The sequence below is a fragment of the Calypte anna genome, chromosome 20, assembly GCF_003957555.1.
Source record: "Calypte anna isolate BGI_N300 chromosome 20, bCalAnn1_v1.p, whole genome shotgun sequence".
NCBI classification, from domain to species: Eukaryota; Metazoa; Chordata; class Aves; order Apodiformes; family Trochilidae; genus Calypte; species Calypte anna.
Window position 1 is genome coordinate 11,666,147 of NC_044265.1, and position 222,507 is coordinate 11,888,653.

General features: G+C 47.5%; 6 protein-coding genes and 1 long non-coding RNA gene across 10 annotated transcripts; 3 read left to right on the top strand and 4 right to left on the bottom strand.

The window, feature by feature from the left end:
- Positions 1-10,471: 10,471 nt before the first annotated feature.
- On the top strand, positions 10,472-41,271 carry OSBPL2 (oxysterol binding protein like 2). The gene is made up of 14 exons (XM_030463163.1): positions 10,472-10,550; positions 21,857-22,022; positions 27,589-27,736; positions 27,965-28,040; positions 29,500-29,634; positions 29,946-30,043; positions 30,741-30,923; positions 32,327-32,434; positions 32,764-32,853; positions 33,477-33,600; positions 36,053-36,181; positions 36,474-36,597; positions 37,229-37,319; positions 38,553-41,271. The coding sequence occupies exons 2-14, from the start codon at positions 21,986-21,988 to the stop codon at positions 38,653-38,655; spliced, it is 1,446 nt and encodes a 481-aa protein (XP_030319023.1). The 5' UTR covers positions 10,472-10,550; positions 21,857-21,985; the 3' UTR covers positions 38,656-41,271.
- Positions 41,272-42,039: 768 nt separating this feature from the next.
- On the top strand, positions 42,040-49,403 carry ADRM1 (adhesion regulating molecule 1). 2 transcript variants are annotated; one of them, XM_030463268.1, is made up of 10 exons: positions 42,040-42,141; positions 42,981-43,191; positions 43,441-43,557; positions 43,639-43,762; positions 44,192-44,278; positions 46,487-46,568; positions 46,796-47,025; positions 47,329-47,486; positions 48,361-48,463; positions 49,177-49,403. In XM_030463268.1, the coding sequence occupies exons 2-10, from the start codon at positions 42,982-42,984 to the stop codon at positions 49,281-49,283; spliced, it is 1,218 nt and encodes a 405-aa protein (XP_030319128.1). In that variant the 5' UTR covers positions 42,040-42,141; position 42,981; the 3' UTR covers positions 49,284-49,403. The 2 variants fall into 2 exon arrangements, with proteins under 2 accessions (XP_030319128.1, XP_030319127.1); XM_030463267.1 differs by having other exon boundaries at positions 42,103-42,262.
- A 541-nt stretch (positions 49,404-49,944) lies between these two features.
- Positions 49,945-138,559, bottom strand: LAMA5 (laminin subunit alpha 5). Of its 3 annotated transcripts, none has more exons than XM_030463266.1 (80): positions 138,215-138,559; positions 132,190-132,342; positions 101,327-101,444; positions 98,516-98,634; positions 98,109-98,279; positions 97,534-97,631; positions 92,111-92,226; positions 91,116-91,234; positions 90,204-90,294; positions 89,358-89,492; positions 88,886-88,948; positions 87,467-87,607; positions 86,953-87,090; positions 86,147-86,281; positions 85,540-85,674; positions 83,553-83,690; positions 83,305-83,357; positions 83,046-83,145; positions 82,487-82,539; positions 81,981-82,086; positions 81,195-81,294; positions 80,849-81,005; positions 78,633-78,762; positions 76,151-76,293; positions 75,941-76,047; positions 75,071-75,224; positions 74,623-74,783; positions 73,957-74,065; positions 73,338-73,435; positions 72,651-72,852; positions 72,108-72,234; positions 71,784-71,923; positions 70,891-71,006; positions 70,397-70,608; positions 70,040-70,244; positions 69,170-69,314; positions 68,621-68,761; positions 68,083-68,244; positions 67,796-67,897; positions 67,624-67,707; positions 67,185-67,415; positions 66,528-66,641; positions 66,079-66,206; positions 65,851-65,931; positions 65,283-65,497; positions 64,649-64,749; positions 64,022-64,202; positions 63,610-63,753; positions 63,355-63,506; positions 63,149-63,259; positions 62,673-62,784; positions 61,948-62,118; positions 61,111-61,307; positions 60,899-61,015; positions 60,663-60,817; positions 60,299-60,440; positions 59,934-60,036; positions 59,736-59,849; positions 59,468-59,647; positions 58,937-59,079; positions 58,565-58,750; positions 58,182-58,318; positions 57,580-57,733; positions 57,309-57,442; positions 57,021-57,183; positions 56,437-56,568; positions 56,197-56,348; positions 55,699-55,831; positions 55,131-55,271; positions 54,783-54,913; positions 54,527-54,694; positions 54,034-54,166; positions 53,771-53,928; positions 53,461-53,647; positions 53,015-53,167; positions 52,735-52,894; positions 52,515-52,645; positions 52,316-52,406; positions 51,438-51,557; positions 49,945-51,296 (listed from the first exon to the last, which is right to left on the bottom strand). In XM_030463266.1, exons 1-80 carry the CDS (start codon positions 138,500-138,502, stop codon positions 51,142-51,144), a joined length of 11,076 nt encoding a protein of 3,691 aa, XP_030319126.1. In that variant the 5' UTR covers positions 138,503-138,559; the 3' UTR covers positions 49,945-51,141. The 3 variants fall into 3 exon arrangements, with proteins under 3 accessions (XP_030319126.1, XP_030319125.1, XP_030319124.1); XM_030463265.1 differs by lacking the exon at positions 78,633-78,762 and adding an exon at positions 79,100-79,238 and having other exon boundaries at positions 72,651-72,849; XM_030463264.1 differs by lacking the exon at positions 78,633-78,762 and adding an exon at positions 79,100-79,238.
- LOC115599450 lies at positions 102,508-105,563 on the top strand. The gene is made up of 3 exons (XR_003988437.1): positions 102,508-102,581; positions 104,196-104,526; positions 104,863-105,563. It is a non-coding gene; the product is annotated as an uncharacterized LOC115599450 (long non-coding RNA).
- A 33,944-nt stretch (positions 138,560-172,503) lies between the features above and the next one.
- Positions 172,504-176,695, bottom strand: RPS21 (ribosomal protein S21). Its single transcript, XM_008497812.2, has 6 exons — positions 176,616-176,695; positions 175,866-175,953; positions 174,790-174,853; positions 173,435-173,506; positions 172,752-172,807; positions 172,504-172,567 (listed from the first exon to the last, which is right to left on the bottom strand). The coding sequence occupies exons 2-6, from the start codon at positions 175,913-175,915 to the stop codon at positions 172,558-172,560; spliced, it is 252 nt and encodes an 83-aa protein (XP_008496034.1). The 5' UTR covers positions 175,916-175,953; positions 176,616-176,695; the 3' UTR covers positions 172,504-172,557.
- A 65-nt stretch (positions 176,696-176,760) lies between these two features.
- On the bottom strand, positions 176,761-200,863 carry CABLES2 (Cdk5 and Abl enzyme substrate 2). Its single transcript, XM_030463357.1, has 11 exons — positions 200,823-200,863; positions 200,015-200,611; positions 186,299-186,391; positions 185,859-185,936; positions 184,308-184,416; positions 183,499-183,664; positions 182,703-182,806; positions 182,266-182,372; positions 180,776-180,980; positions 177,379-180,291; positions 176,761-176,843 (listed from the first exon to the last, which is right to left on the bottom strand). Exons 1-10 carry the CDS (start codon positions 200,861-200,863, stop codon positions 180,151-180,153), a joined length of 1,641 nt encoding a protein of 546 aa, XP_030319217.1. The 3' UTR covers positions 176,761-176,843; positions 177,379-180,150.
- Positions 200,864-208,530: 7,667 nt separating this feature from the next.
- RBBP8NL (RBBP8 N-terminal like) lies at positions 208,531-221,019 on the bottom strand. Its single transcript, XM_008497972.2, has 13 exons — positions 220,953-221,019; positions 219,644-219,686; positions 219,068-219,163; positions 218,591-218,703; positions 217,445-217,517; positions 216,041-216,207; positions 215,441-215,523; positions 213,918-214,081; positions 212,191-212,989; positions 211,765-211,873; positions 209,860-209,921; positions 209,379-209,502; positions 208,531-208,649 (listed from the first exon to the last, which is right to left on the bottom strand). The coding sequence occupies exons 1-13, from the start codon at positions 221,017-221,019 to the stop codon at positions 208,531-208,533; spliced, it is 2,019 nt and encodes a 672-aa protein (XP_008496194.2).
- Between the last annotated feature and the right edge of the window lie 1,488 nt (positions 221,020-222,507).

A 222,507-nucleotide genomic window follows, 5' to 3' on the forward strand; every position in this document is an offset into this window, starting at 1 on the left:
ACTCGAGAGGATGAATCCAAACCGCAGGGTGCTGCGCTCCAGCCTGCGGTTCCCCAGCCGAGTGCTGCCTGGAGCGGGGATTTTCATAGAATCATAGAATTGGCTGGGTTGGAAGGGACCTCAGAGATCACCAAGTCCAACCCTTTCTCTCCTTCCTCTTCTTTCTGCCGAGCACTTGGTGGAGGCAGAGTCCCGCATCCCGGTCAAAATCCCACAGCACTTCTGCAACGTCAGGTGGAAGCTTCCCAGAGCATCCCCCTCAGCTTTCGGACTCCCTGCAGGCAGTGGGGACGGGGACCTGCAGCAGGGTGGCAGCTTGGGACCTGGGTTTGAGCTGGGCACAGGCTTGGCTGTGCATTGTCACCGTGTCCCCTGCAGGGTCACTGCACATTGGCACAGAAACAGCCCCGGGGCTGCAAAACCTCAGTGGCCGAGTGAGTGGGCAGGAGAAGGACAAGAGAAGGGAAACGGTGCGAGGGGAAACGAGGGGGAAGAAAGCACGGAAAAAAGCTGCATCTTGCAAGAAAAAAGGCTCCGTGACAGTGAGGTGCAGCTGGTCAGGTTTTATTGGTGCATGTGCAATGCAGCATCAATCTGAGCTGCTGCATGCAGAGCCACAAAAAAGTAGAGACAAAACTTCCCAGGCTCGACCTGCCTCCTGCTTTCCAGCAGGGTGAGAGATGCCGAAGCTTCCCCTTGCTCAGTCTCTGCTCCTTTTCCCCAGGCTGGAAGCTCAGCCCAGCCCCAGTTCAGACCAGCAGCAGCCTCCAAGGTGTGGGTTGTGCCTGGGCACAGGGTGTAGGTGAGTGTGGCTCCAGGCTGAGCTGCCCTCACACTGCAGGCAAACACTGGGGTTCTGAAGGACCTTAGGAAGGGCTCTGGCAGCACTTTCCCCCCCTGGTTTGTGCCATGAAGTGAGGAGCTTGGTTTCAAACCCATATTCTGCTCCTGGCCACACTTCCATGCAGGCAAAGGAGTTTTTCCATGTCGGGGTCTGTGCTCAGCAGCTGCTCTGATCAGGGTGCTGATATTGACACTATTACTCAGGTCTGTTATCCTGAGCTCCTCATTCATCACCCCTGTCTGCAGCCACCTGGGCTCCCACAGCCCCTGTGCTGCCCCCAGCACCAGACACAGACCCAGATTTAATTAAAGGGTGGCAGCCTGCCAACATCCAAGAGGCAGAGCTGAGCTGGCTGGGCTGCTTTCAAAGGGGCATTTAAAAAAACCCACTGGAAAATACAGGGCAAGACCCACTGTGCTGATACTGGTGTGGGTCAAGCATCTGGTTTTCCTTTTTTTTTTTTTTTTTTTTTTTTTTTTTTGGTTGTTTTGTTTTGTTTTGTTTTGTTTTTTGGGGGGGGGGGGTCCATTCCTCACGATGGGGGGTCTGCCAGTCCTGCCAGCCCCCAGTCCTGTTCCTGTCACTTCTCCTGGGATGCTGCTGGGGACCCTTCCCAATAGGATGCATGGGCAGGGGTGGAGTTTCATCTCCACCCCAGGTGTCTGGAGTGGGGCCTGATGGAAAAGGGAGGTTCCCCCATTTCTGTGGGCTGGGGTGGGCGTCAGGGGAGCTCCTGTGTGTGCCAGGGGTTGCAGGCAGTGGGCCACAGCCTTGTGCTCCAGATGTGGGCTGGCAGAAAGCTGGACACCCAGCCCTGCTGCCCTGCCTGCTCCCCTGCACCAGCACCATGGCAGTCCTGCTAATTTCTCACTTTTTGGACCCTCAAATTCATTTACCTCTCTGACAAAACGAGATGAAACAACACAGTCCCATGGCTATCAGGGATCTGAACATCTTTTTCCAAGACACACCAGCAGGGATGAAGGATGGCGGCAACCTGACTCAGGGCCCATCCCTGATGTGAATTTGTCACAGCCTCTGCCCCTCTGTGCCCTTCCCTCCCAAAGCCACACACTGGCAGTGGCAGTGCAATCTTAATGCTGGGACACCCCCATGGATGGATACTGGCTCCTTTCCTTGGAGGACAAAAGCAGTTTTGGATCTGGAACCACACAAAAGCAGGAGAGGGATGAGCCAATGGAAGGAGAAAGGTAAAATCCTTGGGTACCACTTTGGAGCAGGCAGATCCCTGAGACACGTGTGCTTCACAGCTCTGGGCAGATAACAGAGAATGCCCTGATTATGGGGATGCTTTTAGCATTGTGCTAACTAAATTTGGGAATTTAGTAGTTATTAAAAAAAAAAAAAAAAAGACTGGAGAGAAAGAAATCAGCGTTTGGTTTCTAAGTCATTGCTCTGCTTTGCACTCAGGAGCTGATCTGCTCTGTGTTCAGAATAATTATTAAGCAAGCTCTGATGGAAGAATTTTATTTATCCAGCCTCAAAAAAAGGAAGAAAAGAATCCTTAATAGTTGATTAGATCAAAAAAACGTAATTTATTTTTCAATAAGTGCTTTAGATGTAAGATCAATGGCCTGAGGCTGATTGATAGGAGCTGTTTGCAAAGACCTCAGATCTAATGGTACTCAGGCAGTCACATGGATTTTTTTCCTTGACTGATACAAGGCTCCATCCTTCTTTAACAAATGGGGGAGGTTCCAGAAAATAGCAATACTTTGCATTGGAGAGTTGCTCAGCAACTGCCCCATATTATTTTTGAAGTTGTCCCTGACTACAATCTCCTTTCTCTTTGATCTCTGTAATTTTTGTTGCTGCTACTTCTCAAAAAAGGGAACATTTCTACAGAATTCCATGTCCATTTGCCACAACTTATTATTTTTTTTTCCCCAAACACAACTGAAACCTGTTGACCTCAGAGAAAGCAGTGAATTTCTTTGCAGAGGAGAGGAAATTAAGGTCCATTTACTCTGCTAAAGCCTTTCATGGGGTGTTGGAGAACCCAGGCTCCTCCAGAGATTTACCATCTGTTTCTGTGCATGGGCCATGTAAGAGATTCAGAGGCAAAATAAGGATGCTCAGCTCTTGCCACAGAGCTGCCACTCAGCTGGCAGCAGCAATCCCATTTTGGCAACATTTGGTTAAGAAATGGCAATGGGGTGATTGGTCTGGAGAGTGCCAGGGCTGGGATTTCTCTGCCCACTGTAACCCCAGATGGAGTTTGGCATGAAAGGCCATGGTCCTGGTTTGGAAGGAGCATCACATCTCACTTACCAGTTCTTGTCAGCTCTGCTGATAAATCCCTGTATGTGATGCAAAAAGAACCCAACTCTGAGCTGCTCATCCTGAACCAGAGCTTCTGCCATGTTCTGGGTGACACACACCCCTCATGGGCCCCAGCAGAAATGAGCTGCTGGTTATTGTGGTCTCTAAAACCTGATGCTTTTCTCTCATTTATTTTCTGCTGCTGTCATGCAGGAATGGGCAGTGAGGTTTCTGGTGTGTTTTGGTCTCTTCTGGATACCACATCCAGAAGAAGAGCCACAAGTGAAACAGCAAGTCCCTGTAATATGAAAAAACAAAACAAAAAACACCACCAGAAACCCTCTAGAGAATAAATTTAAACAGTATTTGCAGATGCAAGCCAGGAGCATCTTTTAGGAAATCTCTAGACAGCAGCACTGTAAAACTGGTGCCAGCCACGTGGACTAAAACTGGAATGATTTGTCCAGGGTTGCTTGGGGAGGACACAGCTCCTGAGCCAGGATACCTCCCAGCTGGAGGATGTCAGCAAAGAACCAATTCCATCATTTCTCTGTGGTCTGTCAGGAACCCCTGAGGCAATCCCTGGAGGAGCCACATGTGGAGGGTTCCTCCTTGTGCCCTTTCCCACTCTTGGGAGGCAGAAAGCAGCTGATTTGTTTTGCTGGTTCTTGGCTGAAAAAGAAAACCCTGAAACTTTTAATGCCAATGAGCACCCCAGGCAGCTGAAGGAAGCAAACTTCTACATCTAGGAAAAAAAATTCCACCTGAAAGGTCTAAAAATAGCCTTTTCTTGCCTGGAGAATTCTAACCTTGCCTTGCAGCTCGAGGTGCTGCAGATTATTGCATTCATAATTTGAATGTTGGATGGGTATAAAATGACTCACGTGGGAGTTATTCAATTTCTGATAAGTGCATTTACATTAAGTAGTGGCTGCACATATAAAAGAAGGGGAAAAGTCCTTCCAGTTCCCTTTGCCTGAAGCAGCAAGAACATGTGCAGCCTCACCAGGCTGCTGCTGTGAGCAGATAACCTTTTTTTTTCCTACTCAACACCTGATAAAGTTCACCAGGGCTGAAGGGCACTTTTGTCTCCTCTGCCACTTGGCACAGGGCACCTCTGGATTAATCCCTCTCTGGGCTAGGAAAACACCCAGTGCTGATCTGGGAGCTGCCAGGAATGGCTCTTTGTCAGCTTTCCAACCATAACGTTTTGTCACCTTGGTGCCTGTGAACCTGGAAATCCCAGTTTCCCCTCTCCTGGGAGTGTTTTTATTTCCCTCGACGGCCAGACAGAGGTTTGGGCTTGCTGGGCATCAGTGGGTGGAGCAAGTGAGGCAGGGGGTGGCTGCTGACACTTGGTGGGCTGACATCTCCTCCCTGACTTTCCTTTTTCCCTTTTCCTTTTCCTTTTCCTTTTCCTTTTCCTTTTCCTTTTCCTTTTCCTTTTCCTTTTCCTTTTCCTTTTCTTTTCCTTTCCCCTTTCCTTTATTTCCTTTTCCTTTCCTTTTCCTTTTCCTTTCCTTTTCCTTTTCCTTTTCCTTTATTTCCTTTTCCTTTTCTTTTCCCTTTCTTTTCCTTTTCCTTTTCCTTTTCTCTTTCCTTTTCCTTTTCCCTTTCCTTTTTCCTTTTTCCTTTTCCTTTTCCTTTTCCTTTTCCTTTTCCTTTTCCTTTTCCTTTTCCTTTTCCTTTTCCTTTTCCTTTTCCTTTTCCTTTTCCTTTTCCTTTTCTCTTTCCTGCTGAACCATCAGTGGGAATGTCAATGAAGGTTTTTTTATTTTTCCTCCTGCTCCCAATCCCTCCTCTGGGCTAAAAGCAAAGAGTCAGCTGTAGCTGAGACAGAAGCTGATGAGGGAGATTGTCTGAATTCCAGAGTCAAACTTCCCATCTCCATTTGGGACAGGACCTGATTTTCATTGTTGTTGTTCTGTTCATGCTCAAACATCTTATCTATTTTATTACTTTTTTTTTTTTTTAATTTCATGATAGGATCCTTTTTAAACTTATTTTTAAAACCAATCTGTAAATTAATATCATTTGTTTGGGGCAAAAAGTTTAGATGCTAATTTTCAAGCACAGAAGGTACTGAGGCTGCATAAAATTAATCTGGATCTTATTTTGATGGCTATGTGTGAACTTGTATTCCTAATTAGTTAGTTCTAGTGGTTGCCTGGGGACCAGTGAACAGGACTTTATTACACTGAGTACAGGAGATATATATATATGAGATATATATATACAGGAGATATATATATATGAGATATATATATATAATATATATATTATATATATATAAATATATATATAATAAATATAATATATATATATAAATATATATTAAATAATATATATAAATATATAAATATTTGCTTGATCAAAGGTGCTTTTTCACAAAGATAAAGAAAATTACACACTGAATTGATCTGGGATAGTCTATAGTGCATCAGTAATAAAAACTAAATCCACTGGGTTTGTTTGCTTTTTTTTTTTTTCTTCTTCTTTTTGCAGGTGTTGCTGGTAACCACAAGTGGCAAGGTTAAAATCCAGGGATTTTTTAGCAAAATTCAGGGCTGATCTCCATGCTGCATCCTGAGGTTGTGATACCTGACTGTGAGAGTTGTCCTCATGTCATGCTCTCTGCCAGTCCCAGTGGCTTTTTCCTGTCCTGGGGGACACAGTATAAATGTGCCATCAGGAACAGTTGAAAAATCTGAGTGCACACCCCAGCAAACACTCCTCTTGCTGTCTGTTCATCTGCAAAGCCAGCAAGATGGAAAGGGGACTGGTGCTGACCCAGGGAAACACCCTGCTGAATAAATGCATAGTGTTTAATTCACTGAATAACTCAATGAAATTCATTTAGCTGGCATCAAAAACACCTCCAGGTTACCAGGGCAGTAGAAATCTGTTCTGCTTTCTGCCTTAGCATGGGGAGCACCTGAAGGAAAGGATCCCTCACAGGGCAGCTGGGAGGAGCATCCATCCCTGCTCCCAACAGCTGAGATCCTGCAGGCAGAAAGAAGTTAACAAGGAAAAACTCAAGTTGAATTCTACTCACACATCAGTTCTGATCTCTCTCCAATGAGCAGAATTACCTTCTACTGACTTCAGTTTCCTGAAAAACAAAGCATCATGCAAGCCCTTGAATTAACCACTGCTGCCCAGAGCCAGAAACTTGGTCCAAAGAGCAGGAGGGTGAGTGGCCATGCTGCTGGACATGGAGCTAAAACCACTCATGGGAATTAACTCTAAGTAAGACACTCTTGTAGCCAAGTTTGACAAATAAACCTCTATTAGGGAATAAAGCATCACGGATTGCTGGCAGATCAACTTTGACCACGGAGATTTTTAAAACTTGAATTTCTACTGGGGAGAACTGGCTGAAAGCCTGAGCTGCCCTCAGCTGGATGGGTGCAGCTCCCAGGGAAAGTGGTGCTGGAGGGCAGGCCACAGGCTGATGTCTTTTCCTTTCCATGCCCTTACAAAGAACATGCTTATTCAGCCTTTTAACAGACTGGCTATTTCTACTTATTCAACTCTTGCCATGTTCCTCATTATTCACAGGTTCCTTTTTCTCTTGAATTGTTTTTCTTGGAGATTCTGGTGAAAATTCGTGTGGTTTCAGAATTACTATCTTTTTTTTCACTAGAGCTTTATCACTGCTACCAAGTTTGGGGGGTTAAATGTCTTTTTTAAAGTGGTGACTCCAGCTCGTTGACAATATCTTCTCTTTTTCAGTGCCAGGAACTCGGAACACTCATGAGACAGGATGAATAAAGTCTGTCCTGCACCAGTGCCAGGACGTGCAACCTTCTTTTCTCTTGAGCACCTTTATTTCCCTTCTCCACTGATTTTGCAATTCCTCACGGGACATTTAACCAGTTGTGTGGATACCTCCAGGCTTATCTGCCCAGAGATATTTTGGGATTCCTGCTCTGCTGTTAATTCACACCCTCCTTTAACCCAAATTACCCTTCAGGTGTGGACAAGCCCTGCCATACCCCTCTGTGGTGTGGCTGGGGGTGTTTTCCAAGCATGTTCTGCACAGAACTCCAAGGATAAAGCTGTGGCTTGGAAGGGCTGTGGAGGAGGAGAAGGTTCAGTGTCCAGGAAACCTCCCAGCAGATGGGCACAGCCCGGACACCAGTGCTGGGCAGAATGGATGGGTTTGGTTCTGAAGCTCCCTGGCAAGGGGTTGTTCTCTGAAAAAAAAGCTTCCAAGTGGCAGAGGTGAGCACTTGCCTGCACTTGTTGGGACTGAAGCAGCTGCCTTGGGCTTTACTTGTGGCTTATTTGAAGGGGAGAGGAGTCATTTGTCTCTGCCAGCCCAGAGCTGTGGAAAGGTGAACTGCATTTTTGCTGCAACGTGCCACTTCTTCTCCTTGCCTTATCTCTGGATCACAGGATCAATGTGTTTTGCTTTCCCGTTTTGCCCTTCCTTATTCTGCCACAATTCAGGGTCTGTAAATCTGCAGCACGGATGGAGGTTTGCTCAGAGCAGTTCTCTAAGCAGCTTACATTGCTCTGCAGGAGGGGAGGGAGCTGTGGGTTTATTAGAGGTGGAGCTGATAGTTACACCTATGCCTGAGAGAGTTGCTCAACACTTTCCACTCTAAAACTTGGGTTTAATTACGTTTAAGGTTGCAAAACTTTTGCCAGCAAGGCAAAATTTTCCATGCCAGCTCTTTCAAAAGGGAACTGCTCCCCCCCCATCATTGCCAGCACAGGAGGGAGAGAAATACAGAGCTAGATCCTTCTCACTGTCCAGTTTTGGGGTTTTGTGATTTTAGATTGCTGGAGAGCAGCCCCTGAATATTTGACACAGGAAGAAATTGTCACTTAGCCTCATTTTTGCTAAATGTAGCAAAATACCTGGGAGAAGGATTTTTGTGGCAGCCTTGGAATGAGGATACCTTCAATTAAGGCCACAACTCACAAATTCAGTGTTCCTTGGTCATCTAATCAGTGGATTTCTCTTTCCATGATCCTTTGGGAGAACTCTTCCAGATCAGCTGCTTGATCATGGCAAAGAAAATAATTTAAATTCATGCTCACTTTCTGCCTTTGAGCCTTTTATTAAAAACCTGCAGCAGAAATATCTCTGTGCTTGCTGTTGCACCCCAGAAGTGGGTTGCTGAATCAGGGGTTAAAGCAATGAAAAATAAGGTCACGTTTTAAGGCAAATCAGGAAAATCTTAAACACAGGTTTGGAATGACAGAAATTATCCTCTGCTCCCAAAGATGTGTATTTCCTAAAGATGAGACCAACATCAGCTGCCTTGCAGCTTCTCCTGGGTGACTGCAGGGGTGAAACAAGATGTGGGTAGAGCAAGGCAGGATCCAGAGATGCTGACAGACATCCTCAGAGCCAGCTGTGCCAAAACACTCCTCAGTCTCAGTGTGTGTGAGAAATTCTCCCTGGAGATTCATTTAAAACCTCACATTTGTGCCAGAGCCAGGGGAGTTATCACTGGTAATTCATGGCTCCTCCACTGTCAGCATGTGGATGGTGGCCAGGAGCTGTCAGCTCACTGAGGGGTGAGTAATGCTCCAGAACCAACACTTTACCAGGTCAAGGATTTGGGGAGGGCAAGGAGTATCCATGTGGTTTGTATTTTTTGCTGCTGCACCTCTGAAAATATATTTGGCACAAGTGCAGGTGGAAGAATAAATCCCCTGGGGATGTGGGGTCTCTGACCACCACCTTTCCCTACGAGGTGCCTGCATCAGATTCCCACCTCTGAGGGACAAGTTAGAGTTAATCTGCTAATTCCTGTGTTTGTTTTACATTGAGAAGTGTGTCAGTGGCAGGAGATCATTTTGAGGATAAATATTTCTGTGACTCATCTCTCACCCCCTACCAATCCTTACTCAGGCTCCAGCTCATCATTCCCAAGTGGGTTTTGTTCACTCTTGTGCTGGACTCTCCTGATATCCCATATTATTTCCTAGGACAATTATATTCATGGGTTGTTTTGTCTTAGTGATATAAATACTTCCCCCAGACCCATCAGGATGGATCCTTGTTGTCACCCTGGCTGCTTTGCTGAACCCTTTTGCTCTGTGAATGCGTCACAATCTTTTTTAGTTTTAATTTTCTTTTCCTTTTAAAGTCATGGTTGCTGGGCCCAGGGAGATTTCAGTCTATTCTTAGCTCTCAGGTATGGAAAGGGAGGGAAGGAGATATTTTAGTGAAGACTTTCAAACCTCTGATGATGGAGGAAGCCTCAGAGTATGTGAAGTTCCACACCTTGGAGACACGGAAATGAGAAGGTAAATTAAAAGAAAGGCGAGGCAGAGAGGGAATAAAAAGAAAGGTAAATAAAAAGAAGGTAAATAATAAGTGCAGCACAGGCATTATCTCAGAGAAATGTGAGTCAAATTAATTTCAACTCCTGACTCATTGCTTTGATAGGTGCATTGCCATCTCCACAGCCTCAGCTGCTGTCACAGGGCAGTGATTACTCCAAACTGAAGGGACTGTTATGAATTTGCCTCCAGTCACCTCTGGTGTCTGCACAAGCTCGGGGTGACAGGAATAAAGCCACCTGCCAGCTTCCCTCCTGGCTGGCAATGACTTTGACCCGGCAGCCCATGGGTTTGTTGGCCTTTCCTCTGTGATTTCCAGAGATTTCAGGGGCAGTCGGGGGGATTTGGGCCACTTAGAAGACATGGGCTGAGTGCCGGGACAGGGACACCGAGGTTTGGGCTGAGTGATGGGACAGGGACACCAAGGTTCTTGGAGCTCATGGGGATGAAGTGAGGAGACTCAGAGTCACGCCCCGTGGCCTTGGGGTGATGTGTCTCACACCTGTGAGCTGGCAAGACTGAGAGTATAACAGAATATGTGTATTTAAAGTGCAAAACTCCTGTACGGCCCAAATCCATCGCAACCTCAACTACAGATAACGAACAAGCGAAAAGGTTGTAGTCTCCTCCTCTCACTCTTATGAAGAACATTTTGTGCCCTGATTATAGCGAGCTGATCTCTCTCTCCGCACCTATCTAACAATAAAGCCGTTGCACAAAGCACATTCTCACGGTGTCTCCACACCACAACCGTGTCCGTTCGTACAGCGCGGAGGCGGCACCGGAGCTCTCCCGGTGAGGCCCCTCAGCGCCGCGGGGGCTGCTGGGGCTCCATTATTTGCATATCCCCGCCCCCAACGCGCCTTTGGCGGCGATGCGGGTCGGCACTGTGGGGTTGGGCTCCTCATTAGCATTCGCCCCGCCTCCCAACGGGGACGAGGAGGGGAACGGCGAACCTGATTCGTTATCGGGGTTACAGGGGGGCGAGGTCTCGCTCTACGATTGGTCGCCCGGCCTGTCACTCCGCCGCTGCTAGGGCCGCACTTCCGCCTCGGTGTCAGCGGTTGCCGGGCTGGGGGGGTGTTGCGGCGGGGCCGTCGCGGGAGCGCGGTGTCAGGTAATGCCGCCCCGCCTGACCCGGCTCTGGTACCGGGACCGGGTCGCCCCGCTCTCCCCCGCCCCGCCGCTCCCCTCAGAGGGCTCGGCTCCCCCCCACCTGCCGTAGCGGCGCCCCCGATGAGGGAAGGACGGGAGCGCCTCCCCCAGCCCCGCCCGGGCCTGGCGCGGCCCTGCCCGCTGCGGGGGTCTCCTCAGCGCTTCGGGGGTCTCCTCCCCGGCGCAGAGGTCTCCTCAGCGTTGCAGGGGTCTCCTCCCCGGTGCGGGGGTGTCTTGCCCAGTGCGGGGGTCTCCTCCTGGGTACGGAGGTCTCCTCAGCGTTGCGGGGGTCTCCTCGCCTTTGCGGGGGTCTCCTGCCCGGTGCGGGGGTCTCCTCAGTCAGTCCGAGGGCGGGAGGCGGCTCTGCCGGGCAGGGGGCTGAGGGATTGCGGCCACCCCAGCGCTGCCCTCGCTCTCTGTCCGGTCGTTGCGGGATTCGGGACTCCCTCGGGTGTTTTCTCAGGGGGGTTCGAGCCCTGGGTCTGTGAGGCCGAGCCGGTGTCGTCCCGGACCGAAACCGCGCTCCCTGCCGCGTTTCGGTGGCCGGGGCTGGGTCGGTCCCCGGGTGATGGGGGCTGCGGAGCGGGGTGAGCTCTGTCAGTGCCAGGGCAGGGAATTTTTCTCGTTTTCTTTGCTCTCCCCTGGTTACTTTCCGAGTCTCGGTTGAGTCTGCGGGGTCCGGTTCCCTGGGTGACTCTGTGGAGCTCAGTACAGGAGCCTCGGGGGTTTTTAGCTGAAGCAGGGTGAGCAGTTAGGTTTTACTTGAGGAGATTTTCTGTTTTAATATTTTTGTTCTTCAGTTACCTTCTCAGTGTTTCTCTTGCAGAGCTCCTGAAAGGGAGACAAGCGAGATGGGAAAAGTAGCAGGAAAAAAGGTTTTTTTAAAAAATAACATGCCACCAGAAGTTCTGGGGTAAATTATCTTGCCATTTATTTGATTTGGATATTAATCATGTTTGTGCTATTTGCCTGCTTGGATTCAGGACCCGTTTTGGAAGTGTTTTGTAACTCTGCAGCACTTGCAAGCCAGAATTTCAGATATGGGTTCGAATTCACCTTCTGGTTTTTTTTATGTCTGCAAACAGCCCTGTGTTCCCCCTTGAAAGTATCTGCCAAAGCAGAAACTACTTTTATTCACTGGGAAATTTCTCAAATTAAATCCCTACCTTTCGTTTAAGATTTCAAAAAGGAAACATGAAAAAGAAGATGCAGATGTGCAGTGTAGAATAGTTCTGCCACCCTTCTCATCATGGGTTCTTTTTTAAGCTTTTGCATGCAAGAAAAAACAAGTTTGTTTTGTTCTAACTTAGCCCTCCAAAGTTCAGTAACTTTGCTTTCATGTTGGCATCTGGGGGTAACCACATATTTGTCTTTTTAACAGATTTTATACAAGTATACTCTGAGACTTCTAAAACCTCGGGGCAATTTCTGGAAGCAGTGACTTGGGTAACTTCCAAACGTAAAGCACTGTGCCATGGGATGGAAGTAGGAGAACTGGCTAAACTAGCACAGAAGCAAGAAATTCCAAGCAGTGATTTTTCCCCTGAGTAAACCCCCCCGGGTTTTCAGTTACTGTAAACATAGCTTTTCTTAAAATAGTTGTCAAGTCATACAAATGTTCTACCATGTGACAGAAAGTTGAGGGCAGTCTAGGGTAAGAACAGGACTGATTCTTAATGCTGCTCTCCTGAGGGCTCAGAAGGCAACCCAGACATGAGCCATTTTTCTCTTCAGCCATGCCAGGATAATATTATAAGCAGAAGACAAAAGTTAAATATAAAAAAAATTATAATTAGAAACAAACTCCATGCCTGAAAGAAGTTGAAGAATAGACAGGTTAAAGGTGTCAGGTGGTGCAATATTGAAAATGTGAGGTAGAGGTAGTTATTTGTTTGCTAAGATGCAGGTGTACTGGATTTGGGAGCTGATCATGCACTGTTGGATGGTTTCTTTAAAACAATTCTAATAGTTATTGCTTTCTATGATACTTTCCAGCTGAAGCTCACAGGTCCTATGGTTGAAACTGGTATTTCTTTCAGCCTTTCATCTTGTGAATTCTCCTGTGTGAACTTCACACATGCTGATCTAGAACAAAGGTGGAAAGCTTAGCTTTCTGTTATTTTAGTTTTGGCCAGAAAACATACCAGTGAGGCTCAGCACTTTGATAAAGCTGTATTTTTAAATCACTGTTTGTAGTGCCAGTCAGATTATTTTGGTGGTGGTGGTGTTTGAAAGCAAGATCCCCATGTAAGTACACTGAATTTTTAAGCAGTTAATTCTTAGCTTTGGTATTTGAAGTAACTTGTCCTTGACAATGCAATGGTACATCATACAGCTTGATAATTAGGACTCCCCCTTACAATTTGGCATCTTTTTCTAGTTCTCAGTATCAGTTTTGTCATCTGAGTCACGAAGCTACCTGATAAAAAAGTCTCTATTTGGTGCTCATAGTGTTTTAAAATGCTCAGTGTTTAGTCTCTGTGAAATAGCTAAAATGTTTCGTTCTTGTATGTTTTTTTGTAAGAAGTGCCCAAATTCAGGAATTTAAAGAATATGCCTTAAATATGGAATGCTCAACATCTTGAATGTTTTTGCTGAGTTTGAATAGGTGACTGATCACAGGGAAATTCATTCACCTGGCTGAATATTATTCACCTGGCTGAATAAATGTGAAAGTGAGCAATGAAAAAATTGGTCACCCTGTGTCTGCCTCTTGGGAAGATGTCACTTTGGTGTGTTTCCTGGTGCAAAAAAATATAGGTTTTGCATTACATTGATTGTTTTCTAGTTTTCATTGTTATGCAGAATAGGCCACAGTATTGGAACTTGGAATCAAAGACCTCAGTATCTCAGTCCTTGAATCTTAATAATTACTATGCAGAAGAATGGATGATGATGTAATGATTTACTTTGTATTCTTAAGGGCTCATAATAGCAAGCTGAGCAGTGAGCAATTAGAACGTGTCAAATGTGGCTTACCAGTGCTTTCAGTTATACTCGTCAAAAATTTATTGTTGATTCAATGCACAAAGATAATGTCTTAATTTTCAGGATCAATAAATGACAAGAATAGACTAAGCTCACTTAAAAATTGATTTTTTTTTTTAAATACAGTTACAATTGGAAATTCATTTGCTAGTCTAGACGGATCCTTCAGATGATTTCAGGATATTTCGTTCTGCACATAATTTAATGAGACAGATCTGTGGTGAATTGCAGCAGCCCTCCATTCAGAAAATGCAGGGGGCTGGAGAGCACTGGCTTCCTGGGATTGTTTAGAGATGTGGCAGGAGTGTGCACAAAAGGTGAATTGTGCCTGCAGCTGCAGAAATACATCTGGACCTTTTCATCCTTGTGGTTTAACGGCCCAAAACTTCAACTCTCCAATGTGCTGTTGGACACGTCATGTCTGTGCTTGGCATCAGGCTGAATGAAAACCTTGAGCTGTTTTGAGTTCAGTCCCTTTGGTGTGCTAAAACCCAGAGTTTTAGATGAGATAAGGCTCGTGGCTGTTGGGATGGAACAAATCTTTGGGGTGTTACAGTGAAGTTTGCGTGCGTACGGGATTTGTCAAGAGCTGTGGTTTAGTGAATGGATAACTTAATTTTTACTCTCATTATTTTTACTCTTCTGAGTCTTTTTTTTTTCTGGGGCTCCCAAAAGGAACTGTTAATACACCTCACTGAGTTTTGGTTCTAGTGATAGCTCCAAATTAATGAGGATATGGAAAGCTTGAAGATGTGAATTCCGAGGTGTCTGTGGTTCATGTCACTCCTTGCAGCCCTAACCAGCTCTGGCCACTGGGGTGGCAGAGGCTGATGTCAGCTCTGTTCCATGAAAAATAGCAGTGCAGTCAACTGAGAATGAGAATACTGCCACTCTCAATTATAAAACTTGCATGTGTTAAGGCTACAGAGAAGTTAGCTCACCAGCCTCATGGTAATGGTCCCTTTAGCACTGTGTTTGTTTACTGGAGGAAATGAGAACTGGGTTGGGAGAGCAGAACTGCTCCCCTGTGCATGTGTTGTGTTCTTTCTAGGTTTTGCACAATGCCAATGAAACAGTTGAATGATTGTTTAATAGGGAAACAAAAAAGCTGTCTATATTTAGAGATGCAAATGACCTTATTTTTCTATCCTTATTTTGCCCTAAATGTAGTTCTCAGTGCTGTGTAACCATTTTAGTATCCAAGTGGGTTAATGTTACAAAGTAGATAGCTAAGGGGATTTTTTTATTAAGCTGAACTCTAAATAGAGAAAGTTTATACTTTTTAATTATTTCTTTTTTTTAATCTCTTTTCAACAGCAAACAGGGTAATGTCCTTGTACTGGAATTCACTGTGCTGGAATCTATTAAGTATCTATTATAAATGTACCTGTAAAGGAAATATAACCACAGCAGGAACTCTGATTTTCTAAAGCTTTCATAAATTTGTAGTATCATCTCAAAACCCTTTAGCAAAAAATCTGCTGGTTCTGTGTATGAGGCACATCCTGCAGAATCTCAGTGTGTGAGGAATTGTTGGTAGGCATAAAAGTACAACTTCTTATGCTGTAGAGCTTTACATCAGGTTAGTCAGCTTTTTTTGCAAAATTATTTTTGTCATAATTGTCTAGCAGTCTCCACTAAAATGATTTGTAAGATACTTCATACAGAATAAACGTAAAACTACACCTGCCTGGAGAGAATTAGTCAACAGAGACAAAGCTTAAACAGTGCTTTTTAGTAGGAAGATCTATAAACTAAAACTGTAATTATTTTTACTGTCCTAGGGATTTTCTCCAGGGATGTTGTATGCTGTAGTTGTCTTCACATCATTAAACTTCAGTGATCAATTTGTAGGGATGGTTATGTTTGACAAATATTCCAGCATGTTTAATTTTACCTTCAAAGTAAGTTTTGGTTCAAAGAGAATTGCTTATAAGTGATGAATTATATACCAATGGACAGCTGTGTCCAAAGCCTCTGTGCTTGAAATTATTGATTACTTCCTACCTTGTGTCTCTTACAGAGAAGATTAAAAAAAAATCCTTCATGAAACAGTAAGAAGTAGCAAGCTTTACAAGGTGGTATTAAATTACTGATTATTTTTTTTTTAACTAGAAATGAGCCAGTGTATCAGTCATGATCAAGCCTAGAGTATGTGTGAAGGGTAGGGAAGGCTGTAAACCAGAATTTTGTCTTTTTTCATACTCAGGGACAATGGCAGTTTCCAAGGGGAGGCTACAGAGTCCAAAGAATGCTGCACCAGCTGCTTTCAGGTGTAAAAGTTGCCTCAGATATTGATGTAGAGTTAAGAACCCTTCCAGAGTTCTGTGGGAATTTTGGTGAAGTATTTTTCATCAGTAAACATTAATCTGCTGGAACCAAGTTTCCTTGGTCTTTTTATTTTGTTAGTTTAGGCAAAAGTTCTGGGCCAGTATCCTCAGCCATAGAACTGAATTTTTGGCAGAAGTGAAAGTGGGTAGAGCTGATAGTTCTGTGGGTAACTGAGCACTACATTGCCAGGCTGTTTGCTGTCCATTTTCACCTTTACAGTTTTTCTTTTCCATAAATAATGCTCCTGATAGCAATGCTGTAGTTTTGTGCAGGAACATTTTCTTTTGTAGCCTGAACTCAGCTGCAAAAAAAAAAAAAAACAAAACAAAAAACTAAACTTCTAATGTTTCAGTTGGCTGTAATTCTGGTGAAGTATCACCAAAGCTCTGTATTCCTGAGAGAACAGCATGTGATTCTCTCTGCCATAAATCTGTTTGGCTCATGTGCTCAAAGCTAAACTTTGAGATGTTCAGTTTGCTGCCACCATTGTCCCAAATGCTTTAAAAATCAGTCCAGCTGAACTATCAGCTTAGGATGCTTTGGGTTGGTCCTGGGTCTCTCATCCTGGAGTGTGTGAGAGGACTGGAAAAGTGGGAAAACTTGGGGGTAGAGACAAATCCAAGTAAAGGTAGGGTAAAAAGCTAAATAGAAATAAAGAGATGCAAAACTATTACTCATTGTCAGCTGACCCGTGTCCCAGCTGCACTGAGGCCTCCAACAGGGATGGCTGCAGTCTTCAAAGCAAGGGAAAAGTGACAGTGAACCAGTTCTTGGGCTGATGCTCTTTGCTCAACCTCTCTGCTCTTTACCAGACTTGAGGAGGAGGTTGCCCTCCTCTTACTGTGCATGCAGAGTGAGTTTCAGCTTGCCAAGACATCTTGATGAAAGATGCTACTGCATTCAGACTTTGGAGTAAGAACCAAGTCTATCTGGGTAAATAAAATGCTCTACTGGATTCTGCCATCTGTGCAGCTGCTCTCTGGCTGAAGAGATTTTAAGTGCATAATAATTGCAGCAGGTACCTGCACTGCCAATTAAATTGACTTCTTGGCTTATTTTTATAGCTGCTTTAAATCCAATGTTGTTGGTAACCTAATTTCATGAGTCAATTAAGCTTCATCCTTGCTGAAGCTTTCATTCAGAGATGAAACACTGCAGTTGGATGCTTTTAAGATGTGTATGAAGCAAAAATACATTAATATTTATCTCTAGTTCAAGCTATTTATTTGCATCCCTTAAAGTACTACAGCTGTGTTTATTTCAGCTGGCAAATGAAGAGATGTGGTGGGCTCTCATTCCACCAGTCATGTTGTAGGACTGCTGGGTTTTTTTTTGGTCTTTTGTTTGTTCATATTTTTTAACAACAGTGTGAAGGGTGTGTGCATTTGATCTTGGCTGGTGCTTTTATCATCTCTTTCTGGACAGAAGGTGCATCCCAAAGCCAGCATATCAAACTAATGAAAATGTTGCTCTTCACTACCATGTGCTGTTAGGTGGATTAAAGCGCCATGTCATGAGTTTTCCTTTGTGTTAAACTCCTTTTAAATTCCCTCTGTACTATTTCTGTTCAATTGAGCTTGTGCCCTTTTGACCTATTAAAGAAAAACAAAAACCTGAGAATTCAGTGTCTTTCCAGACTTCATGGGGTTTGCCTCTTTCTCCCCCTGTGGCAATACTTGTGCAGCATTTCTATCACATGAGATTTGTCAGAATCCATTCCCCACCTTTTTCTTTTTTTTTTTTTTAATTCCCCTTGCTTGCAAGTTTTCTACTTTCAAGTTAATAAACTTAATTTGTTTTAAAATTGGAAGTGCATATCCAGCAAAACCTTGCTAGGCATGTGAAAAAGCTGATGAATATGCTAGTTCATTAATTCTTTGATGGCACTCTAATTATTCCAGTGTGTTCAACTCCTGACATCCTACCTGCTGGTGCTGGGGAAGCTCTGTGTTGGTTTGGTGACTGCTGGCTCTTTCCATACTTGGTTTTCCTTAAATTCTCCTTCATCTCCCAAGTAAGGAACATGACCAAGTGTTTTGTGTATGTCTCAGAGAGGCAGAACATGTGATTTCAGAGGGCAAAGAGCAGGATTTGTACAGGGTAGTAGGGATGGTGTTAAAAAAGCAGAGGCTTTCCAGAATGAGGTGAAATTTCAACTTAAATCTGGAAGGATGGGACATGGAGGTGTAGCCAGCCAACCAGACTTCAAAACTGAGCTTGCAAGACCACATTCCAGTCAAATTAGCTTCTCCAGCTGTAAATGCTTACCTTTCCATGGAAATGTAAATGTTATTTTAAGGAGGAGTAACTTGGTTAACCAGCTGGGTCCTTGTAGAGGATTAGCATAGGAGAACAAGTTAGTACAGTGTAGCTAGTTATGTTGAATAAACTAAGTCATAGTAATTGCATGTTTAAACTCTTAGAGGCTCTTTTGAACAGGTCTGAACTAATGTTTGGGGTTTTTTGAATAGGTGTACAAGTTGTGAGGATCTTGGTGACACAGACATGAGGTGGTTTTTCACTTTTTGTGTGTTGAGAAATGGAATTTAAGGAGCGAGGATACTCAGTGGCAAATTTGAGGGAATGATTAACCTGTCCTGATAAATGGCCCAGGACATTGCAACTTCTAGTATTTGGTAGAGCTGTAAGCAGATAAAATTAACTCCAAAGCCTCATTTCTTAGAGAGGTATGGAGAGTCCAGGTGCCAGAGAGCACTTTGGTTTTGGAGAGGAGCTCTGTAGGTAGAACCTCTTTTTACAAGGAGTACCTGCATCTCTCCTCAAGCAGACTCTCATATGTATGTCACAGATTGCACTGGGCACATGACATGTTTTATAAAGTGATTGCAAAGTCTTGCACTTTTTTTTTTTTCTTTGTCCTCGTTTTAAAAATAAATTCACTTGAGAGGAATTTTTGGTTTAAAATAGGTGGGGACTGTGCAAAGCTTGGGACTGTGTTGTGAATATTCTAGACAACCTTTCAGTTATACAGATGCTTCAAAAATAGCATCTTGTATTTATTATTAAAAAATATGGCAGGCTTTTTTTTCATGCACACAGATCCCACAGTAATCCAGTTAGTACAGATAAATCTGTAGCTTTAAAATATGAGGAAATAGATGACCTTTGTCACTTACCCTGTAAACCACAAAATCTGGGCTGCTTGTGCTCAGGGCTGTGTTGTCACCATTAAATTATGAATTTTCAGTTCTCTTAAGGTGCCTCTACTTGCAGCCTTTTCCTGTTACTTAGAAGTTGATTTTTATGCAGTCTGTCTTTGGCTAGAAACATGGCAATGCAGCTGGGCTGCAGTCCCTGGGCTAAAGCATCTCTCTGGGTGTCCCTGCCTTGAGTACCCAGCCCCAGCACATCAGCCCCAGCTCTTAAAGTGAGAATTCCAAGATAACTTTAACCTGGGAAGCAGCAAACCCTGCTTGCTGAAACAGTGAGTAAAGTCCTGTGTGGAAAACTGTGTGGAAAACATTCCTGATGACATGTGTAAGAAAATCTCTCAGTATACTTTGGGTTTATTCCATCCTCTAGGACTAAAAGATGTGAGCTTGATATGATGCTTTGTGAAAGATTTTTCCAGGGTGGCAATTGGTTCTGAGCACCCTGCCTTGAATGGCAGCTTTGATAGAAGCTGTTACCTACTGCTGCTGGTTTGTAAGTGAATTCTGGGTCCCTGATGGACAGGGAGGAGGAAATATGCAAATGCTGAGTATGAAGCTAACAAAATGTTTTTGTCTGCTGTCATCTCAATCTAGTTGAAAGTAACTTTTTGCTGTTGCTTTTGGTAAGAGAAAAAGACTTAATCCTAGCTTTTTGGCTCATTAAAGCTAAATGCTGTTATCACTCTGTTCAGGTACATGCAAATTCACATTAACTTCTGCTGAACAGAACTGAATGTCAAAGAAGTGCTATGAGTGTTAATTTATTCCTAGTGTAACTGATGCAGAATATATTATTTTATCCTTTTAAAAGCATTAGTAGCACCTTGGGAGAATTTACAACTATAATTTAAAGTGACTTCCATGAATATTTTGTTCTTCAGGTAAGAGTTACAAAGCTTGTGTATGGCATTCAGGGAAACTCCACTTCTTGCTTTCAAACTTCAATGAGTTTAAGGTGTGGTGGGAGGTGCATGTCAGGAGAAGGCAGCATAACTCTTGCTTTCACTTCACTCAGGTTTTCTTTCCAGCTGCTTCATTTGTACTTGGTGAGTGGTTTTAGAGGAAAGCTTCCTTGGGTTTTGTAGAGAGGCTGCTGTGTGATGACTTCACAGGTCCTCTTGTTATGCAATTCTGTTGGTGAAGGAGGGGAGAAAGGAGAAACTGGCATTCATCTGTGGGCCTTGGTTTACTCTAAGGTTCTTTGTTATCTGACAGGTTCTTAAGTCAATCTTTATTTCTTAATACCTTCTGTAATAGGATACTGTAGTTCCAGTTTTCCATCTCTGGAGCTTGCAGTTTGATATGTAACCAGGCTGTGTTTGCAGAGGGACCTCAAGAAGAATGCATCCCACCACCCCACTGTATGCAACAAGAGCTTAAATAAAACTGTATCTTGTGCATATACAAGTTTCCTTCTGGAAATACTGCTGCTTTGCTAGAAGGATGCAATTGAAAAGATAAATGTCTTGCATCTTCAAGGATGCAGTAGCTTGGAGGGTTAAAACCACCTTTAATGTGACTTCTTTTTTTGGTTTTGGATTTTCTTTTGGAATGACTGAGGGAATGCTGATAGAAAGTGACAAACTGAGTTAGCTGGCCTTGACAGACATAACACTTCAAGGCAAAAGCTACATTCATCAACTTAGATGAGTTCCAAAATAGGCTATTTTAGCTCCTCCTTATGAATGGAGAATTGTGAGGACTGTATGTGTGTGAGACATTCAAATAGCTTTTTCTGGGCACTGAGATAAAAAGACTTTAAAATACAGGAGGAATAATGATGCAGTTTGATTTCTTGGAAAAGGAAGAGAGAAGGAATTGGCTTCAAAGATGGCAAGCTCTTCTACTAGGAGCAGAGTGCACTTCTGGCTTTGTTTCTCTTAATTGGAATGGAATTGTGCAAGTTACAGTTACTCAGGAAAAACTCCTGGCACAAAAGCAATGGGATCTTCAAGGATCATAAAGAAATCGAGAGTGACAGATTGAGGTTGTTTTGGAGGAGATACTGATAGCATTGCCATGCTGCTGTTCATCATTGTGTACTTGTCTTATTTTTGGTACCTGATGAACATTTTTAAGAGTGAAATCTGAATTTTCTCATTAGTTTCCATTGACTAAATTTGGGTGAAGCAAAAAATGTTTACACCACTACCAACCATCTGGAAAAAAAATCAAATTCTGTCTACCCATATAGTAGAGCTGGAGTGATTCATGAATCTCTAAATTAATTACTGGGAAAAAGGTTTTGTTTTTTTTGTCCTGTCCCTCTAGAAAAATCTCCATTTGTCTCCAAGTGTTCCTAGCAGTAGCCTGACACAACTTTCTAATGGTCAGAGATGCTGATTGCATGATCTCCAGTAAGGCCCAGTGAGTTTTAGAGATAAAAGAATCTCATTCTTGTTCCCAGCTTTCTTGGTTAAGGATGCTGTAAGGCTTATCCTTTTGCTAGAGAGGAGAATTTTTGTTTTGCCTCCTGTCTTTTTCTTCCTTCAGTTCTCTGGTCCTTCTAGCTGTACTTGCGTGGAATTCAACTTGCTGTAGACAGTGGATATGATGTATTTATACAGAGAAATGTGGCATAGTGTGTCAGTGTTTTGTGGTAGGTAGTATTCATCTTCAGAATTACTTTGTTATCAGAGAAGGCTTCTTAGGAATGCAAAAATCCATCTTTTTGCTATGGGAAGAAATAGGAGAATGAGGATTTGTCAGGTGTTCATGTTTGTAGGCATAAAAAATGTAGAAATTGCTAATTCTGGTGCCCTGTCTTGTCAAATAGATCATCTAAGGGAGCTGCCTGTTTGCACAAGAAGACTTTGACAGCACACAGATAACTTTCCCTCTAAATCAAGTCCAACAATGCATTAGAGGAAGCTGGATTGGCTGCACAGAGATCTCACACTGAAGGATGAATAGTGAAGAAGAGTTTTATGATGCCGTTACGGGTGAGTGATGGTCATGCTGCCAAAACAAACAAAATCATAAAAAAAGCCTTATCTAAACTACATTGTGTATGTTGTGGGGGGCTACTAATATATTGCTGTTAAGAAAGAAATAAAATGCTTTTGGTTAAACTTGTGCTGTCTTCTGAAAAGAAAGAAGGAAGAATTTTAAGGTTCAGACTTGGAAATGAGGGCTTTTTTATTAAAGCTGTAATTTTATCACTAGAACAGTACTTTAGTGGCTAAGTCTTGCTTTCATTTTCTATAAAATGCAGGTGATCTAATAGCAACGTGAGAAGTAATGCTCTTCATACCCTTTGAAAAGTGAACTATCTTCCATGGATTACTTTTGTTGGTATTTTACTTACTTTAATGGAAAACATATCCTGAAAGGTCGAAGTAGAAAATGTCTTTCTAGTTAGAAACAGATTACTGTAAAAGTGGGCTTTCAAGATAGGGAGCCAAAAGTCTTTGCAATCCAGTGGTGTTTCTAGAAAAGCAAACATGAATCACTTCCCACTTTAGCAGTGTATGAAATAGTGCTTTTCTTTGAACTAGTAAGGGTGAATGGTTGTTTGTAAAAGCCTTACATGGCTTTTCAGTGGTGAAACAAAAATGCTAGAAGTGTTTTAATTGAAAAAAAAAAAAAGCTTTCAAAGATCTCAAACAATTTGAAAGTCTTCCACTTCAGTTTCTCCTCAGAAGTCCTGTAATAGATGTGAAATGAGAAATGCTGACAACAGGGAGTGTAGAGTGCTTAATGCAGAATGAGAGGGGAAAGAGAATAATGAGAAGCATGAAAGCTGAAGGGATGGAAGTGTGTAGATGGTGGGTACAGATGGGGAAGGTAGACTTGGCTGTGGTGGGTTGGAAATTCCTATGGGGAATAAACAGGGATCTGGAGGAGGCTTTGTGACTGACAGTGGACTCTGCAGGACTCGTCACAATTAGGTAATGGAGAAGAGAAGGCAATCTGGTTTTCATTCATGCTAGCTAGGAGTGATAGGGGCTGGTACTCCAAATTAATTTGCAAAATCAAATCATTCTACCATCAATATCTTGAAAACACAATGGATTTTTCCTGTATATCTTCAGTAATCTTTCAGTTGCAAGAACTCAGGACCACAGTGATAAATGAGCTAGGTTTTGGGGGGTTTTGTTTGGTTTGGTTTTGTTTTGTTTTCTACTGGAAAAGGTGAACAGAAATGTGTGCCTCTGAGTATGAGATCTATGTGGTACAGCTTTGATGTTGATGCATTCCTTTGTATCTTGCTGCAGAGCTACACAGCCCTCAGTCTTTGACTCATCTGCATGTGAACACTCTGCTTTTGTCCTCTTTCCTCTTCTTTTTCACCTTTCCTGAACCACAAAAGGTTGATTCTCCCTGCAAGTGCTCAAGGTGGTGGTGACTTCTGTGCTGTTGTGTATAAGATGTTCTTGTACCTTGCAGTCTGGGCTGGCTCTGATCAGCTGATCAGAAGTGGGAGTTCCTGAGCACTCCTTGTCCTGACCTTGTCCCTGTCCTCAGGGAGCAATGTGGTGGCAGGAAGGAAATTTCTAAGCAAAAGATCTGGTTTCTTTCTACACTCTCAGCACAGCTCTCCTCTGATGGAATGTGTTCAGCCTGCAGCAGCTGCTCCAGGAATTAAATGAGATTGAACTCTTTTCCCTTTTGTCCTCGAGCATGCCCCATCGATCCTTGCTGAGCCAAGGTGAGCTGTCAGGCTCCACAGGGAAAACTTCAGGATGTAGGGTTTCAAATTCCAATAAAAAAAAATCAGATGCCCTTGGCAGACTCCTCAGTCTGTTCTTCCCAGGGATACTCTCCTTCAGGTCAGATCACTAGATGGGCAGAAGGCATCTTTAAACACGTTCTTGTTCTGCACCAAGTCTGAGTTTGGGAAATGGCTACCAGGACAAAGCTCATCCTGCATGTGTGTCTTGGCTCCACATTGAGATAAAAACAGTGTGCACACCAAACCTTTCTCCTCTTCCTCCCCCAGAGCCCTGGGCTCTGGTTTCCCCAGAAGGAGATGCAGTGTGTTCTCACAAGCTCAGTGCTTGGGTGCTGTGGTTTGTGTCCTGTAAGTAGCACACCAGGCTCAGTAGAAGACTTGAACTCTGAATTTATGCTTGAGAGTTCTGCATTGGTCTCAGCAGCCCAAGTAGCGTGCTGCCTCCTTTAAGATACTGTGAGATCATTCCTTGAATAAGCCACAGGTTTCTTGTAGTTATTAATTGCTAACATCTCTTTCTAGAATGTGAATCTGTCCTTTCCTGCTCCCAGTACTGTCCTCAGCACGTTCAAAAGCCATGCTCATGTGATGGAATTCCATGCTGCATGGCTGGGAATCATCCTCCTAGCAGATGGTTTGATCTTGACTGGATGATGATTATGCTTGAAAATGTGCAGGATGGGCTGTGTTATAGAGGTGATGAATCCAAGTTAGTGGCTGCTGAAGAGTTTCCATGGAGGGAAGCTCGTTTACATTCAGAGGTTATTAGCATTGCTGATTAGTTGGACACTTGACATCCTTACTTCATGAATGAATATTCCTTTTGGGAATCTCTTAAAAATGTTACTTTTGGTCTCAGCTAAATCTCAACAGCTCAGCATCTCCTTTTTCCCAACTAAAGAAGGTAGTGTTCTCAGGGTTAGTGATCTCCTTGCAGGCTCCTTGGAGTTACCAGGAAAATTTTATTTTTGACAAACACAAATAGTTTAGTTTCTCTTTTTTAAACATTAGCATACAGTTCCCTCAATCTCCTGTTCTGTGCCCATAGGATTAAGCTGGCTCAGGGTATTTTTGAGGATGTTGCCTTCTGTTTCCTATCCCTTGGCTGAGAAGATGAACTTGTTCTGAACAGTGGGGAATGGTCACTTGTGTCATCACTTGCTCTCTACATTGCCAGCATATTTATCCCTTTTCTTTATGGAGTTTTTAGGGCTGAAGGTTCTCAGTACTCTTGATTCCCTTCCTGTCCTGAGTGACAAGGCTTAATTAGTACTTAAGGGAGTTGATGAGTGTTGTGTCTCTGCATGTGACTCAGCACAGTGTGGCTCTGCTCCCTTGGATGTGGATGGATAGCATAGTCTGAGTGGACTTGTTTCATTTGCAGGGTGAAGAAGAAGGCTAAGAAAACTAGACTTTCTGGCAAGTCACTTTTCTTTAAGCTCTTAAAATAGATTAATGCTGGCACCCAACTTAAGTATTTTTTTTAAAACAGCTTATATTTCAGATCAGTATTTCCTTTGTGAAGAACATTCTTTGGATAGTTCTTCACAGAGCCATAATGCTTACTATTTCAGCTTTTAAAACATTCACAATGGACATCAGTAGACAAGCCAGCTGATATTTGAAGGTATAGCTGGAGGTCTAGTGATTATCTGGCTGTGTTTGCTACTTGGGTTTTTGTTTGGTTTGTTTTTCTAAAGTACTTTGGAACTGTGCTCTAGAAAAGGAGCTTCTGATATATTTTGTTTTTCTGGAGCCAGGGAATTAGTTTTTGTTGTTTGTATGCAACACTTGTTTCAGTTGGCATTTCTTTACTTATGAATCTTTACTTTTGCATTCAGATGTGCTTCTCTCATTGAAGTGTCCTTAAATGTGGTGCTGGTCCTTATATTGTGTGTGCTTGATCTGCTTTATGGGTGGAGGGCGCATGTACCAGAAAGCTCATTTGTGTTTTCCTACTTCATCAGGCAAACTAATAGAAGTTATTTCATTATGCTCTACAGTACTTACCTTTTCTACCTCCTTGTACTGTAACAGGTTCCAAAAAAAAAGCTAATATGTGGTTAGAAATTAATTTTTAAATTAGAAATACTTTCTTGTGGGTTGATTGAAGACAGGCATGTGATTTTTAAGTCAGGTGTTTCAGGTCTTCATTTTAATGACCTGAATATATATATATGTGACTATGATACTTTCCAATTAAGTACTAAGAGTGCTGAGGTGTGGTTATTGCTGCATATAATTACATGCTTGTGACACCAAAATGGAGGAGACAGTTTAAAACATGACATCACCCAACAGCTGCTGTTTATCAAATAAGATCATATCTGTGGTACTTCCTTCTGCAGCTTTGAATGTTATTATCATGGTTTTAAAATAATCTTTGTCAAAATCAGGTGTCTTTTTACACTGTCTGTGTAGTATTTCTGAATCTTCTCTAACCACATCTGGACTTTGGGATAGGCTGTCAGCACATAAACAAGTGGTGGCCCAGGGTGTGATAGTTGGAATGAAGGGAAAACAAAAATGATGTGAGTGTATTCCTTAAAACTGTGGCAAGAATTGTATGCCAGCAAATACACATGTTGGTGTTGCTTTTGGATTCTGACTCTTAAATTGGAAGCTGGAAACCAAAGTCATCTTGTGTTTCTTAATGATGAAATCACCCTTGTGGCTCTCAGAAAGGACTTAAGGCTCTTTGAATTCATGTCAACAAAAATCTTCCTTTATTACACTGAATGACCAGCACTGCTTTCTGTGGTGGTACTGTGGCAGTGGTGAAGGAGGACTGGATCCAAACATGGGTGTAAGGTGCTCTGGATTGATGCTCTAACAGAGCTTTTACTGTTGAGAGTGCCCAAGTGTGTGTGTGTATCTATGTATAAAACATTTTGTTGCAATTTCCTTAGTTAAAAGCACATGAAAAAAGGAATTGTCATTGTTCTAAGTGTGTGTTTCCCCTCACTGCCTGTGACAATGTGGGGAAAATGTTGCTTTATTTACATTAAATGTGTGACTTAAAGAAACCATAACATCACTGGGCTCAACTCTTGGGTTGTTGGTTCAGTCCAACTTGCTGCTTGATTACAGAATCCTGTGTTCATGCAGAGTCCTGTTGGTTGAACCTTTTTAATGGCTAAAGCTCTCCAGAGCATGTTGTTCTTGGTTACAACAGTGCTTCCAGTTGGTACCCACCCAGACTGGAACTGGTCATAGGAAATGGAGCCACTTTACCTGAGGTCATGCTCTGGGTTGCTTGGAGAGCTCAGGGAATGATTCATCCTGGTGCCCACAGGTCCTTGATGTAACCATCAGGGAAGTGTCATGCTTTGCACATGTGGATGGTAAGAAGCTGGTATCCTACTTTTCAGTTGTTCTGGTAGTCTGGAAGTTGTGCTGAGTTGTGAAAGAACCATTTTCTCTTTGTTCCTTGCCTGCTAGTGGTGTAAGTAGGCGAAGTTGAATTTTTTTTTTCTTAAGATCTTCTGGGAAAACTACATAACTGAACAAAATTACTGTAATCACACTGCAGCTTTGAAGAAGAGACAATACAACTAATCTGATTAGGAGCTACTGAAGAACTTTTAAGATTCTAAATTGGTTTTATATTGAGCAGTGTGAAAAATTAGTTGAGAATGCTTGATTCTAATGCAATGCTTGACTGTAATACTCTGGGAAATTAGGTTGCTTAATAAAGGGTTTTCACTCTGCTATTCTTTGAAATAAAATAACCTGGTATAAGAGTACTTAGGCTGTGAGAGTTACAAAATGTGAATGGCACTCTGTGGCATAATAAGGTTCCTAAGAGAACTTGCCCTGTGGTTTTTATGCAGGCTTTGATTCTGACAATTCTTCAGGAGACTTTTCAGAAGCAAATCATAAAGTTGCAGAAATGCTGGATCTAGATCCACACCAAAGCAATAGGACTGGGAAGCGTAATGGAGAGACAGAGATTCAAGAAAATGGAATTAAAAGACACAGGTAAATACATGGTACTACATAGTACATGAGAAGTGAATATGTGCTGGCTGTTCTCACTGGAAGAGGTTAATTCTCACAGTACCTGAAAAAGTCATTTCACTTGTCTGCTTCCTATGTCAACTCTAGCTTAATGTTTTGCTTCTTTATAAATTACTTTAATACCTACAAATAAAAAATCTCTTGTTGTTTAAGGGGCTGATAATGACACTTGTTTTTTTCCAATTATAGGACATCATTACCTGCCCCAATGTTTTCTAGAAGTGATTTTAGTGTGTGGAGCATATTAAAAAAATGCATTGGACTGGTAAGTTAGCTTGGATGAGACATGATGATGTTACATCTCAACTTCATCTGGCTAATTTCTTTGGTTAAAACTTACAATATAGAATAAAAACTGGTGCAGTTTGAAATTTTTTTGGTAAGCAATATAACCTTAAACTGCAGCTCTCTAAGTTTCAACATCCATTTACTAACAATACTATTTCTGTACTAGCTGTTAAAGCAGGTTGGAATACCACCTCCTCTTACCCCAACTTCAGCAGTTTGTGCCAAAAAAATGTATTTCATCTGATTGAAGGTATAGAAGAGTTTGGGACAGAGTTTTAGAGACCCCAGTATAGTCTTGAGGCATTAATGGTGTGATATAATTGCATCACAAGATTTATTCTGGACCCCAAAACATAGGGTCTTACATTGCTGTGTTGTAAATGATTCCACTGCTGTTTTCTCTTAATCCTTTAAGAGTTCAGTTACATGTTTGATTATTCCATTCTTACAAGGAATGAAAAGGATATTCAACACTGCAGGCCCTTGCTGCCATAGCCACTTTTTAGAAGCTTTAAACCATTACATTTATGCCTAATCTGGGTCTGCCAGTACAGTCTGTTTAGATGCAGCAGACAAATCAGCCCTTCTGCTAGCTTAATTTATGTCATTTAAGAGATACATCTGTCCTGTCAGAACTCCTTTTGTACAGGATGAGTGACCTATCTACTAGAATGCTTTGCTGGCACCAACTCAATTTAAATCTGTTGGGGGTAACTTGTTTCCCCTCACTGCCTGTGACAATGTGAGGAAAATGTTGCATTAGCTTAACTGGTGGCTTTCTGGTTTTCATTAAATTTTAAGCACTTAAATGGTGCATTAGTGTTCAGTCATGAGTGCAGCTTTTTCATTAAACAGCCAAATTTGCTTGGCTCTGGCAGACCTGTGAACTTCATGTCTGTCTTGCAGCCACATGGGAAAGGAGAAACATCCCGACACAAATAGCAGGTTGCTTAAATAAAGCCTCAAAAATTTGTTAGAGCAATTCAAACCCTATTCTTTATGTAACAGCTCTTTTTAAAAAATAATTTGTGGTTTCTTAAGTAAAATAGAGTTTATGCTAATAGGTATGTGAGGTTTTCAGAGGAATGCGTGGTTGTTAAATATCTGCAGTGAACTGCTTGGCACATCATTGCTGCTATCTACAGGATTTTTAACCTCTTATATAGACCACAGAATAGAAGATAACAATTTTCTTGAATTTACCAGGTTAACTGGATCAATTTTTGAAGCTGTTTATTCCCCCAGGTTGCTAGTAGGCTTCTGCAGATCTTCTAACCCCTTTCATTTGTAACACTGGGAAGTCTTCTATAGGCTTGCCAAATGCCTTTTAAATAATGCTACAAACAAACCAAGGCAACTAATTTTCAAATTTCCTGTTGTCAGCTATTAACTTAGTGTTGTGTCTAAAAAATTAACTTAGCCCTTTTGATACTTAGGAGCTGTCTAAGATTACAATGCCAATTGTCTTCAATGAGCCATTGAGTTTTCTTCAAAGGATAACAGAATATATGGAACACATATACCTCATTAATAAGGCTTGTAGCCATGCAGACCCCCTGGAAAGAATGCAGGTAAGCCATAGGTACCACTTTTTGGTCAATTCACAAGAAGATAATACCTTACTTGAGGGTTTTGGGGTTTTTTGTTTGGTTGTTTTTTTTCCCCTCTGTGGTTATCATAAGAATGCCCATATTTGTTTGTCTAGACAAGATTCTTGTTCCATAGTGGCTTTGTCAGATATTTGTGATACTGAACACAGAGCTTGAGCCAGGAGAGTGCCACTACTGTCACTATGTTGTGCTTTTTTAAAAAATAATAATATATATGATATATTAAAGTTTTAATGTGCTATTCTCATAACATGTTTTTAATTTGCTTGTAGGCTGTAGCTGCTTTTGCAGTTTCTGCTGTAGCTTCTCAGTGGGAGAGAACTGGCAAGCCATTTAACCCACTGTTAGGAGAAACCTATGAATTAACCAGGTAATAATTACTTTAAATTGGGAGCTGGGGCAGTTTGTGTTAGAAGTATGTAACTTGTGGGTTAGCATCCTCTCATGCCAATTTGGTTGTTTATTCAGTGAAAGAAAGAAAAGTCTACTAAAATATATTTCTGAGGATAAAGTTCTTTTACCCAAACTGTCTCAAAATCTTTGAGAAAATATTATAAAAGCCAATGATTTTGTTTAAGCAGAGTATTCTTTGAATTATTGAGAGAAAAAATGGTTTATGTTCTTCCACCAGACACTTCCTGACCAGAGACTATTAATTAATTTAAGTGGTGTTTTGCTGGTCATGTCAGATGGAGGAGTTAGTCTGAAGGACTTCCAGCTTGCTTAGATAAATGTGTAGTAGGTGTGCCTGGGAGAGAAGAATATTCAGTCAGACCTTCTGCTGCCCAAAGAGTTTTATTTATTTCAGTGGGACTTCTTCAAATGCTTTTCTGAGTAGAAAGTCATTTAAGGGTTTGAATGTGGGGTGATTTGGGGTATGAAGAAGTGTTCAGAGTACAGTTTTGTTCATTACCTGTAAAAGTGTCATGGGGCTAGAAAGGGAAAGTCTCAGCTTCATTTTAATCTAAAAATCCTTCAGACATTTTTAAGGTATCAAGTAGCTCTTTTCTCTTGTAACAATACAAAAAAAATAGTGTTTAATGCTCTCTTTTTTTTATTGTTGCTAGGGAGGATTTAGGATTTAGGTTTATATCTGAACAAGTCAGCCACCACCCACCTATTAGTGCATTTTATTCTGAAGGCCTCAATAAAGACTTTATTTTTCATGGATCTATCTATCCCAAACTAAAATTCTGGGGAAAGAGTATAGAAGCAGAGCCTCGGGGAACAATTACTTTGGAGCTTCTGAAGTGAGTATGAGAAATAAATACCTTTTTTATGTTGATCTCCTTACCATTTACTTTAATAAAAAAAAAGATAGGTGATAATCATATTATTGAATCTTCATAGGTCTAAAAACATCTTGCTGAAGGGGTTATAAGAGTTAATTTACAAGTTATTTTTGTCTGCTTAATTTCAAGCCTCTGTTCCTTCTAAAGTTATGCTGTGCATAACTGCAGCAATTTGATCCAATTTTTCTGCTATGAAAACGAGCATTTGTTAAAAATGAGATGGTACTGAAAGGTAGTTCTGTGAAGGCGTGTGAAATTTAAGTCATTTTGCTTTTAAATCTTGTGGGTTTTGGTAGTTTGTGTGCAACTTTGTGCCTCTTCAGCACAGCTGTGCTGTGTGATACAGGCACGTGAGAAACTTGCCAGGATTGCCTCCTCTCCTGTTTAAACACTTCCTATGTGTGAGCACCTTGCTGTTAAAGCCAAAAATGCCTCTCCAGATTACTTCCAGGCTTTGTATGGCTCTCATAAATGGAGTGACTTTCCCTAAGTTGGTTTGTGCCCTGGTGGCACAAAGGCTCCTGAGCTTTCCCATGTAGGTCACAGGGATGCCCTAGGTAACATTCTGCAGTGGAACACTTAAAATGTGCTTTATTGAAAGCTTTCCTGAGACCTGGCTTTGAGGTTGTTTTAAAATAGCTGCTTACTTCTAGACATTTGATTTCAATAAAAAGTCAGCTTGCCTGCCATATCAAGCAGTGACTTTTCCTGTAGTTTCTTTTGAAAGTGTAATTTATTTGCTTGAGCTGCTGGCATCTAGTCTTCCAAAGCTTATGAAAGCATGAACTAGCCTTGGATATAAATGGTGATGGAAATGAAGAGATTTCTTCTGAATGTAGAAAGAACTGTGAATGTTACTGTAGAACGCAGACATGACAGAAATAAAATTTGTTGCTGGAGTGAGAGACTTTATTTAGAAGACTATTAAGATTCTTGCTCTGCCTGCTCAAATTACAGGGCCCGGAATTAAACTGGAGTATAAATAATTAAAGCATTTATGTTAAATAATTTCTTTGAGTTAGCAGCAGAAGTTGAAGTCAATTTTTGAGCCTCTTAATGTTGATTCTTACTGTTCTGTTGGTTTGAGGAGCCTGAGAGCTGCCCAGGGCCTGAGTGACCACATAACTGATTAGGAAGCAAAATTGGAAAGGGGATATCACTTTGTTAATTTGCACTAATGTTTTGTTAGAACACATTGTTGGCTTGTAAACAAAAAATCTGTTTCTTTTCTGTTTTGAAGCTAAGTGCTGGCTGTTCATAGCAGTGCTAAATATTTTGCTCTGCTGTGAACAGAATTGAAAACAGGCTTCCACTCCATCTCACAGTCAAGAGAATCATTTATTTCTCTATTTCCTTTGCAGACATAATGAAGCTTACACATGGACAAATCCAACCTGTTGTGTACATAATGTAATTATTGGTAAACTGTGGTTAGAGCAATATGGAACAGTAGAAATTGTAAATCACAGGTAATGTTTTATTCCTACTACTTCTGATAAATTTTATGTATATATGAGACTTAGAAGTATTGTCATGTTTTCAGCTGGCTTTCACATACTGATGTCTTCATGTACACATTGATTTGTTAATTTACTTTTTCCTTATTATGGGATTTTAAAATCTGTGTGCCTTTTTAGTGAGCTTTGTCAGGTAATAATCCATAGATTACAATGGTAAAAATAACTACTCCCCAACTAACAGTAACTATATAAAAAAAGCTAAATAACTTTAAAAAGACAACTTACTAAATCATTCAGGGGGTTGCTTCTTTTTAAGCATGTGCTTATTTCCTCTACAGTACTGGAGATAAATGTGTCCTTAATTTTAAACCATGTGGCCTGTTTGGGAAAGAGCTTCACAGAGTAGAGGGATACATTCAAGACAAAAAGTAAGTGAGAAAAGCCTCTTGCTGTCTCCATTTCTAAGCACTGCAAGATTTCTTGCTGGCATAGGGACCATGACTGATGTGACTGCAAAGTTGCAAGTAATGCAGATTGTAACTCATTTCTGTTCTGTGTCAGCATTAGAACCCCTTGATTACTGGATGATCATTTTAAGAATTATTTGAACAAGTCTCCAATCCAGTCTTGGGAAATGAAAGTATCCAGGGAAAATGCAGAGAAGTCACAACTGATTTAACTGTTGTACAGTTACAATTCCAGTCTTTGGTTTAAAATAAAGAGGATGTGATTATTAGAAATTTTTAATCAAACCCATTTTGTGATTCTGAATCTTCATATTGTAAACTGTTGGCCTGAATGCACCCACACGTGCTTTAACAGTGGCAAAAGGATGCAACTCAGTCATGAGGTTGTGTTCTGAATGCCGGGAAGACTGGAATAAGCTGAAACCTTTAATTTGGATTATCAAATACCTGACCTTATGTTTCTTTGCAGATTTCTTAAAATACAACAAAGCAGGAAGCTATTTAGTATAGATCAGAATCTCCGTGGCTTGGCTTAGGTGGTTTTATCAGCAGCAAAAACTGAGTTTCCTTTGCTTTCTCTGCAGCAGAAAGAAGCTGTGTGTGATCTATGGCAAGTGGACAGAATGCTTGTGGGGCACAGATCCCACCACGTATGAGACTTACAAAAAGAGTGAGAAGAGAGGTGGTGAGCAGAAGAAACCAAAAGCGGTGAGTTCAGGATTCGTGAGGGAGGAAAGGTCCTGACATGTGAGAAAGGAAAAGGGAGTGTCTTCTTTATGGAAATGTCCAGGTGGGGCTGAATCATAGAATCGACTGGGTTGGAAGGGACCTCAGAGATCATCAAGTCCAACCCTTGATCCACTCCCCCCGTGGTTCCCAGCCCATGGCACTCAGTGCCACATCCAGGCTCTTTGGAAATATCTCCAGACACAGAGAATCCACTACTTCCCTGGGCAGCCCATTCCAATGCCTGATCACCCTCTCCAGAAAGAAATTCTTTCTAATGTCCAACCTAAACCTCCCCTGGCACAACTTGAGACCCTGCCCTCTTGTCTTGCTGAGAGTTGCCTGGGAAAAGAGCCCAACCCCCCCCTGGCTCCAACCTCCTTTCAGGGAGTTGGAGAGAGTGATGAGGTCTCCCCTGAGCCTCCTCCAGCCTCAACACCCCCAGCTCCCTCAGCCTCTCCTCATAGGATCTGTGCTGGATCCCTTTACCAGCCCAGTTGCCTCCTTTGGACCTGCTCCAGCACCTCAATCTCCTTCCTGAGCTGAGGGGCCCAGAACTGGACACAGGACTCAAGCTGTGGCCTCACCAGGGCTGAGCACAGGGGCAGAATCACTTCCTTGGACCTGCTGGCCATGCTGTTCCTGATGCAGGCCAGGATGCCATTGGCCTTCTTGGCTACCTGGGCAATTAAAAGAGCCTGGAGCATTAAAAGAGCCTTTTGGTAGGATTGGCTGTGGGCAGGCATTGCACTTTCAGCTTTTGTAGGCTTCAGTGTGAGCTGAAGAGAGCTGATAGGAATGGACCTTGCTAGAGCTTTGTCTAAGCCAAGTCATCAAATATCAACACCTAAGCTGATGGTGTCCAGTCCTTGAATGAGGAAATCAGCTCTGTTGCCAATTCCAGATGTAAAAATGCTAGGATTTGTGCATCTAAAACAACAACAAAAACCCAACATGTTTTTCAAGTCAGTTATGCTTTTTGGTGATGCAGAATTGATCAGAATTTATCCCTGGAAGGATGCAGGGTGTTTTCATCACAGGCAAGCAGTGTCAGGTAAGTTACTGCTGAAGCCTCAGTGTTATATGGAAAATCCAGACTGTTGGATGGACTGTTGGGCTTCCTGATATCAGCAGGGTCTTGCTCATTGAAAATGATAAGTTAAACAGAGGCTAATCACTCAACATTAAGAGGCTTAAAGTTTTTATTAAAAGTATTCAGATTAGAAGAATCCAGAGCTGCAACAACAGGCCTTGCTTTTGACCCTGGGTTTCATCATGGTACAGGCTTGTATTTTGACTTGTTCTTTTTTTTTTTTTTTATAAAAAGGTTCTGTTCATCTATGAGAATCAACTCTTTCCTTCCTTCCTTCCTGTTCAATCTATATTTAGATGGGGAGCTGTCTAACAGTAAACCAGATGTTGACATGGAAAGTAGCCTAAAAGAATCTTTTAAAAACTGAATACTCAAACCACATGATTGAAATTAGACTGTTAACCATATGAAGCTGTTTCTAGTGTATGAAACAGGCCCTGTGTAACTCAACAGTGTATTTTTCAATAAAAGAGCCATGTCAGAGGGGGCAGAAAGAAAACAGTAAGGGGATGGGAGTGAGGGAAGGGAGGAAGACTTGATGCTATTCTAGAAGGTTATTGTCTCAAACTTCCCTTCTGGTTGTTGTGGTTTTAAATGGTTTCTCCTGGTAAAACCTTCTGAAATCCCACCATGTCTGTGTCCTGTGACAGTCAGATTGTCTCAGATTCTGAGAGCAGCCTCTGCTCTCACTGCTTTTGATTTCATGTGTGCATTACATCAGTGCATCTGGTAACAAAGGAACTTGGAAGGGAAGACACTGTATTTATAAACTTAAGTACAGTCCTCAGAGAGAGAAAATTGGCAGTGATAATAGTTATTAAAATCTAGATCACAGGAAATCAGACTGAAACAAGGGCATATCTGTTTTATAATCTTGCATCCAAGTCTTTTGCAAGTGATGAAGCAATATCCAAAAGCAGGCATATCTTATCTTTCTTAGGCCATAATGGGAACTGATTTAAATTGCAGTCTTGGCTCATTTCAAACTGAAGAGGTAATAGTCATGTTAGGTGAAATTAAGCTATTGCATGGCATAGAAGGGAAGCTAGAGACAAGAATTCTGAAAGACATTAATTTACTATTATTAATTTTTTTTTAAACAGACATTTAAGTTGTACATAGGTGGTGGGAGACTATTCAGAGGTGTCAGGAGCAAGACATTGTGATAAAAATGAGGAAAAGTACAGAGTGAGGAAAAGCAAATGTGGGGGGTGAGGCAGAGGTACAGGAGTGTGTTTAATATCTCAAATTTAAGCAGATTCTTCAACAGTCACTGTAGGACTCTAGATGAAACTGTCCAATTTCCCTTGGTTCCCTTGTCAAATATAATCTCTGTTTCAGAGTGAAGATGTTATTAAATCTGAAAATGATGAGGCTGATGATATGCCAGAGGTTCAAGACACAGTGCAGTACATACCAGGCAGTAAATTGCTTTGGAGAATAAACTGTAGGCCACCAAACTCATCACAGGTAACTGTTTCAATCAGTCTGTGGATTGCTCTCTATCTCAATCTTCTGAAACAACGGCTGCTTAAAAAATGACCAGTGTGATTTCCATCCCCTTCTGCCCTTCCTTCCTCGTTCCTCCCTTCTAACAGAAAAAAACAACCAGTTTTGTATGAACCTTATCTTGCTTCCAGTGTGTAGCCAGTGGGAAAAGGTTTGACTGGGGAATTTCTCCTGGAAGTTCTGTTGTGCCCAGTCAGTACAGGGAACCCAGTGCCACTTTGCCAAAATAACTTGTCTTTAATTTGCTTTCAAGATGTACAATTTCACCAGTTTTGCTGTGAGCCTCAATGAGCTGGAAGAGGGCATGGAAGCAATGTTGGCTCCCACTGACTGTCGGCTACGTCCAGATATCAGGAATATGGAGAATGGAAACATGGGTATGTGTTTGCTGGAGGAAATATTTTCACATTAGTAACTTTTGAGAGGGATGACTGAAGGAAGATTGATAGATACAGAGCACTGACTTCATTCCCAGAGCAGCCTTTATTCTTTTTCATCCAGTGCTAAGGAACATGCTTTTGAACAATGCTCAATGTCTGTTTTCCCCCAGAAAAAATCTGGGAGCAAATTTGTTCAAAGTGGATCCCAAAACTGCTGTTTTATGTTATGGTGTGTTTGGATGTTTGGTAACTTGGGAGAACTGGAAAGCCTCCTCTGTCTGGAAGGACCTGTGATGAGCAGACTTGCTCTATTGCTCTGATGTTTGTCAGAAAAAACCACAACAGGGACAAATACTGAAAGAAATTACTTTCTTTTCTGAGTTCTTTTCTGCTATCTCAGTGCAGTATATCTGATAAATAAAACATCAACATTTCAGTTTCAACTCTGTGTTTGTAACAGCAACTATTCTGAAATGACACTTTTAACTTTTTTTTCCTGAGATTTACGTGTTCAGTGAGATAATTTCTTTTGTTTAAATGAACTGTCTCATTTCTGTGCATTTTTTTCTGTTTTCTGCATTTTTGTTCCTCTTTTGCTAAGTAACCAATTTCTCTGGGTGTTTCTTAGATGTGGCTACAAAAGAAAAAGAGAGATTAGAGGAGAAACAAAGAGCTGCTCGCAAGGAGCGTGCAAAGGATGAAGTGGAGTGGCACACACGGTAAGGGGGGAGTTGGGCATTTTGTCTGATGCTTGGAAGGGTTTGGTTTACCAACAGCATTTTGATTTTGAAATCAAAACGTTTTAATTTGAAATAATGTGCTTTTGATTTCCTGCTTGGCAGCACAGTTTGTAGTGACACTGAAAGGATTTTTTTGGGTAGTAGTGGGAAGCCAAAAGTGCTGCTAACTTTGTCCTGGAGAAATTATCTAATAAGAAATGCTGAAACCTGTCTAATTAATTACTGTAGTAATGCTGGATTTTGTTGTTGTTGTTTTGTAAAACCTACAGAGGTCGTATTTTGGGTAGAATGAGTAAGATGTTAAGTTTCATCTCTCCTTTAACTAATTCCAGTCCAGCTTTTGGTAGCTGAGTAAGACATTGTGGCCCTCTAGGGCTTTTTAGTTTCAGACTTTTAGGACTTCTTGGCTTGGATGCCTCAGAAATTGCTTCTTTGTTTGGATATTCAAGAGACTTCTCAGTCACAGAATGCATCAGGAATAAGGTGTGATTTGGCTCCTGCTCCCAGCAGATGCTTTTCAGAGATGCCAATGCTGTGCACTCAAGTGTATTGTCACAGCCAGTTACTGCAGCTGCTTCCTTCAAAGGCAAAAACTTTGGGATGCTCCCATGATTTCATGAAATTCAGAAGAGAAAATACTCTCTTCTAAAGCCTGGGGGAACAGCTACAGACAAATTCCAGTTAATTCCTTTGAAAGTCTCTTCCAGGGAACATTAAAATTGTTTTCAGTCAATGTGGCTAAAAAATGAGCATCTGTTAATGCTCTGTGCAGAGTACAGCTCTGTAGGACAAAACTGTTTCCTGTTCAGACAGGTTTACAAAAGGGATTGCATAACTGATTTGGCATTCTTTTAAAGTAAAAATGTATATAATCAATATTTTTATTTGGAATAGGACAGCAATTTTTAAATCAATTTCAAATTCCTTGACTTTGTGACGTATTAAGGCATGGAGCAAGATTCACTTAATTACTTAGTGTAATTTTTTTAATACTTTACAAGATAATAATAATTGCACAGGAAGTTTAATGCTCTCTTTTCATATTCAGAATTTTTCCTGAGGGTTTTTTTTCCCAATAAGACAGACCAATGTTGTTTTATAATGTGTGATAGAAGTAAAGTTGTCTTTTTCCCCTAATGATGTGTTCACTGTTTGCTTTTGTCTTTTATTCTTTTTTTCCTTTTTCTTTTCTTTTTTTTTTTCTTTTTACAGGTGGTTTCATCAAGGCACTAACCCATACACTGGGACTTCAGATTGGCTGTACTCAGGTGGCTATTTTGATAGAAATTTCTCAGACTGTCCAGACATATACTGAAGTTCCAGAACCAATCGCTCATCTCATCTGGACATCTAGTCACTAGATTTCATTCCAAGCCAGTTCCTCTGGTTTTGTTGATAGCAAAACCCAGCTTTTCTAAGTAAATTTTAACAAAAAATTCTGTTGGTCAACAATCAAGGATTTAATTGTCACTAATGTTGGATTGCCAAATATTTAAGTACTGTTGCGTTCTTTCCACAAAGCTGCACCTGAAATCATCATGTTTTCACTAATTTTCAAAGGGACCTTTGGTTCTTCATTTTTTTTTTTTTTCCCCTAGTTGCTTTGTCAGGAAGATACCCTGTATCTGGTAGAGCACATAACATCCTCGAAAAACTAGGTAACTTCAATAAAATAGAGATAATATCCTTGTTACTTAGTACCATAGTGAAGAACCTGAAGTCTTTGGAACTGGGAGCAGGGATGGAAAGCTAAGATGGTATCAACAGGATCAAATCTAGTGCTGTCACCACTCCTGGTGGAGAGATGGATGTGGACCCTCTATATGGTATGTAGCACCACGTGGGGACTGGAGCTCCTGACCCCCCCTTTTCTCAGTAAAATTCAATAATTCAGAGACTGGGGGGAAGCAAAACCCAAGCTGAGCTTCTCAACCTGTAGTTGTCTGTTACAGAGTCTTCACAACTTCTGGACACTGTGAGCATTAAACTGTATACCTGTGATGATTAAAACTGCAGAAAGTGTACATGAGGAGGAGGGAAAGGCACCTTAAAAAGTGGCTTTCCTGGAGTCAAATGCTGTTCTGAAAATAGGAGAAGCTTTGGAAGCAGTTCTAGGAATGTAGAGGTGGTTACAATGTAAAATATATTGCTTGCTACCACTCCGAGGCTTAAATCTTCTGCACTACCTTTGGCAGCTTTGGCACTGTGTATGCTTCTAGACTCAACTTTTATTTGGAAGCACTTTGGTATGTGTATCCACACAGGCTCATGTTTTGGGGAAGTTTTGGTTTGCATGGTTTTCATTATTAGGTCACGTCTGTTTTGTATGTTGTGAAAAAGCTGAATCAATTTAAAGCTTTGGCAGAGTTATGTCTATTACAAGTTTTCTGTCAGCACACGATGTCAAAAAGTGGGATTTTTTTTGTTTTTAATTCCATATGAACCCATCAAAGCCATATAATACTGGAAATAATCTATTACTGAACTGATACATCTGTTTTCTTTCCAGTGGTACACTCCAGAGGGAAAGGAGGGACAGAGACCTGAAAAATTAGGTCCAGTAATTAAAACTAATCCTTATGTTGCTGCTTCTTTTATGAAGGGTTTTAATTGAGTAACTAGCCAGAAATATTGAGTGGCTTCACTGCTGTTTATAGTAATTCAGAAATTCCTGGTGTTAAGCACCAGCAGCTTGAATTCATGGAAAAACTGGTCTGGTTGGTGTCCAAAACATCTGTGGTTTCATCCACAGAGTAGATCTTTGAAGTGCTTCTCTCCAAGCCACAGAATTAAAAAGCAAAAACATTTTATATCAAATCATGCATCTACTAATTGGATTAATGTAAAATTTTTGAGAGGTTTAGTTGTCTTCATTGGAAAAATAAGAGAAACTGTAAACTTCAAGGCAGGGCCTGATGTGAAATGTGTTTATGGCAATTTTATTGCTAGAAATGGGACCTTGTGCTGCTGCAGGGCTGTAGGAGACCCCCAAGCCAGGCTTAGCCCAAGGTGCAGACACTCAGGCTGTTTGTTCCTACTAAGAGTGACTTCCTAAAGGACCTTGCTGATCCCTACAGGACAGCATAAAAATACTTTTATGAAAAAAATGAACTGTATTGACTGTGCCAGGCACTGTAATCCCCCTTCCAAACTCGCTGCAAGCAGCACAGGGAACCCTTAGTGAGGTGAGGATTGAAAGGATGCACCTATTAAATGAGTTTAATGTCCCATGGGAGTTTAAAACTTGCTTAAATTAAATAGTATGTTTAATGCTGGAGTAGTGTTTTTAAACCAATACATATAAATAAACATTGCCTGGGTGGAAAAAACGTGGAGTAATTGCTAAAAAATACTCTGTTTAGGGGAAGTCTGGGTTAGCATCCCTTTCACCTAAACTCTGATTTAAATTCCAACACCTAAACCCCTGCCACTGTGCAAAGCATGAAGAAATTCCAACAATTTATTTAATCCAAACTTCAGCAGAGGATCTTCATGAGATTTAAAAAGAAGCTGAGAAGATAAGAACGCTTCACTGGTTATGTCTTTACCCCCTTCTCCTCTTCCTATGGTATAACATTTTAAGTAAAATCTCAGATTAGTTCCAAATACTATTATTTTTTTTTAATTAATTGTTCTTCATTGACAACATTTACAAAGTCCTTTCCCCTCACTGCTGACACCTCTGTGCTTGGCTTAGCCGTGGGACTTCTGATGCTCTGAAAGTTTTATTTTCAATGCAGCTCTCACCTCCAGTAGTTTACGTGTCAAAACATTTAATAACTTTGCACCTTTTGAAAGAACAATGTCACTTTTATAACTTGATTATTAAACACTGTATATAAGATAACTGTTAGTATATGTTAATACAGCTCTGTAGAGAAACCGTCTAGAAAGAAATTATAATAAATTCTGCATACCCTTTGGGCCTCTAGATGGTGACAGAGGTTTTGGTTTTTATTTATTTTTTTAACTGAGACTTTTGAACCAGGGCATGAGGAGGGTTGGGTGGGATGGTGGAGAGGCCAAGGGTAAGAGCTGGACCAGGGCAGACAAAAAAGTAGCAGAAAAATAATTAAAATTAATCTTAATTGTTGGCAATGTTGTATTTGTGCCTTGGGTGCTGATGTATTCGTTGGTCCCCGAGGTCATGGGGGTGGGAAGTGTGTACCCTAAATTACCCAGAAAAAAACAAACAAGTAATTAGCAGTCTTTGTTCCTGTTTAATAATTAATTTTATTTTTTTATGTTTTCTGGAACATGTTTAAAAACCACGAACCCCAGACTTTTCCCCCAGCCAGCCCAGGCCCCAGCTCCGGCTCCCTGGAAACACCCGGGATTTGGGTCATTTGCACCACAAATCAGTATTTTTACTCAGTGAAGGTTCTGCCAGGAGCCGGGTCCGGGTGGTACCGCTCGAGTTCGGTCCCTCCTTGTTTTAAGCGAGAGGCAGCGGCGAAGCGGATTTATTTTATTTATTCAATACCCGTCGCTCCCCTCCCTGCTGCCAGCCCTGCTCTGCCCAGCTCCCCGCACACGCTGTAAAACGGGAATTAAGGCGGATTCGGAACCGGGCCGGGCTCCCAGCTCCATCTCCGGCTTGGCGGGGAGCGGGGCCGCCGCCATTTTGCGCCGCCGTGACACAGCAGGGCCGGGGCCGTTGACTGACAGCAGCGGCAGCCAATGGCGAGAGCCCAGGGCCGCGTTGCCCCGCCCCGCGGTGGGCGGGGTTCCGGTGTGCGGGGCAGGAAGAGCCGTGCGGGGCGGTGCGGGGCCTGTGGGGCGGAAGGGACCGGGACGGCAGGTACCGGGGCGGCCCAACCGAACCGAACCGGACCGGACCCCCAGGCAGCCCCGCACTCCCCCTGCACTCGCTGGGAGCGGTTCCGTCCCTTTCGGGGGAGCGGGGTTTCCTGCGGGGGAAGGTCTGTGCGGGACGGGACGTGGCCGGGGGTCCGGCGGGAGATGGCGGTTTCGGAGCGGGCGGGGAACGCCGGGGGTGCCGCGGGCTGGACCGGACCGGACCGGGCTGTAGGGCCGCGTTGCCCCCGCATCTCCGGTCCTTGTGTAGGGGCCGGGCGGAGGTGCGGGGTCGGAGCGGGCACCACCGGGCTGTGCGCTCGGCTCGGCCCCGCCGGGCGGTTCGGTTCGGTTCGGTTCGGTGGTGGGAGTAGAACAACTGCAGAGTCATGCAGGCCCAGCCCGGTCCTCGCGGTACCGGTACATGATCCCCTTGGAAGGCACGGAGGGACCGTGGGACGGGTACCGGACAGGGCGCTCCGGTACCGGGCGGTTCGCCCGGGTACTGGGTCAGGAGCCTGAGGATGAGCGGTACCGGGCGGGCTGCTGGGAATGAAAAGGTCCCCAGTGCCGTGAGTGGAGATGGGAGGCAGTGAGGGGAGCCTGGGGGAATGGTGGTTTCGTTTCCAAGTCCCCCAGCAGGTCCGGTCCGATCCGATCCAATTTCTTATTGGAAATCTTCAGCCCGGGTTCCACTTCAGCTGTTGTGGATGCCCCTGGAATTCTGCAGGCGGTGACCCGGATTCTTTTTGTGGAGCTCCCTTGATAAAGGTTGGGTTTCGATACGGGGATAACTCAGCGATGTCTCTGGTCACATCTCCTGCTCCTCCTCTCTCTTGGCAGGATGTCTTCAGGAGCACTGTTTCCAAGCCTGGTGCCAGGGTCCCGGGGCTCTTCCAGCAAATACCTGGTGGAATTTCGGGCAGGGAAGATGTCCCTGAAAGGCAGCACTGTGACCCCAGACAAGAGAAAAGGCCTCGTGTACATCCAGCAAACAGATGACTCCCTGATCCACTTCTGCTGGAAGGACAGGACCTCTGGCAATGTTGAAGATGTGAGTATGGTTTTGTGTTTCAGTGCTGAGGCACTGAGGGAGGAATTGTCTTGTTCTTCTGGCACTGCTGAAAAACCTTTTCCAACACAAATTAGGGTGAGGATGCCCCTGTGTTCCAAGTGTTCCAAGTGCCCACTGCTCCGTAGGGCAAACAGAAGGTTTGGGGAGGAAAGCAGAGGTTTTTGGGGGAGCTAAAAGGAAAAGTCATGCATGACCTCAAACACTTGTTTCTGCTGCCACGTTTTCCAGGATTTGATTATTTTTCCTGATGACTGTGAATTCAAGAGGGTACCTCAGTGCACCACTGGCCGTGTGTACGTATTGAAGTTCAAGGCAGGATCAAAACGACTCTTCTTCTGGATGCAGGTTTGTGGGAAGCCAAGAATAAAAGCCTTGGAACCAAATATTTCCAGTTTGCCTCATATACCAAGAGCAACTTTCTTGCAGGAGCCAAAGACAGACAAGGATGAAGAGCACTGCCGTAAGGTGAACGAGTATCTCAACAACCCCCCCATGCCTGGGGCCTTGGGTGGAAATGCCAGTGGAGGCCACGAGCTCTCAGCCTTAGGAGGTACAGTCCATTCTCTGCTCCTTCACGTGAGAGCTTTGTTTACAATTTCTCTTTAGAATGAGCACTTAGAGTTCCCTAGGAAGAAATTCCTGGTGATTATGGAGGGTGAGTTGGGGACAGTGCTAATACCAGAAGTATAAACCTGCTCTTAGCAAAATAAGCTGTGCTGTTGTAATAGGTGCAGGCTGAAAAAGCTAAGACTGCCAGAAGAAATCTTGCTTTGTTTCCAGTAGATTCTCTGGAGTCTTACCTCTTTATGAAGCCAAGTTGCATTTATCTTTTATGACCACCATGGTTCAGTAAACACTTGAAACTGTTTTTTCCATACAGAATGTGATGCCAATTAATCTCCTGCCGTTTGAAAAAAAAACAAAAAAACAAACCAAACCTATGTGAATATGTTGTGTTTCAGAATGTTTTTGTTTTTAGGTGAGGGTGGCTTGCAAAGCCTTCTTGGAAACATGAGCCATAACCAGCTCATGCAGCTGATCGGACCAACGGGCTTAGGAGGACTTGGTAAAATGCTTTAATATCTTTATGCCAAAATGGTATTTTCTCCTGCCAGGTTAAATCTTACCTGACAATATTTTCAACTAGTGCTGTTGATGTGAATGGCACTGCTTTCAGATGAGAAAGCAAGGCTCTGCCTCAAAGATGAGCTAAGGGGCTAAAAAAGGCTGCAGGAAATGGAGGGAACCAGATTCTGCACAGCACTCATCTTAGGGCTTGATCTGCAAGGAACGTTGGTTCAGCTCCTTGCTCCACTGAATCTTTCCTTTTTCTTTTCCTCTTTTTTTCCACCCTTCCTCTTCCTCTTAAATATTCACTGGAGCAGGGACTGGAAACCAGGGATTTATCCCTGCTGAACATCCCAGTTTCCAAGCTGTGGGGATCCTCACATTGTCTCTGATCCAGTGAATATTTGTGTGCAAAGTAAAAAGGGTTCAGTAGGAAGGCTGGAGCCTGCCTGCCCCACAGCACTCTGGTCAGGGGCGCAAGGCTCAGGTTGGGGCTTTCTCTCCCAGGCAGCACTGGGGAGAGCCTGAGGTGCTGATTTCTGGGGGGGAAGGAGGTGTTGGACTCCCTGCCATGCTCTGCTCTTAACCCTATTCATGCTCCAAACCCCATGGAGCATTGTCCCAAGAAGTCAGACCCAGGAATGGAAGTAGGCAGAGTTAGCAGGTGACAGTGGCTAAGGTTCTGTGCTTGAGCTCCTAAGTCCATTTTTTGTGGATTTAGCTCATGTCTTCTTAGCTTCAGGCACAAAACTCATGTTGATGGGGTGTTCAGATGCAAATCTACTGTTTGTGTTGGAAGATTCTGGCTTTTTAGGATACGTTTGAAAAGATCTTCCTCCTTGAAACTTCACATGACTTTCGAGACTGTCTTCCTCTTCACCTCAACACTTTTCCTTAGCAGCTCCTCTTTCATCTAGCCCTGAGACAGCTTGACATGAAGCTCACTACAGTAACACAAAGCAAACCATCTGTTTGCCTTGGCAAGTGGTGGTTGTGGTGAATCTCTGTGGATCTCTTCCCCCAGCAGCATCTTGTTCTTGAGCATCTGCTCTGCATCTCTCTCAGGACTCTGCCTTTATTGCAGAGCTGCAACAGAGGGGGTTTTTTTGTTGGTTTTTTTTTGGCTCCTGGGTTAACTTTCTTAGCAAGGATGAGCTGAGCAGAGTGGTGCAGCCTGGTGGGCTTCACCCTGCTGCTCTGTGGGCAGTGTCACAGGTACAGATCTGTAGGAGTGGGTCCTGGAGATAGAAAGAGCCCTTGGCTGGTGCTGCCCTGACCTGCAGTGTTTGCTTTCATCCCATGTTTGCTAATGGAGTGCTCTCCCTCTGTCCTTCTGTCTTCTGCTTGCAGATAGCTCCCAGAAGGTGGGTGATAAATGCAGGTGCTGGTGTAGGGATGTGTATCTATGTGGATGTGGTGATGGGAAGTGTGTGACACATGGAGTGTTTGGCTGATGTGGCTCAGAGGAGTTTCAGGGGGACAATCAGTCCCTGACAGCTCCAGCAGACCCAGAAGCCAGGTCTTTCCCCAGCTCTTTCTAGCTGATATTCTTGGTGCTGCACTAAGTCCTTGGTAGTTGGGATGTGTGGATGAAGGAGGCTGATCCTGATTCCTTTTGCATTTTGGCTAAGGCCAAGTGCTGTTTCCTGCTGTGTTTCCTGATTGCTGCTCTGCTGGGAGCACTTTGTGCCTGGGGTTGTCCTTACTTTCCTCTGCCCATGACTCATCTGATTCTGCTGCTGCTTCTCTGCTAGGTTTGAAATTTCAAAGCCCAGGTGTACAGGGAGGCAGTGGTGGGGATTCAGGGGCTGCCTCTGTCATCTTCTGATAAGGGCCTTGGCTTTCAAGTTTAGAGAAAAGTTGGATTTTTGGGAGCCAGTAGTTAAGAGGAGAAGGCTGTGTTACACCAATCATGTGTACACAGCCCAAACTGAAGGAATTTTATCCTTGTGCACATCATTTCTAAGATGTGCAGCTCTAAGGCAGTTTTCTGACAGGGATGGGAGATCAGCAAACGAGAGCTGTTAATTCACAGAAAGGGGTGTGTGGGGGGTGGCCTGGGTTCTTTCACCCCCTCCTCCTCTATTTTAGCAAATAAAATCTTTCAGGTACAAGAGTGACCTCTTTAGAGCAGAGAGGTGCAAAAAAAAAAAAAACCCCAAAGAAACAAACACCTAAACCTGTTGTTGTTTTGTGTTTCTGGAAGGTGGGCTGGGTGCACTGACAGGTCCTGGGCTGGCCAGTCTGCTTGGCAGTGGGGGACCCCCAACCAGCAGCTCATCATCAAGGTAAGACCCCTGCCTGCTCTGGGCTTGTGTCTAATTTCCAGTCACCACTTCTGCAGGAGAAACAGTGGCCTACTGGCCAGGAATACCACGGGAATTAGGGCTGCTAATTACCCCTCTAAAATGAGGATGGGAGCTCTCTGTATCACAAAGGCTTGAGGGTTTTCATGATAGAAGAGGCAAAGGTGGGGGGTTTTTTTGGAATTAATGATACTAATTATCTCCTCCAGCTCTCGCAGCCAATCAGCTGCTGTGACCCCATCTTCCACAACTTCTTCAACCCGTGTCACACCTGCCCCATCCCTTCCTGCTGCTGCCTCTGTGACCAGTCCCAGCCCTGTGCCCAGCTCGGGGAATGGAACCAGCTCTGCCACAAGCCCAACCCAGCCCATTCAATTGAGTGACCTCCAGAACATTTTAGCTACTATGAATGTGCCATCTGGAGCTGGAGGACAGCAAGGTAACTGGTCTGACCAGACAGCTCTTGGATCCAGGAGTCCTTTGGAGCTGTTTTACTGTCCTGTATCCTATTCCAAACTGGTTTGAAAAGTCTCTTAAATTTTTTGTAATTTTTTTCACTTGAGTGCTGTTTTGGCTGGTGCAAGAGTCTTACTCTCACTCCAAAACTGAGAGAGGGAGAAAGGATGCTACCAAATGTGCTAACTACAACTCAGAACTCCTTTGACTAGATCATTTGGTTTACATGACAAAATGGGAGGTTTTGTTCATTGTCTTAACAGCCAACCATTTATTTTCTTCCTAGTTGACCTGGCAACTGTTCTGACTCCTGAGATAATGGCTCCCATCCTGGCCAATGCTGAAGTCCAGGAGAGGTTGATGCCTTACCTCCCCTCAGGGGAATCTCTGCCACAAACTGCAGAAGAGATTCAGAACACCCTGACGTCTCCTCAGTTCCAGCAGGTAGGTTCCTGGCTGTCTCAGGCACTGCAGTTTTTCTTTCTTTCCTCCCCTGTGCCTCACAAATTCTCCTTGCCCTGCTGCTTCAGGTTCCTGACTCTGTTCAGGGTAGGAAATTGCTCAGTAGAAGTGGGCAGGAGGAGAGATGTGGTTCAGTGAAGCACTAGTTCTGCCTTTCTGCAGTCACCCAAGGGCAGACCAGAATGCTTTTGACTTTTTCTTTTGGAATTGGGTTTCACCTTTCTCTTTTATAATAAATCCTCTCTGGCACATGACAGGAGTACCAGCAAATTCATCATTCCCTGTCAGATTGCCTTGTTAGATAGATAGATTAGGTAGGTAGATGGATGGATGGATGGATGGGATGGATGGATGGATGTGTTTACAGCACTGCATCTCTCATTTCTCTGGAAACATTAGTACTTACTTCCAGGACTATCAGTGTGTGGTTAATGCTGGTGCATCACAGGCCAATGTGAATTATACTGACTGATGAAAATTGATCAATTTGCAGAATTTTGGCTGCTAAAAGGCACTGATTTTAGTTTGAACTACAGCAGCTCTTTTGTGCAGACAAGACTTGGATGTGAGGGAGAGTTTTGTAATGGGTGACTTGATAGAATATCTGCATCTAGATAAAACTTTAAGTTTCCCATGCACTAAACCAGCTGCTGCTTCTGTCACTGGGGGTTGATGTGCTGCTCAGTCTAGCAGGGTTTGCTGGTCAGAACCTGGGACAGGAATTCCTGCTGCTCCCAGGCTGGTGTATGAGCACCCTACTGCTGCCCTCACACAGGCACTGCACAGCAATGTAAACCCTTTTTTTTTCCTTTTTTTTTTTTTTTTTTTTTGTGATGCTATTGGTTCCATTTCACAGGCATTGAGCATGTTCAGTGCTGCCTTAGCTTCAGGACAGCTCGGCCCACTAATGAGTCAGTTTGGCTTACCTGCAGAGGCTGTTGATGCAGCAAATAAAGGAGGTAAGTGTTGGTGCTGCTGGGAACATGGTGAAGTGGGTTGTTGGGTTTGGTTTTGGCATTTTGTGTGCTGTGTTTTTTATTTCCCTCACTGCACACAGCCCTTGAGTGTGGATTGTGATGATGAGCTGCTGAGGAGCTGTCAGAAGCCAACTCTTGCACTGTTCTTTTTTTTTTTTTTCCCCTCACTGAAAAGGCCAGTGGTGCAGGTGTTGCCCAGCAGTCACCATGTGATGTCAGATGTGCATTGAGAGCACTCAGGGTTCTGCAGAGCTTTGCTGAGCAGCCTTGGGGGTGTTCTCTTGATAGAGGTGCAAAAGACTGGAGATGTCACAGTCACTTTTTTGCAGGAGTGCTTTTGGGCATTTTTGTGGGAGTCTCCAATGAGTCATTTGCAATAAGCATAGAGCTGTGGCCTGTAGCACTGGAGGGATGGGGGAGCACCTTTCCCTGATGAGATTTTAACTCCATGGCTGAAGTAATTCTGGTCCTAGGCTGCCTGTGGACAGAGTTAAAGTGCTGGAAATGCCTGACTATGTCAGGGGGATCCAGATGTATGTTACAGATTAAAGGAATGTTAAAGCTTTCTTCCCTGCCACTAGATCATTTTTAAAGCAACTATTTATTTTGCAAGTAATGAAGCTTAACCAAGTGTGGACAATGAACCCCATCCCAGAAATTGAAAAAATTGAGTAACTCCTGTGTTTAACTTCTAGATGTAGAAGCCTTTGCCAAAGCAATGCAGAACAGTGTGAAGTCAGACCAGAAGGAAGGAGACACCAAGGACAAGAAAGATGAAGAGGAAGATATGAGTTTAGATTAAGTTATTTGCTCTTCCTTACAGATACTCCTAGATACTAACTTAAGCAACTGCAGTAGGATTACTAACTTCATATTATGCTTCTATGAAATCAACAAATAAAGGAATTTTCTTTATCTGCCATCCTGTTCTTAGTCTATTTAACATGCACTTAACCACTACTTGCCTTTTATTTTCAGTGGAGTTGCTTCCTGCTCAGGTTTGATGCTTCTGACATCAGGCTAGACTAATTCTTCTGATTTCCTTGTGCTAAAAGTGGTGAGCCCTGTGATCATGTGAGTAATGAGCTCATTAGGGCACATCACTGACCACCATCCAGTTTTGGAGCCACCAGGTTGTAATCTGCAGGCTTGCCTGTTCACCCAGTCCATCCCAACCTGCAAGGGTTGTCCTGTTCTGGGTGCTGACCAAGACTTGGAACATGAGGAGCTTCATCTTCATGACCATCTGAGTGCTACCACCACTGCTGGCATCCCAGGAATTACAGGAATTACAGCAGTAGCTCCTGGGAGCTGTTTCTGGCAAACACAACTAAAACGTCCCCCTTGTGCCACTTGTAGAGGTGGTGATTATTCTTCCTCCAATTGTGCATCATTGTTGCTCTTCACCAGAAAAGTGAAAGAGAGTAACATAAAACTTTATTTGACTCCAAAGTATGTACCAGTGATTTACAAAGACCATCTTTAATACTACAACTTTAAAAACAGGTCATAATTACATTTGTTTAAGATGGACATGTTAAAAACTCATTTTACAATATTTACCCCTCATAAAAAAAACCCCCACAATATAATGATATAACTTATAAGTCCATTTCAGAAGCAAGATTTTGTCCCCAAGTGGCTAAATATATATATATATACACACACACACAAATATATATATGACGTGTAAGTGCACAAGTGAACCAGGTGTTGGGAGGAAAAAAAGGGTTTTTTTTCAAGTGAAGACTGCACTACACCAGGCAGGAGTGAGGCTGAGCAGGAGAAGGACACTGCTGGCAGGACAGGTGGGTCCAGCCCCGGAGGTAACCTTTAGTTAGGGATTCCCTTTCAAGCAACAGTTTCTTGCTTCACACAACAGGACATTGTCAGTGTATCTACCAGTGCTGAATGCAGCTGCAGAGTCAGTGGTATTTGTGGTGGTCTGCTTTCCCTCAGCAGTTCTCCCAGCCTATTTTGTTCCTTTTTTTTTTTTTCTTTGATAATTATAAATTAATCTGATATGATGCTAATTCTGATAACAGAATTTTGTCCAAGTTCCCCCTTGCAGAGCTCTGCCTAGCAGTGCCAGGTGAGCCCAACCTGATCTTCTGGGGAAGGTTAAATGCCTTCTTGCTTCTCAAAAAAAAAAAAAAAAAAAAAAAAAACCAACATGAAAGTGATGGAATTAATCCAGTTTGTCCTAATTGCATTTGTTATAAACCAGAAACTGCCTGCAGCCTTTAGCAGGAGGCAGTCTGTGACTGTTATTAATAGCCTCAAGTGTTCTGTGAACTAAATCTGTGTGCGTTGTGTGGGGTGAAGGGAACAGGAGTGAGGACACCTGGCTCTTACCACGAGCCATGGGCCAGCACGGGTCCTCTTGCAGGTCCCTGGCCCCCGAGGAAGGGCTCAGACCTGTCTCCACATCCCTCTCCAACATTTTGGTTACATTTGTGAAAGATGTCCCCGAAGTGCTCCCTTCTCCCCACCTTTGTCCCCTGCCCTCCTTTCTTTCCCCTTGGATTCGTGGCCCCAGACTTGTCCCTGGAGCTCACACACATTTGGCCACGGTTGATGGGATGGAGTGGGTGATGCCTGGGGCCCTGGGGAGCTGTGCAGTGTTCTGCTGGTCAGGCTGTACTCACAGGTGGACTGACTTACAGCACAGGGCAACCCTGGAGCCCCACGGAACCCCTGACAGTCCCAGTCCGGGAAAGGTCCACGTGGCTCCGGTTCATCACCAGGTTCCTGACACAGCCCACGTAATGAGGGAGGGGAGGTGACAGGGATGCTGTGCTGCCCTGCTCTGTCTCTGCAGAAGGAACAAGAAAAAGTGAGCATTTGGCAGGCTGATAAAAGGGGAGGGGGTTAAGTAGCTCCATCTTGCACCTGGAGTAGTGCAAGATCTCTCCTGGCTTTGGGGAACTTCCTTCTGGACCATCCTCCCACTCACCTGGCAGCCCTCCCAGGTAGAAAGTGGCCCTCGTGCTGGGTGCAGGGGGCTGGCTGGGTCCCATGGTGTAGTTGCCCTCTGCGTCCACATCAACCTGGATTATGTTTTTCCATTTGGTAACTTGGGAAGAAAACAAGGAGTCAGTGCTGCTCCCTCACCTGGAGAGTGAGTTGCCCTTTGTGCAAACCCCTGGGAGGGTCAGAGGAACCACCCAGAGCTTGGAGAATCTCCCCCAAACCTGCAGCAGCCACTTTCCTGACCTAGCACAGAGGGCTGCCCTGTCCCTGTCCCAGCTGGGTGGGACAGTGTGAGGGGATCTGCTCACATTGGCTCTGGCCATGGATGGGGAGATCTCCTGAAGCTGAAAATGCACCATGCTGGCCCTCTCAGTGCTGGGTCAAGCAAGATAAGGGCTTAAAAGAGAGCTGGGCTGAGAGATGGGGGCTGCAGCAGCGACCCCCCACCCCAGGGTGGGTTGGATGCAACACAAAGCCCTGGCTCTTGGGCAGTGGCAGGTCCAGTAAAGGCTCTGCCTGCTGTACACGTGTGAGTCCTGGCACGTCCCTGGTCCCAGGTTTTGAGCCCTTTGGACAATCTGCACAATTCAGGCTTTGCCTTTCAGCAGGACAGCCCTGGGTCAGCAGGTCCAAACACCCTGCTCCTCCTGCCCACCAGCTGGCAGCAATGGCACCAGCAGGCAAGGACTCTTAACTAGGAAATTACTTCATTAGCAGCTGCCATCTCCCAAATCAAGTGCACACAGGTGGGAGCTGGGCTTCAAATACCCAGGGAAGTGGCCCAGGCTTCCCCCAGGAGCTGGGGGCTGAGCAGAAGGAGTGGAGCAGCACCCCAGAGCCAAAGGCTGGCTGTCACCTCACCTGCAATGCTGTGCCACTGCCCGTCACACAGAGATGGAGATGTCACTGACGTGGAGAACTCATCAGCCCCAGCGTGTGCTCTCACAGTGACCTGGTGTGGCAAACAAACCCATGAGAGGAGCCCAGCGAGCTGAGCAGGATGGGCAGGAGGTGGTTGCTGCCTCTGAAAACCCATGGGGAAAAGCCCCTCTCCCACTACCTTTGTCTCCTCCATGTACAGCAGCAGGTGGTGGCTTCTCCTCGTGCTAACATGGAAGATGAGTCCAGAGGCACTGCGGGGACGGACCTCCAGTGTCACCTCCAAGTCCTGCTCGGTTGTCACGGCATCAGCTGGAAGTGAAATGCTTCTGGTGAGGAAAGGGACAAGGTACCACTCATGGAAACTGTCCCTCCCAGTGCCAGGGCTGCCGTGGGGTTACCTAAGGTGATGGCCCCGCCGTCCGCAGAGAAGAAGACCCCGTTCTCCAGGGCACCCTCATAGCACGGTGTCACCCCAAAGGTGTGTGAGGGGGGACCCAGGGGCTTCCCGTCCAGCTGTGGGTTCCTCAGGCAGCCATCGAAGCTGGAGGCTGCTGCAGCCTGTGGAGAGCAGCCAGCAGGGTGAGTGTGGAGGGGTCAAAAAAGGACAGGCGTGGGACAATGCCATGGGACTGGGACCTGGCTGGATAGGGTGATGCCATGGGATCACCCAGCCCTTACCGGTATGTGAGCTGGGGCTTTTCCAGGTGGGATCCCCCCTATGTACAAGGGGGTCCGGGCCACAAAGAGCCCTGTGGTGGCCACTGCAGCATCCTGGGCTCGCAGCCCATCAATGACCAGCTGGGCTCGGCCCTGGTCTCTGCTGAAGAAGACCTGCAAGAACCAAAGGTCAGGATCAAGGCTGGGGGATTCCAGGGCTGGGAAAAACCCCAGGGCTGCACCCAGGGAAGGGAAACCCCAGGTGGGAAGTTCAGCCATCCCTGGCTGTGCTTTTCCTCTCCCCTTTACTCCCATGGGACCCCAGGTGTCCTGTGTGGAATCAGGAAGTGGTGCTCAGAGCAGGGACGAACCAAGTTGACTCCTGCCTGGGCACTCAGCAACAAGGGTGGGGTTTATGGAAGCCAAGCAGCTCCAGGAGGTCCTGCTGACCTCAACCCTCCACTCACCGTGTGCCACTGCCCATCCCGGAATTTCTCTTTGCTGCGGATGCGCAGGCGGCGCCCACCGAGGTCCAGCAGGAAAACAAAGCGAGCGTTGGAGACAAAGAGAGCCATGAAGGTGCCCCGTTTGCCCAGCACGTAGAAGAGCAACCCACTGGAAGAGTTCAGCTTCACCTCCAGGGAGAAATGGGACCTGCAGGGATATGGGACTGATAGGAGCACCCTGCTCACCCCCACCTGCGTGGGATGCCTGCTCTCCAAGCGATGGTCCCTGGGGCTGAGCTCATGTAGGGTGGGCACAGGGGGTGAACCTCACCTCCAGCCAAAGGAAGGTGGGATCTCCTTGAACTCCCAGCGACTGCTTGGGGAACCCCCAAAACGGAAGGTGCCCCCGGCTGCCTGGGGCTGCAGGTGGAGGTTGCAGAGCCCCTCGCCATCGTGGCGGCGATCCTTTGAGAGGGGCTTGCTCAGCACCTACAACAGATGCACCAAGTGTGGCCACCACCCCTGCAAAGGGCAAAGGTGGCACCTGAGAAGGAGAGGGAGGAGGATGGGGGAAGTTTTGGCAGTGGTTGGTACCTTGGGTTTCCGCCTGTCCTTCTTTGGAGTGAGCCTGAGCTGCTGCAGCTGCTCAGCCCAAGGACAGCTCATGGTGATGTTGATGTTCTCCACATTCTGCTGCAGGTCCACCACCATCTGTGGCTCTGATATCCTACATGCAGGGAGAAGGGATCCACGTCACCGGGCCAGCCCAGAGGAGGAGGGAAAGGAGGAGGAGGGAAAACGAGAATGGATCCCAAAAAATGAGCCCAACAGCCAAAAAAAGAGCCCAAACCCACAAGAAAACAGAGCCCATATCCCCAAAAAAGAGCTTAAAACACAGCAATAACAGCCCGTGTCCCAACAAACAGAGCCCAACACCCAACAAAAAGCTCAAAGCTCAAGAAAAAGAGCCAAACCCCACCAAAACAGAGCCCAGAATCCAGCAACAAATCCACGTCCCAAAAAAAGAGTCCGTATCCCAAAAAAGAAGCAGCTCTGCATCTCTGGGAAGTGCCATGGCAATGCTCACCTCTTGACAAAGACATTCCCAATGCAGCCAGTGAGGTTGCTGAGGTCTCCTGGCTCTGGTGAGCCCCCAAGATGGAAACGTGGTCGCCCCTCCTGCCGCCGCTGCCGCCGGGTGGACCCAGCACCCGCCGTGGGGTCTTGCAGCTCATCATCCACGTAGAGCCTGACCCTGTGGGGAAAGAGCAGCAGATGGGGCTGAGCCTGTCCCCACAGCCAGCAGCATGTCACCCCCCCCCAGGCACCATCAGGACACGTACCCACGGGCATCGCTGTAGAAGGCCACGTAGTGGGCTCTGCCATCTGCGTAGACGTTTCCAGTGGTGACCTCAGTTCCCAGCAGGTTCAGGGTCAGCTGTCCTCGCTGCAGGGACACCTGGCATGTCCCCTCCTGCAGAAAGCATCACCTCATTGCTGCTCATCAGCTGAGCCCCAAAAAAGGGCCTGATTTCCCCACCACCCTCCCGGAGCTCGGGGTGGAGATTTTGTTGTGGATTCACCCTCCCCGGCACCACCAAAATCCGTTGTTTGTAAAAAAGGAGCAGCCCCAGAGTCAGGGCAGACACTTCTGCTCTGCTGCTGAACCCAGGGGGGCTGCAGGTGCCCACCTGAGTGGTGTGGAGGTAGAGCAGCCCCTGGTGCTGGTTTGTCTGGAAGCCAAAGCCACTGTAGAAGTTCTGCAGCCCCGGTACATCCTTCAGGGCCAGGGTCAGGTAGCCATGGCCATGGACACCGACTGTGCGTGCTACCTGCAAGGAACACCACAGATGTGAGGTGAGACCCTGGTGCTGGTGTCGCAGGGGTGTTGGGAGGGTGACTGGGACCCTCAGGTCCTCATTGGGTCTGGCCAGTGCTATGGAGAACCTCTCTTCACGGAGAACCTCTCCACATGGAGAACCTCTCTTCATGGACAACCTCTCTTCATGGACAACCTCTCTACATGGACCACCTCTCCACATGGACAACCTCTCCACATGGACAACCTCTCCACATGGACAACCTCTCCACATGGAGAACCTACCACAACACCCCCGCACTGAGGACCTGGGGGCTTTATGTTTGTTTCTGTGTGAAGGATGGGAGATGAGGTCTGTGCTGGAGGTCCTCTGCTCCCTTTCCCAGACAGACCCCTTCTTCTCCAGCAGGCTGGAGAGGCTGCCAGGGCTTTGTGCTTACCAGGAGGTCTGAGGTGCACCCATAGCTGACACCAACGGTGCTCATGCGCTTCAGGTCAACGTATTTGCCAAGAGCCTTCAAACCCTTCATGCAGCCCCGGATGGGCCCACCCGTGGGGAAAAGTGGTTTCAAGCTGCAGGAGAAGAAAACACGGTGTGATGAAGACAGCCCTGGGCAGGATCTGTCCCTGCAGCTCTTCAAATGGAGTGTTTTGGAAGGAGCTGAGGTATCTCCACTATCTCAGGCACAAGGCTGCTCCAAAGCACCCAACACCAGGAGAATTCAGTGACACCCACCAGCACCTCATCCCTCACCAGAGATGGGAGATAACACCGTCCTCAAAAGCTCATAGTGAGGGACAGGACAAGGATATCTGTCCCCTGACCTTCAGTAGGACACCAACAGCACTGAATGTGGCTGAGAAAGGGCCAGGGCCACCACTAAGGCCAGCAGAAGGGAAGATGTGTAAAGTCCCACCCCAGTGCTGGATGGACCCACCTGGGGGGCAGCACATCTGGGGGGACACCACCCAGATAGTAGGAGACAGCATTCTCCAGGGAGTTTTCCTGCTCCACCATGAAGATGGTGAGGCGCTCCAGCCGCACCAGGATCCGTTTCTTGTTGTTCATTTTGAGGAGAAAAATCTGGATCTGGAGACAAGAGGAGAAAAATTATCTTGCCAGCCTAGGGGCAACAAGGTCCATCCCAAGAGGGCAGCCCAAGGGGTCAGGTCCTTACTGCTTTGTTGGTGGTGCTGCTGACAGCGAGGGAGGAGGAGTTGCTGCTGGGTTTTGCCATCTCCAGCCCAGTGCTGAAGTCGTAGTAAAGCACCAGCTTCCCATCCCGGATGGCCAAACACAGGAACTGACCCTGAGGGAGGCAGGATGGACACTCAGCCCCATGTCCTGCTGTCTGGCTGTGGTGCTGAGCCCCACCTACCCTCTGTTCCACTGCTGGTGCCTTGAGCCATCACTGTGACCATTACTGGGGGATTTATCTCCCTGGCATGGGGCACAGGGATGGCACCACGGGCTGGAAAGGCTCCGTGCAGCACCACCTGCCCCAGTGAACCCTGGTCTGGCTTGGTGCTTGGGTGCTTTTTGAGTTCAGGGAGTCCCTCCAGCACCAAAGAAGCCACGGTCTCTGCTGGGAGGTCTGGGTTCAGCCCTCCCGTGGCTTTTAACAACAGTGCAGAAACACTGCCACCCCCAAAGCCCTCTTCTCCCTGAGGCTCTGAACTGGGAATGCCTGCAAGTGGGGCTGGGATTGTCCCAGTCCGCTGGCTGAGGGGTGAAGGCTCCCCCAGGGGAGCAAGCACCTGCCTGATTCTCCAGGAAGAAGAGGATGCCATTGTAGGAGACCACCCGGATCTCCTGCTCGAAGCGCTTGGTTGTGCCATACTGGCTCTCAAACTTGATCTCTGCATAACCAGTGCCATCAAAGTAGGAGCCATCAGTCAGCCAGGGGTCTCCTGTGGACTTGGACCTGAACCATGCAAGAAGAGGCCCAAGGCATCACTCCAAAGCCAATTGTCATGCCCTGGGGAAGCCAAGGAGCAGGGTAAGCTCCACAGACCAGAGCTGCCCCAGGCTCTGGGCACTGTGCCCTACCTTGCACAGGGCTTCTCAGCAGTTGTATCCACCTGGAAGGTGTGCTGGAAGTTGTACAAGCTCACCACCTCCTCATTCAGGGTGTCCAGCTCCAGGCACCCCCGGTAGTTGGGATAACGCAAAGCAGGAGGAGGCTGGGAACAAAACCAGACAGTAAAGGCAACTTTGATCCTGGTTTTCCCATGAAATCAAGGGGGTTTTCCCCACCCGGGAAACTCCAAAGGTATCACTGCTACCTCCACAAGCCCCCCCACCCTGTTCCCTGTCTCACCGTGAAGCTGGAAGGGTAACCACCCACGTAGAACACCACGTTGCGTGGGTCGAGGTTGAGCAGCCCCTGCTCCCCCTTGGCCACGCTCTCTCCCTTGGTCTCGTGCACTGTCTGCCTCTCCACAATCACTGACATGTGTCCATACTGCAGGATCCTGCAGCAGGGATGGATGGTCAGGACAAGGGGAGACCCCCAAAGAGGAGCAGACCCCACCCTCCCCCTGAGCAGAGGGCCTCCCCATACAGCCCTACCAAAAAGAGGTGCAACTCCCAGCAGGGACCCCACAGTAGCATACAGAGGAGTCAGCACTCGTGTTCCCAGCACTACCACAGGGCTGGAAGGAGCCCTCATGATCAGCTTCATCCTTCTTCTTCTGTAGGACCCCCCCCCAGACCACCCACAACATGGTAAGACACCATAATCTCCCTGCTTGTTTTTCTGGGGTACCTCAGTGTCAGGCATTTAGGGAGGGCTGGGGATGGAGTCCACAGCACCCCTGTAAGCTCAGAGCCTGCCTGTGCTGGGGCACAGCACTGCCTGCATCCACTGCAGGGACAGGCTCTTCCTCAACTTCCTCAGGATGTGTCCCATCAGATTCCTACCTGTTGATGCTGATGGTAGCAAACTGCTCCTCAATATCCTCGTCAACAGATAGGGAGGTTGGCTCCTCAGCACCCAGTTTGTAGACCCAGTGCACCTTGTGGTCCTTGAGCACGATACCCAGGTAGTCACCAGTGGCCTGAAAGCAGGGAGAGAGAAAGAGAGAGAAAGAGAGAGCCATGTGCTGGTACCAGGAGATGCTCTCCATGATGGTCCCAGGACCAAGCCCCCCCATCCACCTCCAGCCAGGATGATGGATGCTCCCAGGGCTTGTGTTCCTACAAAGCCACTCTGGGAATAAGTGATGGGAAAGGGAATGATGTCCAGCCACGACCCCCTTGGTGCCACCAACAAAGGGTCCTGTTGTCCCCCTGCCTTGTCTCACCTCCCGGCTGCCCAGGTAGAGCACGAACCGCCCTTCCTCTGTCCCCTCCTGCCGTCGCTGCCGGCTCCTGGGCTCAGGGTTCTGGATGTAGAATTTGAGGGATGTGTAGGCTGCCAAATCCTGCAGGTTGCTGGGCAGCCGGACCTGCACCCCTGAGCTGCCATTGAACTTCATGGGGACTTTCACCTGGAGGGAGAGAAACCCCACAGCACTGAAACCACTGCTCTTGTCACTGCCAGCTCTAGCTCAAAGCATTCTCTAGAAGTCTCCCCATGAGAAAAGGACCCTGGTGGCCCCAGAGCTCTTCTTGGTAGCCCTTCCATCTGCATACTGCCCTGAGGTAAGCCCCTGGAGGCCCATGGACCAGCCTACCTTGCTGGCAGCATTCCTGGCCTGTGTGATGAGCTGCCGGATCCGCACGATGTTCTCGGACACGGTGGCATTCTTGTTCCTCCTGTTCTCCAGGTTGCTCAGCTTCTCCAGCAGCAGTGGGATGGTGCTTTCCAAGCTAGACACTGGGGTTGGGGAGGAACCAGAGGTTTTGAAGGTTAGTAAGGAAGGGAGATGTAAAGCTCGGGCAGTTTTGAGACATGGAAGTCAAAGCAGGAGCCACTGGGAACAGAGTCACAGAACAATCCCCTAAATCCAACAGCCTTGAAGGGGGGTTGTGAAAATGCTCTAGTGCTGCAGAAGAAGTATATGTGACATAGATACTGCAGGGAGAGACAAAAAAATAAAGGGACGGGACTTCAAGCAGCCCATATTGGCTGCTACCTACCTCTACTCTTGACGTGGAGCTGCCAAGCACAACTTCCAAAAGCACAGAGCTCTCTGGGGATGTCTTGTCCATGCACAGAGCTCTCTGGGGATGCCTGTCCACGCCCCAGCAGGCTTAGCACTCACCAGATTTCCTGGCATCCTGGACTGCCTGGTTCAGGTCTTCATTTCGAAGGCCTCCATACTGGTCTTTCCACTCATCCAGGTTCTTCTTCATGGTGCTCAAGGTATCTTCCACTCTTGCAGCTGTTTCATTGGCCTCAGCAGCTGCTGCTTTGGCATTCTGGAGGGCCTCTTTTGTGTCCTCTGGAAAGAGAGGAGAAAAATCTCTGGGATATCCAGGAGGGGAGAGAAAGCACCCTTAGGTCACAGCCTGGGCTACCCTGAGACAAACCTTGGTCCCTTCCCAACATGTCCTGCACTGACTGGAGCTGGCTCAGGAGCTGCTCCTTCTTCAGCCGGAGGTCAGCCAGCTTGTCCTTTGCTGTCTGCAGAGTGCCTTTAATAGCTGCAATGAAACAGATGCATATGCTGTGTGTTGGACCTCAGTCCAGCCCAAGAGACATCACCCCTTCCAAGGAGCTTCTCTCACCCCCATTGAGTTTTCTCTGCTCTCTCCTCACAGCCTCCTCCAGGTAGCTGCTGTTCCTTTTCAGCTCTTTAGAGATGGCCCCGAGATTTTCTGATATGACACTCTAGAAAATAAACAAGCCTTGCCTGGGAGTGTGAAAATGCTCATCCAGACAACTGGATGTGGGGTGTGTGCTGCTGGGGGCCTGGTGGGGAGACCCAAACCCCCCGAGCCATGGCAGAGGTTCTGCTCTCTGGCACAGAACAAAGTGCTGGAGCCTCAGAGGGAAGAGGCAGCAGAGCCCTGCGTGCAGGTGTGAAAAGCTGAAGGACTATCAAGGGAGTTTGGCTTTTGCTCATCTTCAAGGGGCTCCTCACAGCACGTACCATCAAAGCCTGGCTGGCTGCCTCATCAGCATCGTGGGCTGCTCGCTCAGCTTTTCTCACAGCTTCAATGATGCTGGCGTAGGCATTGGAGGCATCGATTGCCCTCTGGATGAAGCCATCCTGGTTTGTGCCCTGGATAATGCTGTGTTGGAAAACGAAGCCATCAAGTCCACAGAGACTGCTCAGGCTGGGCTCTTGCACATACCTCCCCAGGACAAACCCCTGTGGTTACCCATCACAAAATGATCTCCAGGAAAAACCTTTGGAGATGGCACCCTGCTGCACCCCATGGGAATGCCAGCTTCCCATTCCTAACTCTGGCAGGAGATGGCCTGACTGCTGAGTGTCAGGACCAGTGCCTCACCTTGACAGGTTCCTTGCAAGCTCATCCAGGAGCTGGGCATGTTCCTCTGCCTGCTCCACGATGGGGATCTTGCTGCTGGCTGGGGAGAACTTCTTCACCCGCTCAGTCAGGGGCAGCTTTGCCCCATCCAGCAGGGCTGCCAGCTTCTCATATGCCTGGAAGGAAATGCATCACCCCTGAGGGCTGCCACCTCCTTACAACCTGCCCATTCTGAATTCAGTACCTCCACCACTAACCTCCTTTGCACTCTCCATCTTCTGTAGGAAGTCAGAGACCTGGGCCAGGGAGTCCTTGGCCATCTTCAGGGTCTCCTGCACCAGTGCATGCTGCTTTTGGAGTTCACGGCTCTTTTGCTAGGACACAGAGATGCAGAGTTAGGCAGTGGCAGGGTTGGGGTTGTCCCCCAGCTCACTGCATAGCAGTACAGGACCTCCTGGGGAAGGACTACCTGACTCTCCTCCAGGTTGTTGCGGTTCAGGCTGTTCAAGTCCTCTGTCTGCCTGGTTTTGTTCACAGCCTCGTTGAGGGCATCACGAAGGTCCATCAGCTGGGAGCTGTGCTGTAGCAGCCTGTCCTGGATGCTGCTCACCAGGTCCTGGTTGGATTGCCAGCGGGCATGCAGCTCACTCCTCACCCGATGCAGCACTGAGGATGGAGGAGATGAGAACTGTGGACAATTCATCCTCCCCTGGTAAAGGGCTCTTCCTATGCTGTGGAAAAGCCTGGTTCTGGCCTCACTTGGTAGGCATCAAGGCCATAAGTGACCATCTTCCCTCCCTCATTCAGCCTGGGTAGCACAGGATCTCATCCAAAATTGTCTTTGAAACCCCAAGTGTGCCTGGTAATGCAATGTGTGGGAGCACAACCCAAGCCCTTGGTCCTGTCTGCAGAGCTGCTGAGGGTGGTGGGACTGTTGGGTGACACTCTAGACCCCTTTCCTGGGACAGTGAACATGAAGAAACATGGGGTGACTTACTGACACCCACGTGTGATGCATACATTATACTGGTAACACCTGGTTCTAAGCACTGTCATTTTGGACATCAAGCAGAACTACTTGTACAGTCTGCTCTAAAATTCACCTTAAGAGAAAAAAGCCCATAAATGGAGTGGGACTCTCAAGTGGGGACTCTCAACCTGCAGCAAAACTTCTTGGGATTCCCATTTTACTAACAGGACTCTCCAAACACAACCATGATGGGTTGTGTTCACGTGGGCTCTCAGCCAGGCTTTGAGGAACAGAGAGACCCAGCAGGATCTGTGCAGCCCTGTCCCATAGACTCACACTTCTGTGCCTCCTCCTGCTCATTCCTTGCCAGTTCCTCCTGGCTGCCCAGGCTCCTCTCCTTCATCTCCCTCAGCATCCTCTCCACCTCTGCCATCTTCTGCCGGAACTCCTCAGTGGAGGTGGTGCTGGCGTTTGCTGCCCCAATCCTGGCCACTTGCTGCACCAAGTCTGCAGAGAAATCCAGATTCCCCGTTAGCTTTTAGCAACCCAGAGCCTTCAGAATCCCCCCCGAGATCCTTCCCCTCTAACATCACCCTCAGCAAACTGCAGCTCTCATGCAGTGCTCAGGCACACAAATTCCTTCAGACCACTGGGGGCACTGCCCCACGTTTCTGTCTCCTTGGACATTACAGTGACACATGCCCCATCTCAAGCATCTTTTGGTGGCTTGACTTCCTTTCCTCCAGCCAGTCCCTCCCTCTTTTTGCTAAGGAAAGCAAGTAGTACAAATTGTACTGGTTTGATGTGTTTTTAATAACATTTGTGCAAGTTTAACATTTTTAAAATGATTAAATAATTAAAATATTTTTTTTTTAATAAAGACAGACAGCTGGGGCTCACTCTAATCCTGCTCTACCTGGACAGCCAGGATTCTGCAGGGATCTCCATTTCATTTGTATCTTCCCTTGTTTCCTCCACAGCTCTAAGTGATGCTGTACTCAGTGCTGTTTGAAAGCAAGAGCAAGGAAAAGCCCAGAAGGCTGAAACTTTTCTTTACCTACCTGCAATGCCTTTCTGAATGCTTTGGGCATTTAGCAGGAGCTGCTCCCCCCTCTGGTGAGTCTCTCTTGAGTGCTGCTCAATCCTGTTTGCTTCTCTGTGAGTCATTGTCATCTACAAGAAAAAAAACCCAACTGGCTTAGCTGAAGTGTGAGATGACATGGATACCTCCCAGAGGTACCTGGATGCTTATGTTACTTCTTGTATGCTTCTTGGATAAATGATGTTTTACTGAATTTATTTTTAATTATTTAAGTAAGAAAAGCAAGTAATTAATCAAGAAGCAACCACCAATATCACAAAATGGCTGAGAGTACTTTCTGGGAGGAGTGCAGGTAATCTAGCTTGAACACTAAATAAGAGACCCCAAGCCCTTAGCCTAGATCCATCCTGCCTCAGCCAGGCTCCTTCAAAGCCCTTGTTTTAGATAAATGGATGGAATTGTGCTCTGGCAAAGGAAGAAGGAGAAATACCCTACTTTGTGCTGCAGTGCATTCAGGTCCTGTGTGAGGTCCACATTCTCATCCTCCAGCTCATCAGCCCTTTGTCTGACCTTGTTCACAGCCCTCAGGTACTCACGCAGCTGGTTCTGAAAACAAAACAAAACAACAACAAAAATGAGCTGCAATTAGATGAATTGGCCAGGACATGTGGTCAGAAAGTGATGGAAAACCTTCCACCTACCACAATGGTCATCATAGTGCTGTTCAGCCCGTGGAGACGAGCCCAGGCAATGGAGCTGGCGTTGAGGTTGACCAACTGCCCACGGATGGAGGGGAAGGACTTCTCCATGTTCTGCAGATCCTCCAGCAGCAGCAGCACACAGCTGTCACACACTGCCAGGGGAACAGAGCAGTCAGCACAGGGCCCTTCCCTGGGGCTTCCCTCACCCCAGGACACAGACATAGGTGCCCAGACACAGACGTGCAGGATACAGACCTTCACACCTCATGCTGTCAGCACCACTGGCCACGGGGATCTCGTTCTCACGCTGGCAGATGTTGCACTGCTTCCCGGTCAGCCCATTGGAGCAGGTGCACTGCCCCGTGCGTGGGTCACAGGAGCCCCCTCTGCACTCACACTCTGAGAGCAACAACAGGGAAAACACCCACGGCATCACTTTCTGCTCTTGCACTCCTCAGAAGGAGGGGAAAAGGAGGTTTTATTCCACCTGTGCAATCGCATCCGTGCTTAGCCACTCGCCACCCCCGTGCTAGGTGCACAGCCACCTGGGCAGTGCTCAGCCCTGACCTTTAACATCTCAAACAGCACAAGACCACCAGCACCCGTGTCCCACTCCTCCACGTGTGGGACTTCCACTACCAGGAAGCAGGGAGCAGGACTCACTCACTTGTGCAGCCGCTCTGGCTGAAGCCCCAGTAGCCCGGGGCACACTGGTGGCAGCGGGAGCCACTGACGCCGGGCAGGCAGTGGCACTGTCCCGTCTGGGGGTGGCAGCTGCTCCCCACTGCCCCGATGTCACAGTCACACCTCCGGCAGCCCGAGCATCCCTCAAAGCCGTAGTATCCCTCCTAAGGAAAAGCAGAGCACCTCTGGTCAGTCTTAGGGCACGTGTGCCTCCCTGCTGAGGCCATGGGGGATCCTCATCTTGCTTTCTAAGGAGGGTTTTAATCACCACAAAACTCCTGTTAATGAGGCAAAGATATGGAGATGCAGTGAGAGCCTTTTGACACCAACAGCACTGCCCTGCAAACCTGCCCTTGCCCTGCAGTGCCCAGTTCCCATGCAGGGAAATGGGGTTTGCTGCAGCTTCCCAAAGGGAAAGGACTGCCCAGGCTGCAGCTGAATGCTGCCTCCAGCACTCCCTGCCAGATCTTTACCAGGCTTTCACCAGGCAGAGTCTGCAAATCCAGACCTGGCTGCCAGCACTGCTCTGCTAACAGGCCAGGGGACAACCTCAGGGCTGACCCTCCTCCCCGTGCCAAGGACAGTCACCCAGGATGGAGGTGGCCCTCACCTGGCAGTGGTCACAGTGCTGGCCTGTCACTCCAGTCTTGCAGAAGCACTGGCCAGTTTGTGGATGACATGACTCTGTCCCACAGGGTGAACAGTTGCACTCTGCCAGGGAAAAAATACATCCAGTTACATGCCAAGGAGACTTCTCAGCCACTCACAAGCCACTTCCCAACGAAGAATCCTATTTCTCCCTTATCTTCCACAGCCAGAGTGAAGACAGAGCCTCTCTTCTCTTGGATCTGCTCCTGCTCATAACTTATTCCCAGGGCAGACCCCTTTTTGTGAGCTGCTGCTGCTGTTGCCCAGGGGGAGATGGGCAGTGCTGGGAGGGGACTCTGCAAACCCATGCTCTGGAGGGAATGCCATCACTGCTGCTGCTGTGGCTGCTCTGGGCAATATTGCTCCAGCCTGGGTGGGGTTTAGTGACTTTATTTAGGGGTGGATCAGAGGTTAGAGAGTTGTGATGCTGGAGGGCAGATTTATGGAGTTTTTATTTTTTTTTTCTTAATTACCACCTGCAATGCACGCAACCAAGTGTGTGATTCATCAGGACAATGCACAGCCTGGAGAAGGTGCTAAACACAGCCTGTCCCCCATTCTCCCCTTCCCCAGGGCTTGCTTCTTGCCCCACTCACGTGTGCAGTTCTTGGCTACCACTGCATCCCCATAGTAGCCAGGGCTGCAGAGCTCACACCGGGTGCCAGCCGTGTGGTGCATGCACCCTGTGCAGGTGCCTGTCAGGGAGTCACAGCTGCTGAACAGCATGTTGGGATCCGTGTTCCCACTGCAGTCACAGGGCTGGCAGGAGCTCCCGATCACCATGGGATTGCCATAGTATCCTGGGGCACACCTGGAGAAATAAGGCAAGTCCAAACACAGCTGGGTGTGGATGGGGGATCCCCCCACAGCTCACGCTTGAGTCTTGTGCAATGAAACCAGTGCAGGAATCCAGCAGTTGTTACTGCTGCAACCCCCAGGGATCTCAAAGCACTCTGTGCTTTGCCTCACGACACCCCAGGAAGCTGCCTTTACCCCAGACTGCAAGTCAAGGCAAAGACAGCTAAGTGATACACCCCTGGTAACAAAATATAGCAGCAGGAGAGATGACAACAGGGCATCTGCAGGCTAAAAAATAAATCCTGGCAGAGCAAAGCACACTGTGAGCAGAGCCAATGGGTGAAACATGGGTGCCATCACCCTTACCTCTCACAGTTGGGTCCAGCATAGCCAGGCTTGCAGAGGCACTGCATGTTGAGGCCCTTGTGGACACAACCAATGGCAAAACTGAAACGACAAGTTGGGAAGAGGAAAGTGCCTTTACCACTGATGGGTGCCAGGTGAGCTGACTGCTTGGTGCAGGCTGCTGGGGCCTTGGCTGAAAGGCTCCCAGTGGTTATACAGCAATAGACAATCCCACTCAAGGGTGCTTACTTGTTGGAGGCAACTGAAAGAGGGCACGGACACCCAACACACTGCAGAGGTTCTGCAGCAGAGTGGCTGCCCATGTAGCCATCCTTGCAGCGCTCACAGTGGTCTCCTTCTGTGTTGTGCTGGCAGTTCTGTAAGGAAAATCAGGCTGCAGCCTTAGCACTGATGGCAAGAAATGGTGGGCTGCACAAAGTATTCCCCACCAGGTATTTGGATGCTTCAGTGCTCTCTTTTTCCCAGAACTGTCACCCTAAGCTGACCCTGAGAGGGATCCACCCCCAAAACATCCCATCCCATCCCATCCCATCCCATCCCATCCCATCCTATCCCATCCCCATAATATTCCAATTCAGGCACAGTCCTGCTGGCTCAGTTAGGATGTAAAAAGCTTTTTAATCACATGCTACAGACCTTGTAACTCCAAAATACCACACAGCTTCACTGTTACTTACAAGGCATATCCCAGAGCCTGGCAGGCACTGATCTGAGTGCCCATTGCAATGACATGGGATGCATTTTCCCAGAAAAAGCCCCTTGGTATCCCTGTAGTAACCTGGAGCACATTCCTGAGGACAGAGAAAAAGATGGAGATCTGAAAAAAACAGCCCAATACATTCAAGCAAAGCAAAGAGACTCATTTAGCTTCCATGGCAGCATTCCCATGGGGTTGTATTGATGGAGAAGAGATTAAAAGCAACAACAAAGATTTTTTCAGTGTGGCTCCCTCCTGTTTCCATCAATAGCAGATAACTGGCCAGACACAAGGACCTGTTCCAAGGTACTGCACGCACTGAACTTTGGTCTGTACCACCTGGATGATTTCTCCATCAGGGAGATGCAACAACAGGGCAAATGCAGACAAGTCACCTGCCCAGGTGCACTGGGTTGTGCTGGGAGGGGAGCCTGGGAGGTATTGTTCCTTCCTCCTGCACAACCTGACCTTTTGTTTCAACTGAAGCCCTCAGGGGTCAGCCTGGGAGCTGGTACCCTGGCACCACTGCTCTGCACAAACACCCAAACCCCACAGCTGCCACCAGCACCCCTCATGGCTGAGCCCCCAAATGTGAGTATCTGAGTCCCCTCAGCACATCCATTAGCACCCTTTTCACCTGGCAGGAGTCCCCCTCGTAGTTAGCAGGGCAGAAGCACAGCTCCACATTGCTGGCACGGATCCCTGTAGCTGAGTCTGTTGCCATCTCCAGGACCACACGGCGCAGGGACACGGATGAAGAGAGGGGGGAGAAGAGAGCCCGGATCTGCAGCTGCTCCAGGTTTGCCAGCACCATCATCAGCTCCTCCCTAGACACAGGGTTGTGGGTCTCTGTATGCCTGAAGTTGCCCTAGTGGGAGAAGACCTGACTTTACTGGCAGGAAACACAGCCACCTGAACATCCAAGCCCTGCTGCTGCTTTGCAGAGGTAAAACATTCCTGGGTCTTTACAGCACCTAAAACACTGAGCTCAAAGTGACTGTCCCTTCTGTCTACGTGCCAGTCTTGTTCTTTCAATAGCATCTGAGCCCTTGGTACAGACTTGTGTGCAAACTGACCTCCACCAGCTGCAGCTGGCCTTCGTGTGCCTCCCCAGGGGATGGGTAAGTGGCTTCCAGAAACATGATGCTCATCTGATTTCCCTGGGAAAAGCAAGGAAGGTGTCAGTCACCACCTCACCCTGCCCATGCATTTAGCAGAGGGCACCAGGGAAAATTTCTCAGGCTGCACCTTCAGGATCACATCTGGGCGGGACTCCATGGGGATGAAGATGTCCCCTCTCCGGGGGTTGGAGTGCAGCTCGTAGCGCAGGTGACCACCATAGGAGGAAACCTAAGAGAGAGACAAGACTGCAAATGGTGCTGCAAGTCCACACCACTGAGATGGCTCAGAGCTGCCCATCTTCACCTGGAGCAGAAGCAGCCAGCAGGCATGCTGCTGCTGCTGCTGCCACCCGTGTTGGTGGGGTCAGGGATGTGAGTGACTGACTGCTGGTCCATCTGCCACCGTGCTCTTACCCGATCCCCAAGGTAGGAGCTGGGTGCAACCCAGTAGAGCTCCTGGTAGGCATCTGGGAGGTTCTTGAGGTCAGCATGGAGGAGCTGCTCTCGCAGGCTCAGAGTTGTTGGCACTTCCTGGCGGTCGCTGCTCAACAAGAGCCACCCACTCATGTCAACAAACTGTAGGGGAAGAGCAACCATCCATCTTCTAGTGCAGCTACATTTGGGTATCTCGGTGCTGATGCTCCAAAGGATCAAGTCCCAGAGCAGCAGAAAGGATGATCAGAGGCTCACAACCTCACACGCATCCTGTTGAAGCCACTGGAAAGCTGAGCACCGTCCCTGCCTCCCTCCTGGCACAGTGCCCCCCATGCCATGACTTTCCACCCTGAGACCCCAGAGAGCAGGAAAAGGAGAGTGAGTGGGAGACAGGCACAGAGAGACAAAGATAATTCTCCTCACAGCGTGTCTTCCAGAGGATTAATGCAGGACAGAGACCCAAGGGCACCAAAGAGCCAGGCAGAGGGACCAGAGCTGAGCTGCAGGCTCCTCTCACCTCTGCCCGATGCTTCTCAGCACTGCGGCAGCGATCGGTCGCACCAAAGCAGAAGCACTTGGTGCAGCCCTTGGGGTTGCTGGCATCCAAAGAAAACGTCCCCAGGCGACACTGGTCACACCTCGGGCCCTCCACATTTTCCTGGGAAGACAAGCAAAGCTCAACAGTGTCAGTAGTTTCTCACAAGGCATTCAGGGAGGACAGAGATAGCTGTACGAGTGATCGAGGCACACTGATGAGATGCTGAAAGATGATCAAGCAGTCCCTGAGCTGGTTTGCTGGCACACCACCCCTCAAACACTAAATTCAACTGGAGAAAGCCTTCAGGAGCCCTGGAAAGGGCTTGGAACAGTTTGAGTCACTCTACTGTCATGCAGGAGTCAACAGGGCTGAGAGCTTTACCTGGGAGGGGTTGTGGCATGGGGTGGAGACAGACTGCCCAGGGACAGAGCAAGCCTCCACGGACAGGAAAGATGGGGGGAGGAAATCTTTCAGGGTGAGAATGGAACTGGGGAAGAAGACACTGTGTGAGGGTCATCAAGGACTGACCTTGCAGTGACACTGTCCCGTGACCGGGTCACACACGCTGGGTTCGGTGCCAGCCCGGTGGCAGTCACACCGCTGGCAGTTGGGGTAGTGGTAGTAGCCAGGGGCACAGAGGTCACACTGCCTCCCGATGACATTGGGCTTGCACCTGGATGGGAAGTGAGAGCAGCAGCATTAGAAACCTCTGCCCCAGGAAGCAGCTGTCAGGGCTTAACCCATGTGCACTGACACCTGCACATCTAGAGAGGTGACAGGGAGGTGACTGTCACTCTGTACTCAGCTCTGGTGAGGCCATCTTGGGTACTGTGTTTAGCTCTGGGCACCTCACTATAAAAGGAACATAGAAATGCTGGAGTGTGTCCAGAGAAGGGCAACAAAGCTCATGAAGCCTGGAGCACAAGTCCTGTGAGGATGTGTTCCTATGGGGGGGTTTGGTCTGCAGAAGAAGAGGTGAGAGGAGACCTTATGGCTCTCTTACTGCCTCAAGGGAGGTTAGAGTGAGGAGAAAAACAGCTTCTGCTCCTGAATGATGTGATAGGACCAGAGGGAATGGGTGGAAGCTGTGCCCGGGGAGGTTTAGGCTGGATGTTAGGACACATTTCTTCACTGAGAAGGTTGTCAGGCATTGGAATGGCCCAGGACAGTGATGGAGTCACCATCCCTGGAGGCATTTAGAAGGCATTTGGACCTGGTCCTTAAGGACACGGTTTAGTAGTTGATTATGGTGTTGGTCAAAGATTGGACTGAATGATCTTGGGAGGTCTTTTCCAACCTAAACATCCTGTGATCTCCTCCCTCCAGCCTGCCAACATGTCCCACCACTCCAGCAGGGATGCTGCCAGAGCTGGCTGGTGGCAGAAGGCTCTCTCTTACCTGCACTGCCCGCTGTCCAGGTCACAGCCCGGTTCTGTCAGCTCCTGCACCCCGGGCCGGGAGCAATTGCAGTCCTCACATCCGATGAGGGGGTGGCAGCCAAAGGTTTGGGGCTCACAGACAACACACTCTGGCTTCAGGGTGTGTGGGGGGCAGATGCACTGCCCTGTCACCTCGTCACAGAGACGCGTCCCGCAGTCACAGGCTGGGAGGGGCAGAAAAGGAGAGAAGAAGGCAATGGGTGAAGAGCTCAGCTTCCAGGACAGAGCTGGAAAATGCAGCTGTTTTCCAGATCAGCCTGTGAGAGGCAAACCAGAAAAGTACTGGGAAAGGAGAGGGGGAGATGGGAGAACTCACGCCTGCAGTTGGGGAAGCCCCAGTAGCCGGTGGCACAGCGGGAGCAGTCCCGCCCGATGACATTGGGCTTGCAGGGACACTGCCCCCCAAAGGGCTCACACTGGCTGCCCCGGGCCCCTGCCTCGTGGCACTGGCAGGGCTGTGCCCCGTTGTTGTAGAAAAGGGAGAGTGAGATGGCAGAGTCCCGGCAGAACCTCGACGACACGCTGGGGCTGTAGAGGAAGGAAGGCAGGCAGGAGGAAATCACTTTGCTGCACACCCCGACAGCCTCCCTGCCACCCCAAAACCCAACAGGATCTCCTACAGCAATGGGTAGTGAGTTAGTGGGAGGATGAGCCTGTGACATCCCCCACATAGCCACAGGTTTGGTCATTAGAGAAGGAAAGCCTTAACCAGACTCTTTCCCTGCCTCACAAGTAGGGTACAGGTTTTATTCCCTGAGGAGTGTGCAGCCTGCAGGCAGCAGAGAAGCCACCCAAAGCCAAAGGTCTCACTTGATGTAGAAGCTGTTGATGCCACAGCTGCTGATGAAGTCATAGGATTTGTCCAGGGGTTCCTCCTGCAGGTACTGAGAGCTGTAGCTGTCCTCAGGCACCACAAGGATGTAATCCTGCAAAGCAAAGACAAGATGGGGGAGCCAGGCTCCTGAGCTGAGCCAGCCAGATACAGTCCAAAATGAGACCACTCAAAATGCACCTTTAACTTCCCATCAGCTCATCCCTTGCTGGGACAGAATATAACACACAAAGTGTCTGCATACTGGAAAGACCAGGGATCACCTCTCCCTTGAGGTTTGTCCATCAGGATCCATCTAATCTAATGCTTCACATGAAGAGTGGGTTAAATTCACTGGAGAAAAAAAAAAAGGCAGAATACCCCAAAAGAACAGTAGGGGCTTTGCAGGGATGGGTGGTCACCATCATCTCAGACCCCTAAATTTGGTTTACAATTGTCTTTCAGCCATTTATCCAAAGTTTAGTCAATGTTCTAGTCCTGTTGCCTGAGCATATCAAGGGCCACCCGCTCCCATGAGACTCGGTGGACAAAAAATGCTGTGTGGGTGCAAAATATTACTTAATTAGGAATAAGGCTTACTTTGGGTTATCACAAACTATGTATACAAAGCAACATCTTCCATATCTACCTTGCTTTGGTATTAAAACCACACAGTGAAGGGAAACTACCATACACAAACCCTGCCTCTGTGAACCCTGCCCTCAATTCTACACCACTAAGGTTGTGGATTGCAATGTCCTAGTAGCTTGGAAACTAACTGATGGTAGGAAACATTCCTCTGCTCACACAGTGCCACAAATCCCTAAGGAAAGGCCAGCCTTGTTGGAGCCTGGTCCAGCATGTCCCAGGAGCATCCCAGAGAGAAGCTTACCAGCCACAGCTGCTTGCCCTGGGGCACTCGAACAACCACAGTCAGGTCATTATCAGTAACATCCAGGACAATCTGGTCCTCAGAAACCACCAGGCTCCTGCACCCATAGCCATGTGGGCAGAAAGCAGCATTGGTCTGACCTGAAAAGACAATAAAGCAAATGGTCCCACATTTCCTTTACAATCCCCATCACACTCTCCTAGTTTTTTGAGTCGGTCTCACCCCCTGTTTGCCCACAGCAAACCCACAGTTCTCCTCTGGTGCCAAAAACTTTCCAAGGCTTTTGCCCATGAGCAGCTTCTCACTCTTTCCCACTCTTCTCACCTTGCCAGATGCGCCCACCATTGATGAACACTTCCACAGGGAAGGTGGGGTGGTTGGGTTGGTAGTAGTGAAGGATGAAAGCATAACGACCCAGGCTCTGGATTCGGGTGTTAAACACAACAGCAGCCTGGCCAGAAACAGGAGAACAGAGAGACAAACCCCCACTTCTGATGCCTGCACTTACAGGCTGGATGTTTTCTACTATTGCATATATTTGTGCTCTTACTGCCCAACTATCAAGTCTTGGGATTTTTGGTGAGCCAATCCCTCCCATCTCCACACTCCCCCTCTATCCCTGCCACCTGCAAAGCTTTTCCTGGGAGCCCAGAGAGCCAAGCAGCAAGGGTGGGATGGAGCTAAGACAGGTGAACCCATGAGAATTACAGGTTCAGGCACAAGTTTCAAGTCCAAATTATATTTTGAAAGCGCTAGTTGCTAAATTGGCACTCAAGACACTCAACAGAGAAGGAAAACTTCTCCCTGCCCCAAGTGTCCAGTGTCACAGCACCACCAAACCAGTCCAACACACCCCCAAACCATTACCTGCTGCAGGTGCAGGAGGATCAGCTCTGCTGCAGGGTCCACTGCTGTGGGAGGTCGAGGTGCAGGCTCCATGGGGACCCCAGATAGAGCCACGTGAACAGCCTGAGCCAGGGGGACATCAGGGGCAATGGGCAGAGCCTGGCCCCCCTCCAAAATGATGGACTGAGAAAGCTTCAGGAACCTCGAGGGAACGCAGGAACTGCTGCAAAGCAAGGAGAAAATGGGATGTCAGGACCTCTGACAAGGAAAGAGAGAGGTTATGGGGTCCTGGCAGCAGAAGCAGGTCCTGTAATGACACCTGGCAGATTATGAAGCATCTCTGTCAAGGAAGAGCTTCCCACCAGGACCCCTGGGGCTCTGGGACAGAGCGGGAAGGAAGAGGAACCTTGAGTGGGTTAATTCCTGTGCAAATACTGATCCAAAGCAGCATCAAGAACCCAGACAGAGTGAGTGCCTCTTGCTGTACGTGAGCAAGCACAGGAAAGCCTAACCAGGATGACATTTGAGTGACTGCCACAGGAGTGTGGTCTTCAGGGAAAGGATTCCCCATCCTCAGTCCATTGCTGCTGCTGCAAAGTGCTTTGCCTCAAGAACTGAAAAAGCTCCAAACCTGAGGGGAGTGGGGAAGGCTTTTCAAAACATCCATATTCATGCTGAAATTTACCTTGGAGGGCCCAAGGCTCTTACCTGTTGGATGAGAAGGTGCCATGGACACTGATGCAATGCACCTTTGGCTCAATGAACTCCATGGTGAACTGTGCAGCAGGTATCAGGTACACTTTGTGCTGCCACGGGTGACAGAGAGAGACACCTGGTTACATGACAGCCTCTGCACTGGGGTCTCACAGCAGGTCTTGTGCCCACCAGCAAGCAGGCTGAGCACACTAAGCACCTCCTCATCAGACACCTCAATTAATGCATGGTGGGTGGGTCACACCTCTGTTTACTGCCCCTTCTTCCTCAGCACAAGCTCCTAAAGCATTTAGGAGCTCCAGATATTTATGGGATATTCTTCTATCCTTGGCTAAACAACCCTGAATGCCTTCAAAGTAAAGGAGGAGAGGCTGTAGAGCTACCACTGCAAAGAGCAGCAGCTTCTCCCCATCCTCTTCTGAATCTCAGTCCCGTGACCTACTTCAAAACTCACCTCTGACCACATCCTTTCCCTTGGATTGCTTGTGACACAGACTAAGATCAGGTATTCAGTGCAAACAAGACTGGAAAACCCTTCAGTACAGGCTCCCTACCACTCCTGCCTCTCCTCCATACAACTTGCCAACAGAGCTGCCCTCACCCAGAGCCTTACCAGGAAGAAATCAGCCAGATCAGAGGTGAACTGGATGGTGGCCTCTGAGGTAACTTCAAAAGTTACCATACGGCTCTGGGAATCTATAGCAATCCCTCGACAAAGGAAACTGTAAGAGAAACACAGATTTTGAAGTCAGCCTTGAGTAGGGTTGTGACCCATTTCTTGTCTTGCCAGCTATCTGTCCTGAAAGTATTTACACAAAGCCCCTGTAAATCTTTTGATGCCTTTCCTGGCAAATCATAAGAGTGAAGTTTCCCAAGGACACCCCAGACATTTATCTCCTATCACAAAGGTTGCAGGCTGAAGTCAGACACTTTTACAGAAAGGGATGGGGTCTGACCTGCACCAACAGCTCCAACAAACCTGCCCAGAGCCCATTCCCCAAACTGGGGCCCAGCTGTAAACAGAAGCCACAGATTGTCTCCTGGCAGAGGCATTAGAGGACTAGGCTGGCACAGGCAGTGTGCCATCTATTTCCCAAGGCTGGGCAATTACTAAAATCTCTGTTCAGCCATAATGAGCTCAGACACACACATCTGAGATGAACAATACTGAGGCACTGCTCTGTTTAGGTGATAAAGTAGAAAAGCTCAACTCTGGGGACCTGTTCTTGCCATCCTGGAGGAGGATTGAACCTTTCCTCCATCCCAGAGCTGACCATACCTGTAGACACAGGGGTAGAAGATGACTTTGCCCTGCTGCATGGCTAAGTGTGGCGAGCTCACAGCAATGCCCACTGTTTGCAAAGCATTCCTGTTGGCATATTCCACCACCAGCACGTACTTCCCGGGATGGAGAACAGGCAGGGAGAGCTGGACTTCCACCTGGAGGACAGAGAGATGATTGAATAGGGATCTCCTATCTCATTCCCCATAGTGAGCCTCTGCAGGATGTCAGAGTCCTTGCACATGTGTCCTTCCAAGCCCTTTTTGGGTGCCTTGAACATCAGGGCATGCAAGCACATAGCTGCAAGATGGAAGGGGCAACAACTAGGGGGGAAAAAAACCCTTCTGGTAACTTTTCCCAGGTGTGTGTAAAGCCCCAGATGGTGGGAGCAGGGGGATGAGTGTTGCAATGCCCAAGGGAGGTATGAAACAGAAGTGTCACTCACATCACTGCCACTGCAGGTGGCCATCTGGGGATGGGAGGGGGTGAGTTGCTCCACAGGACAGACTCTGGGCAGGCGATTGTCCAACCTGCACACTGCATCCAGCCCTGAGGCAGCAGGGAAGCCATCCACTGACAGGTACTTATACAAGAGGCAGCTAAAGGCATAAAGAAAAAAAAAATTGCAAGGTATGGCTGTTAGGTCATGATTGTCAAGAGTTAAGAGCACTCAGGCAGCCTCCTCCAAGCAAGATTTGCAGAAGGTCCAACATGAAGGCTCTGCTGCCCAAAGGAACATCTCTGGTTAGTGTGGAGCAAGAGATGGAGTAGCAGAGGACCAGTGACAGCAGTGACAACAAAAAGCTTCTCCCCTTGCAATGTGTTTTGTCCTCCTATAGTGGAGGAAACAGCTGGTACAACAAGTCTTCCTGCCAAGATAGGCAGAGAGGTCCTGGGCAGAGCAAGAAGATGCACTGAGATGTTCTAAGCACTCCCAGGCTCTGCTCCATCTTTTTAAATAGTCCAGCAAGACCTAACTCATTGCAGTCATTTTCCAAGGCTGTTGAGTGACAGACAACCTGGCACAGGGAACCCAGCCTGGCAGAGAAGGCAATGGTCTTACTGGGTGAGTTGGCTCTCCAGGCAGTGTCTATGGAACACACAGTCTACCTCTGCCATGGATGAGGAGAACTATGGATTGGCTTTCTGGGACAGTGCAGGTTCAGTGGGCTTTATAAACCATAGCGAAGTATTCCACTAAGCAGTTTCAGGGCAACCAGATCCTCACAAAGTGTGGAGTATATATTTTTCTTAAAACTGGGCCCAAAGGAGGTGGATAGGGTCCCCCATAGCACGAAAATGTGGAGATTCTTACTTCTGGGTGGCTTGTTCTGGAGCTGGCTGGTAGGTACATGGCTCTGTGACCTTTAGCTGAAGTATTGGAGCTTCATAGTATGAGCTGGGTAACAAAACCAGATAGTCCTAGGAGGAGAGATGGGAGAGTTGGTTATGTTTGGGACACTTGGCCTTTGGGGAGCTACTGAAGCCCCCAGTGGTGGATGGAGCATGGAGGGATGGTCCTTACCAGCAGAACACCCTCTGCTTCAACAACCAGAGACCAGGTGTTGGGGTTGAGTACGAAGGGCTCCCCAAAGCTGTTCTGGGGGACGGTGACAAAGGCTGGCTCTGTGCTGGGAGCAAAGACAACCTGCTTGGTCTGCTCTGTACCTGGAATGGGAGGGATGAGAAGCTGTGAAAGGAGTGGGATGGAAAACCTGAGGCTGCAAAGAGGAGGCTATGCCCAGGGAAGCAGCTCTGTAGTGCAGCAGGGAGTCCCAGGGTTCTGCCCTCTCCAAAGTGCGGTAGCAGATGCACCACAAACCCAACACTGTCCTGTAAGAGGCACATCCACTCTGAATCTGCTCAGTAGCTTAAAGGGAGAAAAAAATAATAAATCACTTAAATCCTTAATGCTAATCCACAGCTGTCACAGTGTGCTCTGCATCCCTGGACAGCAAAGCACTGAGTGCTGCACGCCAAGGAGCATTTTGCCAGCTAGAGAAGGAAGAAACTCATCTGTGAAGAATTTATTCTGAGACAGACAAAAAGAACTGCTTAGTTAAGTCCTTCCTTAGGGATATTCTGACTCCAGCTCCAGAAGCAAGATATCTGTGCTTTGGCAAACTCTTTGACCCCCAAGCTGCACTCCTTTTTCTTTCCAGCCACAGACTCTGCGCTCTGAGACTTAAGATATTTTAACCTACAAGAACAGAATGGTTTTAAGGGCTGATCATGCTGCTGTTGAACAGCTCCTTGGCTCAGTGAACAGTCCCATAACCTTTGAATTCATTAACCTTGGCTGCAGCAATGCCACAGCACCTAGAAGCAGACTGTCCCCCTGGCATTCTGAAGAGCAGAGGTGAGAGGGATTCACCGAGCGGGGCTGCATGGTGAGCAGAGGAGATGAAAAAGGAAGTGGGGAACGTGGCAGGCTGACTGTCCTGTGCAGTTCAGGGACATCAAGGCACAGTGCAGAAGGGCCAGAAGCTGAAGCAAGGGCTTGTGCTACTGCTGGAATGGGTCAGCCCCTTCCCAGGTGTGCAAGCTCTGCAACATGCCTGGCACCAGCTGAGGCTGAGCCCTTGCTTTCTCAGCTGGGAAGCAGAGGGGAGGATACAAGGAATGAAGAGATTTCCCTGAACAGGCAGTGGGGGTGATTTCTTGACAAGCTGAAGTTTCTCATCCTTTTGAGGTGATACACAATTCAAACTGAGATGGCTTCTGGAGGTGGGGTGGGAGAAACCCATCTGAGGATGATACATTCAGAAAAGGCTTCCCTTTTTGCAAGCCACATCTTCCAACTTATCTTCTTTCCAGGCTTTTACCATGTGAAGCCCACTCCGTGTGGGCAGAAGGTAGGGCTCAACATTTCTGGAGATGATTTGGCCTATCATGGAAGCTGCCCTCCTGGATCCCACTGCAGGCATCTTGCCTTCAGCACTAGAAAAACTTCTGAGTAAGGAGGTAAGGACATTGTAAGGCAAATGAGCTCTGCTGCTCAGCAGGACAGATGAAATACTTCCTGACCTTTGATGGGATCCTAAAGCATGAGGGTGGCTGCATAATGACTGGCCATAAAAATAATAACCAGCTCTTTTTCCTCTCAAAAAAGAAACAGGAAACTAGTATATTGGCATTTCAAACCTTGCTTATCAGATCAAAGATAGAACCACCCTAAGTCAATTCAGGAGAGAAGACAGAACTTCAGGAACTGATAAATTAGGTAGCTGGTGTCAATAAAATACTGATAAATTAGGTAGCCTTGTGCTGTGCACATATGGTCTTGAAGAGCTTCAGTGGGACGATGTGGCTGTATGATCAGAAGGGGTAAAATCCATCAGCCAACTGTAGGGCACTTGCATGGCCTCAGATCTGTCCCCACGCAGCCTTGCTCATATTCATTCCAGGAATATTTGCTGTCCAAGACTCTAGGCTTGTTAGACCATCTTTTGGTGGCTCTTCTTCAGCAGCTCCTGGCTTGATGAGAAGACATAGCACCAGAGTGCAATGCCCATGTCATGTGTAATTCCATGCCACTTCCTAACCCTGCACCATGTGTGAAGCCAGCAGTCTGGCTTGGGAGCAGCACAAGGCAAAGGCAGGATTGTCTCATGAGGGTACCTGTTAAATAAAACCATGTCCAGCTGACAAAGTTTGGATCCAGTTCTTAGTACTTGGCTCATTCTGGTTTTGTGGAAACTCAGCTCAGTTCCTTTTGGGACACTGGGATGATCCTGTCCCATGCTGGAAAGGTACAACAGCCTTATCTGACACCAGCCTGGCTGATAAGAGTCCTCAGTGAACAGCCCCAGGGCTGGAGGCCACCTTGCTGCTGCTCTGTTAAACAAAGGGGGCTGCAAACTCAAATCAGCCTTTCAATTGGAAGGGCAGGACTAATGGGTAAAGCCATATGGAAGTGTCTTCTGGAAAGGATGATGCAGAAGGTTGCCTGGGATGGGGAGGAGGTGGCGATGGTGCAGGGGAGCAGAGCAGTCTGCGATCCTTACCTCTCCTTCGTGGCTGATAAGCTGTAATTTTGCCATACACAGTGGCCCCTCCTGAATTAATATACCTCAGGATGACATGGAACAGATAGAGCTCTGCTTCCTTCACGTCTACAGTGACTCTGATTTTATTCTGCAAAAAGCAAAAGAGCACACGGGGCACACGTCACTTGGGGGGGGGGCAGCTCCTGGCTGCTCACCCACTCTGCGGGAGAGCCATCCCCACCTGCCTGCCTGCCTGCCTGCCTGCCTCTCTTCCCCCTCCCTTCCCATCCCATGGCACAGCTCTGGCTGGCCACCTGGGATGGGCACACCTGGGACAGGCACACCTGGGACGGGCACACCTGGGATGGGCACACCTGGGATGGGCACACCTGGGACGGGCACACCTGGGGCAGGAGAAGGGGCAGAGGAGCAACGCTGCAGCGTGGGATGCTCTGAGTTAGTCTAGGAGTGAAAAATGCACTTACAGTTGCCACAAACATTAAACTTTCCTTCCTCAAGGACCGAGACCCTCCCTTCCACACTGGCAGGCCCCCGGCTGACGTAGCGGAAGACGAGGCGGAAGAGGTCTGGGGAGGTCACATTGAGAGTCACCACTACCTTGGGCTGGTGGGAGAGAGAAAGGGGAGAGAAGCAGAGCACACCTTCAATTACCTCCACCGCCGACACCTACAAGCCCAAGCACAGCCTCGGCTCACTGCTCCCAAAGCCACATGCCACAGAGCAAGGAGGAGACAAGCACAGCATCCCCACTGCACGGTCACCTGGCCACACTGTCCCTTCGGGGGCCACCTAGCCAAGGAAAGACCTAACCTGCCTGTGGCAAGTGGGGGAAAAGCTCTGAAAGATGCTCTGGCACAGCAGGGTGGTTCAGCCGTGCCAAAGGAGAGGTTGGAAGTTGTTGGTTTTGTTATCAGCGCGTGGCTTTTGGGCTTAAAGTGTGCTGTGACCAACCAGCAGGTACCAGGAAGGGTCTGACCTTGTGCCTACTGCAAAATGGAGCTGATGACTCCTTTTGAGGGACTTGCAACACTAAGGTCTACTGGTGCTATGGGAATGTGCCACTGATGGGTGCATCAGCACTCTGCTTGCCTGGACCAGGCTCAGGAAGACTCCAGTTAAGCAGATGCTCAAGTAGTATTCATTTCAAAGAGGCCTAAGCACCTACTTAAATACCTTCCTGGCCACAGGGCAAAGCTTAGGTCTGCCCAGGGAGACTCCCAGTGAGGGCTCTGTGCTCCTCAAAGATCCAGTTACACAAGTTTTCCCACTAGAGAGCAAACTGGAAGGATCCTGCAGAGCAGAGACTACAGGTGAGACCTGCCAGCAGAAAGTCACGTCCTAGCCCTTCTGCCAAAGCATCTTCCTTCCTCAAATGCCAACACTGGATGCAAAACAAAAGCCAAGAGCTTGAGCATGAGCTCCATCCTTAAGCTTTAAGGCTGGGAATTTACAGGAGTGCTTAGCTCTTAACTACAAATTTAAGGGGAAATGGGTAACACATTTGACCCCTCTGTTATTTTTACCTAAGCATGAAAAAGTGAAGAGAACTGAAAGTACACACACCAGAATAAGGAACACCTTACACAGGACAAGACTGCCAGAGAACTTCTGCCCTGCACCCCATCACCAAACACACATGCAGAGGCAACACTTCCAAAGGGGTCATGCAGAAGAATCCACCAAGGAAAAAAAATTGTCAGCAGATGAAATAGCTCCACTTCTAGGGCTTAGGCAACTCCAGGTTAGTGTAAATCCATTGTTACAGCAAACCATCGAATGGCAAGAGCAGAGGCAGAACTGGAACAAGAGGTCCAAGCTGAACATGGCAGCTAAGGAGACAATTTATTTTTGGAAAAGGGAGGGAAGGTTATGCAGAGAGCTGCAGGAAACAGCAGAGTCAGATGAAAGAGCCTCAAGGAAACCCAGAGACAGTGTTTATAGACATCCCTGTAAGGAATCACCAAGCTACCACCTTTATCTAACCGGATTAGGATGTCAGGGGATTCCCAGTTTAGGATCTTTCCCCTCATCAGTCTATGCCATCCCCAGCTCTACAGGAAATATCTGTGCAAACAGGCTATATATACACTGTGCTGTTTATGTTGTCCACCAGGTGACTTTGGGGGTGAAATCTGTGCCAAAAGCATGTCAGTCTTCCACTGGCCACATCCTCCCCAGGGGGAGCTCAGCTGGGATGGAGACCCCAGGTGTACCTGGATGGAGGACATCTGAGCATATCCTCGCCAGCTGAAGCCCTCAAACTCCAAGGGGTTGTAGCCGAACCTCACAGCCCTCCCGCCAGGCGTGGTGCCTTCCTCCAGCTCGAATTTCAAGTGGTGAAGGTCAGGGAAATAATGGTCCTGAGCAGGTCTGGAGAAAAGAGGGAGCACCATTACCTGCCTGGCTACCCAGAGGGAGAGGCAAGAAAACACCTCCACTGGGCACACGAGAGCCCAGACCATGAGGTCCCCATCCTCTTGGTGGCCAAGGACACCATTCCCAAGGGAGCAAACAGAAGGTGCAGCACCCCCAAGGTGCAGGTCCCACCCAGCATCTTACTGGGTGCATGTGGGGCCGCGTGTGCTCTGCCGGCAGCGACAGCCTCCGCTCCGCTCCTCGCACGACGGTCCCAGGGCTCCTCCGACGTCGCACCGGCAGCCTGCGGGCAGGAACCACTTGTTTACATTCCCCCCAGGCTCAGGAGCCTCCTGGTCACTAATCAAAGGCACGCCCCAGGCTTGTGAGGAAGGCTGGGGAAGGTTATTTTTGTCCCCATTGTATCCGTTTTCATATTGGCCCCGGCCCCGTTTGGATCAGCTTCTCTTCCACCTCAGCGCTGAGCTATTTCCAGACGGTGACGGCTGCGGGAAGAACAAGGGCTGCAAACCCTCATGGCTGGGTGCCCCAGCCCTGCTGCCAGCAGCAGCCTTGATCCATCTTCCCAGCCCTGCCCGGACCTCGGGGGCTGGCTGGGAGCGGCCGGATCTCATCTTTTCCTGCTTCCCATAGGCATGATGGAGAGCAGCCAACCCCATGTCTCTGTGCCCGCTTGCTCCCAACAAGAGGAAGGCAAAGAGCTGCAAGGACGTGGCCAGTGGTTAAAACACAACAGTTTTGGTGATGAAGAGGGCTCCTTTCCTGCCCTTTGATTCCCCAGCCTGATGGAATTGTGCCCAATGGTGGCAAAAGCATGAACTTGGGTCTCCAGATCCACAGCAAGACCCAGTCAACACTTTGGGCTATGGCAGAATCAAAAGTAAGAGGTGGGACATCTCCTGCCCCTTGCTCCAGGGTCAGCTTTTGGGGCCCAACTCCTTCCCCCAACACATCATGATGGGTTCTCACCTTGGCAGCCGAAGTAATTTGCATTCTCCATGTTGAAGTAGCCATCTTTGCATGTTGAGCAGAGCTGGCCACAGATGTTGGGTTTGCAGAAACACTGCCCATCGCCCTAGGAGAGGAGCAGGCATGGAAGCTCATTTGCTTTCGGTGCTCATCACAGCTAAGCTGTTTCTCAGTTATTTGGGTCCTGATCTGAGACACTGGAGAAGCATTTTGAGTTTCATGCTCTACACTGCTTCCTGAGCGTGGGTGGGCAAGATAAGTTAAATAAATTAACAACGCAGTCAAACAAAAATCCAGGAATCCTGGGCCAGACCCAGAAATGTTTAGGTGCTTAATTTATGACAGGTCTTAATCCTATGTTCTCATGCAAACACAGGCTGTGGCGCAACCTTTGAGAGCTCAGCCTCAGGACAGGGCTCTCCAGCAGCTGCTCTGAGAGATGGAGCTGAAACACTCCCCGAGCACATGCTCAGAAGTTCCTGGAGAAAAAAGAGGAGCAAACCCACCTGTCGGCATTCTGCAATTCCACTGGTGGTGCCCTTGGTCTCACACTTGCAGCCTGGAGAGAGGGAGATGAAGAAGAAAACCAAAATCAGCCCCTGAGAAGGTACCTGATGGGGGAACAGGACCCAGCACACCAGAGGACACCAGCTGGGGTGAAGTGGTCAAGTAAAGGGTAGCACTGCACAGGGGCTCTCTTAATTTTGGACAGTTGGTCTATTAAGGACACAACTACCAAAAATGTGCCTTTTCTGCATATTTGGCCATGAAAAATTAGGTGTGTGAAGTCTTGCAGGGAGGGCTAAGAACGCCACAACTCATTGCATGAGCTCTCTGTTTCATCCCAAACAAAAAGGTCCAAGCTCCAGCCTTTCCCCTCTCCAAGTGAGGGTTACCCAGACCTCCACAGCTTTGCCATGAAACTCCAGGGTGAAGAAGGAAGGAAGAAAAGAGGAAAGGGTATTGCTTCCATCGAGCAATGATGGTCCCCACTGGCTTGAGTTTGGGTTTTGCATCATTAGAGCATGGAGGCGACTTGGGGCTGTAGAAATGCCATTCCCTTACTTGTGCAGCCATAGGGGTTCTCTGGAGTCAGGTTCCAGTATAAGGGTTTGCATCTGTCACAAGCTGGGCCTTCAACGTATGCCCGACACGAGCAGGAGCCCTGGGGAAAGGAAGGAGAGGAAAAAAGGAGGTGAGAAGTGTCTGAAACAGGGGGTCTGCTACTCTGATGTGAGCTTAGGGAGGGCTTGGCCTAAAGTCATTAAAACAGGGATGACAGAAGAATGACCTAAAGGGATTGGTGGCTTCATTTAACACTTACTGGGGACAGTGAGGGATCTGCAGTCTCCAAGCCTGCTGGGTTACAGGAACCCTCTGGAACAGAGGCACAAAAATGGATTTATGATGAGAGAGCTCACACTCCAGTTGTTCCTAAGAGGGGTTAATTTCACCCCTTCATCCCTTGGGGGATTAAGCACCATCCAACCCAAACTATTCCACGTTTCTGTGATTTACCAGCACTACACCAGCTATTTTCCAAGACTTCTGGGAGGAGGAGGAAGGAGTTACCTTCACAGTGTGGGAACCCATAGGCTCCCTGCAGGCAGCTGTCACAGCGCTGTCCCGTCACTTTGGGCCGGCAGCTGCACTGCCCCGTGTCCTGGTCACAGGTGCTGTGCAGGGAGCCCTCCCGGGAGCACTGGCAAGCTGGAAAAGAGGGAATAGCACCTGCTGGAGCTGTAGGACACACAGACTCCTATATTCAAGGCTTCCCACCAGCCACCTCTTCGGTTTGCCTGACATTCACCACCATCAAAGAACCACGACTGGATTTATATATATATATATATATATACACACACATATATATATAAACCCCATAAAAATGGGTTATAAATAACATGCATGCTTATTCTTTTGCTTTTACACCATCCTGTAAGAAAGCCAACAACAGAAGCTGTTCTGCTTACCACCCCTGATCACGTTTTTCTGTATTTTGGGAAACGGGAAGAAGTTTTGGTTAAGCAAAAGGGGAATGTGTGGTCTCATCCCCAGAGCCTCCCAAAGCCCATTTGCACCCAGCCAACCAAGAGCAGAGTTTGGCCACCAAACCCAAGGCACTGCTGGTAGCTGAGGGTTGGGCAATGGCTCTGGGGTTCCTGCACAAGCTCCCTCCTGGAGGGCAGGAGATCCTGATGCTCTATGGCAGGAAAGGTCAGCAAGCTGCCTACAACTTCCCTTGCCCATCTTTGCCTAATACTCCTGCCAAAACGTGTGTTTTAAGCTGATGTCCCCAGACTGGCTAACAGGAAAATAAAATAACAGGTAAAATAATAATAGTAATAATAACAACAACAACAACAATAAATTTAAAAAATAAAATAAAAAAAAGGTTCTCCTCTTATTTCCTTGCTCTGAGCCCTCTAGAGCTTTGCAATCTGGACACTGCTCTATGAGACAAAGTTTAAAAAAAAAAAAGAAAAAGGAAAGAAGTGACTGGTGAACTCCTGTGAGACCATTTCATCCATGTCTGCAGCCTCTTCAAAGGCATCCTGCCGGCATCAGCATCTGTGAGCAGCAGCACTCTGCCAGCTGGCCAGGGCTCAGGCATCCACATTTAGTACAGTGCAGGAGGGTGATGATGCTCTTTTGTTGCTTCACGGAAATTGTATCACAGATTATTTTTTAATGAGCAGTAAATTCTTGCTGGGAGACATAAAGAGTACATCTGGCTTCCAGTCAGACTGCTGACACGGAGGGAGATGGGGACACTCTGCCCAGAGCTGGGGAAGGCTGGTTCAGGGTATCTGGGGCCACAGGCACCTGCTGCAGGCACTGCTCAGCCCTGGCACCAGCAGCTCTGCCCCTGGAGAGATGTAGTGCCCAGGCAAATGGATGCAAAGCTCTCACCATGTCAGCAGATACCCTGAATTTAGGACTGGCATGAAACCCCAAATCCTGCTCCTCATTCAACTATACTCCTGCTGGCTTCAGCACAGTTGCTCCTCCAAGGTGGAGGAAGCCCTGAAAAGCCTGAAAAGTCACATGAACCACACCTGAGCACCTCATGGCACCAGGTTATCAGCTGTAAGATTGGGGAAATGTCACTCCACTTGCTCTGGCTTCAGGCACTCAAGCCTGAGCACAGGTAGATATGATCCAGCACATCTTTATATGCATTTGCACACAGAGTTTTTGGAGACAGAGTCCAAAACACTGCTGCTCCTCAGGTCTGCTTCTCAATAGGTTCCTGGATTAGAAGCCATATGTCCAGACTGGGTCTTATTCCAATCCAGGTGGGCAGACCCAAGCTCCTGCTGTTAGTGACAGTGAACGAGCTGGGGGAGACAAACCATGGGCTCTGGGGAAGCATTTCTTCAAGATGCTGACTAATTACAGAGCATATCTGTCAGATGCACACAGGAAAACTGACTCCTGCTGCAAGAGCCAACTATATCCATATACAACCCTCAGAGATGGATTATGGAAAAGAAAACCATTGCAAAGGCAGCAGCTCCCCCCTGCCCTCCCCTGAGATCCAGCAGTGGTTACTCACGTGTGCAGCTGGGGTACCCGTAGAAGCCCAGGGCACACTGGTTACAGGTGTGTCCTGCAAAATTTGGGTGGCATTGGCACTGCCCAGCTGGGCTGCAGTCATTGTCCACAGCACCCCAGGAATCGCAGGAGCAAGCTGGAAGAGCAGAAGTCTCAATAGTCTGACGAAACCTGTGATCTGTGGCCAACCACTGCTGGGCTGAACTGTCATCCAGCCCCACAGGAATTAGCCATTTCCATCAGAAATTAATTTTTTAAGTCCTCAGAGGGACAGAGAATATTTTCAGCTGGAGTCATGGACACACCGGGAAAAAGGCAACTGAGGGTTTTTTACAGCCCATTCAACATTCCTCAGCAGTTTAGTAGGTTAATGCACTAAAAAGATAAAAAAAGGCACCAGCTGAGGCACCAGGTCACAGCAGGGTTGTGACGAGGAAGCGGGACTGATAAAAAGTGCTTTGTCTTCTGGGCTTTGGCATGATCCATGACCTCCAGAACAAGGCTGCCAAATCCACAGTGCAAACCACATGGGTTTTGAGGAACACCGAAAACAGGCACATCCTTCAGAAAGTGACAGGCCAGGAGGAACTGAAGGAAAACATTCTTACCGTAGCAGTGGGGGTAGGAGTGGTGCCCAGGACTGCACTGCTCACACCGTGGCCCAGCAAACTCGGGTCTGCAGAAACACCTCCCAGCAGAGTCACAGCCCCCCGGCTGCGTCCCCACCGTGCTGCACCCACACACTGCAACAGAAAGAAACTCTTGGCCCTGTGCTGGGAGCATGGGGCAAAGCTCATGGCAAAACTAAATTCTTTTTTTTCCCTGAGGTTCTCAGACGGGCGTTTAGGTGCTGCTCTAAGTGTTCACACTGTTGATCTCTGCCCCTGGTGTATAGACTCCAAAACGCCCACAAAACCACCTCCCAATTCTCCTTCAAGACCCTGCCTGAAGACTCCAGCAGAATTCCTGTGAGGAGAGGCTGAGGGAGCTGGGGGTGTTGAGGCTGGAGAAGAGGAGGCTCAGGGGAGACCTCATCACTCTCTCCAGCTCCCTGAAAGGAGGCTGGAGCCAGGGGGGCGTTGGGCTCTGCTCCAAGGCAGATATCACTAAGACAAGAGGGCATGGGCTTCAGCTCTGTCAGGGGAGGTTTAGGTTGGATATCAGGAAAAAATTCTTTACAGAGAGTGTGATTAGGCATTGGAATGGGCTGTCCAGGGAGGTGATGGATTCTCCATCCCTGGAGGTTTTTAAAAAGAGACTGGATGTGGCACTGAGTGCCATGGGCTGGGAACCACAGTGGCAGTGGATTAAGGGTTGGACTTGATGATCTCAGAGGTCCTTTCCAGCCTGATTCTGTGATTCTGTGTGACTCTGGTTTTGTGCATGCCCCCCCCCAAGCCCATGGGATACCCACACTGGCACAGAGGGTAGCTGAAGTATCCAGGAGCACACTGGTCACACATGTGTCCTTCAAATCCTGTTCGGCACAGGCACTGTCCTGTCTCACTGTCACAGCTGCCATCGTACTGACCAGGGCCTGAGCACTGGCAGGCTGGAAAGCAACAAGGGCAGTAGTAAATAAACAGCATCTTGGTCTTTCCCCTCCCTAGGAAAGGAACCAGAGTGCTTGTTCCTCTGGGGGAGAAAGGCAGCCACTGAACATATCACAGGGATGCAGCTGACAGCAAGCATGCCTAGCCCATAGCTCACATCCATAGGGAATTTCTCAAAAGCACTCCCTAGGCTGGGAGGGTGCTGGAGGGTCAGGGCTGGGTGGAAAATACCAGCAAAATGCGTGGGAATTGCTCCCTTGGAAGCGGGGCCAGAGAATTCCCCCTCCCCATCCCGTGCAGAGGGCAGGGGAAGCACTCTCCTCCCCAGCAGGGAACAAGCACTGAGCTTGGGGCTGCTAACCCAGAGTCACTCACGTTGGCAGCTGGGTCCGTAGTGGCCTGGAGCACACTGGTCACAGTGTGTTCCCTGGAAGTTGGGTTTGCACATACACATCCCCACCACAGGGTCCTTGCGGCAGGCGTTGCCTTCGGTGCCTCCAGCGTAGCAGTCGCAGTCTGGAGGGGGGGACAGACAACAAGCAACACCCCAGGTGGCTGTCAGTTCATCTCTGCAGCCAGGCAGAAGTCCCATGAGGACAGAGCAGATACCACGAGAGGCAGCAGCTCAAGCTTTTGTCTCTAAGAACTTTCCTACCAGGTTTTATCCATACCCAGCACACCTGGCTCCTGGGGATGCAGTGGTTGGGAGACATCAGCATCACCCAGATGTGCAAGGTGCTGGAGAGGCAGCAGGGCAACGCACAGGGCAGACAAATGCTGCTTGCACAAGCCCAGACAAGGCTGGTTTTGTGCAGTGCTGCCCAAAAGCTGTGTGAATAACCACGGGTTTTGGAATAACCAAAGCTTTCGGCTAACCAGGGTGGGGGTTGAGGTTTCTCTCTGGTCACTCCATGCTCAGCTGCATCTAAAACCTCCCCAGGGTGACCCTTGGCCAGCCCTGCCTTCATCACCAGCAGTGGTAGGGAGTGCTGGGCTGGGAGGGGGAAGGGTAAAATTCATCCAAGAAGCAGAGGGAGGAGGAGGAGGCAGGGAAATGAGAAGGGAAGTGAGAAATTCCTGCTCAGGAAAGAAAAAACCTGTCTGGAAGATCCAGAGTTTAAAATATCAGAAGGAAGGAAAAGGCTATCTGGAGCACACTGTGGAGCATGAGACAGGGGAGGACTTGGTGGGAAAAGAGATTAAAAAGAAGCACAAGAGAGGAGATGAATTGAGGAGGAGAGGGAGGTGGAGGGGAGCAGGGATGAGGGCACGGATGAGCTTTCAAAACAACAGAAAAATCCACCCAGAGCCAGGGGCTGCCCATGCACACTGCCAGGCACCCTGCAGAGGGACCATCAGCTGGGACTCACTGCACTGCCTACCACGTGGAAAACACAGGGCACACAGGTGTGGCAGGACAGGTTTGTGTCTGACCCCAGAGGCTGAGATTTGGGAGAACCCAGCTCAGGTTCCAGCACGGTCACAGACCCTCTGGGGTCTTGGGGAGGTTCCTTATAGGGAGGACAGAAGGGACATACCCATGAGGTCTGGACCCCAGGAAAAAAGTACACAGTCACTCTGGGCTGGATTTTCCCTGTTGATAAAAAAGGGATCACAAAACTTCCTTTACCCCTCAGCTGCTTCTTTTCTCCAAACCTCTCTGTCAGGGCTGTCTCCTACAACGTTTGTGCCCAGTAAGCTGAAGAATTAACTGATCTTTCATTAGGTGGGGTGATGTAACAGCAAAACCAGCCTGGTGATGTACAAAGGAGCAAGGAAAATTGCACTACTTACTGATTATCTGTCCTGCAGGGAGCACTTGTTCTCCAGTATCATTGTGAGCAAAGGCTGGAATGGCTACGTAAAGAAAGAGACATTGCACAGGTCAGCACACACATTCAAAGAAATCCTGTTGTCCCAAAGCTGAACAGGCTGAATGAAAACATGGAAAAAAGCACAGCCATCCCACTAAACAAAGATCCATTGCAACCATTTTTAACCTGGGCTCTGGAAAGATCTCTCACAGAGAGATGAGACTCCAGCCAAATGGGAAACTCCCACTGACTCCAGAGATCCAGGTTTAGTCCAGCTCCAAAGCTAAAGGTGGGCTTGTTCCCACCTGCAGGAACTCCTCCTGGGATCGGGAATGGCGCAGGGAAAGGCACCCGGAGAGCAGCCCCAAGAGGAGCTGCTGGTCCTTCCAGCAACTGCTGCATCTTTGAGATCCCAGACTTGGCCACCCCAGGGCCCTGCAGCCCTGACTTACGGTAGCAGTGGGGGAAGTTGAGGTATCCCTCAGCACAGGCATCACAGTGCTCCCCGGTGTAGTTGGGTTTGCAGTAACAGCGCCCGGTGAGGTCCTCACAGGTCCCATCGGTGAAGTCAGACTCACAGTTACAGCCTGCAGAGAGGGACAAGGCAGCAGTGGCTGTCACTAACTGAGAGCCTTGGCCAGCCACGAGTACTACAGGGGCATCACTACAACACAGATACCCAACCTCTGCTCTAATTGCCCCCAAAAACAAAAAGTGCAATTTGGTCTCCCTGGGGTGGGTGCCTGGCTTAGAGGAACTGATCCAGCTGGGCTTGTCCTGGGCAAGGGTCCCAAGTAAAGCAGCCCAGCTTCTTCAGGAGACCCCATTTACCCCAGAGAGGTGGTGGCAGCACACTGCTGCCATGTGTCACAGCTACCAGAATGAGCCTGGCTCCCCAGAAGGAGGGATGTAACTCACTGCTGCCTGGAAACCCCGGCCTTAGGGCATGGAGAGCAATGATGCACAAGTGTCAGCTGAAAGGGCAGGGATGACAGCTCAGCCTGGATAACCCTGCAGGCAACAGCAGGGATAACACCACCATTTTAATTCATTCCAGACTTACACCATGCCACCATTTCTGATTTTAGGAATGCTGCAGACAAACATACTGCCTGCATACATACACATTCCCACGGGCAAGGGCAGCTGCAGCAGGAGCCAGCTACACAGACACTACTCCCACGTTGCTGAACTCCCCACACCAGAAAAATCTCTCAGCCCAATCCTTCAGAACACCTTCCCCAGAGTCATCAAGTCCAAGTTGGCATCTACTGCCTGCAGAGAAAAATCCCACTCACGATAGCAAACGTAGGGAGAGTCGATGGGGTGGTCGGGGGAGCGGTAGTACCCTGGGATGCACCTCTCACAGTTAATGCCAGTGGTGTGGTGCTGAAAGAGAGTTGGTTACAGTGGTATCAGTTCCTTTGCCTGCAGAATTCATGTTCATCTGACAGATTTACCAGCAGCTTTGTGGTCCAGAGGGAGCAACTCAGAAATGTCAGCACACAGAAATGTCAGCACACTGCTCCTAAGTCCATATATATTGATCTGAAAACAAAGCATTTTCCCCCAAACTGAGGGTCCAGTTTCCATAGCCCAGTCTGAGTTTCAGGTTCATATCTGACCTTGAGCTCCTTTCACTTGCTTCAGCTGCTAAAATGTCCTGACCACTCTGTTCTAGGAGAGGAGCAATCTGTTTCCCCTCAGCAAAGAAGTACAGCTAAAAGCACAGTACTTTGGTTTCATGCCACTGCATGAATCAACCAGCTCACAGTCACCTTGTGAGCAGAAAAGCTACTGTCCAGCTTTCACTGGGAAGCTGCAAGGTTAAGGATCTTGGATATCAGAGAGAGATCCAGAGAGATGGCAGCACCTGAACACTGCCAACTGGGCAGGGATTTTCCAGCGTGCTCAGCACCAACTTGTTCCTCCCAATGCACAGAGCCTCAGCAGACCTAAACCTAAAGCATCAGAAAGGTGATGGCAATACCCTAGGGGACAGCTAGGAACACAAATGCTCTTTTCATTACTGGTGCACACTCCTTGAATCCATGGCAGAGAGACTGAATTTCCAGGGAGAGACCTAATTAAGATAACAGGGTGTGTAATGGGCTTGGCAGAGCTGCCAGCAAGGCTGAACTCCAGGGTGACAGCAGAAACAAACACAAGAATCTCTAACAGCCTCTGCCACAGGAATCCTTCAGGCATACCTGACAGTCAATGCAAACACCTCCCCCTTCAAACTTCTCCTCTCGGCTTTTGCTGGCTTTGTGGCGATCCACTTCTGGGTCATAGTAGCAGTCATAGGCATGGCTGTTGCAATTGCAAGCTGAAATAGAGAGGGATTAGCTCAACCACAAGCCCACTGAGGTCCTTCAGTCACCAGCTACATCTCAAGACTGAACCCTCCCTTGTGGGTTTGACATTGGATGGGTTGCATCTCAATAAGAAAAGATGCTTGAATATATCCGGGGGGTTAAATGACCAGCCAACCTCCCACAAGTCTTCCAGTTCAAAAGGACAGAAGCAGCCACTCTCTCACAAAATCCAGTCTCCAACCAAAAAAATGCAGCAGGCACAAAATCAGAAGTAAAATATGTGCAGGCGTGTAGGGACGAGAAAAAGAAATTACCCAACTTTGGGGCCCTGAGTTTAAAGGGCAACATTCTCGCCTTTTTTTATCCCATCTGGGATGGAGGTGAGCTGGAAAGTTCAGCACACACTGAGGGTGCTCTTTATAAACCCACAGGACTAAGACCCAACTATCCTTGGCCAGGCTGTGTGCATAGGAGAGGGGCTGATGTGGCTCCACTGCCTGCTCTGCATTCCCAGTGCAGCAGAAATTCCACGGTCGGCCTTTACCAAAGGTTTCTCTGGACAAATAAAGATGTCTGGGATGTAAACACATCCAAACCTAATTCATCTTGGAGACAAGAATTGAGCAACAAGAGTTGACTGCACGACCCCTTGGACACGGAGGAGGAACTGGAACATAAGCAGAACCAAAAACCCTGTCCAGACTTTGAGAGCCTCCCTTCTGTGAACCTCGACTCAGGGCAACCACCCACCCCACAAAGGGTCCTCTCTGCAGGGTCAGCCCCCTCCACCAACCCAACCACTTGGGTGCTGCAATGTCAAGGGGCTGGGGAGACTTGGCCAATGTGTGCTTTGCTGGGAAAGGAAGGGAAACCCAAGCCCAACTTACGCTGGCACTCGTTTGCACTGTCACTGGTGGCAGGCTGCCACGGGAACTGGTTGAAACCCGGGCAGCAGCGCTCGCAGGACCCACCGCAGGTGTTGTGCTGGCAGTCACACTGCAGCCTGCAAGGGAAAGGAACAAGGGACAGCCCAGCCTGGGGCAACGACAGGGATGTGTGGGGTGGGGAGCACCACCTAACCCTGCTCTGCACAACTCTAACCAGACAAGATACAAAAATGAGTGATATTTGTTAACTGGCGTATTCGGATGCTGGAACGGGCTGCCCAGGGTGGAATCACCATCCCTGGATGTGTTTGAGGGTTGTCTGGATGTGGTGTTGGGGGATGTGGTTTAGGGAAGAACTTTGTAGAGTAGGGATGATGGTTGGACTCGATGATCCCAAGGGTCTTTTCATAGAATCATAGAATTTTCGGGACCTTTAAGATCATCTGATTCCAACCCATGGGCAGGGACATCTCCCACCAGATCAGGTTGCTCAGAGCCCTGTCCAGCCTGGCCTTAAAAACTTCCAGGGTTGGGGCTCCCACCACCTCTCTGGGCAGCCAGAATTTCACCACCCTTACTTCTTCTTAATATCTAATCTAAATCTCCCCTCCTCTACTTTGAAACCATTTCCCCTGGTCCTGTCACTACCTGACATCCTAAGAAGTCCCATCACCAGCTTTCTCGTAGATGCCTTTTTCCAACTTGAAAGATTCTGATTCTGAAAAAGAAGCTTCTAAGGCATTTTTCTAAAACTTTTGAATTGCTGATATTATTTTTGTCCTGAGCCAAACACCAAACTTTGCTATTTCAGTGCCATTTTCTCCCTTCTCCTCCTCCATCACTCCTCTTTTTTTTTAAACAGAGAGACAAATTAGAGAAAAATCAGTGTACCAGTGCCTACCCAGGTCTACAGCTAATAAGACATGAAACGGTTGGAGGTGGCACTAGAAGACACCTGAGCTGAAATACATCACTTGAGAGGGAGGTGACACAAAGATGTCCTCACCACTTTGCAGGAGCAGCACAAAAGGAACAAGTAAGCTGTAGCTGGGGCCACACGGGTCCCATCTGCTCCTCCAGGTCCACCTGTGCTTGCAAAGGCCACGGAATTTGAATGAAGCCAATCAGCAGATGCTGGCCCATGAAGCACACCTCCTACTTTCCTCAGCAAGGGCTGTGCTGGGTAAACAGGAGGCTCTGGAGGTTCCAGACAAGGACTCTGTCCGGGCAGTTGACCGCCGGATCCTGTCCCTGCTCCCCCTCCACAGTGATTCATTCCCCTCAGTGACATCACCTCCCAAACTTCCACTCAGCAGAAGGCAATTCCCATCCAAAACAAATGCTTTCTGTTGTATTAGACTTATGGATAATACAGCATGTTCCAGCTTTTATCTATGCAATTACTCATTTCCCCTCAGGGCCACTCTGCCACTCCCATCTCTCCCTCCTCCGATGGCTTTCCATTCAAAAGCAGGGTTTAAAAATAAATGTAATTTTTTGAAGCGTTGGAAACAAACTGAGCAGTGATTCAGAGTGAAATCTAGGGGTGCAGACACGCTCTCCTTCATGGCTGCAATGGGCTGAGTGTGCTAATTTCCACCTAAATGTATTTTTAAGGTGTGGGACCTGCAAGTGGATGTGTAGTGAACAGCCAGGCAGAGGCAGCAGCGTGGGATAAGTGAACTTTTAATGAAATATGGGATGATCTGGAAGCTCAGGGGAATGCAGGCAGGATCCACACTAAGCATTTTTGCTTCAGCCAGAAGGGTTGAGAGGCAGGAGGTCCTGGCCCTGCTGGTGGTCTTCCTTTTGCAGCCACCATGAAATACTCTGGCACTCATCATGCCCTGTCCCTGCCTGCATCTCCAGGCTGGGCTGTGGCTGGCAGAGTCCAGGCATAAAACAGAGTCCCTGAGGATTTGGCTGGATTGAAAATGAACCCCAAAACATTCACCAGGAACTTTACTGTCCCCATGTGCTGCAGACCCAAAAGGGAGATGCAGTGAGATAAGCCTTGGCTATGCCTCTGTAGCAAAACCACCCACAGACCTCTCATAACTACCCAGCATTTCCAAGGAAACAAAATTTAATGTTTTTTTTTCCCGTGGCAGAAGCTGGAGATCAAGATTAACATCCATATACATATGTGTGGAGAAAGATGGTCACTAAGTCAGGGAACTTATAAACCTGCTGAGCAGTTTAATCTCCCTGGCTGGAGGACGTGGCTCCAGCCATACAACCCATCTCTTTAATGCTCAAGATGTTTAAAAAAGCACTGGTTCAGTTCCCAGAATGTAAAAAGATGGCACTTGATGAGTAAAGTTGCACATTTCAGATGGAGAAGCAGCTATTTATTTAGTCTCTTCTGTCCAGAGTTAGCAAGGACCTCTCAGAGAGCTCATCTATCACAGCAGCTTTACTGCACCTTGTGCCTCGTCCATGCTGCTAATGAATTATGGACCAATGTGCACAAGCTACAATATTTACATGTTTCATTGATTGAGTATACACAAGGAAGAAGAGGGAGTTCTGTGTTCACATAGCACATATTTCCTGGTCATCCTGCTGTAAAATATAAAACCACAGCCTTCCCACTGGAATTGATGCTCAATAAGAGACTATAAACAGTTTGCAGGGAGCAGCTGTGAGTGCTGCAGCATCTGGAATTGGCCTGGACATCTGAGCAGCACAATGAAATAAAACCCAGCCCCTTTTCTCCAACTGCTTCTGACTATTTTGAGGGAAAACCACCTGCAAAAGGGACTTGCAGATGGCACAAATCTAGCAGCACGTGTGGTCCTTCCTCTTCCAAAATGCAGAAGAGCAAGCTGGTGTTCAGGACCCAGCAGTGGCAAAGTGTCCCCAGCCTCCTCCTGCAGCTCTGCTGCCTGACCAGCCAGGCTGCTGGTGTGTTTTTAAATCACATCTTGCTGGTTATCTTCAGCATCAGGCACGGAAGCAGCAGCTGGGCTCTGTTTGTCTCTGCTCTTGCTCGTGGCATCCGTGATGAGGCAGTGAACCCATGGTTCAGTTGCTCTTATCAGACAGATGCAGAGCACTTGCTGGGCCCTTCTGAGCTCATGTCAACACCAGCCACATGTTAACACCTGAATCCTGCCTGGGCTCTCCCTCTGCCACGTTCCAGGCTCTCAGTGATGCTTACTCACTGCTTGCAGGGTTTGCCAGGAGAAATGTTTGTGTCTGATCAAGCCAGCATTCACCTTTAACCAGGAGAACTTTCATTCCCACTGATGAATTCAACCATTTCATCTTGGGGCAAAGAGAGAGAGTTGTGAAAAGTGCAAAGAAGCCTTGAAGAGGCTGGACCTGCTCACACCTTGCACACACCCAGGGACCAGCCATGCTGGCCAGCCTCACACAGCTGGATGTGCAGCCTCTGTCACTTGGCACTTGAGACAAAACTCTCCAAAGCTGGATAAACATTATCATTTGTGGCCAGGAAGTCAGCTCACGAACATGCTCCATCATGTCCTAAGGTTTTTGCCAAGATTATTCTAGCTCAACTCACCTCTCTCACAGTGCTCATCCTGCCTTTCTGGGAAACAGGCACCACGAGCACAGATACGTGCAGGAGAGAGAAGTCAAAATGAGCAGTGGAGACCTCCCACACAGGCTGAGACATAACTGGGATTTTTAATAGGACTGAGCCAATTCACATTCCTTCTTTCCCTCTCTGCATTTCCTTTCCTTGCTGCTGTCACACACGAGCATCTGAAGGCACAGGACATGTGCAGAGGACACACCACACCTCCTACTCAGACAGGTCCCATGCATAATCTGTGTATGACAGCTGGGCCCATGACATGAAGGGACAGTGTGTCAGAGCCCCAGCTGCCTCTCTCAGGCCTCTTGTCACCGTGCCATCTTACAGCAATTACCACTGTGCTGGCTCCATGCTCCATCAGGGCAGGAGGGATGGGAACACTGCCCAGCAGTGCCCATTTCAGCAGGAAAGCTGGACACAGCTGCTGCCAGAGCCTTGGAGAATGGCAGCATTTCCCCATTACTCATTTTCTCAGCTGAAAGTGTCACCTTCCTGCTCACTTCTCCATGTTTCCCCTGGGCTTGCTAGCAGGGTACAGCAACGCCAGGAGAAGTTCTGCTATTTACCCAACATCTTTGTCCTGATGTATCCCAAAAGGTCTCACAGATGTTAAAGTGCTGACTGTACAAAGCACCCAAGTAGGAAATGTTTTCTCCTCCTGGCAAGCTCAATCTGCTCTGGGTGAAATGCAACAGCTGCTTATGAACATGTGCTGCAACACTAGAGCCCAGTCTGGGGCCAAGAGCAAAGATGCCAAATGCATCCAAATGAGAGTGAAAGGAGGGGAATCCGGGAGGCAGAGCAGTCACCAGCAGAGTGGCATTGAATAAGAATTCCAAGACATCCCTCCTCCCTCAATTTTCCCTCCCTTCCTGGAAAGCCCTGAGATAAATCCAAGAAATGTCATGGCATTTCTGTCTTAGAGAATAACTTGGCATCATGAAGCCCTTTTGCTCTGGCACACGAGTCCACTCTGCATCCAGCAACACCCAACTCAAAACCAAGGAGCTGTACATTCAACCATTTATGAACCTTCCCTTTGTCAAAGAGTTTGGCACACTACTGCTGACTTGCTTTACCAATACATCTTTGTTTTAATACTTAGCAGCTTTAATCTTGGCTGGGACTCACTGGAATTTTATTTTGAAAGATCCAAAAGCTCTACATGATCCTGATGAGAAAGTAATATAAGCTTCCCTTGTCCAGCTGAATCTACCCATCCCTTTCATAAAGGCAATGTCCAGATGGTTTAGAAGCAAGACTTTCATGGTTTGAAGCAGATCTTTGGCATTTCAAGTTGCCAAGGCGGATGGGAAGAGTCCCAGGAGCCAAAATGTGACTGCTTTCCATGCTCTTGTTCTATTGCAAAGAGTGGCTGTTTATTTAAGTACATGACCAATTTATGGTTCTTAGGAGTACAAATGAGCAATAGAGTCTCTGGTTTCATGGCAGACCATCTATTTAAGATAGCATTGCTTATATTCATAAAAAGCCATCCAGAAAACAAGAGACCTCTATGAAAAAGTTCAGAAACCAGCACTGGGCTTTGATGAGAAGCCTCCATCTGCACTGACTTTGTGCATCCACCTTCTCTTTCCAGCACTCTGCTCCCTTGGGAATGGCAAAGTTGTGGACAGGAAAACCAGACCAGAGACCTGATCTGGTGGGAAAATGGACTGAAAAAACCATTTCATTTTTGCTACTTTGGCTGGCCCAGTTTCTCATTTGTTCTCAGGACAGAGCCCCAAACAACGGTGCTGGCACAATTATGAGCTCAGGACACAACTCACACTGGTATCTTTTATTCTTAGCATGATTCAAAAGGTTTTGCACTGAACTGAAACTTTGAAAAATGTACCTGTAAGGGTCATTGGGGTCTTTGGCATCACAGACATCTGCGTGGCCATGGCAGACACAGCGCCCTCCGATGCTGATGTCTTTGATGCTGTAGTAGTACTGGAGAGAACAAGAAAGTTCAGCTATTAAACCTTTATTTAGCTATTAAACCTTTACAGACAAACTTGACAATCACCCTACTCAGAACTCAGCAGTACTTTATCTACTGAAACAATGCATCAAGACATTTCCATGTAGCAACAAGCTGTAAGGACCTGAGCCCATCAGCTACAGGTCAGGTTTCCCAGCAGAGCCAGAAAGCCATGTGTGACACCAAGAGATGTTTCCCAGTTTCATGTTATTGGTGCCTGAAGCACAGGGCTTCTCAAACAGCCTCCAGCTCTAGCAGAAGCCCTGACATCTGCTGCAGATGCCTTCAGCTTGGAGAGTACAGAGAGATAATCCCTGTGAGCAACACCCAGGGATGCCTTCTCCCCAGAGGTGGCACCCACAGCCCTTAAACACTGTGTGTCTCTCCCACCCACAGCCCTTAAACACTTCCACCTCATTAGCAGGAGGTATCAAGGTCCATCTTACCCTCCTTGTCACTGTAGGGTCTCTCAAAGCTTTGCCCATCAGGTGCCCAAGCAGAGTGTTTGTCTGCAGGAAGCGCAGTCGGATGTTGGTGGCTTTTGTGAAATTCCTCAGGAGAGGAGAGTAGGAGAAGTTCATGGCTCCTGGGCGCCCATTCACCAGAGAGACAACAATCTGGGAATGCAAGGAAGGAAAACAGATCTTCTAAGATGGGAGAAAATTAATCCCTTCTTCAACCAAACCCAATCTTAACCTCTCCAAGCCAGCTGAATCATTCCCTGCCAGCTTCCTTTGATTTAACTGAGTTGTTGAAGTAGCATCCAGAAGTAAAGAGGGAAACCATTAACCAGAGTAACTACAGTCACTGGGAACCCCTTGAAACCCAGAGATGAAACCATGCAAGTGCTCACCTCCCCGTTTTCTAAAGGCACAATCCTGGAGTACTCAGTAGTGCAGATGGCGTGGTCATCCTTGGTGATCCGATCCACAGTCTGCAGTCCAAACTTCTCAATGCAGTCCCTCTTGGAAGCTGTTCAACCCCCAGTGATGAGAGCAGTAAGAAGGAAAAAAAAAATTAAAAAAATAAATGAAATGATCCAGAGCCCTGTATTGATTTTCCCACCCTGACCCTTAGAAGAGGAGGGTGCATACTCTTTGTTAAGCATTTACTACATACCAACTGCTTTAGATCTTTAACTCTGTCATTGCCAACACACACATCCTCTACTATAGATGGGATTCACTATGAGAATAGTAGGGGTGGTCAGAGAATTCCCCAAATCACCTCATTGAAGTAAATGAAGAAAGTGAGAATGGCCATGGTACCTATCATCACCACCTGCAAAAACCCCACACCTCAACTCCAGCCATGTGGCTTCGCCCTATGAAACACTGTTCTGGCAACAGCAAGAGCTCAGTTGCATCCAGAGGAAGATGGTGTGGAAAGATTTCCCATCTGGCTGCCAAGGTTTGCTTCACCAGGTGCTTTTTTAAAGGCAATTTCTCCTGAAGCCCCAGGCAAGGAGCCTGGCACCACTGGCTTGGGATGAGATCAAGTTCCAGAGCACTGCCATGGCTGGGCATGGGGACAGGATGCTCAGCAAGAGCAGTTACTCAGGAAAACCAAAACATTCCTCCAGTTATTGCCAATCTACACAGCTACATAAGCTAGAAGCTGGGCTAAACCAGAGTCACCCATCAGCCATAAACTTTAGCAGTAAGGAAATAACTACTTTAAGGAAATAACAGAGTGGAGCAGCTTGCACTCAGGAGGAAAAGACAGAGCCTGGAGCTGTGCTGTGCCTGCCTGCCCCTCCACAGTGGCACAGCCCAGCACAGAGAGAGGAAAGGGACTAATCCTGCACAGCACAAGGCTCTGTGGGGCTGGGGGGACAGCTGGGATCAGGCACCTTTCATCTCCTGTTCCCATTTGAACCACTGCATGGGAAACCCTTCCTGCAGATAAATGCCACCATAAATCTCTCCCCAGCCCTCCCAATTCTCCTTTGGTGGCCAAGGGAAGTGTGGTGCCTCCCCACTGGGATGCTCAGAGGATTCACATTGCCACGGTCCCTTCAGAGCCCCTCTCCCCATGAGACCTCATCAACTGCACTGATGGATGCTTGCTTTCCATGACAGTCATTTCTTCCCTCCTCCCAGAGAGCTGAGCCCACAAAATCTTCAGGAGCCTGGCTGAGGGGCAGAGGAAAAAAAAGCCTCTGGGAACCAAACACCTCCCACAAGGGGCAAGGCTCAGGGGAAAGGGCTGAGCCAGCAGGGATGGTGTCACCCATGGCCAAGCTCCCTGATGTCTCTGGAGAGTGCTCCCATTTCTGCTTGGAAAACCACTGGTCAGTTCAGTAAGAGGGTTATTAGACCACCTAGAGAATTCCCCATGCCAAACATAAACCTCCACCAAGGACTTCATGTGCTAGCAAATCTGGCAGGATTTGGAGCAGCCACCTCTTTATTTCCATGGGAATTTTCCACTGGGGCCATGCCACTGAATTTCTCCTCTGTGGGAGAGTGGCAGAGGAGCTGATGTTGCAAGAGGCAGTGGGACTGCAGACCTTCCAGCATTGCCACTACTCCTAGGGCAAAAACTCCCTGCTCAGCCCCAGCCCATGCAATAATGTGATGGCAACCAGCCCCAGGAGAGGCTTCAGGGCTGGGAAATTCTCAGAGAAGATAGAAAAACCCCCACAATTTGACAGCAGTAATTCCCCACCAGCACACAGCAGAGGGGAAAACATCTGGACTGGAGAGAAGCAGCCACACCAAGGCAACACAGTAAAAATAGGACATCAGAGTTACAGCATGGGATGACAGGTCAGCCAAAAATATGAGTCTTCAGGGACAGTCCAGGGCAAAGCCTCTGAGTGTTCAGAGGTCCTTCCTTGCCAGGTTTTAAGGTCTGGCTGTAGATCTTAATTCAAATAATCTCCCAGTTACTGCTGCTGCTGCTTCTTGGAGGAGTCAGTGGTTCACAAGTTCCTCAGCATCTGGCTACCCCATAGACCCTTTGGGAGAAAAGATCTGTAGATTTAGCTGTTTCTAATGGGAGCTTTTAATCAGATAATTGGGAAGAAAGGATTTCAAGTGTACAGACTGGATCTTTGCAGCCAACCCTTTCCATCTGGCTGTACCTGATCCCACCTTGCTCAGTGACAGGACTGGCTCCCTGCCCTGCACAGGTGATCTGATCCCTGGGACTGTTTCCTGCCTCCAGATTTTTCTGTGATAGCAGCCACTTAGAAGTAAACTGCTGGTTTTCCTCTGGAGGAGCTTAAATACCCCAGTCTGGATACTATACAGGACAGATGGGATGGAGGAGGGCAGGGAAGAGATTATAGAAATCCCCACTTTTCAGACCAAGACCACCAATGCCCAACCCTTGACACTGGGACCAACTTGAGCATCCACAAAAATTGTGGATTGTGTCAGGCACAATGAGAATACTTAAAAAACTTAAAATACACATTTTTAAAAATACATTTTAAATACATTTTTTGCCCCAGGGAGCTAAAAAAGTTCTCCAACCTTGAGGAGCACCACCGAGCTTCACCTTTTGCAGCATCATTGGGCAGAAGACCCAGAGGGCATGGACCGCATCGCAGAGAAGACACAGAAACCACTCCAAGCCCACCCAAACCCTCACCCCAGGAGTTGTCTTCACTGCCTGGCACTGAGCTGCAGCTCTCTGCCCACCCTGCCATACTTACAGGCAAAATACTGCCAGGGCTCATAGGTAAGGCCAAAGTCAGTGGATCGCTCCAGCACCCAGAGGTCAGGACGAGGGGAGTTGGCAAATTTGATGAGGACGTATGCCACGTGGAAGAGCTGAAAGAAAGGAACACAGAGTTAGTTAGTTGGCTGCTGGAAGCATCCTGGAAAGCAGGGAGAGCTTAGTGGAAAACCAAGCCAAATAAAAGAGGTGGTAGCTCTGCAACCCCTGCTGCACACAAGCTGCCTGTGGAGAAAAATCCTCCGTGTCTAAAGGGATCATGAAATGCTGGAGAGAGACAGATTGGGGAGCTCAGCTCCCCCCTGGTCCAAATGCAAACAAAACACAGACTTTGTAGCTACAACCCATACTCAGGAGGTTGTGCTGGGTAACACCTTAGACTTAGACTCAACCTGAGCAGGTGGCATTATAAACCCCTGCCCTGCTGAGGAAATCTCATCCTGGCTCAGCAAGGTGAAGGCTTTGTTCCCACCACCAAGCTCTGCAAGGTGATCATGAAAGCCTGCTAAATGCTATGAAGATGTTCTGGGACACTTGGATTCTGGGCTGTTTTAGGGCTAACAGGTGATACCCCAGGCTGTTATACACACACCAGCCTGGAAAACCCAGCTGCACCTCTCCTATGATAGCACCAAACCTTTTTTTATTTTATTTTTTTTAAAAGCTGGCTGCAGAAAAGCCCCAGCACAGCTCCTCTTCCCCAGGTGCCACAGGGAGGGGAGAGCAAGAAACCCACTTGGCTTCAGCACAGCTCAAACACTGAGTTGCTACCCATTTGTCTGGACACCAATGTGTGCACACACACCCTTGCCAAGATTAAAATAAACAAACTCTTTTCAAGAGCTAAAACGTCCATGTTAGAGGGAAACAAAAGGCCCAGCAGAATTTCCCTTCCCTGGCTGGCACAGGCTCGCTCCAAGAATCCCCATTTCATCATCCTGTCACAAAGTGATATTTAAAGGCAAATAAAATTCTCTTATCAGGGAAAATTCCTAATGTCAAAACCAACCCAAACTGGGAGTTTAGTGCTTGAAAAGCAGAGATTTATGGCTCGGGAGCCCTTCTTCATGCAAAACAGGTTCTGTACAAGCACACATCCCCCAAAGATTAACAGGTTCCCAGAGGGACACGTGTACAAAGGAGGAAAAAGACAGTTCTGTGCCCACCCCAGCCAGAACCAGAGGTCCAGAACAGCAGCCTGGACACCAGCACACACAGCATGGAGCCAAAGGGTGAGCATTAATAATAACATACCTCCAAAATAGCCCTGACACTCAACAGGAAGCTTTCTAAGGGGAAAAAAGGAAGAGGCATTTAAATCTTCCATGTCCATGCCTTGCTTTGGTCACTCAGGTGAGGGGGTCTGAGAGCTGCTGGGTGGAGATGGAGCAGGGGAGGGGTGCAGCCCTGTGGATTGGCACCAGCTCAGTCTCTTCCTTTGGCAGGACCCAAAAATGCCTCAGGCACCTGTTGGACTCTCCTCTGGCTCTAGGGCAGCCTCTCCTCCACTTGCCAGGGATTTCTCTGGCTCCCACCACAGACTGGGGGCACCTGAACTTATACCTGGGTGTAGACTAAAGAGTCAGCTATTTCCAGCTGGGAAATCTGAAGGATCCTGAAGCACAGTGAGTTGGAAGCCATTCCCCAGCTGTGGATGGGCAGGAGGGGGGGGATTTGTCATCACTCTCAGGGTTTGCACTGGTAAGAATTGATGCCCTACAGAATCACCCATCACAGGTCCCTCCTACCAAAGACCTGCAAGCCCAAACAAGGGGGAAGCAGATATCCTTTTCAAGCTGCTAAAAAATGAGGAAAAACAGAACTAAATGCTGCCTTGATATCTCTCTGCAACCTATGTGCTGTCAAGGCATGAGACACTAAGCTTTTTTTGATGGAGCAGCATTTTTCTGCCTGCTGACCCTCTCAGCAGAGCTGTCAGTTCTTAGTGAAGCCCAAAAAGCTTCATCTCAGGCAGCTGCCTTCTCTGCAGGACCTCTTCTCAGAGATGAACACCTGCCTCCAGGCATGGGAACAGGGCTGAGTACCAGGCAGTGAGGTTACACCTTCTCTCTACTGTAAATCCTCCTCCAGCTTTATTCTACAGGGAATAAATCACTGCTCCTGCTGGAATCTGGCATAGCCTTTAGCAGGACAAAAGTCAGTGCAGCTCCAGCATACCTGCACGTGTTCTGGGCTCAGGCACTGGGAAACCTCTGCTCTGAATGCACAAACATAAAATCAGACATGTGAGGTATATTGCTGTCTTCTGCTTTTATCTTTTTGCAAAGCCACCTACAAGCTTAGAGTCAGAAAATCCCACGGAGTTCCTGGGGGATCCTCTTCCCTACCCAGTTTCATGCAGGAAATAAATGTTTTCTAATTAAATGTCCTCAAGTCCAAACTCCTCACATGCTGCTATCCCTCAGAAATCCCCTGCCTCTGGATAGCACGGGTTACAATCCAGTCAAACTGGTGGGTGCTCAGAGTCAGGTTTTACACAAACACCAAAGCTCGACGCAAAACCAAGCCCAGGGCTCAGTGCTTTATGAAAGTGAAAACAACAGCCAAAAAAAGTGCTGCCCTGGCTAAATGCTCCTGGGACAGGGGAGTGGCAGTGCACACACTGTAAGGGCCCTCTCTAGCTGTAAGAAGGTGATGGAGCTGCTTTCAGTACATTTTAAGCTATGGGAGATGGAGGGGCTGTGAGCGCGCATCCACACACACACATTGGGCGCTGGGGAGAGCTGTGTCCATGCTTGCTGAGAGCTCTCTGAAAGGCCAGTCCCAACCCCACTGCTTCCAAGATCAGGGCTAGCAGGCTAACTTTTTATCTTTTACTATCCCAGGAAAGAAAATTAACCTCTGGGCTCTTGCTGGATCAGCTGCAGGAGTTCCCAGTTTGGATGTTCCTATCCTGCTCCATGCCAAACATGGTCACTGTGCTCCATATGCAAACCCATTGGTAGCACTGCTGCTGAATCTTATTCCAGTTGTGACTGCAATTTTGGGACACAAAGAAGACAGCTTTACACACTCACTGCCCTCCAGCATCTCTCTGTTAGGGTAATTCCCACATGGAGCACTGGAAATCTTCAGGAGTCTGTGACTACAGTGAACCCAACCCTGGAACAGGACTGGAATACATCCTGGTATTCAGAGGGATTTTTGTCAAATCTGGTGAGTCTCCTGTCCCTCCATTCAACATCCTTATCTTGCAGATTATCACAGCCTGCCGGAAAAAATAAAGGCAGATTGCCTGCTTCAGGAGCATATACTGAGAAAATGCAGAGAGATAGAAAAGACTGAGCAGTAGCTCTAAAAATAGAGCTGGCAGAAAAGCCAGACTTTTTATTCCATGTTTAGTTCCAGTACAGCTCTGCCCAACCAATATTGCAAGAGAAATGATTGGCTTTTTTTCCAAAGCCTTTATTTAGCTTCTATTATCAGTCAGATGAATAAAAAGCCTCTATGCTCCCAGTCTCTTAGGAATTTTTTTTCCCCTTCTCCATGGAGGAAGGAGATGAAACACCAGATCTGATGCACACAGATGTCTCCAGGCAAGCAGATCCCTTACTCCCACCACCTCTGAAGGAATGCCAGGTACAACTCAAGCCCTGCCCCTCTCCTGGGATGTCATGAAACAAGCTTCCAGCCAGGAAATTCTGACAGGAGTATTTTGATTAGCAACCAACTTTCTCTGAAAACAGCAACATCCCTACATCGAGCTGGTGTTGCTCTTGGTGATTTTGAAGCATATTTCCTTAGTAACAATCACTTGGGGCTGCCTCAGTGTCTGGAAGGATGGAGATGAGAGCATTATCTCCCACACACTCCACCCCTTTGGATGGAGGACAGCTTTATCCAGCATCAAAAGCCCAAGAAAATATAATTCTGGTTACTGCCCAACATGACTGTGCAAAGACGAGTAAACCAGGACCCAGAGAGGCAAGAGAAACAGCTGCTTGTGGCAGCACGTTCCCTGTCTGTCCATCCATCTATCCTCCCAGGTCAGGAGCACGAGATGGAAAATTCACAAATTTATTCTCTGTTCCCTCCCTCGAGATACTCATTTAAGTTTTTCAGCTCTGGGAGCCACATGTGAACACAAAAAACAGCAGACAGGACCCAGCCAAATCCCATCTTTCTTGGCTGAAGTCTCAGACTCCTCCAAGGTGTCACAAAACCATACAGGAGCACTCAATAAACAAACTGTATCTTCAAAACTACTGTAATATTGGCAACTGTGGTTTAACAAAGAGCAAGAGAGACCCTTTTTTGGTTCCTCTGGCAAAAAGTTAAGAGCAGGTTACACTACCCAGGAGCTATGAGCAGCAATACTCCAAGCCCCAGGGTATGCAGGAGAAGTCTGTACAGTAAAACCACTCTTAAGTTTCTGCAGGACAGATTTATGACCTTTGGTGTTATTAAAACAGCACCAGGCAAAAACAAAGCAGTTCATCTCTTCCTAACTGCTGCTCAACGTCCCTGTGGAGTGCACGTGTGGATAGCATTACCAGCCCTGCTGTATTTCTGCTTGGGATTCCTGGAAGGATTGGATGGAGCAGGTGCTGCTCAGTAGCACTCAATCCCACTCCTTAGGGACACGAGAGCCTCCTGGGTACCCACAGCATGGCCAGGAGTGATGGGCAGCCCAAAGGGCTTCAGCATTGGGCACCTCCAGCATTTCAGGGCATCTTACACCACAGCTGGGGTCACTGCCCAGCTGCAAAACCTAGATGGAAGCTGAGAAAGTGGGGGAAAAGAACCACGTGAACCATTTTGGGAAGAGGGAGCACTCGTCAGGTTTGGAAAGACTCAGCAGCAACCCTGGCACTGCAGCTGCTTTCCTCAGAAGTGGCTGAAGCTAAAACTAAAAAGCCCTCGAGTCTCTCAGTTCACTTTTTATTCTCCTAAACAAGCAAGTAGAAAGTGAAAAAGCCCTAGAAAACCAGAAAGCTTCTGAATTGCTTTGAATTTCCCCAGGTCAGTGATCTGCCCCTTTTGTGTCTTTTGCCTGTAATCATTTATTCTCACTGAAGCAGGGGATTTACTCATTAACAGTCTGACTGTCCTCCTGCTGAGCAGCTTCTGTCCTACAGCAGTTTTATTTCTTCCCAGCCCAGACACCAGAATCTTTTATCAAAATCTCACATTTAATTGCTGGTAAGTTCATGCCTACCTGTTATTTCCAGGCACACAAGAACTATTTCAACCCTTCTAGGCAGAGACTAAAGGTGTTTCCCCTCCAAGCAGGCATGGCTTTTTATCCAGTAATTTTTTTATAAAATACTCAGGTCTGAGACCAAACAAACCCCCCACAAAAAAAAGCACAGAAGTCAGTGTTGAAAAGATGGGAGTGCACAGAAACACTGTGCTTGTTCCCCTCTTTTGCTCATAGCAGCTCCCACCTCTCTCTTACCTGTGCATCAAGCTCTCACTCCTAAAAATGACATTTTAACGAGTTAATAATGCAGGGTTACAGGGTTTTAAATTAGAAGGTGCCCTATGCCTGCAACCCAAGCTTTTTATAGCCCAGGTTTAGCAGCAACCACCACTGGTCTGCAGAGAGCACTGCAACTCATCACACCGTGATGCTCAGGAACCCCCAGGGTGCCAACATCTCCCAGAGAGAAACCAGAGCTGCCTGTCCCAGAAAGCAGGTGAGCTTTTACCTTTCTCCAAAAAAACCTGGGACAAGGCAGAGGCTGGAGGAGCAGCAGTGTCCCAGCTGCTCCAGGTGACAGCCAGCCCCTGCCTGAGCCGGGACACAGAACCAGAACCCAAAAGCCCAAGAGGAGAGGACAGAGCTGCAAAGCTGCAGCAATTCCAACAACTCTGCAGGGGTGAGCACTGAGATTCAGGGACTGAGTTTTGCACCAATCCATTTGCTGTTTTTTCCTCTCAAAACTCAAGTGTTTTATTGAGAGAGATCAAAGAAAACACTCCCCTGGAAACCACAGATCCGGGACCAGCAGCCAGCATGAAACCTGCTCAGTGTCACAATTAACAGCACCAGCAACCCAGCATCTTACAGTATTATTGTCTAAACAGGCTTGTTCCTGTTCTAAGCAGCTTGGCTTAGGTGATAGATGCTGAAAGAGCATTTTCCACAAAGGATTTTTCTTTTAAGTCCACTTCTGAGAAGGATTTGGCTCATTCACTAATTTCACACACAGCCCTGCTTTATCTTCACAGCATCCTCCTGGGCAATCTGTCCCTCCCCAGCCAGCTCCATACATTCCTCCTGCCAAAAAAATCCTTGGGACATCAAATCTGCAGCTCTTGGCACAGGGCAGGAGAGGGAGGTGATGCCATTGCTTGGGGCTCCTCCAGCCTGCCCAGTGCTGAGCTGAAGGCTTGGAAAGCCAAGTTTTAGAAATAACCCTCAAAAGGGCAGCAGCAAGAGCCTGATATGCAGCAGGTTGAGCTGAGTGACACCAAGAGAAAGGCAGGGAGGGGGCTGGGAAGGATGCAGGGGTTTAGGGAGCATCCTGTGGAATCTGTGCCTGAGTGGAGCTGCAACCAGCAAGTGACACAGAGTTAGAGATGCAGCACCCAGGGGTTGCTGACCCACCAACCTCAACAAACTCAGAACACAAGTTTGTGCTTAAACCCCAGCAAGCCAGGTCCCTTCAGGTCCTTTCTGTGTTCACTCAAGTGCCACTGGAGCCTGACGAGCCCAAGGTGGCCAGAAGTAACCAGAGTTGTGACAGCAGAGCAAAACACAGTCAGGACAGAAGGGAATGGTTGGAATTCCCTGGGGATGAGGCCTCAGTCACTTGCAGGTAAGGACTTTGCCCACACTAGGATTTCACTGGGCATTAGGAGCTACCCTGTGCTTGGCTGAGACAGCCTTGGCACCTTGTAGGCTGCTGGGAGAAGTGTAAAGTAACCCCATAGAAAGAAGACTTCAAATATTATTAGTGTTTTAGCCCAAACTTGAAGTAGCACACCTTGAGGGAAGGGCTAAGTGAGCTGTCCTGTCACCACAATGTGGACAGTCCTGAGCACCCCATAAAGGGGCACAAATACCAACCCACAAGCCAGGGAGAGGCTGAGGCCATAGGACATGGAGAAGAAAGGAGCAACCCTCCCCAGTTGCTTTAATCCTCTTGCAAACAGCAGCAAAAGCCCAGCACAGTGGTAGCTGTAAAGATGCCCTTACAGCTTCCTAATGCTTCAGAGATAAGATGTGGTAACTAGATTCAGGATTTCAGATTCTCAGAGTATTTACCTTGAGGTGTCAATTGTCTCTGTTAAATGCTTCCAGGAAGCATTCTGGGAGTTGGGTGTTTTGGGAAAAAAACCTCAGCATCACAATTAGCAGCAGTTCTTGCTCCCAGTTAAATATGGCATGACTTGAAAAGAGGAATAAGGGAAAAAAGGGGTTCAAAGAAGGAAGCTGTACAATTACCAGTCTCTAGACTCACAGAGTATTAACAGGAAGGCATCAGTGGCCCCACTATGAAATAACATGTGCTTGTGTTTGATGTGCAGGAGGACAGAAGCCAAGCTCTATACAAACAGCTTCATGTGGATTGGTGAGCAGCGAGCAGAAAGCCTTGGTACCGTACAGGAATTTAACTGGAAATCACTCAGATCCAGACAGCTAAATAAATCCAGCCACCTACATGACGATGGCTTTGAGCAGAAAATAATATCACTTTGTTCCTGGGCTGATTCTCAAAGGCCCTTGGTTCATTTCCATCATTCTTCTCCCTTGAACTACCCGGAGTTTGTGACTAATTTTAGCAAAATGAAAGCTATACCAGCAAAAACCCCTACTAATCCCAAAACATACAGAAAAATGTGCTTTTCTATAAATAGAAACATCAGGGAGTTCCTGCTTGCTGAGACCAACTGGTGTGCTCAGATCCTAAATCTGAAATTGCTAAGAAAAAGCATGACTTGAGGGATGAAATCTGACAGCAGTGATTGGAGACACCAAGAAGCTGCAGTCTCATCAGGGAGCTGTCAGTTCACACATAAGGAAAGGATTGATTTTTTTGTAACTAATGGGAAAGAACTGACTCAGTTATTAATGCCAGCTAGACTTCAAGGAGCTAAGAAAACAAAAATTTTCTTGGGAGTGTCCAACCCAACCATGGCAGATTTTTGTCAATAAGCACATCTCTGGCCTGACAGGACAAAACTGCTCCTAATGCCCAGGGTGAAGGGCTCATTGCCCCCCCGTGAGCTCCAGCATGGCACTGCAAATAAAGCTTTTAAGTTCACTGCACTTTGCATCCATCTGGGTCATTCTCCAATGCTCCCAAGCACAACCTCCTTCACCACAGCACTGTGTTTGCCCAGGGAATAATCTTGCACTGATATTTCAAGATCATCACCTGGCTGCTCTGTGAAGGAAGTCCAAAAGCAGACAATACTTTCATATGAAAGAGAGGATGCCCAGTTGCCACCACCTCTTCCCACAGAGCTAAAACAACCACCAAACCTCCATCCATTGCTTGTTGCTGGGCAGAGTGAAGAAGGTCCAACTTCGGAGAAAAATCTCCCTCCCTCTTTTCTTCCACAGGGGAGGAGATCCCAGCCCATTCCCTACCTCCATCCAAACTGTCCCAGCACCAGGAGATGGAAATCCTCCCTGGGGGCATCTACTCCTGGGACAGAGAGACTACAAGCTTGAAGTTGTAATACTTTTAGTAACAAATGACCCTGCCTGGTACGTCCTGTTTATCAACATGCAGTCCAACAGAGTAGAAAATATGACCCTGAACACAAGGAGAAGAAAGAATTCCATTAAAAAGACCACGTTCATCCCTCTACCAGCCGAGAGCAATATCCCTAACAAGAGGATTTCACCAAGAGTTTGCCAGGCAGAGCTCAGCTTGCTCTCTCTCTCATTTCCTCCTGTATAATTTAACAGCTCCCAGTTAATTTGGTTAACTGGTCACCCAGCTGCATGCCTGCTGGGATGCAGAGAATGAAGTGTCCACAGTCACGGATTGTTTGCTTTTTTAAAGCATGCAGAAGGAATCCGTGACTTTGGCAGCAGTGGCAACCAAAGCAACTCAGCAAAACATGGCCCATTCCAGAGGCAGAGCTATGGGCACAGCTGGGAGAAAACACAGGTCCACAGCCCAGCAGAGCTTCCATTTTCTGCTGTCCTTGTGTCCTCCAAGCTCTGCTCATGCTGCATCCCCATCCTCTGCCAACCTTCCTGGGTTGGGCTCTTCTGCACAGCTCCTGATTCCCACCCAGGAAGCCAGAATGCAGCTTGCAAGATGCAAAGTGTCCCTATAAAGAGAAGTCAAGGAGAACCCTCAGTGGATTTGCCTCTGAAGCTGCCTCCTCCCAGCTGAAGCTCCCACACAACCAAGCAGGAATTTCAGCCTGCACTGGGCCAAAATTCCTCAACTTCCTCCAAAGAGCAAACAGCTCCCTGCTAAAAAATCTGCTCTGACCTTTCATACCACTTCATTGCTTCAGCTCCACAACAAAAAAGCAGCAGCAGCACAACAGGGCCATCAATTTTTGCTCCATTTCTGTATGGAAAGAGAGTGGGCCACTGAAGATGAGCTTGGGAGTGTTGAAGGCAATGGCTGTGACACAGTGTGGGGGAACCTACGTGGTCCTGCTGATGCCCAAGCTCAGGAAACACTTTCTGTGGTTAAATTACACCCCAATTAAAGTTGGTGCCAACCAGTGTGGAACCCATGTCAAGCCAAGCAAAGGAAATGGCTCAGTCTGCCTGGTTCTCAATTTCAGTCCAAACTGAGCAGAGAGGTAAATAGCCCAAGCTCTCTCTCAAGCTCCCATGAGATGTGATGTTCAGCACTTTTTAAAACTGTCCTTCAAGAAAGGGATTGGCTTTTACAGTGTCTTAAACCCACTGGAGCCAGCATGACCCAGTCCTGTAGCAAATTGCATCTCCATGTCATCATCCTGCCTTCAACACCTCCCAAATTCAGCATTTGGAGGAAGAAACCTGCAATGCAGCCAGGCAGGAGACCTTTCCCTTGGGTTAACAGATCTAACACCAACTTCCCAAAAAGCTGGAGTGGGAGGGTGGAAAACCAAGACAAAGTGCATGGTGATTAATTTCTCCTCTTTGTAGCCATCAGAAGATGAATTTGTGGAACAAGAATGCAGGGGAGGAATATCTGAGAAGGGCACATGAGACCTTGTGGTTTAAGCCAGGTATACAAGTGATATCTTTTAAGTGGGTTACAATTTGAAAACTAAAAACTCAGTAAAGTAATATCCATGATGTCACATAGCTCTAAACAGAATGAACTTGTACCTAACAGGTGGCCCAACTTAAACTAGAAGCTATTTCAGGTACCTCACAAGCCAAGCTGGCTGTGCAGAGCACTTGGTGAGGAAAGCAAGCATCCTGACTGGCAAGAAATTCAGATTTCCTTGAACTTTCCAGTCTACCAGTTCAGCCATATTCTCTGAAGTGAATTATCTCTGCTTGCAGGGTTTAGTCCAGCCTTTTATTGTCATCTTATCTCCAGCCTCTTCCTGCTCCAGCTTCAAAAAGAACATTTAACATCACAAAACAATATGAATGAGCTAAGGAAAAAAAAAAAAGAGAGAAAAAGTATACATATACACCAGTCTTTGGAAGTGTCCATGCCTACCAGACCAGCAAGACAGATCCCAGGCAGCCCTCTCCCTTGATAGCACAGCAGGATGCAGGGGCACAGACCCCACAGCAGCACTCAAGTACCAAAAGATGCCTCAAAAAGCACCTGAGCTGCCCCACTCAACAATGTGCAGGACAAGCCCTGCAGCTCTTCTCCTACATTCTTAAAAAAAAAAATAAAGCCCCAAAATCCCTGGTCCCAGCCCTTCCCTTGGATTTTTTTTTATAGCCTGCTGCTCTGGGATTTTTGCACAAGCCTCTATCTGCCCAGGAAGAACGTGGTTACGACACCAGAGGCTCCATTCAAGACAAACATAATCTCCTGAGATAAGGCATGTCTGTGGCCAAAGGAAATTGGCTGCTTTGTTTCAAACCAGAGCTCTGCTCTAAGACCCTTTCTGCATACACTTGCATCCCCTCCACTCACCCCCCTGGGGCTCATGTGAGCCCAGGCATTAATTAATCCTTGGTGTGGGCTCCATCAGCAGTGAGGACCCCGGGACCCATTTAATTGGACCCTTGAGATGTGCTTCACATTTCCAAAGGAGGTCACTACCCCCCATCACTATGGGCTCATTGCAGAAGCAAACTCGGGAACCTCATCCCTCCCAGGCTGATGCTAATGCAGAGAAGGATGCAATGAACCATCCTGGAACTGCCTCTCCAGGGAATTCTGAAACCTGGATGTGCTGCAGGGTGTTCACCTATTCTGCCTACCCTGCAAGTCTCTTGAAAAGCAGCTTTGAGGTCGTCTAGGCTATCCAAGTTTTGTGTTATTTTTAGTGCTCCAAATTACGTAGGGATATCCGGGAAGACTTCACAGATCGAGCTGGATTCCCACAGAGTACAAGACCAAATTGCTCACAAAATTCATTTTATCCTCAAGGGTTTTTTCTTAACGTTTGGCTTATGCCCTCCTGCTTCTATTGGTATTTTAATTATATCTTTTAAAATCTTATTAAATGTTATTTTAAAGGGAAAATTATGCTGCAGCCTTTGTGGGCCCAACAGATATTTTAAAGCATTTCCCACATTGGGAACGAAGATCAAGAATGTCTTGAGAAGCCCATTCAGATCCTGCCTTTCAACTGGAAAGCTAACTGAGCTTCAGAAAGCTATCCACAAAAAAGAGAGCAGCAACTCAGAGGATGGAGACATCTTTAAAGGCAGGAGAGAGCACAAGGGGTGATTTAAGCTCCAAGTCAGGCAGTTGCAACACCAACATTTGATGATTTGCCGCAGTCCATTCCCTGGCAGGTGTCTGTGCCTCCTCATATCCCCAAATACCACAGGGGATGGCATAAGAGTCATCTGGGACTGCATCAGAAACTCCAGAGAAACCTCAGCTCTGTGGCTCAACCAGCATCCTGCCTCCTGGGCTTCTCCTTCCTTTCCTAAGAAATATTTCAGTCCCATTTTCCAGCTCTTCTCAGTCATCTCATCCCTCAGTTGGGGTTTATGCTGGTTCACACTCTTGAATTTCAGTGAGCTCATAGCAAAAGTTCTGATTATTCATTTTTTTTTCCTTTCACACAACAAATCACCTACAACCTCAGCCACTGCCATTCTGCTCCATGGATGCACCCTGGTTACACCACCATTTCCATGAACAAATTTAGATCCTGGGATGCTGCTAACCATGGATGGCAGCCCTCTCTCTCTCTCTATCCATCTCTTGATCTTTCCAAAAAGGTCCCCTCAGAGCCAGACATTGCCACTGCAGTCCCCAGCATCACCACCTCTGTGGGAGCCCCAGGAGGATGCAGCAGCTACAGACAGCAACTCTTGCACATCCTCAACATATTTCCTCTAACTCCAGGCACCTTCTTAACCAAAGAGGGAAACTACATTCCAGGCTTTGGCAGTTTAATTACTTCAGATCAGCTGGAATAAGTGCAAGGTGGTGGCTTGTGAGCCCCTTATTTGTGGAAGTGCCTTGGCCAAGATGAAGCCCATAAGCTGGAGCATCCTTGCAGAGGAAGGAACACTCCACAGAGCTGGAATTCACCCCTCTTCCTCTTAATCCTAAATAGCCCCATTGCTGGCCCATTGGGCTCACTCCAGAACTCACTGCCCTGGGGTCAGAAAAGCAGAAAGGAGTCTCAGGCTGGAGATGTGCTGGGAAGCAGCAGCTTGTTTGCTGAAAGCAAGAAGGCTGAAAGGTTAATGCAAAGGAGCTGCTAAGGATTTCTTATAAATCCTGCTTTTTTTTTCCCCCCTGTGTTTTTAAATTAAAGCAAAGCTGCCTGAAGACAGAACCAAGCACTTGGTTATTGAATCCATACCCAAAGAAAGTGACTTGGGGACAGCTGAGCTATTGAGACCAGACCACAGTGACTCCCAGGTCTGTTCCTGATGCTGTGGTCCCTCCCCTGCAGGCAGCTCAGCCTGCTGCACACTGCTGTGCACAGAACAAATGATACCACTCACTTGTCTACAGCATATTATGTTTTGAAATATTTATTGCCACCCCAATCGGAAGAAAGAAACATTTCTCTCTTGAACATAATGAATAACATTTCCAGGGCTTAACAGCTGGAAGCTGAAAAGGTGGCCAAAGAAAATCCCTAACTATTTTTTTTTCTTTTTTCCTTTAGAGCAAGCAGCTGGAAAACTCATTTTCTGGGGAAGAGGAACTCTCCCAAATCAATCCAGGGAAAGAGTCAATTAAACTTGGTCACAATCCATGGGCAGGAGCTGATAAGATGCTATCGTGAGCATAACATCAGCAACATCCAGCAGGATGAAAAGAAGCTGCTTTCACTTAATGAAAGGCAGCAACTCCCCCAGGCAGAGATTTTCAGCATGGTTTTGATCAGCCACCGAAATTATCAGGGAATTCTTTATTCTCCACCCCACATCCCTTCAGCTGATACATTCTGGGCCACGTTCCTGCCCCCCCCTCCATCCCTGGACCAGCATCCCCATCCCAGGCTGGCATGAACACAGCAGAGAGAATGACAAGTGGCACACAAGCTTGCAAATAAAACTCAGCAGAGGTTCTGGTGGGTGGGAACACCCCAGGACCCCACTCCTTGCCCCCACCTCCCCAGGGAAACCTTTTTGCCAGGAACACCAAAACTCCTGTCCCCAGGAGCAGGCAGCACAACAGAAGTGTTCTGCTTCTGACAGGCTGCCTGGGAAAATGTTCCTCCTCTCAATGTCATGACAGGTTGGAATTCTTCTGGAGGGAGGGCTGGACGTGGGGTTGTTTTTAAGTGTGTGCTGCGTTGTTGTAATTAATAACAGGAAATTAATGCCTTGCTATGCGGTGGAGCAGAAGGCAGCCCCTCAATGCCCCCACCATGGCCCTGCCCTGCTGCTGCTGGAGCAGAAAACTGCTGAAAACACCAGATTCTCCTCAAAGGACCAGCAGCAGATGCAAAGGAAGAGAGAAGGCACAACCCAGAGCCAAAGCCTTCCCATGCACCCCATGGGTTCCCATGCACCCCATCTCATGCCTTCTCCTGTAGCTATGGAGCAACTGAAGCCTTTGTCTGGGTTTGCTGCATCTACCCTGGACACCAAAAGCACTTCCAAAGTGAAATCCTGCCTTGGGGGGATCCAGAGATCCCCCCAGAGATCCCCCCCTTCACTTACTGGGTCCCTGGCTGCCGCGTAGCAGCCACCGGGAGAAAATCTGCTGCTGGCAAACACCAGACATTGCTTTTTGAGACCCAGAGTCAGCTCACGCTGTTTTCCAGCACTCAGTTATCTATCTCAGCAGGCAATCGGGCTCTGCCAGAACAAACAGGACAGCAAATAAACACAGCATTAAGGGGACACACGCTGCGGACACGTGCGGTCACCCCGGTCCCCAGCAGCTCAGACATCTGCAGCTCCTTTGCTCTGCTCACTGTGGAGCTTTTCTCTGACCCACCCCAGGGCTGCCCTGGAGGGACTTTTTTGCTGCTGAAAGTGGGGTTTTTGCTGCTGAAAGTCCAGGGGCTTTGCTCCTGAAAGTCGGGGGGGGGGGGTCTGCTGCTGAAAGGGGGTTTTGCTGCTGACTGACAAGCCCAGCACAAATGCAGCAGCTTCTCTTAGCTGAGGACTGATGCTTTCAACACCCCCCCCCCCAGCTACCCTGCTTGGAAAGGTTTCACCCCAGCAAGAAGAAGCCACAGAGCTGCTCCTGGAAGTGCTTCGAGCCAGACACAGCCCTAACCCACCTGCTCACATTTTTAACACTGAATTTTTGGCCCATGAGGCACCCACGGGCCCCAGCAGCCAGGGACTGGAGGAAGAGGAGGAGTCCAAAGCTTCTCCAGCCCCACGGTGTGTTTCGGGTCACACTTCTGACCCAGTTTGAAATCCGGGTGGTTTCTATTCACAGAGGACAGGGAGCTGGGGGGGTGGCACCCAGCCATGCACCTGTCAGCCCCTTTCCCTGTCAGCAACCCAACCCAAGGCAGCCACAAACACGCTCCCAATCCTGTCCCAGCACTGGGGACACTGAGGCACGCAGGGCAGGAGCACTGAGCTGATGAGAGACACAGGCACTGGGATGTGGGGAAAATAAACCCTTAATAAAGCCTTTCCAACCCCAGCACCAATGACAGCAATCCAGCCATCTCACATCTCCTGTTGGTCTAGGGATGTGCTAAGGGATCAGTCCCCCCAGCACAGAAATCCAAGCCCCTATTCCTCCTCCCCACCTGGAAAACAGCATCACTAAGGGGGAAGAATTTACCACCCCTCAACACAAGAAAAAAGGACAGTAATTCAAGTACTAGTTATGGATATGGTGTAAACATGGGATTACCAACTCAGCACAACCCAAAGACCCAGGATGTAACCTCAGTGGAGTGGTGTGAGAGCTCAGTTCTGGGGGCTCCCCTCCTCCAGGCTCCAGGATTTGCTGGAGCAGGGATGGGGAAAAGGACAACACAAAGCTACACACAAGGAGCAGTGGGTACCTCACACCACTGCCTGCATCTTTCTGCTCCTCTGAGCCAGGGGGCAAGAACAAGGGACATGTGGCTACTATTTTGGAAGCAGCAGTAGCCTTGTTGTGGAACATCACAGTAGCAGATTAACCACAGAAGCTTTTAACAGCCTGGTGTGAATATCCCAAAACCACCCTAATTGTGTGGCTCTGCTCCCAAGGGGAGATTTATAAACATTTCCCAGGATAAATATTTGTAAATAAGTGTCTTTCTACTTGTCTGAGACCAGACTCTTGACCTCCTGTTTTCAAAAGAGAATCATCATCTTCAAAGGAAGGGAGGGAAACGCCACTCACGCTAACAGGGTAGCTACAAGCAATCCACACCATTTGGCACCCATCTCCAAAGCTGTTGGGGTGGGTGTTTCTGTTAGCTGGTGTGGCCACCAGGCACAGCCAAAGCCTCCCCTGCAATGCCTCCCAGCAGTGTTCCCAGGCACAGGGTCCATCCCCCTGACAGCCTCCAGAAATCAGAGCTGCCTGGGGAAACAGGATCTCCATCCTGGCTCTGCTGCTGAGGGACAGGGGTCACATTCTGCTAAGATCACAGCAAAGCAGACTGGCATCTGACTCCCAGCCTCACGGTTCATGAAATCAATATACTGGACACAGGAGTAATGGCATCTCCTTCACTCTTTGAACAACTTCTCTTCCTCCCTCCCTTCCTTCCCCCCTGCTCCATGAAATCAGACTCTGGGTGGTCCCTTCCCAGACTGTAAATTGGCTTGTTGAAAGCCTTAGCAAAAGAAAGGTCAGATGCCTTAAAAACTGAGCAAAGCCTATACTGCTATGCAGCAATTTGCATATCATTCACAGGATATGCACAACCACAGAGCTGCTTGCACCACAGCGGGCATCATATCTCATCCAGATGTACCCCAGTGTTGTACTGGTTTCCCCCAGAGCAGCACTGGGAGATGCAGCTCTTAGCATCATGCCCCAAACCTTCACCTCTGGCTACAGCATGGGGCAAAGGTGGTGTCAGCTGTGGAATTCCTGCCTTTCAATATGGATGGGAAAGCCCCATCCAGAAAACAGACCTGTGGGGAACCAGAGCTCGGGGTCAACATGCAACTAAGATGTCCTTGCAAGGAGGAGCCCTAAACCCCAGAGGCTTTCCTGCAGGTTCAACCACAAGAGGACAAGAGCACAAGGTTGATCCAGAGCCTGAGGGCTGCCAGGGGGCAACTACACCCCATGAATCATAGAATCAACAAGAGGAAAAAAACCTCTAAGATCAGCAAGTCCAACCATCCACTAAACTGGAGGCACACCAGTTTACAACCACTAAAGCTGGAGCACCTCATCTACCCAAAGCCATCACTCGATTCCTACAGTAGGAAAAGGAAAGAAAACATGGAAGTAACTGCAATATTTTTCATCAGGAACAGTAATTTCATGACCTGAGCAGTAGCTCAGCCTTGTTACCTCTGTAGACAGCATTGCATGTGACCAAAAGTCACAGCAGAAAGGCTGGAGCAGAGTCCTGTCCCAGCTCCCAGGCCACACCAGGCTGTAAGCTGGGAGATGGTCACTGGTCCCACAGCCTGCCTGCTATTACTGAGAGCACTTACCAGGATTTCACAGTACTCTTATATTGACAGCTCAAAAAAAAGGACAAAGCAGAGAAAAGACCATACAGACCATACAGACTTCACTGGGACCTTCAAGCCACTTTTTAGCCCCTTTCCACCACCTGACATCCACATGAAAAACTGCAGATTTGCTCTGCACCGACACACTACAAATCTACTGCCTCAGACACTGGAAAAACAATAAATAAAAAGACCTGCCTTGCAGAAAAACCCAACTACCCAGCAATCTGGAAATCCCCACCAGTCCTACAGGTGCTCCTCCTGCTCCCAGTCGTGCCTGCTGCCATGAGCCATCCAGCATCACTGCAGAGCAAACACATTCACAGCTTGCTCAGCCCCTCCTGCTTCCCCACTCCCCCTGCCCAGCCCTAGGAAGGAAAAGAGATAAGGGGAGTGCTACAGAAAAAACAACAAAAAAAAAAAACAACCCCATAATGGCTTAAGAAAGCTCTGATTTAGTGGAGATAAAAGGTCTGGGTGTGTAAGCACACACCACTGAAAGACCAGTGCTGAAAGGAGGGAGGGCATGGCTTGAGTCCAAGGTGAGGGGCACCACACAGCTCTGTCATTTACCTGGGAGGTTAAAAACAAGTTTTTAAGCAGTAGCTGCATTATTGTTCTGATGGGGCCACAGCCTGATGAAGGATATGTCCAGTGGGCCGCCCATAGAAGGGACTCTCAGCAGATGGGTTTGTAGATGCCAGGGCATGGTGCAAAACCCCCCAGCTCAAATGAGGGAACTGCTTCTCTGCCCTGGGGCAACCCCTTGAGTATTTCTGGCAAAAAAAAACAGCAAAAAGGAAAGCAGAGCTGCATGGGTCTTGCCTGCAGCATCCATCCACCTGCCTGAAAGCAAACCTGATTCTCTGCTGTGCAGGTTACACCTGCCCTCACCCTGCTTTGGGGGCTGGAACAGATTGGAATCCTGGCTGCATTTGTCAGTGCAGGATGCCCAGATTTGCTGACATGACAGGTGACACACAACTTCCTCACCATTTCTTTGTGCACTCTTGACCACCTCCAGGGAACAGTCTCCAGTGCTTATGCTCATGGGGAGAATTTAAGCTGAGCACAAATGGGGTGGTACAGATCGGATGCTGGGCTGGGCAAGGGGAGCACTGGTGTAAAACAAAGGATGCTGCTCCTGTTTTTCACAGCCCCCCCTCTGGCTCATGGTGATGATGTTCTAAGCCCTGACTCACCCCAAGCTCCCAGCCTGCACCCCTCAAACCCTCAGAATTGTCTGAGATTTGACTCATGCCCATGAGTCAAGCTCACCACAAAGCAGTGGCAAAATAGGGAACAGAATAATTCCTTCAAATTACTGGGTTGAATATTAATAGAAAAAACCCTGTTTCCAAACAACATGGGACTTAGTGTAGTGAGAAGCTATCCCAATTCTGTACCAGGCTCAGAGGGAGGGTGCCAGAAAGGAAACTGCAATGACTGGGGCTCTGCAAAGCCCACACCAAGCTTCAGTCTCCTACCCAGTAAATCTGCAGCAAGCGTTTCAGCTGCCAGCTCCAGTGACACCACAAGCCAGGAATAATATTCCTGTGCAGCCCTTAACTCTGAGCACACAATTCCCCAGGCTCCTTAACAAGACACATTAATTTTTCACACTGTTAAGGGGAAAGCAAACAGCCCAGGAGTTTCTGTTCCTTCATGAGGCTCTCAAACACATTTGCTGTGTATCTTATCAGCACAGCTTAGCAGCCAAAGCTGTTTCAAGACTTTGGTCTTCAGAAACCTGGAGAAGGGAGTGGAAAAACCCTTTATTCATACCTACATAGCACATTTTCAAAGGACATTCCTACCATCCAGAGCAAACAAATGTTCCCAACTGTACATTCTATGATGTTTGAGTTAGTTATACCCATCCAGGTTCACTGGGCAGGACAACTTAAATATTTTTAGGAGTTCCTGAGCCAGTTTACAACTGAAATAGGGAAGTCAGACAAAAGAATGCTTGTCTCTGCTTTAGAGTATTTGTAGGATGGTTTACACCCAGGGTTTTACAAGCATAGCTACGTCAGCCAGGACCACAACCTTGTTGGGACAGGCTCTGCAGAGCATGGCCAGAGTTCCACATGCTGCATGACCAGGCATTCTAGGCCTTACAGTACTAGAAATACTATTAAAAAATTCCATAACAGTACTAGAAATAATATTAAAAAAACACCATAAAAGAGCTATAATGAGAGCCATTTCAGTACTGCCAAATCCTTGCTGATTTGCTAAATTTATTCAGGAAGACCTTGGCCAAATCATAAACTGAGAAAAGAAATTATTTCCCATCCATAGGGTACAAATAGGATTTTGTTTCTTAGGCTCCAGAAACTTGCAATAGTTCCTACTCTTTTTATGGCTCAGCGTGAACTAAATGTCTGCAAAGTTCCCAGAGCTTTCTGGAGGGCTTGGGGCAGTGATGTAGCACAACACAGCATCCACACAGATCAATGCCAGCTGACCCACGATGACAAACAAGTCAAATTTTCTGTCTTGCAGGGCACAGAGCAAGGTGCTGGAGCATCAGCCCCAGTGCCAACCTCTCCATGCAGCTGATAAACCCTGGAAATTATTGCACTGGCAATAGCAAGGAGTTAAAACCCAGGCACTGCAGTTCATTTTTTTTCTTGCCACCATCATTCCAGCTCTGGATTTGTTACAAAAAGGCAGGGCAGGGGGTATCAGCGAGAAGAGCAACCAGCTACAACATCTTCTTAATGACACAACTTAATTCTCCTAGAAAACACAGTCCTGTCACAAGCTCAGGTCTCAATTACTCTAAAAAAAAAAAAAAAAACAAAAAAACAAACCAAAACGAAGGGAAAAAAAACCAACAATAAAACAAAACAAAAAAAACCCCACACAAAAAGTCCCCAAAAAACCCAAGATTGATTTAACCTTGACAAGGCACAACTTGTACAGCTGCGACACAGCAATTTCCCATCCAAGAAAGGACTTCAGACCCAGCCTCTCTGTAGCCTTGTGTTTATGGGATTTAAAAAAAAAAAAAAAAATTTGAAAAATCCCAGTGTCATGCATTTCACTGGCTTCCAGAGCTGCAGGAAATCCACTCTGAGTCACATGCCAGCTTCTGCTCCAAGGGTTTCCTTGGGCTGTCCTTTCAGCAGCAAGGAGAACAAAGCAACCTTGGCCAGTGTCCACCCTAGGAGCAGATATTTCCCCCATTCCCCTGAATGGGGTGGATATCCTGCCCCAAACCTGAGTACATGGGAAGGGTGAGGAGAGGAAGGAAATGGAAGAGGATGAATTAGCTAAAAGCTGGCACAAAGAGAGAGGTCCCAGCTTGCCACCAAAGCCACTGAAAGGCTTTTCATTTTTCGTGGCTGAATGCCAAAGATTAATGGCTCAAACTTCAGAGGAATCCCAAGCCCTCAGAGCAGAACACCTAAATCCTTCCTCTCTTGGATTTGGAAGAGAAGATGGATGGTCCAGCTCTGACACCTTATTTCTGGCTGCTTCTGGATGCAGCTCTAGGAGGTGGCAAATGCCATTTTTGTTCTGCCTTTCTTCTACCTTGTCCATCTGCAGCGCCAGGCAGGAGTTTTGGAAGGTCCCTTTCTGGACTACACCCAGGCAGCAGCTCCAGGTCCCAAATATCCAGAGAAGACCCAGTTCCAACAGGAAAAACATCTCCCTTGTATCATACCCAACTGAACCAAACTTCCAGACATTTCAGCCACATGGCTTTTCTGTAATCCTGATGGTTCTGCAAGCTGGGTTTAAACCTCCAGTTGTTAGCAGATTCCAACAAAACCCAACCTGACACGTGCAAGCAGGTTTATTCTTCTAAAAATCTGCATGATGACCATGTCCTGGGTTAGGATTTGTCAGCAGGTTTCCTCCCCATGACACTGCCATTCAGAGCTGGGCTCACTGAGCCCACAGCACCACAGAGCAGGGCCACCAGGATTAACATTCCCAATGCTAACACCAGCATGGATCCACAGCTACAGCCTCTGCACTGCTCCTCTTCCTGCTGTTTGGCCACACAAGGCTCACAAGAACATGGGTTTTATACTCCCAGTCCTCCAAGAGCCTCCTTGTCCCATTTAGAGAGACCTGAAGCAAGTGGACTCCAAGCAATGACTGGTGAAGAGGGAAAAAAAAAAAGGAAAAAAATCAACTCCATCCTGGAGTTCAGCCAAAATCTTTGTGCCCACTAAATTTGGGTGGATGCAGACTTTGCAAAAGCCTGGAAAAGGATTAAGGAACAGCTTTAGCAAACAGCCAGGACAACAACAGTGAAGTCATGATGAAGCCAGTGATCCAGGTTTCTGTTTGCAGTCATGAGTCTGTGTTTACAGTTTGCAGCTATGTGCAAATACCAGAAAGCCATTCTCTTCCCCTTCCCATCAGGGCTTGGCATCATCTGCATTTCTCCAGATCCAAGAGATGCCTACAGCAGCATGCCAAGTGTTTTTTGGTCACAGGGCATGCTCCAATCCACAGTGACAGGAGCCCCTAAATAGAGCTCAGCTGGGAGGGAGGGAGAGTCCTGCAGCAAAGCAGGCAAAGAATTGGGAAAGAACAACACTAAATGCACGTGTGAAAAATCGTGGCAGTTCTCAGGGTCTGGCTGTTTGCGTGGCACTGCACAAATGATGCAAAAAATCCCTGGAGAGACTCAGGATGCCAAGCAGAAGCTGCAAAATTGTTCTCAGGTGGAGCAGAGCAGAGTCTCCCACAGGCTTTGCCAATAAATCCACTCCATCACAGACGTGGTTTTCAGCACACACAGGTACACAAGAGTAAAAACCAGCACCGACAGGCAGATCTTCCAGGATAAAAACATAAAAGCAACTTAATCTAATGGAAACTTTTAACTTCCAGCTAACCAGGTACACCCTGCAACACATACAAGTGCAACAGAAGCTCAGCTCATTTAACCCTGCTGGCAGGGTCACAGCTCCTCAAGGTAGACCTGGCTGGAAACAAAAGGTGTGATGGTTCCTGTCACATCCAGGAAGGTCACAGCTCCTGTGAACATTTTATTTGACAGAGGGAAGAACAAGGTGGTCCACCTGACATCCTAACACCATCCTCCAGAAGCTCTGACTAAGAAGCCCCAGCAACTCGTGTTGCAGCAGCTCTGACCTCTGTTACCTGCTCATCCTCTCTGCCAGAAGCTGTCATGAAGGAGAATGTCCCCATCCCTGCCACCTGGCACCCTACCAGTGCCACCACCAGACTGGCAGGGATGTGGCTGACATCAAGCAGGTGATACCCAGCCCACCTGGAGAACAATACAAGCCATGTCAGAAGAGGAATGAGAAGGGAAATGGATGTTGAGTCCCTAAACTACACCAACAGCCTGACCCTTTGTTCTGCCTGTCCTTCCAAAGCAGTGTTCATGGGGCCAGGCTGGGGTTGTTTGGAGAGAACAGGCTCTGTTGCTTCCTGTGGTGCACAGACAGGAGCTGGCACCCTCCAGACCCACCTTCCCTTAGCAGTGACCTCAAGTTAACAAAGTTTTTTTTTAGAGTCATGCTTGGCAAGTCCCTCTACAGAGCACAGAATAATGTCACTCCACCCATCCTTGTCTGAGTCTCTGGTGATCAAAGTGGCCCCAAACCACTGTGCTACCCTCACCTTGTGGAGTCATCCATGTGGCACTCTCTCAAAGCTTTGTCCTCCTCTCTGGACCTCCCAGTATGACAAATCCCCGCTCCAGTCTCTCTGCTGTAACCCAGCATGCTTCAGCTACCAGTTCTGTGTGAATAAGCCCCATTTCCCCAGAGTTAGCTGGAGCCTACCCATGAACCAGTTAGAAAGAAAGACTCTTCCTTCCCATCACATCAGGCATGAGCCTCTCACTTTGTGTCTTCCTACTCCTCTCCCTTTCATTTTCTATCAGATGGGAAGCAAAGTTATATTTACTGCACTGCTTGGCATCACACACAGGAGGGGAGGTCTGGAATTTGAAGAGCCCTGGATCCAGAAAACAGGAAACTGCTGAGGATCAAGGCTGGGCATGGCCCGGAGGCTCACATTTATGACTATAATATAAGGATAAGGCAGAGATGAAAGCAGGGCTGAGCCAGGCTTGGTAAAGCATCAAAAGAAAGGTGCAGGGGGCTAGAACAGGCTTGAAAGAGCAGAGAAGCTGACGAGGCAGATGATCAGAAGTGTATTTAGCATCCTCCCTGCCAGCCTGGTGGATCCGAGCCAGGACAGAGCCGTGCAGGGCTAGGACAACTCCTGGAAACCTGGCCCAGCAAGCAGGAACAGCCCATTTGAGGGGCTTCTCATCATGGTCAAGCCAAGCATCAAGAACTGAACCAACTGAGCAATGCCACAGCATGAGTGTCCCCCAGCCCATGCCTGGGTCAAATGAAGAGCAGGACTGGCACCACCATCAAGCTCCCAACCCTCAGCCTCAGCAGCACGTTCTCGGGTGTGTGTTCAGGACATGAGTTCATGGACAGGCCTGAGAGATGCTCTCACCTGCTGAAGGCAGAGAACAGAGAGAGGAGAAGGGCTGCAGAGGGCCAAGCCAAGAGCTCTGCTGGGGGCTTGACTCAAGAAACCATTCTTGTCAGCTCAGGACTTTGTGCTTCTTATTCTGTTGCTGTGCAGGCTCCAGCACACAGGCTGTGCACACAAAAGGATGGAGATGGATGCAGCATTCCCAGTTTTGGAGACAGGAGGACAAACCCAAGTGCAGACAGCGCTACCACAGTTCCTTGGATGCCAGCTCGCTCCGTGTCAGGGCCATGAACCTCTCCAGCTTCACAAAACACCCCCTGTAACACCAGCCTGAAGCAGGAAAACACAACAGGGCTCTGACCTGGAGGCTTCTGCTTTGGTTTAGCTTTCTGGTAGAACCACAAAGAGGACAGACAGAGCTGACCCCTGGAGCACGTGTCCCGGCACACGTTCACCCCTGACTCCAGGCACCTTCTTTACCAGCCCAGCCAAGCAGAGACTTTCCAGGAGAACAGTAAGAAATTCCAAGGCTTGCCTTCCAGCTATTCATTCCAAGCTAAATCCACCAGCTCATCTCACCTCTCCCCAGCTCCTGCTCCCCCTGAAGGCTTTCTCCTAATCTTTGAAGAATCCAAGGAGTTGAGCAGGAGTTGGGCAGCCTGGCTGGGAGGGGAAGCTCCATGGCAGGAGACCTCACCATCAGCCTCCTCCTTTCTCCTCCTGCCAAAATTAAAAATAGGCAACGATATCTAAGGAGGAATTAGTGGAAATCTTGCACGCGCTTTTTTAGAAGCAGAGTAATTATCCTTTCATCAGTTGTTACCTGGAGCTGTTCTGGGGGAGGCTGTGGCTTATTTTAACACCTGAATTCTCCAGAACTCATTCAGGTCCAGGCAGAGCAAGCACAGCCCCCTGGATGATGAAGCCATTGAACCACAAGGGTCATTTTGTACAAGATGCAAAGGATGGGCAGAAACACCCTCCTGGGAGGCTACAAAAAGTGCCACAATGCTGAGTGATCCACCCAGAGCCTCCTGCACCACTGGGTGCCCTCTCCCTGTGTTCACAGACCTTTTGGGAATCAAAGGTTACAAGTAAAATATCACCTACTATTCACTGAAACCTTAAAAAAAAAAAGGTTGTAAGCAGTGCTGGTTCAGGACATAAACAAAGTGTACAATTAAAATCCACATCTCAGCCTTGATTTACCTAAAGTGACATTCTGCCCAATTTTTTCCCTTACAGCAATCACCAGCAGCACTAACAAAGAGGGGGAAGAGTCAAGTTGGCATCCAACTTGGCAAGGCTGTTTGAAAAGGAGAGGATGGGTCTGCTCTTGCTGCTGGAGGAGCCAGATTCCCACTGGATGAACACTCAGGCACTCCCTTCCCACTCACCTGAGCAGCTCCTGCACAGCCACTGGAGCCAGGAATCCAGTGGGAGCTGGCAGAGAGCACAGAAATGTCAAGAAGGGCCAGGAAAAGGCAAAAATCTCCCCTTTATCAGCACCAACAACCCCCCCCAAAAAAAAAAAAAAAAAAAAAGCTGGCTGGGGTTAGGGCAACTTCAAAGTTGAAGAAGCAGGCTCTGCAGTTAAAGGGGAGTCACAGCCCTTTTCAGATCAGGGAATTAAGATTCAGAAGCCTGTAAATGATCTCTCATTGAGATCCTGAACTACTTTTGAGAGAATTTTATAGCAACTGGAGAAGCCTCTACAGAGGAGAAGAGAGTGCAGCCTCAGCTGTTGAAATCAAGAAGGATTTCTGCTCAGCCTGCTTAACATGCTTTCTTTTTAATTCTGCTTTTGCTCCAACAATTTGGAGAAAGAATGTCTTTGTTAGAGATTTTACGCCCCAGCCCTTGACTTAAGGTGCAAAAACTCACAATAAATGCCACTAAGCCCTCCTACCCCTTTCCCACAGTGGTGCCCCAGCAAAGTGAAGACCCAGTAGTCCTCACAGTAGAAGAAATTAAGTGAAAACTATGTACAAAAGGAAATGTAAGAAAAATGTAAGCCTACACCCATGCTTGCCACACTCTGTGGAAAAAACCATACCAGACAGATAAGGCAGCCTGTGGCCCTGAGAGGAAGGAGAGCTGGGCATTTGTGTTCCAGGGAAAATGATGGAGAAGACATTCCCCCCACCAAGGGCAAGGAAAGACTCCTTCCAAGGCTCCCCTATGTACAGCAAGAATGACCAAGGAAGCCCCAGAGGAAAATGGATGCAGCACCTACAGCACCCAGAAGTGCCAAGGGCTCTCACAGCAACTGAAAGAAGGTGAAAGAAGGGAGGAATTTATGTAGTTTACAGCTGAAAAGACTTCTTGGGTGACCATCACCCCTATCCCACACCAAGCCTGGGGAAAGCAGCCACTGGGACAAATGCTCCAAATCCAGAAGCCTTCCCTTGGGATTTCATGAGTTTACTTATCAAGGATTTTTCAGTTCAGGGAATAAATATCAGGTTCACCTGGGTGCTAAAGGCTTTTGCTGGGGACAGAAGGGGACAGCCCATTGCTTTCCAAGGAAATTTTCCTCTCTGCCTTTTAGAGAGGGTTCCTGAAGATCTCCACCAGCAGCTTCCATGATTATTTCAGTCAAATAAAAATAAATGGAAAGCCAGAAACAGGTTAAGGAACATTCCAGAGCACTGGGACACACAAGGCACCAAGCTCTGGTGAAGTGATGTTCTTTTAGCATTGGGCCAGGTGGCATTTTCACTGACAAAACCTAACCCACATCTACCAAGGATGAGTAGGAATTTAATATTCATAAACAAGATATCAGTTTGCACAAGAAGGATTGACTTGTTCATGCAAGTCAGGCATTCAGCCACATACCCAGAACCCCCAAACCTTCTGCATGTCTAACCTGGGTGCAAAGCAAATCCTGGGAGGGTGGGGAGGGCATGTGTAAGTGGGAATGGAAATAGGTTTATGGCCTGGAAATCCAAAGAAAAAATAGTCAACTCCTTTTGAGACAAATTTCACACTGAAAGAATAGCAGCCTGTTGGCCAAGGGCTGAAGCATCCAGTGTGTGTTGTGCCAGTGAACACCTTCACTTTGGAGCTGGAGAAACCTGGCAAGTAATCAGCTCAATAAGGTCAGAAAAAATGGTGACTTTGGCAGATCCCACCGTAGTGACTAGAAAACTGCAGAGGTAATTTAAGGCAGCCTGGTAAGCTACTGATCTACCCCCTTGCCTAGACACATCTTGCAGACACTATAAACCCAACCTTCAGACTGCCCCGGGGGGCTCAGCTCACAATCCTTTTCATTTCCTTTCTATCTTCACGAATGCAGCTTTTTTTTCCCCTTTTTTAGCCCTAAGGGGAGCTGCAATTTAAGCAATATCACCCTAGACAGGAGAAGCTGTCTCTTTGCTCCTCAGTGGCAGAGGTGACAGGATGTGGGTGCTTCTTGCCCGTGAGCAGGGCAGAGGGGACACAAGGTTGGAGCAGGGGGTCCCAGGCACTGCCAGACCTGATTTACTCCTTAAGGAGAGGCTTCCACACATAAATCCTGCTCCTGACTCAAGTACGAATGAAATACCTTTGGGGATGTAAATCAACACTCCCTGCAAAGCTTCAGTCTGAAATTCTGGTGTCACTGGGGCCAGCAGACTCTTGGGACAGGGATGGGGGAGCTGGAGGATGCTCTCCAGCCACCTTCTCACTGCAGTCATGAACCACAAGCAAGCACTGGCACGAAGCTCCTGCTCTTGCATTCCTCTCCATCCAGTTTATCACAAAGCATCAACTATCCAGAAACATCTCTGGGAAGGGCTGGCCTGGGTTCACCTTCATGCAAGGAAGATATCAGGCCCTGGCAGGAGGCCAGTCATTCATGCTTCTTTCAGACCTCCTGATTTTTGTCAGCTCTGACTCAAACGACCTTCTTGGGAGAAAAAAAAATTAAAATCTTCCATCCCAGCCTTTCCTCCCCTCCCACCCACTGCAGCATTAAATCACAGTGGGATCACAGGGATAATTCCCATGGTGGCAGTGAGTCACTGTCCCCTGTCCCTGCACTTTCTCATTTCCAGCTGTGTGAAGGCTCCAAGTAGAAGAGGAAAGAGCTCAGAGCTCAGCAGTGGTGGGGGAAGCTTAGAAGTCTCAGTCACAACATGAGCCTGTGCCCTCCAAGGCAGGCAGAACAGGACAGATAGGTTTTGGGGACACATCCAGATTGTCCAGCAATGCCACAAGACACAGTGTCCTCCTAGAGCCTGGGACCCTCCAGGTCTTCCACCCTGTGAAACCTAAACTGTCCTTCATCCTGGCACCATAATTCTGTATTTTTGCAGCAAACCCATGCAGTGGCCCTGCCATTCAGGCTAACCATACAAACCCTTTAAGCACGAGGCCACAATTAAAACCAAGAAAGAAACAACATTCCTTCATCCTCCAGTCCCCAGCAGCTCCTAAAATCCATTTAGCTTCCCTCCTGTGCCTGACACGAGACCTTCAGCAACTCCTCCTCCCCTCCCAGCTTTTCCCAACCTTATCAACTCCGACAAGGATAAACCATCCCTCCCCAAGGAGGCAGGAACAGCCAGGGTACCAGTGGAAACAATTCAGATCCAACACCCCCCCAGCAGATAAGCAGACACAATCTCTTCCCATGCTGGGGTGGGAGCTCTGATCCATCTTCCCAATGAAGCTGTTAGGATTAGGCCACTGCTTGGCACCAAGATGACATGATGTGAGTGTTTAATAGACTCACACCAGCTGGGTGGCCAGCCCCAGCCCTTCTTTAACTTATTTGCTGGCTATGAATGATATTCCTCCCTCTCTTCTTCCCAAAGGATTTTAACATCCTGGTGAGGAGAGCAAACTCCCAGCCAGCAAAAGCAAAGCCCAAGAGGCTGCTTAATTAACTGCTCCTCTCCCAGTTGCCACAGCCTTGCCAAAAGCTGGAGAAACCCAATTCTAGGTGGTAATGAAGCACTTACAGCTCAGGAGGGATGAAAGGAGGGGGCAGACACCAAAACCTCCTGTGTCAGCCCCTGCAGTGCTCCTGCCAAAGCACCACACCAGCACTCCTGAGCCCCCAAAGGGACAAAAGCTTTCAGCAGCTGCCAGTCCTTTAAATTAAATCTTAATTGGTCCACGAGTTCCCTGGAGGGTTACATGGAGCAAGGAGAGGCCTTGTTTGCCAGCAAAAAAAAAAAAAAAAAAAAAAAGAAAAAAAGCCTTCCTCTCAGACATGCCTTTGAGGGTGTTACCTGCCCTGTTTCACAGGTATCCAAGGAATTTGCAAAACCTGGCTGCCAGGTACCCTGGCCTGATCCTGCACTGGCCCTGCAGAGCCTGTTGGGTCTCAAGAATTGCTCTTTTTTTTAAAGAATCTTCCATCCTTTCAACTAGCCTCAACTTCAAAAGGAGGAAATTAGTGATTCTGTAACATTTCATCTTGCTTCTATTGCCTGACCTGCCAAAACAAAGGAGGGAAAAGCAATGAACTGACTCTCAACAGAAGGATAACCAGGTTATTATAGCAATTAGGTACAATAATGGCATGTAGAAAGAGGAAGCCACTGAAAACACAACTTTTAGCCTGTGCTTCTATGGAGCAACAATTCCAGAGAAACTCCCAGCCAGGTGAGAAAACTGCAAAACCAGAGCCACATGGATTCTGCTGCCAGTCTCCCAGAAACCATGGCACACTCAGTCTCACCTGCCAGGGTACCAAAAACAATGCAGATGGAAGATCTGGAGAGGAGGGAAGGACAAAGAAGGTAAACTTATACCCCTTCCAGTTTTTGCACACACACACACCCTGAGTTATTGCAGGCTCTGAAGGGGAGCAGAATACATCAGCTTGCAGGGCTGGCTTAGCTCTGGCCTGAAGACAGAAAGTTGTCACAGAGAATGACAAGGAAGAGAAGGAAAAGTTGGGCTTTGAAAATCCCTTTCCAGAAGGAGCAATAAGCGACCCAAAAGTCAGGCTGCAGGCTGGCCCTTGGTGGGAGGAGGGAGTGCAAGCAATCCACCCACCCAGCACATCCCTGCCAGCTGGGAAGTTCCTAAGGGACACAGCAGATGCCACCTACGTTGGGGACAGGATCAGCAGACTGTGTGAGGCTCCGGGAGGCTTTGCCCACACATTTATTCTGTGATGGACACTGTGCCCAGGGTATTAGGAGATATTTTGTTGGTGCTGTGTATGGCACAGCTTCAGATCCCTGGCACTCTCCTATGGGAGAGAACAAAAGTGGTGGGGGGTGTTTGAGAAGCTCCAAAGGCAGTGAGTTGGTCAGAGACAGTCCTGGGGATTAAAGTGTGTGTTTGAAGCTTCTGAAAGAAGGATTTTGTCATCAATACATCCCAGGCATCTGTAGCTGTGCATCTTGGATGCCTCACAAACAGCAATGACAAACAAACCTTTACACCACCCAAGAGGGTGGAAAAAAAAAAAAAACAAAAACCAAAAAAACACCAAAATCACCTGCAGGGTCAGTACAAAGCTTCAGTGCCCAAAGGCTTTAAATCACTGCAACAGATTCCCAAATAAAGGAGCAGTTCAAAGGCTGCCAGAGGCCCCCAGCAACCCTGAGCTGCCCTGTCAGCCTTCCAAGGAGGATCCAACTTCATCCCTCCTGCTGCAGGATTGGTAGCAGAGCCCAGGACACCTTTTCTGCTGCTTTCCTCTAAGCTCTGAGGGAAGTCTGAGAGAATAACCCATTTCCAGAGGGATGGTTTTGCAGATGAATAGGAGCAGGGGAGGCCTGGGGGCTGGCAGCCAGAGCTATTACAATGTTAATTCCCTTTGACTTGCCAGCATTAGAGACCAAACATCAATTGCCATTCTTTGTCTTTCCTAGGAAGATCTTCAGCAAGGAGTTTTTAGGGTTTTAATGACACCACTTCAAGTTTTACAGCACAGCCTGAAAATCCTCAGGGCTGTACTTTTCTGTTGTGGGTTGAAGCCTTGCAAACCATCCCCCTCCAGGAGGTGGGTACCCTCTAGAGGGAAAGGCACTTGCAGCTTCTGTGAATGACTCAATTTCTAGGGAAAACCTAAACAGTACCAGCAAATACTGTACACTGCAATTAATACTACAGACAGACAAGAGGTTTTCCCTTCCAAGTTTTTTAACCACCCTCCTGCCCTGAATGAGCAAGTTTTGTCTCTCCCTTCCAGCAAGGACCACTGAAGGACTCTGGAAGCAGAGGAGCAGGTCTTTACCACCACAGTCCCCAAAATAACCAAGAAAGCCTTGGTTTACCTGTCCAAGGTCCAAAGTGACGTTGACCTGGTTGAACTCCAACCCCCGGGAGAGAGGGGGACTCTGCCACCAGCGTTCTGTCCCATCGATGGCATTTGTTATGGGGTGGGCTTTGTTGCTGTTTGCAGAGGAGCAGATGTCACAGTACTGGCCCTGTTGGAAAGCACAAAAAATTAAATGTAAGTGTAGCCAGAAAGCCCTGGCACAAAGCAGACAGGTTTCAGAGCAGTTCATAAAATCTAGGATGCAAGCCTGATAATGCAAAGCTATATATAAACTTTTTGCTTGCAATTTCAAACATGGATGGAAAAAGCAACATGAAAAAGCTCAACAACTCAACAACCACCACCCAGTGCATAACCTGCTCTAAGAATCATCTCTGTATTTCAGATACACACTGGGTGCTGGCAAAGGGACCCAAAACACAAAGAATTGACTGCCACATGTAGAAAAGTAGGGAGAGGGAGAAGCTGCACTGCAAGCTCAAGCTTCTGGGCCAGCAGTTCCTCTGCTGAGGCTGCCACTCACTCTCCCCCTGACATTCAGAGATCCTGACCTGAACCATTCAGTCAATCCTATGGCCTCAGCCTGGCAGTTCTGCCCAGCTCCCTGGAATCTGTTTCTTGTCCACCTATTCATTTCACATTTATAGTCCTTTCAGCTACATTTTCAAGCTTCATAGTCCAGCAGCCAAGTTCCTTTTGCTGGTGATGCTGCAATGCAAGGCCAGAAAGGGACAGTCCCAGCTGTCAGCTGGCCAGGGACACAGCTCCAATCACTTTTCTGCCTTGCTTTTGTGGTGAGGGTGGCTTTGTCAGCTCCATGGACAAGCTGCCAGAGAAAACAGCTCTGCAGCTTTTAACAGCACCTCCTGAGCAGGATCAGACAAAGACCTGAGCTGTGAGGGGCAATTCTTTCTTTTCCATTAATGCACAAGCAAACCTGACCCACTCTTAAGGAAACCTGTAAAACAGCCCTAGAAATTGGTGAGTTGTTTTGTGGAGCCACTCTTCTGTCTCTTAAATTACAGCTACAGACATCTTAGAAGGGAACTGTGTTACAGGCAGTTTTCCTTTTAGAGGCAGAGTTATCCCCAGGCCAGCAAGCTGCTCTTACCCATCCCAGCTGCAGCCAGCTTTGATTTTACACCAGGTACATGATCCCAAGACAAGCAATCTCCTTTCTGAGGCAAGACAGAGCCACAGCAGAACGTGTGATTTTCCAGATTCCCAAACTCTGGAGGAATCCCAGTGTAGAGGAAACAGAGATTTCACAGCATTCTTCCCCACAGCCATGTGCTAGGCTATTTGCAGGCAATTATGCAACACAAATTGTCCTGAGCACCACCACCATTTAATTAACTCCTCTAGAGATAGGAAAAGAGCAGATTGGCAACATGGGCAAAGAAAAAGTCAGCTAAAATCACCCAAATAACCCTGGCAGCCATGCAGGGAGCTCCTGCTGTAACAGAGGGCCAGGACAAGGCTGGTTTGAACATGCACTGTGTGAGGAGGGAGAGCAGACCAGATAAAACTGACCCAACTGTTCAGCTCAAACCTTTAAAGGGAACCGGTGCAACAGGTTGTGTGGAAATTTCTGCTGCACAATACACAAGGCTGAGGTGGGGGGGTGGGGGTAAAAACTAAGGCAAGGTTACAAAATGGGGATAAGTAACACAAAAAAAAAAAAAAAAAAAAAAGGTGTTTTCATACTTGAAATTCTTGCCACAGATATGAAAAACCATTTGGAACCAAGCACTGAGTGAAGTCAACTTTAATAAGAGGGGACTCAAAATTCAAATCAGCTGCTCCCCATTTGTAATGCTCTCGTTATCCCCCATCTGCCACTCCTGAGCAGCCCCAGAGTGTTGGCTGGTAACACACCAACAGCTGAATTAAGTTCGCTGTTGAAGGTGCAATTAGCTCTTCTTTTAGACCAGTTGTTCAGTAATTGTTTCATTGGAAACAGCCCTAAACCCAATGAGAAGAATTTCCAGCTTTTCCTAATTCAGAGCAGCTCAGGCACCTCCCGCACAGCCCGTCAGGGCTCCAGAGGGAAGAGAGAAATTCTGCCATCAGCAGAGGATTTTAATTAAAAAGCAATTGGGAGCCACAGGCTTAGTGGAGACAGCAGGTTACCAGAGCAGAATAGGCGTGGAGATCACTAAGGTACAGCAAAGAAAAAACTTCAGCAATGCAAGAAGCTGCAAGACAGCTCAGAGAACATAAAACTGCCACTATCAGAGCAAACTCCAAAGGGAGGCAGAGATAAGGAGGAGGAGGGAATGGAGGGGCAGCTTCCAGAGACCTGCAAGCCCTGATCCTGTTCAGGTCACTGGGGACTTTGAAGTTTCCCTTGAGCATAAAGAGGAGCCTGGCACCCCGCTGGCACAGCTTGCCTGGGGACAGCAGATGGCTTTGTCCCGGTTTATCTGGCCCTGCCATGACCCAACCTCAGCTCTCCGGGTCTAATTTATCAGAAAACCACAGGAAGTGTGACCCAGCCTGGGTCTCTGAGGATGAGGTAAGTAGGGCAGGAAATGAGAGCCAAAAAGTAGTCTTTCAGACAAGGAAAAGTGCATGCTGGCAAGCTGTCACTGGAGCTGTCCTCAGATGGAGCCACAGTCCCCAGAGCTAAGCAGGTGTTGTTTGACCAGGTGTCTTTTCTGTGGGCAACAGCAACAGGTTCTAAAAACCACGTCTTCAGTTAACCCACCCAAGCCCAGTGCCATCTTATATGTAAGCACACAGAGGAGACACACACAGGTACAACACCAGTGCTGTCACCCAAACCACAGAGAACCTGGGGCTGAGCCATCTCCCTGCTGCCAAGCACAAGAGACAGCCCATGGGCTGAAGAACCACTGGGGCAAATAGCAGGGTACCAAAAGCAAACGCCACTTAATTCAGAGGCAGTCAGGTATGGAAGAGCTTCAGACCTCACCTCACCAACTCCTGGAAGAGCCAGAGACAACTTGGGGAACACGTGCAAACACAGCAGGAGCAGCACCAAAATCTGTGAGGTTTGCTGCAAATTTTTTTTTTAATTCTGAGGTCTGTAATTGCTTCAATTAATGCCAGAAACTTCTGGTATTGTTACACAACTAATCTCCTGAAATAAAGTAATCATCTACCAGCCTGCCTCACTCCCAGAGCTGTGTACAATCCCTGCCAGCTCTGGCAGGTCCCAAGAACAGCCCCCAGGCAGCTGGGTGGGATGGAGAACACCAGCACATGGCTTTGCCTTTGCAGAGCTGTTTCTGTCCTGGCAGACAAATAGCTGCAAGCACCTTTGGTAAAGCCTGATCAGAAAAAATAAACCTGGAATCTCTTACGCCTCATCTTCAAGACATCCTCATTATAGCAGGTTTCCCATGCTGATTAGTGAGGGGGACAAGGAAAGCAAACTTCTATGGCAAGTTCCTTTCAGCACACCTCAGCATTGCTGTGTATCACATCCTAGCAGACTGAAAAGCCCCCCACAGCTAGAAATGCTGTCTTCTGCCAAAGAGCCCTGAATAAAGCAAAGGAAATTCCTTGAAAAGGTTTACAGCCTTCCCACAAGCTGTGCCAAAAATATTTCAAGCGTCTTCAGGGCAGCATTATTTCAGAAATCTCAATGATTATCGACATTTTAAGACTATCATGTTTTAAAGTCAATTAACTCCCTTTCCCAAAAGTCTTTTACAATGTCAAATAAAAACATGCAGAAAAAGAGAACTGACTGGACGACTGTATTAATGTTTATGCTAGGTCTTTAGTCAAGCAAACATCCCTTCATCATCACTGCGTGTGGAAATGTCTTGGAGGGTCCCAAGAGGCATTTTAATCAGACACCCCCCCCCCTTTACACCATGAATGAGCAGGTGAATGGGGAAGGCAAGGGACTGGTGGGACATGCAGGCAGCAAGCAGATGCATGTGGAGCTCATTATTGTCATTTCAGTCTGCTCAAATTGAACACTTCCCTCCCACCTCCCTCATTGCTTTAGTCACCGGGTGGTGCTGAAACCCCTAAAGGGGATGAATTGGGAACTCTGACCTCTGCTCTGATGCCTCCTGTTTCCTCCCCTCCCTTTTAGGTGCTGCCTGTGGTCATGGAAAGGAGCCACTACAAAAGGATTTTTCTAAAGCTTTCAGGCAGACCCCAAGACCACTGGCCTGGGAAGTGGTGCTCAGATCAAAGCAGCCCTGTCCCAGGGGATGGGAGGGGGTCACTGCACAAATCCACAGCTGAGGAGTCCTGTTCAGCCCTGGGGAGAAGCCAGGAGGATGTGCACACCCTGCTTTGCCAGGAAAGGGCTGACCTGGAAAGATGAGTTACAACTGCCCTCAAAGCTGGTATAGTCTGGAGGGTTTATTTTAGTCCCCTGCACCCTTAGTGCTCTGTGTCATGGTAAACCAGGAGAGTGTGGCCGGAACAAGTGGACAGATGTAGAGTGATAAATGTATATCCACATTTGCCAGCTTTTCCAAGCAGTCTTATTCTCCCAGTTTTGCTTGGAAGATGATTCACATTTTGCAAGTGCACAGAGCAGCAATTACTTCTTCACCCTTCCATACTACCTGTGCCTCACTGTAGGCACAACAACTACACTAAGGTCCCTGGAAACCTCCTCCTACTAAAACTCAAGGCAAAGCTTATCCAAGTTACATTATTTGACAGCACAGCCAAGTGAAACGGATCACTTTAAAAGGTGTCAGTTTTTATAGAGGAGGATATGTCAGCTTTTTGTCATCCAGTAACATCCCCAACAATTCCCACCACAAACAGGGCAGAATTCCATGTTATAACCACACAACAGCCACAAAATTCCTAGCACAGGACTGGTTCAGAAGAATGTGTCCAGAATGAGAAAACTGCTTCAGAGATCATCTTGTAACAATGCCACCCCAACCAAAAAGCCAAGAAAGGCTCGACTGACAAACTGCTGTCAGGTACAACCCAGGACAACCCTACAGCTCCACGGCAACAGGTGACCTGGCTCTGTAAATCTCGTAACCAACAAGCAGAAAATGCTGGCAAGCAGGAGCTGGCAGCTCCGTGGCAAACTTCAAGCTGCAAAGCATTTCCAAGCAGAGCTGTTCTCAGCTTGGGCTGCCCTGAGGGAGGCAGTGGGGCTGGAGTTCCTGCAACTAAAAGTAGTGTTTTACAAGCCTGTTTACAACTGTTCTTTCCTCTCTTCAAGAGAGCTATCCATGTTAAACTGCACAGCAGCTTTTACCATCGACATTCCTGGCTGCAAACTCCCTCTGGTCCACTTGAAATGGGACTCCTGAGATAAGTCACCTGACATTTGCTTGTAAAATTCACCCTCTTATCTTCCTCCTCTGTTCATCCCAATGCTCCGCTGAACTCAACCCAGGGAATGGCGGGAGTTAGATCCATACGGATAAATATTATCGTGTTTATAGTACCAGTTTCCTGATTGGCAGATAATTCAGGAGCTGGTTTGCCCAGAGTTTTGTAAACATAAAGAACTCACAACTTTAAAAATAATGCCATGGGAACTTAGCTAGTCGTGTTTCACGAGTGCAACTTCTGGCAAGCCTGGGAAAGCAGGAACACGTGCGTCTCATCACCCCACTGCTCCAGGGCTTGGGATGGGATCCGAATGCACAGACCTGGGTAGGGGAAGATGCCCTGGGGGTCTGCCCTCTGCCCCCTCACCCCCATCCCACCAACCACTCGATGGACACCGGCTCTGTACGAGGTCCAGCTAGAGAGGGCAGATAAGTGGGGATGTGCGAGGTCTTGGGGTTCTGCACCCCGCTTGTTCGTCCACCCCCGAGCTACCCCACTCTTTGCTGCAGCCTCTGCCCTTCCCAGCCCCGGCCTCTGCCTCTTCTCACCCCGAAAAACAAAGGTGGGAAGAGGGAGGGATAGCCACAGGAGCACAAAGGGGGGCTCGGACCTTTCTGCACACAGCTCCCCCTCCTGAAGCCGAGAAGCGGCTTTGCCAGCCCCGTGAGGCTCCCCAAGCTTCGGAGGGGGTGCGTGGGCTCTCCACCACGTCTCGTCCGTACCTGGATGGTCTGGTTGGGGTCCCCCCCAGCCACCGGCCCCCCGACCAGCTTGCAGTAGAGATCCTCCACGGCGCGGCGGCTGCCGGTTCCCACCGCCTCCTCGCCGCAGGTGGCGGTGGCGGAGATGCGGGTGCCCTCGGCCAGGTTGAAGTAGGGCGGGTGGAGGCTGTGCCCGTTCACATCGCTGGGGAAGGAAGCGGGCGGCCGGCCGGCGGCGGGCAGCACCAGCACCACCAACACCACCATTAACCCCAACCGCACACCCTCCCGCTCCCCCGTCCTCGCCATCTTCACCGAAGCCTGCCCGAGCGGCGGGGGCGGGCAGCAGCAGCGGTACCGGTACCAGCACCGTCCTCCCCGGTCCCGCCGCCTCGGCACTGCCCGCCGCGCTGCCGCCGCCGCGCTACTTCTGCCCGGGCTGCGGGGAGGGGCCGCCCGCCCGCCCCATGCGCGGCCCCGCCGCACTTAACCCTTTCGTTCAGTGCCGGGGGCCTCTGCCCGTCCCCCACCCACCCACTCACCCGGCCCCGCACCCTCGTGGGAGGGAGAGGCCAAATGGGGTGAAGCGAATCCCCCCCCCCCCATCTTCTAAATAAAGGGGGGGTCGGGTCCGGAGGGAAACAATGCGCCCATTGTGTCTGCAGGGCTGCCTGGTCGCGCTCGCTGGGGTTGCAGCACGTTTAACTCCATTAAGCGATAGATCGGGGTATCTCCAGGAAAAACTCTATTACTAATTAACAAAACTGGCGTTGGGTGGAAGGCTTTGCCTTCTCACCTAAGGGGGTACGAAACAGCTCTGCCATATCCCGACCTTCTCCCTGGGGTCTTGTCCCTCCGTGGTGTGACTTGCAGGACACATAGGCACTTGCCAGGTCTTCAGATCCTACCGGGGGAAAGATGCTTCACAGATAAGAAACTGAACATCCTGCAAGAAATCATATATAACTACATAATTAAGCTCATCAAAACACTACTTTGTTTTGATGTGTTTAAATCCCAGATTTGAAAGAAGCACGTAAAATGTTGTGCCTCAGTTGGCCCTCGCTGTTTCTTTAAACTAAGAAGATGCAGAGCAGGAGAACAGAGATCGGGTCTGGACTCCACACAGCTGCATTGCTATGGTATTTGAACCCCACAGGAAGCAAGACAGGTTCTTAAGCATGTCCAGGTCTTCACGGGCTGCTCCTGAGCATTTGCTCATTACCTCACATCATCCTCTTTGTTTCTCTTTTGTGCACAGCCTAGCAGGAACCAGCCCTCTCGGAAAAGTTACTCTCTTCCCTAGGAAAAGCTCTTTAACTAAAAAAGCCTTGTGATGTGCACAGTTCAACTATGTAGCTCCACAGACAGCATTCCCATGTGGCACCTACCTGGCAGGCTGTGCAGCTGCACTCATTTCAGGGCTTTCAAGGACCTGTACCGAAAGCACTATAAAAGGGGTCTGCAGGAGAGAGAGAAATTGTTGGATTACCGGAGGGTGAGAGTGGAGCCCGGGGCACTGCAGAGCCCTGTGCTGCAGGCAGTCAGACACTGGCAGCCTCTGGCCAGATGTTGTTCGGGAAAGCTGGCAGGTCCCAACATCAGGAGGTGGAGGACTGCATCCCAACACGCCATCAGGAACCAGGGAGCCATCCAGTGCCAGCTGGTTCTCCCCTGGCACCGAGTGGTGCTGAGATGGCATTAGCATGACATCAGGAGCTGTGAAGGCAGGGTGGTGAGATCTGCCCGGTTCCACATGGCCAGGAACCATTGAAGCACGGCAGCCAAGTCCATTAAGTAAGAAAGACTTCCTAAAAGGCTTCCAGGCAGCTTTTAACCCCTTCCTGCTTGCCCCTCTCATTGGAAATCTTTCCCCTGGTTTTCTCACTTAATAAAAAATCTCATCGCTCGGCAGATGAATGTATCCTTTGAAAGCTAAACGGAACCTTTTAAAACAAATTCTCGCAAAGAGAACAGGCAGTCTTTGCCCTTTAAACAGAGCTTGAAAATGGGTAGTTTGCTCTGGGGAAAGTGGAACAGCCCAGAATAAACCCGTGCTCTGCAGTAATTGTTAACTAACATTACGGATGGGAGACTAATACTCCACAGGACAGGAATTAAAACTTCCTTAAACTTTATCGAATGCCATTATTTAATTAGCTGCTCATTCCCCATGGCACCTGTGAACATGTAAAAAGAGTTAACAAGGAGAGAAGGGCACAGATCAGAAAATAACTTTCTCCCACCCCCACAGGAGAGTTAGGAGGCAAACCCCTTGGGTCGGGCTAATATCCGTAATCCCTCTAGTGGTAACATTGTGGCTCGTAATTAATCACCCCTCCAAAATGCAATTATGGGAAATGAACAATCCATCCAGAGCGAAATCACAGCGAACACGTGGGGTTTGTGGCACGGACTTCGGAGCAGAAAAAATGTCCCTGCTCCAGCCTGAGTTGGCTGCTCCTCAACTGCAGATACTTTGCAAAGCTCTTTGAGCTTAGGCTACCTGTACTGCAGCAATGGAAATGGCTTAAAGAAATAGGATTCTGAGGTCTGGTTTTGTTTTTCAGCAGAGAACATAAGGGGCAGAGGGTTTATAGCATAGTTATAACATAGTTTATAACATCTGATTTAGAGGTTAACCAAAAAATTGAGGTTAACAGCTTGAATTCCTGTCCTGATGCCATCTCTGGTCAGTCAGGCTCAGGAAAACAAGACACGTTTGCTAATCTGCACCAGACACAACTCCCACCTAGTCCAACAGCTCACCTGAAAGTCAGAAGCAGCAAAAAAGACCCCTGTGGGTAGGAAAGGAACACCCTGCTCCCCTAAAAGATGTCCTCTGTTCTGTAACAGCTAAAAATTAGCTCTGATACCATTTAAGAAGCTTTTCAAGCATTAACTTCAACAGCCCTGGACATTTACCACTGATGTCATTATCTGCTCTGATCCCCCTTTGAATTTTAGTATTCTCTTGAGCCCAGCCATGCTGCTTTTTGGCTCAGCTTCACAAAGCTACTGCTCACAGTGATTCACTCATTTAGGAGGCTGCAGCAGAAAAGACTTTTCCATTTAAAACTAATCCACTACCAGTGAATGTAGAAAGAATTGAAACAAAAATCCAGCCTGAAGCAATCCCACTCCAGTCTTCTCTGAACCTACATGCACCAACATGACTTCAGCCATGCTCCTATCCATCTGCAACAATTAAAAGGATCTGAGTTCTGCTCAAGTTTTCCCTTTTGCCTCCCTACAAACTGCAGGACCACAAGGACCCTGCCAGAAGCTGCTATCAGAAACCACAAGTTCTTTCTTCAAGCAAACTGTAGAATGACAGCAGAGCTTTGAGACTGTGGAAGGGCAAGAAGACCTTGAAAGAGACCTGAGGACAAATTCAACATTTGGGCTCCCCACAGCTTAGGATAATGAGGGAACTCAGTTCCTAAATTTAACTGAGCAAAGATTCAGCAAATTACAAGCAAGATCTTCCTATCTATGGAAACCTTTTCACAAGGCTGCAGGGCAGTGTCCCACAGACAGAAGTTGAGGCCTGTTGAGTAATTCAGTGACAATGCAGACACATTCTGCTTGCTCTGAATAAATTCTCTGGGTTTGTGTTGCCTGTCACATAAAGAAAGAAGTGCTCCTCACTCTGGAAAACTCAAGATATGGGCAATGGAAAGAGAACCATTGCCTGCACATGCAGTATTTCCTAGCAAGGCACCACCACAGTCAGAGCCATCAGTAAAAGCAGTGCCCAAGCCAAGAGAAATAAGTGAGCATATGGTTTTTGTACCTTATGTTGTATAGAGACAGGAACATGTTATCTTACAGGAGATTTAATTACTTTTCCACCACCTGCTTCAGGCCATGTGAAGGAGTGGAGTTCCTGAGCTTTGCTCTGTGCTGACCTAGGAACATTATACCAAAATCACCATTAAGACACCATAATGGTGTCTTGAAACAAGTGTGCCAAGAACAGCTGCTAGAAGCTGGAAACTAATTCCACATGAGCTGGAAGTGAGCCAACAGAAGCCAGGAAAGCAATGATATCCTCCAAGCACATCTCCAACTTTATAAATCCACAAGCTTCACGGGCTGTACCTGAGAAGACTGTAAAATAAAATTAAAAAAAAAAAAAAAAAAGACATAAGTGGGTTTCAAGTGAGGCTTGTGATGGGTTTGCTGAGTTCACAGAGGCAGAGAAAGGAGTTGTGTTCACACAGAACAGATGCACATCCAGCCAGTTCTGCAAACAGCCCTCAGAGACCCAAAGTACACTTCCCCTGTTTGTTCTTCAAGCTGACAGCTCAATTAGAGCTTTTGAAACCCTCCTGCATGCAAAGAGGGAGCTAGGGCACGACTGGAACCTACAGTGGGAAATGACCAAAGGGTTTTGTTGAAGGCATGAGGAATTTAACCAGGAGCTGCCTCACTTTTTTTTAGGCTGGGTCATGGAAACACATAGATCCAAAGGCTGGAAGGGACCACAACTTATGATACTTCACATCTTCTACCTACTACAGGCCATAAATGTCTGCCCCACAGGGTCAGATCCAGCACAGCTCTGCTTTTATTAAAATATTTCTGATGCCGGTCTTGAAATGCTACCAGAAATTGTCAAAACTGGACCAGCCAGACCAGATTGATAAAGTAGTGCAGCAGGAAGCAGCTCTAGGAAAGACATCATGTTTTGTGTAATTTCAGAATTGAATTACCACATGTGAAAATGCAAACCTCTAAAACTGACAAGTGCCAAAAGAGCATTAGCAAGAGCTGAATTAGGACACATCTGGCCTTAAGAGTTATTTACCTCTCCTTCTCTAAAATTACTTCAATGTGTCTTTGTTTTCTTTCTAGTTTTCTCTCTTCAACATCTATTAAAATTTGAAAAAGACTCTTTTGATACACAGCTGGTCAATTTGCCATGCCTGGGCAGCACCTTGTACTTAAAAATCAAAAGGAATTGTGCATCTGTCTTTTATCTGCTGTGGACATTTTCAGGAAGTTTCATAATGTAGCAGGACATGTTACTCTACACCAGAGAATTCAATTCACTTTAAGGTCAGCCTGTACCTTCCCTCTAATCAAACGGTTCCCAAACCCTCCCAAAGCCAGAACAGGTGTTTCATTCATACTGTCTGTCTACCTGGCAAGGACCCAAATACTTTCTTTTAAAGCCTCAACTCCATATTATTCTGGGATGCACTGGAAAAACACACATAGGTCCTGTCTCCTTGGCATGCTTCAGGCTTGGTCATCGTTAGCTACACGTGTTTGCTTTGCACAAACCAAAGAGGAACACAGCTGCTTTTATGTTAATAACTAAATCAGGCTTTAAATTGATACCACACAGCTCTCCCTCCAGCCAGAAGGGTCCTGCAGATTTAACGAGCTGACATGTCAACAGAGATCAGTTCACCCACCAGAAAAGTGCAGCTCCTTCCAGGCTGAGACATGGTAGCTGGTGAGCACTGCAGGAGAACCAAGACTGTGTCAAGTTGAAGCCACAGAGGAAGCTAAAGGGATGAGTGAATGTGCTTGGGATGAAAATCAGTGCAATGATGGGTGTTAATGCGCCCACTGGAGTGTGAAAGAGCAGTGGGGACACCCAGACAGAAGATGCTTTTATTTCTTGTCTGCAAGGTGGGACAAACCAGCACTGCAAGTGGGAGACTGACTCAAGGCTGACTCAGAGAATAGAATTTTTCCTACTATGTCACTGGAACTTCTTTGAATAGCACAAAGTTCATTCTCCCACAGATTACCTCACCAGGGTTTATTTTGTACCCTTTGGCTCCAGGCACAAATATTCTCCAGGAGCAGGGTCATGACAGCTCCTTGCTGGCTTCCACAAACAGCACCTCCAGTTCTTCAAAATCCAGGTGGAAATTATCAGTGGCAAGGAATTTCAGGGATTTCAGAAACAAAATGGTAGCACTTCTAATGCAAACACACACGTTTTTTGGAAGGAGAAGGAAAGATTCGTGCCATGGCAGATTGCTTGGGTGAAGTCACCCACAGTGTCTCCATTCAAGGGGTTTCTTTCCTCCTTGCCATTCTTGAGAGCTGGTGCTAATGCCACAAATAGCTCTGAAAATAGTCCCAGAGAAAGCTGGTAGCTAACATGGCAAGAGGAAGGTCTCATCCAGCTCAGAAAGGCACAAAGCAGCTGACTGCTGGAGTTTGCCTCTGCCTGTCCTTGTCACCCTGTTACCTGCTCACCTCTTCACCTGGAACACTGGGGGTTTGCTTAGGTCAGGGAAATGTTCTGGTTTCATTAGTGGTACTAAAGAAGCAGAAAACAGAGCTTGCTTGGGAGGTAATACAGGTGTCTGATACAGGTCTCCCTGTAATACAGCTGATACAGATAAACCTACCCCCCAGGCAAGCCCAGAGCTCCCACTATGAAAACAACTTCCACCTTTAAACTTGTCCTTTTGTCATTTACACACCAGGATGTCAGGGTCAGGATTCTTCTTTCTTACAGTGAAAGATCCCCATCTACTCCTCTGGTTTGGCATGGGAAATCTTTCTACTTATAATCTAGATTTAACAGGAGTCACGAGATACTGGGGCACACACTCAAATACCCAGGCCAAGCATAAATGGTCCCTGTTAGGGGTAGTTACACCCCCAGATCACATAAAGCAAATTTCCTCTGGAGTGAAGAGACCCAAATCATGCCTTAAAGCCTCTCCACTCTCAGTTTCTAGCACATGGACCTCACAAAGAGACTTTCCTGTCTGTCATACGTGCCACCAGTGTTGGCATTTTCCTATGAAGTCCTGTTTCTTTAATGAGAAACAATACATAGTTAATTAAAAGTGTCATTAGGAGCAAGCAACAGACCCCAGGAAGATTGGAAATGTCAAGCTGGCCCCAAAGGAAGAAGCATCTCAACAAATACCCCACACCTGCAGATGTCCTTTGGGTTTCATGTGTGTTTTGCCAGCTGAAGGGGATGCCCAGTCCAGGGGCTTTGGCTCCCCAAAAGAATCAGCAGCAGCTTTTGTGCCAGTCACAAGGACCACAGGTAGAGGAAGGAGTGGTCTTGCTGGACCTAGCAGAATAAATATTTAAATTTGGAATTTCCCTCTTACCTCTAACCTGTGATCCAGCTTGATATTTAAAAATGCACAAAACTGCCTGAAGCAGTGGAGACACATTCCAGCCATAACGCTCCAGGTTTTGCTGCATCCCAGAAGCTTTTCTAATTGTAGTGCACATGTTTTCCCACAAGAAATGTGAACTGTGGGTCTTACAAAGAGTGCCAGCTGGTAATGAGGTTAGAGGCAAAGTTTGTTTAAAAAAAAAAAAAAAAAAGGAAAAGTTAAAAATTAAAGGCTTCTTCCCTCATCCCTTTCAAAGTAGTTTTGTAATGTGGGAAATAACCTCACTCCTCATGTCCAGAAAATTGAATGGCCAATACCAGCAGCACTGGCATCATGAGGAGGTCCCTGCAGCACAGGCAGGAGGTGCAGGGGTCACCTGGGGTCACAGAGCTTTGGCTACAAGATGGGAAGGTGACCCACCTGGAGCACATTGTCCCCTCTGAGGGCACCAGAGTGCTGCAGCCACTCCAAATGGAACCTGGCACAGAGCTGTTGGGGGGGTCTCAGCATCCCCTCAGCACAGCTGAAGGTAAATCCATACCTGCATTTTCCACTTATTTCAGAGATGGAAAGAGGCAGATTAGTTACCACAGATGCTCCATGGGGCACAAGGCAGTGCTGGATGACAGGCAGTTTGCCTCCAGCTGTGTCCCATTGTGAGCTCTGCCAATGGGGAATGCTTTTTTTTCTTTTTTTTTCCCCCCTCTAGTATACACTCTATCCAAGCACAATATTGACAATGAACTCTTCTTTCTGAGATTCCCAGTCCTAATCCGTGGGACTTGCAGAGGGTGAAAGCATTGTAATGAAATATTAGCAAGAGTTGCCTTGGTAACTGCCCAGATGAAGCCCTCTTATATTCACTGAAGTTCTCCCAGCGTGACTAATACCTCCTGGGCTGGAGCTCCAGCCCTCTGAGCCTCCTGAATGCATGACCAAGTCAGCAGAGCAAACACACTCAAGCCCCATTTATACAGTTATGGCTTAATCTGATTATTTTGTGGTTTGACTGAGTGCAAGAGAAATCTGTGGAGCTTCACTCTGCAGCCATCAGCTCCTGACTTTCATCTTGCCCCTCTGGCAAACTCAGGCTAGGATTTCCCACTCTGCCTTTACTAAAACTTGAAAAAAAAACCCAAACAAACAAACAAAAACAAACCCAGCAGCATTGCAGCCCAGTGCAAATTGCATTCATCAGTTAAAATGCATCTGGTCACATTTGCTTTCTCCTGTTAACCTTATCAGTAAGAGGTGGGGAATGGGGAGTGCCTTCATACCATGGAAAGCAAGGAACACTCCAGGTACAGGCTGTGCCAGCCCTTCTGCCACAGAATCTAAATCACAGTTTTCAGCAACTTCAAACCATTGGTGTGAGGGAAAACCATCAGCACAGTGGGACACAGGGAAAGGCAATGACAGAGATCACACCTGACCTGAAGAAACCTTTCCCTTCTCCCTTCAGTCCCCACAAGCTCCCACAAACCCTTCCCCTTCTGCTGGGTGGCATCTGAATGGCCCAAGTAGATGCCCTTAACCATGTCCAGCTTACTGCTTGCACAGAAGAGATTTTCCTCTGCTTGAGCCTGCAAAGAAAGCCCTGGGATGCAGTCCTGTTGTCCCCAAGAAAGGTGGCAGCATCACCCCCCCCCCCAGGACTGGGACAGCAGGGGAAACATCAGTGGTTCCTTTGTAAAGCTGCAGCTGAGAGCAGCCGAGTGCTCTCATGGCTCCAAACTTGAGCTCCCTCCCTGTGCTGGCTCCCTCCTTCCCAGCTGTTCACACAACCCTTGATTTTGCTTTTGCAAAGCTCTTTTCACTGCCAGGACTGAGGATTTATAGGTTCCAGAGGGAACGACTCAGTGCCCTGGATCCTCCCTACTTCTCACTCTTGCTCTTATTTCTAGGAATATGATTTATTTCCCTGAGTGGGATGATCAGAGGCAGAGCTTGCAAGAGAGAAAGATTTTCAAGATCAAGAATTCTCATCCATGCTAACTTTTTGAAAATGCACAAAATCAGATCCTCTGACAAGATCACCTCAGAATTCAGCCCCCTCCTATTTCTTCCCAGCACACCAAGCCCCCCCCAAAACTCCTTTAGATTTGAGAGAGGGGATTTGCAGCATCAGAGGATGCCAGGGTGACAGTGTGCACCATGAGGTTTTTTCTCTTCTGCTAAGCAAGGGGGGATGTAGCAGCTGTCCAGGCACAGCTCAGTGAGCACTGGGTAACCCCTGGGCTTTTATTTTACTGCAGCTCCAAGATCTCTTGGTTCTCCACACCTGCCTCTGGGCTTTCATCTCTGAGTGGGCCATGAGCCAGAGCCAAACACATGCCCTGCAGGGATTGCCCTCAGGCAGCTCAGGCTTCCCTGGTGAAAGCAAAAGGTCACTGGAAGCTTTGGATCTCCTTCCTGCATCCCAAGATGCACACCAAAAAGCTGCTGCCAGGCTGCAGCTGTGGTTCCTGCAGACATAGCCAAAGCTCAGCTCTGAAACCAGCAGCACCCCATTTGCTAACAGCAGAGATGCTGTGGGGCAGGGCTCCTTCCAGGCTCCAGGATTTGCTTGGTACAAACCAGGAGAGCTGCACTCAACCTCCTGATGCCTCCCTGGACCCTGAACACTCCTGAAAAAGAGCTTCTGTAACAACAAGATATAAAAAAAATACAGCAGCACAAACACAGGGACTCAAGGTTTGGGTTTGTGCCTCACTAAGTTTCATAGGAACCAGCTTTAAAGGGGATAGAGGGAAACAAATCATTGCTCACTCTTAAGTTCTTCACCAGTCCCAGCTTTCTCACCCTGCAGATGCACTGTCCAGTTTGGGTGCAGTTTGGGTGCTCTGTGGGGATGGGGATTTTTATGCCTGACACTCGTGTTTGTCCCTTGCACAAGGGGGTTTTCACACCTCTGTCCCCCATAGATAAGAGCTGGCCCAGGTTTGGGCTTCACATCAGGAAAAGTTTTTACATATTTCCATTGTCACAGCCATTAATCTGAAATCTAAATTACTTCCTATTTGGGAAAGTATCTGAGTTTTTTCCATGCAGATTATTCCTCCAGTATCTTAATGGGAACAGTTACCTGTTTTGCTCTTAAAACTAATTCCCCCTAGTAGGAAGAGAAAAAGAACAGGAAAATAGGGGATTTCTCCAAAATAAAAGAGCTATGAGCCTGCTTCTAACATCACAGAGAAGGATGGAGCCCCAGCAAAGAACCTTGGCTACAGCTGAGGCTCAAATCCTGTCTCTACTGGTTTCCTGGATGATCTTGGACATATCACTTACCTTCCTCTTTGCCTCTCTTCATTAATAAAAAATGAAAAAAGGAGCTGCCATGGGGTATGATTAGAATAATGAGAGATGCTCAGCCAGCAACCGTGGGTGCATTTTGAAGTTTGCAAAAAATGGATTTAACAGGTAAGGGCTGCTTGATTTTGTAGGTTAAATAAACACAGTGAAAACCCCACACATTCTGCACAATCCCTCCAGTTTGCTTTCCAGGAGATTAAACAGCAAGCACAAAACCTGATAGGGTTGTCAGAATTTACACAATTCTGAAACACAGGGGTCCCTCAACTGGTGGAAAAGCCCTCACCAGCTGCCAAATCTGGGGCATCCCAAAGGATTCTCCAAGGCTGTGAACTCAGGAAGTTGGGGCAGGATGCTCTCTACAAACTGCCCTGCTAAACTGGGGAATTTCACTTCATCCCAGAGGATGAGCTGGTGTGCAGAGTGGCTGCATCCCTGGAGATCAGAAATCCTTGATTGTACACATAGGGAAGCACCCTGGGATCCTTCAGTGAAAAAGTTGGAGTATGGCTTCCCAGCCATAACACTTCAAATAAAGTAGCCAAAAATGTAAGAGAGGAGTCCTGGGTTCATTCTTTGGCTGCCTGAAGTTTGCCTTCCATGCAATAACCTCCAATTTCCTCAGCACTCGAAGGAAGGTTTGTTTTGTGCCTTTGTAGAGTCAAACAGGTAACCAAAGAAATCTCACACAGAATGGCAGGTTTGTTGGGATGGATCCTGTTACTGCTTTTAAATACTTGGCATTCATAGAAATGCTAAAATTTTAAATAAAAAGAAACCTCATAACCACAGCTGGGGGATTTGTGGGAGGTTTCTCCTCGCTTTTCAAAGATCCCTGAAAAACTGGCAAGGAAACTAAAAGCTCTTTTATTTTCTTTAAGAACACTAAAGGGAAAAAGGTACTTTGTGGATTAGGAGATTAAAATTACAAATACACATTCTGGTAATTTTATAGTAATTAAAGTCATTAACTTGATTGTATGCTGCCATTTCAGCTGGTTTGGGATTTCAGAATTTTATACAGAGGAGCCACACTATTAGAGCTTCAGATGTGGAATTACTGCTGAAAGGTATCCTCTTCTTGACTGATCCAGAGCTCTCAGATTTTAAGAACTCCCAAGATGAAAGCCACTGGGAAACTCCTCGTGTGATTTATGCAGACAGTGCCTGACATCCACATCTTCATGCTAGGGGATTTATTCCTCCTCTAATGAGGTGAAGGTCACGCTGGTTCTGGAAGTGGAGAGGGTATGGGTGTGTGTGCCCATTGGCATTCCTGCCTTGGGCTTCAAGTGTGAGGTTTGAAAAAACCAGGAATTTAATTAGTTCTTGCCTACTTCTATCAAACTGCTCCAGAGGGAGGGATGCAGAGACAGCGTAATAAAGAGGGTATGTGATTTGCATGCTAATAAAGGCACCAAGACTTTCTCTGGACAAGCCTTGACTTGATAGCAAGATTAGAACTTGCACTAAACCCAACTTGGTTGGAGTGATCCTGCCACACACAGCAGTGGGAGTTTCACAGAGTTTTAAAGTTAATCACAATCCTCTGCTTTTGCTGTTCAGTGTCTCCCTGAAAAAGCAGATTCAGTGCTTTGGGGTGCTTATCAAATCCTTATTATTACAGGCACTGAGTGGCCTTGGGAAAGGAAGTGTCAGATTCTCTTTTCCTATTTGGTGATCATGTTTAGGGTTGGAAAGAACAGGGAAAAACTGCTCTCTGCACCAGAGGTACCCAGGCCATGGGTTGACAACATGTTGGCTTTAGCACCAGTGTTGACCTAATAATGTGTTTTTACCTAATAATGTGTTTTTACCCTCCTTTCCCTTCTGCTTGTGCCAATAGAACCATTTGTGGAACCAGACTGTGAACCCAAATAGGGAACTGACCCAGCTATAAAAAGGGGTGTAAACAATTTTTTGTGTCCAGTTTGGTTTTTTTGAAGCTATCTTAAGCCAGTTAAAAAATATCCCTCCCTGTGGGACTGCACAAATCAGACATCTGGAAGCACAACAGTTTCTGCATGAGGCTGTTAAACACAGGTAAGCACTGGAAGCTGCTGAAAGGGACATCCAGCTCTTGTTGATTTAAGACAGCAGCTCCTAATATTAAGAACAATGATGTACAGGGAGATGGAGTGTCACCAGGCCAGAAATAAAGTGATTCATCCATTTTCCAGGAGTGGAAGATGGGTCAATGCACTGACAGCAGAGTTTTCAGCTCCTGGAGCACACAGAAGTTGTGCTGCTTCAAACAGCTTTCCAGGTATTATTAGGGCAAAATCCCAAATGTTTTTCTGAAGTAGTTTCCAGCCAAACTCAGATTTGCAATAGGGATAACAGAGTTGGTCAGGAAAGGTAGATCAGCTGCAAGTAATCAGCAGCAAAAGAGAAAAAACCAAAATATTTTAAGTGATTACCTGGGTGCTGGAGTGAGTGCTTGATTTTCATGGCTCTCTCCTACGTGGCCTTGGAAGAACTGCTTCCCTGCAGCCTAATTTCACAGCTGGAAGACAGATACAACAGCACTGCAGCCACAGCAGATGAGATGCTGGACACTTAGGTAAAAAAGGCTCCCAGAGCAGCACAGGGCATCAGGAGGGGTCAGGCAGCTCCTCTGGGGCTGAGGCAGCAATGGGATCCCCAGAGAGGAGCTGAGAAGCTCTGCCATGGTTCCCAGGGAGAGATCTGGGTGGTCTCAGCTTGCACTGGTAATTTGCAATCAAACCCCATCTTGGCAACACACCACAAACACCTTTCTGCTGAATGAAAGCCCAACTTTGTCCCTGGAGCTACTGTGCTGCCTGCCACAGCTGCTCTGAACACAGCCCAAAGGCCATGGGAGGTACATGGGAAATCCCAGCACAAGTGTAGGTGAAACAACCTCCTCATTTTTCCCCCAGACCCTCTAGATACAGCCCAGGAATGGTTTTTGCACTGGAGGTTTAACCACACCAGAGCTCTATTGCCTCACTGAGCCACCTCATCCCCTGCCAAAGGATGGGAACATCCCTCTTGTTCAGCTGCATCCAAAGCCTCCCCAGGTACCAATGCTCCATGAAATGACAAGTTTGGTGAACTGGCAATTTGCCCCAGACCTCCATGGAGCTCAGAGCTCCACACCCAGGGAACAGGAAGCAGGAAACCCCCCCCAGAGGTTGAGATTTTCTGCTTTACCTCCAGCTGGGCATCAGCAATCAATCATTTACCTCCTCCAATCCATCATACAATTACAGATGGATCTGCAGAGCAGCAAGGTCAGGACTCACAGGTATGAGTGCATTTCCCACTCCTCCAAATTACATTCCTAGATCACCAGAGTTAGCAGAAACTTCTTTCCTCCCCATGTGTGCAAGGAGATGGATTTTTAAATTCCTGCAGCTGCCATAACTCAGTTCCCAACTATTTTGTTTTTAGGAAGATCCACCTTCACACTTTTTAACCCCAGAGTATTTCACAAGGTGTGCTAAAGAATCAATTATTTTGGAGGGGGGTGGGACTTTCACCCTGAAAGGCTCAGATTTTAAGGCAAACCAGGAATCTCTGAAAGTCAGCCATGCTACACCAGACCCTCAAGATGTGAATGAAGAGCTGTGCTGCCCTGCGTGCAGAAGATCAGTAAAAAACCAGTTTCCCACATGAAAATGCTGACATGTATAGAATGACAGGAGGCTGCTGTGCTGCCCCAGAACAAGGATGCTTCATGCTCAGAACTCCTGGAAAACACCCCAGAACTGCCTGAGCCAGCACTAAGTCCCCAGATTCTTTGAGGAATACATCCACATCCTGTTACTCTGCTTGACAACTGCAGAAATGAAGGCAAACAATGGTCCTGTCATTTACACAAGGTCACAGTGAACCCGTGCCAGATTTCTTTAAAAATAGTTGAAAATCCTCCACGAGCATCTCCACTGCCTCTGCACAGGAAGTTTGCAAGGAGATGAGCTGGGGAACAGCACAAACTCCACCAAAGGAAAGGAATCCTTGCAGAATTCCTCAGGAATGTCAAAAAACCTTATAACTCCTCCCAGTATTTTTTCTACATTTTTGGTGATTATTAATCTTTATGGAGTTTACATTTTGTCTATCATTTTTATAACCAGAGCTCAGGAAGGGATTATGATTAGGGGCTGCAAGCTATTCACACAGGGACCCTGTTTATTTAAGCAAAGAGAGCAGCTCTTCTGCTTCACCCATTTATACAGTGGCAGAAACCTTCCTGTTTGGGACAGCACAGCTCATTTGCTACACCAGTAATTTAGGTGTAATACCATTTATATCAGCAGAATACTCTAAATACACAGCAGTCACAAGTAACAAGCACACAGCCCCAGCAGATTGTCATTTCACTTCCAGTTTACAACCTATTTTTTATTTATTTTTTTTTAATTAATATCAACAATTACATCCCTCCCCCCACACTGCTGGAAGTGCTCTGAGGATGGAGCCCTGTGACCTGGAGACCTCTGGCAGCCACAATTTAGAAAAGTCAAAGCACCTAAATTCAAACTAAAGGTCAAACCATCCCCTGGGGGCTCCCTGCAGCCAAACCTCAGCTCCAAGAACCCTGCTGCCCAAGTTGACCAGAAAGTGACTTCAGTCCAGCCCACTCTGCTGGATTTCCTGTACCTCAGTCACCAGCTCTCTGGAATGGAAATGTTGGTTTTTTAGGCTGCCACCTCTTCAGGGTAACAAACAATGATTTTTCAAAAGGTTCCTTTGATCCTCAGCACATGTTAGGGCCCTGGTACCAAAAATGCTGCAGCTTTCAGCCAGAAGGTTACAAGAAAAAATTAAACAAACAAAAAAGGACCAAGGCCTTTAAAAGGGGCAGTAATAAATCTGTAGAAACTTACATGTAATAAGAACAAAGCAGTTGATGAAGGGAAGGGATCTCAGGAGAGTTTTTGGAGCAGGAAGATGTTCCAGGCTATGGCAAAAAGGGAAAGTCAGGGATTAATGCTTGTGAGATCATATTGCAGACTTTTGGGGCAGTGGATTCTCTCCTAGGATTTGCTCACAGAATGTCCTGATACCTTTGAAGCACTACAGAAATTATACAACAATCATGAAGATTGGGACTTATTGGCCTGATTGTCTTTTGCCCTGGTTTAAGACCCCTCCCTCTGTACAGATACTCACATTTTTGTGCTTGGCTGTAAGATAAAACCCAGAGCAGACTGCTACAGAATCTGGGAACAAGCATTAGAAAGAAAATCTGACCATGCACAGCCAGGTTTTTAGTTGGTGGGGAGAGGAAGAGCACATCACAAAAAAACCCACCAGCCCCAACCCTCAGACAGGAGCTGCCTGCAGTGAGAGGTGTTCTGCATCCCAGGAAGGGAACCAGGAATCCTCTGGAGCATCCATCCTCAGCATGGACAAAAATCCAGCACTGGAGATCCCTCTCCCCAAATTAATCTTCTGTGGGTTTGAGTTCAGGTTGTCCTGGGAGTCCTGAAGCAGAGATGAGATGTGATAATGCTGGTGTCCCCTTGGCTCCAACACAGCCCCCCAACACCAGAACCAAGGCTCTCCAGGGCACCCTCAGCACACCCCAGACTCCCACCCACCCACTGAAATCCACAGCCCCCTCCCCATCTCCCCTCCATCCCTTTGTTGCAGTCAAAAAGAAGCCTTGGGGACAACCACAGACATCTTGGGGAGGCAGAGGTTCCAGGTGTGCCCCGTGCCCCCTCCTGGCTGAACCAACCCCAGCACAATGCTCTCCAGCCCCTGGGGTGACAGCTTGACACATGGCATGTCCCAGCAAGGCTGGCAGCTTCTTTACCTGGGAGGAGCAGGGAGGTTCATGAGCATTTTTCTCCTCTGAACTCATTCTCCTGCCTGACTGCCCTTTCCTAGCCCCTGCAACTGATTTTACCCCTAATAAATAGCTCTAAAGATAAAAGGTACCAGGAGATGTGATGAAGGCACTCCAGGGATCTCTGTGCTTTCCAGGTGATGCTTTTCCCAGTTCCCTGGCACTACAGGGTGGCCACAGGGCATCTGGCACCATCTTCCCCCCTTTTTCACAGCTGTGACACATGGGGAGAAAGGACAGATCCCCATCCTGCAGGTCACTCCTGCTACTTAAGAGCCCTGTAGGGAGTGGGATTTTGCTTTGCTTCCAACCAGCTCGGACACTTTTTTCAGCTCTGAAATAAAGCTTCAGGAGCTGTTCTGGATGCTGGTGATTACCTTTAATTTCCAGAACCATTAGGAACAGGAATCACTGAAGGGCAAACCATTACTCAAGTCCTTCTCTTACTCCAGGCAAAGCAGAGAGATGCTGCCTTATATTTAAATATAAGAAAATTGCATTTGTATAAATGTACATGATTACATTTGTATCCATGACAAAAGAATGTCTTCTTTTGCTTAGACTGGAGATGCAAAACAAGCAAGACTCCAGAATTCTTTTTTTGCAAATGGAAAGTTGACAAGACAAGACTGGAGACCTGAAGCTGCAGCCATCACTCTGACAGCTCTGGTGTGGCATGGACACCACACAGACTGGAAAGCAGAGCCTGCAGCTTTCCTTCCATATCCAGGAAGGGACAATGCCCATCCCCCTCACTTCCAGCAGTTTCAAGTGACATATCTGAGCATGGCTCATAAATCTCAGCTAACCAGGGTATTTCCTTAGGCCCCTGTATCTTTTGTTTAATCACTTTCTCTAGTCCATGCTGACCTCCCAGATCTTGCATGCAATAGCTCAGCAGTCCCAGCAAGTGACATCAATGAATGTGGGGGAGGGATGTCCCACCCCCAGGGCTGCTGCTGCCTTTGCTCTCACAGAATCATTTGGGTTGGAAAGGACCTCAGAGATCATCAAGTCCAACCCTTAATCCACTCCCCCTGTGGTTCCCAGCCCATGGCACTCAGTGCCACATTCAGTCTCTTTTTAAAAACCTCCAGGGATGGAGAATCCACCCCCTCCCTGGGCAGCCCATTCCAATGCCTGATCACCCTCTCTGTAAAGAATTTTTTCCTGATATCCAACCTAAACCTCCCCTGGCAGAGCTGAAGCCCATCTCTTGTCCTACTGATACCTGCCTGGGAAAAGAGCCCAACCCCCCCTGGCTCTAACCTCCTTTCAGGGAGTTGCAGAGAGTGATGAGGTCTCCCCTGAGCCTCCTCTTCTCCAGCCTCAACACCCCCAGCTCCCTCAGCCTCTCCTCATAAGGTCTGTGCTAGATCCCTTCACTCTTTTTGAGCAATACCAGGAATCTTCAGGCACCCTGTGAGCTTGGGAAGAGCTGTCCTGGGCAAAACTCTCCTGTTAGATTCATCCCCTTGTGTGGTTTCACAGGCAGCATCTCCCCTGCTGACCAAGATGAAATGAATCCTCCCCCAGCAAGTGTTCAGCTGGCAAAACTCAATCTCTTGGGGATCTCTGCCTGTAACTCAAGCTACTTAAATCTGTTCTGCATTAGGCTCCCCTCAGCCAAAATGGCTTCATTTAAAACCAATCTTGGGTTGTAATTGAAGCTCTCAAAGCAGACTTGATAAAACCCAAAGGTGCTTGAAAAACCAGAGTGGTGTGGCTGAGTCTGCAGAAGCCAAGCAGGCTGCTCCTCTGAGAGAGCAGGAATCTGACTCAAAATGCCCCTTGGTTAGGTCATGTCTCTGTCTGATACTGAACCATGGGAAAAAGCTGGTATTAGTACAAGAGACGGTAGCAAAGAGTTTAAATTGTCCACATCTGGGGACTGTTCTTTGAGTTTTCAGTGGATGCCTGCTATTAAAATCCTTGTGCTGTAAATAGTCCAAAATCAACTATAATTTTAGCCCGTGACTCAAATGGAATTTAAAAAAAAAACCAACATTTGAAAAGCAAAACATAAGATGCTTCACTTTCAGTTCTGAGGTAGAAACCAGCTGAGTGTGGAGCAGGAGAGGAGACAATAATTCACCTACAGAACCAAGAAATGAGACAGTGGATTCTACTTCACAGCTTTAAACATGTTGGCTGTGACATTCCAGGGAATACAATGCCCATGCATCCTGGCATTGTTGGAAAACACAAGCATAACACTTAAAAATTAGAGGTAAGTATTTGAATGGGAAAATAATTTAATCTTATTATCAATGGAGCTGCCTGGCTGGCAGTGGTGGTGAGGATTAGGTATTAAGATGCATTTTTAGAAATGGAGATAATCAGTCAGGGCTGTTGTTAGCTTTCCCAAAGGGATATCCAGAAGGGAATGTATGTGCTCATAGGAAAGCAGATGGCTTTGCATTGCAGCAATTAGCAGAAAGGTGAAGACTCATTAAAAAGAGACTCACCAGGGGGGTACATGGACATGAAAATACTCTCAAACAGAAATATACAGTCACAAAATAAACTGCAATAATGCCACTTCCAGACAACATCAAGGGCAAATCTCACTCTTGCCTAAATCCCACTTTCTACCCATGTTGAATATTTCCACCAGCATAAACCCATTAAAATAATGCCCTGTGGGCATCTTGCCATCCAGTCCAAAGCCATCACACTTGTCTGAGCACAAGTGAATTTTTCAGAACACTTGGAGAAAAAAAACCCACCACAAATATGACAAAAGGAACACTCTCATTTGCCTCCATATCAAATGCTGCAGCAAAAATCTAGAAACCCAGGAACAGGGTGAAGTCACCATGCCCAGGCAGTGACAGTCTGTCATCAGCACAGCAAATGGTCCCTACAATGAAGAGCCCAGGATTAATTGGTTTTGGCAGCACTCATTTCTAATGCCTGCTGTCATATAATACACAGATGCTGCAGGTGATATTCAGCCTGGAACACCACCACAGCTTTTCATGTTTATCCCAATATCTGGAGTGAAAGGGATGCTTATGATGGGATGGGACAACTTAAGGGTTGTTCCTGTCAGTCCAACTGAGCCTCATTTACTCCCTTTGAAAAATTATCAGTAACAGAAATATGGTTGGCTGATGAGCAGAGGAGACAGGTAATGCTGAAATGAATTAGAAGTCCTGGGGACTTCTCTGATGTCCTCATCCTTCCAATATTTTGATCCGAGTGGCCCTGGCTCAGGAGAACAGAGACAAGTGGGAACAGAAGGGAAAAAGTGGCAAGGGAAAAAGTCTGAGCAAGCCCCTCTAAAAGAGGGGAACTCTGGGGTGGAGACAGGGAAAAGAGAACAGGTTTTGTACAGGGGATCCAGATCCTTGGGGGGCTCCCAAGGGTGACACACAAAGTGTCCCCTCCACAACCATGGCAGCCAAAAATTCCTGTTGGGAATTCCTTCCCTCCCCATTTGTCCCATCAGCCTGGGCAGTGGGAGCAGCAGAGCGCACACTGTACTCACAGCCACATCCACACCCATCCCCACACACCCTTTTTCCACGAAAAGCCAAACAAAGGGATTTTTCAATGGACTGTACCTATGGCAGCTACAAAGTAGATAAAACCAGGAGCCAGCCTCTCTCTTCACTCAGAAAACACTCAGAAAACATTGCCTCAGAGGCACAGCCTGTGCCAGGACACTTGCAAACCCTTCATCTTTTGCAAACAGTGTCTGCAGCTCCCTCTTGCATCTCCCAGAGGATTTGGATGATCAGACAGAAGCAGAACACAGACTCCTTTGTCAGAGGCTGCTCAGGCAATGGGTGGGAATCACTTGAAATTATCACCTAATGAGGAGCAAACACACCTTCTTTCCCTTCCATTAGCCACATCCATTAGCTGTGTATCCATGGAAAATCTGTATCAGCACTGAGTGCCCAGGGAGGGGTCCCTAAGACTGCTGAATGTAACACAAAATGGGCTTAATGCCAACACCAACCTCCCCTCAGCCAACTTCCATGGTGACATCTCAGCTCCCTAGCTCCATCTCTGCTTGAAAACTCCATGGATTTGGTCTGCAGCACAAGCAGCACAAGCAGCAGAGCCTCTGTTGGAGCTGAACCTCAAAACAGCCAAAAATCCCCCAGAGGCACACCTCACCCCCACAGATGTTTGACCACAAAACTTCTGGGGAAAGCCCATGATTGCCTGAGGTAAGCCCAAAAGTGGATGCTATGACCCCAAAGTTCTGCTCCCTACCCTCCCACAATGGTGTTTTCAAAAATAAAAAAAATTAGGAATGAGCTGATGTTGGCTTGGGGCTGCTTTATGGCCACAGACTGCCCTGTGTGGGCTGACCCACTGTCATCCCAGCCCCTACAACAGCCAAAAAAAATGTGCGTGGGCAGAATTCCTGAGCCCACAACTGGCCTCAAAATTCAGATAATATCATGGGAAAAGACAAGGATGACCCCTGGGGAAGCAATCCTGTATACCCAACAGCCTTCTAAACTTCTCTGTACATAATGCCTTTACCTTCTGTAACTGCACTAAATGTCCACTGGCTTCAGAACTGCCTAGATCTGAGCAATTAAAAAAAAAAAAGAGGAAAAAAAAAAGTCTTTCCAACCAGCCAACTGTTTAATTATCAAGGGTATTAAGCACAGTGTGCAACTGATAGAAAAGCTTTAGATTTTCCAACCCAGCTAATCTCTCTGCTCCGTTTATTGGGAAGAGCCAGAGCACAGCAGAGGACGTGATGTGATTCACTCCCCTTGGTCCCACTCCTCCTGGGGGCTGTGCTGGAAATCCCATGGGGCTGGGTACATGCCCTGCAGCCTGCTCCCAAGGGAAAAAGTGACCTGAACTCCTTTTAAAAATTGGGCAAGGTTCCCATTATGGAGAGAATTCCCTTGGTAGGTTTGTACTACCCTGCTCCCAGAGCTTGGTTTGGTCTCTGACCCCCCCTGGGATCTGCAGAGGAGTTGGTGGTGGTCTGGAAGTTTCTGCAGTTTCTGGGGGATCCAACACTCCCCTGGTGCTGGAAGCTCTCCAGGGAGATAATGTTGTCACTGAGTGATGAGCCCCCAGGATTGCTGACACAGCATTTCTTTTCTAATGTAAACAGTTGTTCCTGCTCCAAGAAAGCATTTCAAGCTGCCCAGCCCAAACACTGAAAAAGCCTCCTCCTCTCCCCCAGTCTTGTTGAGGAAGCTAAATATAATTTAATTTAAATTTAGTTTTCATTAAGTTACTGAAACTCTGGTGGGTTGTGTCTGCGTTTTGGTTTCTGGACCATCTTTGGGGTTTACTTCAAGTTTTCACCTACAGAGTTCATGAATAGAAATGCATTTTTTTTTCTTTTTAATACAAGGAGAAAAGGAAGCTGCAAGTAAAAGATCTGATATTGCAAGACATGATAAAATCACAGGAGCTGACAGGACTGGCAGGCTGCCCTCCTCTCCTCCATCCATGGCCTGTGTCCTTTTGTAAATTGCCTTTTGTTTGCTACAGATTCACTTGAGTGGTTTCTCACACCAGAAATTAAACCCTATTTTATCCAAACCTAGCCCAGCAGCCCTTTGGCTCCTGGCCAGAACATGCACAGCATTTTTTTTTTAACTTGATTTTCCTTTCTCAGTCTCTCTCCCTTCAGAGTCTTGTTATTATTATTATTATTATTTTAAATCTTGGGTTTAACTGATTAAAGTGCTTACTTTTATGTCAATACATTTGGATTTTACTGCCTTTGGGGTCATAATATTTTGGAATTAAAGGGAGCTGGGAGAAAGCTGAGGAGAAAAGGGAATATTGTCAGGGAATATTCCTTTGGCACTGACACACAGGCCCTGGTATGAGCTTGGTGATGATTCAGGACAGAGAAGGGAAATGGTATTTGGCTAAAATGAGATGGGCTGGGGGAACATGCTGTTATCAGCAGGGCCATGCCAAAGGACGTGCTGGAAGTGTGGTGGGGACATTGGGCTCTGTCACAGCAGCTGCTGGGGGGACACACAGGCAGAATGCCTGGGAACAGCATCCAACGTGGGACACAGGCAGCCCAGTCCCCCAGGCTGTGTCCCCTGAGCCATTCCCTGGACTGCCAGAGCCTTGATGGTCCAGGGAAAACAGCACCCAGCACAAGCCTTGCATTCCAGAAGGGAGAGGAATGCCCGACACCAGGGACAGTCACTCCAGACCAGATGTTGCTGCATCTGGCACACACCTGGAGCCAGATTTGTCCTACCTCCAGGTGTCTGTGCTTCCCTCAAACTGCTTCCCACAGGGATGCTCCTCTCCTGCTGCAGAGTCTTGGTTTCTTGGCTTTGCTCCCCGTGAGTTTTGCTGCACCCCATCACCTGCTCAGAGCCCTTTGCTGCTTTGTTGCTGCCCTGAGAATTAAGGAAACATCAAGTGAGGAATCTTAAAACAGAGACAGTCTGAGCAGAGCTAAAGCTGCTCTCTCAGCTGGATAAAAATGGAAGTGGCTTCCCAGTGGGGTGGGAATCTGTATCTGAGAGGTAACAAACACTGCCAGGTGTGGAGTTCACAGATACTGCCACCTTCCTACTTCCCAGGGTTTGGGGAAGGAATTCCATGTCAGTGGAGTCATCAGCATCCCAGAAATCCCTGTTCACTCACTCCATACAAGCAGCTGTGCTCCTCGGAGATGCCAGCACTTTGCTCTGACTCTGAGTTACCTTTATGGCTCTGGAGACCACGAGATGATGTCAGGGGGAAGCTCTGAGGGAGGAGAATGTCCAGAATTAAATATTAAATATGACTATTAATATTAAAAACATGTATTTTAATATTAAATATTAAACTATAAAAATATTAAAAGACTGTAGGACCAGAAAGTTTTTCTTGAAGACTTACAGGTCTTCCTTCCCAACCTCCTCTTATCTGCTCAGTTCTTTCTCCGTATCTTGTTACCACTTCCACCTTCAAGATCTCTTTCCTGATCCTGGAGATCTGACTGTGTGCAGGCTGCTTCCAACAGATAACCAGCTCCTACCTAACCCTATCCCAGCCCATTTCCTTCCTTCTCTTCTGCCTGTGGGACAAAACCTTGTGCAACTCTCTGGTTGCTCTCCCCTAGGGGCTTCCCTTTCTCTGATAAGACCTGGACCCTGTAAACATTTGCTGAAAAGCATGGAGAAACAGCTACATCTACAAAGGACTCAAGCAGAGCAGGGAATGGGATCTTTATCCAAATCTGAAGTCTTTTTGAATCAATTTACACTGAAATAAGATCCACCCCTCCCTTGTTCCCCCTCCAAAAATCAGCTGTAATCACAGGCCACTCAGTCTTGCAAAGGTTGGAGACCAGAATGTGCCTCTGATAGAGCACTGGGCAATTTATCACAGGAGATTACACCCAGGGAGGGTGCTCATGTGGTTAGGATTTAACAGTCAATTAAATAACACCAACATTTCCAACAAAGAAACCCAGATGAAGGAAGGACTCCAAAACGACTCCTTTCCTTCCTGACTCTGATGCCAGCCTTGGGAATCTCCCTGTTTTTAACCCAGGTGTTCAATTGGAGCCAACTGGAATGGATAAAATTGCTTCTGAAGTTGGACTGAGCTGGGAAGCAGCCAGCCAGGCCATTAGGAAAGCTGTCCTGGCACTTGGACTTTATCAAAAGGATTCCAGCCATGTGTTTAGTGCAAGTGATTTTATGCTGTTTCTGCTCAGGTCATTTCTAACAAAACAGACAGGAAAGCACAAGTTCTTTTCAAGATTAACCATTACCAGCCCATGCAGATGGATGCAGCCCTGCTGGTTACAAGGCAAACACTCTGCCCATGCAAAGAGCACACAGCAGCACAGTGATCTCAGTGGCTGGGCCCCACATCCCATAGAAATGCACAGAAATTCCCCCTTCCCAATCTCTGCCAGCAGGCAGCAGTCCCTCCCTCCAGATCTCAGTGTGCTTTTCCTTGAAATTTCCCCCAAGTCATGACCACTTCTCAGTCTCATTACCTGCTCACTCCTTCCTCACCCACCCCCTCACCTGACTGTGTCCATTGCTCCTGGATTTATCCTGCTTTATCCCCCCCTCACAAGCAAACCAGGCATGGGGAATCCACAGACCAGCTGCTCAGCAGATCTCTTGTTCTGGTGGCATCAGCTCTGGTTCCTCAGCATCCCTGGTCTCTATCTAACCACCCAGCCACTCTGTCTCTCTTCACATCTCACCTCTGGCTTTCTGTCACAACCCATCTGCCCTCCCTTCTGGGCCAGGGGAGGGGGTCACATCCAGCTGTGAACATCATCCAGCTGTGAAACATCTCCTCCACCTAGAGCACTGCATTTCAAAGCAGCCCAGGAGGAACTGCAGGTCACTGTCCTGTTTCTTCCCCACTGTGTGACACTGAATTTGGGATGCTTTTCAAGCAAGGTGCCAGGCTCAGCTTGTTTCAGGACAGAGATAAAGAGTCTGCTGCCCCACCTGGAACCACCTTTCACTAAACACAAAACATTCCCACCTGCTCCTTTCCTTCAGTGACATTTTACAATAATAAAACCAAAGGATTGTATGGATATTTTATCAAATTATTACCCCAAACACTGCTCCTCAGAAGTGTTCTCTGGGAATTCCCCTTTGCTCTGGGTCACCCCTGGTGCCAGAGCTGCTGCAACCTCAGCTCTCAGCTCACTTCTGCTGTTCTGCTTGGGCACAAACATCCTAGTGACATATTACTTGGATATCTAGGATGACAAAGCTTCTATGCCCCAAGTTTCCTCATCACAGAAGGCAGGGAGGTGATATTACAGGCTTGAGATGCTGATTATTTTTGTATAGCAGAAGAAAACCCCTTCCCCTCTCCATGTCCCCATCTGCCACAGACATTTGATGCTTCTGCTTGATTGACATCAGGTCCCAAGGGTTCAGACCTCTGTGTCCACTTCGTGGGGTGAGTCCAGAGCCTTGTTTATAGCTTGATCCAAAATGTTAGTTATTCCCAGCATCCTTTTCTGGACAACTCTTCCCAGCAGTGTATGACATGGTGTTTTCCTCAGGTCACCTCACCATCCAGCCCTTATTCTGCAAGGTCATTCAAAAGTCATGAATGCTGAAGCAAAATCCCCTTGTGCTTGTATTGCTGTGCTGGAAATGACAGAATTGTTTGCTAGAAGACACAAAATATGATTGGAATAAATCCACTGATTTTCCCTTAGGGGAATTGCTGGAATAATAGCAAAGTCATGACTCTCACTCTTAATAATCATTGCAGGACATCCCTAAAAGCCACAGCTGACCAGAACACGATTTAATTTTTATTTTTTTTGTGCAACACTAAGGAGTTGTTGAGAAACCACTTGGAGCACATGAATGTCAGCTTAACACCAACCTCAGGACCAGCTGCTTGCCAGAGATGCTCATCTCCTCACACCTACATCATTCTTTAACAGCAAATCCATAGTTTTCCATAACAAACCTCTGGTTGGGTTTTGTTTCTGGTTTTGTTTTCTGAACAGTAAACATAATTTTTCTCCCATTTTCACTAAGCCATCGTCCCTCACAGCCACTGCTTGAGGCAAAACCAGAGTCAAGATCCACAGATTACAGTGGCCTCATGTCCCTCTCCCCAAGAAATCTTTATCTGCCAAGATGCAGAGTGCAGTGGGGACACCAAAAGGTGACAGTGATGCAGCCCAGGTGATGCTGTGCAGGCACTGATGCTGTCAAGGAGCATGGGGTTATTAGGTGTCTAATTACAAGCCCCAGGACACTGGCACTAATTCTGAATGGAGACTTCTCACCTTCCCATACACAGTTTGGATGAAGAAATCAGATTGCAAGCTCAACATTTAAACATCCTCCATACCTCTGGCAAGTTTTTTTTTTTTGCCAAAATATGTTGTTTTACTCATTAGTTCATTTCCTAGCCACCCAAGTGACAGCCAAACAGTAATTTGGGGCTGTTTATGGAACAGAAACATGGTTTGCTCTTTCTCCCTGAGGCCACACAGATACTCAGAATGAGCACACAGTCCCCCCACCCCCCAAAAAAACCAAAACCAAAATATTTTCCAGGATGTAGTGACTTTTGGGAACCCAAAAGATAGAATGGAAGCTGTTGATCAGAACAAGCAGCTGTAGATCCCTGGAGGCAAGGCACAATGCAGGAGGGGATGCTGCCTGACACTCTGTTTAAATTGAAATTGGGTGGATTTATGAACTTCTCTGATAACAACTCTTATCTGGAGCTGGAATCAGTTACCTCCCCCTTTGCTGGAATTTCTCCTGGTTTGTTCTGTTCTCAGCCCTGAGCACTTCTGGAGAGCTTTGTCTTTTGCAGATTCATGAAGATGGAAGTGTAATGGTATCCTCTGAATCCAACCTCAGAAATCCTGGAAGTCTTTAGACTGGGTCAGAGCCAACGTAGCAACTACAACTTTGTGCCTTGGAGTAGCAGAAAGTTGTAAAATGTTCAGGTCTTTGTGCCAGCCATGACTCCTGGGTCCCAGCTGTGGGTACAAGAAATGGATGACTGAGAAGAGGCTCCCCAGGAGCTCTGCTTGTAGTGTTTTGGAGTCTTCAAATACCAGAGGCATTATCTCAAACTGCAGAGCGTTGTAAATCAGACTCATTCTTTCCAGCAGGCAGTTTTGATATGGCTCTCCCTCTCATTTCCCACCCCCTAAAGGAAGAAAAAAAAAATCCCCAGATGATCCTATCCCCATAAATGTTACAGGATTCCAAAAGAGAAAAACAGATACCTGCATTACTTTCTACTTTATACCTGCATTACTTTACACTTTCTACCTGCATTACTTCATACACATGTCCAGAAAACTGATGCTGTAGAATTTCCTTGCTGAACAGAGATAAAACCAGGGATTAAAATACTAAATCAGGACACCTGGCTCTGGCTCAATTGAGTTTACTGCATGTTTTCTTTAAAGTCCCTTTTAAAGTATATATTCCTTGCATAGCAGTTATTTAAAAACCGTGCCACCTCATATTGAATTTTCTCAGCACTCCTCAAATAAATTCAAAGCTTCCTGCTTTTTTTATGACATTCATTTTAGAAATAGGTAAACTCTAGTAAAGGATTTAGTAGTCTTGCTCAAAAAAAAAAACCCCAAAATTACTGTCAGAAGTAGAAAATAGGTCTCCTGAGTCCTGGCCCCAGTGCTCTACTTCTTCTGAATGCCTGTGATGCACACTCCATGGGAAGCATGCCAGGAACAGCTCTTTGCTCAGCAGAAACAAACAGCACTTTTTTCCCCCTTTCTCTCTTTTTTTTTTCTTATTTTATTTAAAAGCACTGAAATAACTGAGGGCTGAGAACAGACACGAGCCACGAGATATCTGATGAAGTGACATAGTTTGGGGTTTTTACATCACTGCATGGAAAGCTGTCGTGCCTGTGTGTATGAGACTTTCCTGAATATTTGGATTTTTCAGGGAATTAAGAGTTAGAGGAATGAGTCAGCATTGGCAAAGATTAACCCTGCTGGAGAGAGAGTTTCAAATCAGCTTGAAAAAGAAAAAGCACAGAGCTGTGTGACAAACAATACATTCTGGAAAAGAATTAAAAAAAATAAACCTGCACCTGAGGCACTGAGCCCAAACCAGGTCTGGTAACAGCCATTCCATAGCAAAGATCAGAAGTGAACACAGTACATTTCCACCTATCCCACACCCCCAAAGCCTCCTGTTCCCTGGATAAGTGCAATATTTGAGGGGAGGTCAGAAAAATCTTCCCAAATTGCCTCCCCTTCCCTGAAAGGTGCCTGACATGGTCCCACGTGTACCACTCAGCAAGAAGGTGACTGCTGAGACATCAGATGCTGCTGTGATCAAAAGACCCAAACCTTGGCACCAGGATCTTCTGCAGGAGGATGCAGGCTCTCCAAAAACCTGGGCTGTGTCAGGATGTGCTGGCTTCCCAGAAATATGAGCTCTGATTACAGTGATCAAGCTCCCTCTCAGGTAATATACTTTGCAGTCTGAAAGCTGCTTCCTTAATCTGCCTTTTGTAGTTCATCTTTTAATCAGCACCATCTGGGATTATCTTCCTTTTATTTACTTATTTTTGGGTACAGGCAGCTTTAGATCCTCAGGTTTTGCTCAGCCTGCCTGGAAACTCTTCCAAGACTGAGATTACTCCTGAATTCTTGCATGATTCCAGGCACTTGAGAGCAGACACAAGACAGCAGATGCTGAATTTAACAGCAGTGTCAACTTTTTAAGGCCATGATTTCCCCAGCCCAGCTCCATGGGCACAGATCCTGCTCCTGGCTGAGTGTTAGGGCACCACTGACCCCGTTTTCCCAGGAATGCAGAGGGAGTTTGCTGCAAGTGTGGCTCCATTGGCCAGAACAGAAATCTGGCATGTAAATCCCTTCCTTTTAGTCTCAAACTGGTCAAAGGGAGAATTAAATCCCCAACCCTTGTAGAGGAAAGAACTGAATGAACCAGGGACAAGCTGCAAGTCGTGATCTCTGCCACCTCCCTGGTGCACTGCCCAATTTCATCTGAAGTGCTGGTTTTGTCCAGCCTCAGATATTCCAAACACTGCCTGAAGCAGGAACCATCACACTGCTCAGCTCAGTGGTGCTAAACACTTGATGAAAATGCTGTTTTGTGGAATCAAACATGCAGTATTTTAGCATTTCTGCTCAACTTTACTTACCTGACAGCCTGAGTAACTTCCCATCAGGACACCATTGCCTCTTGGGATGGATCAGGAGATGGCTCAAGGGGCTTTGCAGGACTCTGGTGCCTTATGAAAGCAATGAAAAGATTATTGGATTTAAAGCCAGAGAGGCAACAGCTTCATCTTGATGTCTGTGGTGTGTCCTGGTGCACACTTTACAACAGCAAAATGAGAAGTGTGACTTTTCCTTCCACCCCTGGACACCCAGCAAGCCTGGGCTCCCTCCACAAGGAGCCTCCTCCATCCCCTCAGAGGAACTTAACAGATAATACCCATTTTTATGGATAATATTCTTAATTGAGACTTTTCATGTTCCCACACACACTTTGGATTAAGAATTCAGATTGCAAACTACACATTTAAACTTCCCCCATACCTCTGCCAAGTTGTGTTTTTTTTTGCTGGGTAATACCCATTATTATGGATATTATTACTCTCCATTCTTATGGATATTATCCATAATATCTCAGAGGCTCCCAAGAATGGCATTTTACCCCTGGTGCTACCAGATGTGTCCATCCCTCACTTCAGATCCCCACATGGACCATGTTAGAGGGTGCTGAGCCCCTGGCCCAGGTTGCCCAGAGAAGCTGTGGCTGCCCCAGCCCCTCACCAGTTGCAGCATCATTTTTTTTTCTATTTTAATTACCTTTTGATATTGGGCCTGGCTGGTTGGGGTTTCTCACCACTGAACTAAAATAAATAAGTAAAAAAATGAATTTTCCTTTTTTACTCATGATGGCAACAGGTAAGTGGTCTCCTGGCCTTCACCCATCAGCTTTTCCAGCTTGTTTTCTGCTCTGCTGAGGAAGGGGGAGCTTGGGCAAGGCTGGGTGGGTCCAAACCACCCCAGAAGGGAGGGTGTCCAGCACGACAGACACCCACGGGCACCCACGGGCACCCACCTGCTCTGCTCTGCCCTTCACAGGCTCAGTCCATTCAGAAAAACCCCACAGAACAGGAGGTATCAAAGCTCAGGTGTGGATGTTTGGTTCAGCTTCTCCCCATTTGTCTTCTTCACTGCTGTCTGTCTGAAAACAGAAATTAATATAATGCCTTTTTCACCACAATACATAATGAAAAAAAAAATATTAAAATCCCACATTGACCTTATTATTGTTTATTCTTAAAATCCCAGTGCCTTGCCTCTTGTACATTCAGCCAAAGGGCACTCCTGGCTGCTGTTAAACATCAGTGTATTTCCCAGCAGGAAATTAGATGGCTATGGTTTTGGTTTTGTTTCCATGGCTCATTAATCCAAGTTCTCCATGGGGCAGCTGCCCCACCCTGGGATGCCTCAGCACAAATGATCATTAAGGAATTACCTAAAATCAATTCCCTTATAGCCTGTTGGAAGGAATATTTGCAGCAGAGGTGTTTTCATCTCTTAGGTATGGCTGAGAGGGATAACAATTGAACCAAAAGATGAGATGGGAGGAGAGAGCTCTCCCTACCATCCAACTGCAAAACAAAAGTACTGCCAAGTCTGGTTGAACAGCTTAGCTCTCTAGGTGGGCTTTCAGCAGCCTCCAGCATCACTGCTTGCTTTTGGAAAATAAAAAAATACCCTTTCAGAAGCTGTCCCAGGGTCCTTTCTGTAAGGAGCACAAGTGGGGCAGCCTCTGCTCCACAAATTCCTGGGGAGCTTGAGCCAGGAAGCAGAGAGCAGCAGCAATGGATGGACATGAAGACAAAAGACACTCCTGGCCTTTTTTATTCCTCTTTTTTTATTCCTCTTCTGAGTCAGAGTGCTCCTTCCTGCAGTGAAGCCCCAGTGATGCCAGGGAAGCAAGTTGCCTCTTGTCTTCTCCCAACCTTGCCAGTGCTTTGCCTGATTTTTGCCTGACTGGCACCTTCCAAGCAGGGCTGATGTTCCCAAAGCTGCCAAATGTGTGCTCAGAGCAGCTGAAGGTCCAAGCCCAGACGTCTGCTCACATCACCCAGAGATCAGAAATGGACTGAAGCAGCTTTTCAACACCATAAAATTAATTAACAGAACGTCAGCACCTAAAGGAAAAATCAGTATGAGAGATCTCCATGCTCCTACAAAAACATACAGGTGCTTTAAGGAGCAGATAAACTCTTGCCTGAGCAGCAAAATTTTGGCCAAAGACACTAAAATAGCCTCGAGTTAAATCAGATGTCTTTAGGGTGCCACTGCCAAGTCCTCGTAAGTAAGAGGAAAGAATTTGACAACTTGGTGCAATGTAACCATGTAAGGGCAACTCTGTCCATCTGGTACAGTCCAAGTACAGCTCATTCCCTTTCATGGCTCTAGAAGATCTGAACTATTCCTGTCCCAGGAAAACAAAGAACATTTTGACATCACAATACCAGAAAACTCAAGTGAAAATTGATTTTTAAAGGGACACGTGTCCTCTGTTGGGATTCTGCTGACGTTTTTAGTGAGACCTCGTGGTATGCAGATGTGGGACCTTCACACACTGATCCACTGCTAATTGGACTGGGTTTATGGAGATGGCATCAGGGCTTTTCTGCTACTTCCTTCTACAAGAAATTGATGAAAAAGGAGTTTGTCTCAATTTTTAAAAATTCTGAGATACAAACTACACCCATCAGTACTACAAAGCAAAGAAAGCTTTAAATATATGTACTAATAAATTTTATATAATTTATATATGTAGTATATTATAAATACTACTAAATTTTAAATATAATCAACTTATTATATATAATTATATATATAAAAAATATAACTTTAAAATCTATGTACACTAATGCAGTTTTATCACTTAAAAAGACATCAGAGAGGCCTCAAGTTCATCTTGAACTTTTAAGCTGTCAGCTCACTCAGGCTTATGGAGGAATTCCACTGAAATCCACACGGATGAGCAGAGCCCCAGGGGATTAGAAGCAAGTCAACAATATTTCAGCTCTTTGGTGAAGCAGGCATTTATCTGCAGTGAGCAGTCACTCGTTTTATTTCAAGTTCTCCTTTAGTGCCAAGGCAGAAGCAGCTGATTTAAGATATGTCAGAAAGAAACATCAAGTCCAATTAAAACTTATCTCCTTTTACTGTGTGCAAAGGAAAGTAATGAGGGTTGGACAGAAGCCAAGTAAAATCTTCCCAGTTAGGAGACGGAATTTGTCTTTCCAGAAAAAGTGTTTTCAGAGATTTATCTGCTGGAAAAATGAATTATTTCCAGGAGTCCCAACTAACAGTCACACACACACCCACCCCCTCCTCCTTTTTAAATTCAATGCACTGTTCATGGTTGACAACAGATGCCAGAAGAGCTCACAAATAATATGTGGCCTAATTTAACTTTTTTTTTCTGCTTGTGGTATTTGAAAGGTCTCTCACCTGCTTTCTGTCTTACCCAGTGCAATGTGAACAGAGTATGAAGCTTTTTTTGGCTCTTTTTAGCTGAGTTCCTCCTTACCTGAAACATCCAGGAACTTATTTTCTGTAATTTCTATCAGTTTAGAGGAAGCCCAGTGAATTCCAGCATTATCAGTGTGAGGACAATGCTCAACCAGAGATGTTTTAGCTTGTAGCTTTGCTCCAGAGGGCCAGCAGCCTGTCCTTTCCTGTCCTCTGCTCCTGAAACAAAGGTTTATTGTGTACTCGATCACCCCCATACAGTGCTTACAGCTGAAATCCCATTAAATGAAATTATTTGGAAAAAAAACCCCACCTCATTCCAATAAAAACCCCACTGCACGTTGACAGGGCCTGGTTTGCTGGCAAGAAAGGATCTTCCAAGGAATTAAGCTGCATTTTGAGATGTCTGAGGAGAAAAACACAGGTAAGGAGAGACAGTGCATTAGGCTTGCTCAGCCATCCCCCTTCCTTGTAAGATCCCAAATTCCAGGCTCTCCAGAGAGAATTCTGAGACTTGTGATTCCCACAGCCACAGCAAACAAGTCAGGAATAAGCCACATGGTAACAGCTCTACATGGGGACAGCTGAGAGAATAAACAGGAAAACATCACCAAAACAGTTGCTGTCACTTGAGAAAACCTTGAGAGGGCCTGGGCAGGATGTAAGGACAACTGCCCTACAGCCCTGCCCCAGAGATGACCCTACAGGAGTAAACAGAGTTTAATCTGGATAGAACTGGATAGAAGGTATCTAAAAACTACCAAAACCACAGCTGACATTCTGTTCAAGCACCTGACAAAGCTGCTATGGGCAAAAAAACCCCAATTTATTAAAATATTGCCAAATAGTCAAGTTACTTCTCTGTATGTCCCTGTTTTTCAACATCAAGGTTTTACATGAGTATAAAAGCAAACCTTTAAGTTTCTCTCACATGCCCACTAGCATGCCAGGAAGTATTTCTGTAAGACAGGTTCACATGATTCCAGTTTTAATAATTCACTTAATGCCACTGCACTTTATCACAGCCAAAAGAACCCTTTAGGGTTTTTTCCAGTGGAAAAGCAGGAAGCTGAATTAATTTGCAAAATGTCCCTCTACAGATCAAAACAAGAGCTGAGCTAAAATTCCAAAAGTTATTAAATCTGGAAAAGAAAGATGACAGTGAACCAAAGAGTGAAGGGGAAATGCTTGATTTTTCACTGCTTTACAAGCTGATTTGTTTGAAGAATTCATAGAATCATAGAATCCTTGGGGTTGGAAGGGACCTCGAAAGATCATCTAGTCCAACCCCCCCTGCCAGAGCAGGGCCACCTAGAGCACTTCGCATAGGAACGTGTCCAGGTGGGTTTTGAATGTCTCCAGTGAAGGAGACTCCACGACCCCCCTGGGCAGCCTGTTCCAGGGCTCTGTCACCCTTACAGGAAAAAAATTTTTCCGAATATTCAACTTGAACCTCCTGTGCTCCAATTTACACCCATTACCCCTTGTCCTATCACTGGTCACCACTGAGAAGAGCCTAACTCCATCTCCCTGACACTCACCCCTTACATATTTGAAAACATTGATGAGGTCACCCCTCAGTCTCCTTTTCTCCAAACTAAAGAGACCCAGCTCCCTCAGCCTTTCCTCATAAGGGAGATGTTCCACTCCCTTAATCATCTTAGTAGCTCTGCGCTGGACTCTTTCAAGCACTTCCCTGTCCTTCTTGAACTGAGGGGCCCAGAACTGGACACAATACTCCAGGTGCGGCCTCACCAATGCAGAACAGAGGGGGAGGAGAACCTCTCTTGACCTACTAACCACACCCTTTCTAATGCACCCCAGGATGCCATTGGCCTTCTTGGCCACAAGGGCACATTGCTGGCTCATGGTCATCCTCTTGTCTACCAGGACCCCCAGGTCTCTTTCACCTACACTGCTCTCCAGCAGGTCAGCCCCCAACCTATACTGAATTCATAATCAGTATCTGTGTACCTTTTGAAGACACTTTCTAAGACTTTTAAAACTATCTATAACCAACCCAAGTGATATTTATAACTTGAACAAAAGACACAGCACAATATAGGTTTAAACTGTTTTATTTTACATCAGATGTTCCATTCTGGAGTTCCTTCAGTTAGAAATTCCTAGAATAAAATGAAACAAACATTGTTACAAATTAGTTTGCTTCAACAGCTCCAATAAATATTTTTGACTAACTGTGTTATCATCCTATAAATACAGTGCATACATTATGACCCAAAATGCTGGAACTGGGTATGGAAATTATCCATCCCTGCAGGAGTTAGAGGATAAGACAAACAAACTTACTTGGAAACAATTCCATCATTTTTTGCCAGACGCAGAATGGAGTCATCTGATTCCCCCTTAAACAGAATTAAAAGATTATATTATGAAGAGGCCAAGTAATTGTTGATACACATAAAAAAAAGAGAGGGAGTTGCAGCTTTTAATGCTGGTACTGAAGTGCACGATGGTTTCACAGGATTCCAGATGCACAGATTAGTTTTGAGAAGCTGTTAAATTATCTGTCATCCCTTAGAATAAGAAATGGTTTGATAAAATGCACACTTGCACTAAGCAAAGATATGATTCTGGGTGAGCCAACTTCTGATGGACTCTAGGAAGCCTCACACCATGTTTATTTACTTAACTTATGGTCAGACCATCTCTAATGATCACAACCAACAGATAAAAACCAGGTATTAGTAGCTTGATACATTCTTAAAGAGAAAAAAGTCTACTTTGATCCCTCAGTGATTAAAAAAACCCCCAACATCAAATGTAAGTAATTCTGTAAACCAAAGGATAGAGGAAAGAACACAAGAAACTTGCAAGAATCAAGTGAATTTGTTCACATCTTTAATCTTGTTCTCATTATCCTCTGATGAGCTGCAGTCACATGGTGTTTTCAGGACCAAACACCAATCTCAGACATTCCCACCCAAAATAAAAAGAAACAGAACCATTCTGCAGCTCAAGGCAGCACTCACCATTCTACGAATTGGTCCACAAATGGCATAGGTTTTGAACTGCCCATTTACTCTGCCTGTGACCTTGTCAACCTGAAATTACAAGCAAGAAACTCCATCCAGACTCAGACAAAATTCTAAACTCTCACATCACACCTGCCAGGCACCCAAAGATAAGAATTACTGAGTAAATACAGTATTTTTTTGCAAACTACAAAGCTCATGAGGCTACAGTTAGAAAGTAACTACTTGCTGTGTGTTTTTACAGCAAATAGTGAAATTTACTTGTTTATTTTACTGCCTTTTTTTTCCTGTTTCTTTTCTTAAGATCAGTAGCAAGGGAAACTGAAGTGAAAGGGGAAAATCTTGCTCTGCAGTTAGAAAAATGCCCACACTGAGGGACATGGTCTCACTTCCTCCAGCTGCTGAGAAATTTAACAGGAAAAAAAAAGATGGAACAATATAAATAATGAACTTAATGTGTAGTGAGCCCTGTCATGCCACGTGTTTGTTTTCAAGTTCTGCTCATCACTGATCCTTTGAAAGTAAAAAAATAAGGATGACTGAGAGAATGAAACAGTGAAGAAGAAAAGTATTTGCTCTAACATTTACAGGAAATCAGTGTTTTTAAGATAATTTCTTTGGTCAGACAAGTAACACAAGTGATTTAGTTGTTTTAAAAACAAAACAAGTCAAAATAAATGACCAGCATTCCTTAGAAAAATTCTAAGCATATCATACCCTGAGCACTGAGTAAATAAAATAATCATGCAACAGATACATGAGCAGCCTCATTTGCTCTGTCCAGAGCAGCAGTGCCAAGGGTGAACAGAAATTATTCCAGCAAAACATTGGCACTTTGGTTAAGTGAAGCAGATCAAAAACAGGAGTTCTGCTCTTGAAACCAGGTTTTATCCTAAGGTTTGAAAAAATGAAAAAAACCCAGAGATTAACAAGAATAAAAAAAGTAAAAAAGAGGGTGCACAAGGCCAGGCTGAAGTACTGGCTCATAGACAGGTGAAGGTGTGAGGGATAAGAATCTCCCAGAAACAAGCAGTCCTTCTATCCTTCAGAAATTTCCTCATTCATAACTCTCAATTTAGCCTGCAGTTAGGCAGCTGTATTCAGTCAAATAATTAAAATACTGGAACAGACAATGGAGAGCTTTATGCAACACCCTCTAATGAGTTTTCCAGCAGGTTGGAAAATAACCAGGAGTGACACAGAAACACCCTGGTAGGTTTGAAAGCCCTCAAGCTCCACACTTTAAGGGTCTCTAGGGATTATTTGTAGGTGTGACCCAAGCTGTCACAGTTCTACACTGCTACCAAAAGTTTAAAAGTGCAGCTTTCTCCAACTTCTGTTACAAAACTTACCTCAGAAATATTTATCTGAATAGAAGCATGATCCTTGGCACCAATTATTCGGTTGCTGGCAGAGCTAAGGAATAAAATAAGATGTATTTAAGCAAAAGGAACTGGACAACGACAATAATTAATTAAAACAAGACCTACACACAAATTAAAGCTGCACAAGTTTAGGCAGTGAGAGTTAAATTTTCTGAGCACTGAAAACTTGAAGTGAGGTTTAAAGTAGATTTAAAGGACATTTTCATTTGCTAGCATCATGTTATGTTCCCAAATCCCCATTCACTTCATGTTTTACACCTGGATGTTTTATACACAGCAGGCACAGCAGCACAGGCCTTCCAAACACAAAGAGTATCCATTTTATTTCTTTTTTTTCCTTTTCTAAAGTTCAAACAATGCAGCAATAAAGGCAATTCATGAGGATGCAGTTTCTATGCCTATTACAGCATTTAGGTTGCCAACACTCAGTTACCACAAGTTGCAGAACACATTTGCCTGAAAACCAGTGAAATGGACACAAAAGAGTTGACTTGTAGGGATTTTTTTAACAGATCCCTTTACCAAAGCTTCACTTTTTCACTTTGCAGCCCTGCAGATGTGCACATTGGGTTCTGCCATGACCCCCCCCTGCTGCAGGGCTCCCTTCAACCCTACCCTCGTTACAGAAACCTTTTAAAAACACAGGAAACAGAATAAACCACGGATACAGTCTTAAGTTGTGTCAGGGGAGGTTTAGGTTGGAGATGAGAAAGAATTTCTTTACAGAGAGGGTGATCAGGCATTGGAATGGGCTGCCCAGGGAAGTAGTGGATTCTCCGTGTCTGGAGATCTTTCCAAAGAGCCTGGATGTGGCACTGAGTGCCATGGGCTGGGAACCACGGGGGGAGTGGATCAAGGGTTGGACTTGATGAGCTCTGGGGTCCCTTCCAACCCAGCCCATTCTATGATTCTTTTTTCCCCCCCACAGACACTGCCTACTACAAAACCCCAAACTCCTTTATGGAGCCTGTGCCAGGGCTCCAGCACTGCCGACCCCCCCCTTCCCTCCCCGTTCCCCCCGATATCCCGAGGGTCCCTCTCACCATTTCCGAGGGACGTAAAGATCCACAAACTCTCCGGCGTCGTTCTGCATCTCCTTCGGTTTTAGTGGCTGGGAGGGAGCAGGAACACCTGTCCAAAGGAGGGCAACTAAACTAAGCAACTAGGCAGCTAAGCTGGTGAAGGGATCCAGCACAGATCCTGTGAGGAGAGGCTGAGGGAGCTGGGGGTGTTGAGGCTGGAGAAGAGGAGGCTCAGGGGAGACCTCATCACTCTCTCCAACTCCCTGAAAGGAGGTTGGAGCCAGGGGGGGGTTGGGCTCTTTTCCCAGGCAACTCTCAGCAAGACAAGAGGGCAGGGTCTCAAGTTGTGCCAGGGGAGGTTTAGGTTGGAGATGAGAAAGAATTTCTTTCTGGAGAGGGTGATCAGACATTGGAATGGGCTGCCCAGGGAAGTAGTGGATTCTCCATGTCTGGAGATATTTCCAAAGAGCCTGGATGTGGCACTGAGTGCCATGGGCTGGGAACTGCAGCAGGAGTGGATCAAGGGTTGGACTTGATGATCTCTGAGGTCCCTTCCAACCCAGCCCATTCTATGATACAGGGGGAGCTGAGGGGCTGCGGGCCGGGCTGGAGCGCGGCGCTACCCCCGATCCCTTATCCCGATCCCTATGGAAACCCAGAACCCAGGAGAGACCCCTCCGCACCGCTCCCACCCCACTCCCATCCCCGGGAGGTCCCGGTTGGGCCGTCCCGAACTCTCCGTCCGGAACAGCCCCGGGCCCGCGTCCTCACCTCGCGGTGGCGGCTGCGGAAAGGAAGGGAGAGCGGCGGAAGCGGAATGAGGTCAGAGGAAGCGGAGCGCTTCGGGTGGGGCTGCGTGACGTCACGGAACCCCCCGTGAAAGCGTCATGGTGGGGCCGTGATCCTGCGGAACCCCCCCGAACCCCCAGAGCTCCGAGGAGAGCCCGGGGAGAGCGCCGGGACGGCACCTCCGGGGCTGCCCCCAGGGACGGGGGGACCCTGTCCGTCTGTCCCTCTGTCACTCCCTTTATCCGGTTGTCCCTCCCTTTGTCCGTCTGTCCCTTTGTCTCTTTGTCCGTCTTTCCCTTTATCCGTCTGTCCCTTTATCCCTTTGCCCGTCTGCCCCTCTGTCTCTTTGTCCCTCCCTTTATTCGATTGTCCGTCCCTTTGTCCCTCCCTTTGTCCGTCTGTCTCTTCGTCCGTCTTTCTCTTTATCCGTCTGTCCCTTTGTCCTCCCTTTATCCCTTTGCCCATCTTTCCCTTTGTCTGTCTGTCCCTTTGTCTCTCCCTTTATCCGATTGTCCGTCCCGTTATCCGTCTGTCCCTTTGTCCGTCTGTCCCTTTGTCCGTCTGTCCCTTTGTCCGCCTGTCCCTTTGTCCCTCCCCCCGATCCCGAGTTGCTCTGAGCTCCCCCGTCCCACCCCCCGAGTCCCCATACCCCCATCCCCAACGCGACGCTTGCTTTACAAAACCTACATCACACACCTTACTTTTTTTCCTTTTTTTTTTTTTTCTTATTTTTTATTTATTTCACAGCATCTTAAATTCCACGAGTTGATGGAGGACGCGAGGGACCGGGTTACAACTCCAGGCTTTGAAATAATGGAAAAAAGACAAAGTGCCCATGGAAAAGTTCTGCTGCTGCTTCGTCCAGAGAGTTCTCCGGGCTGGGACAGCCCAGTTGGGCAAAGCCAGAGGAGTTGGGATGTGGAAAAAGAAAGCCGGTGGTTTTGGGTCCGTTTGGTACCGGTTCAGGCGGTAATAATCGTCCTTTGCCACACGGTGGCAGCTTTTAGGTGAAATTCCCGCACAGGACTGCAAGCTACCTTCTAGAAATAGAAAAATTCAGAGTTCCAGAGAGATTTATTGGGTGCATCTCTGCAGGACACCGGGAGGGAGGGACAAACCAGGCTGTGGGTGACAGGGGCTCTGCCAGAGCTGTGGGCACAAACTTTGCTCCCCAACTTCGGGTTTTTTTGGCCTGTGCTGCAGCTTTTGGGCTCAGGAACACTGTGTGTTTAGAGTTACCCTTCAACAACATTCGGGCTTCTGTAATTTAATGCTCCTTATCCTGATTTGTTCTCCTGAAAGGGAAAACAAAAGGTTCCCGGGTTGCCAGGTGAAACCAGAGCTGCTGGGAGTGTCACTGCAGCTCTGCTGCCCACTGCAAGGAGACTTCCACTGAATAGAGACTGCAAAGTGTTGCAAACAAACAAACAAAAAGTCTTTTTTCCCTTAGATGGTGAGAAAGGAAAGTTAATTTCCTTACAGAAAGCTCTTTCTACACTGAACAAAGAAGCTCCCAGAGAAAGGTGTTTTCTGATCTCTTTCATAGCAACCAGAGTGTTCTGATAGTTCTGGAGATAGTGTGAGAAAATTCCTTTGCTCATTTCTACCTCTAACAAGTTTAGGAAGTTGTTCTCAGCACTGATGCTCAGCTGGAGGCTCACTATACACTAGCTGATTATTACAACACTATTTCTTGCATGCAAGGACAGTTATATTCAGTAGAAAGTTTAACTAGTAGGCATCTTTTTAAATGTTTTTAGACAGTAAGCTTGCCAGTTACCTCCTAACTTAGTAGCTACCATCTCACTTCTGGAGATTGGAGAGTCCTGTGTTAGAGAGAAGTCACAAGCATATTAAGTTTTACACAAATAACTCAAAGCTACACACAGCTGAACACAGTTACAAAGGATCTGATAGTCACTGTTATTATTATATATGAAAAATACATTTCAGTCCCTACTTACAGAGGAAGGGGCTTCAGTAAAGTTTGCTGCAATTCTAATGGAAGCCAGATTAGCTTCAGCCAAAACAAAGCTGAAGAGGAAAGACTCAGCTTTGGTTTTGCCCACAAACAACATTAAATACAAGGAACAGAAATTTACATTACTTTACATATTATACAGCAGGTCCCTTACCTCACTATGAGGTCTAGAAATTCATTTAGGAGTCAAACTTAAATTACAGATTCCTCAGTCGTAACAGCCAAGCATCAGCTTTGCTCCTTGCAAATGGACACAGTTAACTTTGATCATAATATTGCTTCAGAAAATAAACCCAAGAGACAGTATCACAGAAGGTTCCACATACAGAGTCCATTCCCAACCCAGACATTTGGAAAATAAATGGAAGAGTCAGAGAAATGACTGAACCTCTGTATGCTGCTGGGCACAGGCCAGCAAGTGCCTCTTCAGATGTGCAACAAATGCCAGTTTCAGGAGGCCCATCACAGTGATGCAAATGCTTGGAAGAACAGAGTAAAAAAGTTGGGTTTTCCATACTTTGAGCATGCTTTGTATCAGTGGCTTTAGTTGGGCAGCAGGAGCTCTGCTGACTGAAGATCTGCTCAGAACACATCAGACCAGGTACAGTACAGTCAGACTAAAAAGGTGCTTGTTTGAGACTACAGAACACTGAAAGAAAAATCATAAATGATACATTTGACAGCAAATTGCCCTTGTTCCAGGGCTCATCTCCCACTCAGGAGTGGATTAGGGATGGCAATCATTTTGCTGCAGCTACCTTGTTTGACAACTGGTATTTAATGATAGATTTTCTCTCTCCTCTTTAAATAAAATGTATCTTAAGGTATTCATCATTATTAATTCAACTGGAACAGAGTCATTTCAGTCTTGCTACTTAGTGAGCTGTAAGTACAGACTAAATGCCCTGTGTATTGTTAGTGCAGATAGATTGGAATTGTTTTCCTTGTATGCAAGGCCAATGCAGGTAAAGAATAAATGGCTATACAAATTCAGGAATTTCCACTAAATAACATAACTAACTTAAAAAGCACTGGTACCAGACCAGCTAAGTTTTAGGCACATCTTTAAAAAAATAAAGTATGCATTTCATTAATGTAAAAATGCAAGAAGATTCTTAAAAACATCTGAACATTATGGTGCACTGGAATGGAAGTGAGGCTTCCTTCAATTTCAAGGAATACAATAAAAGCTTAAAAAAACCCAACCAAAAAAACCAACCAAACAATACCATAGTATTCTTCCTAAGAACAGTTTCAGTAAAACCAAAAAAGATAAATAAGGAATAATAAGCAGCCACGACAGCTGACTGGTGAACACTTGTGCTTTAAACGTCCACAAAGAAAACTTCAAAAGTTCCACAACTCCTCTTGTACCATCTCCCCAGACTTGGCACACGTGTCCATGATGCAGACCTGGACAGTTTCATAGGAGACTTGAGGACTGGCTGGAGCCATGGCACTGGAAGGCCAGGAACACCTTCACCAGGAGCCTTCAGTGAGGTGATGCCCAGAGCCTCAGCTGGAAGGTGGCTTTGGTTAGGACTGTTGTGTCAGTCGTCTGTAATGAGGTAACACTTGGCTTTCAGGAAGGTAGAGTGCCAGTTCCAAAGCTACAAGGACGGTGAATTCAAAGCCAATCAGATCTCTTCTGTTGAATCTGAATCTTTCTTCTAGTTTCTGTGAGAGTCATTGATGAAAAGAGGAAGAAGGAGAAGCAGTTAATCCATAAGGTACCCACGCACTGTTACGGTAAGGCAGGAATAAAACTGATGCATGGCACCTGAAAAAAATGATTCTGCACCTACAGAATCAAGTGTTGCCAGGGATCAGACAAATAAACCAGCTTATTAGCTCAGCTGTGACACCCACACAGCTATTTTGTTTGCCTGAGAAAACAGTAAGTCAAAAAACCCCCTCACTGTAGGACCAGAAGGACATTAGGCTGCATGAGTGAGGCAGTTTTAATGAATTAAAACCCCACCACAAACCAACAGACAAAAAAACCCCAAAACACCAACACGCCAAGGAAGAGCCCTAATGACACAAAAGTGCCTGGCAGAGTTGGTCTTAAATGCAGACACACAGAGTGCTGAAAATCTTGGCTTTGATCTGTGAAACACGGGATTTTGGCAAGCCCTGAAACGAGTCTCAGAGTACTCACATCAATAAGGTGTTTAACTTCGTGTTTCCTGAGATCACTGCTGATCTTGGCTGCAAGCAGAACACAAGCACCAGCGCACAGTTTGCGGTTCTGTTTGTTGAGTTTGCCCTGGAGGACGAGTTTCTCAAAGTAAACATAAGCCATGGAGACAGTCACAGGCTCCAGGTTGCACTCCTCGCTCAGGTTCCGCATCTCTCTCTTCAAACTGGAAGCAGAAACACCCTCTCAGACACCACAAGGCTCTGGAAATGCTGTAGCTGGGGAGCACGGAGGCAAGATGCTGACTGGGAAAGGCAGGATGCTGATTATCCCAGACTGGAGTAGCCCAGCTGGCAGCAAGCTGGAGGTGACACCCAAACTGATTGAACCTGGCTGACAACATCTGCTGTGGAAGAACAGCTCCTCATCTGTCCACAAACACCTGGGGCTCAGCTGCCTCCCTGACACACAGCCTATTGCTCTGTGCTTGCCTCGGGGCTCCCAAACTGGTTTGTGATTCAGAAGAGTCAACCACCTTGACCTCCAGAATTCCTCATCAAAGATGTGCAGATCCCAGCAGCTGCTGCCTGAAAAACTGCCTGCTACACAGCTTGTGGGAGAACCAATGTGAAGGGGAAGGCAGAGTGGTTACCCCCTTCCCACAGTGGCTGGTTATTCCTTCAGTGTTAAGGCAGACCTGGGGGATGCTGCCTCCCCTCTCCTGGGGGATGCTGCCTCCCCTCTCCTGGGGGATGCTCTCCATATTACACTTTCAAGAAAATCTCTGCAAAGGGTACTACTCAAAGCAGCTACAAAGATGAGTACACAGGCAAGACACAGGCTCTGCCTGAGAAAGCCTTCCACTTGGTGCTGAGCTACACATGGCCCTGGTGATTCAGCAGAATCGTGATCTAAGCTGTTTCAGAAGGCCCTGAGTGTAATACCAGGAAGATGACAGCTCTCAGGAGCATCTTACTGGTGAGCAGCCAGATGTATTGCCTGGAAGATGAGGAATTCCATTTGGCATAGTCCTGCTTTCACAAAATGCTTTCCTTCACCAAGCCCCCCCCCACCTAACACTTTTCTCTATCCTAGAACCTTTTTAGAGTCCATGGTCATCAGTGAGGCTGGTAAGTGAAAGGTGGAAATAGGCAGAGGGTCCAGAAGGACAATCTTGTTAGAGTAGGACTACGGTACAGCTGGACAATCAGGTTACAAGCATTTGTTTCAAGGTTAATGAAGTTAATTGGCTATGAGCATTAGTACACCACAGTTGGTGAAACAAAACCCTTTTAGGCTGAACTATAAAAAACAACTGTTACCCTTTCTCAGCATCCTAAAAATTCCTGTACAGGGCTATCATCCTACAGTCAGCTCAGCTAGCAACAAGAGATTAGTGTTTAATCATATATACTATTAATAGATCTAGTATTTGCTCCATACAAGTGGGAGATAAAAGCAGGCTTGTACAGTGTAGATGGTGTTCTCCTTATTCAACACTTGTTTCTTACCTCCTGATTTTGCTCAGTGTCAGCTTGATGTGAGGAAACTTCTCCCTAAAGGTTTCATTCATATCCTTTTTAAGGTCCGAGGGTTTCACATATTCTATGACTGTAGTCTGAAACACAAAGGGCAAAATTAATGATTCCTTTTGCAAGCAGAATCCTTGCAAAGGCAAAGCTGAGTTTCATTATTCATAGTTGAACATTTCTATAATGTCCTCAGTAGCACCTTGTTGGATCTCAAACACAGGCAAACGATTACAAGAAGCAGATGACAAGGAGATCCATGTCAGGTTGGTCCACAATGAATGCATAAGCCAAATTATTTTGTATTCTTCCTAATCAGTCCTCAAAAAGCCCCAACTTTCTTCCTAGAGGGAATTTTAAGCCTTAAGAAACTTCCACACACCCACTCACTCCTCTCTCCAGGTAAGCCAGCCACTCACCATGTAAGAGGCAAAGATGAGAACACGTTTGTGTTTTCCACAGGGCCACTGAGGATCATCCAGAATATTTGGATCATACTCTGCAGCTTCTCCAGCTTCACTTCCTGAGGCAATGAGAAAAGCACAGTGGGTCACAAGATGCAGAGCTTTCAATTCCCTGTTTCCTCTTTCAAAAAGTTTTCAAACAGCAAACATTAGAAGTGTGGGCAGACCTCACCCCAGACACAACCTGCAGCTACCATCCCCTGTTTGCAGTTCATAAATGCACCAGGCAGGTGTCACAATTAGGAGAAAACCACACGAGCCCTTTCTCCAGCATGTGCCTGATAAGACTTGGTGCAAAATACTTTTGTCAGCCACAAATATGCCCAGAAAGCAACTGCACAAGACTGAATTCCATACTCACTCTAAGAGAGCAGAGCTGTCAGCTTTGCTTTCACCCCAGAGAAGGGATTCTTGTCACAAACTCTTTGGCTTATGCTTTGTTAGTGTGCTCGAAGGCAAGGAGGACCACATGTACACCAGATGTTTCTTGTTCAGTAATACAAAACTTCACATTTCCAAGGAAATGGCTTTGTGCTCCTTGAATTGTATAAACTGAACTTGATATACAGAGGATGCAAGCAAGATGCATAAATCCCAGTGTTAAGGCTCATCATTTGTACTTCATTAAGGAGCCTTCTCCTCCCAGCTGCAGCACATCCTTCCTAATAACCCACTGTGCCACTTGCAGTTGTTTCAGAGAAATGTACCCCTTTCCTGCTTCTCTGGTGACAGAGCTGGTGGCTGTCCTTACCTATCTCTGTTCCTGCTGGGATTGTTTTTGCTGTCACAGGTTTGTATCTTGATCCAGGAAGACTCCGTGAGGCAGTGGCTCTGCAGGGGGGAGCAGCACTGTAGCTCTCAGCTTTCCGAACCACCAGGGCATTGGTTGGATACAAGAAATTTGCATAGGACACAACCTTAAATAATAAAAAAAAAGCTGTAGTAGTTATAGAGGAAAACCTATTGAAAAGCTTATTTCCAGACACCTATGATTTTCCATTTCCAAGTTCACTGGAGTTTGTATTTGGGAGTGAGGACCTAGAAACTGTGGGACAGGAGGGAAGGGGAAAGTTGGATAGGGAATGCCTTGCTTCCAAAACTTCAGTATGGAAGTACTGTAGGAAATTTGGCAGGGTGGAAAAGAACAGGAGAAAATCACATCAGTAAAATTCTGGCAGTATATAAACTGAACTAAAGAGGTATAAATTTCACCTGTATTTCCATCAAAACATCACCCACACGTTGCCTGAGATACCAAAGTCAAATCAGTTCTCCAGAAACAGAGGCAAAAGTGATCACAGGCTTCAACAGACTCTCAAAAGAAGCTTTATCACAAGCCATGCATTCAAACTTTAAGATCAAACCAAACTTCCACTGCACTGAAGAGTTCCAGTTCTCAATTTCTGCAGCACTTTGCCATCCCGAAATGATTTGCCCCCAGCACATGTCCCAGGGAGAAGCAGCCAGCTTACCACCCACTGTCCCCACCTCTAGTCAGTGGTTTGGTGGAAGGGCATTACAGATCAAGAGACAAAAAGAAAAAAAAAATAAAAATCTTACCTTGCCATCAGCACCCAGCTCTACTCCTTCCAGTCCAAGCACCATTTCAGTGGAGACAGAAACTCCCCCAGAAGGATGTCTCTGCTTCTGCCCTTCCATTTTCAGATCACTAAATGCAGACAGAAAATGCACTATTGGAACATGCAGAATAAGCCCAGCTTGCTCTGTGCTACACACCAGGTCCATCCACTAGCTGCAGCCAGCACCACCAGGTCAGAATCCTGACTACCTCAACAACACAAGCCCTCAGTCCCATCTCCAAGAAAACATGAATTTTTCACTACTCATCAAAACGTAGAGATCCTCATTAACTGAAGAATCAGATTTCTTAGAATTTTAACTCAAATCTTTAACAATATACCTAGAAATATGAACATTTTTTTAAAAAAATGTGTTTTTCTGCATAAGACCATGCCACTCATTAACACACCAATGCTCAAACACTTAACAGCAAACATGATTTATATTACTAGATTTCCAGGATTAGACACTTGCCTTCCAATTGCAATTTTCTAACCACTGCACACACCAACTTAAATTAAGAATTAAGCCTTGTAGCAGAACTCTGCTTCAGCACTGGCAGCATGCAGCTTTGTCACCCATATTCCAACACAAAATGGTTTTAGTTCAAGAACTGCATTGCCAGCTTGCACACAAGCAGAACAACACAGTGCTCAGAAATGCTCTAAAATAACTGCAGTGACCTTGCTGCTTTTCTATTAAGTGAGAGAACATTTTCCCATCGACTATTTTTACAGGCAGGGGATTTGCATACAATACAATTCCCACCACTAAACATCCGTTTCCTTTGTCCATAAGTTAGGCACAGGACAGAAGTGACACCACCATTGTTTCACCAAAAGTGGGTGAGAACAAAATGAATGTTTTCTGTGCTACACTTGTAAGTCAGAGACCTCCACAGAATCTGCTCAGACTTCACAAGAGACTGAGAAAAGCTGCAGGGAAATGCAGCTCAGTGGGCTGGTTTTTTGTAAGAGATCATATTGACAGCTCTGTACCACTAAATGTAGTACAGACACTAAATGCAGCTTCAGTCTAAACTCTGTTTTCTCTTAGACTGAAAAAAAAAATAAAAAAATTCATGGCTTAGACCTGAAAATACAGAACATCATCTGAAACTCAGGAAGGTGGAACCTCACTATAAAACTTTGAAGGCTTCCAGCAAAGGTGACAGCATCCTTGTCTGATGCTCTGAGTGCTTTCTGGCTTGTTACACTAAAACCAGATGATTTCTGACCACTGCAGGAGCATAGGAAATCCTACACAGCAATAATCATCTGCTCAAAGGTGGTTTCAGGGATTTCACAGGACTAAACACCTGAAAAAAAAAAAAGAAATCTACCTTCTCCTTTTTCTCTTGGAGTTTGAATGAGCATTTTGAGAACTGTGGAGATGTCTGATTTTACTGCCCCTATAGCAAGTTCTAATGTTCACTTGCTTCAAAAGAGGAGCCCTGCACCAAACATACTCATTAAAAAAGATCTTTTGCAAACACCAGGGCAGACATTTCAGGAGGCAAAGCTGACTCACCTGATCCTTAAACTCTCCCCGTAAGGAAGGATGGAAAAAGCCACACACAGTGTTCGTTTAGCACAGATTAACACGATCCTGGAAGCAGATGGGAAGGGATCAGGATAAGAATTAAGATTTAGAAGTTGCAGAGCAACTTTTTATGGAACACGGACACAGAACTCCTCTTAAATTGCTCTGTAAATTACATAGATACCACTAGAGATTTTTTTTTCAGAAAGCAGCACAAAGAGCAAAAAACTCTGACTCTATAGGTTGTCAGAGCCAAGTTCTGTATCAATCCCCAGTGTTCAGTATGTATGAAATTGAGAAGACCCCAAGGACATCACCTTATTCTCACTGACACTGATTAATCACATAATTTATTAATCACTGAGTTTATTACTGAGTGCATCCTCTTCTACCTGAGTACAGGAGACACCTGGACCTCCAGAAGTTACCTGCTGTTCTTGGTGTCATACTGCCTCATGTTCTTGATGAAGTGCATCTTCTTCAAACTTTTGTGTCGTGGTGACCCAGATATATGCTTGGTCCTGCAGTTAGAAAAAAAAAAAAACAACAAAAAACCCAAACTGTTAAGGGCTCTGTATTAAAAAAAAAAAAGAAAGCCATGCCAGTTGTATGATCAGATGGCAGCACCAGCATGCAGGACCTCAGATATTGGCGTGAAGAGGGTGGAGGGAGGAGAGGACTGCATGCAACGAGTTGAGATTAATGCTGCTTTTGAAAAAAGTACCTTCGTACACTGGCATATTCCACTATGTCTTCTAAAAAGTCTAGAGAGCAGCGCTGGGAGAGAAAACGCCTTCTGCAAAATGTACAACACCACGAAGAGTGAACAATATTAGTTCATGGCCTTGGAGTTTACGAACTGCAACAGATCTACGAGCTCTTAGGACAAATGGCAGAGGGTTTGGTTTCTTTTTCTTGCTGTTGGAAGAATGCTTAACTCAGAGTTTCAGGTTATTTCAAAGGCCAAGAACTTGCCTGTCTCTCCAGAACCCTGGTAATACATGTTTATACCAACTTAACTAACAAGAGCATTCACTATCCTCAATGCATCCTTCCTACCTGGAAGTTACACACCCAAAAAACTTCCACATTCTCATTTAAAATGTTACAAGAACATCACAAAAATATCCATCTCATCAAGGCCAGTGAGTAAGCCATTTTATATCAAGATCCATGTATGATGCCCAAAGATCTGTGTGTGCATTCTCAATTCCAGAGCTGTCTCCAGCTGCAGGAGTCAGCAGACCAAGGCTGTGACAGGAGCTCAATAAAATTGACAGATCTCTCCAGAAAACAATAGGGAGGGCTATAAGAGGAAGCAAAGAGCATTCAGTACCCATCTGAAGCCCCCAAATGGAAGATGCAAGGTGCATAATAGTAGGAATCATCTGAGTTAGTGTATTACATTTAAGCAAAAAACCAGACCTTGCCAAAATAAGACACATGATTCTTGTCAAACTCAAGACATTCTTTGTTGGCACAGATTTATAAATGAATTGTGAAGCTATGACTGCACTTTCAAGAGGAACAATACACTCAGATTCAAATGCCAGCAGCAAAACACTGACACTACAACCACCAGATTCCTTATTTTCTGCTTTTCTTGGAGCATACACTGTGCTGCATTTTTAGCACAAGCTACATGCATTCAAGTCCAAGCTTTTCTTCCAAAACTCAGCTAATGGACAATGCCACCATAGAAGGCGAGGTAGAATCATCATCTTCTGAGGCCAAAGCTACAGGACTCTGCTTTGATCTCCATTTGGGAAAAACTCAAACTTTTAAACTGCATCAGAGCTCCAGCATCCAGCAGCCAAACCACCCAGGCAGACCAAGGCCAGGTTCTCATGCCTGAAAGTTAACACTCAACATCAAAGCAAAAGCACAGCAAAGCCATTTATAGCTTCAACTGACTGAAGTTAAAGGTTTAAAAAAAAAAAAAAATACTTGGGATTTAGGTTTGGTCTTGAAGCTCAGCACTTCAGGAGTTTGAAGCAGGTGACCATCTGCTCATCCCCAGTGACTTTGCTTTTTGTCCTCTCCAGCTTTAGCTGGGAAGAAACCAAACCACACTATTTTGTTGTGAAGAGAGACACAGTTCTGGATATGAACTAAATCTGACTGCTTTTTCTTAAGCATGGTGCTTAGAAATAAAATTTGAGTGACTAAACAGGTGCTTTCACCTCTTTTACCCCTTCTTGCACGTTATTTCTTCTGAGCTACGTGGAGCTACTGCCAGAGCTGCCTGCCAAAACCTGCCAGTTACCCTTGTAGTTGTATATACCAATGGTAATCCAGAGGTTTGGGAAAAGGACACTTCAGTCTGAGTATTCCTGAAGCTCATTCCTTGCCACAAATTCAAGAGAAGCAATTTATAATTTTCTCCCTGTCTTCAAGTACACGAAGAGAATGAATGCCTGCTTACCATCTCCTTAATGAAATACAATTCATCCCCTTTTCCAGAAAATTTGTACTAATTTATACTCCCATATAAAGCTTTGGGTTTTTCCTCTTGGAAGGAAATTATCCTCAAACTCTCAGCAGTGCTGCTCAGGCATTTTAATAGGAAAAAAAAAAAAAGAAAAAAGACCACAGCTCAAACAGGTAGGAGGATGAAAAATGAGTGGCCTGTTCTGTAAACACAAGAGGTAAATCCTCCCACAGGACTAACACCTTCAGCATTGCCTCCCACGAATCAACAGTTATTAAGGGTGCCACTGAAAAAAAAACATTCCTGGCACAGCTTCAACACCCTTCAGTTTTAACATTATTATTCTGCTTTTCAGTGAGAACTGCACAGGAAAGGTTAATGCATACACATGGTTCTATCTAAGCTGAAAAAAAATAAAAATAAAAATAAATAAAAATAAATTAAAAATGTGGAGACCAATCTCCCACCTCCTGGTGTGAAGAGAGCTGGTAATATCCCTGGGAATGTCCCCAAGTGCTCCTTACACTAAATCCAGTGCTGGAGGTACAGCTGCCCTCAAGGATGTGCTCACCACCATGGTGGACTTTCTGAACACCAACTCAGTAACTGAGCCAAGAGATCTGAGCCTGCTCCTCTGTATGAGCCTCTCTGGAAATAAAAACCTGCAGCAGGGAAGGGAAGGTTCTGCCCCTGAAAACCACAATGAGTCAGCCCCACTCTGCCAGCAGGAAACTGCATTTTTAGCTCCACTTGTAAATGTTTTCTGTCCTCAAGCAAAGCTCTCACCTTGGAGGAATCCAGATGCTAAGCAAGATGCTCTCCCTCAAATCTCAAAGCAGAGTGTATGCAAAAAGGTCTCATCTGTATGTAAAGAGTTTGTGTGGTTTTGCCAACGCAACACAACTCCCGGGATTCATTGGAACCACTAATGTACTTCCTTTGGAAGTGCAGTCCTTGGAGTATGCTGCACAAGTACCAGTTTGTTGAGTTGTCTGCACCTGTTTTTCTATATAATGTATAAAGGAATATAAGGTGTATAGTGTGAGTATAAGTTTGTGTAGTGTCAGTGCTCCCCTCATGCAGCCAACCACTGCTGAGCAACAGGCAGCTCAGGACTGCTGATTTTCTGATTAAAAAAAAAAAGTCAAGTCATGTACCCTGTGCTAAGCAGCTTCACCCCAGCTCACGCTTCTTCCCTGTGCTCTGATCCACGGGCATTCAAAGGATTTAAAGTCGATTGTTGCCAAACACAACTGAAATATTAAACCAGAGTGCAAACATCTGTAGGTGCACTGCCAGTTCCCTCACCACGGTGCTGTCTGCCCATTAGAAAGCAAAGGATCCAATATTAAAATGTCAGTGAGTTCTGTGGAGCAGGCTGAAATCTCAACAGCATCCTAAAGAAAGTTCAGATGTGTTTGTTTGCCAACACCACCTATTCCCTTGACAAGCTAAGGAGGGTTTGCTTGTTTGTACATCCTCAGCCAGGAGCTCACTTTTGGGTGCTTTCCCCCAGCTATTTCAGAAGCCACTAAAAAAGGACCCTCCCAGACCTTCAGCATCAAAACCAGTTGTGTTTTGACAGCCAGCACCTCCGAGAGGTCCCACCATGACAGAAAACACAGGCAGGACATGTTCAGAGATAAGGGGCTATCAAGCAAAGGAACTGAAGATTATTGCCTTGGTTTGTTATCTCCGTGCACACACATGGCCAGACACAATCCAACAGCACTGCTGAATCATGAGGACCTAAACATGCACTTAAAGCTCCCCCCAGAATCTTGTGTTCAGGTAAAAACCCAACAAATTATGCTCCAAGGTGCATTCTGACTCCCAGCCTGGGAAGCTGTGGCCATATACACATCCCAGTGAGGAAACCTAAGTTCTGAGGGCTTCCAGCTCTGGAGTTGTCCTCTGCTGGTCCTGCCAGTTCCCACTAAGCAGAGAAACTCTACACAGAGGGCAAAAAACCACTGACAAGCAACACAGAGGATCCTCAGCCTTGAGGTTGACACAGCTCTGAAGTGTTCCCAGCTAAGAGCAGTCTATGTATAGCCCTGGTAATCCCTCCATGCCTCATCTTATGAATGGAAAGGAAAAAGCTGGTTAAGTCACAGCTCCAGATTAAAGAACAGTGACCTCTCTGATGACTTGCCAGGAGTATTTTCCCCTTCTCACCCACGGACTGGGAGAGACACCCAAGAGGAGAAGGGTAAAGTTTGAGGATGCTGCAGTAGTTGGAAGTCTCCAAGGTGACCATTCTATAGCAGATACTATCATAGAATCATAGAATTGGCTGGGCTGGAAGGGACCTCAGAGATCATCAAGTCCAACCCTTGATCCACTCCCACTGCAGTTCCCAGCCCATGGCACTGAGTGCCACATCCAGTCTCTTTTTAAATATCTCCAGGGATGGAGAATCCACTACTTCCCTGGGCAGCCCATTCCAATGCCTGATCGCCCTCTTCATAAAGAAATTCTTTCTAATATCAACCTATGGTTAAATGGACAAGAGACACTAACCCTGTGCCAGCAGATGTGGCTTCAGACACAGAGCAGCCAACTCCATGCTTGCTCCTGGGCCACTGAGTCCTCTAAGGGACAGTGGGACAGCCCTTTGGGTGCCAATGTCCCTTCTGAGCACTCCCAGGCTTTGCAACAACCCCCAGGAACCTCATTTTAACTTCCAGTATCAGTCTTTCCAGTTGCAGTGGCCAACCATCTTATTTAAGCCACTACATGTAGCTGCCATCTGACCATTTTGAAGCTTTTCTCTATTTTTCCCTTCTGGTTCCTCCATTTCTGTGTCTGGACTGTCTTGTCTTGCTCCTTCCTGAAGGGTTCACTTCAGAAGCTGAAAAAAAATAAATCCCTGTGCCAGGAGCATTCCAAGATGCTGGAAAAGCCAGAGGGTATCATGATGTGATCCCTCCTCCAACCTAAGGGACCATTGGGGCAGATTTGTCCCACTTGGAGTCACATCCCTGGTCCTGCTGCCAGGGCAGGTTCCCTGGGACACAGCTCCTGGCACTGGGCTATAATTAGCAGCTCTGCTGCTCTTTAGCCATCCATACTGCTAATAGATGGGTGGGAACAGGGGAGGTCAAGGATTTTTAATTACTGTGTAAAATTAGGGCCTGTTAGTATTTGGTTTCCTATTTCCCACTTGAAAGGGTTTTATTTTAATACAGATGTCCCTCTCTAAGGTCCTTTACAGGCCTCGGTGTAATCACAGCTGTCAAGGGACTGAGTTATTAATATAACAAGGACAAAAATAATTTATTGGGTTTTGGAAGCACTATCTCAGTAACAACTGTCAAAGGTAATTTGCACAAGAATCCAGATCCCAAATCCTGTTTACAAAAGGAAGGCATACCTGTCAGATTTGTTTTGCCAAGACATATTTTAAAGACTAATCTGTATCATTTTCCTCCCTTAGGGCCAAGCCAACAGCCCGGAATGAACTGTGCTTTGGTTTGCCTGGGTAAAATGCTACCATCAAGGGGTTAGGAACACCAGTCCCAGTTTTTAAGCTTAATTTTTAAGCTTAATTTTGTTGCAACTGCCATTACTTATGCAGCCAAGGAGGCATTTACCATTTTCAGGCTTGTGGCTCAGAGCAGAGGGGGCTGAGCATCCCTCTTCTCATCCCAGTGCCCCTCTTATTTCTTACATTAATGAGTTTTCTGCTCAAAAGCAGACTGAGCACAGCTCCCCAGCAGCAACAAGTGCTCAGTAATTAAAGCCAAAAGAAGTCAGGGAGCACATTTATACTCAAGCACCTTCAAAACCACATAGCTGCTGAAACAAATTACTTTAATGAAGATTCTACACCATGAAGTGCCCAGCACCAAGCAAACCATTTCCATGGACAGATGGTTTCAGCTCTGATGTTCAGGGAGCAGCAAAGACAACCTGCACAACCCATAGTAAGCACAGAGCTAAATACTCCTTCTTTACAATGTCTTTTACTCTCTGCTTTATGGCACCACAAACATGCAGTTTGCATTGCAGGCCACTGTCCCAGGACCTCATTCTGACATTTGGTTAAGTATCAGACTGCCAAAGAATAAATAGAAGGCTCACAGCAGGGCTGGGTTAAGTTATTCCTCTGGTAATCTTCATTTTAGAGAGTGAATCCACATCAGCCACACCAGCATGGAAAAGTACTTAAAGGCTTCAGAGCAGGTCCCTCTGCAAAGCCTCAGAATGAGACCCAAATTCCTTCATCTTTGTGTTCTTATTCAAGATTTGTTTGCAAAACTGAAGGGGCTTTTTCCTCCAAAAGCCAGGAGAAAATCCAGCACCCCTGAAACAAAGTAAAGCCATGTGCAAGGAGAACATCTCGTGCAAGGAGAACATCTCGTGCAGCTGATGGGAGAGGCAAGAAGGAAGGGAAATGAAATATAATCTGAATGAAGGTGGAGACAGAGTAAGTGGGAAGCTCACTGAGCCTAGAAAATTTTAAATACTAACAAAGAAAGCCATTGGATACTCCTGACAGTGGCTGCTACTTCAGTGCTGATTCACAGGCACATCTGATTAAGTCTTAATGCTACTAAGAAACGAGCTTCATGTTCATTGCATTTCATAAATCACATTGTTTTGGTGCTAAGAGTGTTTACACAATACAAGGACAAAATGATGCCTTCCAGGAAGGATTATGAAAACCATCTGTTGCAACAGAACCACCAAACCAGATGTAAGGTTTGCTGTGCCCAAAGCCCACTTCTTATAAAGCTGCTCCTGAAATCCCTGCTGCTTCTCACAAAGCAAACTTCATGTGCCAGGACACAACCAATTTCTCCACATTTCTTGATCAGTTTCAGGAGATGTTCCTAGCTCACCAAGCAGCTTCCCTCTGGGCTTTGTGCTCTGCTCACTAAGCACTGAACCCCTGACCAGAACAGGGGAGTGAAATGCAAAGTGTGCCCTTGATAACACTGTGGGAATTAGGTGAGAAATATTCATGCACTTCCCTGAGAGATGATGCTGTAATTTCCTGATGTGCCTTGTTAAAGTAAAAAGCCTTCAGCAGAGTAAAACTCCTGAGCCAAAAAAAAAAAAAAAAAAAGGGAGGAGAAGGAAAAAAGAGAGGAGGAGAAGGAAAAAAGAGAGGAGGAGAAGGAAAAAAGAGAGGAGGAGAAGGAAAAAAGAGAGGAGGAGAAGGAAAAAAGAGAGGAGGAGAAGGAAAAAAGAGAGGAGGAGAAGGAAAAAAGAGAGGAGGAGAAGGAAAAAAGAGAGGAGGAGAAGGAAAAAAGAGAGGAGGAGAAGGAAAAAAGAGAGGAGGAGAAGGAAAAAAGAGAGGAGGAGAAGGAAAAAAGAGAGGAGGAGAAGGAAAAAAGAGAGGAGGAGAAGGAAAAAAGAGAGGAGGAGAAGGAAAAAAGAGAGGAGGAGAAGGAAAAAAGAGAGGAGGAGAAGGAAAAAAGAGAGGAGGAGAAGGAAAAAAGAGAGGAGGAGAAGGAAAAAAGAGAGGAGGAGAAGGAAAAAAGAGAGGAGGAGAAGGAAAAAAGAGAGGAGGAGAAGGAAAAAAAGAGAGGAGGAGAAGGAAAAAAGAGAGGAGGAGAAGGAAAAAAGAGAGGAGGAGAAGGAAAAAAGAGAGGAGGAGAAGGAAAAAGAGAGGAGGAGAAGGAAAAAAGAGAGGAGGAGAAGGAAAAGAGAGGAGGAGAAGGAAAGAAAAGGAGGAGAAAAAGAAAAAGGAGGAGAAAAAGAAAAAGGAGGAGAAAAAGAACAGCTTTCAACTGGGAAGAGAAGAAAATTCAACCCAGGCAGCTGGAGAAAACACAGTCAAAAAACTTCAGAGGTCTCACAGTGCTTTTATGGGCATTTGGTTCCTCCCACTACAACATCAGGCATTCCCACCACCCCACAGCCAGGAGGCTGTAGCCTCACCAGGGCAAACTTCTATCCTTAAATTGCAGCAACCACAACAGAGCAAAAGCAAATATGTCCCTGCTGTCAAGCAAGTGGCTTTGACCAGCAGCAGCTCAGCCCGTGCTGTGGCTGGCTAGCTAATGAAATGGCTACCCAGCTCCCAGGCAGGTCTGCAGAAGATGCTGAGCTTGGGTACCACCGTGCTGAGCAAGAGCTGGGGAAGGTGGGAACAGAGTCAAGATGTCCCAGCTCCCAGGATGACAACCTCAGGCAGGGGCTCAGCTGGCAGCAAGCTCTGAGTTTTGGAGCCTCCCTACATCTCATGAATCACAGGGCTATCTCATGAAAGAATTTTTCTTTGCTTGCACTCAGGAGACCAGCTAAAGGTTCTTCATTTAGCACCTTTCTCAGAGATTCAACTACAAGGATTTACAGGAAGTTATCTACATAACAGCTATAAACCAAAGGTTTAAAGCTCTGGGTGACAGAGTGGCTTTAGCTGAGCACCCTCCATCTGCAGTCACCTGCTTTATCAACATTACCTTGTGCTCATTAAAGAACCCAAATTTCAGTACGCTGTGCACATCAGGTTGTGCATTTTTCAACTCAAACTACAGAGCCAGAAGACTTCAGAACAATCTTCAAAAGAGGGCTCAAAAGCATCTTCAGGCTCCCTCTGCCTGACGGCCTCACAGCTTTAGCTGGCTGACAGATGGAAAAAAGGAGGAGGGCAGGACAGCTGAAGGTAAGGCTTCTATGACTTAATATAACTAAAAATACACATGCTGCAGGAAATAGAAATATTTAAAAGAGAATTTTGTAAGACTCTCTTTTCCCTTCCTCCATCTTCTTTTGCCCTTCTAAAACCAAACATCCCCAAACCTGGAGCAGAAGAGCTTGTCTGGAGCTCAAAACTACTCTTGAAAAAGGAAAGCAAAGATCCATCCCTCCCTGCCTCACCCCCCACTTCACAATAAATTGCAAAACCCCAAGAACCAGCACTAATAACTCTTCTAAACTGGTTCAAGACACACAACAGCCTGGTCAAAGGAGTTTCACCCCAGGTAGGTGAGACAGCTGCCTGGCAAAGCAGGGGCAGGTCTGAGCAGCCCACTGCTCTGCAATTAGCAAGAAATAGTTTGGGGCTAATTAAAAATGATGGTAAGGAGCTCCTGAACAACCTAAACCTGTCCTCCTCACCAACACCCACGGCACTGAGCACATTGCTGCTGCTCCACAGGAGCTTGGGGAGCTCAGACTGCAAAGGAGGCTCTTGTTCACCAGCTGAGATCTGGGGGGGAGGAAAGAGAATAAATATTTTAGACTGTGTCTCAAAGAAATGACATTTTGAGCTGGTACACCAAGAGCCTCAGGACCTCTGAGTGAGGAGTTACTTTTGAAAAGGAGCGGTCTGATAAAGCTTACATTATTCTTCCTAACTCAAAGGAAGCTTTTAAGGTAAATCTTGCAAGTAAAATGTTGGAAAACAGCACAAAGTTTCTGTGAAACTGTGTTTTTGTGTGAAGCTGTGCTTCTGTGAAAGGTTTTGGCAGCACATTCAAGCCCACAGCAGAAGCACCCCCGGGTAAGGAAGCTCCATAACACCCCTATAGGAACTTGCTTACTGGAGGTCTGAAATGAGGCCCCACCAATTCCCCCCCAGACTTAAGATATTCAGTTTTTACATTTAATTTGGAAGCATTTTCCCTCTCTGCTGATGATTCGTTGACTTGAAGCAAGATAATAAACACTATTCCAACCATCCTCATGGCCTCCTGCAGGAACTGGCACTTCCAGAGCATCCCCTTTCCCACAGCATCCTAAACTCCACTGCCAGGATCTCTGGGCAATGGCTTTGAAAAGCTACAGAATCAATCTGGAGGCAAAATCAGCAGCAAGTATGGTTAATTCTGTACAGAATACTTCTGCCTGATCAAAGTTACTTTAAAAGTAAAGTTTCAGCCCCAAGCAGCACATCCAAGTCATGTTTGTGCCTGGAAAGTCAAAGTTTGCCAGGTCTGACAGCCCTTGCTGCTCCCTGAAAAACACAACGTGTGCTCAGGTTATTCCAAATAAGGCTCAAAATTAAAACGAATTCTTTTAAACATTGTATTTAATCTGTCTCAACAAAATCCGCTCATTAGCTGAGGGTGTTATTTTTAAAATGTGTATTTCTTGACATGAAAACAGCAGCTAAGCTGACAGCAGGACAAAGCAACACATCATAAAAGCCTGACCAAGCATTTCTGCCACTCCACCCAAGGAACTAATCTGGTTACACCTCTGTCAGCAATCCAGCATTCAATTAACACTTAAAAGAAGAGCTGGTCTAAAGTGCTGCTCTTATCAACTACTGTTTAAACTCCCACCCTTAAAATGGCCTAAATTAGCTCAGTCATTTCTGATGCATCAGCAACCATGAGCAGTCAGTTCAGCTCCCTGGCCACTGAACATCAAGGACATTAAAGCCTCAGTTGCATATAATTTGCTCTCTGGATTTATTCTTAGAGCCAGGAAAATGCAGCAAATATATGGCAAAACCAGCTGCTTTACATCACACTCTACTGAAACCTCAGAAGCACAACAAGCTTTGACATTCAGGGCTGCTGTTCCCATTCTTTATGCTTTTGTAACCTGGCTATTTTCAGGGCCCTCTGTTATTTGTTTCCCCAGAAAGCTCTGTCAGTTTCAGACCCTGCTGCAGAAATTCATTAAAAAAATAAATAAATCTGTGAATGCTGATTTGTTCAGTGTTTGCTGCCTCCCTCCAGTGCTTTTTGTGAGGCTTCTTCAAAGAACAGAGCAAGAGCTGAGGCAAAGGAGAAGGGATGGCAAGCAGATTAAGCAAAGTGGTATAACACAGCATTGTCATTTAAGAGCCTGTAAACAGAAGATTCCTTCAGAAAAGAGAAGTGGAAGGTCATTAAGTTTACAATGCTCACACATTACACATTACATTAAGTGCTACAAACCAGCAATGCAATGAAACCAAGCATCCAGGCAGAACAGTGCCTCCCAGGGAGCCTACACCACTGAAGTTTCCATGCTAAAAGACCTGATAGGTACTGAGAAACTCCATGCTACTGGAGGTCACTGATTCCTTGGGCTGAACTGAAGATCCTGCCTGGTGCTAACAAATAACCCCCAGCTCTAGCAGAGGTCTCATCACAACCTGCCCCGAGCTGTCTCCCCAGCTTCTCCCAACTGCTTTGATCAAAATCAAGTTTTGTAATGAAATTCTGCCCAATGGAATTGCCAGTTCTAGAGAAAATTATGGATCAGGGGAAGTCTCAGCATGATGAAATCCTCAGGACTGCAGCAGCACTGATCACTGACTATAGGCAGAGCCAAGGTGGAGACCTTCCCCCAAGCTCCTGGTGCACCAAGGACCATTCAAAGCAACTCCTGACAGTGACTAAAAGATGTCACAGCACAGATTTTACCTCCCTCTGATCACTTTATACTCATGTATGATGCACACAATTAACCCATCTGGAGAGTAGCAACATTACTGCACAGTAAATTAACACCCAGATTCCCAAGTCCCAGTAAAAGGAAACCCATTCTACAATTGTTTGTTGATTCCTCAGTCTTATTCAGACCATACAGAGAAGGGGAAGCAGCATAACCACCACCGTCCTGCAGGATAAAGTCCCTGAGTATCTGCAACAAAAGGAGATGCTGCTGTTCCACAGGGATGAAGGGATGCTCAAGAGCAAACCATGGAGCCTTCCAGCAACAAAACAGTGCCCGAAGCTGACCACCGTGCAAGTCACAGGTGAAATTATTATAGAAGGATGGTCCACTCCACCTGCTCTTGTGCCCAGTGTGACAGGGAGGAGATGGGTTGAGTCTAACACATCCCCACTGACAGCATAAAACCATCCTTTTGTCAGAAAATGTATGTAGCACTATGTAAAGATGAGTGTCTTCTGCCTGATAGTTTTAGCGCACGTTCTCCACCCACTCCTCTTTAGAGAAAAAAAAAAAAAAGATTAATTCCTACTACAAATCACCCTCATAAGTAGTATTAAAGCTGATTAATGCCATACAACACACCCTTTCAGTCATCTCTCCCAAGATGAAAAAAATCACAGCCTGTTTTGTCATTACTCACACAGAAGCCCTTTCATTCCTCTGAGTGTCCTCCTTGCACTTCTCTTTTGTTTCCAGCTTATTCTTGTTTTCAGATGGATTGCTTAGAACCACAATAGTGGAATGCAACATCTAAAATCAGATGGCAAGAAAGAGGAGGGAACAATATCAAAAGAGAGGATCCTAGACTTGGCACGGGAAGGGTAAGACCAAACTATTTACATGAACTCCATGGGTCCATACTCAGTAGGCACAGGCACACCACACATCACACTTACAAAGTGTGAATGTAACACTTTTAATGTAAAACTCACCCTCAAGAGCTTCACCTACAATGTTAAAGCAACAAAAAGAACCACACAGCACCCGGTGCACTGCTTTCCAGGGACCAGGAGTGCTCAGAATGACATGTGCCACAGTAACACCCTCACTTCAGGCTTTCCTGCACAACAAACCAACTACAAGAGAGCAACCTGTGCAGACAGGGCATCACAAGGCAGGCTCAGCTTCAGTTTCTCTAAGTGAGGAAAGAAAGGTCTCTTCCACTACAAGAAGAAACGCAAGAGGTGGTAAATGAGTCCAAAAGGAGAAAAAACAAAACAAAACAAAACAAAACCCAACAAACCAGGAGAGACCAGGAGGATTCCCATATCTCAGACTGCTCCTTCTCTTTAAATTCACTCGACCCTCCAAGCAGCAGCTTCCCAGGGACTGACAGGGATGCCTCCAGTGTGAGATGCACACTGAGAGGGCACAAGTGCCCTAGAAAACCTCCCCAGCTTTAAAGCACAGACAACATCTTTATTTCAGCTGGCTAACAAAGCTCTGGAAGCCACAATGAAGACCATGGAGACTTAAAACCCTTGACACTGCTTTGCCTATCTGCAGGCTCACTTTACAGAGATATTTATGCAAGAAACGGCTTGAAAAGAGTTCCTTTAGAGCTCAAATCTCCAAGATCTGGGCAAAAGCCCCCCCATCCAGGTGATAAGCCAACCAACACTTCCAGGCTGATAGAAGTCCTTTGGAAATACACCGGTCATCCTGCACTGAAGGGCAGAACATCCTCCCCTGAGGCTGACTCAAAGTTCCCAGCGTAGAAGCATTTATTAATATACAGAGTTACTGCAGAGACAAGCCGCAGAGATTAGCAGAAGGCACAACATGAGCAGCGAGGCCGTGGCACAGAGGAAGAGTCCTACCTAGCAATGACTCTGTCGGCTTCATCTTTAAACAGAAAAATGCAAAAACCGGGCTAGGAGAAAGCAGGAGCAGGGTTCAGGAGATCGCAGCCGGAGACTCAGCGAGTGAAACACCCCACAAACCCCACTCACCAGGCACCCCGCCAAGCTGGGACACCCCCAAGAGGGGCAGCCCCAGGGTTCAGCCGCTCCCCCAGCGCTCGCAGGGCCAGGCAGGAGCTGCCTGCGGGGCTGAACCCCCCGCACCCCTCCGCTGGGACCGCCCCGGACCAGGGGCTCCTTTCCCGGGACCCAGCCACAGCGGGGCGGGCGCCGCCTGCCCTGGGCCGCTCTCCCCGGGGGCAGCCGCTTCCCATGCTCCGCTCCCCACCCCCCGGAGCCACCGACCGGCCGAGGGCTCTGGGAATGTCCGGCTCTTCCCAGGGCACCGGGGGGTCCCGCCGCTTCCCACGCCCCGCTGGGTCAGGCCGGCGGGGGAATGGAAGGGGAGGGGGGGGAGCCCGGGGGTGGGCTGGCCCTGCCTGCCCCGTCCCCTCACTCACCTCTGCCGCTGCGCCTCCAGAGCGAAGCCGCCGCCGCCGCCCGCTGCGCTCTGCGTGGGGCTCAGCAGCCCCGGGGCTCCCGGCTTGGCGACCGCCAGCATCCCCGGCAGGGCGGGGGGTGCCGGGGGCGGCGGGCAGAGCGGGGGGCCCAGCAGCAGCTGCGGCAGGAAGATGCCCCCGCGGGAGGGGTCCGCCTCCCCCTTGGCTCCAGCGATGGGGGGGACACCGGGTAGCAGCAGGGCGGGCGGCGGTTGGCAGACGGGCGGCGGGGACAGCAAGCGCGGGGGGGCTCCGGCCGGCTCCGCCACCGCCTCCTCTCCTTCTCCCGGGCCGGCGGCCGGCGGCAACGGTGGTTTCTCGGCGGGCGGGCAGGGCGGCCGTCCGTCCAGGGAGATGTTATTGAGGAAGAAGAGGGCGGCCTGCCGCCGCCGGGAGTCACCCCGCTTCCGCGCCGCCGGCGGCGGCTGCTGTTCGCGGGGCGGGCGGGGAGGCGGGGAGCCGCACGCCGTGGCTGCGGCCATTCTCCGAATGAGCCGCGACCGCCTGGGCCGGCCGGGCGGGGCAGCAGGCAGCGCAGCGCGGCCAGCAGCTCGCACGCTGATTGGATGCGTCGCGCCGGGATGCAAATAAGACCGGCAGCAGCCCCGCGCTCATTGGCTGCGCTGCCCGTGACGGGTGACCCCGCCCGCCCCTTGCCGGCCCCAGCGCTAGTGCAGGGTCCTAGCGCCGGCGCGCAAAGGCTCCGCCACCCCAGGCGGCTCGGGGGTGCCCCCCCCAGGCGGGCAGGGATCCACCGGGACACCCTCACATCCCTTCCTCCCCCTCGTGTGTCCCCCGGCATTCAGGCATCCCCTTCCGCCCTCGGGTATACCCCTATATTCCCTATACACAGTCACAACCACCCGCTGTGTCCCCACGCAAACACAACCATGTCCCCAAGTAACCACGTGCCATGTCCCTTCGTATGATTTTTTAAAAAACTTCTCCTCCCTCCCCCCATCTCCCACCCAAACCCACAGTGACTCCAGCAGTCACCCGTTCCCAAGCTCTCCTGCCCTTCCTGCTGGCAGGAGGACACATCTGCTAAAGCCATCAGGTGATGGCCCTGCACATCAAACCGCTCCTAGAACAGCAGATGAAGGAACTTATTGATCCTTCTTGCTCCAGCCCAGTAGCCTGGGACCCAGACCTCCAGCTTGTGGGGATGAGTTGGATCCCAACCTTCTGTCCCTGAGGGCACAGATCCCCATGCATGGCACAGATCCATGGTCCTGAGACTCACCAGCAACCCTGGACCCCCAGAGAGGGATGGATGAGTCCTCACTCCTCCTGGCTCCAAAGGCAAAGCCAAGGCAGGGCTGCTCATGGGCTTTATATGGGCAAGGCAGACCCAGAGCTGGGAAAGCAGAAACTTAACATTTATCTCCACAAAGTGACTCAAGGCATTTCTGCACAGCACGTTGCTTCCCGGACTGGTGTTTATCCTGCATGGAATAAACATACCCCTCAGGCTCTTGAACCCACTGCTGTCACATCCCAGGAGGATGCTCTGACCACAAAACTCTGCCCTTCCTGCTGTCCTTGGAGGTCACTGATGTGCACTGTTGATGTCCATGCCACCAGCCCTGGCAGAGGGGGTTTGGGAGCTCTGCTGAGCATCATGAAGCCTCTGGCTCTGTCAGCAGCAGGGTGTGGGTGTTGGTGGCCTTTGGGTTCCTCTGAAATTGGGGTGGCCCTTGCAGACCCCGTGCTTTCCACCTCAGATGCTCTGAAGCAGCTTGTGCTCCTGAGTGTGATTTTGCCCATTGACATGGCCAAATCTGCCATGAAGGCACCACTGAGATGCTCACAATTAAATAGGTATTAATGTGTTTACAGGCATTAATGTCTTTACATGTAAATGCTTTTGCCAAATATGTTTCAAGGAGCTACGTGGCAAGTCTTAATACTGGTTGCAGTTCACAGTGATGTGACCTGAAATATGAATAAAAGAGATTAAAAGAGATTTTGAAACTGTCTCATACAATACATATGTGTTCTACATCTCATGTTTCTACATCTTTTCATGTATCTGTTTCATAAGATCCTTTTTTTTTTTTTGTATACTGTTGCTAGAGGGACATCAACACTTGTCTTATAGTATTAAAAGTATTTCTTCATCATCATCATCATCATCATCATCATAATAGGATTAGAATAGGAAACATAGGACAATATTTTCTTGTAGGCTTCCACTAAAAAGACCACAGTGAAATATAAACTCTCTTCTTAAAATTCCCAGAACATCCTCAGCATCTTATGCTATCCAATATAGATTTGGAGCCTAAAATTATTTGGCAGAATCACCTCCTATCACAGCTGTGGAAAAAATAATTTGGGATAAAAAGGAATTTAAATCCTTCCTGCTGGCAAGCTTGTCAAATAAGCCAAGGGATAAATGGGCATGGAAACCCAGTTAGGCTTGCTGGAAAGAATTCTCTAGAACCCAAGATAGGAATTAAAAGAAAAAAAGAGGTTTTTTTCCCATTCTTTCTTTGTAAAAACCAGCTGTAGGATGTAAATTGTCCTTCTGAATCAGCAGAAGGGCAAAGCAGAAGGAAGCCAGCCTCCATAGCTCAGTGGGCTGCTAACTTGAAAGCTGAATTTAGTGTTTTGAGAGTTGCTGCTGTTCGTACTGGGAGCTTTCATCTCCATCTGACAAACAAACTCAGTGTGTGAGTACAGTGGGCATGGTGCTGGGCTTCAAGGAATCTGCTGCTAAACCAGATGGGCAGCACATCAGCATCTTTTCCCCCAATGGCAGGGGCTGGGGAGAATTTTTGCTCCCTGTTTCCTGCCAGGAAGGAATCCTCACAGAGGGACTTTTTTTTCCTTGGGATGCTCTGAATTCATATACAGGGATGCTGCTATGGAGAAAGGTTGGATCTGTCGGTGTTGCTGAACAGCACCTGCAAGTTCTGGATCATGCTCCACTTCTGCAAAAACCCCAGACAAAGGGGGATGCAGGGGGGGTTGCATTTCCAGCAGCATTATTGATTAAATGGAAAGCATTACTCTGAATGCCCAATCCTCATTTCAGGCTCATTTTGCTTCTGGAGCTCCTGCTCTACCTTAAAGGGATCTCTGGGCTGTGTGGATCCATGTCTGAGCATGGAATGGAGCTGGTCTGGAGCAGGCCAAGCCTGGAAGCCCTTTTTCTAATAATCTGTGGGGAACAGAGTCACTCAAGTCACCAGGATTTTTTCTACATGCAAGAACTGCAGGATTTGGTCTAAGCATCTGTTGGGAGACAGCATTTACAGTACATATGTGGGCTGGGTGTTACATTTTTTTGCAAAACCATGGCCCAAAATCAGGCAAAGATAAACAGGTCATGAATATATTTAGGCTGGGAACCAGGAGTACAGCCTTCCAGTTGGAGAAACTTCCAGTATTAAGAGAAGGCACCAGAAATTTCTGTAGACATTTTTTCAGCCTAAGCAGGGTGGGGGTGGGGGGAGGCCTCATGAGGACCAGGGTGGTCTCTGAAAGCTTGGGAGGATGATCAGTGAGCACAATGTGTATCCAGAGCCTACCATCCCTTAGCAAGCTCTAATCCAAGGACCTTGTCCCAAAAACCCTATCCCAGTTTCCCCTGTTAAACCCTCTCCTTAAATCAGCAGACTCAAGGAGGACCAGCACTCTTTGGACCTAAGCTTCACCCTGACACATCCACCTAAAGACCAGCCATGGTGGTTTGGTGCTTCTCCTGAGCACATCCTCCCTCTGCCAGTGATTACATCCCAGAAAATTCCCTACCTGCCTAAGGAATGATGAAACCCTTCCCAACCACCCTCATGTGCTGGACCACTCCTTCTCCCCCCGGCACATCCATCCCCATCGCTCTCCTCCTGCACCCCACAACCAAGACTCAAGTCGGGTGTAGCACCTCCCCTGGTTTAATCCACCTCCAGTCCATTCCAGCTGGGAGTCCTGGTTTCTCTTGGCTGCCGTGGGAGCAGAGTGTCCGTGTCCTCTTAGGATTCCTGGAATGCCACCTGTGGCTGCTGACACAATCTGCTGCACGTTTCCAGTTCCAGGAGGAGAACACACTCAGCCCCAGGAGGTAAATGCTGCCAGCAGACCTCTGGGCTGGTAGCTGGAACATGACTCAGACTCTCCTGCTGACACTGAGTATTTAAAACCCATGGAGCTGATTGATTTAATCACACACTCAGGAGTCATGTGTGCTCCAGTCATGGAAAATGCAGATGGTGTTTAGATGGGGATTTGGGAATGAATGAATGAATCCAACCCTGTCTCTCCAAACCATTCCGTACTGGTACTGAGACATCAATCATTTTTGTGGGAGCACCTTGGAAAATGAGTTTTCTCCAGAGGTCCCACTGGAGAGGAGAGCATCTCCCAGAGAGTTTGGTAAGAGCAGGGTGAGCACAGCAAAGCCTGGCTGGAGCCAGGGACCTCTCAGACACTCGATGGCAATGGTGAGGACAGAGCAGAAACTGTGATGCCCAAGGGATACAGGAGGAACATGCACTTTGGCTCAAAAATTCCTATAATAATCATTGGGAGAGATAAAGGAGCAAAGCAACTCTCCAGATCCCCCCTTTCCAAAATCCACCACTGCCTACTGGACTTGCTAAACCTATCCATGACTTCCCAGCCTCCTTTTGCCCTTGTGCTCTGAACACCCAAGCTGTCTGACCTCCTGGCTGCTCCCTGCAGAGCTCCACGGGAGGCTGCCAGGGTGTCTGCTGCCTTTTCCACACATCCAGAACCCTGGGAAGGACACACACAAAATGCCCAGCCCACTTAAATCCCCAAAACAGGACTTAAGCAAGACTTCAGTAATGACTGGAATGAGTTTTCCTGTGGAGAACTGAGGAGTGAAGCTGTGTTGCCAAAGCCAGCACTATAAATGGGCATTAATGATAAAAATCTCAGCATGTCACTGGAGAGAAGGTGGTGCTCAGCCTCGTGAAAAGGGCAGGAATTAAGTCACCTTCAAACTATCTATTGCCACAGAAGCAATACTACCTCAGAAGACTGCAAGGGGCAGGAATATTGATGTGCATTTCTCTATTTTTGGTGCTTTTGGTTGCTGCATTGCATCCAGCAGGGCCACAGCACAGTTCCCTTTTTCTTTAGGCTCCTTGAGCTCCATTACACACAACAGAAGAACCTTTGTGTGGTGGCAATTTGTTGGCTGTTTTTTTTCCGAGGTGGAGATTTCCACTGATGCTTAGACTTGAACAAACTTATTTCTTCCTAAACTTTAGAAATCAAGCCTGGAGAGCAGCTGAAAACATCAGTTTACTGCTGAGTTTAGCAGGAGGGTGATGGACAGGGAGGAGCAGGGGGGTCTGCAAGGTGAGAGCAACAATTTGTGATGCCTTGGGGATGATTCAGCAGGGATGGATGCTTAGGGATCAGCAAGTAGAGAACTGCAATGGTCTTTTACCAGATTTGTTTTGCACGACAAGCAGTCAGGGAGCAGTCACTGCTGTTCTGGATGGCATAAAAGTGACCAGAAATGCTTACATCATTGCTCTCCCAGACTCACGGGCCACTTCAAACCCAGCCAGAGCCAACCCAAGCTGGGCTCTGAACCCGTTCCTCTGGGAAACCAGTTCACCAGCCCAGGCATTCTACCTCCATCGTGTCACTGATGACATCAGAGCTATAATTTATCTGAACAAAACAACTGGGAGCTGCCAGCCTCCCAGAAGGACTGGTCTGTTCACAGGACAGCTTCTCTTCTGCTTTTTTTTTTTTTTTTTTTCCCCACTCTGTGGGCTGTGACTCTGAGGGTAACTTCAGTGCCTTTTTGGAGTTGATTGTGTAAAAGGATCCTTCTCCCTCAGAACGGAAATGTGGCAACCCCACTGGTTTAACCCTCCACAAAGCCCAGATTGCTGAGGCTGCCACAGAGATGCTCCATGGAGTCATTAACCAGACTCCAGGGAAGTTATTAAGTGGCTGCCACATTCCCAGGGAAGGCAGAATCAGCCCTGTGACCTGCAAATGCATTCCCTGCAGCAGAGCTGAACCCACCTGCGGAAACCTCTGCAAAGCTCCAGGCTTCCTTGCAGCTCTTCCAGCAGAACTCTCTGAGGATGCCCCTGTATCACCAGATCAATACATATGTCAAGAAGGGCTTCAACAAGAGACTGACAGGCAGAATTTTGAGAATTAATGGATTTCAGCAACTCTCTGTCTGTCTTCAACATGGGGGGGTGGATCAAGTGCAAGCTGTTAAGTTTTGCTCTACTCCTGCAACTTGCTCAGAGGAGCAATTTGCTCAGAGCCCTCAAAACTATTTTTTTTTTTTTTTTGGTGTTTGCAGTCATGGGATTGCCCAAACTATGAACTAATGGTCCCCAGCCAGCCCCTCCAACGCATCCTGCCCAGAAATGTGGGGCATCAACTGAAAATACCTGCTGGAAAAAGGCAAGAAGCTGTGTAAGAGAAAATAAAAGTCCAACAAATGAAGATGAATTCTGTGGTGGTCTTGTGCAATGGGAGGAAAAAAAGAAAATCACCCTAGGAAAAAAAAAAAATAGATGGAGGAGTTCATTATTTTTGGCAGGACTGCCTCACATTTCAATATCAAGGGATAAGGGATAGTCATAGGGAGGGGATTGTTTTATAGTCACATGAAAGTTCCCTCCCTCCTTCTGTTCTCCTGGTCCCAAGTTGCCTCTCTGCAGTCTAAGGGGCCTCTTTATGGGATCACATTTCAACTTCTTTTTTTTTTTTTTTCTCTTTTTCTGGACAGGGTATTTTAAAAAGTTTTCTCCAGCTTACAACTCCTCTTCAGTGCTGCTCTGGGCACTGCTGCCCCCTGCAAGTCCCTCTGAGCCAGGGACAGACACAGTGCTGGGGAGAAGGGCCCTGCTCCACTTTCTGATGATCTGATGAATGCTTTGAGCTGGGGTGAATCAGCCCTGCACCCCAGTAACCCCCCTGCCCATCCCCTCCTTGTGCCACCTCCCATGTCCCCATCACTGAAGGATGAGACCTGACCTGGGCTGAGCTGCCCCCAGGAGAAGGTGCTGGGGAAACTGGGGTCTGTCCATCAGGTGGCTTTGCCAGAGGAGCCCTGGGCTCCCTTTGGTGTTGCCTGGAACCTGAGACATGGACATGGCCAATGCAGGGGATGGAGGGGCCACTTTCTCCTTTAGAAACTCACCACTTCATAACCTGGACATCTCAAGCATTTCAGAGCATTCCAGGACATTAATTCCCAGAACATCCACTGCTAGTGGAGAACTCACTGCTGCTAAAGGAGACACCCCCTGGCATCCAACCAGCTCTGCAAAACCACGGAGATGGGAGGAAGATGAGAGCCAGCTAAATAATTTTTCAGCTGAAATATTCTGAAAGCAACGACCCCTCTGGGACCACCAAAACTTTCCCTGGGCATTTCTCCACCCTCCCAGCTCTTTTCCTGGTGCTGGAGCTGGCTGAGCCTGGCTCCCTGCCCCTGTTCCCTTGAAGCTGGGGCCTTTTGAGATGTTTTTCTTCTGCTTGCTTGCTCAGGGGAGGTAGGAACCCTCTGTTGGGTATGCAGAAAGGATGCTCTTGCCAGGCTGGGCACTTGGCTTGCTGCTCTTTGCCCTTCAGTCCTGTGAATGGGCAAACAAAACCACATTTAAATAGAAACAACTGTGGGTAAGGGGAATGGGGGGTGGGTATCATCCCTGGCACTTCTCTGGTCTCCCTTTGTTTCATCCCCATCCTCCACATGTACTGGGAACAACTCAGCTGGCCTTGTGGTGGCTGCAGGGATCCATCACTTTATCCATGGTAAAACAAGGTCCCAGCAATCCTGCCAAGGTCAGTGTGAACTGCTGAGCTGGTGCTGGGTCTCATACACCTGCCTTTCCCTGCATGCAGGACACCTTGGGGAGAAGGAGAACACAAATCCTCCCTTCCCATGCTCTTCCCCCTGCCCTCTCCAGGGCCATGTCCCTCCTTCCCTCTCACATTGTTGCTCCTCACTTAACTAGAGAAGAAAACCATGGTCTTCAGCTCAAACAGAAGGTACAGAGGTACAAAAAAACAGGGCAGGGATTTAATCAGTGAGCCCCGAGGTGTTCAGCTTGGTCACCACCCTTTGGTCAGCCACCAGGACATTGTACATGAGGAGTGAGGTCTGGGTAGTCCATTCCCTTTGCATGAAATCCCAGGGAAGAATCTGGTCCTGATCCAAAGAAAGCATCTCCTCTTCCCAGCCCTGGTGTGAGGGGCTGCTCCAGCACAGGGCTTGGGATCACTGGATGTGCTGCTCCACCTGCAGTCACCTGGATGCTCCAGGCGTCACCTGCATGGCTCTTCCCCACCTCTCTGGGGCACCCAGTGAGGATTTTCAGGGTGCTCTGCTCATTAACAAGTCCTTAGGAATTCTCCCAGCAGGGCAGGAGTTGTTCTCCCAGTGTGGGTGGGATGTCTGGGTCTCTGAGCCCTCTCCTTTTGTTTGCAGCATCCTTGTCCCTTCTCCTCCTGCCCTGCTGTTAGCTGTCCTCAGAGGAGTCCTTGTGGGGAGGGGAGCAGTTCTCTGGTTCCTTCTCCATCCCCTCTGAGCTCTGCTCCACTTTGACTTTCTTTCTTCCTCTCATTGACTTCTTCCCTCCTGTCAACAGCAAGATGACCCCAGGAGTTACCCACAGAGCAATAGATTTCCATCTCCAAGGCACCTCCAAAAGCCTGGCACAGCAGCACCTGGGTGTCCCAGCAGCTCCCAGGGTGCTGAAGCCAAAACCTTCTGAGGTCCCACCCAGGGCAGCACAGAGGGGTGAGCATTGGGGCATTGCTGGCAGAGCACTTTTTAGGGTTTAGCAGGAACCCTGCCTTAGCCCTGCCCTGATCAGGGGCACTTTTCTGCTTATTCACATGGAGGACACATCCCTGTCATCAGGGAAACCTCCAGGGCTGAGACTGGAAGATCAAGAGAGTTGGCAGAACCCTTTCTGCCCAGGTCACTAACTCACCCCTGGGAATTTGGCTTTCTCCAGTCACCACCTCCCTGGGCTGCTCAGCAAACAGGAGGGACCTGGCCCTGTTAGCTGAGGTGCTCCCCTGGCCACCCTGCCCTGGGTAACCATGAGCAGGGGCTGCTCTGGCTGGAGACACCAGGGTTCCCAAAACCCAGCATGGGGCTGTCTGATCCCAGGGAAATGAAAAACTCTGCTCTGTTCCCTTGGGCAAACACGTGTGAGCAAGCAGGGCAGCACTGGGTGGTGGAGCATCCTCCTCTCCCCTCCAGGGAAGGTGCCCTGGGGTGTTTGCTCCAAGGAGCCCCTCAGGAAGCAGCAGAAGTTGTAGCCCTGAGCTCCTGCTGCCAGGAACTCCTCCTCCCTACCTTTTGTCCAAGGATCTTGTCCTCTTTTTCTCTTTTTCTGCAGTGTGGGAGCTTTGTCTTTGGTGCAAAAATATTCCCCATCAGCCTGGGCTTCTGGTAGGAGATCATCTTCAGATGGGGCAGCCTGGGGAGAAGGTGAGAACACTGATGAGAAGAACAGTCAGACTGCAAACTACAGTCAGACTGCACACTACAATCAGACTGCACACTACACTGCTTTCCCAGGGAGCTGGTGGCATTGCTGGGGACCTTTGTGACCATTGCTATGGGGTGGGGACAAATCCTGTTGTTCATCCACCTTCTTGAGCAGCTGGAAAGAGTGACTGTGTCTGTCCCTCAGCAATAAGAGTGTGGGAATGGGGTTTGGCACCTTGTGTAGGCAGAGCCATCACCTTCTGGAGTGAGCTTGGGTGGGGACAACCCAGCTGACACCTCTTGGACCTGGCAGCCTGAGCTAATGGGATGAGAGGAGCAAACACACCTCACTGTCTGTCGTGTCTGGCTCATCAGATTCCTGCTTCCCAGACTCAGCATCGTCGTCATCTAAGGGAACACAAAAGGAAGAATTTTTTTCTTGGCTGGTGGGAGGCCTGGCAAGCTCATGAGATGATGTAGAGTCCCCAGCTCAGGCTCTGAGAGCCACTGAAAAGAGATTCAGCAGGAAACTGTGCTGCAAAGCAGAGACACTGCAAGGTACATGGCTTGAAATGAATCCTTCTGGGAGATGCAACAGGACCTGGAAACTCCATCTATGGGACTACACCAAGGTTGCAAGTCCACCTCCAAAGTCCATGGCCAGGAACAGGCTGGGAAGCTGAGGATTATCCAAAAGCCCAGACTGCACTTTCCTGTTTGAGCCCTGGGTGGGGAGAAGCATCTCTGGGTCAAGAGGCCAGAACGAAGGATCCTCAAATGTTTGCTGCCAGTGCCAGCTTTTGGTTTTTGGCAGGGAATTTGTGCTAAGGAGCTGAGGAAGGAAAGAGGGGGGAGCTGCTCCCCTGGCCCAGCAAAAAGTTTTTTGCTGCACATGGGCCCCGAGGCCACAGAACCCCAGACATGTACCTGCAGCACCAGACATGCACACAACAAAGCACCCAGGACAGGGACTGAGCTTGGTGGTGGTGGTGGCATCACCCTGCCTGCACCCCAGGGGCTCACCCATGCTGGCTGTGGAGAGCAGAAGGAGCTGGGGATGGAGCTGTGCCAAGGGCAGGAGCATCCCAGGACCTTGGTACCACTTGCTCCTGATTTCCATCTCCAGCTGGGGTGGGATTTAGTGGGGTGGCCTCCTGTGCTGCCCCTTTCCTGGGTGGGAGAGGAACCAGGGCTGCTCCCAGGCACTCCTAGAGCCCTTACAGTCTGATTCTGTCCTTATTTTATCCTTCCTGGGGTTAAAGTTCACTAGAGAGTGCAGAAGTGTTTGTGCATTGTTTCCTGGGCTTTGTGTCAACCTTCAGGTGAGAACTGTGGGAAGTTCTGTATTCCCACACCCAGAATGTAATCAGCTGAAATTCTTCTGCTATGATGCTATCTCCTTACCATGTAAATCACAGAGGACTCCCCCCCCTCCCCCTTTTTTTTTTTTTTTTTCCTATACTGCAAAATCCAGCTCTGAAGACAGTTCCCAAACTGCTCTGACACGCCCAGACCAACCAATCCAGGCCAGCTCAACTTTCTGGCCAAGCCAGTCATGCTGGTACTCAGCAGCTCTCTGCAGACGTGTTCCCTGCTCCACTCCCCATGGCTGCTGCCTCCCACCTGCCTGGGCAAACCTGGTGCCCATGTCCCACCTCAGTCAAGCCAGGAAAAAGCACTTCATGTCCCCAGGCTAAGGGTTTGGGAACAGAAAGGGTTTTTATGGGGGATGGAGCAGGACAAGGGAGGAGAGCATCCTGTCCTGCCTGCTGCAGGTACCAGCATCCCTGGATCCATGCTCATCCCTATGTGCTGTGCCAGGACAGGACATGCTTTGGATCAAAGGAGCATGGGCAGGGGTGGTTTTTCCAGTGCTAGACCTCTGCCCTGAGGTGGATTTTGCCAGTGGGTCAGTGCTAAACTGCCCTCTTCAGCTCCTGGAGCCAGCTGGGTGCTGGGTGTTCTGTAGATCATACAAGGGCACCCCATGGATGGCTCCTGCTCTGTGCTGGGCAGAGATCCTGGGGTCTTCTCCAGAACAGTCAGGGTTCTTTTCTCTCTATAGATACTGAACCTAAATTCTGGGCATCTGTGGGGCTGAAAATGGAGTCCTCCAAGATGGAAATGTGCAACCCAAAGCTCCCCAAAAAGATGGGAGCCCCTGGAGGTGGTGCCCCAGCTCCCAGCTGGGAGATACGTTCACCAAAAATGTACCTTTTGCTCTTACCTTCTTAATTACAACTTTTTTTACCTGGTTCTGCCTTCTGTGCACTGCCAGGCAGTCTCATCCCAGACTCTGGAGGGGCCTCTGGGTCTCTTGGCATGGATTTATTTGTCAGATGTGCCCGGGAGACAGTGAGCTATAAGATACAAGGAACACAAGTGCTGCCTTCTCCAGAAAGCCATCCCTAGCCCCTGCATGATGGCTGTGACATCCATGGGGACAAGCATCCCAGACAGGGTGCAGGTGCTGTCCCTGGACCTGGATGGAAACCCCACGGGCACCAAAGGGGAGGGAAAATGGGGAACAGGAGCCATGGCTGAGCCTCTGTGGCTTCACCACCTGCAAATACATCCCCATTGGCTTCACACACAGCAAAGCCACCCTCCCATGGGATCCCAGAGGTGGGGGGACAGGGAAGGGACCAGGGTTGATGCCAACATGAGCTGTACTCACCACAGCTTCATCCTCCTTTTCCTCCTTCACAGCAATGGGCAGTGCCCGGGCAGTGTTGGGCCAGGGGTTAGAGCAGGACAACTCATCCCTCTCTGCCCTAGGTCTTCTGCTGGGGCTGGGGGCTGCCAGGCAATCCCTGGGGCTCAGCTTGGGGCTGCCAGCCCCTCGGGGCTCCCTGCGGGGATGCCAGCTGATTTCCCTGCCACGGCTGGAGTCTGAGAGATCCAGAGGAGCATCTGCCCCATCATCCCTGGCTGCCTCCCTCTTTTCCCGGAGCTCAGAGCCATCCCTGCTCAGCCAAAGCTCTTTCTCTTCCTTCCCATCCACAGCATCCTCCAGGAAGGACCTTTCCTCCTTGCATCCCAGCATGATGCTCGGCCACGGGGAGAGGGGCCTCTCTTCAAGCAGAGGTTTTGGCTGTTCCCCTGCCCTCTGGCTGGGCTGGCACTGCTGCACCAGGAGCTGCTGGAGCCTCTCCCTCTGCTTGAGGAGCTGCAGCTTCTCCTCCAGGTGCTGATCCCTGACGTATACCATGGCAGCAGGGAGCTTCAGCAGGGCTGCTCCATCTTCCCAGCCCTCCTGTGCCCGAGCCCTGCCCTCAGCATCTTTGGCCCTCAGCAAATGGTTGGAGAAGCTGCTGCCATCCTGCTCAGCAGAGGCACAGTTGCTGGCCAGCCCCAGCTGGTGCAGGGAAAGGTGTTTGTGGAGAAGACAAAGCTGCTCCCTCCGGGCTGTCAGCTTCAGGTTTTCATAGGAGGCAGCAACTTTAGGGGAGTCGGGTTTGCTTGCTGCTAAATAACTAAAAGAAGAAAGGGGAAATAAATAAATAAATGAATAATCACATTAATTAGAAGATTTTGTAGCCTCTCCAGGTGTCTCTTGCTCTTTCCATGCCCCAGGGTTTCCTCCTTGGGTGCTGTGCTGGGGAGGAGGGTGCTGGTGGCCATGGTGGTTCCATGCTGCACACACTGCATGGAGCTGGCATCATCCCCTTCTCTGACCCCTTTTTCCTGTCCCTGGGCCATGGCAGCTCCAGGGGTGGGGGTTGAGCAAGGGTGGGATGCAGGGACTGCTGGTGTCAGCCCTGTTGCTGTGAATTCACTTGTCAAACCATGTCCTACAGCCAGAAGCACCCTAACTGCCCCCCCATTGGGCTTTCTAAGTGCCTTGGTGGGCCTGAAGAGCTCCAGGACAGGGAAAGAGCCCCCTCTGCCCTCCCTGGGAGATTTTGACAGCCACAGGAAGCAGGTGGGTGCAGTGGATGAACCCAATCCCTGCCACTGCTCCATCCTGGCAGCCTCCATGGGGAGGCTCAGCAGATCCACTCCCAGCCTGGGAAAGTGGCTGCCTCTCCAGGTGAACTCACTGTCTGTGCTCATCCCACTGGGATCCTGCAATCCCTGGGAAGGCTGAGCCCTGGGAAGTGCTGAGCCCTGCAGGAAAGCCCATTAGAATAGATAAGGAGGAGCAGGGATGGCCAGGTCCTCTCCTCCCAGCTGCAGGTGGGGGCAGTCGGTTCCTTCTTTGGGTTGGTCTGATGAAGCTGGAGGAACCAGAGGCTGAGCTTATCAGACTGGATTCCAGTTTTTTGTTTTGTTTTTTTTTCCTGGTGTCAATGGGAAGATTCCCCCCTTCCCTGTGGGAGAAGAAGGTGGGCAGCAAAAAGTGGCCAGGCAGTTTGGCTGATGGGCCACCAACCACCCTGAGCCACGAGCCCCAAAACTCACGCCTCGAGGCTGGGGCTGTGCTCACGCTCTGGTGGGAGAGGGGTCTTCCTGGCTGGTGGGGACACTGCTGTTCTTGAAGGGCTTCTCTCCATCAGGCAGGGTCTGGAGCCAGGTCTCACCAGGGCAATGGTTCCATGCAGCCGGTTGGAAATCCTCTGGGATGCCTGGGACAGAGGGAAAAGTCCAAGTGAGGGGTTCTGCTCTGCACATGGCCAAGGGGAGCCCTGTCAAGCAGAGACACAGCTCTTCACCAGCATGAGCAAGACAGAAAGCTCCCAAAGGCTCTGTTTTGTACAGTTCTGGTCAATATATATATTGGTCTTGACAATATTTATATTGGTTTTCCCAGGAAATTTCTCCTTCGTGTTTTCTAGTGGCATCAGCAGGACTCTTTATGTTCTGGCTGCCCCAGTCTGTAGCCCAGGAGGCCACATCTCAACTCCAGCCATGATTCAGTGGCTTAACCAAGATAAGACCCTGCCAATTCCCTGACCCCTAATCAGGCCACTGACTTGATTCATGCAAACTCCTGGCACACAGAGCTTTGATGGGTGTCTTCTCAGTGGAGCACCTGGCTGTGAAGCCAGGACATCATCATCATCACCATCAATCTCCATCTCACATGTTCTGACATGCCTCTCCCCTTCCCACCTGGAGATGTCACCAGCTCTTCCTGCAATCCCTATTAATTATCCTCACAGCCTGCCTGCAGCCTTACCAAAACCCCTTTTCACCTCCTCTTTCAGGTTCTCTGGAGGGTTTAGGGAAGTGAAACCTTTGCCAAAACAGCAGCAGCTACGTGGGTGTGTGTCTCCGGGCTTGAGTTCCCATGACCAGCAAGAGGGCTCCAGGTCCTGCAGCCTCATCCCTCAGTGCCCAATATCCCTGTCACTCAGCATCCCTCTGCTGACACATTCCCTCTGTGCAGCAATCCACAAAATAGCAACCAGGCCCTCTGAAAACACCAATATTCAGTGTGCTGCAGCTGGAGAGACATCTGGAATGCTCCTGGGCAGGGCTGCTGTGTATATATCTGCTCTTGGGAACCACAGCTCCCACAGTTTACGTGTTCTCCCGGCTTCTCACAATGCTCCAGCTTCTTGCTGGCCCAGATAATAGGGAGCTGACTCTGTAGCTCTGGTTAAACTACACTGAAAAGGGGCTCAGCACAATCCCCCCCAGCTCCTTCACTCCTCTGAGTTTTCCTCAGCAAGACATCTGAGAGAGGAAGCAGAGGATGGGCAGAGGACTCCAGGATGTGTTGTCATGGAGGAAAAACACAGGAGCAAACAGAGATGCCCTCACTCCCAGTGGGGACAGGAGCCTGTGCCACACTACAGGTGCTTTGCTTGCAGTAAGTGGTGAGGATGCACCTGGGGTTGGTAGGTGCCCTCTTTGGCTCTGCCCACATCCAGTTGATTGTTTCACCCTCCAGCTCTTGCCCTGTCCCACTCTGCCTCTTTTTGATCCAGTTGGGATGACCCCAGTGATGGGCAGGAGGCCTGAGGCCATCAGGAACTCACCATTTCTGAGAGGCTGACTTCTTGGAGGACAGTGCCTGGAGAAGTCCTACTGCTCACAGGGCTTCTCTGTCCTGCAGGCTTTTCTGCAAAAAAAAAAAAAAAAAAAAAAAAAAAAAAAAAAAAAAAAAAGAAAAAGACAGCAGACACTGTGAAGGCCCTGCAGAGCTGGTCCTGCCCTATGGCATGCTGGTGACCCCCAGCCTCCCAGGGATGCCACTGCCTGACACCAACCACCTCTTTTTGAAGGCTTGGAGCCACAAATTCCAGCACCTGATTGAACGTACCCTCCATTGCTTGTGTAGGTGGAAGCAAGGCAACAACAAGGGCTCTGGTTGAAATAGGTGCTGGGTCCACACCTGCACAGCACTTGGCTTTCAGTGAGGGCACCCAAGGACTTTTTTGCTCTAATGCAGAGCAACGTTTCCCCACTGACATGCATTTCCCCTCCCAGCAGCTATTCTGCTGATGGCAATGTCCAATCTGAGCTGCCAATGGCTTGGTCTTTGCTCTTCAGACTTCCCAGAGAAAAACTGCCCCATGGCTCAGTCACTCTTCCCATCACCAGGTCCCTCAAGGGTTGGAGGAGCCAGCAGCACCCACCTTCTCCCAGCTCGAGTCCCAGCACATCATGGTGGGCTTCTTCTGCTCCCCTGAGAGCTGCTTTCTCAGTGCTGGCATTCCTGCTCCCTGGGGACAATAAAGCCAAGGGGGAGCTGGGTGTGGAGCTGCTTTCTCTGGAGGTGACTCCTGGCTGCTTTGTCCTGTCCCTGGTGAAAGAAGAAGGAGCTGAATGAACGGGAAGGGGCAGGAGAAGGAAGGTTTGAGAGCCACTATAGTGGGAGCTCTGAGTTATAGGGCACAAAATAGAAATATACATATTTTTATAGAGATATATGTGTGTGTGTGGGGGGACATTCTGGATCCTCAGCCTCACCTCCTCCCCTGCAGCTTATTGCCACCTCAGCTGCAGCCTGGGGCATGGGACAGAGCCAGCATGACAGCTCCAGGTCTGGTTTCCCCACCTGGCTGTGGGTAACATCTCAGGATGCCACAGCATTGGGTAAGCCCAAACTCAACTGTGGCTATTGCAAAAGCTCTCTGAGAACCTGTACATCCCTGTCTGGGCTTTCAGCCTGCTGCAGGGGTGGGCTCAGCATGGGGCTGTCCCCCTTCACCATACTGAGCTGGTGGGACTGATGCTCTTGGTCACTACAAGGCAGTTACTGAGACTCTGAGACCCACAAGTGTGGCATGGACCAAGTCCTGGCTGGACCCTGATGTGGAGATGTGGGGGTTTGGCTGGAAATCTTCCCACCCAGCAGCCCAGGGAAGAGCAGAACAGGAGCACTTTGTGCTCAGCAAGCCCAGCCTGACCCACAGCTTGGAAATTCCTCCTGTCTTGGGAAGCATCAGGAGTAAAAGTGAGAGTTCCTCTTTAAGATGATGGTGCTTCTGTGCTCCAAAGAAAACACATTTCGAAAGTAATCCCTCAGTGCTAATTCCCCTGGATTTAAACCCTTGAGGAATGAGCTGATTTGTATACATTGGCCAGCCTGGCAGGTTATTTGGCTTTCAGCACACGGCTCTGTTGGAGCAGGAACCTGTTGGTACAGATCCCTTAACCCCATCTCAGTCCCTTGCCTGTCACCCTCCTCCCCCTCAAACACACCCTGCTCCCTGCAGACCCTCCCTGGCAGCTGCAGGAGGGAAGCTGGAGCTGTGGAAAAGCCATGGAAAACCAGGCTGAGGTTTGTGGCCAAGAGGAGCAGCTCAGGGCTCTGCTTCCCAGGAGCAGCCTTGTTCCCCTAAAACTTGAATCCTTGGATGCAGATGAACAGTGAGCAAAGGTCACCAAGGACTTTTGAGATGATTACGGGTGTTTTGGGGCCTCACATCTCCAGGAACCCATAGGAATGAGATGCTAAAGACCTCTGGGGACACCACGGGGATGGCCCTGTCCTCCCCAACACCTCTGGGACTGCACCAACCCAGGAACACACTTACTCCAGGCTCCGGAGCCTCTTCAGTTCTTCCTTCAGACTTTTGTTCTCCTCCCTCAGGCGATTCGTCTCGTTGGCTGCAGGGACACAAATGGAGCCGGGATGGATTCAGGTGCGGGGTGGAGCGAGAGGATGCTCCGTGCCGGGAGAGGAAGAGGAGAAGGAGGAGGAGGAGTGGGATAGCACCGGGTTTCAGGGGGACGCCGAATTTCCATCCTTAGCCCCCGACCATGAGGGCTAAGGGATAAAAGGGAGGAATTTTCTCCCTGGAGTTTGGTCGGGACTGGGGGCTGCTCGAAGCCCATCCAGCGGGGGGGATGCTGAGCCTGAGCCGGGGGGTGGGATGGACACGGCAGCATCGGGGCTGCCTCCCATGAGTGGGTGCTGAGCTGGGAGGAATGGGAGTGTCAGGGGGGTTTGACCAAGGCTGGGGGAAGCTGTGAGCACCCATCAGAGGGAGGCAAAGAGAGAGAGAGAGCAGGCAGCTCCCGGGCAGGGCTGGGTGGGCTGCTGCCTCCCTTGGCCCTGCTCCTGAGCAGCACTTTGGGGAGCAATGGAATAACAGAAGAGATAAACCCCGGGCTGCTGGCCCTCTCTGTTCCCCCTATTTGCCTTATGTCCTTTATCCCTGCAAGCTTCCCCAGGCCAGCCAGATCCCCAGGGAAAAACACCTCGAGCCTGAGCAGTGCTGGGAGCTTTGCCAAAGGCTCAGGACAAGATCCATCACACGTGTTGCTTGATTTCCATCTACCCGTGCTGAGCTGCTGCTGTGACTTTCCTGTCTTTGCCAGGGTGTTGCTTCTGTGGTGCCAAATGCATATTTAAATTTTTTAATTTATTTTTTTTTCCAGGCAGCTGACATGGCCTGACCAGCTCAGGGTTGCTCTTGGCATGAGCATCTCCCACATTCCTGGAGGTGTGGAGGGCTGCAGCCCCCCAGCTCTGACACTTTGTGTGAGTGATTCTCCCTGCTCAGGGGAACATGGGCTGCCATCCCTGCTCCTGCTCACATCCATTTAACAAACCCCACACACCTGGATCCATTCCCTCCCTTCTCCCCATCTCCAACCCCCTCCTGGGTGCCTGATCCCCAGGTGAGCTGATGTGTAAAGATCTGGGAGAGGATTTAACAGAAGCCAGTGGTACATACTGAGGATGAAGATGTGCTGCAGGCTCTGGAAATGAGAAGTCTCATACTCATTCTGCTTCTTTTTTGCCAGCTCCTGGGTGACCATGCATCTGTCACAGAGACCTGCTCGCAGCCTGGGGGAGAACCCATGGTCAGCAGAGTTTAAATGTACAGTTCCCACAGGAAAAATAAGCTCCTGCCTGCCCTACCAAGAAGCACGAGCATCCAGCCCATCTTCCAGAATTGGGGAGAGGACTTAACATCCAGCCCTGGCCTTTCCATCCCCCACCAAATCCAGTCCCACCACCATCAGCTCGGGAAAGCTCCCATGCCCAGGCTCCTCCAGCCCTCCCAGCAGCTGACTGTGAGGGATTTAGGTGCTCCAGCCCCTTCCTGGGAAGACATCAGACCCCAGACTGCCTCTCGAGGGTGGGAACTCTCACAGCACAAGGGTGGGAACTCTCACTTTTCCAAGATTTCTTGGAAAAGAACTCTTACCTGTTTTCTAACACTTTCACATTTTCTTTAAGGACTTTCTGTTGTTCCCTTAACTGGTGATTTTTAGCAAACAACTCTTCAATTCGCTGAGCATCACTAATTGAAGGAACAAAGCAAAGAAAAGGAGGTTAGTAGGTTTCTCCCCCAAATCTGTGCCTTTATCCCCTCTCTGCCCCAAATTCTGCCCCAAATTTGCCATGCTGCTCACATGGATGGGGTTGAATTACTTCTGCTTGTGTGGCAGGAGGAGAGACAAATGTGTTAGAGCCCAGGCTCTGCCTTGTGACACCTGCCCTTGGGGCTGGCACTTTGCTTCATCCCATTTTATTGCTTCCCAAGAGAGCAAGCACCCAGCAGCATCACTTGCCAGGGAGAAGACAAACTGGAGGTGGGCTGGGATCACCCCAAACCCTTCCTCTGCTGGGGACTCCCATGGCAAAGGGCACCCAAATTTGTGCTCTCTAAACCAGGCAGCCTTGAAGGAGAGCCTGGGGAGGTTGGAAAATGAAGGAGCAGAACCTCCCTTCCATCCCCAGTCCCTTGGGGTGTGGGCAGAGCAACAGAGGTGTTGCTCACCAGCACTTCTCCGTCGTCAGCTCTGCCAGCTTGCTCTGCAGACCTGGAATCATGAAGAGAGAGAGGGGAGCTGAGGACTTATTGCCAAATTTCCCAAGCACTTCAGAGACAAAACGCCACGTTGGAACTTCAGGAGGATTGCTTGGCTTTGCAGAAACCTCATCAATTGACCTTATTCTGGAGAACAAATAACACCTTGCCTGTATTAAGTAACGTGGCAATTTAATGCAGCTGGAAAAGTTGCACAAACTGCAAAGACATTTTGTGCTTCCTCTATTTAATGAGCCTGCATTTCTCCCCACCCCCAAAAAGTCTGGTTTGGGTTTTTCTTTCCTACTTATTCCTTGTTACAGCACACATTCCCCAGGTGGGCAATGTTTTATAACTCTCAGGGCTGCAAAGCATCTTGGAGATTATTTACAGCTGGACAGGAATGGCTTTTGATGATGGATCTGCAGACATTACATCTTGTCAAATCCACTTTATGCAAAGTAGTTGTAAACCTGTGGTTTAAATTGCTCAGCAGTTTCCTCTGACTCTCACATGGCTTGAAGTTACACAAGAAAAGAAGGAATTCTTAAGCCAGAATCCTCCAAAAGTGCTGTTTGGGTTTTTTTTTTTTCATGATATTGATACTGGGAATTATTCTAATAGGAAAACAATTGGATTTGGCATTTAGTGGCTTAAGTTAATGGTTTTTATTTTAATAACAGAGGAATAATTTATCCCCTAGAGGAGTAAACTTTCTAGCATGACTCTCAGGTTTTCTTTAACAGACCCTGACACTCCTGCTGCTTCCCTTTTACAGATTATTCCCTCTTCCCACTTGATCCCTCTGTATCCAAATATACTCCAACCCATGCTCCTTGGAGAAGGTACCCAGGGGGTGTTCAGGTCACTTCTGCAAACCTCCCACTTCATCTTTATCACAGTCACAGCAGCAGGAAAGGAGCCAAATCCCCCATGATTAATGCTTGGAGCAAGTGGGATTCCTGCACTTGGGATATTGCCAGGGATAGCACATTTCTGTTCTTCCTCATCATCCAAAAAATTTGCTTACTTTCTCAGTAAACCTGCTCCAAGATAAGGTGGAAAATCACATCAAAGTGTCACTGGATGGTTTGGTCCCTTGAGGTCCAGGCTGTCACCCTGCATCCCCATCCCTCCCCACAGGTGATGCTTGAGGAGCCCCAATTCCCAAAGCTCCTTAAGCAACATCAACTCTTTTTCCCTTCAGAAAAGAAGGGAAGGTGATCAAGGTGACATCCCAAAAAAAAGGTTTTTAATTAGAATTCTCCCATCTCCTTACCTTGGACCTCTTTCTCATGGATTTCCTTGAGCTTATTCAGGAACTCTGCAAAACTCTCTGTGGTCATGTTCAGGGCTGCTTCCAGCACCTTTCAAATTGGTCAGGTTTCAGCCTAAAAAAGAAAAAAAAAGTGCAATAAAAGAGAAGTGTTCTGCCCATGCAGTGTTCTGGGAAGTCTTAGAAAAAAGACAAAGCCCAGATCTAGAAACTGAAATGCTTTGCTTTAACCACAGAGATGCAGAAATCAGCAGACTCATCTGGGGAGGCATCTCCAGACCCCTTCACCCTGCTTCAGCCCCAGGGGCAGAGCAGAGAGTGATGGCTTGGAAAATGGGAGAGCTGAAAGCCCAGGTGAAAAAACAGACTTTCCCTCCACTTAGAGCTGTTTAATTCCCATTTTTCTGGGATGGAGCAGGACAGGGAATCTTCTTGAGGAAGGGATAGCACCAGGACCACCCCGTGAGGGAGTGATGATGGGAAAACTCCTGGCAGCTTTGGTGCTTGAGCCCTGATGGACTCAACTCCTGCTGAGTCCTGGGATGCTCCTGCCCATCCTTCCTCCCTCTGCCACCACTCACAGATCCTATGGAGGCAACACTTGGCCGCCTTGCTGTCATCACCCCCTGTGGCCTTGGAATCCTTGGGAGACACCAAACTGAGTGATATTCACTCCATTTTACAGTGAAACCTGGAGAGGTGATGGGCAGAGCTGAGGCCTGCAGGGAGCCTGGTGGGTGCAGAGTTGTCCTGTCCCTGCCTCAGTTTCCCCAGTGAGGGTATGGGATTGTTAATATTCCACCACGCTGAGTGCCATCCCCACCCCAGCTCAGGAAGCTGGGAAAGGCAGGAGGGAAACAAACAGCCTGGATGTCAAGTGGTTGGTTTTAAAGGGATTTTTACCTGATCTCAGTCATCATAACTTTTGAAATTACTGCCAAGGATGGAAAGTGGAAATTCTGGAGATGAGAAATGCTGACCACATTTGCAGAAACCTCATCAATTGACCTTATTCTGGAGAACAAATAACACCTTGCCTGTATTAAGTAACGTGGCAATTTAATGCAGCTGGAAAAGTTGTACAAACTGCAAAGGCATTTTGTGCTTCCACTATTTAATGAGCCTGCATTTCCCCCCACCCCCAAAAAGTCTGTTTTGGGTTTTTCTGTGTTTCTGTCTCTTTTGGGATGTTGATGCTGGGATAAATTCTTTCCTTTCCAGCAGGAAATCCCTTTCCACTCTGGGGTGCCCTCCAAACCCACCCAAAAGAAGAGAGACCCCCACATAGGAGCATCACCCATGGGACCTTCTCCCCCAAAAGTCTCAGCTACAATCCCATTCCTGACAAAACACCCAGGGATTCAATCTTCAACCACACCGAGACCATCAGGGAGAAAAACTCTTCCCTTCTTTGTTCAACATCCAGGCTGGGACCTGGATTTTGCAGCCCCCTGAGGTTTCCCTGGATTCCAGCAGGCTCCAGCTCCCTGCCAGCAACCTGTCAGGGTTTTTATCTGCATGCAGAGCAGAGGTGTGCCTGAGCACCTGAATATGCAAG

What these genes read in the sequence shown, in the direction of transcription:
- OSBPL2 (XM_030463163.1), top strand. Translation starts at nt 21,986, where the DNA reads ATGAATAGTGAAGAAGAGTTTTATGATGCCGTTACGG. An exon ending in ACCCCCTGGAAAGAATGCAG is followed by an intron (nt 29,635 to 29,945) that starts GTAAGCCATAGG and finishes ATTTGCTTGTAG; the next exon opens with GCTGTAGCTGCTTTTGCAGT. An exon ending in GAAACCTATGAATTAACCAG is followed by an intron (nt 30,044 to 30,740) that starts GTAATAATTACT and finishes TATTGTTGCTAG; the next exon opens with GGAGGATTTAGGATTTAGGT.
- ADRM1 (XM_030463268.1), top strand. Translation starts at nt 42,982, where the DNA reads ATGTCTTCAGGAGCACTGTTTCCAAGCCTGGTGCCAGGGTCCCGGGGC. An exon ending in CGTCTCCTCAGTTCCAGCAG is followed by an intron (nt 47,487 to 48,360) that starts GTAGGTTCCTGG and finishes TCCATTTCACAG; the next exon opens with GCATTGAGCATGTTCAGTGC. An exon ending in TGATGCAGCAAATAAAGGAG is followed by an intron (nt 48,464 to 49,176) that starts GTAAGTGTTGGT and finishes TTTAACTTCTAG; the next exon opens with ATGTAGAAGCCTTTGCCAAA.
- LAMA5 (XM_030463264.1), bottom strand. Translation starts at nt 138,502, where the DNA reads ATGGCGAGGACGGGGGAGCGGGAGGGTGTGCGGTTGGGGTTAATGGTG. An exon ending in CTGAGAAGCATCGGGCAGAG is followed by an intron (nt 68,245 to 68,620) that starts GTGAGAGGAGCC and finishes CTTCCCCTACAG; the next exon opens with TTTGTTGACATGAGTGGGTG. An exon ending in CCAGGATGCCAGGAAATCTG is followed by an intron (nt 59,080 to 59,467) that starts GTGAGTGCTAAG and finishes CCCCAACCCCAG; the next exon opens with TGTCTAGCTTGGAAAGCACC.
- RPS21 (XM_008497812.2), bottom strand. Translation starts at nt 175,915, where the DNA reads ATGCAGAACGACGCCGGAGAGTTTGTGGATCTTTACGTCCCTCGGAAA. An exon ending in TTCAGATAAATATTTCTGAG is followed by an intron (nt 173,507 to 174,789) that starts GTAAGTTTTGTA and finishes TTGTAATTTCAG; the next exon opens with GTTGACAAGGTCACAGGCAG. An exon ending in GTGGACCAATTCGTAGAATG is followed by an intron (nt 172,808 to 173,434) that starts GTGAGTGCTGCC and finishes ATTCTGTTTAAG; the next exon opens with GGGGAATCAGATGACTCCAT.
- CABLES2 (XM_030463357.1), bottom strand. Translation starts at nt 200,863, where the DNA reads ATGCCTGAATGCCGGGGGACACACGAGGGGGAGGAAGGGAT. An exon ending in AGCTGGGTGCTGATGGCAAG is followed by an intron (nt 183,665 to 184,307) that starts GTAAGATTTTTA and finishes TTATTATTTAAG; the next exon opens with GTTGTGTCCTATGCAAATTT. An exon ending in CCCAGCAGGAACAGAGATAG is followed by an intron (nt 182,807 to 183,498) that starts GTAAGGACAGCC and finishes TCATTGCCTCAG; the next exon opens with GAAGTGAAGCTGGAGAAGCT.
- RBBP8NL (XM_008497972.2), bottom strand. Translation starts at nt 221,019, where the DNA reads ATGACCACAGAGAGTTTTGCAGAGTTCCTGAATAAGCTCAAGGAAATC. An exon ending in CTGACGACGGAGAAGTGCTG is followed by an intron (nt 219,164 to 219,643) that starts GTGAGCAACACC and finishes TCCTTCAATTAG; the next exon opens with TGATGCTCAGCGAATTGAAG. An exon ending in CAGACACGACAGACAGTGAG is followed by an intron (nt 209,503 to 209,859) that starts GTGTGTTTGCTC and finishes CCTTCTCCCCAG; the next exon opens with GCTGCCCCATCTGAAGATGA.